Here is a 288358-nt window from a genome sequence, read left to right on the forward strand (position 1 = left end):
CACTGTAATGCCACAGCCATGGTGGTTGTGGCATTACAGTGATTGCCCAAATCGATGGGAACAGTGCTCACAGTGAAACATCAAAAAACGGCAATTCAGCAGCAGCAAAAGAGGACAGTGCAGAACTACAGAGGGATTTGGATAAGCTGGGTAGGTGGAGCATTAAATGGCAAATGAGGTTTAACGAGGAGAAATGTAAGGTCATACATATGGGAAGGAAAAATGGAAGTCACCAGTACTCACTGAATGGGAAATCATTGGGGAATTCAGAGATGGAGAAGGTCTTGGGCATCTTGATTGATAGCAAACTAAATTGGAGTGCCCAAAGTCAGGCCGCTGCTGTAAGGGCAAACAGGGTAATGGGATGTATCAGAAGAGGTATAGCTGCAAAGGATGAGAACATTGTTCTTCCACTGTACAAAGCACTGGTCAGACCACACTTGGAATACTGTGCTCAGTTATGGGCCCCAATATATAGAAAGGATATAAATGAGCTTGAAAAGGTACAAAGGAGGGCAACAAAATTAATAAAGGGAATGGAGAGACTGCAATACCCAGAGAGGTTGGCAAAACTAGGACTATTCAGCCTGGAAAAGAGAAGGTTGAGGGGGGACATAATAAATGTGTACAAATATGTTAGGGGACAGTATAGAGATCTTGCCCGGGATTTGTTCAAAAGGAGGGATATTACGGTAACAAGAGGGCATTCACTAAGACTGGAAGAGAAAAGGTTTCAGCACCAGCATAGGAAGGGGTTCTTTACGGTAAGAGCAGTGAGAATATGGAATTCACAGAGTGAGGAGACGGTAATGTCAGATTCACTACACCAGTTCAAGCGGGGACTGGATGCATTTCTAGATACCAGGCAGATTTCAGCATATACTTAAAAATAAAATAAAATAGTAGGTTGATACAGAGATTTATTCTGACTGCTGGTTTCAGAGTCGGGAGGGAATTTTTCCTCAGGTGAAGATTGGCTAAATCATTTGGGGTTTTTGCCCTCCTCTGGATCAACTTTAGCAATTACAGAACTAACAGGTCGAACTTGATGGACGCAAGTCTTGATTCGGCTTTAGAAACTATGTTACTTGTACCCGACAATTTAGAACAGAAAGAATAGAGCATCACACATCGATTAGATAGACAGAAACATGTCAGTCACATATATAAGAAGTACAGTGACAGTGTTGGTTACTGTACTTGTAATATAGTGTTAAAGGTTTTATTAAAAAAAATAATAGTGTTTTCATGCACCGTCTCTTTAAAAAAGCCGGCCAGCAATTCAGCATCGGTACTTGACAATTTAGAATAGAAAGAATAGAGCATCACACATAGATTAGATAGATAGAAACATGTCAGTCACATATATAATAAGTACAGTGAAAGTGTTGATTACTGTACTTGTCATTTAGTGTTAAAATAAAGGATTTATTAAAAAAAAAATTGGCGTGGGGTTCCCCGTAATTTTAGTCTCTAGCGGAGGTTAAGCTGACAGCTGGGGCAGATGTTTGAAGCCTGGGAAGGGGGTAATACCCACGGAGCTTCCCAGGCTACTAATATCAGCCCCCAGCTGAATAGCTAGCCTTTACTAGTAGAGATGAGCGGTGTTCGACTAGAACTGTTCGCCAATCTCAAATTTGAGCTGTTTTGGGCGGTGTTCGAGCGGTTCGGCGAGCACGAACAATTTGAAAAAAATTCGTCTGTTCGAGGTTATGTTCGATAACCATTCGTGCACCAAAATCATAACTGTTATGATCTGCTACAGGGACTAAGGAAAGACAGGAGAACTGTCCCTACAATAGAACTAAACTAGATCCCTACGATGTAACGGGGAACCTGATCCTGCGATCAGACCCGCTAAAGTCCTCGGCTAGTCTGAACGAAGACCTATAGATGTGAGGGAGGGATCCCTACAAGAACTAGGGACTGGGATAAGTTGGACACCTCCTAGCAGAAATAGTAGCAGTCAATGACAAACACACAACAAAAAGCATAGAGGTCAGAAGACCTAGCAAAACTAACAGAGAACGGCAACAGAGCACCAAGCTAGCTCAAGAGTAGTAAATACAATGAAGTCCAGCAAGACCAGGAAGGCGGAGCCGGATTAAATAGGCAAAAATGGTCATGTGACCAGCAAACTAAAAAAAACCTAACAGGAGAGTTCTAACAGTACCCCCTCTTCTAAGAGGATCCTCCGGATCCCCTAGGCCCAGGCTTACCAGGAAACCTCCTGTGAAACGCTCTGACAAGTCTGGAAGCAGAAACATCATCCGCCCTCACCCATGAGTTATCCTCAGGTCCGAAACCCTTCCAAGCGACGAGATACTGCAAACTCCCTCTATACCGTCTAGAATTTAGGATGCGGGAAATTTCATATTCCCCGTCCTCCACCACCGGAGGAACAGTGGCAGAGGCGTCACCATCAGACACATCAGCTTTTTTCCACAGAGAAACATGAAACACCGGGTTAATCTTCCAGGACGTAGGAACCTCCAACCTAACAGCAGATTGGTTAACTATCTGAAGCACCTTAAAGGGCCCTACGAACTTGGGACCCAATTTTTTAGAAGGAATCCTCAATCGCAGATTCTTAGAGGACAACCAAACCATGTCACCAACAGCAAACAAAACCTCTTGCCGTTTCCTATCAAAGTACCTCTTAGATTTTTTGTTAGCCTCCTGAAGATTACCACGCACATCCATCCAAACTCTCTCCAAATCACCGGAAAAACTCTCCTCCTCAGGCACATCCGAAACCAATTTGGAGAATGACCCAAAAGACGGATGTCTCCCAGAACAACAAAAAAAAGGCGAACACCCAGCAGAAGAGGATGTATGGTTGTTAAGAGCAAATTCAGCAAGTGGCAGAAACTCAGACCACCCCTCTTGATTGTCTGCCACAAAACAACGCAAGAACTGCTCAACATCCTGGTTCTTCCTTTCTGTCTGGCCATTAGACTCAGGATGATATCCAGATGAAAACGACAAATGAACTCCCAACCTGTCACAAAAGGCACGCCAAAAACGAGCCACGAACTGAGGTCCCCTATCAGAAACAATGTCAGTAGGAACACCATGTAGTCTGACAATTTCCTTGACAAAGGCCTTAGCGAGTGTCTTAGCGCAAGGCAGTTTGATGAAGGGAACCAAGTGACACATTTTGCTAAAACGGTCTACGACCACCCAGATGACCGTGAAACCTTCAGAGGGGGGAAGGTCAGTAATAAAGTCCATAGCCTTGTGTCCAAGGTGCATTAGGAACCTCCAGAGGGCAAAGCAACCCCGCAGCAGGAGCATGCGAAGACTTGGATCTAGCACACACAGTACATTGGCGCACCCACTTAATGACTTCCTTCTGCCATCCAGGCCACCAAAAACTGCGACCCACAAGTCTCTTGGTCTCAGAAATTCCTGGATGACCTGCCAACCGAGACTCATGACACTCAACAAACAAATCTCTCCTAAAGGTCCTAGGCACAAACAACCTCCCATGGGGAGTGTTAGATGGGGCATTCTCCTGAGCTTTAAGAATCTCATCCTCCAAAACGGAGTCACAACACCTTCTTGTAAAATGCTCTCCTCTTCCTCCTCAACACCGACCATGGGAGAAAAGCTGCGAGACAAAGCATCCGCTTTAACATTCTCGGCACCCGGGATGTAAGTAACGGAAAAATTAAACCGCGAGAAAAAAAGTGCCCACCTAGCCTGACGGGCATTCAAGCGCTTGGCAGCATCAAGATAGATCAGATTTTTATGATCAGTGAAAACCTGAATGGGAAATTCAGCACCTTCCAAGAGGTGACGCCAGTGTTCAAATGCGAGTTTAATCGCCAGCAATTCCCGATTACCAATATCGTAATTAAGTTCAGTCTCAGAAAATTTTTTTGAAAAAAAGGCACAGGGATGTACTCCATCCTTGTTTTCCTGAGACAACACCGCACCGACCCCCACCGAAGAAGCATCAACCTCAACCAAAAACGGCTTAGTCACATCAGGCTGCATAAGGATGGGAGCAGAGGTGAACCTCTCCTTTAGAAACACAAAAGCTTCAATGGCCTCAGAAGTCCACTGAACCGCATTAGCACCTTTCCTGGTGAGATCGGTCAGCGGTTTGACAATAATATAAAAATTTTTTATGAATTTTCTGTAATAATTGGCGAAACCCAAAAACCTCTGTATCGATTTCAAACCAATAGGCCTAGGCCATTCCTGCACAGCTTGAACTTTAACTGGGTCCATCTCAAAACCTTCACTGGAGATAATGTAGCCCAAAAAACTAATTCTCTGTACAGCGAACTCACATTTCTCCAGCTTAGCAAAAAGCGAATTGTCCATTAATAACTGTAATACCTCACGTACGCTCCGCCAATGAGACTCCAGATCAGGCGAATAAATCAGAATGTCATCCAAATACACAACCACATTTTTGCCGATTAAAGTCTAAGGATGTCATTAATAAGATTCTGAAAAAATGCTGGAGCATTGGTAAGACCAAAAGGCATAACCAGATTCTCAAAATGACCCACAGGAGTGTTAAAAGCAGTCTTCCATTCATCACCCTCCTTTATGCGCAACAAATTGTATGCCCCCCGGAGATCAATTTTAGAGAACCACTTGGCCCCCACTAACTGGTTAAATAAATCAGGAATCAATGGCAGTGGGTAAGGATTGCGTACAGTAATTTTATTAATCTCACGAAAGTCCAGACAAGGACGTAAACCGCCATCTTTTTTTTTTACAAAAAAAAATCCAACAGCCACAGGAGACTTGGAAGGCCTAATGTGACCGGCGGCCAAGCTTGTCTGTATGTATTCCTCCAAAGCCTTTCTCTCAGGAATAGTAAGATTAAATAAACGACTTTTAGGAAGAGTCGCTCCAGGGACAAATTCAATGGTACAATCATAGTCTCTATGGGGAGGCAAAATTTGTGACTCCTCCTCAGAAAAAACTCTCCAAAAATCCTGAATAGGTACAGGCAATTCCCCTTTATCCACAGCAGCAATACGTCCGTTACAACACTTGTCATAACACTTAGGACTCCAGGACTTAATTTCATTGGTAGACGAATCCAGTACAGGATTGTGCAATTTTAACCAGGGTAACCCCAATATTACTGGAGAAGGCAGATTATCAAATACCACCAAATCCAAATTTTCTTGGTGAATACCATTAATAGTGAGGGGAAATTCACAGACCTTATGAGTAACACTCTTCAAGGGAGAGCCATCAACAGAAACCACAGCAATAGGGGATGACAAAGTTTTAGGTTCTAATCTAAGTTTTTCCAAGAATCCCCCATCAATCACATTCAGAGTAGAACCACTATCCACAAATACCCGAAATTCAATTAATTCATCCTGAGCAGCAGTAGTGGCAGATAGGAATACTCCCTTAGAATTTAAACAGGCAATACGGGCATAACTGACCATTTTTTTTTCTTTCTTCAAACGAAGCACACAGTTCTTAATAAAATGACCAGAATTTCCCCAATAGAAGCACAAGCCTTCAGAAAGCCTGCGATCTTTTTCCTGAGAGCGGGGTGTCATCGCTCCAATCTCCATTGGCTCTCCATTGTCAGCACAGACCCTCTCAAGACTCGGAGCTGACATAGCAGAGGATTTGCTCTCATTAACCCTTGCACGCAGTCTCCTGTCCACCCGTATAGCTAATTGCATAGCCTCCTGCAAGTTTCCAGGTGTGGGATAAGCAATCAGTAAATCCTTAACCCTTTCTCCTAGCCCTGCAAGAAACAAGCTTTTCAAAGCTGAATCGTTCCACCCCACCTGGGCAGACCACCGACAGAAGTGAGAACAATATTTTTCCACATTACCTGATCCCTGCCTCAAACGTCTCAATTCAGACTCAGCAGATGAGACACGATCAGGATCATCATACAACAAACCCAAAGCAGAAAAAAAACTATCCACTGATCTAAAGCACGGATCACTAGGTTGGAGAGAGAAGGCCCATCCCTGAGGATCTTTGCGCAAAAGTGACATTATGAACCCTATGCGCTGTGATTCATCACCAGAGGATCCGGGTCTCAAACGAAAATACAATAAACAAGCATTTTTAAAAGAAAAAAAATCTTGTTGTTCGCCAAAAAATAAATCAGGCAGACGTACCTTTGGTTCCACAAAATGTGCTCCAGAACAGATACTCACGTGTTGTTGGAGCTTGGCCACCTCCAGAGAGAGTCCCTGCAAGCGTTGAGCCAAATCTTGAACCAAGACCATGATGGAAAACTGGAGGTCTTTCCTTAGAGAAAATTTTTTTTTTCTTTTAGGGCTGGACTTACTGTTATGATCTGCTACAGGGACTAAGGAAAGACAGGAGAACTGTCCCTACAATAGAACTAAACTAGATCCCTACGATGTATCGGGGAACATGATCCTGCGATCAGACCCGCTAAAGTCCTCGGCTAGTCTGAACGAAGACCTATAGATGTGAGGGAGGGATCCCTACAAGAACTAGGGACTGGGATAAGTTGGACACCTCCTAGCAGAAATAGTAGCAGTCAAAGACAAACACACAACAAAAAGCATAGAGGTCAGAAGACCTAGCAAACAGAGCACCAAGCTAGCTCAAGAGTAGTAAATACAATGAAGTCCAGCAAGACCAGGAAGGCGGAGCCGGATTAAATAGGCAAAAATGGTCATGTGACCAGCAAACTAAAAAAAACCTAACAGAAGAGTTCTAACAATAACTTTTTCTCAGTAATGCTGAAAATTAATGTTAATACGCAGTTTGAGTGTACAGCGGGGCGGGGGGAGGGGAAGGGGATGGATCTCTGCAGAAATAATGAAGATCTCCATTTTTTTTTCTCTTTCCCGCATTTACAGTGGGGAGGTGCAATCTGTCAGGCTATCAGCAGCGCACACACTGAGCGAACTGCTTTTTTTCACACAAGCAAGGGCATGTGTCTTTGGCAGTGTATGTCACATGTCCTTGCCCTATAAGACCCAGCCATTTTCCCCATCGCCACCATTTTCTCACTGCTGCAGCTGCGTGTTAGACGGCACCACTGTTGCTGTGTGCGCTATACTTTGTTAATTTCAAGCCAATTTTTGCACAAATCTACAGATAGCTTGGGAGTAGGGAATAGTTGTGATTGCAGTCCTTTTGAGGACTAGGTTACATCATTTCCTATGACTTTTATCAGGCAAGTCTGTGCTCTTAAATAGATAGGTTGGGAGTAAAGACTAATTGCAATTGCAGTCCTTTTCAGGGCTAGGTTACATCAGTTCCTATCAATTTTTTCCAGGCAGGTCTGTGCCAGAGCTGTGCAAGTTTTTTTCACAGCATTTGGCTAAATCTAGCAAAGCAAATCCTTTTTGGCCTCTTGCAGTGTGTGTTAGTCAGTGGAGTAGCCTATCTGTGTTGCAATCTACACCACCTGTGTACAGAATACAAATTTTTTTACTGCAACTAGTGAAGTAAAGCCTTTTGGGCATAGCATCATTCTATTAGTCCATCTATACTAACCTACACCAGGTTGCAAATTCAATACAATTTTTATCTGCATCTGGCTCTGAAAAAATATATCGGCTTGTGGCAGTGTGTGGGACTTGTTCTATTAGTCCATCTATACTAACCTCCACCAGGTTGCAAATTCAATATAATTTTTTTCTGCATCTAGCTCTGAAAAAATATTTCGGCTTGTAGCAGGGTGTGGGACTTGTTCTATTAGTCCATCTATACTTACCTCCACCAGGTTGCAAATTCAATATAATTTTTATCTGCATCTAGCTCTGAAAAAATATTTCGGCTTGTAGCAGTGTGTGGGACTTGTTTTATTAGTCCATCTATACTAACCTCCACCAGGTTGCAAATTCAATATAATTTTTATCTGCATCTAGCTCTGAAAAAGTATTTCGGCTTGTAGCAGTGTGTGGGACTTGTTCTATTAGTCCATCTATACTAACCTCCACCAGGTTGCAAATTCAATATAATTTTTATCTGCATCTAGCTCTGAAAAAATATTTGGGCTTCGGCTTGTAGCAGCGTGTGGGACTTGTTCTATTAATCCATCTATACTAACCTCCACCAGGTTGCAAATTCAATATAATTTTTATCTGCATCTAGCTCTGAAAAAATATTTTGGCTCGTAGAAGTGTGTGGGACTTGTTCTATTAGTCCATCTGTACTAACCTCGACCAGGTTGCAAATTCAATATAATTTTTATCTGCATCTAGCTCTGAAAAAATATTTCGGCTTGTAGCAGTGTGTGGGACTTGTTCTATTAGTCCATCTATACTAACCTCCACCAGGTTGCAAATTCAATATAATTTTTATCTGCATCTAGCACTGAAAAAATATTTGGGCTTCGGCTTATAGCAGTGTGTGGGACTTGTTCTATTAGTCCATCTATACTAACCTCCACCAGGTTGCAAATTCAATATAATTTTTATCTGCATCTAGCTCTGAAAAAACATTTTGGCTTCGGCTTTTAGCAGTGTGTGGGACTTGTTCTATTAGTCCATCTATACTAACCTCCACCAGGTTGAAAATTCAAAATAATTTTTAGCTGCATCTAGCCCGGAAAATAATTTTGGCTTAGTAGCAGTGTGTGATACTCATTGTATTAGGCCATCTATACCAAGCTCCACCAGCTTTGAAATTAATAATAATTTTTAGCTACATCTTGTCTGTAAACTAATTTTGGGCATATTAGCAGTGTGTCGTACTCATTCTATTAGTCCATCTATACTAAGCTCCACCAGCTTTGAAATTAATAATAATTTTTAGCTGCATCTTGCCTGGAAAATAATTTTGGGCATAGTAGCAGTGTGTGGTACTTATTGTATTAGGCCATCTTTACCAAGCTCCACCAGCTTTGAAATTAATAATAATTTTTAGCTGCATCTAGCTCGGAAAAAAAAATTTCTTCCTAATAGTGGTAGCAATAGAAATATGGGGCGCGCTCCTGGCTAGAGATGAGCGGTGTTCGACTAGAACTGTTCGCCAATCTCAAATTCGAGCTGTTTTGGGCGGTGTTCGAATTATTCGACGAACCAGAATGATTTGCAAAAAATTCGGCTGTTCGAGGTTATGTTCGATAACTGTTCGTGCACCAAAAGCGTGTCCTGCATGTCTGGCGCTATTTAGAGCACCAATCATGCAGGGATTGTCTGCCACTCACTGTAATGCCACAGCCATGGTGGTTGTGGCATTACAGTGGTTGCCCAAATCGATGGGAACAATGCTCACAGTGAAACATGAAAAGCCGGCAATTCATCAGCGGCATACACCGGTACCCGACAATTTAGAACCGAAAGAATAGAGCATCACACATAGATTAGATAGATAGAAACATGTCAGTCACATATATAAGAAGTACAGTGACAGTGTTGGTTACTGTACTTGTCATTTAGTGTAAAGGATTTATTAAAAAAATATTAATGTTTTCATGCACCGTCTCTTTAAAAAAGCCGCCGGCAATTCAGCAGCGGTACCCGACAATTTAGAATAGAAGGAATAGAGAATCACCCATAGATTAGATAGATAGAAACATGTCAGTCACATATATATGAAGTATAGTGACAGTGTTGGTTACTGCACTTGTCATTTAGTGTTAAAATAAAGGATTTATTTAAAAAAAAATTGGCGTGGGGTTCCCCGTAATTTTAGTCTCTAGCGGAGGTTAAGCAGACGGCTGGGGCAGATGTTTGAAGCCTGGGAAGGGGGTAATACCCACGGAGCTTCCCAGGCTATTAATATCAGCCCCCAGCCGAATACCTAGCCTTTACTAGCTATTAAAATGGGGGACCCCCCCAAAAAAATGACGTGGGGTCCCCCCTATTTTAATAGCTAGCAAAGGCTAGGCAGACAGCTGGGGGCTGATATTAATAGCCCAGGAAGGGTGCCATGAATATTGGCCCCCTCCCAGGCTAGAAACACCAGCCGTCAGCCGCCCCAGAAATGGCGCCCCAGGCTATTAATATCAGCCCCCAGCCGAATACCTAGCCTTTACTAGCTATTAAAATGGGGGACCCCCCCAAAAAAATGACGTGGGGTCCCCCCTATTTTAATAGCTAGCAAAGGCTAGGCAGACAGCTGGGGGCTGATATTAATAGCCCAGGAAGGGTGCCATGAATATTGGCCCCCTCCCAGGCTAGAAACACCAGCCGTCAGCCGCCCCAGAAATGGCGCATCCATAGGATGTGCCAATTCTGGCACTTAGCCTCGCTCTTCCCACTGCCCTGTAGCGGTGGCAGTGGGGTAATAGGGCTGGGGTTGATGTCAGTTTATAATGCCAGCTGACATCAAGCCCAGGTTAGTAATGGAAAGGCGTCTATAAGACACCCCCATTACTAACCCCATAGTCAAAGTAAAAAAAAAACAAAAACACCCAGAATAAAGTCCTTTAATTGAAATAAAGACACAATTCTTTATTGTTCTAAATTAAACCATACTTCCCATCATGCCCATTCCAGCTGAAGCCAATGTCTTCTGCAATAAAAGTAAAATAATAAAGCAACATCATCCTTACCTTTCCATGGTTCCCACGACGGCTTCAGCTCTGCTACATTCACATAACAGGCTGGATCGCAGCAGAACGCTGCCATTCAGCTTACCATGCCGCACACACTGAGAAGCGCAGGCATGCTTGCGCTCCTCAGTGTCTGCCTGTGACAGCATCCAGATGAGCCGAGTTCATGTCCAATGAACTCGGCTCACCTCATGCACGTCACTGACAGCGTGGGAAAATTCTCCTGCACTCAGCGCTTCAGCGTGAGAATTCTCCCACGCTGTCCGTGATGTGCATGAGGTGAGCTGAGATCATTGGACATGAACTCACCTCATGCACGTCACTGACAGCGTGGGAAAATTCTCACGCTGAAGCGCTGAGTGCAGGAGAATTTTCCCACGCTGTCAGTGACGTGCATGAAGTGAGCTGAGTTCATTGGACATGAACTCGGCTCATAAGGATGCCGTCACACCGAGACACTGAGGAGCGCAAGCATGCCTGCGCTTCTCAGTGTCTGCGGGATGACAGGCTGGATGGCAGCTTTCTGCTGCGGTCCAGCCTATCATCTCGATGTAGCAGAGCTGGAGCCGTCGTGGGAACCATGGAAAGGTAAGGATGATGTTGCTTTATTATTTTTCTTTTATTGCATGAGATCGTTGGCTTCAGCTGGAATGGGCGTGATGGTAAGTATGGTTTAATTTAGAACAATAAAGAATTGTGTGTTTATTTCTATTAAAGGACTTTATTCTGGGTGTTTGTGGTTTTTTTTAACTTTGACTATGGGGTTAGAAATGGGGGTGTCTTATAGACGCCTCTCCATTACTAACCGGGGCTTGATGTCAGCTGGCATTATAAGCTGACATCAACCCAGCCCTATTACCCCACTGCCACCGCTACAGGGCAGTGGGAAGAACGAGGCTAAGTGCCAGAATTGGCACATCCTATGGATGCACCATTTCTGGGGTGGCTGACGGCTGGTGTTTCTAGCCTGGGAGGGGGCCAATATTCATGGCACCCTTCCTGGGCTATTAATATCAGCCCCCAGCTGTCTGCCTAGCCTTTGCTAGCTATTAAAATAGGGGGGACCCCACGTCATTTTTTTGGGGGTGGTTCCCCATTTTAATAGCTAGTAAAGGCTAGGTATTCAGCTGGGGGCTGATATTAGTAGCCTGGGAAGCTCCATGGGTATTACCACCTTCCCAGGCTTCAAACATCTGCCCCAGCCGTCTGCTTAACCTCTGCTAGAGACTAAAATTACAGGGAACCCCACGCCAATTTTTTTTTTAATAAATCCTTTATTTTAACACTAAATGACAAGTACAGTAACCAACACTGTCACTGTACTTCTTATATATGTGACTGACATGTTTCTATCTACCTAATCTATGTGTGATGCTCTATTCTTTCTGTTATAAATTGTCGGGTACCGCTGCTGAATTGCCGGCCGGCTTTTTTAAAGAGACGGTGCATGAAAACACTAATATTTTTTTTAAATAAATCCTTTACACTAAATGACAAGTACAGTAACCAACACTGTCACTGTACTTCATATATATGTGACTGACATGTTTCTATCTATCTAATCTATGTGTGATGCTCTATTCCTTCTTGTCTAAATTGTCGGGTACCGCTGTATGCCGCTGCTGAATTGCCGGCCGGCTTTTTTAAAGAGAGCGTCTTCTGAGCAGTTTGTCAGCTTTTGGACACCTTTGAAGGTGTTTTCTATATGTTTCTATTTCTTTTTGTTTGCCTGCCATTGGTTTTAACGGTGTTCGACGGTGTTCTAAGGTGTTCGACGAACAGTTCGACGAACAGTTCCTCGAACATCCCAGTGTTCGATGAACCGAACCGAACCTGAACACTACGGGTGTGGCTCAACACTACTCCTGGCTAACAAAAATTTACGCTTCATAACAAAAAACACCAGCCTAGCTCACTGCATTAATAAGATGGCATCATCATCTCTCCCGTCTACGCCGGCTAGCATTCCTGTGCCTAAAACACAATGCATGGGTCCGCGCTAGCCTCGATGCTGAGGGGTCTAAAGCTGCTGCTAAAGCTTTATCACAATTCAATTGGCAGATTTTCACAGAGGTCCTCCCCAATGCCCACCCATCGGGCAACAGTTGACCACCCTCCCTATGGGATCTAGTGACGAATAGTTGATGCCAGTAATCAGAGCGTCAGTTGCCCCGTCGACGTGCCAAGCATACGGTAAGGCATGGGAAGAGTGGACACGAATAGTAGCAGGCAGATGGGTTAACCAATGTGAACAAGCCAGATTACAAGTCACCATAGAATTTATCCACAAGCTAATGATGAGGGGCATATCAGGGGCGTCAGCGCAGCGGTGTATGACCGGAGTAGCATTTCACTTCCAACTACTGTATTGGGAGATGTGACAAAGAGATTCATCATCAGACAATCCATAAAAGGGTGGAAAAGGGGTCAGCCATGTCAGGAGTGTAGACGTCCTGTCCCGTGTCACTAAAACTGATTTCTCACATCATATCCCTAACACCATTAACATGACACTCACAATTTGAAGCAACACTACTGTCTACTGCATTTGTGATCGCTTTCTTCGGGGCGCTATGCATAAGCGAATTAGTCCCTCAATCCAAAATTACCACCGGTGGAGGATTATTACACCAGGACGTAGTCATAGCCAATAATGCAATACGTCTGCGCATACGCCAATTGAAAGCGGTTCCAGTGGGCAGGGGCACTTGGGTACTTCTACAACCCACAAACGGTACACTGAGTCGGGTAACAATAGTAAAAACATATATAACCATCAGATCACAAAGTAATTTCTTCCTATCACACATTGATGAAACGCCATTATCAAGATACCAGTTCCAAGCTATATTTAATAAATGCATAACATCGGCAGGGAACCACCCCAAAGATTACGGGACACACTCATTCCGCATAGGCGTGGCCACGCAAGCAGCAAGAGCAGGACTGTCAGAAACGGAAGTTCAGAGGATAGGGAGATGGCGATCCACGTGTTTGGCGAGATACATAAGACCGGACTTGTTATCCTAACGTGGTTTGTTTCTTTTACAGGTGACGCTAAGCCAACAGTGTGGGTGATAGGCCACTCGTATATATATAGGGCAGAAAAAAGGGTGAAAGTCCGCCCAGGCGGGAGGAAATTAGAGTTTCATAACACATATTTCAACTGGAGAGGTATTAGAGGTCTGCTATGGCCACAGGTACTAATGGAGGTAATCAAGGTAAGGAGAGAGGTAAGAGGTCCGGTCATCTTAGTTATACAGGCCCGGGGAAACGACCTAGGTGGCATAACAAATGGCAATAATGAAACTAGACACTGAGCACTTCAGAGAATTTTTCACAAAACTAACTATAGTATGGTCAGAGATTGTGCCGATAGCGGTATGGCAAGGTGCGCGAGACATCACGGCCATCGAACGGACAAGGCGGGTAATAAATATTCAGATGGCAAAATTTAGAAGAGACAGAGGCGGTGTAGTGATACAACACCGACAACTGGAAGGAGATAAAGCAGGCCTCAAATGGCCCAATGGTGTTCACTTAATGGATATTGGACTGGACATATTCCTGTCAGGAGTCCAGGACGGAGTGGAACAAGCGTTAAGAGTGATGGATGGGGGTCAGAGTCCTGCATACGAGTATGCAGGGTCCTCCGTGGCCTGGAAATAGAAAGGACACGTTGGAGAGTTACACTTGTTGGCCAACTTGCCGGTGTGGAGACCCAGGGCATGCTGCAACAAGCTGAATTATTTTAGAAATAAAATGCCTTTCTAATGGAATGAGTATAAAGAGTTAATAAAGCTGTGACCGATCCTCACCCATCCAGTTGTAAGAGTTACATTATTGTATTGTCAAGGAAAGGGGGACGGTAGGGGGGCTGAGTGTCTGGGTTTGGTTGGGGGTCCCCACAGTCTGCCTAGGCTAGATGCATTTAAAAATTCTTATTAGATACACAGGTGGTGCAGCTTGCTTCGCAGCTGGGCTACTACTCCCAAAGTATTGTCTAGGCTAGATGCAGTTAAAAATTCTACGCTGACTAGCAGACACTGAAGCTTTGGAGCAGACCTCTGAGTAAACAGCTCTTCAGACTCAACCATCTGTGTTACCCCAAGCCGTAGTGTATGTAGTTTCTTACAGTTAAAAGGGGGTGGGGGCGACCCAATCCACCTGGAATTGACGATGCCAACGTCACGTAAAACACAGCAAGGGGACTCCAAAAAGAGTCTCCATTTTTTCCAAAAATTGTGGCACAGACACCACTTAAGTGGCATCAATTGCCCCAGAGTTGCTTAAAACGGTTGGTGAGGTGATTTTACCAAATCCTCAAGCTTTTAGTCTCCCCAGGATGACACAGGGGTAGAAAAGTCCTTGCGGATCCATGATTTGTTCATCTTTATGAACATGAGTCTGTCTACATTCTCAGTGGACAGCCGCGTGCGCTTATCTGTCAGAACACCACCAGCGGCGCTGAACACACGTTTAGAGAGAACGCTGGCTGCAGGGCATGACAAGATCTCCAAGGCGTGAGTGGCGAGCTCCGGCCATTTTTCCAGATTGGAAGCCCAAAATGAGCAAGGGTCCAGTGACACAGTAATAGCTTCGATGTTCACTTGGAGATGCTCCTGTACCATCCTCTCTAGGCGTTGACTATGTGTCAGACTTCTTGTCTCCTGTGGCCTTGCAAAGGATGGTCTAAAAAAGTGGTGAAACGATTCCACAAAATTGCTGTTACCAGCACATACTGTGTTACTGTTACGGTTTGAGTGATGAAGACTCGACAATCCCACGGTTTGCAAGTTAGAACTGTGAGATTCACTACGTGCACCACTGGTGTTTTGTGGAAAAGCACATGTAAGATTCTGCAACAGCCTCTGCTGATACTCCTGCATGCGTGAATCCCTTTCTATGGCAGGAATTATTTCGGCAAATTTACTTTTGTACCGGGGATCTAAGAGTCTGTCAACCCGGTAGTCGGGATTACTTTGAATTCTGACAATCCGAGGGTCAAGTTGCAGGTAGTGCAGCAAGAAGGCACTCATGTGTCTTGCGCATCCAGTAGGACCAAGTCCTTGTTGTGTTGGTAGCGAGGTAAGAATCATGCTTCCTTCCTCTGCCCTCTCCCTCCAACCTCGCACAACAGAAATGTGATCAAGGTCTCCCTCATCTGATGAGTCTTACATGCCCATCGCCAGTTTGTCCTCCACTTCTTCCTCGGCTCCTGCACCTTCCTCAACAGTTTGGCTGCTGACATGCGCCCTGGTTAATCCCTCTCCCCCACCCTCCCATGCCTGCCGCCTTGGTGCTGCCGACCGTCTGGACCTTGGAGATGTTAACCCTTCTGCATAGGACTCCTCCTCTACTTCCTCCACCTCCTCTTGTCCCACCACCTGACTCTGAATTCTGTTTAACGTGTGCTCCAGCATGTAAATCACCAAAATAGTCATGCTGATAATGGCATCGTCGTCAGCACTAAACATCTTCGTCGCCATTTCAAAACTGTGCAGAAGGGTGTGTGGCGCCCCTGAGGGTTCAGTCGCCACAGAGGTACTGCATCTCACCCAGATGTGTGGTATCTCACCCTCAGGTAAGGAAGGAGTATGGCTCGGGACCCTAACACCTGCATCCAACACATATCCGCAGTGGGGGTAGAGCGAGATTGCTCCTAAGGGAGAGCACAGTCCCAGGTCCCTAGCTGGTGGGAGGGTCCTATGTAGTGGGTGTGGGTGGAGAAAGCAGCTTAGGGGAGCACATGACAAGGAGAGTATAAATAGGAAGCCATCTTAGAAAGAGCAAGCCAGTCAGAGGAGGAGAAGTGACAGGAGCAGAGGCTCTGCATGAGCTCTGCTCCGGAGGCGGGCCTAGCCTGGGAGGCCCAGGACTGAAGGAGAGAAGAGAGGAGTGGGAGCAGGAAGGCTCCAGGAACCGAAGGGACCCTAGGGGTACGGGCCGTGCAGAAGGCCACCCGTACGCCCGCTGCTACCAGGAGGTAGAGGGGTCAGGCCAGATAAGGGGAACGGTCCCTCAACTAGCGCAGAAACGGCAAGGCTCAACTAGAAACCGGAGGCTGCAGCATTTCATTTACTGCAGGCCAAAGTCCACACCAGTCTCACTAAGAAGGTAGCCACATAGGACCCAGGGGACGGAACACACGCCACCCGCCAAGGCCCGAGGATACCGGATAGAAGTGTCACTGGGTGTGAGGTGCAGGGAGAAGGCCAGAGAAAGGACACACAGAAGGGGGTCCTGCTAAGTACTCCGGGGCTATCTGGGGGTGTACTGAGCCCCTCACTGAGTACGCACAGCAGGAGGGGGGAGATTGCTCTGGTACCTGTAATCTGGACTGCAACAACTGTGAGTAAAGATCTTGGGACTGCATCACACAGACTCTGTGTTCATTACTGACTCCCTGCACTACAACCACCATCATCCACCCACACTGCCCTGAAGCTACACTCTTCCTGTGGGGAGTAATAATACCATTGCTGCAAAACCACCAGCTTCAGAGGACTGTTCCGTAGCGGCGGCCCCTTTGGCCGCACTCCACAGGTGGCGTAGTCGGACATTATAAAACCCATATATACAAATTACCCTTGGATTGACCGCCCTGGGTCATGGACCGGGTCGCCGCCACAGTGACTACAACCCCCAGCGTCTACCGGCCCGGCTCCGGGTACCCCAACTTCATAGGTTCCTGATCTGAGACCACTCCTGCAGCGTGATTTGCCCCACTTTTGGATCTCGTTGGCCCAGGCTATACATCAGAACGTATTGCACCAGGGTTTGTCGGTGCTGCCACAGTCGCTGCAACATGTGCAGAGTTGAATTCCACCATGTCGGCACATCGCATTTCAGCCGGTGAACTGGCAGGCCCAACGACTTCTGTAGAGATGTAAGTCATTGAGCTGCGGGAATGGCAGAAGTGAGCACACAGCAACCGTGCCCTCTGCAGAAGGCCATCTAGTCCGGGATAGTGGGCTAAAAATTGCTGGACAACCAGGTTCAACACGTGAGCCATACAAGGCACGTGTGTGACATTGCCACGGCTAAGGGCCGCACCCAGGTTTGCAGCATTGTCGCACACGGCCTTCCCTGGTTGCAGGTCCAGTGGAGACAACCATTCATGACACTGGGTCTCCAGAGCTGACCACAACTTCTCAGCTGTGTGACTCACATTTCCCAGACATTTCAAAGTAAACACCGCCTGATGCCGTTGAGCCATGCTGCCAGCATAGTAAGGAGGTGTTCAGGTTTCCTTCTGCGCAGTTAGAAAGCGGGTGGCATTACCAGACAGACTTTGGGTGCAGGTGGAGGACCGAGAGGAGGTTGAGGAGGCAGAAGCAGTGGAGGAACTTCTAGATAAAGAGGATTGACGTACAACTCGTGGGGACGGCAAGACTTGGACAGCAGCCCCTTGTCCTGCTGTCACCATAGTTAGCCAGTGCCCAGTCAGCGACATGTAACTCCTCTGTCCATGCCTACTCGCCCAAGTGTCTGTGGTGAAATGCACCTTGTCACACACAGAGTTTCTCAAAGAAGCGGTGATGTTGTGTGCGACATGCTGGTGGAGCGCAGGCACACCTTTCTTTGAGAAGTAGTGACGACTGGGCATCTGGTACTGGGGCACTGCGACGGACATAAGGTCTCGAAAATCCTTTGTGTCCACCAGGCGGAAAGGCAGCAATTCTGTAGCCAAGAGCTTGCAGATGGTGAAATTCAACCTCTTAGCTTTCTCATGGCTAGGAGCAAATGGTCTTTTACTTGTCCACATCTGAGGGACCGAGGGCTGGCTGTTGTGCTTAGACGGGGTTGAGTAGGGTGTCCCCGGCAAACTTGCCGGTCTGTGAGGAAGATGCAGGTGGAAAAGTTAGGTTGCCTTGATCCAAAGGTGGTGCTCTCGATGTCGGAGAGCGCTCAACACATGCTGGTGTTTCTACTTCCAAATGAAATGATGACCTGCCAATCAAACTGGCTGTTGCGGGTAAAGATGTGGCAGGTCTGCGTCCAAAAACATGTGTGACTGCTGTCCCCCCAGTCACAGAGGATGAAGAGGCCGCGGATGCACAAGATGGGGCAGACGGTGGTTGGCCAGGCCCGCTAGGCCGCATTGTAACACAGTGACCTTCCCACTGCAACTTATGCTTCATATCCATGTGACGGTTCATGCATGAAGTACTCAAACTATGGATTTTTTGGCCTCTACTTAGCTTTTGGTGACAAATATTACAGATAACATGAGTTGTGTCATCCTTATCGATCTGAAAAAATACCCAGGCTATGCAAGCCTTAGAGTCCATGCGATCTGAAGAGCCACTACGACTTGTGGTCAGAGGCAGAGTTGTGGTTGAGGATGCAGTTGTTGACATGCTTCCAGTACTCCGTCTCTGTTTAGGAAGGCGCAACCTAACCTCGTCGTCAATAGCATCTGTGACGCCCAGCTGCCCTTGGTATCACAGATCCTAGAAGAGTGCATTGATGGAATCCTCCACAAGAGGCCCCCATAAACATTCACACATCTCCACCTTCCACCTCAGACCAGCAGAGGGAGCCCGTTAGGGCTATAAATAGGGAAGGTGGAGCTAGGCAGTTCAGTTCCTCTGAAGAGTTCCTGCAGTAGAGAAGCCTAAGAGAGGTCAGTCTGCAGTGGAGCTCAGTCTAGTCTAGAGAACTCAGTTAATAGTACAGCAGTGGAGCACGAGGCTCCTGTTAGCTAGATTCAGGGAGCCCAGTTAGAGCTTAAGGTGTGCCGGCACCATAAGATTGGTGAAGCGCGGCAAGTTGCCGTTAGTGTGTACAGCCTAGTGAGGGCCCGACTTGGCCGAAGGCGAGTGGAGAGTTAGTACATAAGGGGCAGAGGAGCTTAACCAGCTCACCCCGAATCATTTACCGGACACCGGATCCGAGCTTACCGGGATCTCTATGACCCAGTAAGGCATAACCGGAATCCCTGGAGAACTACAAGTCCCAGGAACGCTAAGGTGCTGATACGTAACAGAGGCAGGAGATGCTTAGGCCCCGCATACTGGGAGAGCGTGAACTCCAAGACAAGGCCCTACCACAAGGTCAGCCAGCGCAGGACAGAGACAAAGTTAGGCCTAGCTCCAGGCAGATCAGAAACTTACTACGCAAAGGCAAGAAACAGGAGGCCCTACACCCGCTCATTCGGGAGGATCCTGATATGCACCCTTCACCCTACAGTGCTCCGGGATGTGCCTGAATTTCCACCAGTAAAAGGTACTGAAGTGACTACCGTGTCCGTTCCCGTTCTTGCTCTGACCCAGCTGGGTCTTGCCTGTCCTGCATTCCCCCTGCATATGCTTTTCTGAGGCCTAGCTCTACCTGTGGGGAGCTATACCATCGAGCTGCCTTATCACCGGCCTCAGTAGACTACTGCAGCGCTGGTGCTTCTCACCAGATACCACAGGTGGCGTCAGGAACTCTTATAAAATTAACAATTGTCCACCCTTTTAAAGACTGACCCCAGGGTACGGGCCCGGGAGCCGACCACCGCGACATCCCAAAGGCCAGGCAAAGGCCCGGGTACCGAGTCATTCCCATCCCCTGGGCTAGTCACATCCTCCTCCACCTCCTCTGCTGACCTCATCGACTGACTCACTGTGGGTTGACAGTAAGTGGGAACTCCAACCTCGTCATCATCACCCTGTGTGTTCTCACACCCGTCGTCTTCAGAGCCTACCTCTTCCTGTCCTGACCCAAAAGTAAAGTTGTCGCTCCAATCAGGTATTTGAGTCACATCATCGTCTTCATCATTGTCTCCACCAACAGGAGTTACAGTTTGGTAACGAGGGTCTACATTTTGCTCAGAACCTTCTTCATCTGGTCCTGGATCCGACTCATAAAGATTCGGGGCATCAGTGCAGATCATTTCCTCGTCTGGATTAACAGAAGCTCTGGAGCAGACCTCCATTTCCCAGGCTATAGTATGAGTAAACAGCTGTGCAGACTCAACCATCTGTGTTACCCCATACTCAGACGGGCAGCTGGAGACTTGGGAGCTGTGAGGAAGCAAGTGCGATTGGGGAGACACCTCTGAGGACTGGAGTATTTGTGATGTTGAAGTTGAGGTGGAGGAGAGCCCACTTGAAGGAGCACTTGATATCCATTAAAGCACCTGCTGTTTTTGAGCCTCATCTGGAATTTGTAGCGATGGGCATGTTTCCTTAAGAAAAGGATCGTATCACATTGTCCACGAAAAGAAGTAGACATCTTAGCTTGTTTGGAAGATGGTCTTTCTTCTGCAGATGTTACTCCCCCCCACCGCGGGGGGGGCTCGACCCACCAGCGGACAGGCACCAGTATTGAGAGAGGGGGGCTGGCCGTCAGGGTCTACCGCAGCTCTGTCACAAACCCGGCGACACGGAGGTCGCATGGGCAGGAACGGACTGGCCGTGTCGGCTTCGCACTTTTTTGGTATTAGAAGAGCATGACATGCCTATATCTCTGTCTCCCCCTCCTTTTACTCCTCCACCTCTTTTCTTTTCGCATGACTATATGTACTTGTCACTTTTCCATATGTTAGTTGTGTCTTCTGAGCAGTTTGTCAGCTTTTGGACACCTTTGAAGGTGTTTTCTATGTGTTTCTAGGTGTTTTTGTTTGCCTACCATTGGTTTTAAGATGTTCGATGAACAGTTCGACGAACAGTTCGGCGAACATACGGGTGTTCGAAGAACCGAATGGGCGTGATGGTAAGTATGGTTTAATTTAGAACATTAAAGAATTGTGTGTTTATTTCAATTAAAGGACTTTATTCTGGGTGTTTGTGTTTTTTTTTAACTTTGACTATGGGGTTAGTAATGAGGGTGTCTTTTAGACGCCTCTCCATTACTAACCTGGGCTTGATGTCAGCTGGCATTATAAGCTGACATCAACCCCAGCCCTATTACCCCACTGCCACCGCTACAGGGCAGTGGGAAGAGCAAGGCTAAGTGCCAGAATTGGCGCATCCTATGGATGCGCCATTTCTGGGGCGGCTGACGGCTGGTGTTTATAGCCTGGGAGGGGTCCAATATTCATGGCACCCTTCCTGGGCTATTAATATCAGCCCCCAGCTGTCTGCCTAGCCTTTGCAAGCTATTAATATAGGGGGGACCCCACGTCTTTTTTTTGGGGTTCCCCATTTTAATAGCTGGTAAAGGCTGAGTGGCGTGTGCGTGTATATGTAGTGAATCCACTGGACCGTGCCGGAGAGTGAATGCCTGGAAGGGCGTAACTAAGTATCCACCCGATCCGACCAGGGTCGCACGACGGTATATGACGCCAGTGCACCAAGGAGGAACCGAGCAGAGGGACCAGGTGCTACTCCAGGACAGACCCCGGACACGGCTGTTGACCCACACAGGGGAATATAGGAACAGGCAGGTTAGGCTGGCACACAGACTGCTGGGTATAGGCAGACACGGCTGTTATGCAGACTGGCGGATGCTGGTAAGCACGACTGGTATGCAGGCAGGGAGGTACTTGCAGGTACGACAGGTTGGAGCACCGAGTGGATAGGACACAGTACAGACTGGGACTCATGAACAGAACCGCAGATGCGGTGGACAAACACAGCAGAGTGAGGCCGCCCAGAGCGCCGAGCAAGAGCAGAACAAGACGTGGCCGCCTGGAGCGGTGAGCGAGAGAGGAGCAGGACGAGACTGCCGGAGCAGCGAGCAAAGGGTCGGAGCAGAGTGAGACTGCCGAAGCAGCGAGCAAAGGGTCGGAGCAGAGCGAGACTGCCGGAGCAGCGAGCAAAGGGTCAGAGCAGAGCGGAAACCACAGGAGCAGCGAGCAAAGGGTCAGAGCAGAGCGGAAACAGCAGGAGCAGCGAGCAAAGGGTCAGAGCAGAGCGGAAAAAGCAGGAGCGATGTGCAAGGCAGAGCAGAGCGGAAACCGCAGGAGCGGTGAGCAAGGCAGAGCAGAGCGGAAACCGCAGGAGCGGTGAGCAAGGCAGAGCAGAGCGGAAACCGCAGGAGCGGTGAGCAAGGCAGAGCAGAGCGGAAACCGCAGGAGCGGTGAGCAAGGCAGAGCAGAGCGGAAACCGCAGGAGTGGTGTGCAAGGCAGAGCAGGCAAGAACCGCCGGAGCGGTGAGCAAGGTAGAGCAGAGTGGACAGGGCTCTGTTCACATGGAACAGACTGGAAGGGAAAGGCAGAACCAGGTACACACAAGATACTTGCAATGATGTAGCGAGTGGACTCTAAACTCACAAACGGGAGTACAGGGACAACGAGAAGGAGTTAGGTACGGGATCAGATTCTGCAGGAAAAGGGAAGGTACGGACATAGAGAAAAACAGGTAACAGGCTAGGAGAGTATTCAGACAAGAACAGACACAGCAGCAAGATACAGGAGCGGGTCTAGGTATGCGGCCCCTAGAAGGCGGAACGAACAGGCTAGGAGCGTGTTCAGACAGGAACAGGCAAGATACAGGAACGGGTCTAGGTATGCGTCCCCTAGAAGGCTGAAAGAACAGGCTAGGAGCGTGTTCACACTGGCCTGGAAATACAGCCTCCAGGATAGGCAGAAGACAACAGGCTAGAAGATAGTTCAGACAGGACACAGTTCAGACACGGGAACTGATACTGAATGCAGGGAACAGGAAAGGACCTGGCACGTCAGCGACCAAAGGCCAAGTGACAGCACAAGTTGCTCAGGCAAGGATTCCAGGAAAGAGCTGGGTTAAATACCAGGTAACAGACAGCAATAGGCTGAGGACGCACAAGGGGTGTGCCCGCAGCAGCTACAAGAAGCAGGAAGTGATCGGGCGCCGCCCTTAAGCAGAAGAAACAGAGGCAAGCAGACAGCATGGAGGAAAGCCAGAGTGATAGTCTGGACTGGAAATCAAGTGCACGCTCTTGCACAGTGGGAGATGGACCACTATGCAAGCATGTCGCCAGGTATGTTACAGTACCCCCCCCCCTTACGCCCCCTCTTCTTCAGGCCTGCTGTTAGAACCTTGCTCTTAGGTTTTTTCCTTTGCTGGTCACATGACCTTGTTGGCCTATTTAATCCTGCTCCGCCCTTCTGGCTTTGCTGGACTTCATTGTATAACTACTTTCTAGCTAGCCTGTGCTCTGTATCTAACTCTGTTAGTTTGCTTGGTCTACGGACCTCAGTGTTCTATATATTTTGTTTGTTTGTCTGTCTGCTACTATTTCTGTTAGGTGGTGTCCCATTTTCCTCCAAGTCCTTAGTACTTGTAGGGATTCCTTCCCCACATCTATAGGTCTCCGTACAGACTAGCTTAGGACTTTAGCAGGTCTGATCGCAGGATCAGGTTCCCTGTTACATCGTAGGGATAAAGCTGAGTTCTATCGTAGGGACAGATCTCCTCTCTTTCCTTAGCTCTGGTAGCAGAACATAACAGTAAGTCCAGCCTGCAAATTCTCTAAGGAAAGATTTTTCTGTTCCATCATGGTGTCGGTTCTGGATTTGGCTAAACGCCTGCAGGGACTCTCTCTGGAGGTGGCCGAGCTCCGTCAGCATGTGAGTAACTGTCCTGGAGCACATTTCTTGGAGCCTAAGGTATGTTTGCCGGATTTATTTTTTGGTGAACACCGAGAATTTTTTTCATTTAAAAATGCTTGCTTATTGTATTTTCGTTTGAGACCCAAGTCCTCTGGGGATGAATCCCAGCGCATAGGGTTCATAATGTCACTTTTGCGCAAAGAGCCTCAGGAGTGGGCCTTTTCTTTGCAACCTAGTGATACATGCTTCAGATCAGTGGATAGTTTTTTTTCTGCTTTGGGGCTATTATATGATGATCCTGACCGTGTCGCATCAGCTGAGACTGAGTTGAGACGTTTGAGACAGGGATCAGGTAATGTGGAAAAATATTGTACTCATTTCCGTCGTTGGTCTACTCAAACAGGGTGGAACGATTCTGCTCTGAAAAGTCTATTTCTTGCTGGGCTCAATGAAAGGGTTAAAGACCTGCTAATTGCTTATCCTACACCTGAAGATTTGCAACAGGCTATGCAATTAGCTATACGGGTGGATAGGAGACTGCGTGCAAGGGTTAATGAGAGCAAATCCTCTGCTATGTCAGTTTCTGGTTATGAGAATGTGTGTACTAACAGTGGTGAACCGATGGAGATTGGATCGGTGGCACCTCGCTCTCAAGAAAAAGATCGCAGATTTTCTGAAGGCTTGTGTTTCTATTGCGGAAAATCTGGTCATTTGATTAAAGGCTGTGAGCTTCGTATGAAGAAAGAAAAAAAAATGGTCAGTCATGCCCGTATTGCCTGTTTAAATTCCAAGGGTGTATTTTTAGCTGCTTCCACGATTGCTCAGGAAAAATTAATGGAATTTCGGGTGTTTGTTGATTGTGGGTCTACTCTGAATGTAATTGATGGGGGATTCTTGGAAAGACTCAATTTAAAACCCGAACCTTTATCATCCCCCATTGCTGTGGTTTCTGTGGATGGTTCCCCTTTGAAGAATATTACTCTCAAGGTCTGTGAATTTCCTCTCACTATTAATGGTGTTCACCATGAGAAATTGGATTTGGTAGTGTTGAATAACTTGCCTTCTCCAGTAATATTGGGATTGCCCTGGTTAAAATTTCACAATCCTGTACTGGATTGGTCTACCAGTGAAATTAAATCCTGGAGCCATAAATGTTATGACAAGTGTTGTAACGGGCGTATTGCAGCTTTGGATAGGGGGGAATTGCCTGTTCCTATTCAGGATTTTTGGAGAGTTTTTTCTGAGAAGGAATCGCAGGTTTTGCCTCCCCATAGAGACTATAATTGTTCTATTGAATTTGTCCCTGGAGCGACTCTTCCTAAAAGTCGTTTATTTAACCTTACTATTCCTGAGAGGAAAGCTTTGGAGGAATACATACAGACAAGTTTGGCCGCCGGTCACATTAGGCCCTCTAAGTCTCCTGTGGCGGTTGGATTTTTTTTTGTAAAAAAAAAGGTCGGCGGTTTACGTCCTTGTCTGGATTTTCGTGAGATTAACAAAATTACTGTACGCAATCCTTACCCACTGCCATTGATTCCTGATCTGTTTAACCAGTTAATGGGGGCCAAGTGGTTCTCTAAAATTGACCTTAAGGGGGCATACAATTTGTTGCGCATGAAGGAGGGTGACGAATGGAAGACTGCTTTTAACACTCCTGTGGGTCATTTTGAGAATCTGGTTATGCCTTTTGGTCTTACTAATGCTCCTGCATTTTTTCAGAATCTTATTAATGACATCCTTAGACCTTTGATCGGCAAAAATGTGGTTGTGTATTTGGATGACATTTTGATTTATTCGCCGGATCTGGAGTCTCATTGGCGGAGCGTACGTGAGGTATTACAGTTGTTAATGGACAATTCGCTTTTTGCTAAGCTGGAGAAATGTGAGTTCGCTGTACAGAGAATTAGTTTTTTGGGTTACATTATCTCCAGCGAAGGTTTTGAGATGGACCCGGTTAAAGTTCAAGCTGTACAGGAATGGCCTAGGCCTATTGGTTTGAAATCGATACAGAGGTTTTTAGGTTTCGCCAATTATTACAGAAAATTCATAAAAAATTTTTCTAGTATTGTCAAACCTCTGACCGATCTCACCAGGAAAGGTGCTGATGCGGTTCAGTGGTCTTCTGAGGCCATTGAAGCTTTTGTGTATCTCAAGGAGAGGTTCACCTCTGCTCCCATCCTTATGCAGCCTGATGTGACTAAGCCGTTTTTGGTTGAGGTTGATGCTTCCTCTGTGGGGGTTGGCGCAGTATTGTCTCAGGATAACGGGGATGGATTACATCCCTGTGCCTTTTTTTCAAAAAAATTTTCGGAGACTGAACTGAATTACGATATTGGTAATCGGGAATTATTGGCTATTAAACTCGCATTTGAACACTGGCGCCACTTCTTGGAAGGTGCGGAATTTCCCGTTCAGGTTCTTACGGATCATAAAAATCTGATTTATCTTGATGCTGCCAAGCGCCTGAATGCCCGTCAGGCTAGGTGGGCACTGTTTTTCTCGCGGTTTAATTTCTCCGTTACTTACATCCCTGGTACTAAGAATGTTAAGGCGGATGCCTTGTCTCGCAGTTTTTCTCCCATAGTCGGTGCTGAGAAAGAGGAGAACATTTTACAAGAAGGTGTTGTGATAGCTGCTTTGGACTCCGTTTTGGAAGATGAGATTCTTAAAGCACAGGAGAATGCCCCATCTAACACTCCTCATGGGAGGTTGTTTGTGCCTGGGACCTTTAGGAGAGATTTGTTTGTTGAGTGTCACGAATCTCGGTTGGCAGGTCATCCCGGAATCTCTGAGACCAAGAGACTGGTGGGTCGCAGTTTTTGGTGGCCTGGATGGCAGAAGGAAGTCATTAAGTGGGTGCGTCAATGTACTATATGTGCTAGATCTAAGTCCTCACATACTCCTGCTGCGGGGTTGCTTTGTCCTTTGGAGGTTCCCAGTGCTCCTTGGACACATTTGGCTATGGACTTTATAACTGACCTTCCCCCCTCTGAGGGTTTTACTGTCATCTGGGTGGTCGTGGACCGTTTTAGCAAGATGTGTCACTTGGTTCCCTTCGTCAAACTGCCCTGCGCTAAAACTCTCGCTAAGGCCTTTGTCAAGGAAATTGTCAGACTTCATGGCGTTCCTACTGACATTGTTTCTGATAGGGGTCCTCAGTTCGTGGCTCGTTTTTGGCGTGCCTTTTGTGACAGGTTGGGAGTTCATTTGTCGTTCTCATCCGGATATCATCCTGAATCTAATGGCCAGACAGAAAGGAAAAACCAGGATGTTGAGCAGTTCTTGCGTTGTTTTGTGGCAGACAATCAAGAGGGGTGGTCTGAGTTTCTGCCACTTGCTGAATTTGCTCTGAACAATCATACATCTTCTTCTGCTGGTTGTTCGCCTTTTTTTTGTTGTTCTGGGAGACATCCGTCGTTTGGGTCGTTCTCCAAGTTGGGATCTGCCGTGCCTGAGGAGGAGAATTTTTCCGGTGATTTGGAGAGTGTTTGGACGGATGTGCGTGGTAATCTTCAGGAGGCCAACAGAAAATCTAAAGACTACTTTGATAGGAAACGACAGTAGGTTTTGTTCGCTGTTGGTGACATCCTTTGGTTGTCCTCTAGGAATCTGCGGTTGAGGATTCCTTCTAAGAAATTGGGTCCCAAGTTTGTAGGGTCCTTTAAGGTGCTTCAGGTTGTCAACCAATCTGCTGTTAGGTTGGAGGTTCCTACCTCCTGGAGAATTAATCCGGTATTTCATTTCTCTCTGTTAAAAAAAGCTGTTGTGTCGGATGGTGACGCCTCTGCCTCTGTTCCTCCGGTGGTGGAGGACGGGGAATATGAAATTTCTCGCATCCTTAACTCTAGACGGTATAGAGGTAGTTTGCAGTATCTTGTGGCCTGGAAAGGTTTCGGACCCGAGGATAACTCTTGGGTGAGGTCAGATGATGTTTCCGCGTCCAGACTTATCAGAGCGTTTCACAGGAGATTTCCTGATAAGCCTGGTCCTAGGGGATCCGGAGGATCCTCTTAGAAGGGGGGGTACTGTTAGAACCTTGCTCTTAGGTTTTTTCCTTTGCTGGTCACATGACCTTGTTGGCCTATTTAATCCTGCTCCGCCCTTCTGGCTTTGCTGGACTTCATTGTATAACTACTTTCTAGCTAGCCTGTGCTCTGTATCTAACTCTGTTAGTTTGCTTGGTCTACGGACCTCAGTGTTCTATATATTTTGTTTGTTTGTCTGTCTGCTACTATTTCTGTTAGGAGGTGTCCCATTTTCCTCCCAGTCCTTAGTACTTGTAGGGATTCCTTCCCCACATCTATAGGTCTCCGTACAGACTAGCTTAGGACTTTAGCAGGTCTGATCGCAGGATCAGGTTCCCTGTTACATCGTAGGGATAAAGCTGAGTTCTATCGTAGGGACAGATCTCCTCTCTTTCCTTAGCTCTGGTAGCAGAACATAACACCTGCCAGAATCTTCCACAGGGAATTTGAGGGCCAATCCTTCTCTTCAAGGAGATTACTTCTACTGTCCACAGGAAGAGATAAAACTGGTCTCATCTGGGTAGCTAGGATGCTACCTCCTATCCTGCCATCCTCAGCAACAGACGAAACGGGTGGAGTACCAGGAACAGCACACAAGGAAGTCTCTCTCCACTTATCAGGTAGCATCCCAGAGGGTTCAGGAGACAACTGGAAGTCCTCTGCCGGGTTGGAGGGGTGCAGAGACTCGGGGGTAACCTCTGCTTCGGAGTACACTAGGTCGGATTCACTGGAAGAAGCGGGCGAGGTATCAGGTACCGAGTATAGGAGAGTCTCGGTCCATTCGCTATCAGGTAGCACCCCGAAGGGTTCAGGAGACAACTGGAGGTCCTCCGCCTGGTCGGAGGGGTGTAGAGACTCGGGGATAACCTCCGCTTTGAGGTACCCATTGTCAGGCTCACAGGACGGAGCGGACGAAGTATCGGGTACCGGGTGTTGGAAAGTCTCTCTCCATTTGTCATCAGGTGGTATCCCGTAGGATTCAGGAGGCAACAGGGGGTCCTCCGCCAGGTAGTAGAGATGCACAGACTCGGAGGTAATCACTGCTTCGGAGTACTCTTGGACAGGCTCACCGGTTAAAGTGGGTGAAGCATCAGATACCGGGTGCAGGAAGTCCTCCTGTGTGGATTCTAGGTGGGCAGAAGTCTCTTCGGGCAGGACAACTGGTGCGCTACCCACGCACATTACCCGTCGGGGCTGCTCCGGGATACAGGGAAATGAAGCTTCAGCAGGGACTTCAAGGTTGGGATCAGGAGGTCTTTGGGAGGACACACCCTGGCTTGACGGCTTGCCTCTATGCCTAGCACATCTGGACTGCCTCTTGAGGTTGGGAGAAGTATTCTGGAGAGCGTAGTCATCCTGTGTGGATTCTGGATGGGCAGTAGTCTCTTCGGGCAGGAGGACTAGTGCGCTACCCACACACATTACCCATCGGGGCTGCTCCGGGATATTGGGAAGTGAAGCTTCAGCAGGAGCCTCCGGGTTAGGGTCATCGAAGACCATTAGAAAGGCCACCAGGAAGGCCTGCAAGTCCAGGACGATAGGATCCTGTGCGTCCCATAGCGGAGTGATCCATTTCAAGGCATCACCCGCTAGGTAAGACATCATGAATCCCACCTTAACCCGATCAGTGGGAAAACAAGGAGGGTAGTACTTGAAGTGTAGCAAGCATTGCTCCACAAATGCACGACTGTGTCTTGGATCCCCATAGTACCATGGCGGATCCGCAGGAACGAGTGCAGAAAGTTCCATCTGGACGGGTGCGTAATTCGCCTATAACTCAGCTAAAGAAAAAAAATTTTTTTTTTCATTTATTTATTTTTAATGTACGTATTCGCTGGAAAACGTCTCAGAGAGCGAAGGCCGTGGGGCTCAACGGGAACCATGGCCTGAGCATGCTGTAATGCACACGCCCGGGCTGAGTGGCGTGTGCGTGTATATGTAGCGATTCCACTGGACCGTGCCAGAGAGTGAATGCCTGGAGGGGCGTAAGTAAGTATCCACCCGATCTGACCAGGGTCGCACGACGGCATATGATGCCAGTGCACCAAGGAGGAACCGAGCAGAGGGACCAGGTGCTACTCCAGGACAGACCCCGGACACGGCTGTTGACCCACACAGGGGAATACAGGAACAGGCAGGTTAGGCTGGCACACAGACTGCTGGGCATAGGCAGACACGGCTGGTATGCAGACTGGCGGATGCTGGTAAGCACGACTGGTATGCAGGCAGGGAGGTACCGGCAGGTACGACAGGTTGGAGCACCGAGTGGATAGGACCCAGTACAGACTGGGACTCATGAACAGAACCGTAGATGCAGTGGACAAACACAGCAGAGTGAGGCCGCCCAGAGCGGCGAGCAAGAGCAGAACAAGACGAGACCGCCTGGAGCGGTGAGCGAGAGAAGAGCAGGACAAGGCCGCCTGGAGCGGTGAGCGAGAGAGGAGCAGGACGAGACTGCCGAAGCAGCGAGCAAAGGGTCAGAGCAGGGCGAGACTGCCGAAGCAGCGAGCAAAGGGTCAGAGCAGAGCGAGACTGCCGGTGCAGCGAGCAAAGGGTCAGAGCAGAGCGAGACTGCCGGAGCAGCGAGCAAAGGGTCAGAGCAGAGCGAGACTGCCAGAGAAGTGAGCAAAGGGTCAGAGCAGAGCAAGACTGCCCGAGCAGAGAGAAAAGGGTCAGAGCAGAGCGAGACTGCCCGAGCAGCGAGCAAAGGGTCAGAGCAGAGCGAGACTGCCGGAGCAGCGAGCAAAGGGTCAGAGCAGAGCGAGACTGCCGGAGCAGCGAGCAAAGGGTCAGAGCAGAGCGAGACTGCCGGAGCAGCGAGCAAAGGGTCAGAGCAGAGCGAGACTGCCGGAGCAGCGAGCAAATGGTCAGAGTAGAGCGAGACTGCCGGAGCAGCGAGCAAAGGGTCAGAGCAGAGCGAGACTGCCGGAGCAGCGAGCAAAGGGTCAGAGCAGAGCGAGACTGCCGGAGCAGCGAGCAAATGGTCAGAGTAGAGCGAGACTGCCGGAGCAGCGAGCAAAGGGTCAGAGCAGAGCGGAAACCGCAGGAGCGGTGATCAAGGCAGAGCAGAGCGGAAACCGCAGGAGCGGTGTGCAAGGCAGAGCAGAGCGGAAACCGCAGGAGCGGTGAACAAGGCAGAGCGGAAACCGCAGGAGCGGTGAGCAAGGCAGAGCAGGCAAGAACCGCTGGAGCAGTGAGCAAGGCAGAGCAGAGTGGACAGGGCTCTGTTCACACGGAACAGACTGGAAGGGAAAGGCAGAACCAGGTACACACAAGATACTCGAAATGAAGTAGCGAGTGGACTCTAAACTCACAAACGGGAGTACAGGGACAACAAGTAGGAGTTAGGTACGGAATCAGATTCTGCAGGAAAAGGGAAGGTACGGACATAGAGAAAAACAGGTATCAGGCTAGGAGAGTATTCAGACAAGAACAGACACAGCAGCAAGATACAGGAGCGGGTCTAGGCATGCGGCCCCTAGAAGGCGGAACGAACAGGCTAGGAGTGTGTTCAGACAGGAACAGGCAAGATACAGGAACGTGTCTAGGTATGCGTCCCCTAGAAGGCGTAAAGAACAGGCTAGGAGCGTGTTCACACTGGCCTGGAAATACAGCCTCCAGGATAGGCAGAAGACGACAGGCTAGAAGATAGTTCAGACAGGACACAGTTCAGACACGGGAACTGATACTGAAGGCAGGCAACAGGAAAGAACCTGGCACGTCAGCGACCAAATGCCAACTGACAGCACAAGATGCTCAGGCAAGAATTCCAGGAAAGAGCTGGGTTAAATACCAGGTGACAGACAGCAATAGGCTGAGGACGCACAAGGGGTGTGCCTGCAGCAGCTACAAGAAGCAGGAAGTGATCGGGCGCCGACCTTAAGCAGAAGAAACAGAGGCAAGCAGACAGCATGGAGGAAAGCCAGAGTGATAGTCTGGACTGGAAATCAAGTGCGCGCTCTTGCACAGTGGGAGATGGACCACTTTGCAAGGACGCCGCCAGGTATGTTACACTAGGTATTCAGCTGGGGACTGATATTAGTAGCCTGGGAAGCTCCGTGGGTATTACCCCCTTCCCAGGCTTTAAACATCTGCCCCAGCTGTCTGCTTAACCTCCGCTAGAGACTAAAATTACGGGGAACCCCATTTTTTTTTAAATAAATCCTTTATTTAAACACTATATGACAAGTACAGTAATCAACACTATCACTGTACTTATTATATATGTGACTGACATGTTTCTATCTATCTAATCTATATGTGATGCTCTATTCTTTCTATTCTAAATTGTCGGGTACTGATGCTGAACTGCCGGCCGGCTTTTTTAAAGAGACGCTGCATGAAAATACTATTATTTTAAAAAAGAAAATCCTTTAACACTATATGACAAGTACAGTAACCAACACTATCACTGTACTTATTATATATGTGACTGACATGTTTCTATCTAATCTATGTGTGATGCTCTATTCTTTCTGTTCTAAATTGTCGGGTACCGCTGCTGAATTGCCGGTTGTCTTTTTTAAAGAGAGTGTCTTCTGAGCAGTTTGTCCGCTTTTGGACACCTTTGAAGGTGTTTTCTATATGTTTTTATTTGCCTGCCATTGGTTTTAACGGTATTCGACGGTGTTCGACAGTGTTCTAAGGTGTTCGACGAACAGTTCCACGAACATCCCGGTGTTCGACGAACCGAACCGAACCCGAAAACTATGGGGGTGGCTCAACACTAATCAAAATATAAAATAAATTAATCCGGTCGGTAAAAAGTGTAATCAGAAGACAATCGAAATGCCAGAAGTTTAGTTTATTGGCTGCTGAAACATTGCAAAACGATGCAATAAGAAATGATCAAAACATTGTATCTACTCTAAAATAATATCAATAAAAACGTCACCATAAAATGGTAGCATTCAAGACTACAACTTGTTCCACAAAAAACAAGTCCTTGTGCAGCTACATTCACAAAAAGATAAAAACGTTATGGCTCTTGGAACAAGGGGAGGAAAAAAAATGAAAAATTGCCCCGGGGGTGAAGAGGTTAATCACATTTGAAGTTTTCTGGTAATGAGATTTCAGTGCACAGGGGCTGGACTGTACACTGTGTCTTCTTCTCCCTGTGTGTCATTCTCCAGCACTTCCACCTGCTTCTAGTGTTTGAATGATAGGTCACTACTAGTGATGAGCGAGCGTGCTCGCTACTGTTCGGTACTCGCCGGAGCATCTCACTGCTCGACATGCTCGGTGAATGTTTCCAGGATGCTCGGACTGGAGCTCGGGTCCCTGCCCTGCATGTTTGGTGCTTTTTAAAGAGCCAAAGAACATGAAGAGATTGCTTGTCATGCACTGTAATGCCGTAGTCATGTTGGTTGTGGCATTACAGTGATTGGCTGGCCACACAGCGTCATCGGGTCTATAAAACACCTGGTGACGCTAGGCTCGTCACAGTCTAGCCTTCAGACAGGCAGAGTAGGGAGAGGTGCTGCTGTGTGAGGGACAGAATTGGCAGTGTAGTAGTTAGATATACAGTACAGACCAAAAGTTTGGACACATCTTCTCATTTAAAGATTTTTCTGTATTTTCATGACTCTGAAAATTGTACATTCACACTGAAGGCATCAAAACTATGAATTAACACATGTGGAATTATATACTTAACAAAAAAGTGTGAAACAACTGAAAATATGTCTTATATTCTAGGTTCTTCAAAGTAGCCACCTTTTGCTTTGATGACTGCTTTACACACTCTTGGCATTCTCTTGATGAGCTTCAGGAGATAGTCACCGGAAATGGTCTTCCAACAATCTTGAAGGAGCTCCCAGAGATGCTTAGCACTTGTTGACCATTTTGCCTTCACTCTGCGGTCCAGCTCACCCCAAACCATCTCGATTGGGTTCAGGTCTGGTGACTGTGGAGGCCAGGTCATCTGGCGTAGCACCCCATCACTCTCCTTCTTGGTTAAATAGCCCTTACACAGCCTGGAGGTGTGTTTGGGGTCATTGTCCTGTTGAAAAATAAATGATGGTCCAACTAAACGCAAACCGGATGGAATAGCATGCCGCTGCAAGATGCTGTGGTAGCCATGCTGATTCAGTATGCTTTCAATTTTGAGTAAATCCCCAACAGTGTCACCAGCAAAGCATCCCCACACCATCACAGCTCCTCCTCCATGCTTCACGGTGGGAACCAGGCATGTAGAGTCTATCCGTTCACCTTTTCTGCGTCGCACAAAGACACGGTGGTTGGAACCAAAGATCTCAAATTTGGACTCATCAGACCAAAGCACAGATTTCCACTGGTCTAATGTCCATTCCTTGTGTTCTTTAGCCCAAACAAGTCTCTTCTGCTTGTTGCCTGTCCTTAGCAGTGGTTTCCTAGCAGCTATTTTCCCATGAAGGCCTGCTGCGCAAAGTCTTCTCTTAACAGTTGTTGAAGAGATGTGTCTGCTGCTATAACTCTGTGTGGCATTGACCTGGTCTCTAATCTGAGCTGCAGTTAACCTGCGATTTCTGAGGCTGGTGACTCGGATAAACTTATCCTCAGAAGCAGAGGTGACTCTTGGTCTTCCTTTCCTGGGGCGGTCCTCATGTAAGCCAGTTTCTTTGTAGCGCTTCATGGTTTTTGCAACTGCACTTGGGGACACTTTCAAAGTTTTCCCAATTTTTCGGACTGACAGACCTTCATTTCTTAAAGTAATGATGGCCACTAGTTTTTCTTTACTTAGCTGCTTTTTTCTTGCCATAATACAAATTCTAACAGTCTATTCAGTAGGACTATCAGCTGTATATCCACCTGACTTCTGCACAACACAAATGATAGTCCCAACCCCATTTATAAGGCAAAAAATCCCACTTATTAAACCTGACAGGGCACACCTGTGAGGTGAAAACCATTTCCGGTGACTACCTCTTGAAGCTCATCAAGAGAATGCCAAGAGTGTGCAAAGCAGTCATCAAAGCAAAAGGTGGCTACTTTGAAGAACCTAGAATATAAGACATATTTTCAGTTGTTTCACACTTTTTTGTTAAGTATATAATTCCACATGTGATAATTCATAGTTTTGATTCCTTCAGTGTGAATGTACAATTTTCAAAGTCATGATAATACAGAAAAATCTTTAAATGAGAAGGTGTGTCCAAACTTTTGGTCTGTACTGTAGGTACTCCAGGAGTATACAGTACAGAGCAAAAGTTTGGACACACCTTCTCATTTATATATTTTTCTATATTTTCATGACTTTGAAAATTGTACATTCACACTGAAGGCATCAAAACTATGAATTAACACATGTGGAATTATATACTTTACAAAAAAAAGAGTGAAACAACTGAAAATATGTCTTATATTCTAGGTTCTTCAAAGTAGCCACCTTTTGCTTTGATGACTGCTTTGCACACTCTTGGCATTCTCTTGATAAGCTTCAAGAGGTAGTCACCGGAAATGGTTTTCACTTCACAGGTGTGCCCTGTCAGGTTTAATAAGTGGGTTTTCTTGCCTTATAAATGGGGCTGGGACCATAAGTTGTATTGTGCAGAAGTCAGGTGGATACACAGCTGATAGTCCTACTGAATATACTGTTAGCTGCTTTTTTCTTGCCATAATACAAATTCTGAGTAAAGAAAAACGAGTGGCCATCATTACTTTAAGAAATTAAGGTCAGTCAGTCCGAAAAATTGGGAAAACTTTGAAAGTGTCCCCAAGTGCAGCTGCAAAAACCATCAAGCACTACAAAGAAACTGGCTCACATGATGACCGCCCCAGTAAAGGAAGACCAAGAGTTACCTCTGATTCTGAGGATAAGTTTATCCAAGTCACCAGCCTCAGAAATCGCAGGTTAACAGCAGCTCAGATTAGAGACCAGGTCAATGCTACACAGAGTTCTAGCAGCAGACACATCTCTACAACAACTGTTAAGAGGAGACTTTGTGCAGCAGGCCTTCATGGTTAAATAGCTGCTAGGAAACCACTGCTAAGGACAGGCAACAAGCAGAAGAGACTTGTTTTGGCTAAAGAATACAAGGAATGGACATTAGACCAGTGGAAATCTGTGCTTTGGTCTGATGAGTCCAAATTTGAGATCTTTGGTTCCAAAAGAAAAGGTGAACGGATGGACTCTACATGCCTGGTTCCCACCATGAAGCATTGAGGAGGAGGTATGATGGTGTGGGGGTGCTTTGCTGCTGACACTGTTGGGGATTTATTCAAAATTGAAAGCATACTAAACCAGCATGGTTACAACAGCATCTTGCAGCGGCATGCTATTCCATCCGGTTTGCGTTTAGTTGGACCATCATTTATTTTTCAACAGGACAATGACCCCAAACACACCTTCAGGCTGTGTAAGGGCTATTTGACCAAGAAGGAAAGTGATGGGGTGCTACGCCAGATGACCTGGCCTGCACAGTCACCAGACCTGAACCAAATCGAGATGGTTTGGGGTGAGCTGAACCGCAGAGTGAAGGCAAAAGTGCCAACAAGTGCTAAGCATCTCTGGAAACTCCTTCAAGATTGTTCGAAGACCATTTCCGGTGACTACCTCTTGAAGCTCATCAAGAGAATGCCAAGAGTGTGCAAAGCAGTCATCAAAGCAAAAGGTGGCTACTTTGAAGAACCTAGAATATAAGACATATTTTCAGTTGTTTCACACTTTTTTGTTAAGTATATAATTCCACATGTGTTAATTCATAGTTTTGATGCCTTCAGTGTGAATGTACAATTTTCATAGTCATGAAAATACAGAAAAATCATTAAATGAGAAGGTGTGTCCAAACTTTTGGTCTGTACTGTATATATATCCATCTGAACTAACAGTCCTTCTGAGGACTAATCCAGCTGCATATATTGAGTGGTGTTAGCAGGACTTAGGCAGGCAGAGATTGTGAACACTATACAGCACAATAGTGGCAATTGCACCTTTTGTCTGCTTCTGCTGGTACAGATATCTGTACTGTAGACATAGCCCCAGATATCAGGGGCCAGGGCTAATTTTTTTTTCTTATTTTAATGCTGATTATTTTCTAAAAAAGTAAGAGAGTCCAACATTTTACTGTTCCATTTGCTTTTTAGCACAGCAGAATACAGCCAGATCTTTTCCATCATCAGATGTGATCCCATGTTACAGCGATAAAAATCCAGAAATGTGTAATGAACATGGAAACTATTAGTCATCATTTAGAGTTTGGCAGCAGTGTGTCAGTGAAGCTATTCACATGTGGTCGCTGGTAATAATAGGAAACTACAAGCCCGCTATTTAAAACTGAGGGCGTCCTTCAGACTTATCACATATACACTACCGTTCAAAAGTTTGGGTCACCCAGACAATTTTGTGTTTTCCATGAAAACTCATACTTTTATTTATCAAATGAGTTGCAAAATGAATAGAAAATATAGTCCAGACATTGACAAGGTTAGAATAATGATTTTTATTAGAAAGAATAATTTTCTCCTTCAAACTTTGCTTTCGTCAAAGAATGCTCCCTTTGCAGCAATTCCAGCATTGCAGACCTTTGGCATCCTAGCTGTCAATTTGCTGAGGTAATCTTGAGAAATTTCCCTCCATGCTTCCTGAAGCCCCTCCCACAAGTTGGATTGGCTTGATGGCCACTTTTTGCTTACCATACGGTCAAGCTGCTCCCACAACAGCTCAATGGGGTTGAGATCTGGTGACTGCGCTGGCCACTCCATTACAGATAGAATACCAGCTGCCTGCTTCTTCCCTAAATAGTTCATGCATAATTTGGAGGTGTGCTTTGGGTCATTATCCTGTTGTAGGATAAAATTTGCTCCAATCAAGTGCTGTCCACAGGTTATGGCATGGCATTGCAAAATGGAGTGATAGCCTTCCTTATTCAAAATCCCATTTACCTTGTACAAATCTCCCACTTTACCAGCACCAAAGCAACCCCAGACCATCACATTACCTCCACCATGCTTGACAGATGGCATTAGGCACTCTTCCAGCATCTTTTCAGTTGTTTTTTGTCTCACAAATGTTCTTCTGTGTGTTCCAAACAACTCAAACTTTGATTCGTCTGTCAGAAAACTTTTTTCCAATCTTCCTCTGTCCAATGTCTGTGTTCTTTTGCCCATATTAATCTTTTGCTTTTATTAGCCAGTCTCAAATATGGCTTTTTCTTTACCATTTTGCCCTGAAGGCCAGCATCCCGTAGTCGCCTCTTCACTGTAGACGTTGACACTGGCGTTTTGCGTGTACTATTTAATGAAGAATGCCAGTTGAGGAGCTGTGAGGCGTCGATTTCTCAAACTAGAGACTCTAATGTCCTTGTCTTGTTGCTCAGTTGTGCAGCAGGGCCTCTAACTTCTCTTTCTACTCTGGTTAGAGCCTGTTTGTGCTCTCATCTGAAGGGAGTAGTACACACCGTTGTAGGAAATCTTCAGTTTCTTGGCAATATCTCACATGGAATAGCCTTCATTTCTAAGATCAAGAATAGACTGTCGAGTTTCACATGAAAGTTCTCTTTTTCTGGCCATTTTGAGAGTTTCATAGAACAAACAAATGTAATGCTCCAGATTCTCAACTAGCTCAAAGGAAGGTCAATTTTATAGCTTCTCAAATCAGCCAAACCGCTTTCAGCTGGGCTAACATACTTGTGCAAGGGTTTTCTAAACATCTATTAGCCTTCTTACACAGTTAGCAAACACAATGTACCATTAAAACACTGGAGTGGTGGTTGTTGGAAATGGGCCTCTATACACCTATGTAGATACTTGTAGCGCCGGCGTCCCTGCCCTCTGCTAGGCAGGGGCGCTGTTCCCCTCACCTCTCTGCTCCGTGCCCGGCGTCCTCCTCCCGCTCTGCTGGCAGCGCGCGCTCCTTCCCGGCCACTGTGCTTAGGGCGCGCGCGCTCTCCCTCCCTCTTAAAGGGGCCGCGCGCGCCGTCCTAAGGAGTCCCCGGCCAATGGCCGGAGGACTTCACCATATATAAGGCACCTCCTCCAAAATGGAGGTGCCCGAGCAATGTTGTTGCACTGTTCACTACTCTGCTTCAGCCCTCAGGTCCCGTTGCCAGTTACCTGCCAGATACCTGCCAGATTCCTGCCAGATTCCTGCCTGATTATCTGCTACCTGCCTGCTAGTCTGAGGTCCGACGGTCTGCCTTACTACTCCTGTCAGTCTGTCTAAGGACCAGCCTGCCCGCTCACCTGGGAGCGCACATCAGCCACCTGCCTGCTTGCCTGAGGTCCGACGGTCTGCCTTCCAACTCCTGTCAGTCTGTCTATGGACCAGCTTGCCCGCTCACCTGGGAGCACACGTCTGCTACCTGTCTGCTAGCCTACCTGGAGGCTCCGCCGTCACGTGCTGTGACCACCTGCCTGTCCAGTGACTCCTGCCCGCTCACCTGGGAGCACTCATCTGCTGCCTGTCTGCTAGTCTACCTGGAGGCTCTGCCGTCACGTGCTGTGACCACCCGCCTGTCCAGAGACTTCTGCCCGCTCACCTGGGAGCGCTCATCTGCCGCCTGTCTGTTGGTCTTCCCGGAGGCTCCGCCGTCACATGCTGTGACCACCCGTTCATCCAGAGACTCTCGCCTGCTCACCTGGGAGCTCACATCTATCATCAGCTGCCACAGGTCATACCAACCCTTTACCTAGAGACTGCCCCGGTCACTTGCCGTGACCATCTGCCCGTTCATCCAGAGACTGCCCCGGCCACTTGCCGTGACCATCTGCCCGTTCATTCAGAGACTGCCCCGGTCACTTGCCGTGACCATCAGCCCGTTCATCCAGAGACTGCCCCGGTCACTTGCCGTGACCTCCAGCCCGTTCACTCAGAGACTGTCCCGGTCACCTGCTGTGACTTCCTGCCCGTCTTCCCTGGTCGCCACCCGCTCCCTTACAAGGACCGCCCCCTTGTATAGTAGCTCAGAGGTTCCGCCTCCCAGACCCGTTACAGTTTGCTCGTGCCATGGAACCCGGTGGCACCCAAGCTCCCTCGCTCTCGGACCTGTGTCATGAACTGTCCCGTCAAAGGTCCCAACAGGAGTCCATCCTGGGTCACCTGCGGAATGTCAATACTTGCCTGGACACTCTGACTGCTCCACCAGCAACCTCCGCCAGTGCCATGTCTCGCAATCCGGCAGCTCCGCTGCCCACTAATACCATGGTATCTTACCCCGGACCCCGGCTTTCTGCACCTCCTCGCTTCGGAGGCGACTCCGCCCAGGCTCGAGGCTTCATAAATCAGTGCACCCTGCACTTTGAACTATTGTCTCACCAGTTTAACTCCGACCGGGCCAAAATTGCATTCATCATGTCCCATCTCACCGGGGACGCCCTGGCCTGGCTAAATCCTCTATGGGAGAGAGGAGACCCCCTGGTATCCAACTTGCCTGCTTTTCTCACGGCTTTCCGGAAAGTCTTCGACGAACCCGGACGGAAGACCTCATCCGCATCATCACTGCTACGCCTCCGTCAGGGAAGTCTCACCGTGGGCCAATATGCCATACGGTTCCGTACCCTTGCCTCGGAGCTGGCCTGGGATAACGACGCTCTGGTATCCGTCTTCTGGGAGGGTCTGTCCGGCCGTATTAAAGATGAACTTGCCGGTCGGGACATTCCTACCACTCTCGATGACCTAATAACTCTTGCCACCCGGATTGACCTACGGTTCCAGGAGCGTGCCAAAGAGGTCACCCGTGAGAGGAGGTTACCACGTCTAGCTCCTACTCTTCAGAAACCCGTCACTCCCTCCGTCTCTACCCAGGTACACTCTCCTGAGCCTATGCAGGTCGACCAGACCAAGATGCTCAAAACCCGTCAGGACTTACGCCGTGCCGAGGGGAGCTGCTTCTACTGTGGCAGTAAGGAGCACCGGATCCGTGCCTGCCCGGAGAGGTCGGGAAACGCCTGTGTCTAGGTTCGCTCAGAGAGGTCGACCTAGACAAGAATAAATCCTCTCCATCTCTGCTGTTGTCAGTCTCAATCGTCTGCGGGGAGAACCGTTATTTCGAACTAGCCCAACTTGACTCTGGAGCAGCCGGGAATCTTATTTCACAGTCCCTGGTAGAGAAATACCGCATCCCCACCAAACCTCTGGCTGTACCCTTGTCTGTTGCTGCCGTGGATGGGGGTCTCTTACCACGCCCCATCCAACTCATCACCGAATCCATTACTCTGCAGGTGGGAATGCTGCATTCTGAGAGTATCTCCTTTCATGTTCTGCCTGGACTCTCTCACGCCCTCTTGCTAGGCCTACCTTGGCTCCAGAGACATGCACCCGTGCTTGACTGGCAGACCGGAGAAGTCCTTCGCTGGGGTCAGGACTGCCATAAGACCTGTCTGGTTCCCGTCCATCCCGTCCGTCCTTCTCCTACCCCAGCTAATCTACCTGGACTTCCAATTCCTTATTGGTCTTATGCTGATGTCTTTAATAAAAAGGAGGCAGAGACACTACCCCCTCATAGACCATACGACTGCCCTATCGACCTGTTACCTGGTACTACTCCTCCCCGTGGGCGTATTTATCCATTATCCGCTGCTGAGACCCGGTCGATGTCCGAATATATTGAGGAGAATTTGGCCAGGGGATTCATCCGGAAATCTACCTCCCCGGCGGGAGCAGGCTTCTTTTTCGTCAAAAAGAAGGACGGCTCTCTCCGTCCTTGTATAGACTATAGAGGCCTTAACCAGATCACGGTGAAGAATAAGTACCCCCTTCCGCTCATTCCGGAGTTATTTGATCGTCTGAGGGGGGCTAGAATCTTCACCAAACTGGACCTCCGTGGGGCGTACAACCTGGTTCGTATCCGTCAGGGGGATGAATGGAAGACGGCATTCAACACCCGGGACGGCCACTATGAATATCTGGTATTGCCCTTTGGTCTCTGTAACGCTCCTGCCATCTTTCAAGAGTTGGTCAATGACATCTTCCGGGACCTTCTCTACTCCTGCGTAGTGGTGTACCTGGACGACATCTTGGTCTTCTCTCCGGATCTCCAGACTCACCGGAGGGACGTTCGTCAGGTCCTGCTCAGGCTCAGGCAGAATCACCTCTTCGCTAAATACGAGAAGTGCCTCTTTGAGCAGACCTCGCTTCCGTTTTTGGGCTACATTATTTCTCAGACCGGCCTACGAATGGATCCAGAGAAACTGTCTGCCATCGAGAAATGGCCTCGACCGGAGGGGTTGAAGGCCATTCAGCGATTCCTGGGCTTCGCCAACTACTACCGCCTCTTCATACCACACTTCTCTTCCCGGACTGCCCCAATTTCCGCGCTCACCCGTAAGGGTACTAATCCCAAAGAGTGGCCGCCCGAAGCAGAGGAGGCCTTTCTTTCCCTAAAACAGGCCTTCTCTTCCGCCCCAGTGCTGCATCGCCCAGATGGCAACAAGCAGTTCTTCCTGGAAGTTGACGCCTCCTCCTCTGGAGCCGGAGCGGTACTTACTCAAAAATCATCTTCCGGGAGAATGGTAACTTGTGGCTTCTTCTCCAAACTCTTCTCCTCTTCTGAGCGCAACTATTCCATAGGAGACCGAGAGTTATTGGCCATCAAGCTGGCATTGGAGGAGTGGAGTTACCTACTCGAGGGGGCTCTTCACCCGGTAATAATTTACACTGACCACAAGAACTTGGCTTACCTCCAGCATGCCCAGAGACTTAACCCGCGCCAAGCCCGGTGGTCCTTGTTTTTTGCTCGCTTTGATTTTGTTCTTCATTTTCGCCCGGCTGACAAAAACGTCAAAGCAGACGCCTTGTCCCGATCCTTTCTGGTGTCCGATCTCGAGGAAGAACCTAAACATATCATCGATCCCGCCAGAGTAATGCAGGTGGCTCCCGTGAGTCTAAATCGTCTCCCTCCGGGTAAGACGTTTGTTTCAGTACCTGATCGGGAGAAGATCCTACACTGGGGCCATTCGTCTAAACTAGCTGGCCACTCCGGTCAGAAAAAGACCCTCCAGCTTATTGCCCGGCACTACTGGTGGCCTACCCTGCACAAGGACATAATAGACTTTGTTTCTACCTGTGTGTCCTGCGCCCGCAACAAAGTCCCGAGACACCTGCCAGCCGGTCGCCTCCTTCTGCTTCCTGTGCCTGCTGCCCCCTGGCAGCATATTGCTATGGACTTCATAACTGATCTCCCCGTCTCTGCCGGTTGTACCGTCATTTGGGTGGTCGCTGACCGCTTTTCCAAGATGGCTCACTTTATTCCCCTGCCAGGCCTCCCGTCTGCACCCGAGCTGGCTAAAGACTTTATCCGCCACATCTTCCGTCTTCATGGCCTGCCCCTCCACATCGTGTCGGATCGTGGGGTACAGTTCACCTCACGTTTCTGGAGAGCCACTTGTAAACTGCTAGACGTCACACTGGACTTCTCTTCCGCTTACCACCCACAGTCCAATGGTCAAGTGGAGCGGATCAATCAGAACCTGACCAGTTACCTCCGGCACTTCGTTAATGCCCATCATTCAGACTGGGTGGATCTCCTACCATGGGCCGAGTTCTCTTATAATAATCACCAGAGCGAATCCTCCTCCAAATCCCCGCTTTTTGTAGTCTTCGGTCAGCATCCTCGGATTCCTTTTCCTGTCTCCACCTCTGTGGACAACCCGGCTGCGGAATCTCTCGTTAGCAAATTTTCCTCCATTTGGGAGAGTACCCGATCCGCACTCCTTCAGTCGTCCGAACGGATGAAAAGACACGCTGACAAAAAACGCCTGGATCCTCCACAATTTCGTCCTGAAGATAAAGTCTGGCTCTCATCTAAATATGTCCGACTCAAGATACCTTCTTACAAGTTAGGGCCTCGGTTCATCGGTCCTCTGGAGGTCATCAGTCAGATCAACCCGGTGGCCTATAAATTGAAACTCCCGGCCAACTTACGGATCCCTAACTCCTTCCATGTATCTCTCCTCAAACCTGTGGTTCTTAACTCTTTTTCCAAGTCTACAGGTACGCCTCCTGCTCCGGTTTCTGCTGAGGACGAGTTTGAGGTAGAGAACATTCTTGCCACCAAAAGGGTAAGAGGAAAGACCTTTTTTCTAGTAGATTGGAAGGGGTTTGGTCCTGAGGAGAGAACGTGGGAGCCCCGGGAGAACATCCATGCCCCTCTTATCCTTGCTAAATTTCTGTCTGGCCTGAAAAAGGGGGGGCCTAAAGGGGGGGGTACTGTAGCGCCGGCGTCCCTGCCCTCTGCTAGGCAGGGACGCTGTTCCCCTCACCTCTGTGCTCCGTGCCCGGCGTCCTCCTCCCGCTCTGCTGGCAGCGCGCGCTCCTTCCCGGCCACTGTGCTTAGGGCGCGCGCGCTCTCCCTCCCTCTTAAAGGGGCCGCGCGCGCCGTCCTAAGGAGTCCCCGGCCAATGGCCGGAGGACTTCACCATATATAAGGCACCTCCTCCAAAATGGAGGTGCCCGAGCAATGTTGTTGCACTGTTCACTACTCTGCTTCAGCCCTCAGGTCCCGTTGCCAGTTACCTGCCAGATACCTGCCAGATTCCTGCCAGATTCCTGCCTGATTATCTGCTACCTGCCTGCTAGTCTGAGGTCCGACGGTCTGCCTTACTACTCCTGTCAGTCTGTCTAAGGACCAGCCTGCCCGCTCACCTGGGAGCGCACATCAGCCACCTGCCTGCTTGCCTGAGGTCCGACGGTCTGCCTTCCAACTCCTGTCAGTCTGTCTATGGACCAGCTTGCCCGCTCACCTGGGAGCACACGTCTGCTACCTATCTGCTAGCCTACCTGGAGGCTCCGCCGTCACGTGCTGTGACCACCTGCCTGTCCAGTGACTCCTGCCCGCTCACCTGGGAGCGCTCATCTGCTGCCTGTCTGCTAGTCTACCTGGAGGCTCTGCCGTCACGTGCTGTGACCACCCGCCTGTCCAGAGACTTCTGCCCGCTCACCTGGGAGCGCTCATCTGCCGCCTGTCTGTTGGTCTTCCCGGAGGCTCCGCCGTCACATGCTGTGACCACCCGTTCATCCAGAGACTCTCGCCTGCTCACCTGGGAGCTCACGTCTATCATCAGCCGCCACAGGTCGTACCAACCCTTTACCTAGAGACTGCCCCGGTCATTTGCCGTGACCATCTGCCCGTTCATCCAGAGACTGCCCCGGCCACTTGCCGTGACCATCTGCCCGTTCATTCAGAGACTGCCCCGGTCACTTGCCGTGACCATCAGCCCGTTCATCCAGAGACTGCCCCGGTCACTTGCCGTGACCTCCAGCCCGTTCACTCAGAGACTGTCCCGGTCACCTGCTGTGACTTCCTGCCCGTCTTCCCTGGTCGCCACCCGCTCCCTTACAAGGACCGCCCCCTTGTATAGTAGCTCAGAGGTTCCGCCTCCCAGACCCGTTACAATACTGCAATAAAAACAAGACGTTTGCATCTAGAATAGTCATTTACCACATTAGCAATGTATAGAGTATATTTATGATTCATTTAATGTTAGCTTCATTGAAAAAAAATGTGCTTTTCTTTCAAAAATAATGAAATTTCTAAATGACCCCAAACTTTTGAACGGTAGTGTAACTGCGGTACAAATTCAGCCATTTGTAACGACCGTACAAAATATTGTCCTTCATTTACAGTTTATAGCAGTGTGTCAGTGAAGCTATTCACACGTGGTCGCTGTGAATAATAGGAAACTACAAGCCTGCTATTTAAAACTGTGGGCGTATGTCAGACGTATCACAAATAACTGCGGTACAAATCCAATCTTTTGTAGTGACCGTGCAAAATATTATCCTCCATTTACAGTTTGTAGCAGTGTGCTAGTGAAGCTATTCACACGTGGTCGCTGTGAATAATAGAAACTTACAAGCTCGCTATTTAAAACCGTGGGCGTCCGTCAGATGTATCACATATAACCAGTGTCGGACTGAGGTGTTTGGGGCCCACAGGAGGAATTGATCCTCGGGGCCCACCCTACAGCAATATGCAAATAACTGTTAGCCAATATCCCCATTATAGTGGAGCATCGACTGTAAATCATAGGTGGCTCCTGCACATATACTGTGCACATGCTATAGCTAGGATGTACAATTAGGGTAGTTTTCATTAAAGGGGTTCTTTGGTTAAAACAAGTTATCACTAGTGTTGAGCGATACCTTCCAATATCAGGAAATATCGGATCGGATTGGATCGGGCCGATACCCAAAAAGTATCGGATATCGCCGATTCCGATACCGGAAACCAATGCAAGTCAATGGGACACAAATATCGGAATGAAAATAAACCCTTTCTTTCCTTGTAGGTTAATTCTACATGAAGGAAAACAACTAACAATAATGTAGAATGCATTGGGGGAGGTGGTTGCCCAAATCGATGGGAACAGTGCTCACAGTGAAACATGAAAATCCGGCAATTCAGCAGCGGCATATACCGGTACCCGACAATTTATAACAGAAAGAATAGAGCTTCACACATAGATTAGATAGATAGAAACATGTCGGTCACATATATATGAAGTACAGTGACAGTGTTGGTTACTGTACTTGTCATTTAGTGTAAAGTATTTATTAAAAAAAATATTAGTGTTTTCATGCACCGTCTCTTTAAAAAAGCCGGCCGGCAATTCAGCAGCGGTACCCGACAATTTAGAATAGAAAGAATAGAGAATCACACATAGATTAGATAGATAGAAACATGTCAGTCACATATATAAGAAGTACAGTGATAGTGTTGATTACTGTACTTGTCATTTAGTGTTAAAATAAAGGATTTATTAAAAAAAAAACTGGCGTGGAGTTCCCCCTAATTTTAGTCTCTAGCGGAGGTTAAGCAGACGGCTGGGGCAGATGTTTGAAGCCTGGGAAGGGGGTAATACCCACGGAGCTTCCCAGGCTACAAATATCAGCCCCCAGCTGAATACCTAGCCTTTACTAGCTATTAAAATGGGGGACCCCCCCAAAAAAAATGACGTGGGGTCCCCCCTACTTTAATAGCTAGCAAAGGCTAGGCAGACAGCTGGGGGCTGATATTAATAGCCCAGGAAGGGTGCCATGAATATTGGCCCCCTCCCAGGCTAGAAACACCAGCCGTCAGCTGCCCCAGAAATGGCACATCCATAGGATGCGCCAATTCTGGCACTTAGCCTCGCTCTTCCCACTGCCCTGGTGCGGTGGCAGTGGGGTAATGGGGTTGGGGTTGATGTCAGCTTATAATGCCAGCTGACATCAAGCCCAGGTTAGTAATGGAGAGGCGTCTATAAGACACCCCCATTACTAACCCCATAGTCAAAGTTAAAAAAAACACAAACAGCCAGAATAAAATCCTTTAATTGAAATAAACACACAATTCTTTATTGTTCTAAATTAAACCATAGCAGAGCTGAAGCTGTCCTGGGAACCATGGAAAGGTAAGGATGATGTTGCTTTATTATTTTACTTTTATTGCAGGAGATCGTTGGCTTCAGCTGGAATGGGCGTGATGGTAAATATGGTTTAATTTAGAACAATAAAGAATTGTGTGTTTATTTCAATTAAAGGACTTTATTCTGGGTGTTGTGTTTTTTTTTTAAATACTTTACTAGAAATTCATGGCGGTCATGTCTAATAATGGCGTGACCCCTTGAATTTTGGGCTTAGGGCCAGCTGATAATGCCAAGCTGGCCCTAACCCCTTTATTACCCAGTGAGCCACCGCACCAGGGACCTGGATGAGTTGGGTACAGCGCCAGAAGATGGCGCATCTATGAACGCGCCATTTTCCGGGGTGGTTGCGGACTGCAATTTGCAGCGGGGGGGCCCCAGAAAGCTTGGGCCTCCCTGCGCTGCAGATTCCAGCCCCCAGCTGCCTAGTTGTACCTGGCTGGACACAAAAATAGGGCAAAGCCCCACGTATTTTTTTTTTTAAATTATTTCATGAAATTCATGAAATAATTAAGAAAAAAAGGGCTTCCCTATATTGTTGTGTCCAGCCAGGTACAGCAGGCAGGAACGGGCTGCCCCCAACCACCAGCTGCCTATTTGTACCTGGTTGGACACAACAATATAGGGAAGCCCTTTTTTTCTTTATTATTTCATGAATTTCATGAAATAATTAAAAAAAAAAAAACGTGGGGCTTCTCCCTATTTTTGTGTCCAGCCAGGTACAACTAGGCAGCTGGGGGATGGAATCTGCAGCGCAGGGAGGCCCAAGCTTTCTACCCCATCCCCCCCCCGCACAAATTGCAGTCCGCAGCCACCCCGGAAAATGGCGCGTTCATAGAAGCGGGATGCTGTACCTGGCTGGCATACAAAAATATGGCAAAGCCCACGTCAAAATTTTGGGGAAAAATTAATTAAAAAATAAATAATAATTTAGGGACTGCATCTTTATTAACTCCTCAAATGTCATTTAGTGTTATAATAAAGGATTTATTTAAAAAAAAATTGGCGTGGGATCCCCGTAATTTTAGTCTCTAGCGGAGGTTAAGCCGACGGCTGGGGCAGATGTTTGAAGCCTGGGAAGTGGGTAATACCCACGGAGCTTCCCAGACTACTAATATCAGCCCCCAGCTGAATACCTAGCCTTTACTAGCTATTAAAATGGGGGACCCCCCCAAAAAAATGACGTGGGGTCCCCCCTATTTTAATAGCTAGCAAAGGCTAGGCAGACAGCTGGGGGCTGATATTAATAGCCCAGGAAGGGTGCCATGAATATTGGCCCCCTCCCAGGCTACAAACACCAGCCGTCAGCCGCCCCAGAAATGGCGCATCCATAGGATGCGCCAATTCTGGCACTTAGCCTCGCTCTTCCCACTGCCCTGGTGCGGTGGCAGGGGGTAATAGGGTTGGGGTTCATGTCAGCGCCAGCTGCCATGAAGCCCAGGTTAGTAATGATGGGCGTCTATAAGACACCCCCATTACTAACCTACAAAGTGTTAAAAAGAAAAACACACACTACACCCAGAAAAAAATAATTTATTGGAAATAAAACACACCATTTTATTTAATTCTTAGTTTACTAAAAAAAAATAGTTACCTGTCCACGTTCCTGCGCTGATCTCCCATGCACAGCTGTCACATCTGGAGATGGTGACAGCTGTGCATGGCTGCTGTAAGCTCACGCTGCCGGGAACACGTCCGCTCCCGGCAGCGGGAGCCACTGACTGAGGTCACCGGAGTGCATTCAGGCAGCGCAGCTCCGGAGACCTCCTTTTGGCACTGCTGTACCGTGGGAATTTCTCACGGTACAGCGGGGCCGTAAAGGAGCTGACCGGAGCAGCGCTGCCTGAACTCCGGCGAACCCGCTTATGCAATGACGGGGCTGCTTTACGGCCCCATCATTTTAGCGGCGGCAGCGGTTCAGAGCGGTCACATTCTATGTGGCTGCTCTAAACTGGAGATCATCGTGGGACACTCGTGGACTACAACGGAGGGGTAAGGATAAGGTTGTGGTTTATTATTTTATATTTTATTACAGGAGATCGGTGGCTTCGGGGAATTAGGTGTCTAGGTGAGTATAGGTGTATTTTTTTATTTTTTACTTTATTTTAGGTGGCGATCGGCGGGGACAGGTAATGTATGAACTAATTTATTGTAGGTAACCACTGGCCACCAATGAAATGTATTTAAAATTTATTGGGGACACAGTAGGGCAATTTAAATAGCAGGATCAGGCTGATGGGAACTACTGCTCCCATCGAGCTGATCCTGCTGGCACGAGTGGAGTGGGGACAGACAGAGGCCGATGGGAGTAGTAGTGTCACATCGGCCTATGTCTGCCTGCACGCACACACCCCCCAGACATCGCACAGACACCGCGCACACACCCGCAGACATCGCATAGACACCGCACACACTCGCAGACATCGCACAGACACCGCACACACTCGCAGACATCGGACAGACACCGCACACACCCGCAGACATCACACAGACACCGCGCACACCCGCAGACATCGCATAGACACCGCGCACACACCCGCAGACATTGCACAGACACCACACACACTCGCAGACATCGCACAGACACCGCGCACACGCGCAGACATCGCATAGACACCTCGCACACCCGCACACACCCCCAGACATCGCACAGACACCGCACACACTCACAGACACCGCGCACACCCGCAGACATCGCGCACACACTAATCATGATGGGCTGATGGTCTGGGAGGTGAGGCTGACCTGTGCGGCCGTGGGAAAGTTCATGTGAGTTCATGCAATGCAGTCAAGCATGAACTCACATGAACCCTCTGAGGGCACCGCGGCGACTTCAAATGAACAGCTGATCGGCATCACCTGATACCTCAGCTGTTCATTTGAAATAACCGGCGGGAAAGCGCAGCACAGAACGGGAAAGCCGGCGGTGAAGTCTTTTCACTGCCGGCTTCCCCGCCCGGGTCCTTCGCTCCCCGCTCCTTGGTGCTGTGCTCCCCGCCCGGTCCTAACTTACGATTGGGATGGGAGGTCGCGAGGGGAGCGGAGGATCGGGGTTGCAGGCTGCGGGGAAGCAGTATGGGGCTGTGTGATTGTTTAAAAGCCGGCGGGCGGTAAAAAAACAATCAGGAGAATTCTCTCACGCTGGGATGGCATTCTGATGACAGGCTGGATCGCAGCTGAGCTCTGCCATCCCGCTTGTCATCCTTCAGAGACACTGCAGAGTGTAGGCATTATGGGAACTTCCGATTCCGGTAATCGATATTGTAAAAGTATCGGAATTAAGTATCGGAATTCCGATACCGCGAATATCAGCCGATACCTGATATTTCAGTATCGGAATGCTCAACACTAGTTATCACCGATCCATGGGATCCACAGGATCGGTGATCACTTATTGATCGTTTGGGTCTGAACATTGGAAAACTCACCTATTGGAAGAATGGGGAAGTTTTATCCCTGACAGGACACTTAACCCCATTTTAAAATGCAGCAGCAGGTGCGACGTCTGACCGCAGCTCCATTCATTCTTTTTGGGGCTTCCATAAAAAAAAACAAGAAAAGCCACTGAGGGAATGAATGGATCAGTGGTCAAGTCGCACATGAGCTCCATTCTAATGGGGATAAAAGCTCCATATTCTACCAATCGGTGCGGGTCCCAGCAGTCAGACTCTCACTAATCAATAATTTATCACTTATACTGTGGACAGGTGATTACTTGTTTTCCCTGGAGAAGCCCTTTAAGGGCATCTTGTTCCAAGTATTTAATCACTAATGAAAATAAAGAATCTTCTCCTAATTAATATCATAGAAAACAAATGACCGCCATACACAACACAATCCACTATACCAACACCCATAGTACCACATACAAGGGAGAAATACTGCCACACCATGACTGGACTTCATATTACCACCACATAGTGACCGAATAATACTACATACAAGAGAGAAATACCACCACACCATGACCAGACCACATATTACCACCACATAGTGACTGAATAAAACCACATACAATCGAGAAATACCACCACACCATGACCAGACCAAATATTAACACCACATAGTGACCGAATAATACCACATATAAGGTAGAACTACCACCACACCATGACCAGACCACATATTACCACCACATAGTGACCGAATAATACCACATACAAGGGAGAAATACCACCACATCATGACTAGACCACACACTACCACCACATAGTGACCGAATAATACCACATACAAGGGAGAAATACCACCACACCGTTACCAGACCTGATATTAACAGCATATAGAGTCCAAATAATTCCCCATCATTTCTCTCTCCCACCTCCATCATTACTCTCCCCATCCACATCATTGCTGTCCCCCCACCTCCTCCATCATTGCTCCCTCGCATCCCCATCATTGCTTTCCCCCACCTTCTCCATCATTGCTCTCCCCCACCTTCTCCATCATTGCTCTCCCCCACCTTCTCCAACATTGCCATATCTCCCTCACCTCCTCTATCATCATTGCCATATCTCCCCCACCTACTCCATCATAATTGCCATATCTCCCCCCACCACCTCCATCATCATTGCCATATCTCCCCCACCACCTCCTCGATCTTCATTGACATATCTCCCCCACCACCTCCTCCATCATTGCCATATCTCCCCCACCACCTCCTCCACCATCATTGCCATATATCCTCCCACCTCCTCTGTCATCATTGCCATATCTCTCCCCACCTGCTCCATCATCATTGCCATATTTCCCCCACCGGCACCATCATCATTGCCATTTCTTCCCCACCTCCTCCATCATCATTGCCATATCTCCCCCACCTCCTCCATCACCAGTCCCATGTCATATCTCCCCCACCTCCTCCATCACCATTCCATGCATATCCTCCCACCTCCTCCATCATCATGCCATGCATATCTCCCCCCACCTCCTACATCACCATGCCATGCATATCTCATCCCAACTGCTCCATCACCATGCAATACATATCTCCCGCCACCTCAGCCATTGCCATGCCATATGTCCCGCATCTCCTCCATCACTATATCATATCTTCTCCACCTGTTCCATCACCATTGCCATGTCATATCTCCCCCCACCTCCTCCATCACCATGCCATATCTCCCTCCACCTCCCCCATTGCCAAGCCATATCTCACCCCACCTCCTCCATCACCATTGCTCTCCCTCATCTCCCCCCACCTCCTCCATCACCATTGCTCTCCCTCATCTCCCCCACCTCCTCCATCACCCTCCCTCATCTCCCCCACCTCCTCCATCACTATTACTCTCCCTCTTCTCCCCCCACCTCCTCCTTCACCATTGCTCTCCCTCTTCTCCCCCCACCTCCTCCTTCACCATTGCTCTCCTTCTTCTCCCTCCACCTCCTCCATCACCATTTCTCTCCCTCATCTCCCTCCACCATCACCATTGCTTTCCCTCATCTCCCCCCACTTCCTCCATCACCATTGCACTCCCTCATCTCCCCCACCATTCCTTTCCCTCATCTCTTCCAACCTCCTTCATTGCCATTGCTCTCCCTCATCTCCCCCCACCTCCTCCATCACCATTGCTCTCCCTCATCTCCCCCACCTCCTCCATCACTATTGCTCTCCCTCATCTCCCCCCACCTCCTCCATCACCATTGCTGTCCCTCATCTCCCCCCACCTCCTCCATCTCCATTGCTCTCCCTCATCTCTCCTCACCTCCTCCATCACCATTGCTCTCCCTCATCTCCCTCCACCTCCTCCATCACCAGTGCTCTCCCTCATCTCCCCCCACCTTCTCTATCACCATTTTTCTCCCTCATCTCCCCCCACCATTGCTCTCCCTCATCTCTCCCCACATTCTCCATCACCATTGCTCTCCCTCATCTCCCCCCACCTCCGACATCACCATTACTCTCCCTCATCTCCCCCTGCCTCCTCCATCACCATTGCTCTCCCTTATCTCCCCTCACCTCCTCCATCACCATTGTTCTCCCTCATCTCCCCCCACCATCACCATTTCTCTCCCTCATCTCCCCCACCATCACCCTTGCTCTCCCTCATCTCCACCCACCTCCTCCATCACCATTGCTCTCCCTCATCTCCCCCCACCATCACCATTGCTCTCCCTCATCTCCCCCACCATCACCATTGCTCTCCCTCATCTCCCCACCTCCTCCATCACCATTGCTCTCCCTCATCTCCCCCCACCTCCTCCATCACCATTCATTGCTCTTCCTCATCTCCCCCCACCTCCTCCATCACCGTTGCTCTCCCTCATCTCCCTCCAACTTCTCTATCACCATTTTTCTCTCTCATTTCCCCCCACCATTGCTGTCCCTCATCCCCCCCACATTCTCCATCACCATTGCTCTCCCTCATCTCCCCCCACCTCCTCCATCACCATTTCTCTCCCTCTTCTCCCCCTGCCTCCTCCATCACCATTGCTCTCCCTCATCTCCCCCCACCATCACCATTGCTCTCCCTCATCTCCCCCACCATCACCATTGCTGTCCCTCATCTCCCCCACCTCCTCCATCATCACTGCTCTCCCTCATCTCCCCCACATTACCATTGCTCTCCCTCATCTCCCCCACCTCCTCCATCACCATTGCTGTCCCCATTTCCCCCCATCTCCAGTCCAGTGTATTAGTTTAAAAAAAACAAACACTTACCTCTCATCCCACTCCCCCCGCAACATCGTCCTCTGCTTTCTGCCCAGCATCTTTCTTCCTGACACAGGATCGCGCTGCATGATGACATCATCAAGCAGCGCAAGCCTGTGTCAGGGAGGAAGCGCCGGGCAGGAAGCAAAGGATGGATCCCTCCCCTAAGCTGCCATTTTCCTCCTGTCGGTGGTGGAGCTGGAGGGATCACTCCCTGCCCACCGCACAGAATGAGGGCAATCTGGCCATGGGCCCCCCGGAGCCTGGGGGTCCGATAAGTAGGCCAGATTTCCCTCATCAGCTGCACTGCAAGGGCCCTTCTGACCCTTTGGACCCTTTCAGTGCAAAGCACCGGCGGCCATGTTATCCAGGGTCCCCCTTGCATCCTGCTTGGGGGCCTACCGGTGTCCCAGTGCACCAGTTCTCCCCTGCATATAACTGCGGTACAAATCCAGCCATATGTCGCGACCATGGAAAATATTGTCCTCCACTTACAGTGTTTAGCAGTGTGTCAGTGAAGCTATTCACACGTGATCACTGTGAATAATAGGAAACCACAAGTCCACTATTTAAAACTGTGGGCATCTGTCAGACATTTTGCATATAGCTGCGGTACAAATACAGCCATTTGTAGCGACCATGCAAAATATTGTCCTCTATTTACAGTTTGTAGCAGTGTGTTAGTGAAGCTATTCAAACTTGGTCGCTGTGAATAATAGGAAACTATAAGCCCGCTATTTAAAACCGTGGGTGTCCGTCAGACAAATCACAAATAACTGCGGTACAAATCCAGCCATTTGTAGCATCCATGCACAACATTGTCCTCCATTTACAGTTTGTAGCATTTTGTCAGTGAAACTATTCACATGTGGTTGCTGGCAATAACAGGAAACTACAAACCAACTATTTAAAACCGTGCGCGTCCGTCAGATGTATCACATATTACTGCGGTACAAATCCAGCCATTTGTAGCGACCGTGCAAAATATTATCCTTCATTTAAAATGGGCAAGGAGCATTGCAAGGGACGGAGAAGTAACATACATAGTTTATAAGGTTGAAGGAAGACTAAGTCCATCTAGTTCAACCCATAGCCTAACATGTTGATCTAGAGGAAGGCAAAAAAAAACATGTGGCAAACACTAAGCTCCACATTGGGGAAAAAATGTCCTTCCTGACTCCACATACGGCAATCAGACTAGTTCCCTGGATCAACGCCCTATCAAGGAACCTAGTATATATAACCTGTAATATTATACTTTTCAAGAAAGGCATCCATGCCCTTCTTAAATTTTAGCAGTGAATCACTCATTACAACATGATGCGGCAGAGAGTTCCATAGTCTCACTTCTCTTACAGTAAAGAATCTGCGTCTGTGATTATGAATAAACTTTCTTTCCTCCAGACGTATGAAGATGCCCCCTTGTCCCTGTCTCAGGCCTCAGAGTAAAAAGATCAGTAGAAAGGTCTTTGTACTGTCCCCTCATATATTTGTACATAGTAATAAGATCACCCCTAAGCCTTCGTTTTTCCAAACTAAATATAATAAGATCACCCCTAAGCCTTTGTTTTTCCAAACTAAATAATCGCAAGTGTAATAACCTGTCTTGGTATTGCAGACCCCCCCAGTCCTCTAATAACCTTGGTTGCTCTTCTCTGCACCCGCTCTAGTTCAGCTATGTCTTTCTTATACGCCGGAGACCAGAACTGTACACAGTATTCTAAGTGTGGTCGCACTAGTGACTAGTGTTGAGCCACCCCCGTAGTGTTCGAGTTCGGTTCGGTTCGTCGAACACCCGTGTGTTCGCCGAACTGTTCGTCGAACTGTTCGTCGAACACCTTCGAACACCGTTAAAACCAATGGCAGGCAAACAAAAACACATAGAAACACATAGAAAACACCTTCAAAGGTGTCCAAAAGCTGACAAACTGCTCAGAAGACACAACTAACACATGGAAAAGTGACAAGTACATATAGTCATGCGAAAAGAAAAGAGGTGGAGGAGTAAAAGGAGGGGGAGACACAGATATAGGCATGTCATGCCCTTCTAAAATCCAAAAAGTGAGAAGCCGAGACGGCCAGTCCGCTCCTGCCCGTGCCACCTCCGTGTCGCCGGGTTTGTGCCAGAGCCGCGGTGAACCCTGACGGCCAGCCCCCCTCTCCCAATACTGGTGCCTGTCCGCTGGTGGGTCGAGAGAGCCCCCCTGTGGTGGAGGCAGCTCTAAGCTTTTTAATTTAAATTGTCCCTCTAATTTGAATGAATACACTTTAAATCCATTTACAAGGATCTATTGGAGGGCAAGTCTCATGCCAGCAGCCGCGTAATTCCAGCTCCAGTAGCGTCCACTAAAGCTGCTGCAGTTAAAAAGCTTTTATAAGGATCGAGCTCGGCTGTCCACCGCAAGGCATCCTAGTGCCAGTCCCAGCCCCTATGCCTTGGGGTGCCTCCTGATGCTCTTCACTAAGTATCCCGTGGTCCCGAAGCATTTCCTTTGAAAAAATTAAGTGTCCAAACTACAGGTGGTGTAGCTTGCTTAACAGCCGGGATAATCCGCTGACTAGCAGACACTGCTACTAGGCACAAAGTATTTCCTGGGCTAGATGCAGTTAAAAATTTGTAAGTAGATACTCTCGTTGGATGCTGAGAAAGCATTCCATAGAGTCTCCTGGCACGCCATATATGATTCTCTTAAAAAGCTTGGGGTAGGGGTCTAGGGGACCCTTTTATAGCCAAAATCACGGCCCTGTATCACAATACGTCACCTAGGCTGAAGATAAATGGAACTGTAGCACCGAGGGCTCGGTTGCTACAGACGTATTGCACCTCACCCAGAGGTGTGATATCTCACTCTCAGATAAGGATGGAGTGTGGATCAGGACCCGACACCTGCATGCATTACACCACATTGCCGTGGGGCAGGGCGACCAATATGCCCCCGAGATGGGCACGACAGTCCCTGTCCCTGGCTGGAGTGGGGGGAGGGAACACTGAGGAAGGGGAACCCTGCAGTGCAGGAGCAGGGAGGAAGCAGTTCCTGGGTGCATTGAGAAGGGAGTATAAAAGGTGGGCACCATCTTAGTTCAGTGCAGAGAAGTCTGAGCAGAAGTGGCAGGGAGCAGGGGCTCTGCATGAGCTCTGCTCCGGAGGCGGGCCTAGTAACAGAGGCCCAGGCCTGCAAGAGGGAGAAGGAAGGAAGAGGAGCGGAGAAGGCTCCAGGAACGAGGAATGAAGGGATCCCAGGGGTGCGGACGGGCGAGTCGCCACCGCACGCCCGAATCCACCTGCGTGGAGGGGTCAGGCCAAAGGGGGAGACCGGTCCCCGAACCAGTGGAGGCAGGAAACGACCCTCAGCTAGAAACCGGAGGCTCTGACATTTTATGTGGCGCAGCCCCTTGCTCCACCCGCTAGGAAGGCACCACATAGGGTCAGGGAAACTGGCGCCAAGTTTACCAAGAGGAGGCCCGAGGCAGCCGGACAGAAGTGTTGGTAAGAAAGGCCAGACAAAGGACACACAAAGGGGGTCCTGTGAAGCGCTCCAAAGTTATCTGGGAGTTGTCTGAGCCCCTCACCTGGTGAGCACAGTACGACATGGGCAGCCGTTACCTGCAGACGTGGTCTGGATAATAAGAACTGTGAGTAAAGGCCCTGAACTGCATCACTGACTCCGTGTCGTTACTGCTGCTGCCCTGCACCATCACCCCCATCCTCCGCATACACTGCCCTGAGGCTATACTCCTCCCGTGGGGAGTTATGCTACGCTCTGCTGCACCCACAACACCAGCCTTAGCGGTCTGCCCTGTAGCGGCGGTTCACTCTGACCGCAATCCACGGGTGGCGTAGTCGGACATTTAAACATCAAAACCACATAAATAGTTCCGCCACTGGTTTGACCGCCCTGAGCCACGGAACCGGGTCGCCGCCACGAAGACTACAACCACCAGCATCCACCAAAAAGGGTCCGGCTCCGGGTGTCCCAAGGCCCAGGGGGTGCGTCAGAACATTTTCATCACCTTTCACAATCACCAATGGGACAAGGCAGGGATGTCCTCTGTCCCCTCTCTTATACATCCTAGTGACGGAGCACCTGCTCTCATCAATTCGCCATAACCCCAATATTAGGTGGATTGAGGTGGGAGGCACCGAGTACAAGTGCTCTCTATTTGCTGATGATGTCCTAGTATATATCACTCAATCACATATATCCATCCCTGCTGTTATGGCTGAAATAGATCACTTTGTTACATGGTAAAATTTTAAAATCAATGCAGCGAAGTCTGAGGCCCTCGATGTCTCCCTCCCTAAATCCATATAGGATTCCATCCAGTCCAACTTTCCCTTTGCCTGGCCCTCACAGGGTATCAAATACTTAGGAATTCCTATTCATAGAGACCTCTCCCATCTATGTTATCTTAATTTTGGGCCCTTTATTGAACAATTCCATACAGACCACGGTTGGCAAGTTAGAACTGTAAGATTCACTACGTGAACCACTGGTGTTTTGTGGAAAAGCACATGTACACCGCGTTCCAAATTATTATGCAAAAAGTGTTTAGGAGTGATAAGGGAAGAATTTGTTTGTTTGTCAGTTAAACTCATTGATGGTGATGTGTGTCAGGGCTCTTTATATCACTGTAAGCAATTGCAGACACCTGTGCTAATTAGTTTGGCAGGTGTGTCCAATGAAAGGCAAGACTACTTAAGAAGGCTCTCTCACATTATTAAGCAGCCTACATTTTCTGCCAAAATGGGAAAGAAAAAGGATGTGTCGGCTGCTGAGAAGCAACAAATTGTGGAGTGTTTAGGTCAAGGCATGACTACAATCAACATTGTGCGATGATCAGGATGAAGTGTCTTGGCAATCAAGAAGTATGTAGCTGATTCACAGTACACACGTGTGCGTGCTGATAAGGGCAAATTGAGGACTCTTTCCTACAGGCAATTACGTCAGGTTGAAAGAGCAGCGGCAAAAAAGCCTTGTCATAGCAGCAGACAAGTTTTTGAAGCTGCTTGTGCCTCCAACGTCCCCCGAACAACAAGATGCAGGGTCCTTCAGAGGTTTGCAGCTGTGCATACGCCATCCTGTCGACCTCCTCTATCCACTTCACACAAGCAGAAACGGCTCCAGTGGGCCAAACATTACATGAAGACTGATTTCAAAACTGTTTTGTTCACGGATGAGTGCCGTGCAGCGCTCGATGGTCCAGATGAATGGAGTGGAGGATGGCTGGTTGATGGACACCCCACGCAAACACGGCTACAGCGCCAACAAGGAGGAGGTGGAGTAATGTTTTGGGCTGGAATCATGGGGAGAGAGATTGTCGGCTCCTTTAGGATCCCTGAAGGCGCTAAAGATGAACTCCATAATGTATGTGGATTTTCTCAAGCAGCACTTCCTGCCATGGTTCAAGAAGAAGAACCGTGTATTTCACAGCAAGATCATTTTTCTGCATGATAATGCACCATCTCATGCTGCACATAAAACATCTGCATCTCTGGCTGATATGGGCATAAAAGGGGACAAACTTATGGTGTGACCCCCATGCTCCCCTGACCTCTACCCCATTCAGAACCTTTGGAGCATCATTAAAAGGAGTGTCTATGATGGCGGGAGGCAGTTCACATCTAAGCAACAGCTCTGGGAGGGTATTCTGTCCTCATGCAAAATAATTGAAGCAGAAACCATCCAAAACCTGACAAATTCAATGGACGAGAGAGTTCAGAAGCTCCTTGCGAACAAGGGGTCCTATGTGAAAATGTAACATCACCTAGAATAAAGTTTTGAGTTGAAAACTGTTTGATTTCAGTTTCTAACAACCTGCTAATGCTTATAATTTCAAAAATGACCATTTTTTTGGTCTTTATTAAAATGAAAAGGTTGATCGAAAAGTTTGGGGGATCTAAGAGTGTGGCAACCCAGTAGTCATGATTACTTCGAATTCTGACAATATGAGGGTCATGCTGCAGGTAGTGCAGCAAGAAGGCACTTATGTGTCTTGCGCATCTCGGAGCCCCAAAATTATTTTCCGGGCTAGATGCAGCTAAAAATTATTTTTAATTTTAAATCTGGTGAAGCTTATTATAGATGGCCTAATAGGATCAGTGCTGCACACTGCTACAAAGCCCAAATTATTTTCCAGTCAAGATACAGATAAACATGATTAGTAATTTGAAAGCTTAAAACGGTTGGTAGGGTGATTTTAACCAATCATCAAGCTTTTACTCTCCCCAGGATGACACAGGGGTAGAAAAGTCGTTTCGGATCCATGATTTGTTCATCTTTATGAACGTGAGTCTGTCTACATTATCAGTGGAGAGCCGCGTGCGCTTATCTGTCAGCACACCACCAGCAGCGCTGAACACACGTTCAGACAGAACGCTGGCTGCGGGGCATGACAAGATCTCCAAGGCGTAAGTGGCTAGCTCTGGCCATTTATCCAGATTGGAAGCCCAAAAAGAGCAAGGGTCCAGTGACACAGTCGTGGCTTCAATGTTTACTTGGAGATACTCCTGTACCATCGTCTCTAGGCGTTGACTATGTGTCAGACTTCTTGTCTCCTGTGGCCTTGCAAAGGATGGGCTAAAAAAGTGGTGAAATGATTCCGCAAAATTGATGTTACCAGCAGATACTGTGGTTCTGTTACGGTTTGAGTGCTGAACACTTGACGGTCCCACGGTTGGCAAGTTGGAACTGTGAGATTCACTACGTGCACCACTGGTATTTTGTGGAAAAGCACATGTAAGATTCTGCAACAGTCTCTGCTGATACTCCTGCATGCGTGCATCCCTTTCTATGGCAGGAATAATTTCTGCAAATTTACTTTTGTACCGGGGATCTAACAGTGTGGCAACCCAGTAGTCAGGATTATTTCTAATTCTCACAATTCGAGGGTCATGTTGCAGGTAGTGCAGCAAGAAGGCACTCATGTGTGTTGCGCATCCAGGAGCACCAAGTCCCTGTTGTGTTGGTGGCGAGGTAACAATCATGCTTCCTTCCTCTGTCCTCTCCCCCCAACCTCGCACAACAGAAATGTGATCAAGGTCTCCCTCATCTGATGAGTCTTCCATCAGTTCGTCCTCCACTTCTTCCTGGGCTCCTGCACCTTCCTCACTAGTTTGGCTGCTACCATGCGCCCTGGTAAAATCATCTCCCCCACCCTCACATGCCTGCCGCCCTGGTGCTGCCGACCGTCTGGACCTTGCAGATGTTAGCCCTTCCGCATACAACTCCTCCTCCTCTACTTCCTCCACCTCCTCTTGTGCCACCACCTGACTCCGAATTCTGTTTAACATGTGCTCCAGCATGTAAATCACCGGAATAGTCATGCTGATAATGGCATCGTCAGCACTAAACATCTTCGTCGCCATTTCAAAACTGTGCAGAAGGGTGCATAGGTCCCTGATCTGAGACCACTCCTCCAGCGTGATTTGCCCCACCTCTGAATCTCGTTGGCCCAGGCTATACGTCAGAACGTATTGCACCAGGGCTTGTCGGTGCTGCCACAGTCGCTGCAACATGTGCAGAGTTGAATTCCACCGGGTAGGCACATCGCATTTTAGCCGGTGAAGTGGCAGGCCCAACGACTTCTGTAGAGATGTAAGTCGCTGAGCTGCGGGATGCGAACGGCGGAAGTGAGCACACAGCGACCGTGCCCTCTGCAGAAGGCCATCTAGTCTGGGATAGTGGGCTAAAAATTGCTGGACAACCAGGTTCAACACGTGAGCCATACAAGGCACGTGTGTGACATTGCCCCGGCGAAGGGCCGCACCCAGGTTTGCAGCATTGTCGCACACGGCCTTCCCTGGTTTCAGGTCCAGTGGAGACAACCATTCATGAAATTGGTTCTCCAGAGCTGACCACAACTCCTCAGCTGTGTGACTCACATTTCCCAGACATTTCAATGTAAAAACCGCCTGATGACGTTGAGCCCTACTGCCAGCATAGTAAGGAGGTGTGCAGGATCCCTTCTGCGCAGTTAGAAAGCTTGTGGCATGACCAGACAGGCTTTGGGTGCAGGTGGAAGACCGAGAGGAGGTTGAGGAGGCAGAAGCAGTGGAGGAAAAATGACATAAAGAGGATTGACGCACAACTCGTGGGGACGGCAAGACTTGGACAGCAGCCCCTTGTCCTGCTGTCACCATAGTTACCCAGTGCCCAGTCAGCGACATGTAACGCCCCTGTCCATGCCTACTCGTCCAAGTGTCTGTGGTGAAATGCACCCTGTCACACACAGAGTTTCTCAAAGAAGCGGTGATGTTGTGTGCGACATGCTGGTGGAGCGCAGGCACACCTTTCTTTGAGAAGTAGTGCCGACTGGGCATCTGGTACTGGGGCACTGCGACGGACATAAGGTCTCGAAAATCCTCTGTGTCCACCAGGCGGAAAGGCAGCATTTCTGTAGCCAAGAGCTTGCAGATGGTGAAATTCAACCTCTTAGCTTTCTCATGGCTAGGAGGAAATGGTCTTTTACTTGTCCACATCTGAGGGACCGAGGGCTGGCTATTGTGCTTAGACGGGGTTGATAAGGGTGTCCCCGGCAAACTGCCGGTCTGTGAGGAAGATGCAGGAGGACATGTTAGGTTGCCTTGATCCAAAGGTGGTGCTATCGATGTCGGACAGCGCTCAAGACCAGCTGGTGTTACCACCTCCAAAGAAAATGATGACCTGCCAATCACGCTGGCTGTTGCGGGTAAAGAGGTGGCAGGTCTGCGCCCCAAAACAGGTGTGACTGCTGTCCCCCCAGTCACAGAGGATGAAGAGGCCGCGGATGCACAAGATATGGCAGACGGTGGTTGGCCCGGCCGGCTAGACCGCATTGTAGCACACTGAGCTTCCCACTGCAACTCATGCTTCATGTCCATGTGCCGGTTCATGCATGAAGTACTCAAACTATGTATTTTTTGGCCTCTACTTAGCTTTTGCTGACAAATGTTACAGATAACACGAGTTGGGTCATCTTTATCGATCTGAAAAAATGCCCAGGCTATGCAAGGCTTAGCACCCATGCGACCTGAAGAGCCACCACGACTTGTGGTGAGAGGCAGAGTTGTGTTTGAGGATGCAGTTGTTGACGTGCTTCCAGTACTACGTCTCTGTCCAGGAAGGCGCAACCTGACCTCGTCGTCACTAGCATCTTCCTCCACCTCCTCTGCTGACCTCATCTCTTGGCTGACTGTGGGTTGACAGTAAGTGGGATCTCCGACCTCATCATCATCACCCTGTGCGTTATCACACCCGTCGTCCTCAGAGCCAACCTGTTCCTGCCCTGACAAAAAACTAAAGTTGTCGCTCCAATCAGGTATTTGAGTCTTATCATCGTCTTCCTCATTGTCTCCACCAACAGGAGTTACAGTTTGGGAATGAGGGTCTACATTATGGTCAGAACCTTCTGCGTCTGGTCCTGGATCCGACTCATAAAGATTCTGGGCATCAGTGCAGATCATTTCCTCGTCTGGATTCACAGAAGCGCTGGAGTCGACCTCTGATTCCCAGGCTATAGTATGAGTAAACAGCTCTGCAGACTCAACCATCTGTTCTACCTCATACTCAGACGGGCAGCTGGAGATTTGGGAGCTGTGAGGAAGCAAGTGCGATTTGGGTGACACCTTTGAGGACTGGAGTATTTGTGATGTTGAAGTTGATGTGGAGGAGAGCCCACTTAAAGGAGCACTTGATATCCGTTGAAGCACCTGCTGTTTCTGTGCCTCATCTGGAATTTGTAGCGATTGGCGTGGCCGTAAGAAAGGGATCTTATCACATTGTCCGCTAAAAGAAGTAGACATTTTAGTTTGGCTGGAAGATGGTCTTTCTTCTGCATCTACCCCACGGACACAACCTTTTTTCCCCTTCCCAACACGCCTATTCCCCTTTCCACCAGCAGCAGGCCTTTTTCCACTCATTTTGGTGGTTAACTAATTCACAACTCTGGAGTTGTTTGCACAAAAAAACAATGGATGGTAACCGAGCAGAGCTGAGTGGCCAAACTGTGGTATTAGGCCAAAACTATTGGCTGGGTTAGATGCAGAAAAAAATTATTTTTAATTTGCAACCTGATGGAGGTCAGTATAGATGGACTAATAGACCAAGTCCCACACACCGCTAGAAGCCCAAATATTTTTTCAGAGCTAGAGGCAGAAAAAAATTATTTTTAATTTGCAACCTGATGGAGGTCAGTATAGATGGACTAATAGACCAAGTCCCACACACCGCTAGAAGCCCAAATATTTTTTCAGAGCTAGATGCAGAAAAAAATTATATTCAATTTGCAACCTGCTGGAGGTCAGTATAGAAGGACTAATAGAACAAGTCCCACACACTGCTAGAAGCCCAAATATTTTTTCAGAGCTAGATGCAGAAAAAAATTATTTTTAATTTGCAACCTGATGGAGGTCAGTATAGATGGACTAATAGACCAAGTCCCACACACCGCTAGAAGCCCAAATATTTTTTCAGAGCTAGATGCAGAAAAAAATTATTTTTAATTTGCAACCTGATGGAGGTCAGTATAGATGGACTAATAGACCAAGTCCCACACACCGCTAGAAGCCCAAATATTTTTTCAGAGCTAGATGCAGAAAAAAATTATATTCAATTTGCAACCTGCTGGAGGTCAGTATAGAAGGACTAATAGAACAAGTCCCACACACTGCTAGAAGCCCAAATATTTTTTCAGAGCTAAATGAAGAAAAAAATTATTTTTAATTTGCAACCTGATGGAGGTCAGTATAGATGGACTAATAGACCAAGTCCCACACACTGCTAGAAGCCCAAATATTTTTTCAGAGCTAGATGCAGAAAAAAATTATTTTTAATTTGCAACCTGATGGAGGTCAGTATAGATGGACTAATAGACCAAGTCCCACACACCGCTAGAAGCCCAAATATTTTTTCAGAGCTAGATGCAGAAAAAAATTATATTCAATTTGCAACCTGCTGGAGGTCAGTATAGAAGGACTAATAGAACAAGTCCCACACACTGCTAGAAGCCCAAATATTTTTTCAGAGCTAAATGAAGAAAAAAATTATTTTTAATTTGCAACCTGATGGAGGTCAGTATAGATGGACTAATAGACCAAGTCCCACACACTGCTAGAAGCCCAAATATTTTTTCAGAGCTAGATGCAGAAAAAAATTATTTTTAATTTGCAACCTGATGGAGGTCAGTATAGATGGACTAATAGACCAAGTCCCACACACCGCTAGAAGCCCAAATATTTTTTCAGAGCTAGATGCAGAAAATTTTTTTATTCAATTTGCAACCTGATGGAGGTCAGTATAGATGGACTAATAGACCAAGTCCCACACACTGCTAGAAGCCCAAATATTTTTTCAGAGCTAGATGCAGAAAAAAATTATTTTTAATTTGCAACCTGATGGAGGTCAGTATAGATGGACTAATAGACCAAGTCCCACACACTGCTAGAAGCCCAAATATTTTTTCAGAGCTAGATGCAGAAAAAAAATATTTTTAATTTGCAACCTGATGGAGGTCAGTATAGATGGACTAATAGAACAAGTCCCACACGCTGCTAGAAGCCCAAATATTTTTTCAGAGATAAATGAAGAAAAAAATTATTTTTAATTTGCAACCTGATGGAGGTCAGTATAGATGGACTAATAGACAAAGTCCCACACACTGCTAGAAGCCCAAATATTTTTTCAGAGCTAGATGCAGAAAAAAATTATTTTTAATTTGCAACCTGATGGAGGTCAGTATAGATGGACTAATAGACCAAGTCCCACACACCGCTAGAAGCCCAAATATTTTTTCAGAGCTAGATGCAGAAAAAAATTATATTCAATTTGCAACCTGCTGGAGGTCAGTATAGAAGGACTAATAGAACAAGTCCCACACACTGCTAGAAGCCCAAATATTTTTTCAGAGCTAAATGAAGAAAAAAATTATTTTTAATTTGCAACCTGATGGAGGTCAGTATAGATGGACTAATAGACCAAGTCCCACACACTGCTAGAAGCCCAAATATTTTTTCAGAGCTAGATGCAGAAAAAAATTATATTCAGTTTGCAACCTGATGGAGGTCAGTATAGATGGACTAATAGAATGATGCTATGCCCAAAAGATTTTACTTCACTAGGTGCAGTAAAAAAATTGGTATTCTATACACAGGTGGTGTATCTTGCAACACAGATAGGCTACTCCACTGACTAACACACTCTGCAATAGGCCAAAAAGGATTAGCTTTGCTAGATTCAGCCAAATGCTGTGAAAAAAACTTGCACAGCACTGGCACAGACCTGCCTGGCAAAAACTGATAGGAACTGATGTAACCTAGTCCTGAAAAGGACTCCAATTACAATTAGTCTTTACTCCCACAATCTATCTATTTAAGAGCACAGACCTGCCTGATAAAAGTCGTAGGAAATGCTGTAACCTAGTCCTTAAAAGGACTGCAATCACAACTATTCCCTACTCCCAAGCTATCTGTATATTTGTGCGAAAATTGGCTTGAAATTAACAAGGTATAGCGCACACAGCAGCAGCGGTGCCGTCTAACACGCAGCTGCAGCAGTGAGAAAATGGTGGCGACGGGGAAAATGGCTTGGTCTTATAGGGCAAGGACATGTGACATACACTGCCAATCACACATGCCCTTGCTTGTGTGAAAAAAAGCACTTCGCTCCGTGTGTGCGCTGCTGATAGGCTGACAGATTGCACCTCCCCACTGCAAATGCGGGAAAGAGAAAAAAAAATGGAGATCTTCATTGTTCCTGCAGAGATCCATCCCCTGCCCCTCCCCCCGCCCCGCTGTACACTCAAACTGCGTATTAACATTAATTTTCTTCATTACTGAGAAAAAATCCAGTTATGATTTTGGTGCACGAACAGTTATCGAACATAACCTCGAACAGCCGAATTTTTCTCAAATTGTTCGTGTTCGCCGACCGGCTCGAACACCGCCCAAAACAGCTCGAATTTGAGATTGGCGAACAGTTCGAGTAGAACAACGCTCATCTCTACTAGTGACTTGTATAGAGGTAAAATGATGTTCTCCTCATGAGCATCTATGCCTCTTTCAATGCATACCATTATTTTATTTGCCTTTGCAGCAGCTGCCTGACACTGGCAACAAAACGTGAGCTTGTCGTTCACCAATACACCCAGGTCTTTTTCAGTGATAGTTTTGCCCAGTGTTTTACAATTAAGCATATAATTATACATTTTATTTCCTCTGCCCAAGTGCCTTAACTTAAATTTATCCCCATTAAAGCTTGTTTGCCATTTATTTGCCCAAGCTTCTAGTATACATAGATCCTCCTGTAATATAAAATTGTCCTCCTCTGTATTGATTACCCTGCAGAGTTTAGTGTCATCTGCAAATATTGAAATACTACTCTGCATGCCCACTACAAGGTCATTAATAAATATGCTAAAAAGAAGCGGGCCCAATACTGACCCCTGTGGTACACCACTGTTAACTGAGACCCAGTCTGAGTGTGTTCCGTTAATAACCACCCTTTGTTTCCTATCACTGAGCCAGTTCTTAACCCACTTACATATATTTTCCCCTGTCCCCATTGTTCTCATTTTATGTATCAACCTTTTGTGTGGAACCGTATCAAAAGCTTTTGAAAAGTTTATATACACAACATCCGCTGCATTTCCTTGGTCCAGTCCGGAACTTACATCTTCATAAAAGTTGATCAGATTAGTTAGACAGGAACGGTCCCTCGTAAACCCATGTTGATATTGGGTCATGAGGTTATTTTTCTTCAGATACTCTAGTATAGCATCTCTTAGAAAACCCTCCAGGATTTTACCCACAGTAGAAGTTAAGCTTACTGGCCTATAATTTCCAAGTTCAGTTTTTGTCCCCTTTTTTAATATTGGCACCACATTTGCTATACGCCACTCCTGTGGTATAGACCCTGTTATTATGGAATCTTTAAAGATTAAAAATAATGGTCTATCTATGACTTTACTTAATTCCTGCAGTAGTCACGGGTGTATCCCATCCGGGCCTGGTGATTTGTCAACTTTAGTGATTTTTAGACGCCGCCGTACTTCTTGCTGGGTTAAACTAGTGACATTTATTGGAGAATTTTTGTTATCACTGATCATGTTTTCTGTCATGCGATTTTCTTGTGTAAATACTGTTGAAAAAAAATCATTTAGCAAATTGGCTTTTTCCTCATTTTCATCCACCATTTCACCCAGACTATCTTTAAGGGGGCCAACACTATCATCGTTTAGTTTCTTGCTATTTATGTAGTTAAAGAATATTTTGGGATTATTTTTACTTTCTCTGGCAATGATTCTCTCTGCCTCAATCTTTGCTGCCTTGATTTGGTGTTTACAGAATTTATTTAATTTTCTGTATTTATTTAATGCCTCATCACTAGAGATGAGCGTTGTTCTACTCGAACTGTTCGCCAATCTCAAATTCGAGCTGTTTTGGGCGGTGTTCGAGCCGTTCGGCGAACACGAACAATTTGAGAAAAATTCGGCTGTTCGAGGTTATGTTCGATAACTGTTCGTGCACCAAAATCATAACTGGATTTTTTCTCAGTAATGATGAAAATTAATGTTAATACGCAGATTGAGTGTACAGCGGGGTGGGGGGAGGGGCAGGGGATGGATCTCTGCAGGAACAATGAAGATCTCCATTTTTTTTTCTCTTTCCCGCATTTGCAGTGGGGAGGTGCAATCTGTCAGCCTATCAGCAGCGCACACACGGAGCGAAGTGCTTTTTTTCACACAAGCAAGGGCATGTGTCATTGGCAGTGTATGTCACATGTCCTTGCCCTATAAGACCAAGCCATTTTCCCCGTCGCCACCATTTTCTCACTGCTGCAGCTGCGTGTTAGACGGCACCGCTGTTGCTGTGTGCGCTATACCTTGTTAATTTCAAGCCAATTTTCGCACAAATATACAGATAGCTTGGGAGTAGGGAATAGTTGTGATTGCAGTCCTTTTAAGGACTAGGTTACAGCATTTCCTACGACTTTTATCAGGGAGGTCTGTGCTCTTAAATAGATAGGTTGTGGGAGTAAAGACTAATTGTAATTGGAGTCCTTTTCAGGACTAGGTTACATGAGTTCCTATCAGTTTTTGCCAGGCAGGTCTGTGCCAGTGCTGTGCAAGTTTTTTTCACAGCATTTGGCTGAATCTAGCAAAGCTAATCCTTTTTGGCCTATTGCAGAGTGTGTTAGTCAGTGGAGTAGCCTATCTGTGTTGCAAGATATAACACCTGTGTATAGAATACCAATTTTTTTACTGCACCTAGTGAAGTAAAATCTTTTGGGCATAGCATCATTCTATTAGTCCATCTATACTGACCTACATCAGGTTGCAAACTGAATATAATTTTTTTCTGCATCTAGCTCTGAAAAAATATTTGGGCTTCTAGCGGTGTGTGGGACTTGGTCTATTAGTCCATCTATACTGACCTCCATCAGGTTGCAAATTAAAAATAATTTTTTTCTTCATTTAGCTCTGAAAAAATATTTGGGCTTCTAGCAGTGTGTGGGACTTGTTCTATTAGTCCTTCTATACTGACCTCCAGCAGGTTGCAAATTGAATATAATTTTTTTCTGCATCTAGCTCTGAAAAAATAGTTGGGCTTCTAGCGGTGTGTGGGACTTGGTCTATTAGTCCATCTATATTACTGATCTCCATCAGGTTGCAAATTAAAAATAATTTTTTTCTGCATCTAGCTCTGAAAAAATATTTGGGCTTCTAGCAGTGTGTGGGACTTGGTCTATTAGTCCATCTATACTGACCTCCATCAGGTTGCAAATTAAAAATAATTTTTTTCTGCATCTAGCTCTGAAATAATATTTGGGCTTCTAGCGGTGTGTGGGACTTGGTCTATTAGTCCATCTATACTGACCTCCATCAGGTTGCAAATTAAAAATAATTTTTTTCTGCATCTAGCTCTGAAAAAATATTTGGGCTTCTAGCAGTGTGTGGGACTTGGTCTATTAGTCCATCTATACTGACCTCCATCAGGTTGCAAATTAAAAATAATTTTTTTCTGCATCTAGCTCTGAAAAAATATTTGGGCTTCTAGCGGTATGTGTGACTTGGTCTATTAGTCCATCTATACTGACCTCCATCAGGTTGCAAATTAAAAATAATTTTTTTCTGCATCTAGCTCTGAAAAAATATTTGGGCTTCTAGCAGTGTGTGGGACTTGGTCTATTAGTCCATCTATACTGACCTCCATCAGGTTGCAAATTAAAAATAATTTTTTTCTTCATTTAGCTCTGAAAAAATATTTGGGCTTCTAGCAGTGTGTGGGACTTGTTCTATTAGTCCTTCTATACTGACCTCCAGCAGGTTGCAAATTGAATATAATTTTTTTCTGCATCTAGCTCTGAAAAAATAGTTGGGCTTCTAGCGGTGTGTGGGACTTGGTCTATTAGTCCATCTATACTGACCTCCATCAGGTTGCAAATTAAAAATAATTTTTTTCTGCATCTAGCTCTGAAAAAATATTTGGGCTTCTAGCAGTGTGTGGGACTTGGTCTATTAGTCCATCTATACTGACCTCCATCAGGTTGCAAATTAAAAATAATTTTTTTCTTCATTTAGCTCTGAAAAAATATTTGGGCTTCTAGCAGTGTGTGGGACTTGTTCTATTAGTCCTTCTATACTGACCTCCAGCAGGTTGCAAATTGAATATAATTTTTTTCTGCATCTAGCTCTGAAAAAATAGTTGGGCTTCTAGCGGTGTGTGGGACTTGGTCTATTAGTCCATCTATATTACTGATCTCCATCAGGTTGCAAATTAAAAATAATTTTTTTCTGCATCTAGCTCTGAAAAAATATTTGGGCTTCTAGCAGTGTGTGGGACTTGGTCTATTAGTCCATCTATACTGACCTCCATCAGGTTGCAAATTAAAAATAATTTTTTTCTGCATCTAGCTCTGAAAAAATATTTGGGCTTCTAGCGGTGTGTGGGACTTGGTCTATTAGTCCATCTATACTGACCTCCATCAGGTTGCAAATTAAAAATAATTTTTTTCTGCATCTAGCTCTGAAAAAATATTTGGGCTTCTAGCAGTGTGTGGGACTTGGTCTATTAGTCCATCTATACTGACCTCCATCAGGTTGCAAATTAAAAATAATTTTTTTCTGCATCTAGCTCTGAAAAAATATTTGGGCTTCTAGCGGTATGTGGGACTTGGTCTATTAGTCCATCTATACTGACCTCCATCAGGTTGCAAATTAAAAATAATTTTTTTCTGCATCTAGCTCTGAAAAAATATTTGGGCTTCTAGCAGTGTGTGGGACTTGGTCTATTAGTTCATCTATACTGACCTCCATCAGGTTGCAAATTAAAAATAATTTTTTTCTTCATTTAGCTCTGAAAAAATATTTGGGCTTCTAGCAGTGTGTGGGACTTGTTCTATTAGTCCTTCTATACTGACCTCCAGCAGGTTGCAAATTGAATATAATTTTTTTCTGCATCTAGCTCTGAAAAAATAGTTGGGCTTCTAGCGGTGTGTGGGACTTGGTCTATTAGTCCATCTATACTGACCTCCATCAGGTTGCAAATTAAAAATAATTTTTTTCTGCATCTAGCTCTGAAAAAATATTTGGGCTTCTAGCAGTGTGTGGGACTTGGTCTATTAGTCCATCTATACTGACCTCCATCAGGTTGCAAATTAAAAATAATTTTTATCTGCATCTACAGTACCTTCGAAAAAATATTTGGGCTTCTAGCAGTGTGTGGGACTATTTGTATTAGTCCATCTATACTGACCTCCATCAGGTTGCAAATTCAAAATAATTTTTTTCTGCATCTAACCCAGCCAATAGTTTTGGCCTGATACCACAGTTTGGCCACTCAGCTCTGCTCGGTTACCATCCATTGTTTTTTTGTGCAAACAACTCCAGAGTTGTGAATTAGTTAACCACCAAAATGAGTGGAAAAAGGCCTGCTGCTGGTGGAAAGGGGAATAGTCGTGTTGGGAAGGGGAAAAAAGGTTGTGTCCGTGGGGTAGGTGTTAAAGCAACAGTAACATCTGCAGAAGAAAGACCATCTTCCAGCCAAACTAAAATGTCTACTTCTTTTAGCGGACAATGTGATAAGATCCCTTTCTTATGGCCACGCCAATCGCTACAAATTCCAGATGAGGCACAAAAACAGCAGGTGCTTCAACGGATATCAAGTGCTCCTTTAAGTGGGCTCTCCTCCACATCAACTTCAACATCACAAATACTCCAGTCCTCAAAGGTGTCACCCAAATCGCACTTGCTTCCTCACAGCTCCCAAATCTCCAGCTGCCCGTCTGAGTATGAGGTAGAACAGATGGTTGAGTCTGCAGAGCTGTTTACTCATACTATAGCCTGGGAATCAGAGGTCGACTCCAGCGCTTCTGTGAATCCAGACGAGGAAATGATCTGCACTGATGCCCAGAATCTTTATGAGTCGGATCCAGGACCAGACGCAGAAGGTTCTGACCATAATGTAGACCCTCATTCCCAAACTGTAACTCCTGTTGGTGGAGACAATGAGGAAGACGATGATAAGACTCAAATACCTGATTGGAGCGACAACTTTAGTTTTTTGTCAGGGCAGGAACAGGTTGGCTCTGAGGACGACGGGTGTGATAACGCACAGGGTGATGATGATGAGGTCGGAGATCCCACTTACTGTCAACCCACAGTCAGCCAAGAGATGAGGTCAGCAGAGGAGGTGGAGGAAGATGCTAGTGACGACGAGGTCAGGTTGCGCCTTCCTGGACAGAGACGTAGTACTGGAAGCACGTCAACAACTGCATCCTCAAACACAACTCTGCCTCTCACCACAAGTCGTGGTGGCTCTTCAGGTCGCATGGGTGCTAAGCCTTGCATAGCCTGGGCATTTTTTCAGATCAATAAAGATGACCCAACTCGTGTTATCTGTAACATTTGTCAGCAAAAGCTAAGTAGAGGCCAAAAAATACATAGTTTGAGTACTTCATGCATGAACCGGCACATGGACATGAAGCATAAGTTGCAGTGGGAAGCTCAGTGTGCTACAATGCGGCCTAGCCGGCCGGGCCAATCACCGTCTGCCATATCTTGTGCATCCGCGGCCTCTTCATCCTCTGTGACTGGGGGGACAGCAGTCACACCTGTTTTGGGGCGCAGACCTGCCACCTCTTTACCCGCAACAGCCAGCGTGATTGGCAGGTCATCATTTTCTTTGGAGGTGGTAACACCAGCTGGTGTTGAGCGCTGTCCGACATCGATAGCACCACCTTTGGATCAAGGCAACCTAACATGTCCGCCTGCATCTTCCTCACAGACCGGCAGTTTGCCGGGGACACCCTTATCAACCCCGTCTAAGCACAATAGCCAGCCCTCGGTCCCTCAGATGTGGACAAGTAAAAGACCATTTCCTCCTAGCCATGAGAAAGCTAAGAGGTTGAATTTCACCATCTGCAAGCTCTTGGCTACAGAAATGCTGCCTTTCCGCCTGGTGGACACAGAGGATTTTCGAGACCTTATGTCCGTCGCAGTGTCCCAGTACCAGATGCCCAGTCGGCACTAATTCTCAAAGAAAGGTGTGCCTGCGCTCCACCAGCATGTCGCACACAACATCACCGCTTCTTTGAGAAACTCTGTGTGTGACAGGGTGCATTTCACCACAGACACTTGGACGAGTAGGGATGGACAGGGGCGTTACATGTCGCTGACTGGGCACTGGGTAACTATGGTGACAGCAGGACAAGGGGCTGCTGTCCAAGTCTTGCCGTCCCCACGAGTTGTGCGTCAATCCTCTTTATGTCAAAGTTCCTCCACTGCTTCTGCCTCCTCAACCTCCTCTCGGTCTTCCACCTGCACCCAAAGCCTGTCTGGTCATGCCACAAGCTTTCTAACTGCGCAGAAGGGATCCTGCACACCTCCTTACTATGCTGGCAGTAGGGCTCAACGTCATCAGGCGGTTTTTACATTGAAATGTCTGGGAAATGTGAGTCACACAGCTGAGGAGTTGTGGTCAGCTCTGGAGAACCAATTTCATGAATGGTTGTCTCCACTGGACCTGAAACCAGGGAAGGCCGTGTGCGACAATGCTGCAAACCTGGGTGCGGCCCTTCGCCGGGGCAATGTCACACACGTGCCTTGTATGGCTCACGTGTTGAACCTGGTTGTCCAGCAATTTTTAGCCCACTATCCCAGACTAGATGGCCTTCTGCAGAGGGCACGGTCACTGTGTGCTCACTTCCGCCGTTCGCATCCCGCAGCTCAGCGACTTACATCTCTACAGAAGTCGTTGGGCCTGCCACTTCACCGGCTAAAATGCGATGTGCCTACCCGGTGGAATTCAACTCTGCACATGTTGCAGCGACTGTGGCAGCACCGACAAGCCCTGGTGCAATACGTTCTGACGTATAGCCTGGGCCAACGAGATTCAGAGGTGGGGCAAATCACGCTGGAGGAGTGGTCTCAGATCAGGGACCTATGCACCCTTCTGCACAGTTTTGAAATGGCGACGAAGATGTTTAGTGCTGACGATGCCATTATCAGCAGACTATTCCGGTGATTTACATGCTGGAGCACATGTTAAACAGAATTCGGAGTCAGGTGGTGGCACAAGAGGAGGTGGAGGAAGTAGAGGAGGAGGAGTTGTATGCGGAAGGGCTAACATCTGCAAGGTCCAGACGGTTGGCAGCACCAAGGCGGCAGGCATGTGAGGGTGGGGGAGATGGTTTTACCAGGGCGCATGGTAGCAGCCAAACTAGTGAGGAAGGTGCAGGAGCCCAGGAAGAAGTGGAGGACGAACTGATGGAAGACTCATCAGATGAGGGAGACCTTGATCACATTTCTGTTGTGCGAGGTTGGGGGGAGAGGACAGAGGAAGGAAGCATGATTGTTACCTCGCCACCAACACAACAGGGACTTGGTGCTCCTGGATGCGCAACACACATGAGTGCATTCTTGCTGCACTACCTGCAACATGACCCTCGAATTGTGAGAATTAGAAATAATCCTGACTACTGGGTTGCCACACTGTTAGATCCCCGGTACAAAAGTAAATTTGCAGAAATTATTCCTGCCATAGAAAGGGATGCACGCATGCAGGAGTATCAGCAGAGACTGTTGCAGAATCTTACATGTGCTTTTCCACAAAATACCAGTGGTGCACGTAGTGAATCTCACAGTTCCAACTTGCCAACCGTGGGACCGTCAAGTGTTCAGCACTCAAACCGTAACAGAACCACAGTATCTGCTGGTAACATCAATTTTGCGGAATCATTTCACCACTTTTTTAGCCCATCCTTTGCAAGGCCACAGGAGACAAGAAGTCTGACACATAGTCAACGCCTAGAGACGATGGTACAGGAGTATCTCCAAGTAAACATTGAAGCCACGACTGTGTCACTGGACCCTTGCTCTTTTTGGGCTTCCAATCTGGATAAATGGCCGGAGCTAGCCACTTACGCCTTGGAGATCTTGTCATGCCCCGCAGCCAGCGTTCTGTCTGAACGTGTGTTCAGCGCTGCTGGTGGTGTGCTGACAGATAAGCGCACGCGGCTCTCCACTGATAATGTAGACAGACTCACGTTCATAAAGATGAACAAATCATGGATCCGAAACGACTTTTCTACCCCTGTGTCATCCTGGGGAGAGTAAAAGCTTGATGATTGGTTAAAATCACCCTACCAACCGTTTTAAGCTTTCAAATTACTAATCATGTTTATCTGTATCTTGACTGGAAAATAATTTGGGCTTTGTAGCAGTGTGCAGCACTGATCCTATTAGGCCATCTATACTAAAGCTTCACCAGATTTAAAATTAAAAATAATTTTTAGCTGCATCTTGCCCGGAAAATAATTTTGGGGCTCCGAGATGCGCAAGGCACATAAGTGCCTTCTTGCTGCACTACCTGCAGCATGACCCTCATATTGTCAGAATTCGAAGTAATCATGACTACTGGGTTGCCACACTCTTAGATCCCCCAAACTTTTCGATCAACCTTTTCATTTTAATAAAGACCAAAAAAATGGTCATTTTTGAAATTATAAGCATTAGCAGGTTGTTAGAAACTGAAATCAAACAGTTTTCAACTCAAAACTTTATTCTAGGTGATGTTACATTTTCACATAGGACCCCTTGTTCGAAAGGAGCTTCTGAACTCTCTCGTCCATTGAATTTGTCAGGATTTGGATGGTTTCTGCTTCAATTGTTTTGCATGAGGACAGAATACCCTCCCAGAGCTGTTGCTTAGATGTGAACTGCCTCCCGCCATCATAGACACTCCTTTTAATGATGCTCCAAAGGTTCTGAATGGGGTAGAGGTCAGGGGAGCATGGGGGTCACACCATAAGTTTGTCCCCTTTTATGCCCATATCAGCCAGAGATGCAGATGTTTTATGTGCAGCATGAGATGGTGCATTATCATGCAGAAAAATGATCTTGCTGTGAAATACACGGTTCTTCTTCTTGAACCATGGCAGGAAGTGCTGTTTGAGAAAATCCACATACATTATGGAGTTCATCTTTAGCGCCTTCAGGGATCCTAAAGGGGCCGACAATCTCTCTCCCCATGATTCCAGCCCAAAACATTACTCCACCTCCTCCTTGTTGGCGCTGTAGCCGTGTTTGCGTGGGGTGTCCATCAACCAGCCATCCTCCACTCCATCCATCTGGACCATCGAGCGCTGCACGGCACTCATCCGTGAACAAAACAGTTTTGAAATCAGTCTTCATGTAATGTTTGGTCCACTGGAGCCGTTTCTGCTTGTGTGAAGTGGATAGAGGAGGTCGACAGGATGGCGCATGCACAGCTGCAAACCTCTGAAGGACCCTGCATCTTGTTGTTCGGGGGACGTTGGAGGCACAAGCAGCTTCAAAAACTTGTCTGCTGCTATGACAAGGCTTTTTTGCTGCTGCTCTTTCAACCTGACGTAATTGCCTGTAGGAAAGAGTCCTCAATTTGCCCTTATCAGCACGCACACGTGTGTACTGTGAATCAGCTACATACTTCTTGATTGCCAAGACACTTCATCCTGATCATCGCACAATGTTGATTGTAGTCATGCCTTGACCTAAACACTCCACAATTTGTTGCTTCTCAGCAGCCGACACATCCTTTTTCTTTCCCATTTTGGCAGAAAATGTAGGCTGCTTAATAATGTGAGAGAGCCTTCTTAAGTAGTCTTGCCTTTCATTGGACACACCTGCCAAACTAATTAGCACAGGTGTCTGCAATTGCTTACAGTGATATAAAGAGCCCTGACACACATCACCATCAATGAGTTTAACTGACAAACAAACAAATTCTTCCCTTATCACTCCTAAACACTTTTTGTATAATAATTTGGAACGCAGTGTACATGTGCTTTTCCACAAAACACCAGTGGTTCACGTAGTGAATCTTACAGTTCTAACTTGCCAACCATGGTCTGTATGGAGTTGTTCAATAAAGGGCCCAAAATTAAGATAACATAGATGGGAGAGGTCTCTATGAATAGGAATTCCTAAGTATTTGATACCCTGTGAGGGCCAGGCAAAGGGAAAGTTGGACTGGATGGAATCCTATATGGATTTGGGGAGGGAGACATCGAGGGCCTCAGACTTCGCTGCATTGATTTTAAAATTTTACCATGTAACAAAGTGATCTATTTCAGCCATAACAGCATGGATGGATATATGTGATTGAGTGATATATACTAGGACATCATCAGCAAATAGAGAGCACTTGTACTCGGTGCCTCCCACCTCAATCCACCTAATATTGGGGTTATGGCGAATTGATGAGAGCAGGTGCTCCGTCACTAGGATGTATAAGAGAGGGGACAGAGGACATCACTGCCTTGTCCCATTGGTGATTGTGAAAGGTGATGAAAATGTTCTGACGCACCCACTGGGCCTTGGGACACCCGGAGCCGGACCCTTTTTGGTGGATGTCTTCGTGGCGGCGACCCAGTTCCGTGGCTCAGGGCGGTCAAACCAGTGGCGGAACTATTTATGTGGTTTTCATGTTTAAATGTCCGACTACGCCACCCGTGGATTGCGGTCAGAGTGAACCGCCGCTACAGGGCAGACCCACGTCGTACTGTGCCTGCGCTTCTCAGTGTCCGCGGGATGACAGGCTGGATGGCAGCTTTCTGCTGCGGTCCAGCCTGTCATCTCGATGTAGCAGAGCTGAAGCTGTCGTGGGAACCATGGAAAGGTAAGGATGAGGTTGCTTAATTATTTTACTTTTATTGCAGAAGACATTGGCTTCAGCTGGAATGGGCGTGACGGTAAGTATGGTTTAATTTAGAACAATAAAGAATTGTGTGTTTATTTCAATTAAAGGACTTTATTCTGGGTGTTGTGTTTTTTTAAATACTTTACTAGAAATTCATGGTGGTCATGTCTAATATTGGCGTGACCCCATGAATTTCGGGCTTAGGGCCAGCTGATAATGCCAAGCTGGCCTTAACCCCTTTATTACCCAGTGAGCCACCGCACCAGGGCCCTGGATGAGTTGGGTACAGCGCCAGAAGATGGCGCTTCTATGAACACGCCATTTTCTGGGGCGGCTGCGGACTGCAATTTGCAGCGGGTGGGGCCCAGAAAGCTTGGGCCTCCCTGCGCTGCGGATTCCAGCTCCCAGCTGCCTAGTTGTACCTGGCTGGGCACAAAAATAGGGCGAAGCCCCACGCATTTTTTTTTTAAATTAATTCATGAAATTCATGGAATAATTAAGAAAAAAAGGGCTTCCCTATATTGTTGTGTCCAACCAGGTACAAATAGGCAGCTGGTGGTTGGGGGCAGCCCGTCCCTGCCTGCTGTACCTGGCTGGACACAAATATAGTGCGAAGCCCCACGTCAATTTTTTTTTAATTATTTCATGAAATAATTTTTTTAAAAAAGGGCTTCCCTATATTGTTGTGTCTGGCCAGGTACAAATAGGCAGCTGGTGGTTGGGGGCAGCCCGTTCCTGCCTGCTGTACCTGACTGGACACAAATATAGGGCGAAGCCCCACGTCAATTTTTTTTAAATTATTTCAGGAAATTCATGAAATAATGAAAAAAAAATTGATGTGGGGCTTCGCCCTATATTTGTGTCCAGTCAGGTACAGCAGGCAGGAACGGGCTGCTCCCAACCACCAGCTGCCTATTTGTACCTAGCCGGACACAACAATATAGGGAAGCCCTTTTTTTCTTAATTATTCCATGAATTTCATGAATTTAAAAAAAAAATACGTGGAGCTTCGCCCTATTTTTGTGTCCAGCCAGGTACAACTAGGCAGCTGGGGGCTGGAATCTGCAGCGCAGGGAGGCCCAAGCTTTCTGGGCCCCACCCGCTGCAAATTGCAGTCCGCAGCCGCCCCGGAAAATGGCGCGTTCATAGAAGCGCCATCTTCTGGCGCTGTACCCAACTCATCCAGGGCCCTGGTGCGGTGGCTCACTGGGTAATAAAGGGGTTAAGGCCAGCTTGGCATTATCAGCTGGCCCTAAGCCCGAAATTCATGGGGTCACGCCAATATTAGACATGACCACCATGAATTTCTAGTAAAGTATTTAAAAAAAACACAAACACCCAGAAAAAAGTCCTTTAATTGAAATAAACACACAATTCTTTATTGTTCTAAATTAAACCATACTTACCATCACGCCCATTCCAGCTGAAGCCAATGATCTCCTGCAATAAAAGTAAAATAATAAACCAACATCATCCTTACCTTTCCATGGCTCCCACAACAGCTTCAGCTCTGCTACATCGAGATGACAGGCTGGACCGCAGCAGAACGCTGCCATCCAGCCTGTCATCCCGCAGACACTGAGAAGCGCAGGCATGCTTGCGCTACTCAGTGTCTGGCTGTGACGGCATCCAGATGAGCCGAGGTCATGCCCAATGAACTCGGCTCACCTCATGTACGTCACTGACAGCGTGGGAAAATTCTCACGCTGAAGCGCTGAGTGCAGGAGAATTCTCCCACGCTGTCAGTGACGTGCATGAGGTGAGCTCATGTCCAATGAACTCAGCTCACCTCATGCACGTCACTGACAGCGTGGGAAAATTCTCACGCTGAAGCGCTGAGTGCAGGAGAATTTTCCCACGCTGTCAGTGATGTACATGAGGTGAGCCGAGTTCATTGTCGGCTCATCTGGATGCCGTCACAATCAGACACTGAGGAGCGTAAGCATGCCTGCGCTTCTCAGTGTGTGCGGCATGGCAAGCTGGATGGCAGCGTTCTGCTGCGGTCCAGCCTGTCATCTCGATGTAGCAGAGCTGAAGCTGTCCTGGGAACCATGGAAAGGTAAGGATGAGGTTGCTTTATTATTTTTCTTTTATTGCAGGAGATCGTTGGCTTCAGCTGGAATGGGCGTGATGGTAAGTATGGTTTAATTTAGAACAATAAAGAATTGTGTCTTTATTTCAATTAAAGGACTTTATTCTGGGTGTTTGTGTTTTTTTTTTAACTTTGACTATGGGGTTAGTAATGGGGGTGTCTTATAGACGCCTCTCCATTACTAACCTGGGCTTGATGTCAGCTGGCATTATAAGCTGACATCAACCCCAACCCTATTACCCCCTGCCACCGCACCAGGGCAGCGTGGTAGAGCGAGGCTAAGTGCCAGAATTGGCGCATCCTATGGATGCGCCATTTCTGGGGCGGCTGACGGCAGGTGTTTCTAGCCTGGGAGGGGGCCAATATTCATGGCTCCCTTCCTGGGCTATTAATATCAGCCCCCAGCTGTCTGCCTAGCCTTTGCTAGCTATTAAATTAGGGGGGACCCCACGTCATTTTTTTTGGGTGGGGTCCTCCATTTTAATAGCTAGTAAAGGCTAGGTATTCAGCTGGGGGCTGATATTAGTAGCCTGGGAAGCTCCGTGGGTATTACCCCCTTCCCAGGCTTCAAACATCTGCCCCAGCTGTCTGCTTAACCTCCGCTAGAGACTAAAATTACGGGGAACCCCACGCCAATTTTTTTTAATAATAAATCCTTTATTTTAATACTAAATGACAAGTACAGTAACCAACACTATCACTGTACTTATTATATATGTGACTGACATGTTTCTATCTTTCTAATCTATGTGTGAAGCTCTATTCTGTCTGTTATAAATTGTCGGGTACAGATGCTGAATTGCCGGCCGGCTTTTTTAAAGAGACGGTGCATGAAAACACTATTATTTTTTTTGATAAATCCTTTACACTAAATGACAATTACAGTAAGCAACACTGTCACTGTACTTCGTATATATGTGGCTGACATGTTTCTATCTATCTAATCTATGTGTGATTCTCTATTCCTTCTATTCTAAATTGTCGGGTACAGATGCTGAATTGCCAGCCGGCTTTTTTAAAGAGACGGTGCATGAAAACACTAATATTTTTTTTAATAAATCCTTTGCAGTAAATGACAAGTACAGTAAGCAACACTGTCACAGTACTTCATATATATGTGACTGACATGTTTCTATCTATCTAATCTATGTGTGAAGCTCTATTCTGTCTGTTATAAATTGTCGGGTACAGATGCTGAATTGCCGGCCGGCTTTTTTAAAGGGACGGTGCACGAAAACACTATTATATTTTTTAATAAATCCTTTACACTAAATGACAAGTACAGTAAGCAACACTGTCACTGTACTTCATATATATGTGACTGACATGTTTCTATCTATCTAATCTATGTGTGAAGCTCTATTCTGTCTGTTATAAATTGTCGGGTACAGATGCTGAATTGCCGGCCGGCTTTTTTAAAGAGACGGTGCACGAAAACACTATTATATTTTTTAATAAATCCTTTACATTAAATGACAAGTACAGTAAGCAACACTGCCACTGTACTTCATATATATGTGACTGACATGTTTCTATCTATCTAATCTATGTGTGATGCTCTATTCCTTCATGTCTAAATTGTCGGGTACCGGTGTATGCCGCTGCTGAATTGCCGGCCGGCTTTTTTAAAGAAAGCGTCTTCTGAGCAGTTTGTGAGCTTTTGGACACCTTTGAAGGTGTTTTCTATGTGTTCCTATGTGTTTTTGTTTGCCTGCCATTGGTTTTAACGGTGTTCGACGGTGTTCTAAGGTGTTCGACGAACAGTTCGACGAACAGTTCCTCGAACATCCCGGTGTTCGACGAACCGAACCGAACCCGAACACTACGGGGGTGGCTCAACACTACTTGTAACCCCTGTACTACATATTTTATTAAAGGATACATGAAAGCTTATTATATTGCTATCACTATTACCCAAGTGACCCCCAACTCGTATATTTGATATGCAGTCTGGCCTGTTGGTTAATATTAGGTCTAGCTGTGCCCCCCTTCTTGTTGGGTCCTGAACCAGTTGTGAAAGGTAATTGTCTCTCATAGTTGTCAAAAATCTATTACCTTTGCAGGAACTACAGGTTTCTGTTCCCCAATGTATTTCACGGTAGTTGAAGTCCCCCATAATAATGACTTCTCCTTCAGTCGCTGCTTCATCTATTTGCTTAATGATGATATTCTACTCTGCATCCATTATTTTTGGAGACTTATAACAAACCCCTATCAGTCATTTATTATTTTTCCCCCTCCCCTTATCTCCACTCACAGGGACTCTACATTTTCATTAGCTTCACAGATATTCTCACGCAAGATGGGTTTTAAGGATGATTTTACATATAAACACACACTCCCCACTCACTTGTTTGTGCAGTCATTTCTGAACAGACCATAGCCCTGTAAATTAACTGACCAGTCATGGCTCTCGTCCAGCCATGTCTCAGATATCTCCACCATGTCATAATTATTTTCCAACAAAATTAATTCTAATTCCTCCATTTTGTTGGTGAGGCTTGTGGCATTATTGTACATGCATTTTATGTATCTCTCTGCACCTCTATTCCTTCTTACTATATTGACTGTTCTAACCCCACCCCCAATTTCTTTATTTGTGCCCTGGTCACTATCTGCACTATCTTCCCCACCTATAAAATGAATACCCCCCCAGTCCCTAGTTTAAACACTCCTCCAACCTTCTAGCAATTTTCTCCCCCAGCACAGGTGCACTCTCCCCATTGAGATGAAGCCAGTCCCTAGCGTAGAACCTGTAGCCAACTGAGAAGTCAGCCTAGTTCTCCATGAACCCAAACCCCTCCTTCCTACACCAATTCCTGAGCCACTTATTTATCTCCCTAATTCCCTGAAATCATCTTAAGGACCTCCCACCTACCTCTAACTTTGTCATTTGTGCCAATGTGCACCATGACCCCTGGGTCCTCACCAGTCCCTCCCAGTAATCTGTCAACCCGATCAGCGATGTGCCGGACTTGAGCGCCAGGTAGGCAGCACACTGTTCGACGATCACTCTCTTTGTGACAGATTTCCCTATCTGTTCCCCTAATATGAGTCCCCCACTACCAGTGCCTGCCTGGCCTGCCATGCTCTCCTATTTCCCCCCTTACTGGAGCTGACACGCCTTCGGCATTCAGAGGACATGCCTTGCTGCAGCAGTGCTACCCCTGAACTGACATCCCCCTCATCTGCCAACTTTGCAAACTTATTGGGGTGTGCCAGATCAGGACTAGCCTCCCTGGCACTCTTCCCTCTACCCCCTCTTCTAACTGTCATCCAGCTAGCTGCCACACTGTCCTGCAGCTCCATACTACCACCCTCCCCCACATCTACCCCAGTGAGCAGCTGCTCAGTAAGCAGCAGATGCCTTTCCATATTATCTATAGATCTCAGTGTTGCCAGCTGCTCATTTAGATCCAGTACCTGGGCTTCCAAACGCACAACATGCACACATCTGGCACAGCAGTATGCACCCCCAACCGGCTGTTCAAGGATTGCATACATGTGGCAAGATGCACACTGGATAGCATTGCCAATAATGGAGCTCATTTCCTAATGGGGATTACACTAGACAGAAATGTTAAGTAAAAAGAAATGTAAAGAATTAATAAAATACAGACAGCAATTCAGTACAAATTCCTCCCTTCCAAACTCCCTGAATCCAAAGTCACTGAATCACAAGTCACACACTTACTTCCGTTTGCACTTACACTCCGATCACACTCAGCTCTTTCACACTCACTAAAGAAGAAGATTTAAAGAGGGTTTTTTTGTTTTTTTTTTCCCTTTAGCAAAATCCAACCTACAGCTCAATGTACTTCCAAAGGACTGGAAGCCCCAACCAGCTGCCACTTATAAACCCTTAATTATGACCCCTCACCCTTAATTAACCCCTTGTGAGTATAGCTACACCTCAGGATTTAAGTGCAATATAGTTAACCCTTAAACCCACAGGTAGTAAAATAAGAGACTGTAAAACTGTAGAGAGAAAATAGGTTTTAAAAAGCCCAATAAAATTAAACAGGCAGAAAAGCATTCAGCAGTTCACAATTCAGCAACTCACAGTAATTCACACAGGTATTTGGTGCAGGATTCCCAAATACTTATTCACTGAATCACAAGTCACACACTTACTTCCGTTTGCACTTACGCTCCGGTCACACTGAGCTCATTCACACTCGCTAAGGAAGAAGATTTAAAGAGTTGTTTTTTTTTTTCCCTTTAGCAGCAATCCAACCTACAGCTCAATGCACTTCCAAAGTGGATGTGATGGTGATGGTGCATGCAGAGGTCAAGGCCGAGGCCGTGGGCAAGCTGAAATTGTGCCACAACAAACACCCACATCTTGTCGCCCGTCCTTCCTTTTCCAATTACTAGTGGACTTCAGCACACCACTATTGAACCCAGAGCAGTGTCAAAAGGTTGTTGGTTGGATAGCAGATAATGCTTCCAGTCACTTTGCCACCAACACCACCACCCTGTCTTCCACACAGTTAAGTCTCAGTAGCCGTGAATCTGGACTGCATATTCCTCATCCTGATCCTCCTTCCTCCCACCATGCCGAGTGGCCGGAGACAACTGATCCCACACTTGGACACTCTGAAGAGCTGTTCACTTTTCCATTTATAGATTCTTCTGGCCTCTCGCCCGGCCCACTTCAAGCGGGGCAAGAGGAGATCACATGTAGCAATGCCCAAATATTTGCACAGCCACGGTCAAACGAAGGCGAGGTTAAAAAGTGCAATTACTTTCAAAAAAGGTGGATGATGAGACACAATTGCCAGAAAGTCAGGAAGAGGACCAGGGTGCAGAAGTGGAAGACGAGGTGGTGGATGATGAAGTCACTGACCCAACCTGGCAAGGTGACATGCAGAGCGAGAACAGCAGCACACAGGGGAAAGGAGGCATAGCACCACAACAGGCAGGAACAGGCAGTGTGGTGGCCACAGACGCAAGGCGGGCAAACGTTCCCCGGAACACCAAAACAAGGGAAGTTGTCAGTACAACTGTTAGGTCTTCCCGAGTCTAGTTCTTTTTTAAAGACTCTGCAGATGACCCTAAAAAGGCCATTTGCAACATCTGCCAGGCAAGCATCAGCAGGGGTAGCAAAACTAGCAGCCTAACCACCACCAGCATGCTAAGGCACATGATATCAAAGCACCCGACTAGGTGGGCGAAACGCCAGGGTCCAGAAACAGTGTCTGCGGGTGACACCACTGCTTGTTCCGCTGTTATGCGTGCATGCCAATCCCCTGTCCATGGTGCATGCGAAGATGCCTCCTGTCCTGCATCTGTCATTGCACACCTGCAACTACCACCATCAGCAACCACATCCACGTCCTTGTCCTCCTAAATTTAGGCAGCTGTTGCAGTCACTGCATATGCAATAACTGTATAGCAGAACCGCTCCTTTATAATGGGAATATTTTGTTACTGAGGCCCTCCTCTATGTATCTTTAAATTGGAATTGGGGTTTTTCCTAAATTTAGGCAGCTGTTGCAGTCACTGCATATGCAATAACTGCATAGCAGAACCGCTCCTTTCTAATGGAACATTTTGTTACTGAGGCCCACCTCTATGTGTCTTCAAATTGGTATTGGGGTATTTTCAAAATTTAGGCAGCTGTTGTAGTCGCTGCATAAGCAATAACTGTATAGTAGAACCGCTCATTTCTAATGGGAACATGTTACGGAGGCCCTTCTCTATGTGTCTTTAAATTGGTAATGGGGTTTTTCCTACATTTAGGCAGCCATTGCAGTCACTGCATACGCAATACCTGTGTAGCAGAACCATTCCTTTCTAATGGCAACATGTTATTATGGAGGCCCTCCTCTATGTGTCTTTAAAGGGGTTGTCCGGTACTTTTAAAAAAATGGCTGTGTGTTATAATGATATATACACGCTTCTTTTTAATTACTTTACGAGGCTAATACTGCCTGTGAGCAGTGCTATCTGCATACGCAATAACTGTATAGCAGAACCGCTCCTTTATAATGGGTACATTTTGTTACTGAGGCCTACATCTATGTGTCTTCAAATTGGTATTGGGGTATTTCCCAAATGTTGGCAGCCGTTGTAGTCACTGCATGCATAATAACTGTACATCAGAACCGCTTCTTTCTAATAGGAACATTTTTTTACTGAGGAACACCTCTATGTGTCATTAAATTGGTATTGAAAGTAAGTAGAGAGATAGGGGCGCAATAGCGCTGTTATCCAACAACAACCAAATAGGTAAAAGAAAATGTGCTCACCTTTATGAGTTGTGTGATGCACAACTCATGTAAGAATTTGTAGCGAAGGGCTGCAAAAAGCACAGGGATCTTGTAAGCTTGTCTGTAATAGGATGAAGTAGGTGTCGGAAATAAAAACCGCGCTCCTCCCTGGTGAAGAAATTTGACGAGAGATTATATATAATTAGCGATCTTGTAGTTTATTACTAAAAGCTACGATTACTACGTGTTTCGTGGACGTCCCATCCACTTCCTCAGGTACATAGTTGATCAAATTAAATTGGTATTGGGATGCATCTAAAATTTATGCAGCCGTTGCTGCTACTGCATACGCAATAACCGTATAGCAGAACTGTTCCTTTCTAATGGCAACATTTTGTTACTGAGGCCCACCTCTATGTGTCTTCAAATTGGTATTGAGGTGTTTCCCAAATTTAGGCAGCCGCTGTAGTCACTGCATATGCAATAAATGTATAGCAGAGCCACTCATTTCTAATGGGAACATGTTGTTACAAAGGTCCTCCTCTATGTGTCTTTAAATTGGTATTGGGGTTTTTCCTACATTTAGGCAGCCATTGCAGTCACTGCATATGCAATAAATGCATAGCAGAACTGATCCTTTCTAATGGAACATGATGCTACTGAGGCCCACCTCTAGGTGTTGCTGCATGGGCATTACGGCATTAACGCTTTAAGAGACCCACTCTTTTATAATGGAAATATTTTTTTTTACTGAGGCACTCCTCTATGTCTCTTCAAAGGGGTATTGGGGTGTGCCAAAATTTTTGGCAGCCCTTGCAGTCACTGCATATGCAATAACAGTATAGGAGACCCACTCGTTAATAATGGGAACAACAAAGCATAGCCGGCTGATGGCTCTCTAACAATAGCGAGGGCCGACTGCTGGCCCTTTAAGAGTAGTAAGTGCCGCCTCAGGCCCTATAAAAATATGCTTTGTGACTTTCAGAGTCCCTCCTTCTTAAATGAAACAGGATGTGTCTGATTATGTCTCACACACCACATGGGAAGATAAGCTAGTAAAATGTTAAAATGGCATTTACTGGTAAAACAATGCAAGAGTGCAAAAACGCATCAAAAACGATACGTGTGAACGTAGTCCAAAGTGTGGAGAATCGTTTTAGCTTTTGCTTATTTATTTTGCCTTATGTACAAGTCATTACCCTGGAAAGGATGTTCCTTAACATTTTTCCCTGGAAAATCCATTTTGCTTTTGTTTTTGTATGTTTTATTGTAAACCCGTAAAAGTGGCGTAATACTCTGACAACATTGTTCACGGCAGTGACCTGGGAGTTAGAGATGGTCTTCCCTATGCTGTTCCCATGACATTTCAGCACTGTTCCCATTGATTTCGGCAATTTTTTGGCCCCCTGCAGGCCTCCGGGGTGTGGGGGGGGGCCGCTGGAAAAATGCTTGAGTTTCCCATAGACTTACATTGGGCTTGTTGTTCGGGTCGAGCACTCCAATTTGCTCTACTCGAGCAACGCGTACCCCAGCATTTTAGTGCTCTCTCATCACTAATTAACACCTATTTTATTATTGTGTACGGGGGATCTTAAAAAGTACAGGTAAAGACATATAATATTTGTATATTAGTTCCAAAAAATCATGTCCCCAACACATTTGATTAAAATAAATATAAAGTGGCCCTTTAAGTTAAATCTCTAACAAACAACATTTGGTAACTCTTGTGCTTGCACACTAGACAATAATGCCTGATACTGTCTATTTGCACCATTTTTCAGATCAAGTTTTCCTAACACCTTTAATTTTAAGTGAACAATATGTCTTTAAAAAAGCATTCCTATCAAAAAATTTTTCTTCTTAATATATTAAAGTAATTATATTATATAGCACTATGTACTTACAATTGCCCATTTTTCCTTTCTACTGTCACAATACTGTTGTCTGATAACCCAGGACCAGGGGCTCCTGCCCTGTCCCTGATGCTAGGGGCGCCCTAGGTATCCCTGCTCCCCAGGTTATTTCTGATGGTGAAGATACTGGGGCCATGTACTTTTCTGTTCTCCTGAATCAGCCCTTATCTGTCCCCTCCACCACTCAGGGAAGTGGGGAGGAATAGTGTATATGAATACACAAACCAGATAAACAAGGAAAGGACGTATGGGGATAAATGAAAATACCAAACATACAAAATATGCACTCACAGACAACAGAGAGAAAAAACTGAAGGGATTAGGAAGATAAACAAAACTAAAAGAGGAAGTGACTATGCACACAGCCAAAGCACCAAGCAACAGTCACCGAACAACTCTCTCTTTTAATGCCTCTACCGAACACTGAATCCTCTACTCCTTACCAGGCAGTACAAGACTTAACACTGGCAATTCAGATTGCCAGAGCAGAGACTATATAGGAGAGGGGAGTGGCTGATACCGCACAGCTGAGAACTTACAAGAAGGAAGCTACAGAGACTCCAAGCTAAGTAGTTTAACTCCTGAACTGCTGAACGAAACCAGCACCATTTAATAAGAGTGAGAAGTGCTGCTTGTAACATACCTGGCGGCGTCCTTGCATGGTGGTCCATCTCCCACTGTGCAAGAGCGCGCACTTGATCTCCAGTCCAGAATGTCTCTCTGGCTTGCCTCCATGCTGTCTGTTTGTGTCTGTTTCTGCTGCTTAAGGGCGGCGCCCGATCACTTCCTGCTTCTTGTACCTGCTGTGGGTCACACCCCTTGTGCGTCCTCAGCCTATTGCTGTCTGTCACCTGGTATATAACCCAGCTGCTGCAATCAATCCCTGCCTGAGCATAGTGTTTCATTCAGTGTGTGCTTGCACTCTGAAGGTGCCAGGTCCCGTTCTTTGTCTCCTGCCTTGCGGTATCAGTTCCCGTGTCTGAACTGAGTCCTGTCTATGTCTCCTGCCTTGCGGTATCTGTTCCCGTGTCTGAACTAGTCCTGTCTTTGTCTCCTGCCTTGCGGTATCAGTTCCCGTGTCTGAACTGAGTCCTGTCTATGTCTCCTGCCTTGCGGTATCTGTTCCTGTGTCTGAACTGAGTCCTGTCTATGTCTCCTGCCTTGCGGTATCAGTTCCCGTGTCTGAACTGAGTCCTGTCTGTGTTCTCTTGTCTGCCTATCCTGGAGGCTGTATTTCCAGGCCTGTCTGAACACGCTCCTAGCCTGTTCCTCCCGCCTTCTAGGGGCCGATTACCTAGATCCGTTCCTGTATCTTGTCTGTCCTGTCTGAACACGCTCCCAGCCTGTTCCTCCCGCCTTCTAGGGGCCGATTACCTAGACCCGCTCCTGTATCTTGTCTGTCCTGTCTGAACACGCTCCTTGCCTGTTCATCCTGCCTCTCTGGGGGCCGTATTCCCAGACCCGCTCCTGTATTCCGCTGCAGTGTCGGTCTCCTCCGTACACTCAGTTCCAGTCTGAACTCTCTCCTATCCTTTACCTGTTTTGCCTCTATGTCCGTTCCCTTCCTTTTTCTGCAGAGTCTGAACTCGTACCTAACTCCTGCTTGTTGTCTCTGTACTCCCGTTTGTGAGTTTGTGGTCCACTCGCTACTTCACTGCAAGTACCCTGTGGGTATCTGGCTCTGCCTTTCCCTTCCTGTCTGTTCCGTGTGAACAGAGCCCTGTCCCCCCTGCTCAGCCTTGCCTGCTCTGACTCCTTTGCTCACCGCTCCGGAGGTTCTAGCCTGCTCTGACTCCTTTGCTCACCGCTCCGGCGGTTCTAGCCTGCTCTGACTCCTTTGCTTACCGCTCCGGCGGTTCTAGCCTGCTCTGACTCCTTTGCTCGCTGCTCCGGCAGCCTTGCTCCGCTCTGACCCTTTTGCTCACTGCTCCGGCAGTCTCGCTCCGCTCTTATCCTTTTGCTCACTGCTCCGGCAGTCTTGCTCCACTCTTGCTCACCGCTCCAGGCGGTCTCGTCCCGCTTTACTCTTGCTCACTGCTCCGGCAGTCTCGCTCAGCTCTGACCCTTTGTTCACCACTCCTGGCGGCCTTGTCCTGCTCTTCTCTTGCTCACCGCTCCAGGCGGCCTTGTCCTGCCCTGTTCTCGCTCACCTCTCTGGGCGGCCTCACTCTGCTGTGTTTGTCCGCCACATCTGTTCCTGAGTCCCAGTGTGTACTGGGTCCTGTCCCGTCAGTGTCCCTACCTGCTAGTGCCTTCCTGTCTGCACTCTAGCTGTGCTTGCCTGTACCCCTCTGCCTGTATTGTTCCTGAGTCCCAGTGTGTACTGGGTCCTATCCCGCCTGTGTTCCTACCTGCTAGTGCCTCCCTGTCTGCACTTTAGCTGTGCTTGCCTGTACCCCCCTGCCTGCATACCCGCCTGCCTGCATACCAGTCGTGCCTGCCTATACCCACCAGTCTGTGTGCCAGCCTACCAGTCTGTTCCTGTATTCCCCTGTGTGGGTCAACAGCCGTGTCCGGGGTCTGTCCTGGAGTAGCACCTGGTCCCTCTGCTCGGTTCCTCCTTGGTGCACTGGCGTCGTATGCCGTCGTGCAACCCTGGTCGGATCGGGTGAATACCTAGTTACGCCCCTCCAGGCATTCACTCTCCGACACGGTCCAGTGGAATCACTACAATCACATGCACACGCCGCTCAGCCCGGGCGTGTGCATTACACTGCTATTCAATACAGGAGTACATGAACTCAGACGCTGTGGCCTTCTGGCTCTTCTCTGCCACAGTAAACCCATGACAGTACCCCCCCTTCTAAGAGGGACCTCTGGAACCTCAGGGCTGGGTTTATTAAGGTGTGCTGCATGAAAGCACCAAATAAACCTGACAGCATGGACATCAGATGATGGCACCTACATCTTCTCTTCAGGACCGTAACCCTTCCAGTGTACCAGATACTGAAGAGATCGATGACCCAAGCGTGAATCCATGATCTTAGCTATCATCTGAAACTCCAAATTCCCATCAACCATGACTGGAGATGGAGGTAGTGGTGAAGGTACAGAGGACGCGACATATTTTTTGAACAAAGATTCGTAAAACACATTATGAAGCCTAAAAGTAGGTGGCAATGCAAGGCAAAATGCTACAGGATTGACAACAGCCACAATCTTGTAAGGACCGAAGAACCTGGGACAAAGTTTCCAAGGGGAAACCTTCAACTTAATTTCCTTGAGGACAACCACACTAAGTCACCAACACATAGGTCCAGACCCACCATACGTCTCTGATCAGCTACATATCTGGACCCCATCTTCTTCAAATTATTAAGAACCCCTTGCCACACAGACGTAATAAATGATGAAAATCATTCCTCTTCAAGTATTCCTGAGGAACTATTCCTATTAAATTAGCTGAACTGAGGATGAAAACCGTCGGCCCCGAAGAATGGTGACTTACCAGTAGACTCAGGATAATGGTTATTCACCCCAAATTCAGCTAGAGGTAAACAAGCAACCCAATCCTCCTGATTCTCAGACATGAAACACCTACGATAAGTCTCAAGATTTTGGTTAATGCATTCAGTTTGCCCATTAGACTGTGGATGAAAAGCTGAGGAAAATAACAGATGGATCCTCAACCGAGTGCAAAATGCTTTCCAGAAATTTGCACCCCTGGTCAGAAACAATGATTACATGAGATTCCTACTGACATTGCACTGATGCCCAGAATCTTTATAAGTCAGATCCAGGACCAGATGAAGAAGGTTCTGAGCATAATGTATACCCTCGTTCCCAAACTGTAACTCCTGTTGGTGGAGACAATGATGAAGACGATGATGAGACTCAAATACCTGATTGGAGCGACAACTTGACTTTTCGGTCAGGGCAGGAAGAAGTTGGCTCTGAGGACGACGGGTGTGAGAACACACAGGGTGATGATGACGAGGTTGGAGATCCCACTTACTGTCAACCCACTGTCAGCCAGTCGATGAGGTCAGCAGAGGAGGTGGAGGACGATGTGAATAGCCCAGGGGATGGGGATGACTCAGTACCCGGGCCTTTGCCTGGCCTTGGGGATGTCGCGGTGGTCGGCTCCCGGGCCCGTACCCTGGGGTCACGCTTTAAAAGGGTGGATAATTGTTAATTTTATAAGAGTTCGTGACGCCACCTGTGGTATCTGGTGAGAAGCACCAGCGCTGCAGCAGTCCACTGAGGCCGGTGATAAGGCAGCTCCATGGTATAGCTCCCCACAGGTGGAGCCAGGCCTCAGAAAAGCGTATGCAAGGGGAATGCAGGGCTGGCGAGACCCAGCTGGGTCAGAGCAAGAACGGGAACGGACACGGTAGTCACTTCAGTACCTTTTACTGGTGGAAATTCAGGCACATCCCGGAGCACTGTAGGGTGAAGGGTGCATATCAGGATCCTCCCCAATGAGCGGGTGCAGGGCCTCTTGTTTCTTGCCTCTGCGTAGTAAGTTTCTGACCTGCCTGGAGCTAGGCCTAACTTTGTCTCTGTCCTGCGCTGGCTGACCTTATGGTAGGGCCTTGTCTTGGAGTTCACGCTCCCAGTATGCAGGGCCTAAGCGTCTCCTGGCTCTGTTACGTATCAGCACCTTAGCGATCCTGGGACTTGTAGTTCTCCAGGGATTCCGGTTATGCCTTACTGGGTCATGGAGATCCTGGCAAGCTCGGATCCGGTGTCCGGTAAATGTTTCAGGGTGAGCTGGTTAAGCTACTCTGCCCCTTATATACTAACTCTGCCACTCGCCTTCGGCCTACTCGGGCCCTCATAAGGCTATACACAGTAACGGCAGCTTGCTGTGCTTCACCAATCTTATGGCGCTGGCACACCTTAAGCTGTAACTGGGCTCCCTGAATCTAGCTAGCAGGAGCCTCGTGCTCCACTGCTGAACTATTAACTGAGTTCTCTAGACTAGACTGAGCTCCACTGCAGACTGACCTCTCTTAGGCTTCTCTACTGCAGGAACTCTTCAGAGGAACTGAACTGCCTAGCTCCACCTTCCCTATTTATATCCCTAACGGGCTCCCTCTGCTGGTCTGAGGTGGAAGGTGGAGATGTGTGAATGTTTATGGGGGCCTCTTGTGGAGGATTCCATCAATGCACTCTTCTAGGATCTGTGATACCAAGCGCAGCGGGGCGTCACAGATGCTATTGACGACGAGGTTAGGTTGCGCTTTCCTGGACAGAGACGGAGTACTGGAAGCACGTCAACAACTGCATCCTCAACGACAACTCTGCCTCTGACCACAAGTCGCAGTGGCTCTTCATGTCGCATGGGCTCTAAGCCTTGCATAGCCTGGGCATTTTTTCAGATCGATAAGGATGACCTAACTCGTGTTATCTGTAATATTTGTCACCAAAAGCTAAGTAGAGGCCAAAAAATCCATAGTTTGAGTACTTCATGCATGAACCGTCACATGGATATGAAGCATAAGTTGCAGTGGGAAGCTCACCCTTGCTACATTGCGGCCTAGCGGGCCGGGCCAACCACCGTCTGCCCCATCTTGTGCATCCGCGGCCTCTTCATCCTCTGTGACTGGGGGGACAGCAGTCACACATGTTTTTGGACGCAGACCTGCCACCTCTTTACCCGCAACAGCCAGTTTGATTGGCAGGTCGTCAGTTCATTTGGAAGTGGAAACACCTGCTGGTGCTGAGCGCTCTCTGACATCGAGAGCACCACCTTTTGATCAAGCCAACCTAACATGTCCACCTTCATCTTCCTCACAGACCGGCAGTTTGCCGGGGACACCCTACTCAACCCCGTCTAAGCACAACAGCCAGCCCTCGGTCCCTCAGATGTGGACAAGTAAAAGATCATTTCCTCCTAGCCATGACAAAGCTAAGAGGTTGAATTTCACCATCTGCAAGCTCTTGGCTACAGAAATGCTGCCTTTCCGCCTGGTGGACACAAAGGATTTTCGGTACCTTATGTCCGTCGCAGTGCCCCAGTACCAGATGCCCATTCGGCACTGCTTCTCAAAGAAAGGTGTGCCTGCGCTCCACCAGCATGTCGCACACAGCATCACCGCTTCTTTAAGAAACTCTGTGTGTGACAGGGTGCATTTCACCACAGGCACTTGGACGAGTAGGCATGGACAGGGGCGTTACATGTCACTGACTGGGCACTGGGTAACTATGGTGACAGCAGGACATGGGGCTGCTGTCCAAGTCTTACCGTTCCCACGAGTTGTACGTCAATCCTCTTTATCTCAAAGTTCCTCCATTGCTTCTGCCTCCTCAACCTCCTCTCGGTCCTCCACCTGCACCCAAAGCCTATCTGGTAATGCCACCTGCTTTCTAACTGCACAGAAGGAATCCTGCACACCTCCTTACTATGCTGGCAGCAGGGCTCAACTGCATCAGTGTTTACTTTGAAATGTCTGGGAAATGTGAGTCACAAAGCTGAGGAGTTGTGGTCAACTCTGGAGACCCAGTTTCATGAATGGTTGTCTCCACTGGACCTGAAACCAGGGAAGGCCGTGTGCGACAATGCTGCAAACCTGGGTGCGGCCCTTCGCCGGGGCAATGTCACACACGTGCCTTGTATGGCTCACGTGTTGAACCTGGTTGTCCAGCAATTTTTAGCCCACTATCCCGGACTAGATGGCCTTCTGTAGAGGTCACGGTCGCTGTGTGCTCACTTCCGCCATTCGCATCCCGCAGCTCAATGACTTACATCTCTACAGAAGTCGTTGGGCCTGCCAGTTCACCGGCTGAAATGCGATGTGCCAACATGGTGGAATTCAACTCTGCACTAGAGATGAGCGTTGTTCTACTCGAACTGTTCGCCAATCTCAAATTCGAGCTGTTTTGGGCGGTGTTCGAGCCGTTCGGCGAACACGAACAATTTGAGAAAAATTCGGCTGTTCGAGGTTATGTTCGATAACTGTTCGTGCACCAAAATCATAACTGGATTTTTTCTCAGTAATGATGAAAATTAATGTTAATACGCAGTTTGAGTGTACAGCGGGGTGGGGGGAGGGGCAGGGGATGGATCTCTGCAGGAACAATGAAGATCTCCATTTTTTTTTTCTCTTTCCCGCATTTACAGTGGGGAGGTGCAATCTGTCAGTCTATCAGCAGCGCACACACGGAGCGAAGTGCTTTTTTTCACACAAGCAAGGGCATGTGTCATTGGCAGTGTATGTCACATGTCCTTGCCCTATAAGACCAAGCCATTTTCCCCGTCGCCACCATTTTCTCACTGCTGCAGCTGCGTGTTAGACGGCACCGCTGTTGCTGTGTGCGCTATACCTTGTTAATTTCAAGCCAATTTTCGCACAAATCTACAGATAGCTTGGGAGTAGGGAATAGTTGTGATTGCAGTCCTTTTAAGGACTAGGTTACAGCATTTCCTACGACTTTTATCAGGCAGGTCTGTGCTCTTAAATAGATAGATTGTGGGAGTAAAGACTAATTGTAATTGGAGTCCTTTTCAGGACTAGGTTACATCAGTTCCTATCAGTTTTTGCCAGGCAGGTCTGTGCCAGTGCTGTGCAAGTTTTTTTCACAGCATTTGGCTGAATCTAGCAAAGCTAATCCTTTTTGGCCTATTGCAGAGTGTGTTAGTCAGTGGAGTAGCCTATCTGTGTTGCAAGATATACCACCTGTGTATAGAATACCAATTTTTTTACTGCACCTAGTGAAGTAAAATCTTTTGGGCATAGCATCATTCTATTAGTCCATCCATACTGACCTCCATCAGGTTGCAAATTGAATATAATTTTTTTATGCATCTAGCTCTGAAAAAATATTGGGCTTCTAGCTGTGTGTGGGACTTGTTGTATTAGTCCATCTATACTGACCTCCATCAGGTTGCAAACTGAATATATTTTTTTCTGCATCTACCTCTGAAAAAATATTGGGCTTCTAGCTGTGTGTGGGACTTGTTCTATTAATCCATCTATACAGACCTCCATCAGGTTGCAAACTGAATATATTTTTTTCTGCTTCTACCTCTGAAAAAATATTGGGCTTCTAGCTGTGTGTGGGACTTGTTGTATTAGTCCATCTATACTGACCTCCATCAGGTTGCAAACTGAATATATTTTTTTCTGCATCTACCTCTGAAAAAATATTGGGCTTCTAGCTGTGTGTGGGACTTGTTCTATTAATCCATCTATACAGACCTCCATCAGGTTGCAAACTGAATATATTTTTTTCTGCATCTACCTCTGAAAAAATATTGGGCTTCTAGCTGTGTGTGGGACTTGTTGTATTAGTCCATCTATACTGACCTCCATCAGGTTGCAAACTGAATATATTTTTTTCTGCATCTACCTCTGAAAAAATATTGGGCTTCTAGCTGTGTGTGGGACTTGTTGTATTAGTCCATCTATACAGACCTCCATCAGGTTGCAAACTGAATATATTTTTTTCTGCATCTACCTCTGAAAAAATATTGGGCTTCTAGCTGTGTGTGGGACTTGTTGTATTAGTCCATCTATACTGACCTCCATCAGGTTGCAAACTGAATATATTTTTTTCTGCATCTACCTCTGAAAAAATATTGGGCTTCTAGCTGTGTGTGGGACTTGTTCTATTAATCCATCTATACAGACCTCCATCAGGTTGCAAACTGAATATATTTTTTTCTGCATCTACCTCTGAAAAAATATTGGGCTTCTAGCTGTGTGTGGGACTTGTTGTATTATTCCATCTATACTGACCTCCATCAGGTTGCAAACTGAATATATTTTTTTCTGCATCTACCTCTGAAAAAATATTGGGCTTCTAGCTGTGTGTGGGACTTGTTCTATTAATCCATCTATACAGACCTCCATCAGGTTGCAAACTGAATATATTTTTTTCTGCATCTACCTCTGAAAAAATATTGGGCTTCTAGCTGTGTGTGGGACTTGTTCTATTAATCCATCTATACAGACCTCCATCAGGTTGCAAACTGAATATATTTTTTTCTGCATCTAGCTCTGAAAAAATATTTGGCCTTCTAGCAGTGTGTGGGACTTTCTCTATTAGTCCATCTATACTGACCTCCATCAGGTTGCAAATTGAATATAATTTTTTTCTGCATCTAACCCAGCCAATAGTTTTGGCCTAATACCACAGTTTGGCCACTCAGCTCTGCTCGGTTCCCATCCATTGTTTTTTTGTGCAAACAACTCCAGAGTTGTTAATTAGTTAACCACCAAAATGAGTGGAAAAAGGCCTGCTGCTGGTGGAAAGGGGAATAGGAGTGTTGGGAAGGGGAAAAAAGGTTGTGTCCGTGGGGTAGGTGTTAAAGCAACAGTAACATCTGCAAAAGAAAGACCATCTTCCAGCCAAACTAAAATGTCTACTTCTTTTAGCGGACAATGTGATAAGATCCCTTTCTTACGGCCACGCCAATCGCTACAAATTCCAGATGAGGCACAAAAACAGCAGGTGCTTCAACGGATATCAAGTGCTCCTTTAAGTGGGCTCTCCTCCACATCAACTTCAACATCACAAATACTCCAGTCCTCAAAGGTGTCACCCCAATCGCACTTGCTTCCTCACAGCTCCCAAATCTCCAGCTGCCCGTCTGAGTATGAGGTAGAACAGATGGTTGAGTCTGCAGAGCTGTTTACTCATAGTATAGCCTGGGAATCAGAGGTCGACTCCAGCGCTTCTGTGAATCCAGACGAGGAAATGATCTGTACTGATGCCCAGAATCTTTATGAGTCGGATCCAGGACCAGAAGGTTCTGACCATAATGTAGACCCTCATTCCCAAACTGTAACTCCTGTTGGTGGAGACAATGAGGAAGACGATGATAAGACTCAAATACCTGATTGGAGCGACAACTTTAGTTTTTTGTCAGGGCAGGAACAGGTTGGCTCTGAGGACGACGGGTGTGATAACGCACAGGGTGATGATGACGAGGTTGGAGATCCCACTTACTGTCAACCCACAGTCAGCCAAGAGATGAAGTCAGCAGAGGAGGTGGAGGAAGATGCTAGTGACGACGAGGTCAGGTTGCGCCTTCCTGGACAGAGACGTAGTACTGGAAGCACGTCAACAACTGCATCCTCAAACACAACTCTGCCTCTCGCCACAAGTCGTGGTGGCTCTTCAGGTCGCATGGGTGCTAAGCCTTGCATAGCCTGGGCATTTTTTCAGATCGATAAAGATGACCCAACTCGTGTTATCTGTAACATTTGTCAGCAAAAGCTAAGTAGAGGCCAAAAAATACATAGTTTGAGTACTTCATGCATGAACCGGCACATGGACATGAAGCATAAGTTGCAGTGGGAAGCTCAGTGTGCTACAATGCGGCCTAGCCGGCCGGGCCAACCACCGTCTGCCATATCTTGTGCATCCGCGGCCTCTTCATCCTCTGTGACTGGGGGGACAGCAGTCACACCTGTTTTGGGGCGCAGACCTGCCACCTCTTTACCCGCAACAGCCAGCGTGATTGGCAGGTCATCATTTTCTTTGGAGGTGGTAACACCAGCTGGTGTTGAGCGCTGTCCGACATCGATAGCACCACCTTTGGATCAAGGCAACCTAACATGTCCACCTGCATCTTCCTCACAGACTGGCAGTTTGCCGGGGACACCCTTATCAACCCCGTCTAAGCACAATAGCCAGCCCTCGGTCCCTCAGATGTGGACAAGTAAAAGACCATTTCCTCCTAGCCATGAGAAAGCTAAGAGGTTGAATTTCACCATCTGCAAGTTCTTGGCTACAGAAATGCTGCCTTTCCGCCTGGTGGACACAGAGGATTTTCGAGACCTTATGTCTGTCGCAGTGCCCCAGTACCAGATGCCCAGTCGGCACTACTTCTCAAAGAAAGGTGTGCCTGCGCTCCACCAGCATGTCGCACACAACATCACCGCTTCTTTGAGAAACTCTGTGTGTGACAGGGTGCATTTCACCACAGACACTTGGACGAATAGGCATGGACAGGGGCGTTACATGTCGCTGACTGGGCACTGGGTAACTATGGTGACAGCAGGACAAGGGGCTGCTGTCCAAGTCTTGCCGTCCCCACGAGTTGTGCGTCAATCCTCTTTATGTCAAAGTTCCTCCACTGCTTCTGCCTCCTCAACCTCCTCTCGGTCTTCCACCTGCACCCAAAGCCTGTCTGGTCATGCCACAAGCTTTCTAACTGCGCAGAAGGGATCCTGCACACCTCCTTACTATGCTGGCAGTAGGGCTCAATGTCATCCGGCGGTTTTTACATTGAAATGTCTGGGAAATGTGAGTCACACAGCTGAAGAGTTGTGGTCAGCTCTGGAGAACCAATTTCATGAATGTTTGTCTCCACTGGACCTGAAACCAGGGAAGGCCGTGTGCGACAATGCTGCAAACCTGGGTGCGGCTCTTCGCCGGGGCAATGTCACACACGTGCCTTGTATGGCTCACGTGTTGAACCTGGTTGTCCAGCAATTTTTAGCCCACTATCCCAGACTAGATGGCCTTCTGCAGAGGGCACGGTCACTGTGTGCTCACTTTCGCCGTTCGCATCCCGCAGCTCAGCGACTTACATCTCTACAGAAGTCGTTGGGCCTGCCACTTCACCGGCTAAAATGCGATGTGTCTACCCGGTGGAATTCAACTCTGCACATGTTGCAGCGACTGTGGCAGCACCGACAAGCCCTGGTGCAATACGTTCTGACGTATAGCCTGGGCCAACGAGATCCAGAGGTGGGGCAAATCACGCTGGAGGAGTGGTCTCAGATCAGGGACCTATGCACCCTTCTGCACAGTTTTGAAATGGCGACGAAGATGTTTAGTGCTGACGATGCCATTATCAGCATGACTATTCCGCTGATTTACATGCTGGAGCACATGTTATACAGAATTCGGAGTCAGGTGGTGGCACAAGAGGAGGTGGAGGAAGTAGAGGAGGAGGAGTTGTATGCGGAAGGGCTAACATCTGCAAGGTCCAGACGGTCGGCAGCACCAAGGCGGCAGGCATGTGAGGGTGGGGGAGATGGTTTTACCAGGGCGCATGGTAGCAGCCAAACTAGTGAGGAAGGTGCAGGATCCCAGGAAGAAGTGGAGGACGAACTGATGGAAGACTCATCAGATGAGGGAGACCTTGATCACATTTCTGTTGTGCGAGGTTGGGGGGAGAGGACAGAGGAAGGAAGCATGATTGTTACCTCGCCACCAACACAACAGGGACTTGGTGCTCCTGGATGCGCAACACACATGAGTGCCTTCTTGCTGCACTACCTGCAACATGACCCTCGAATTGTGAGAATTAGAAATAATCCTGACTACTGGGTTGCCACACTGTTAGATCCCCGGTACAAAAGTAAATTTGCAGAAATTATTCCTGCCATAGAAAGGGATGCACGCATGCAGGAGTATCAGCAGAGACTGTTGCAGAATCTTACATGTGCTTTTCCACAAAATACCAGTGGTGCACATAGTGAATCTCACAGTTCCAACTTGCCAACCGTGGGACCGTCAAGTGTTCAGCACTCAAAAAGTAACAGAACCACAGTATCTGCTAGTAACATCAATTTTGCGGAATCATTTCACCACTTTTTTAGCCCATCCTTTGCAAGGCCACAGGAGACAAGAAGTCTGACACATAGTCAACGCCTAGAGACGATGGTACAGGAGTATCTCCAAGTAAACATTGAAGCCACGACTGTGTCACTGGACCCTTGCTCTTTTTGTGCTTCCAATCTGCATAAATGGCCGGAGCTAGCCACTTACGCCTTGGAGATCTTGTCATGCCCCGCAGCCAGCGTTCTGTCTGAACGTGTGTTCAGCGCTGCTGGTGGTGTGCTGACAGATAAGCGCACGCGGCTCTCCACTGATAATGTAGACAGACTCACGTTCATAAAGATGAACAAATCATGGATCCGAAACGACTTTTCTACCCCTGTGTCATCCTGGGGAGAGTAAAAGCTTGATGATTGGTTAAAATCACCCTACCAACCGTTTTAAGCTTTCAAATTACTAATCATGTTTATCTGTATCTTGGCTGGAAAATAATTTGGGCTTTGTAGCAGTGTGCAGCACTGATTCTATTAGGCCATCTATAATAAGCTCCACCAGATTTAAAATTACTAATCATGTTTATCTGTATCTTGACTGGAAAATAATTTGGGCTTTGTAGCAGTGTGCAGCACTGATCCTATTAGGCCATCTATACTAAAGCTTCACCAGATTTAAAATTAATAATAATTTTTAGCTGCATCTAGCCCGGAAAATAATTTTGGGGCTCCGAGATGCGCAAGACACATAAGTGCCTTCTTGCTGCACTACCTGCAGCATGACCCTCATATTGTCAGAATTCGAAGTAATCATGACTACTGGGTTGCCACACTCTTAGATCCCCCAAACTTTTCGATCAACCTTTTCATTTTAATAAAGACCAAAAAAATGGTCATTTTTGAAATTATAAGCATTAGCAGGTTGTTAGAAACTGAAATCAAACAGTTTTCAACTCAAAACTTTATTCTAGGTGATGTTACATTTTCACATAGGACCCCTTGTTCGAAAGGAGCTTCTGAACTCTCTCGTCCATTGAATTTGTCAGGTTTTGGATGGTTTCTGCTTCAATTGTTTTGCATGAGGACAGAATACCCTCCCAGAGCTGTTGCTTAGATGTGAACTGCCTCCCGCCATCATAGACACTCCTTTTAATGATGCTCCAAAGGTTCTGAATGGGGTAGAGATCAGGGGAGCATGGGGGTCACACCATAAGTTTCTCCCCTTTTATGCCCATATCAGCCAGAGATGCAGATGTTTTATGTGCAGCATGAGATGGTGCATTATCATGCAGAAAAATGATCTTGCTGTGAAATACACGGTTCTTCTTCTTGAACCATGGCAGGAAGTGCTGTTTGAGAAAATCCACATACATTATGGAGTTCATCTTTAGCGCCTTCAGGGATCCTAAAGGGGCCGACAATCTCTCTCCCCATGATTCCAGCCCAAAACATTACTCCACCTCCTCCTTGTTGGCGCTGTAGCCGTGTTTGCGTGGGGTGTCCATCAACCAGCCATCCTCCACTCCATCCATCTGGACCATCGAGCGCTGCACGGCACTCATCCGTGAACAAAACAGTTTTGAAATCAGTCTTCATGTAATGTTTGGCCCACTGGAGCCGTTTCTGCTTGTGTGAAGTGGATAGAGGAGGTCGACAGGATGGCGTATGCACAGCTGCAAACCTCTGAAGGACCCTGCATCTTGTTGTTCGGGGGACGTTGGAGGCACAAGCAGCTTCAAAAACTTGTCTGCTGCTATGACAAGGCTTTTTTGCCGCTGCTCTTTCAACCTGACGTAATTGACTGTAGGAAAGAGTCCTCAATTAGACCTTATCAGCACGCACACGTGTGTACTGTGAATCAGCTACATACTTCTTGATTGCCAAGACACTTCATCCTGATCATCGCACAGTGTTGATTGTAGTCATGCCTTGACCTAAACACTCCACAATTTGTTGCTTCTCAGCAGCCGACACATCCTTTTTCTTTCCCATTTTGGCAGAAAATGTAGGCTGCTTAATAATGTGAGACAGCCTTCTTAAGTAGTCTTGCCTTTCATTGGACACACCTGCCAAACTAATTAGCACAGGTGTCTGCAATTGCTTACAGTGATATAAAGAGCCCTGACACACATCACCATCAATGAGTTTAACTGACAAACAAACAAATTCTTCCCTTATCACTCCTAAACACTTTTTGCATAATAATTTGGAACACAGTGTACATGTGCTTTTCCACAAAACACCAGTGGTTCACGTAGTGAATCTTACAGTTCTAACTTGCCAACCGTGGTCTGTATGGAGTTGTTCAATAAAGGGCCCAAAATTAAGATAACATAGATGGGAGAGGTCTCTATGAATAGGAATTCCTAAGTATTTGATACCCTGTGAGGGCCAGGCAAAGGGAAAGTTGGACTGGATGGAATCCTATATGGATTTTGGGAGGGAGACATCGAGGGCCTCAGACTTCGCTGCATTGATTTTAAAATTTGACCATGTAACAAAGTGATCGATTTCAGCCATAACAGCATGGATGGATATATGTGATTGAGTGATATATACTAGTACATCATAAGCAAATAGAGAGCACTTGTACTCGGTGCCTCCCACCTCAATCCACCTAATATTGGGGTTATGGCGAATTGATGAGAGCAGGTGCTCCGTCACTAGGATGTATAAGAGAGGGGACAGAGAACATCCCTGCCTTGTCCCATTGGTGATTGTGAAAGGTGATGAAAATGTTCTGACGCGCCCCCTGGGCCTTGGGACACCCGGAGCCGGACCCTTTTTGGTGGATGCTGGTGGTTGTAGTCTCCGTGGCGGCAACCCGGTTCCGTGGCTCAGGGCGGTCAAACCAGTGGCGGAACTATTTATGTGGTTTTGATGTTTAAATGTCCGACTACGCCACCCGTGGATTGCGGTCAGAGTGAACCGCCGCTCCAGGGCAGACCGCTGAGTCTGGTGTTGTGGGTGCAGCAGAGCGTAGCATAACTCCCCACGGGAGGAGTATAGCCTCAGGGCAGTGTATGCGGAGGATGGGGGTGATGGTGCAGGGCAGCAGCAGTAATGACACGGAGTCAGTGATGCAGTCGAGGGCCTTTACTCACAGTTCTTATTATCCAGACCATGTCTGCAGGTAACGGCTGCCCACGTCGTACTGTGCTCACCAGGTGAGGGGCTCAGACAACTCCCAGATAACTTTGGAGTGCTTCACAGGACCCCCTTTGTGTGTCCTTTGTCTGGCCTTTCTTACCAACCCTTCTGTCCGGCTGCCTCGGGCCTCCTCTTGGTAAACTTGGCGCCAGTTTCCCTGACCCTATGTGGTGCCTTCCTAGCGGGTGTAGCGAGGGGCTGCGCCACATAAAATGTCACAACCTCCTGTTTCTAGCTGAGGGTCATTTCCTGCCTCCACTAGTTTCGGGGACCGGTCTCCCCCTTTGGCCTGACCCCTCCACGCAGGTGGATTCGGGCGTGCGGTGGCGACTCGCCCGTCCGCACCCCTGAGATCCCTTCGTTCCTCATTCCTGGAGCCTTCTCCACTCCTCTTCCTTCCTTCTCCCTCTTCCAGGCCTGGGCCTCTGTTACTAGGCCCGCCTCCGGAGCAGAGCTCATGCAGAGCCCCTGCTCCCTGCCACTTCTGCTCAGACTTCTCTGCACTGAACTAAGATGGTGCCCACCTTTTATACTCCCTTCTCAATGCACCCAGGAACTACTTCCTCCCTGCTCCTGCACTACAGGGTTCCCCTTCCTCAGTGTTCCCTCCCCCCACTCCAGCCAGGGACAGGGACTGTCGTGCCCATCTCAGGGGCATATTGGTCGCCCTGCCCCACGGCAATGTGGTGTAATGCATGCAGGTGTCGGGTCCTGATGCACACTACATCCTTACCTGAGAGTGAGATATCACACCTCTGGGTGAGGTGCAATACCTCTGTAGCAACCGAGCCCTCAGGGTGCTACAGTTCCATTTATCTTCAGCCTAGGTGACGTATTGCGATACAGGGCCGTGATTTTGGCTATAAAAGGGTCCCCTAGACCCCTACCCCAAGCTTTTTAAGAGAATCATATATGGCGTGCCAGGAGACTCTATGGAATGCTTTCTCAGCATCCAACGAGAGTATCTAATTACAAATTTTTAACTGCATCTAGCCCAGGAAATACTTTGTGCCTAGTAGCAGTGTCTGCTAGTCAGCGGATTATCCCGGCTGTTAAGCAAGCTACACCACCTGTAGTTTGGACACTTCATTTTTTCAAAGGAAATGCTTCGGGACCACGGGATACTCAGTGAAGAGCATCAGGAGGCACCCCAAGGCATAGGGGCTCGGACTGGCAGTAGGATGCCTTGCGGTGGACAGTCGAGCTCGATCCTTATAAAAGCTTTTTAACTGCAGCAGCTTTAGTGGACGCTACTGGAGCTGGAATTACGCGGCTGCTGGCATGAGACTTGCCCTCCAATAGATCCTTGTAAATGGATTTAAAGTGTATTTATTCAAATTAGAGAGACAATTACATTAAAAAGCTTACAGCTGCCTCCACCACAGGGGGGCTCGTTCGACCCACCAGCGGACAGGCACCAGTATTGGGAGAGGGGGGCTGGCCGTCAGGGTTCACCGCGGCTCTGGCACAAACCCGGCGACACGGAGGTGGCACGGGCAGGAGCGGACTGAACGTGTCGGCTTCTCACTTTTTGGATTTTAGAAGGGCATGACATGCCTATATCTGTGTCTCCCCCTCCTTTTACTCCTCCACCTCTTTTCTTTTCGCATGACTATATGTACTTGTCACTTTTCCATGTGTTAGTTGTGTCTTCTGAGCAGTTTGTCAGCTTTTGGACACCTTTGAAGGTGTTTTCTATGTGTTTCTATGTGTTTTTGTTTGCCTGCCATTGGTTTTAATGGTGTTCGAAGGTGTTCGACGAACAGTTCGACGAACAGTTCGGCGAACACACGGGTGTTCGACGAACCGAACCGATCTCGAACACTACTGGGGTGGCTCAACACTACTCTGCACATGTTGCAGCGACTGTCTCAGCACCGACAAGCCCTGGTGCAATACATTCTGACGTATAGCCTGGGCCAACGAGATCCAGAGGTTGGGCAAATCACGCTGCAGGAGTGGTCTCAGATCAGGGACCTATGAAGTTGACGCGCACCCAGGGCCATGGGGTACCCGGAGCCGGGCCGGTAGATGCTGGGGGTTGTAGTCACTGTGGCGGTGACGCGGTCCGTGACCCAGGGCGGTCAATCCAAGGGTAATTTGTATATATGGGTTTTATAATGTCCGACTACGCCACCTGTGGAGTGCGGCCAAAGGGGCCGCTGCTGCGGAACAGTTCTCTGAAGCTGGTGGTTTTGCAGCATTGGTATTATTACTCCCCACAGGAAGAGGGTAGCTTCAGGGCAGTGTGGGTGGATGATGGTGGTTGTAGTGCAGGGAGTCAGTAATGAACACAGAGTCCGTGTGATGCAATCCCAAGATCTTTACTCACAGTTGTTGCAGTCCAGATTACAGGTACCAGAGGAATCTCCCCCGTCTTGCTGTGCGTACTCAGTGAGGGGCTCAGTCCACCCCCAGATAGCTCCGGAGTACTTAGCAGGACCCCCTTCTTTGTGTTCTTTTTCTGGCCTTCTCCCTGCACCTCACACCCAGTGACACTTCTATCCGGTATCCTCGGGCCTTGGCGGGCGACGTGTGTTCCGTCCCCTGGGTCCTATGTGGCTACCTTCTTAGTGAGACTGGTGTGGACTTTGGCCTGCAGTACATGAAATGCTGCAGCCTCCGGTTTCTAGTTGAGCCTTGCTGTTTCTTCCCTAGTTGAGGGACCGGTTCCCCTTATCTGGCCTGACCCCTCTACCTCCTGGTAGCAGCGGGCGTACGAGTGGCCTTCTGCACGGCCCGCACCTCTAGGGTCCCTTTGGTTCCTGGAGCCTTCCTGCTCCCACTCCTCTCTTCTCTCCTTCAGTCCTGGGCCTCCCAGGCTAGGCCCGCCTCCGGAGCAGAGCTCATGCAGAGCCTCTGCTCCTGTCACTTCTCCTCCTCTGACTGGCTTGCTCTTTATAAGATGGCTTCCTATTTATACTCTCCCTGTCATGTGCTCCCCTAAGCTGCTCCCCTAAGCACCCACTACATAGGACCCTCCCGCCAGCTAGGGACCTGGGACTGTGCTCTCCCTTAGGAGCAATCTCGCCCTACCCCCACTGCGGGTATGTGTTGGATGCAGGTGTTAGGGTCCCGAGCCATACTCCTTCCTTACCTGAGGGTGAGATACCACACCTCTGGGTGAGATGCTGTAACTCTGTGGCGACTGAACCCTCAGGGGCGCCACACACCCTTCTGCACAGTTTTAAAATGGCGACGAAGATGTTTAGTGCTGACGACGATGCCATTATCAGCATGACTATTCTGGTGATTTACATGCTGGAGCACACATTAAACAGAATTCAGAGTCAGGTGGTGGGACAAGAGGAGGTGGAGGAAGTAGAGGAGGAGTCGTATGCGGAAGGGATAACATCTCCAAGGTCCAGACGGTCGGCAGCACCAAGGCGGCAGGCATGGGAGGGTGGGGGAGAGGGATTAACCAGGGCGCATGGTAGCAGACAAACTGTTGAGGAAGGTGCAGGAGCCTAGGAAGAAGAGGAAGACGAACTGGCGATGGGCATGGAAGACTCATCAGATGAGGGAGACCTTGATCACATTTCTGTTGTGCGAGGTTGGGGGGAGAGGGCAGAGGAAGGAAGCATGATTCTTACCTCGCTACCAACACAACAAGGACTTGGTCCTCCTGGATGCGCAAGACACATGAGTGCCTTCTTGCTGCACTACCTGCAATATGACCCTTGGATTGTCAGAATTCGAAGTAATCCCGACTACTGGGTTGCCACACTCTTAGATCCCTGGTACAAAAGTAAATTTGCCGACATAATTCCTGCCATAGAAAGGGATTCACGCATGCAGGAGTATCTGCAAATGCTGTTGCAGAATCTTACATGTGCTTATCCACAAAACACCAGTGGTGCACGTAGTGAATCTCACAGTTCTAACTTGCAAACCGTGTGACTGTCGAGTCTTCATCACTCAAACCATAACAGTAACACAGTATCTGCTGGTAACAGCAATTTTGTGGAATCGTTTCACCACTTTTTTAGACCATCCTTTGCAAGGCCACAGGAGACAAGAAGTCTGACACATAGTCAACGCCTAGAGAGGATGGTACAGGAGTATCTCCAAGTGAACATCGAAGCCATGACTGTGTCACTGGACCCTTGCTCATTTTGGGATTCCAATCTGGAAAAATGGCCGGAGCTCGCCACTCACGCCTTGGAGATCTTGTCATGCCCTGCAGCCAGCGTTCTCTCTGAACGTGTGTTCAGTGCTGCTGGTGGTGTGCTGACAGATAAGTGCACGCGGCTGTCCACTGAGAATATAGACAGACTCACGTTCATAAAGATGAACAAATCATGGATTCGCAAGTACTTTTCTACCCCTGTGTCATCCTGGAGAGACTAAAAGCTTGAGGATTTTGTAAAATCACCTCACCAACCGTTTCAAGCAACTGTGGGGCAATTGATGCCACTTAAGTGGTGTCTGTGCCACAATTTTGGGAAAAATTAGAGACTCTTTAGGGAGTCCCCTTGCTGTGTCTTATGTGACGTTGGCATCGTCAATTTCAGGTGGGTTGGGTCGCTCCCCCCCCCCTTTTAACTGTAAGAAACTACATACACTATGGCTTTGGGTAACACAGATGGTTGAGTCTGAAGAGCTGTTTACTCAGAGGTCTGCTCCAAAGCTTCAGTGTCTTCTAGTCAGCGTAGAATTTGTAACTGCATCTAGCCTAGGTAATACTTTGGGCGTAGTAGCCCAGCTGCAAAGCAAGCTGCACCGCCTGTGTATCTAATAAAATTTTTAAATGCATCTAGCCTAGGCAGACTGTGGGGACCCCCAACCAAACCCAGACACTCAGCCCCCTTACCGCCCCCATTTCCTTAACAATACAATAATGTAACTCTTACAACTGGATGGGTGAGGATCGGTCACAACTTTATTAACTCTTTATACTCATTCCATTAGAAAGGCATTTTATTTCTAAAATAATTCAGCTTGTTGCAGCATGCCCTGGGTCTCCACTCCGGCAAGTTGGCCAACAAGTGTAACTCTCCAACATGTCCTTTCTATTTCCAGGCCATGGAGGATCCTGCGTACTCGTATGCAGGACTCTGACCCCCACCCATAACTCTTAACGCTTGTTCCACTCCGTCCTGGACTCCTGACAGGAATATGCCCAGTCCAATATCCATTAAGTGAACACCGTCGGGCCATATGAGGCCTGCTTTATCTCCTTCCAGTTGTCGGTGTCGTATCACTACACCGCCTCTGTCTCTTCTAAATTTTGCCATCCGAATATTTATTACCAGCCTTGTCCGTTCGATGGCCGTGATGTCTCGCGCACCTTGCCATACCGCTATCGGCACAATCTCTGACCATACTATAGTTAGTTTTGTGAAAAATTCTCTGAAGCACTCAGTGTCTAGTTTCATTATTGCCATTAGTTATGCGCTCTTGTGATGACCTAGGTTGTTTCCCCCGGCCTGTATAACTAAGATGACCAGACCTCTTGCCTCTCTCCCTACCTTGATTACCTCCATTAGTACCTGTGGCCATAGCAGGCCTCTAATACCTCTCCAGTTGAAATATGTGTTATGAAACTCTAATTTCCTCCCACCTGGGCGGACTTTCGCCCTTTTTTCTGCCCAATATATATACAAGTGGCCTATCACCCACACTGTTGGCTTAGCGTCACCTGTAAAAGAAACAAACCACGTTAGGATAACAAGTCCAGTCTTATGTATCTCGCCAAACACGTGGATCACCATCTCCCTATCCTCTGAACTTCCGTTTCTGACAGTCCTGCTCTTGCTGCTTCCGTGGCCGCACCTATGCGGAATGAGTGTGTCCTGTAATCTTTGGGGTGGTTCCCTGCCGATGTTATGCATTTATTAAATAAAGCTTGGAACTGGTATCTTGATAATGGTGTTCCATCAATGTGGAAGAAACTAATTTGTGATCTGATGGTTATATATGTTTTTACTATTGTTACCCGACTCAGTGTACCGTTTGTGGGTTGTAGAAGTACCCAAGTGCCCCTGCCCGCTGGAACCGTTTTTGATTGGCGTATGCGTAGACGTATTGCATTATTGGCTATGACTACGTCCTGGTGTAATAAGCCTCCACTGGTGGTAATTTTGGATTGAGGGACTAATTCGCTTATGCATAGCTCCCCGAAGAAGGCGATTGCAAATGCAGTAGACAGTAGTGTTTCTTCAAATTGTGAGTGTCATGTTCATGGTGTTAGGGATATGATCTGAGAAATCAGTTTTAGTGACATGGGACGGGACGTCTACACTCCTGACTTGGCTGACCCCTTTTCAAAAAATGACCATTTTTTTGTTGTTTATTAAAATGAAAAGGTTGAAAACTCTGCTGTGCATAATAATTTGGAACATGCATTTTGAGTGCAGTTTGAGTTTTTATTTTTTTTTTTAAATATACGGTTATCATAGGCAGTTTGTACAAAAACCTTTCAATTGTACTCTAATAGTTATTTGACTGGAAAATTACAATGACTGCAATTCATATAGGTAATTTGGGAACATCGGAGAAAATATTATTTGCATAATAATTTGGAACACAGTGTAGATGGACTAATAGAACAAGTCCCACACACTGCTAGAAGCCTAAATATTTTTTCAGAGCTAGATGTAGAAAAAAATTATATTGAATTTGCAACCTGATGGAGGTCAGTATAGATGGACTAATAGAACAAGTCCCACTCACTGCTAGAAGCTGAAATATTTTTTCAGAGCTAGATGCAGAAAAAAATTATATTGAATTTGCAACCTGATGGAGGTCAGTATAGATGGACTAATAGAACAAGTCCCACACACTGCTAGAAGCCTAAATATTTTTTCAGAGCTAGATGCAGAAAAAATTATATTGAATTTGCAACCTGATGGAGGTCAGTATAGATGGACTAATAGAACAAGTCCCACACACTGCTAGAAGCCTAAATATTTTTTCAGAGCTCGATGCAGGAAAAAATTATATTGAATTTGCAACCTGGTGGAGGTTATAATAGATGGACTAATAGAATGATGCTATGCCCAAAAGGTTTTACTTCACTAGGTGCAGTAAAAAAATTTGTATTCTATACACAGGTGGTGTAGCTTGCAACACAGATAGGCTACTCCACTGACTAACACACTCTGCAATAGGCCAAAAAGGATTTGCTTTGCTAGATTTAGCCAAATGCTGTGAAAAAAACTTGCACAGCACTGGCACAGACCTGCCTGGCAAAAAGTGATAGGAACTGATGTAACCTAGCACTGAAAAGGACTGCAATTACAATTAGTCTTTACTCCCAACCTATCTATTTAAGAGTACAGACCTGCCTGATAAAAGTCGTAGGAAATGATGTAACCTAGTCCTTAAAAGGACTGCAATCACAACTATTCCCTACTCCCAAGCTATCTGTAGATTTGTGCGAAAATTGGCTTCAAATTAACAAAGTATAGCGCACACAGCAACAGCGGTGCCGTCTAACACTCAGCTGCAGCAGTGAGAAAATGGTGGCGACGGGGAAAATGGCTGGGTCTTATAGGGCAAGGACATGTGACATACACTGCCAATGACACATGCCCTTGCTTGTGTGAAAAAAAGCAGTTCGCTCCGTGTGTGCGCTGCTGATAGGCTGACAGATTGCACCTCCCCACTGTAAATGCGGGAAAGAGAAAAAAAAATGGAGATCTTCATTATTTCTGCAGAGATCCATCCCCTGCCCCTCCCCCCACCCTGGTGTACACTCAAACTGCGTATTAACATTAATTTTTAGCATTACTGAGAAAACATCCAGTTATGATTTTGGTGCACGAACAGTTATCGAACATAACCTCGAACAGCCACATTTTTTTTCAAATCGTTCGTGTTCGCCGAACGGCTCGAACACCGCCCAAAACAGCTTGAATTTGAGATTGGCGAACAGTTTGAGTCGAACAGCGCTCATCTCTAATTATAAGCCCCCATGACTTCTAGTTTAGAAAAGCATATGGCTCCAACAATCTGATTAAAGAGATATAAGGACTAGATACAAATATACTAGGCGCAGATGTGTCTATATCAAAGATAACCTATATGTGTGACACATCAACTATATTGTTAAAATAAATAACATTTATTGAATAGATATAATAAAATACATGACAAGATAAAATAGGGGAAAGGATAACACAAAGAAGAGGTTACTGGGTAGGACAATACTTGGTATATGATGGATACATAATGTACTTAGTCTCTATACACCAGTTAGAACAATATACATAAGACCAGTGTTTTGAATAGAGTCCACAATAAAATGCATAGTGCTGATAATGGACCAAGGTAATAGAAATGTGCTACATTATAAATGAGTAAATGAGGTGTACAGAGACAGAAGGTGCATTAGTGATAAAGTATGTACTAATCCAGATAGCCAGATCCAACGCGCGTTTCGCCAAGGGGGGCTTTGACGAGGATGTGATGTCAGAGAAGAGATGATTGGTATTTATAGGGGGCCTGACCAATGAGCGATGTATATGCTGATATGTATATAATTTTAGAACATGGCGCCATGTGTGTAGTGCCGTGCACTGCTGCCCCGCTCTGAACTGCGACTAGGAGTGCAGAGCAGGCAGGGGAGCGAGGTGCCGGCGTGCGTGTCAGCGTGGAACGCAGACCGGAAGTGATGTAATAAACGTCATGCGATGGAAACAGGAAGTGCGTTCCACAGTGGAACGCATACATGAAAAAAGGATATCGGTGTAACGATAGGGATAGAAATCAGAAGAATAAAGGTGAAGAAGTGTGAAAGGGTGTGAGTGCAATAGTGAATAGTGAAATGAAAAATATAATGAGAAAAGTGATAAACAGAAGAAGTATGCAGAATGGGGGTATGTATAAAAACGTGTGTGTGAGTGCTGCTACTAAAATAATGAGAAATGTGATGATAATGGGATAAAGATAAACAGAGTGAAAAAATGATAGGGAAATAGATATAGATATGAATGTGGGAACAGACATGTGTGAATACAACAATAAAGATATGTGAGTGTGTAGATGAAAAATATATATGTTAACACATGAGAAAATGCCATTTATGATAGATATACATACACATATCAAGAAAGAACTAGTACTAAAAGAGACATTGATAAATATAAATATAAATACAAATATAGATATTGATACATGAAAAATAAATATTAGAACAAGTCGACATATGACATATAAATATGAGTCAATAAGACATATTGTCACATAAATAAGTATTAGTATAATACCATATTGATATACTTCTAATGACATATAAATCAATGTTCGAAAAAATGTGGACGTGATGGTTGATTGAAGAACAGAGAAAATCCCATAGAAAGTCGGCCCCAAAAAAACAACCAGATGACAAGGAATCAGGCGAAAGAACTAAAATAGATAGACAAGATAAGTAAATAACAGATAAAATGAATAAAAACTTAATAGAAATACATGTAAACGAATGACTGTAAATAAATCCCAACAACAGCGCTCTCAAATTACACTAAGGAGACAAAGCTATTAGTTTCATTAAGTCCAAAGGGAGGCAAGGTGTTTAAAACAGTAATCCACCTTGCCTCCCTCTGTGCCAACATTTTCCTCCAATCACCACCTCTAATACCAGGGTAAATCCTGTCTATGCCACTTACCTGAAGGCCGGAGGAGTTGCAGTCGTGAAATTGTTTGAAGTGGCGAGGTAACGTTTTGAGATGATCCAAATTTTCAACCTCCCTGGCGGCTTTGATGTCGAGGACATGCTCCCTTGTACGTCTACGGAGTTCCCTTGATGTTAAACCAATATACTTTTTGCCGCAAGGGCATTTTGCACAATAAATAACTCCGGTAGTTGTACAGGTAATGCTGTGGATAATCTTGAATTCTTTTGTGTGGTCTGAATTAGTAAAAACTTTTGTGGTTTCGATGTTAACACAAGCCACACGTGAGCCACAGGGGCGGCAACCCCACGGGGGGCCTCTTGATCCAAAAAGACCCCTATTACCAGAGGATTCCAGGTGGCTATGGACCAGGAGGTCTTTCAGGTTTTTGGAGCATCGATACGTAATTGCAGGATTGGATGGTAAATACCCATTGAGGGTCTGATCATTTTGTAATACTTTTCAATGTTTCTTCAAGGCTTGCCATATTTCCTTATTCCTGGCATTATAGGTGGAAATAAATCGCACCGTGTCTTCCTTCATTTTGGTTTTCGTGTGATAGAGGAGATCCTTTCTTTTTGAGCATTTTGCTCTCCGGTAGCCATGATGGATGATTCTGTCAGAATAACCCCTGTTCTAGAATCTAGTTTTGAGGTCTGAGGCTTGATGTTCAAATTTGGAGTCATTTGAGCAGATGCGTCGCATTCTAAGAAATTGTCCAATAGGAATACTTTTAATCAGATTTTTTGGGTGGGATGAATTTGCATGGAGCAGTGTGTTAGCGGCAGTGGATTTGCGAAAGACATCTGTTTGGATGAAGCCCTCCGGCCTTCAGTTCTTTCGCCTGACGATTCCTTGTCATCTGGTTGTTTTTTCGGGGCCGACTTTCTATGGGATTTTCTCTGTTCTTCAATCAACCATCACGTCCACAATTTTTCGAACATTGATTTATATGTCATTAGAAGTATATCAATATGGTATTATACTAATACTTATTTATGTGACAATATGTCTTTTTGACTCATATTTATATGTCATATGTCGACTTGTTCTAATATTTATTTTTTATGTATCAATATCTATATTTGTATTTATATTTATATTTATCAATGTCTCTTTTAGTACTAGTTCTTTCTTGATATGTGTATGTATATCTATCATATATGGCATTTTCTCATGTGTTAACATATATATTTTTCATCTACACACTCACATATCTTTATTGTTGTATTCACACATGTCTGTTCCCACATTCATATCTATATCTATTTCCCTATCATTTTTTCACTCCGTTTATCTTTATCCCATTATCATCACATTTCTCATTATTTTAGTAGCAGCACTCACACACACGTTTTTATACATACCCCCATTCAGCATACTTCTTCTGTTTATCACTTTTCTCATTATATTTTTCATTTCCCTATTCACTATTGCACTCACACCCTTTCACACTTCTTCACCTTTATTCTTCTGATTTCTATCCCTATCGTTACACCGATATCCTTTTTTCATGTATGCGTTCCACTGTGGAACGCACTTCCTGTTTCCATCGCATGACGTTTATTACATCACTTCCGGTCTGCGTTCCACGCTGACATGCACGCCGGCACCTCGCTCCCCTGCCTGCTCTGCTCTCCTAGTCGCAGTTCAGAGCGGGGCAGCAGTGCACAGCACTACACACATGGCGCCATGTTCTAAAATTATATACATATCAGCATATACATCGCTCATTGGTCAGGCCCCCTATAAATACCAATCATCTCTTCTCTGACATCACATCCTCATCAAAGCCCCCCTTGGCGAAACGCGTGTTGGATCTGGCTATCTGGATTAGTACATACTTTATCACTAATGCACCTTCTGTCTCTGTACACCTCATTTACTCATTTATAATGTAGCACATTTCTATTACCTTGGTCCATTATCAGCACTATGCATTTTATTGTGGACTCTATTCAAAACACTGGTCTTATGTATATTGTTCTAACTGGTGTATAGAGACTAAGTACATTATGTATCCATCATATACCAAGTATTGTCCTACCCAGTAACCTCTTCTTTGTGTTATCCTTTCCCCTATTTTATCTTGTCATGTATTTTATTATATCTATTCAATAAATGTTATTTATTTTAACAATATAGTTGATGTGTCACACATATAGGCTAAATCTGATTAAAGAGGTCTGAGATGAGAGGGAGAGGATATGGATTCCGGACCGCCGGATCGTGATCCAATTGAGTTCACAAAAATCTAAGCAAGGGTGTGACCCCCCCCCATCTTTTTTCTTCACAAAGAAAAACCCTGCAGCAACTGGAGAAGAAGAAGGTCTGATATGACCCTTTGCTAGACTTTCAGCGATATAGTCCTTCATGGCCTGCCTCTCTTGACCAGAGATGAGTTTTGTGTGAAATGATCAATGATTTGATTGTTGCTTCATTCTCTTTTGTGTTTTTTCCTTGCAAGGAAATTAATTGAAGATAATAATACCAAAGAATTTGTGATTGCAATCATTTTCAGGAATTTCAGAATTGCAGGGGTTCCAATACTTTTGGCCACCACTGTATAACCTGCTTTTTGGCAGCTTAGCCCCAGGAATAAGGTTAACTGTGCAATCAAGGCTGCCACCAGGAATTTCAGGGCCCCCTTGAGACTCTGCCCCAGTCTCCACCCCAGCTCCACCTCCACCCCTCGAACCTTCCACAGTCCCACCGCCCTCACTTGGAAAAACTCCACTTCTGCACCATGTCCTCACTAATCACACATTAACAGTTTCCATCAAACACCAGATCACATACCAAGTCTTCAGATTTTGCTTTGGCCAACAGATTTTTCAAGCTGCTACCACGACAAGGTAGACTATTCTGGCCAGGCCCTACTGAAACTATTAAACAGTTATTAAAATTCCCAATACTCTTTTTAGGTATATTTTTATTTATTTTTCTATAAGGGAATGTGTCACATACATTTTCTAAAATGACATCATGATATCATATACAAGGGACGAATACCATCACGCCATGGCCAGACCACATATTACCACCACATAGTGACCGAATAATACCACATACAGGGCCAAATACTGCCACACCGTGACCAGACCACATATTACCACCACATAGTGACTGAAAATTACCACATACTAGGGAAAAATACCACCACACAGTGACCAGATCACATATTACCACCACATCGTGACCGAATAATACCACACGCAAGTGAAAAATACCGCCATACCATGATCAGATCACATATTACACCACATAGTGGTAATAGTGGTAATACCACATACAAATAACAAATATTGCCACACCATGGCAACACCACATATTACCACCACATAGTGACTGAATAATACCTCATACAAGGAACAAATACCGCCACATCATGACCGAAACACATATTACCACCACATAGAGACCGGATACTACAATACTGATCATTAATAAAAAAAAACACAATACTAATATTACCATAAGTGCCATTATACACAGGAGCTCTGTACATAGTATACAGTGTATACAGGATGGGCCATTTATATGGATACATCTAAATTAAATGGGAACGGTTGGTGATATCACCTTTCTGTTTGTGGCACATTAGTATATGGGAGGGGGGAAACTTTTCCAGATGGGTGGTGACCATGGCGGCTATTTTGAAGTCAGCCATTTTGGATCCAACTTTATTTTTTTTCAATGGGAAGAGGGTCATGTGACACATCAAACTTATTGAGAATTTCATAAGAAAAACAATGGTGTGCTTGGTTTTAACATAACGTTATTCTTTCATGAGTTTTTTACACGTTTATGACCACTTATAAAATGTGTTCAAAGTGCTTCCCATTGTGTTGGATTGTCAATGCAACCCTCTTCTCCCACTCTTGACACACTGATAGCAACACCGCAGAAGAAATGCTAGCACAGGCTTCCAGTATCCGTTGTTTCAGCTGCTGCACATCTCGTATCTTCACAGCATAGACAATTGCCTTCAGTTGACCCCAAAAATAAAAGTCTAAGGGGGTCAGATCGGGAGACCTTGGTGGACATTGAACTGGCCCACGACGACCAATGCACTTTCCAGGAAACTGTTCATGTAGGAATGCTCAGACCTGACACCCATAATGTGATGGTGCACCATCTTGTTGGAAAAACTCAGGGAATGTGCCATCTTCAGTGCATAAAGAGGGCAACACATTATCATGTAGCAATTTCAAATATCCAGTGGCATTGAGGTTTCCATTGATGAAGAATGGCCCCACTATCTTTGTACCCCATATACCACACCATGCCATCAAGATACGAGATGTGGAGCATCTGAAACAAGGGATACTGGAAGCCTGTGCTAGCATTTCTTCTGTTGTGTTGCTATCAGTGTGTCAAGAGTGGGAGAAGAGAGGTGCATTGACAATCCAACACAAAGGGCAGCACTTTGAACACATTTTCTAAGTGGTCATATATTTGTAAAAAACTCATGAAAGAATAAAGTTACGTTAAAACCAAGCACACCATTGTTTTTCTTATGAAATTCTCAATAAGTTTGATGTGTCACATGACCCTCTTCCCATTGAAAAAAATAAAGTTGGATCCAAAATGGCTGACTTCAAAATGGCCGCCATGGTCACTATCGATCTAGAAAAGTTTTCCCCCTCCCATATACTAGTGGGCCACAAACAGGAAGTTGATATCACCAACCATTCCCATTTAATTTTGGTGTATCCATATAATTTGCCCACCTTGTAGTGTAAGTGTACAGTTAATACAATGATCACCAGTGACAGGAGCTCTGTATATATTGTCAGTGTACAGGTAATACAGGGATCACCAGTGACATTACACACAGGAGCTCTGCATATAGTGTCAATGTACAGGTAATACAGGGATCACCAGTGATATTATACACAGGAGCTCTGTATATACAATGCCGACCAAAAGTTTTGCATTTTTTTTAAAAGTGTGATTACGTCTGTCTGGTTGTTGTGATGCCATTTTCCTGACGATTTTAGTAAACCGGAAGCAAATTGTTGTCAGCTATTAGGACGAAAACTTTGTTTCACATTTTTTTTATCCCTTTATGTGTTGGTTTCAACATTTGCTAGGTCAAATGTTTTGCATATTTTGTCATGGGTAGTCGAATTTTGCCTAATTTTTTCTTTTTTATGTATATGTTTTTAGGTTAAAACATAGCAAAACAAGGCCAAATTTATCACCAGATAAAGGAAGCTTGTTATTCTGAGAGTGAAGTCAGGCAAAAGCCAAAAAGAGGTAGCTATGGAATTTAACTGTTCTCAGAGTCAAGAATCACGTATATTAAAGGGAATCTGTCACCCCCTGGGACTCATCAGACTTCTAATATGGGCATACAGGTGATAGAAATGTAAATCTATACATACCTGTATGCCCCCCCCCCATATTTGATGGTTGGTTGCTTTGAAATATCTTTTTATAAAATCAGTTTTCCTATGCTTGGCATCCGGGGATGCAAAGAAATCCCCACCTACTTACTTAATTTCAATATTCCCCCCCTCCCCTGCACATCACAGTGCCCTGTGACGTGCAGTCTTCTCGCCCAGATCACTCGCATGTGCAAAGCGCCTATAACACAAGACGTGCTTTTTTTCTCACAGTCCTATTTTGCTCTGCAGTGCTCTAGTACGCAGGCTCCGGGGAGTCACTGTGACTTCCACTCCAGTGACCTCTAGTGTGTGCAACAATAAGGTTTGCTCCCCACTTCCTCCTGTTATCCTGATAGTTAGGAACCATATTGTATATATGTATACACTTGTATATGTGTATATACAGTACAGACCAAAAGTTTGGACACACCTTCTCATTTAAAGATTTTTCTGTATTTTCATGACTATGAAAATTGTACATTCACACTGAAGGCATCAAAACTATGAATTAACACATGTGGAATTATATACTTAACAAAAAAGTGTGAAACAACTGAAAATATGTCTTATATTCTAGGTTCTTCAAAGTAGCCACCTTTTGCTTTGATGACTGCTTTGCACACTCTTGGCATTCTCTTGATGAGCTTCAAGAGGTAGTCACCGGAAATGGTCTTCTAACAATCTTGAAGGAGTTCCTAGAGATGCTTAGCACTTGTTGGCCCTTTTGCCTTCACTCTGCGGTCCAGCTCACCCCAAACCATCTCGATTGGGTTAAGGTCTGGTGACTATGGAGGCCAGGTCATCTGGCGTAGCACCCCATCACTCTCCTTCTTGGTCAAATAGCCCTTACTCAGCCTGGAGTTGTGTTTGGGGTCATTGTCCTGTTGAAAAATAAATGATGGTCCAACTAAACGCAAACCGCATGGAATAGCATGCCGCTGCAAGATGCTGTGGTAGCCATGCTGGTTCAGTATGCCTTCAATTTTGAATAAATCCCCAACAGTGTCACCAGCAAAGCACCCCCACACCTTCACACCTCCTACTCCATGCTTCACGGTGGGAACCAGGCATGTAGAGTCCATCCGTTCACCGTTTCTGCATTGCACAAAGACACGGTGGCTGGAACCAAAGATCTCAAATTTGGATTCATCAGACCAAAGCACAGATTTCCACTGGTCTAATGTCCATTCCTTGTGTTCTTTAGCCCAAACAAGTCTCTTCTGCTTGTTGCCTGTCCTTAGCAGTGGTTTCCTAGCAGCTATTTTACCATGAAGGTGTGACGCCTCAAAGCCCTACTCTGGGAGATGGGGGACTCGGAGCCGGGTCCTGATGTTGTCGATGGGGTGCAGCCGTGGCCCAGACCCGCTCCATGCCCAGGGCCGTCACATTAAAAAGGATGGTACGGGCTTATCCGGGTTGAGTGGCTGATCTCGACTAAGCCACCTGTGGCACCTGGTGAAGGCCACCAGCGCTGCTGCAGTCCGCTGAGGCAGGATGTTATAGCAGCCGCCATTGTTACTACTCCCCACAGGCAGAGCAGGGCCTCAGGGCAGAGAGACAGGATGGAGGGGGTTGTAGTATAGGAGTTCTGGTGCTGCGCAGTGCGGTGTAATGCAGAATAAAGAGTCCGGAGGCCATAGGGGTTAACTTCCAGGGTTTTTACTCACGGTGGAGATGGCAGTTGAAAGGCTTCTCCCTGCTCCTCGCGGAGTTCTGCCGTCACCAGAGACGGGGGGGGTCCGACAACCTCCGAGTAAGTCCAGTGTTCAATCAGGACCCCGCACCAGAGTGTTCCTAAACTTCAGACCGAGTCCTTTCCTGTGTGTGTGTGTGGATAGATAGGCCGGGTCTCCCTCTGAACTTCACTCAGAAAAAGGGTACGGGTGGCAGCTCTGCTCCTTGCGTTACCCGGTGGGATCCTCAGGGCCTACCGGGCTTCCCTGACCAGGACATAGAGTAGCAAGGTCAGGTGTCGGGGGCCGGTACTCCTCTTGCAGCCGGAATCCCTCTGAATAGATCAGATAGGCGAGGACAGGTGGTGTATACCGCTCCATCTGCATCATCCCCAGGATCCATTTGCGGTGGAGCTACACTCCTGAGCTCTGGGCCTTCTTAGTCATGGTCCTTGACTGAGTTGAGACATTCCTTATCTGCAACCTGCCTCTTGACCCAAGGCAAGGGTACGAGGGCCGTGTCTCCATCCTCTGCAGGTCCACACAGGATACACGCTCAGGGAGGGAGGTCACGATGACAGAACGATCAAAGAACCAAGAACCAAGATGGCTGTGTGTTAAATATGAAATTTAAAGTGTCACTAAAATGTGAATCCTCCACCCTCACCCACTAATTGGTTCCCCTATCTCTTGGTTCCCCAGTCTCCCAACTTCCAGTAGGGGCAGCACTTGGTGCCTACTAGCCCCCTCTGGTGGGAGAAGTGTGGTGTTGGATGTGGAGGGAGGGTCCTGACCATTGCATTGTTCTTACCTCAAAGGAGGAACACTACACCCCATTAAAGAGGTGCAGCATCCCTGTGGCAGTCGAACCCTCAGAGGCGCCACAAAGGCCTGCTGCACAAAGTCTCCTCTTAACAGTTGTTGTAGAGATGTGTCTGCTGCCAGAACTCTGTGTGGCATTGACCTGGTCTCTAATCTGAACTGCTGTTAACCTGCGATTTCTGAGGCTGGTGACTCGGATAAACTTATCCTCAGAAGCAGAGGTGACTCTTGGTCTTCCTTTCCTGGGGCAGTCCTCATGTGAGCCAGTTTCTTTGTAGCGCTTCATGGTTTTTGCAACTGCACTTGGGGACACTTTCAAAGTTTGCCCAATTTTTCGGACTGACTGACCCTCATTTCTTAAAGTAATGATGGCCACTCGTTTTTCTTTACTTAGCTGCTTTTTTCTTGCCATAATACAAAATCTAACAGTCTATTCAGTAGGACTATCAGCTGTGTATTCACCTGACTTCTGCACAACACAACTGATGGTCCCAACCCCATTTATAAGGCAAGAAATCCCACTTATTAAACCTGAAAGGGCACACCTGTGAAGTGAAAACCATTTCCGGTGACTACCTCTTGAAGCTCATCAAGAGAATGCCAGAAGTGTGCAAAGCAGTCATCAAAGCAAAAGGTGGCTACTTTGAAGAACCTAGAATATAAGACATATTTTCAGTTGTTTCACACTTTTTTGTTAAGTATATAATTCCACATGTGTTAATTTATAGTTTTGATGCCTTCAGTGTGAATGTACAATTTTCAAAGTCATGAAAATGCAGAAAAATCTTTAAATGAGAAGGTGTGTCCAAACTTTTGGTCTGTACTGTATATATATACTGTACATATACAGGTGCATCTCACAAAATTAGAATATCATCAAAAAGTTAATTTATTTCAGTTCTTCAATGCAAAAAGTTAAACTCATATATTATATAGTCATTACAAACAGTGATATATTTCAAGTGCTTATTTCTGTTAATGTTGATGATTATGTCTTACAGCCAATGAAAACACAAGTCATTATCTCAGTAAATTTTAATAATTAACAAAAAAAATACCTACAAAGGCTTCCTAAGCATTTAAACAGGTCCCTTAGTCTGTTTCAATAGGCTCCACAATCATAGGGAAGACTGCTGACTTGACAGATGCCCAGAAAATGTGTCAATGACTGCCAAGTAAATGCAAAGTACATTTTGCATTTCATTTGGAAATCAAGGTCCCAGAGTCTGGAGGAAGAGTGGAGAGGCACACAATCCAAGCTGCTTGAGGTCTAGTGTGAAGTTTCCACAATCAGTGATGGTTTGGGGAGCCATGTCATCTGCTGGTGTAGGTCCACTGTGTTTTATCAAGACCAAAGTCAGCGCAGCTGTCTACCAGGAAATTTTAGAGCATTTCATGCTTCCCTCTGCGGACAAGGTTTTTGGAGATGGAAATTTCATTCTCCAGCAGGACTTGGCACCTATCCACACTGCCTAAAGTACCAATACCAGGTTTAAAAACAATAGTATTACTGTGCTTGATTGGCCAGCAAACTTGTCTGACCTTAACCCCATAGAGAATCTATAGGGTATTGTCAAGAGGAAGATGAGAGACACCAGACCCAACAATGCAGACGAGCTGAAGGCTGCTATCAAAGCAACCTGGGCTTCCATAACACCTCAGCAGTGCCACAGGCTGATCGCCTCCATGCCACGCCGCATTGATGCAGTAAATGATGTAACAGGAGACCGACCAAGTATTGAGTGCATTTACTGAACATACATTTCAGTAGGCCAACATTTCAGATTTTAAAAACATTTTTCAAGCTGGTGTTATAAAGTATTCTAATTTACTGAGATAATGACTTTTGTGTTTTCATTGGCTGTAAGCCATAATCATCAACATTAACAGAAATAAACACTTGAAATAGATCACTCTCTAATGACTCTGTATAATATATAAGTTTAACTTTTTGTATTGAAGAACTGAAATAAATTTACTTTCTGGTGATATTCTAATTTTTTGAGATGCACCTGTATATATGTGTGTGTATAGATATATTTATATATATATATATATATATATACACAAACACATGTATATATATACATACATATATATATATATATATATATATATACTGTATGTATATACCGTATATCTATATACACACATATGTATATATATATATATATATATATATATATATATATATATATATATATACACATAAACACGTTTTCATTGTAAACAATGAATTACTATATATGTTGTGATCAATAAATATTATATGCAAAACTTTTGGCAGTCAGTTTTCTTTAATTAAATGACCATACCTATATTTAAAAGCATTTTGGTTAAAATGAAGGTCTTGCATGATGACAACTTCATGCACTTTCAATTCATCACCGGGTAAATTGAATCACAAGAACCAGACAGAAGTAATCACACTTTTAAAAAAAAAAAGCAAAACTTTTGGTCGCCACTGTAGTGTATATTGTACAGGTAATACATTGATCACTAGTGACATTATACAGAGGTGCTCTCTATATAGTCTATAGTGTACAGGTAATACAGTGATCACAGGTGACATTATACACAGGAGATTGTATATAATATACAGTGTATAATGGTAGTGTACAGAAAACACACTGACTCACAGGTGACTAGTGATGAGCGAGCATGCTCACTACTGCTCGGTGCTTGCCCGAGCATCTCACTGCTCGAGATGCTCGGCGTTCGCAGAGTATTTCCGGGTTGCTCGGGCAGGAACTCGGGTCCCCTCCCTGCATGTTTGGCTCTTTAGAGAGCCAATGAACATGCAGGGATTGCCTGCCATGCACTGTAATGCCGTAGCTATGTTGGTTGTGGGCATTACAGTGATTAGCTGGCCGCACAGCGTCATCAGGTCTATATCAGACCTGACGCCGCCATGATCGTCACAGTCACTCTGGATCAGACAGTGTAGGGAGAGCTGCTGCTATGTCAGGCAGAGATTTGATCGTGTATTAGGTAGTGTAGGGAGAAAAATTGTACATTACATATATCCATCTTAACAAACAATCCTTCTGAGGACTAATCCATCTGCAGAGATATCAGACAGGCAGGGTGTATAGGCAGGCATTGTATATAGCAGACTGCAGTGCATATAGCACAAGAGACTACATTCCAATTCTGCCTTCTGCTGCTGTTAGATATTTCTATACAAAGGCCCAGGTCTCAGGGGCCAGGAATACTTTTCTTTGGATCTTAATCCTCATTATTTGCTTAAAAAGCAATCCAGAGAACACCATTTTTTCTGCGCCATTTGCTTGTTGGCACTGCAGAATACAGCCAGGTCCTTTCCATATTAGAGCGCTAGAAATCCAGCTATTTAAAACTGTGTTTTCTCCGTCAAGAGGATCACATATATGTTGTCAGAAAATACTGCCATTTCTGGCCTTCATTAAAAATTTCTGTTATACTCTGTTACAGAAATGTTATTAAAAAGTGCCCTTATAATGTTTGATAAATATACCCTGTAACGTTAAAGTGATGTGCCTCCCAAAAATTTGAATGTCTAATATATCCTGTTTTACTCTGTTCCAGCCCGCGGACGTGCTGTGTTTTACCAGGGGGGAGTATGGCGCCCCTGAGGGTTCAGTCGCCACAGAGGTACTGCATCTCACCCAGAGGTGTGGTGTCTCCATCTCTCAGGTAAGGAGGGAGTGCTGCCCGGAACCCCAACACCTGCATCCAACACTACACTACTCCAGGCCGGCTGGAAGGGCAAGATGCAATGTGTTTTCCTGCTGAGCCCTGTCCCTGGCTGGAGTGGGGGGAACCCAAAGGTAGGGGGAACCAGTAGTGGGTGTGGGTGGAGGAAGCAGTTTAGGGGAGCACTTTGACAGTAGGTATAAAAAGAGAAGCCATTTTAGGGTGGCAGTTCAGTAAGAGGAGTGAGTGAGTGAGGGCAGTCTGGGAGCAGAGTCTCTTTAGGAGCTCTGCTCCACAAGTAGGGCCCTGTCCTAGAGGCCGAGGTGGGGAGCAGAGGAGTAGGCTCCGTTCTAAAGAATGGATCCTAGGGGGTACGGGGTGCAGGAAGGCACCCATACGCCCTGCATCTGTCAGAAGACAGAGGTATCGTAGGCCGCAAGAAGGGTACAGGCCCCTGGTCCAGCCGTGTTACTCTAAGTCCCGGCTGGGAAAATCGGAGGCTTCTGGCTTATATAGTTAGTTGCTGAAGCCTCATTCTAATCTCCGTGAGGGTCAAGCAGGTCCGGGAACTCCGACGAGACAGGAGGGACTTCAGAGCACCCGAGCGAGATTGAGAGTTGGAAGCACAGGGCAGAAGGGAGAAAGACCCAGCGTGAAGACAGTGTCGCTAGGAACACAGGAAAGTGGGGTTCTGTCAGGTACTCCTAATCTGCCTGAGGAAGTGCTGAACCCCTGCCTGGTGAACGCAGCGCGACGTGGGAGGCTGACACCTGTACAGTGCACCAGTGGAACTGTCATAAGAACTGTGAGTAAAAACTCGGATGACTGCACCGCACTGCCTCCGTCCACTTCTTTCATCTGCGCCATCTCTCCCTCCCGGCACTACAATGCCCAGCGCAACTTACACTACCTACACTGCCCTGGAGCTAGCTCTACCTGTGGAGAGCCACACTATCCCTGCTGCCGTAACACCAGCTCCAGAGGACTGCTCCGCAGTGGCGGCACCCTTTTGCCGCATTTCACAGGTGGCAAAAGGGTGGCAAAACCCCATATAAATAGAAATTCCCCTTTTTACTGACCGCCCTGGGTCATGGACCGGGCAAGCCACCGTGATATTCCCCACCGGCATCCACAAGAGGCCCCGGCTGTCGAGTACACCACGGCCCAGGGGGCACGTCAGTGTCATTGAAGCAATTCACCGCAGTTTGCTGTTCAAACTACTTACCTACAGGCCAGGTATTTAAAACTGTGTTTTCTCCATCAAACGGATCACATATTCGTTGTCAGAAAATACTGCCATTTCTAGCCTCCATTAAAAAATTTCCTTTAGTGTGTCAGTGAAGCAATTCACCGCAGTTTGCTGTTCAAACTACTTACCTACAGGCCAGGTATTTAAAACTTTGTTTTCTCCGTCAAATGGATCACATATACGTTGTCAGAAAATACTGCCATTTCTGGCTTCCATTAAAAATTTCCTTTAGTGTATCATTGAAGCAATTCACACCAGTTTGCTGTTCAAACAAGTTATGTACAGGCCAGGTATTCAAAACTCTGTTTTCTCCGTCACACGGATCAGATATAAGTTCGCTCCAAACTCAGTCATTTGTAGTGAGTGTGGAAGATACTGTCCTCCATTTAAAATGGGCAAGGCACGTGGCAAGGGACGGGGAACTGGACGTGATGGTAATGGTGCATGTAGAGGCCGAGGACAAGGCCGTGGGCAAGCCGAAATTGTGCCACACAAACACCCACATCTTCTCGCCTGACCTTCCTGTCTCAATTTCTAGGGGACCACAGCACACCACTATTGAACCCACAGCAGTGTCAAAAGGTTGTTGGTTGGATAGCGGATAATGCTTCCAGTCACTTAGCCACCACCACCACACGGTCAAGTCTCAGTAGCCGTGAGTCTGGACCACATATTCCTCACCCTGATCCTCCTTCCTCCCACCATGCCGAGTACCCAGAGACAACTGATCCCACACTTGAACACTCTGAAGTGCTGTTCAATTTTCCATTTATAGATTCGGGCCTCTCGCCCAGTCCACTTGAAGCGGGGCAAGAGGAGATTGCGTGTAGCGATGCCCAAATATTTGAGCAGCCATGGTCACACGAAGGCGACAGTGGGAAAGTGTCACAAGAGGTGGACGATGATGAGACACAATTGCCGGAATGTCAGGAGGAGGCCCAGGGTGCGGAAGTGGAAGACGAGGTGGTGGATGATATAGTAACTGACCCAAACTGGCAGGAGGACATGCAGAGCAAGGACAGCAGCACACAGGGGGAGGGAGGCAGAGCACCCCAACAGGCAGGAAGAAGCAGTGTGGTGGCCGCAGAAAGAAGGCAGGCAACCATTACCAGTAACACCAACACAAAGGAAGTTGCCAGTACAACTGTTAGGTCTTCCTGAGTCTGGTTGTTTTTTAAAGACTCTGCCAATAACCCCAAAAAGGCCATTTGCATCACCTGCCATGCCAGCATCAGCAGGGGTGGCAAAACGACCAGTCTGACCACCACCTGCATGATCAGGCACATGGCAGCAAAGCACTCGACTTTGTGGGCCGAACCCAAGTGTCAAGATACAGTGTCTGCGGGTGGCACCATTGCTTCTTCCGCTGTTGTGCATGCAAGCCAATCCCCTGTCCATGGTGCATGCAAAGACGCCTCCTGCCCTGCACCTGTCGTTGCACACTCTCAAGTAGCCTCATCAGGAAGCATGTCCATGTCCTTGTCCCAGTGCTGCGTTCAGTTGTCCATACCCCAGTCCTTAGAATACAAGCGCAAATTTGCAGCCAACGCCCCACAAGCCACACTACTAAATTCTCACATTTCACGACTGCTCGAAATGTTGTCTTTTAGGCTCGTGGAGACGGAAGCATTCCGTAACCTGATGGCGGCGGCCGTCCCTCTGTACTCGGTCCCCAGCCGCCACTATTTCTCCTGGTGTGCCGTCCCCGCATTACACAAGCACGTGTCCCAAAACATTAGCCGTGCTCTCAACAATGCAGTAAAGTCCACCTAACCACGTACACGTGGAGAAGTGCATATGGGCAGAGACCGTACATCTCGCTGATGGCACACTGGGTTAACATAGTGGAAGCCGAGACCCAGTCGGACCTTGGGATGGAACATGTCCTCCCGACGCCAAGGATTGCGGGTCCTAGGTCAATCAGGGTTGCCCCCACGGTCTACAGCTCCTGCACCTCATCCTCCTCAGCCTCCTCCTCTTCAACCTCCATCTCCGAAAGGACCACTTCAGTCACAAGCTGGAAGCACTACAGCACAGCCTCGGCCAACCGGCAACACGCTGTGCTCCAGCTAATATCCTTTGGTGAAAAAACGCACAATGCTGAAGAGTTGTGGACAGCTCTGAAAGAGCAAGCAGATATGTGGCTCACACCGCTGAACCTACAGCCAGGCATGGTTGTGTGTGACAATGGCCGGAATCTGGTGGTGGCTCTGAGGTGAGGCGAGCTCACACATATACCATGCCTGGCCCATGTGCTTAACCTCGTGGTTTAGCAGTTTCTCAAATCCTACCCGCAGATGACAGATCTGCTTGTTAAAATACGCTTCCTGTGTGCTCATTTTAGAAAGTCAGCTACAGCTTCCGCCGCCCTTGCAGTGTTTCAGCAGCGTTTGCAGCTTCCGGCTCACAGACTGGTGTGTGATGTCCCCACGCGTTGGACCTCTTCACTGCAGATGTTGGGAAGGATTTGTGAGCAGAAGAGAGCAGTTGTTGAGTACCAGCATCAACACGGCCGTCGGTATTCAGTTCAGACTCCACACATAAGACCTCAGGAGTGGACATGGATGTCAGACATATGTACCATCCTCCAAAACTTTGAGGACTTTTGAGGGTTTTTTCCTAAAATTGGTCAGCCGTTGGACTCACTGCATACCCTATAACTGTATAGCAGACCCTTTCCTTTCTAATGGGAACATGTCGGACCTTGTTACTGTGGCCCTGCTCTATGTGTCTTTAAATTCTTAGTGGGGTTTTTCCTAAAATAGTTCAGTCGTTGGACTCACTGCATACCCTATAACTGTATAGCAGACCCTCTCCTTTCTAATGGGAACATGTCGTACCTTGTTACTGTGGCCCTGCTCTATGTGTCTTTAAATTCTTAGTGGGGATTTTCCTAAATTGGTCAGCCATTGGACTCACTGCATACCCTATACCTGTATAGCAGACCCTCTCCTTTCTAATGGGAACATGTCGTACCTTGTTACTGTGGTCCTGCTCCGTGTGTCTTTAAATTCTTAGTGGGGTTTTTCCTAAAATTGGTTAGCCGTTGGACTCACTGCATACCCTATAACTGTATAGCAGACCTTCTCCTTTCTAATGGGAACATGTCGTACTTGTTACTTTTGCCCTGCTCTGTGTGTCTTTAAATTCTTAGTGGGGTTTTTCCTAAAATTGATCAGCCGTTGGACTCACTGCATACCCTATAACTGTATAGCAGACCCTCTCCTTTCTAATGGGAAAATGTCGTACCTTGTTACTGTAGCCCTGCTCTGTGTGTCTTTAAATTCTTAGTGGAGTTTTTCCTAAAATTGGTCAGCCGTTGGACTCACTGCATGCCCTATAACTGTATAGCAGACCCTCTCCTTTCTAATGGGAACATGTCATACTTTGTTACTGTGGCCCTGGTCTATGTGTCTTTACATTCTTAGTGGGGTTTTTCCTAAAATTGGTCAGCCGTTGGACTCACTGCATACCCTATAACTGTATAGCAGACCCTCTCCTTTCTAATGGGAGCATGTCATACCTTGTTACTGTGGCCCTGCTCTATGTGTCTTTAAATTCTTAGTGGGCTTTTTCCCAAATTTTGTCAGCCCTTGCAGTCACAGCATGGGCATTGTCACTATAAGAGACCTGAACCTTTATAATGGGAACATTTTTTTTACTGAAACCCTCCTCTATGTCTCTACAAAGGGGTATTGGGTTGCGTCCAAATTTTTGGCAGCCCTTGTAGTCACTGGATACGCAATAACAGTGTCGGAGACCCACTTGTTAATAATGGGAACAACAAAGCATAGCCGGCTGATGGCTCTCTAACAATAGCTACTGCCGACTGCTGGCCTTTTAATAATAGTAAGGGCCGTCTGATGTCCCTGTAAAAATAGGCTTTATGACTTTCAGAGTCCCTCCATCATAACTAAAAAAGGATGTGTCTGATGATGTGTCACACACCACATTGCCAGATAAGGTTGTAAAATGTTAAAATGACATTTCCCGGTGAATGCATTTGTCTTAAAAAATAACTTAAAAAAAACAAAACAATAGGATCATTCTTTAGTATAAAAAACAGCGTTAACAATCACATTGTAATCACATTGTTCATCTCATGCACCTCCTCCTCCACCTCCGAAATGATCACATCAGTCACAAGCTGACAGCACTGCAGCACTGCCTTGGCCAAGCGGCAACAGGCTGTGCTGAAGATAACATGCTTAATGCTTAATTGACAAACCGCCCAGCACAGCAGAATTGTTGAAAGCTGTAACACAGCAGCCTGATCTGTGTCTCTCACCGCTGAACATACAGCCAGGCATGGTCGTGTGTGACAATGGGCGGAACCTGGTGACGGAGAAATGACAGCCAGGGTAGATACGATTTCCCTCTATGCCAGCCCTTTCACCGAGCTAAAGAATATGGCTGTGGTGAAATACAACTGAGAAGCTGTTTCAGATTGAAAAACATTGTGCCCACCAGAGGATTTGATTCTGAGGACTAACCTTTCTCACCCGCTCAAGAGATGAGCGGTGTTCGACTAGAACTGTTCGCCACTCTCAAATTCTAGCTGTTTTGGGCGGTGTTCGAGTCATTCGACGAACGCGAATGATTTGCAAAAAATTCGGCTGTTCAAGGTTATGTTCGATAACTGTTCGTGCACCAAAAGAGTGTCCTGCATGTCTGGCGCTAATTAGAGCACCAATCATGCAGGGATTGTCTGCCACTCACAGTAATGCCACAGCCATGGTGGTTGTGGCATTACAGTGGTTGCCCAAATCGATGGGAACAGTGGTCACAGTGAAACATGAAAAGCCGGCAATTCAGCAGCGGCATACACCTGTACCTGACAATTTAGAACCGAAGGAATAGAGTATCACACATAGATTAGATACATAGAAACATGTCAGTCACATATATAAGAAGTACAGTCATAGTGTTGATTACTGTACTTGTCATTTAGTGTTAAAATAAAGGATTTATTAAAAAAAATTGGCGTGGGGTTCCCCGTAATTTTAGTCTCTAGCGGAGATTAAGCAGATGGCTGGGGCAGATGTTTGAAGCCTGGGAAGGTGGTAATACCCACGGAGCTTCCCAGGCTACTAATATCAGCCCCCAGCTGAATACCTAGCCTTTACTAGCTATTAAAATGAGGGACCCCAAAAAAAATGACGTGAGGTTCCCCCTATTTTAATAGCTAGCAAAGGCTAGGCAGACAGCTGGGGGCTGATATTAATAGCCCAGGAAGGGTGCCATCAATATTGGCCCCCTCCCAGGCTAGAAAACCAGCCGTCAGCCGCCCCAGAAATGGCGCATCCATAGGATGCACCAATTCTGGCACTTAGCCTCGCTCTTCCCACTGCCCTGTAGCGGTGGCAGTGGGGTAATAGGGTTGGGGTTGATGTCAGCTTATAATGCCAGCTGACATCAAGCCCAGGTTAGTAATGGAGAGGCGTCTATAATTAAATCAATTAAAGGACTTTATTCTGGGTGTTTGTGTTTTTTTTGTAACTTTGACTATGGGGTTAGTAATGGGGGTGTCTTATAGACGCCTCTTCATTACTAACCCCATAGTCAAAGTTACAAAAAAAACACAAACACCCAGAATAAAGTCCTTTAATTGAAATAAACAGACAATTCTTTATTGTTCTAAATTAAACCATACTTACCGTCACGCCCATTCCAGCTGAAGCCAACGATCTCCTGCAATAAAAGTAAAATAATAAAGCAACCATCATCCTTACCTTTCAATGGTTCCCACGACGGCTCCAGCTCTGCTACATTCACATGACAGGCTGGACCGCAGCAGAAAACTGCCACCCAGCCTGTCATCCCGCAGACACTGAGAAGCGCTGGCATGCTTTCGCTCTGCAGTGTCTGGCTGTGATGGCATAAAGATGAGCCGAGTTCATGTCCAATGAACTCAGCTCACCTCATGCACGTCACTGACAGCATGGGAAAATTCTCCTGCGCATGCGGTGAGTGCAGGAGAATTTTCCCACGCTGTCAGTGACGTGCATGAGGTGAGCTCATGTCCAATGAACTTAGCTCACCTCATGCACGTCACTAACAGCGTGGGAAAATTCTCCTGCGCATGCGGTTAGTGCAAGAGAATTTTCCCACGCTGTCAGTGACGTGCATGAGGTGAGCTCATGTCCAATGAACTCAGCTCACCTCATGCACGTCACTGACAGCGTGGGAAAATTCTCAGCGCTCAGCGCTTGAGCAGGAGAATTCTCCCACTCTGGGATGGCAATGAGATGACAGGCTGGATCACAGCTGAGCGCTGCCATTCAGCATGCCATCCTTCATAGACATTGCAGAGCGCATGCTTAAGCTCTGAAGTGTCTCTGAAGGATGACAAGCTGGATGGCAGCGCTCAGCTGTGATTCAGCCTGTCATCTCAAAGCCATCCCAGAGTGGGAGAATTCTCCTGCTCAAGCGCTGAGCGCTGAGAATTTTCCCACACTGTCAGTGATGTGCATGAGGTGAGCCGAGTTCATTGGACATGAGCTCACCTCATGCACGTCACTGACAGCGTGGGAAAATTCTCCTGCACTCACCGCATGCGCAGGAGAATTTTCCCACGCTGTCAGCGACATGCATGAGGTGAGCTGAGTTCATTGGACATGAACTCGGCTCATCAGGATGCCGTCACAGCCATACACTGAGGAGCGCAAGCATGCCTGCGCTTCTCAGTGTCTGCCGCATGGCAAGCTGGATGGCAGCGTTCTGCTGCGGTCCAGCCTGTCATGTGAATGTAGCAGAGCTGAAGCTGTCGTGGGTACCATGGAAAGGTAAGGATGATGATGCTTTATTATTTTACTTTTATTGCAGGAGATCGTTGGCTTCAGCTGGAATGGGTGTTACGGTAAGTATGGTTTAATTTAGAACAATAAAGAATTGTGTGTTTATTTCAATTAAAGGACTTTATTCTGGGTGTTTTTTTTTTTTAACTTTGACTATGGGGTTAGTAATGGAGGTGTCTTATAGACGCCTCTCCATTACTAACCTGGGCTTGATATCAGCTGGCATTATAAGCTGACATCAACCCCAACCCTATTACCCCACTGTCACCGCTACAAGGCAGTGGGAAGAGCGAGGCTAAGTGCCAGAATTGGCGCATCCTTTGGATGCGCCATTTCTAGGGCGGCTGACGGCTGGTGTTTCTAGCCTGGGAGGGGGCCAATATTCATGGCACCCTTCCTGGGCTATTAATATCAGCCCCCAGCTGCCTGCCTAGCCTTTGCTAGCTATTAAAATAGGGGGGACCCCACGTCATTTTTTGGGGGGTCCCCCATTTTAATAGCTAGTAAAGGCTAGGTATTCAGCTGGGGGCTGATATTAGTAGCCTGGGAAGCTCCGTGGGTTTTACCCCCTTCCCAGGCTTCAAACATCTGCCCCAGCCGTCTGCTTAACCTCCGCTAGAGACTAAAATTACGGGGAACCCCATGCCATTTTTTTTTTTAATAAATCCTTTATTTTAACACTAAATGATAAGTACAGTAATCAACACAATCACTGTACTTCTTATATATGTGACTGACATGTTTCTATCTATCTAATCTATGTGTGATGCTCTATTCTTTCTGTTATAAATTGTCGGGTACCGCTGCTGAATTGCTGGCCAGCTTTTTTAAAGAGACGGTGCATGAAAACACTAATATTTTTTTAAATAAATCCTTTAACACTAAATGACAAGTACAGTAACCAACACTGTCACTGTACTTTTTATATATTTGACTGACATGTTTCTATCTATCTAATCTATGTGTGATGCTCTATTCCTTCTTGTCTAAATTGTCGGGTACCGGTGTATGCCGCTGCTGAATTGCTGGCCGGCTTTTTTAAAGAGAGTGTCTTCTGAGCAGTTTGTCAGCTTTTGGACACCCTTGAAGGTGTTTTCTATGTGTTTCTATGTGTGTTTGCCTGCCATTGGTTTTAACGGTGTTCGACGGTGTTTGACGGTGTTCTAAGGTGTTCGACGAACAGTTCCACGAACATCCCGGTGTTCGACGAACCGAACCGAACCCGAACACTATGGGGGTGGCTCAACACTACTCAAGAGCCCCATAGCAGCTGCAAAGTTAGTACTATCATGAACACTCCTGAGGTAGAAGCCAAGGCACACCAGAGGATTCTCTGGTGGGATCGTCCAACCCTGCTGAGAAGCAGTCCTGGCTTATAAAAGTGTGTGGGAAGGTTCCCGGACACTCTATGGCTGCTTTTTTACTGAGGAGGAAACACACGCAAACATGGGGAGAGCATACAAAGTCCTTGCAAATGTTGTCCTTGCTGGGATTTGAACCCAGGATCCCAGCGCTGCAAGGCTTCAGTGCTAACCACTGATCCAATGTGCTGCCATTCACCCTCTAATATCTAACAGGCTGGAGAAACTTGCACCTACTGCCACTCTATCTTCAGCTCCTTTGTGAGAAAATGTGTTTGGGCAGCCACTCAGTCTACCAAATAAAATTCCTGAGAGGGAAAGTGGGGATGGCTTGGCTACTGGTATTGGGGGCAGTGTTAATACCATGGCATCATACCATAGTTTGCTGGAAATATTCCAGGCTGGTAGGAGCAAGCAAATTCCCACAGAAAAGTACCAGCAGTAATGCTCAGGCCACATTTCAAGTGCAAGCAGCTTTAGAGGACTTCCTGGGAGAAATGACACGCAGGGTAGATACGGTTTCCCTCTATGCCAGTCCTTTCACCGAGCTAAATACAACTCTCAGCCAAAAAAGTTGTGGACTGGCTCCGTACCATCCCTGGCCACATTCACCTGTCCACGCGTTTGTGGTTAGGCGGTCCTTCCCAGTAAGTGCACTGGGGAGGGCACGGGTAATGTTGTGGGACCCATGCTTGTGGAAGGCGGAGGCGATTCCGGGAAATATAGTGGCGGCTGGGGACCGAGTATGGACATCCGGCCGCCGCCGGCTTAAGGTTGTGAAAAGCTTCCGCCTCCACGAGCTTAAAAGGCCATATTTCAAGTGCAAAGATCTGCCCAGAAATCTGTCAGTTTAGTGTTGCGGCCTGTGGGTGGGTGGCTGGCTGCATACTTGCACTTGCATTCCAAGTAACAGAAAACGAAGAAGATGGTGGCCTCTATCATCATTATGGCTTCACCTCAGCACTATGAACTCTCCTGAAGGAGAAGCCAGGGCCCGCCGGAGGAGTCTCTGGTTCTCTGGTGAGCCCGTCCAACCCTGCCGAAAAGCAGCCCTGGCTAAGAAAAGTGTGGGAGAAGGTTCCCGGACACTCTATGGCTGCTTTTTTAATGTGAATCGGCCATGCTTATGCATGTTATTTCTCAAAACGCATTACAAATCAGGCCATTGTCCAACTCTGAATTCAAGAAATTAAATGCGCAAAGAAAGATGTGTGTGTGTGTCAAAGCACCACCGACAAGTGCGAGTTGATGTTGGATGGGCTGCCATTGCTTCTGCAACAAGCTCAATTACAGGAACTTCCTGGGAGAAATGACACGCAGGGTACATACGGTTTCCCTCTATGCCAGTCCTTTCACCGAGCTAAATACAACTCTTAGCAAAAAAAGTTGTGGACTGGCTCCGTACAGTCCCTGGCCACATTCACCTGTCCACGTGTTTGTGGTTAGGCGGTCCTTCCCAGTAAGTGCACTGGGGAGGGCACGGGTAATGTTGTGGGACCCATGCTTGTGGAAGGCGGAGGCGATACCGGGAAATATAGTGGCGGCTGGGGACCGAGAATGGACACTCGGCCGCTGCTGGCATGAGGTTGTGAAAAGCTTCCTGCTCCACGAGCCTAAAAGGCCACATTTCAAGTGCAAGCAGCTGTCAAAAATTTTGCATTATAGTATTGCAGCCTGTGGGTGGGTGGGTGGCTGCCTTCATACTTGCGCTTGCATTCCAAGGAATGGGGTAGGGACAACTGAACGCTGCAGTGGGACAAGGACGTGGACGGTGATTGTTGCAAGTCTGCAACGACAGGTGCATGGCGGGAGGCATCTTCGCATGCGCCAAGGATCACTTCTGATGAGCACACTTTTAGGCAGTGACCTGGGAGTCAGAGATGCTTCCAGAGGTCTTCCCCATGCTGTTTCCATGTTTTTTCAGCACTGTATGCATGCGTCTGATGATGTGTCACACACCACATGGCCAGATGAGGTTGTAAAACGTTAAAATGACATTTCCTGGTGAATGCATTTGTCTTGGTTGAAAGCAATTCAAAAGTACAAAAATGCATCAAAAACGCTACATGTGAACACTGCCCATGTTGTGGAGGAGTATTTTTGTTTTTGGTTATTTATTTAGCCTTATATACAAGTTATTACTCTGGAAAGTATGTTCCTTAACATATTTCCCAGGAAAATCCATTTTGTTTTTGTTTTTGTATGTTTTGCTGTGAGTCCATAAAAGTGGTGTAATACTCTGACCACATTGCTGACAGCAGTGATCTGGGAGTCAGAGATGCTTCCAGGGGTCTTCTCCATGCTGTTTCCATGTCATTTGAGCACGGTTCCCATCGATTTGGCCAATTTTTAGGCCCTCTGCAGACCGCCAGGGGGAGCCGCCTGAAAAATGCTCGAGTTTCCCATAGACTTACATTGGGCTCGTTGCTCGGGTCGAGCACCCGAGTATTCCAATTTGCTCGACCCGAGCAACGAGTACCCGAGCATTTTAGTGCTCGCTCATTACTACAGGTGACGTCTCTAGTTGAAGTCCTTCTGCATAAAATAACACACAGTTATCTAGAGCACCACTTCCAGAGCACAGTCCCCAACTTCTACACTATGCAGCTGAATACAGACGTGCACCCACCATTAATATATAATTAGTTATTATGAAACCCTCAATTCAAAATATAAATTGTAATCCACCACTGTGCCCCCACTAACTATAAATAGCCACTTTTCCCACCCAATAAATATATAAATTAATTAGCACCTGTACTCTTTGCCCCAATTCATTATCAGTCACACTCCTGCATCCTCAATGCCCCCCACTCTGTACCTCATGCTCTCCCGATTCATTATATTTACATGAACCCTTCTGGCTCAATTCATTGTCATGTCCTCTTTCTCTCCCACTCCTGCCCTGTATTCATTATTTACTCTCCACCACCCCCAATTCATCATCATTGTCCCCAACCCCAATTGATCATTTGCTCTCCTCACCCCCACCTTTAATTCATCATTTGCTGCCCCCCCAACCTCAATTCATCAATTTCTCTTCCCTCCCCCACTATGAATGCATCATTTGCTGTCCCCCATCCCCCACCCTCAATTCATCATTTGCTCTTCCCACCCCCATTCATCATTTGCACTCCCGTCTCCCACCCTCAATTTATCATTTGCTCTCCCCCCACTCCCAATGCATCATTTGCTCTCCCCACCCCACTCCTAATTCATCATTTGCTGTCCTCCATCCCCCATCCTGAATTCATCATTTGCTCTTCCCACCCCCATTCATCATTTGCAGTCCCCCATCTCCCACCCTCAATTTATCATTTGCTCTCCCCCCACCCCCACTTTGTCATTTGTTCCCCCCACGCCCAATTCATCATTTGCCGCCCCCCCACTCCAAATTCGTCATTTTATCCCCCCTTCCCAATTCGTCATTTGCTCCCCAAGACCTTTTAACTAATTCTATTTAAAAAAAATTTCTTACCTCTCATACGATTCCCTGCAGCTCCACTTCTGGACTGGCACCCTGGCACTAGATGCAGGTGCGCACTCGATAATGTCATTGCGTATGAGCCTTCACCAGCACCTCACAGAAGAGGCAGAGGGACTCCCTTGGAGCTGCATGGTGATTCAGTCATTTGTGGAGATGTATGCCGCCACCGGCGGCGCTCCAGCACATTATACCCCGAGGTCTCGACACAAGAAACCCCAGGGGCCCAGTGAGCAGTAGCACCAGAGATGAGGGCCCCTACTGGCTCCAGGCCACTTCTCTTTACTTTTGTTCACAGGGCTCCATACAGCAGTAAGGGCAGTAATGCCCCGATGGCAGCCCTGGGTGCAATCATAAGGACAATGTGGAGGGAATTCCTGATACCCCTGTTCTGAAAACACATCCCTGAAACCATAAAGGTATTCAAGCAGAGATTGGGTACCCACCCTAGTTCTTGGTAATACTTGCTCCATTTAATCACCTCCCGAATCTGCTAGTCTACCACCGAGTTGTGTAGCATAAACCAGGGTAATCCTTATGGCAATCCAGGGTAATCTTATGCTTGCCTGGAAAGGGCAAGTCCTTGTCACGGGTGTGTCAGAGGTGACAGACAGTCACCCTGCAGTAGGTTGCAGGAGATCTCTACATTTGGCATTACAGACATCTTCTTAGAGGCTGGCTGTCTCTGGGACCTAGCGGTTGACTCCCTCTGGCTATTTAGCTCCCTGGCCTGGGTGTATAAATACCTCGTGTGTCTGAGAGAGAGGTGCCGGCGATATTCATTACTACTTGTGAGGCTTAAGCAAGAGCAGTACTTTGTCCCCTCTGGAGCTTGAGGCCGTGTGCTCATTTGTTTGGAGTCGTCTGAAACAAAGCAATTCCCCACTGTTTGTCTATCCTTGTTGTCTATAGAGCTTAGTGGAGATCGACTAGTGCTCATCTCCTTCCTTCCCTAGCCTTAGCCATACGCCAGGGAAAGTCAGGGTGAGGCACGCATGCGGCAATTAGTGAAGATCCAATATAGGGATGGTAGTTGAGACAGTGTGACACTAGACCAGACTAGGAGGTCTCCACTCCCCCCTTTCCCTAGTGTCTGGGCTCCCTTTCCCTCTTCCCTCTGTGTTGCACTAAGTCTTTCCCACACCTTGCATAAAAGTATTGCCGGCCGAACACGTTTTAGAAAGGAAAAAAAAAAAGACTTTTTTTTTCTTTGTGTGTTTTTGAGCGTGGACGTTTTTCTTCCTTTCTCCTTTGGCGTTTTCTTTACTGCAGGACTCGGTTTGTCTCCAGTCTGTGGAGGGGCTTTTCGGGGCTCTGGCCCTTATCTATGATGACCCTGACCGAGTCGCCTTGGCTGAGTCTAGGCTACGTCGCCTTCAGCAGGGGAATCGGTCAGTGGAGAAGTACAGTTCGGTATTCCGTAAATGGGCAACGGATTCCAAATGGAATGACTCAGCCCTTAGAAGTCAATTTTGTGAGGGGCTTACTGAAAGGTTAAAAGATGCCTTGGCAGTATATGAAACCCCTGAGTCCTTGGAGGCTGCCATGTCTTTGGCCATACATCTTGATAGATGCCTTCGGGATAGATGGGTGAGACCTCCTGCTCCAGGGCCTTCTTGTCGGGGTTATGTACCTCTTCCAGGGCAGCGGTCTTGGGGTGAACCAATACTGGGGGAAGTGGAGGTACCCATGCAGTTGGGGGATGTCTCTGCATCATACATCTCTCTGGACATTCGCAACAAAAAAAACCTCTGTGCTTGCTGGGAATTCAGGTGGTAAGGCAACCGCGGACCTCCTCTCTCATAGTTTTTGGTGGCCGGGGTTGCATCGTCAGATCAGGGGACCCAGTTTGTTTCCAAGTTCTGGAAGGCATTTTGTTCTCGACTGGCGGTGCAGCTGTCCTTATCTTCTGCCTTCCACCCTCAGTCGAATGGACAGACCGAGCATGTCAATCAGAATTTGGAGACCTACCTCAGGTGTTTCATTTCTGAAAATTAGAAGGATTGGGCATACTACCTACCGCTGGTAGAATTTGCCATTAATAATCATCGTCAAGAATCCACTGGCAGGTCACCATTCTTCGGTGCATATGGTTATCACCCACAGTTTAGCACCTTTAGTGGGGGAGGAACTTCAGGAGTTCCAGACGAAGAACGGTTTGCTTTGTCACTCTTCTCGGTATGGCAGAGTGTGCTGAGTAATTTAAAGATCATGTGAGACAGGTATAAACGTATGGCTGACAGAAAACGCTTGCCAGGTCCGGACCTGAATGTGAATGACTGTGTGGTTGTCTACCAGGAATATAAGATTGAAAGTTCCTTCTTGGAAGCTGTGACCTATGTTTATTGGTCCCTATAAAATAACTGCCGTCATTAACCCAGCAGCGTTTCGTCTTGAACTTCCTCAGGCCCCTAAAGTTCATAATGTGTTCCGTAGATCCTTACTTAAAAAAATACGTGGAACCTCTTGAGCCCTTGCCTCTACCACCCCACCCAGTAATGGTTGATGGTAATCGCGAGTTCCAGATTTCGAGGATTGTAGATTCTCGTCTCCAACGTCGTTCTCTACAATACTTGGTGCACTGGAAAGGCTATGGTCCAGAGGAGAGGATGTGGGTTTCAGCGTCAGAGGTGAACACTCCCAGATTGGTTCGCTGATTTCACATCTCTTTTCCTGAGATACCCGGTCCTGAGTGTCCGGAGGTCACTCGTAGGGGAAGTACTGTCATGGGTGTGTCAGATGTGACAGAGAGTCGCCCTGCAGTAGGTTGCAGGAGATCTCTACGTTTGCCATTACAGACATCTTCTTAGAGGCTGGCTGTCTCTGGGACCCAGCGGCTGCCTCCCTCTGGCTAATTAGCTCCCTGGCCTGAATGTATAAATACCTGGTCTGTCTGAGAGAGAGGTGCTGTTGATATTCATTACTATTTGTGAGGCTTTAGAAAGAGCAGTACGTCACCCACTCTGGAGCTTGAGGCCGTGTGCGCATTTGTTTGGAGTCGTCTAAAGCTAAGCAATTCCCCACTGTTTGTCTACCCTTGTTGTCTATAGAGTTTAGTGGAGATCGACTAATGCTCATCTCCTTCCTTCCCTAGCCTTAGCCATACGCCAGGGAAAGTCAGGGTGAGGCACACGATTGGTGAAGAGGGATGGTAGTTGAGACAGGGTGACAGTAGACCAGACTAGGAGGTCTCCACTCCCCCCTTTCCCTAGTGTCTGGTTCCCTTTCCCTCTTCCCTCTGTGTTGCACTAAGTCTTTCCCACACCTTGTGTGACAGCCCTCTAGCACATAACAGTCTATAAATTTGGAGTGCATGGCCTCTACTTGTAGATGTCTCTAACAAAGACAGCGGTTCACCCGGATAGCCAGAGACATAGCAGTCTTTAGGTAGACCAGAGTCTCAAGGCATCCTTTACCCTTACCGATAACCCTTGAATGAACTGGCTATGGAGTGCGGGGTCATTCCACTTAGTATCGGTGGGCCACCTCTGAATCTCAGAGCAATACTCCTCTGCCAGCTAGTCTCCCTGCCGAAGATGATGTAGTGTGGAGTCGGCCAGGGAGACGCGGTCGGGGTCATTGTATATATGTGACCTAGCGCCAGAAAATTCCTCAACCGTCCGTAGCAACTGAGATTCGTCTGGAAGAGAAAATGCCCAGGCTTGGGGTCACCCTGGAGGAGCAAAATTACGATCCCCACCCATTACCCCTCAGTACCAGAGGAGTGAGTCCGCAACTTAAAGTATAGTTTACAGGCTTCCCTGAAGACAACAAACTTATCACGCCCCCCAGAGAACCTGTAAGGCAAAGTGATCTTGGGTTCCATCAGGAGCTTTTTGGAAGTCGCAGTCCCAAACCGGATGTGTTTGGTTGCTGCAAATCAATAGAGCAAATATCTGCCACCTGTAGACTAAGCTGCTGCAGTTGCCCAGCCAAAGCAGTAATAAATCCATGATGGATCAAAAAATAGTTTGTGCCAGTGTTACTGTCACGATACTGTTGTCTGATAACCCGAGACCAGGGAGTCCTACCCTGGACCTAATGCTAGGGGTACCCTAGCTAGCCCTGATCCCAGGTTACATCTGATAGTGAAGATGCTGGGGAAATGTACCTTGCTGTTCTCCTGAATCGGCCCTTATATGTCCCCTCCCCCACCCAGGGAAATGGGGAGGAATAGTGTATGTAAATACACAAACCAGACAAACAAGGAAAGGACGTACGGGGATAAATGAAAATACCAAAATACAAAATATGCACCCACAGACAACAAAGGGAAAACACCGAAGGGATTGGGAAGATAAACAAAAATAGAAGAGGAAGGAACTATGCACACAGCCAAAACACCAAGCAACAGTAAGAGAACAACTCTCTCTTTTAATGCCTCCATTGAGCACAGAATCCTCCACTCCTTACCAGCCAGAACATGAATTAACACTGGAGATCCCAATTGCCAGAACAGTGACTATATAGGAGAGGTGAGTGGCTGACACCACACAGCTGAGATCTTCCAAGAAGGAAGCTACAGAAACTCCAAGCTTTAACTCCTGCACTGCTGAAAGAAACCAACACCATTTAATAAGAGGGAGAAGTGCTTCTATTCAATGCAGGAGTAAGTGAACTCAGGCGCTCTGGTTTTCTGGCTCCTCTCTGTCGCAGTAAACTCATGACATCTATCCAGTTAATTATTCTATTTTCTTTGCTTTATGTAGAAACAGGAAGTCTCTGCATTTATCATTCCCGTCTTCAACTCCAGACCCAGCTGCTGCCTCCTCCCCCCTGGCAGGGACTTTTGCTGTGACTTATGAGTCATGAAGGGAAAGCTGACCTCCTGTTTCTATATAGAGCTTTGGAGGATTCAGCTACTTTCTTTTTAATCATTGACCTATTGGAAAAGAGAACAATTAACTGTGTAGAAAGGCAAAATGAGCAATTGTAATTACACAGTGTCAAATGATATAATGACTGCAACATATTAAGAGGATTACATTTTTTGGATAAAATTCTTCTTTAAGGCTGTGTGCCCACTATTCGTTTTCAAGCTTTTTTGCAGCGGAATTTCCGCAGCGAAAACGCTTAAAAAACGCTTGGTAATACGTGCCCTATGGTCCCCAATGATAATCCTCATGTGCTGTGCACATGCTGCGGTAATTTATGCTGCGGATTACCATTGGGAAAAATGAGCAGCATGTCCATTAATTTTGCAGACACGCAGCGTAATTGCCGCCATTGACTTGAATTGAAACGCTTAATATCCGTGTCAGCACATTTGCACACACGGATATTAAGCGATTCTATGTGCGGATGGTACCCTGGTTTGTAGAAGAGGAGACTCTCCTCCAGACTCGGGTGCCATAGAACCTGTTAAAAAAATAATTTAAAATAAAAAATAAAGAGTATACTTACCTTCCGATGGCGTCCGGTCTGTTGTATGGGTCCCGGTGGTGTGAGGACCTGCCATGACGTCATTTAGTCATGTGACAGGTCCCGCAACTGCTGAAGTCGGCGGTCGCGTGATCTGTCACATGACTCAATGACGTCATTGCAGGTCCTTTCACACCACCGCGACCCATACAACAGACCGGACACCATCGGAAGGTAAGTATAATCTTTATTTTTTATTTTTTACCATTTTTATTCTTTTTTTTTAAACTATTACTTGGTCACACTATTTAAATCCATGCCGGCTGCATGGATTTATATAGTGTGACCAAGTTGTCAAGCACTTTTCCAAGTGATGCTAAAATTACTTGGAAAAGCGCTTGATTACCCGCAGGCTGAAATGCATGCAAAAACGCTTGACAAACACTTCTACCTGGCAGGAAAAATGCATGTAAAATCCGCATGCGTTTTTCCTGCCAGGGAGAAGCGGAAAAAATATGCAGCATTTCTGCATCGTGGGCACATAGCTTAAGTATGATGAAGGGCTCATTGCCTATGTTTGAACTTTGCTTCATGTTCTGTAATATAAACTGCAATAGCATTACCGCCAAAATTGTCAAAAGATTGAGTGGGTCAGTTTTCTATTATTAAAGTAGTTGTCCAGGATTAGAAAAAGCATGGCTGCTTTCTTCCAGAAACAGCGATATCAGCAATCATGTGTTATGTATGGTACTGAGCTCAGCTCCTTTCACTTCGTGTGTCCTGTATATTTTCTCTTCTTTCCTGTTCCATTTCTCATCATCATTGTATACAGGAAAAATATATATTTGTACCATATTAGGTGGTTTTGATTTTTTTAAATATATATATTTCCGACTTATAAAGACAATGTAATCATCCTTGAAAAAAACAAATATATTTATGCATAGTTTGTTTCTTTTTGCTGCTACTTCTAAAACATTAAAATAGATTTCCTAGAAAGATAAGCTTGTCAAATGATTTGATTAATTGTGAGTACAAACTAGAAACAGTAAATCAAGTTTGACTGCAGGCATTTTACATGCATCATTTTTCGAATCTTTGACATTTTATAAGATGTATTTTACATAGGTTAATTAGGCATTTTCTTGGCCATATGGTAAATCTTACTAAATAATAATCCTTATGAATTTTATATTTTTTTTCTGATATTTTAACTTCTAGACATTGATGTTTAGTACCAGTGTTAATGATACAATTATTTACCTACTAAAATTTATGTTGGTAACGTATATGTTAAGTTTTTTACTTTGTGCATATTCAGTGTTTATTTTATTATTTTTATGCACTTGATAAATCATATAGCTATCGGTCTCCATAAGGCTTTTAACACATTAGTTATCTTAGCATACCTTTAATGATTTCATATAACTGTGCCTTCAAGGAATCCCCTAAATTTATATTCTGAATATATGATTTTATTCTCTTAGGAATGTACTTTTCCTATTTTGACCCCATAAATATTTAATAGTGATGAGCGAATGTGCTCAGTGATACTCGGATATCACTCGAGTATCTGGGTGATCGCATGTAATTGTCTGGTGCTAGGATATAATGCTCGAATCCCTGCTCCCGCAAGTTTGGCGCCTGTTACACAGTCAATAAACATGCAGGGCTTGCCTGCCAGTCACTGCAATGCCGTAGCCATCTTGGTAGTAGCATTACTGTAATTGGCTGGCTCATCAGAGGTTGTAAAAGGACCGTCGCCTTCACACTCAGCACATTGACGCCATTATACAGCTCAGAGACAGTTCTGATTGTGTGCACAGTTTCAGGAATCATTTCTTGATTGTGGCCTCTCATCCTGCATGTCATCCATATACCCTTGAAGACACCAACTCTAGTGCCTCATTCAAATATTGTGAACAAAATGCAGTTGTGGTACTCATACTACACTCATAAAAGCTTTGCCCAAAGTGCAAAGACTACCAAAAATTACAAGCAGGGTCACTCATACACCCTCCAAGGCACCAACTGTAGTGCCTCATTCAAATATTAAGAAAGTGTATTTGTGGTACTACTACACTCATAAAGGCTCTGCACACAGCACATGGTTCATCCATACACCCTTGAAGACTCCAAGTATAATGTCTCATAATAAAATGAAGACAGTGTAGTTCATGTACTCCTACAATCATAAAGGCTTTGCACAAAGTACTAAGCCAGGGAAAAATTATATGGAGGGTCATCCAATCATTCATAGACCCTTGAAGGTAACAACTGCAGGGCCTCATTCAAATATTGAAGATTAAAAACACTTTATGTGCTGCTGTTATCTGGTGTTGTGGAAAAGTCAGGGCAAATCCAGGCTTTGTTCATTTTTATCATAATGATCCTGTCAGTATTTTCTGTTGACAGCCAATAGTGCCAGTCTGTTATGACTAGAGATAAGCGAACATGTTTGTAAAGCATTAGGTTTTTTCAAATTCGTCACAAGCATTGCACATTTGGATTTGTGATCAGACACACGAGCATTTTTACTGAAAATCTACCCAATTCGACAAAAGTGCGGGAAGTGATTGCGTTTCCACTACTATATTTATTAGAACTTTTTATAGGGTAGTTGTGCTGTATGATGAGCATCGGACGTGTTTGATGAGGGGAGGGAGTTGGAGAGTTCAGAGTAGTGGCGAGCTGTTAATCTTATTTATTTTTTCTTAACGTAATGTGTGCAGATTCCGGCAAGCCAATAAGGGTGCAGGAACCAGCCACAACGTCCAGACACAGGGACTTCTGTCTTTGGTTGCTGAAGTCACATATCCCTCTCCATATAAAAAGCGGACATGTTGTTTTAGTGCCATGTTGTCAGTGTAAGAGCGCATAGATGCTACTCCTGATGCGACTCCTGGATACTGAGAGATTTGAGATAGTTATCTAGACGATTGCTTCTAAGTCAGATAGTTTAGTTTAGATAGGATCCTGTGAGGCTGTGAAATCCACCTTCCAGCAGAGCCATCGTTTTTTGTATTAGTGTGGTCCAGACAGAGACAGCAAGCGACATTTCAGTATAGAACTCTGTTGTGCACTGATGATATTATGCTGCATTGAAGAGTACTCCTTTGAAATTCAAATTTTTTTCTATTGCTACATACAGCAGGCCACATCTCAGTTTGTGATTTTTTGGCGGTGAAATTCTGCTGTATCCAGAGCTCGTCCACAGTAAAAAAAAAAATTTTTTCTGTTACTAACGTGATACAGCAGGCCACATCTCAGCTTGTAATTTTTTGGCAGTGAAATTCAGCTGTATCCAGAGCTTGTCCACAGTAAAAAAAAAATTTAACTTCTTCTGTTACTACTATGATGCATACAGCAGGCCACATCTCAGCATGGAATTTTATTGTGCAGAGTTTCAGCTGTGTCCAGAGATCGTCCACATTAAAAAAAATCTAATTTCTTCTGTTATTTCCGTGATACATACAGCAGGCCACATCTCAGCGTGTAATTTTTTCGTGCAGAGATTCAGATGTATTCAGCGCTCAACCACAGTAAAAAAATCTAATTTCTTCTGTTACGACCATGATACATACAGAAGGCCACATCTCAGCTTGTAATTTTTTTGCGATGACATTCAGCTGTATCCAGAGCTCATCCACAGAAAAAAAAATCAACTTTTTTCTGCTACTAACTACATACAGCAGGCCACATCTCCTCTTGTAATTTTTTGATGCTGATATTGTTCTCTATACAGGGGTACACATGATAAAATCTAAATTTGTTTTCTTACTACTGTGCTACATACAGCAGGCCACATTTCAGCAAGTAATTTTTGGCGCATAGATTCAGCTGTATCTAGAGCTCATCCACAGTAAAAAAATCTAATTTCTAATGTTACTACCGTGATGCATACAGCAGGCCACATCTCAGCTTGTATTTTTTTTTGCCGTGAGATTAAGGTGTATACAGGGCTCATCCAAAGTAAAAAAAAATCAAATTTTTTCTGTTACTACTGTGATACATACAGCAGGCTACATCTCCTCTTGTAATATTTTGGTGCTGATATTCTTCTCCATGCAGGGGTTCACATGATAAAATCTAAATTTGTTGTGTTACTACTGTACTACATATAGCAGACTACATTTCGGTTTTTAATTCTTTAGTGCTGATATTCTTCTCCATACAGGGATTTACATGATAAAATATAAATGTGTTGTCTTACTACCGTGCTACAGAAAGAAGGCCACATCTGATCTTGTAATTTTTTGGAGCATAAATTCTGGTGTATCCAGAGATCGTCCACATTAAAAAAAATCTAATTTCTTCTGTTATATCTGTGATACATACAGCAGGCCACATCTCAGCATGTAATTTTTTCGTGCAGAGATTCAGCTGTATTCAGAGCTCATCCACAGTAAAAAATCAAATTTCTTCTGTTAGTAACTAGTGTTGAGCATTCCGATACTGAAATATCGGGTATCGGCCGATATTCGCGGTATCGGAATTCCGATACTTAATTCCGATACTTTTGCAATATCGTATACCGGAATCGGAAGTTCCCATAATGCAATCAGCCATTTTCATTTCATTCAGCCAACGGGGATCCTAAGAAGTGTGGGCACATCCTGTTAGGCATGTAGGCATCTTAACTAATGGCATGGCTGTGATTGGCTGCTGAAATGATGTCATGATGCACTATAAAAGCTGCCGCCGCCATTTTGAGCTCACTCTGCTGTGAATTCAGTTAGGGATAGGATGCTGTTGTTCTGAGGGACAGTTTTAGCTACCTATTTGGTCTATTCTGCTTTACCCAAGCTACTTTATAAATCGCTGTGCCTTGCAGTGCTAGTGCACAGTTCTCTGTGCTGTTCACCGCTTTCTGCAAGGTCTCTGTGTGTGAGTGCAGCTCACCCTGTAGTGTGTGCTTCAGCCACGTCTGGTTATAGTGCACTCAGTGTGTGTCACTGCCTCATACATTGTCCTTTTTTGCCCATTCATAATTTTTCCTGATATCTCCAATTAGTGTGGTGGTTCCATCCGTATTCAGCTAAATTGGTTCCAAACACACTATATAGGAGTAGATAGAGAAATTTTTTTGGTCTTGCAGCGCTAGTGCACAGTGCTCTGCATCTGTTCTGTTCACCGCTGTCTGCAAGGTCTCGTGTGTGAGTGCAGCTCACCCTGTAGTGTGTGCTTCAACCACGTCTGGTTGTAGTGCACTCATGGTGTGACACTGCCTCATACATTGTCCTTTTTTGCCAATTCATAATTTTTCCTGATATCTCCTATTAGTGTGGTGGTTCCATCCATATTCAGCTAAATTGGTTCCAAACACACTATATAGGAGTAGATAGAGAAATTTTTTTGGTCTTGCAGCGCTAGTGCACAGTGCTCTGCATCTGTACTGTTCACCGCTGTCTGCAAGGTCTGGTGTGTGAGTGCAGCTCACCCTGTAGTGTGTGCTTCAACCACGTCTGGTTGTAGTGCACTCAGTGTGTGTCACTGCCTCATACATTGTCCTTTTTTGCCAATTCATAATTTTTCCTGATTTCTCCTATTAGTGTGGTGGTTCCATTCGTATTCAGCTAAATTGGTTCCAAACACACTATATAGGAGTAGTTAGAGGAGCCTTTCTGCAGCATTGGGCCCTGCAGCCCCAGCCAGATTAGTATTAGCCTATTTTTTGTAGCCTCATCTATTGCATTGTAGGTTACCTTCCTACATTGTAATAGCTACAAAAGTTTTGTGATACTATCGTTATTACATCTTTAGGCACATCCAGTGTCTTTTTGTGACAAAAAAAAACTAAATAAAGTTCACCAAACACTCCACTTTACAGTTGTGTAGGCCACATTAGCTCATATTAAAATTTAGTCCACACTTTATAAAATTTGTGTTTCTTATACCTGTTAGCAGCTGTTCAGGAATAAGCACACTAAGCCCTTAGTACTTTTCTGCCTATCTTTATCAGTCTACCAAGATGAAGAAGGCAGGGAGTAAGGCATGTGGTTGTGGGCGTGGGCGTGGGCGTGGAGTTTCTGCAGGGAGAGGACGTAAGGATTCTGTGCCTGCAGGGAGAGGATGTGGGGATTCTGTGCCTGCTGCGGGCACCAGTGACTCAGCATCCCCCAGTTTTACCAGGGAAGAATCCTTTATGCGCTGCTTTGTAGGAGCTAGCCGTACCCCACTGCTGCGGGAGGACCAAATTGAAGCCGTTGTCGGATGGATGGCAGCTAACGCATCGACTTCAATTAGTTCCAGATCCTCTCAGGTCCTGAGCACTGAAGAGCACCCATCTGTCTCTTCACCACCTGCCAAATTGCCCAGGCAGTCAGAGAGCCCTGGACAGGAGCCATCTCTACTTCTGTTCTCTGAATCTCTTGGCTTGGAAAGAGGGGGCCAGCCAAGCAGAATTCGAGAATTTGAATAAGAAGTAGTATGCAGTGATGCGCAACCGTTTTGTCTCTGTGAATCTGAAGAGGCGGGTGGGCCAGTGCCTATGGTTAGCAGCACACCTCAGTACGCATCTGATGATGAGACTCAGGTGCCACTTTCTGGTGCGTACTGTGCTGTCGAGACTACCCAGGAGAAGCAGTTGTTTGAAGAGGGTGGTGTAGATGATGAGGTCCTTGACCCATCATGGCGTGAGGGACAGGAAGGTGGTGGGAGCAGCTCTGAGGAAGAGATTCCCCGAACAGCCCAAAAAGGAGGGAGAGGGAGGGGGCTGACTTGGTTGCCTGTAGCCTCCACTTCGGCACCCATTAGGAGCATGGCTCTTCCAAAATCCAAAGCGTGCGCTCCCAAGACTTGCAGTGCCTGGTCCTTTTTTGACACAGTTGCAGATGACATTTGCTTTGTCAAATGCAAGCTGTGTAATCAGAAGGTGAAAAGAGGGAAAAGTGTCAGCAACCTCAATACCACAAATATGTGGAAACATGTGCGGACCAAGCACGTGGTGGAGTTACAAAAACACACTGAAAACCTAGGCCAACCTACAGCGCCACCTACCACCTCTTCAGCTCGTGTTGTAGCCTCTTCCTCCAGCTCACACACAGCTGGTTCGGCTTCCTCACAGGATCTCCATGGAAGAATCTCTGGCACTGTTGTACAGAGACACAGTGTAATTCCACCCACAGCACCACTTTCCCAGTCATCCTCACACTCCCAGGCCAGTCTACAGCCATCGTTAGCACAGGCATGGGAGAAAAGGTGCCCATACTCGGCAAACCACCCCCGAGCACAGGCTCTGAATGCTGGCATTGCTAAACTACTGGCCCTTGAAATGCTATCATTCAGGCTGGTGGAGACTGACACATTCCGTAACTTTATGGCATTGGCAGTCCCACAATACAATGTGCCCAGCTGCTTTTATTTCAGCAGGCAAGCCGTCCCTGCCCTGCAACATCATGTGGAGGGAAAAATTAAACATGCGCTACAAAACGCCGTCAGTAGCAAGGTCCACCTGACCACCGATGCGTGGACCAGTAAGCATGGACAGGGACGATACCTTTCCCTCACTGCCCATTGGGTAAATGTTGTGGAGCCGGGTACAAATCTTGAGAGTGGCGCTGTACTTGTTCTGCCAACTCCAAGGATTGCAGGAATCCAGTCTGTACACATTGACTCCTCCTCATACTCCAGTTCCTCTGAATCAGCGCTGCAGGAGCCGTCACGGTCTACGTCCACATCGACCCGTGAACGGTTACCTGTTATGGTGACCAATATGAGCACAGCCGTGGCCAAACGTCAACAGGCCGTATTAAAATTAATTTCTTTGGGGAATCGAAGCCACACAGCGCAGGAGCTCTGGAATGCCATCAAGCAGCAGAGCGACGTGTGGTTTGTGCCAGCGAATCTCCAGCCAGGCATGGTAGTGTGTGACAATGGCCGAAATCTGGTGGCAGCTCTGGGCCTAGGCAACCTCACTCACATCCCATGTCTGGCACATGGGCTCAACTTGGTCGTGCAGAGTTTTTTGAGGGACTATCCGGATCTTGATGCACTGCTTCACAAGGTCCGCATAGAGTGCGCTCACTTGCGGCGCTCCAGCAATGCAAGATCACGCATTGCAGCTCTGCAGCGCCGATTACGTCTTCCGGAACATCGCATCATATGTGACCTACCCACCAGGTGGAATTCAACATTACATATGTTGGAGAGGTTGTGTGAGCAGCAGGCAGCAGTAATGGAGTACCAGCTGCAGCAGGCGCAAACAAGTAGCAGTGCACGTCGTTCACACTTCACCACCACTGAGTGGGCCTCTATGAAGGACATTTGCCACCTTTTGCGTGCCTTCGATTATTCCACGCGGATGGCGAGTGCAGATGATGCACTAGTCAGCATGACTATCCCCCTTATCTGCCTGCTTGAAAAAACACTGCAAGCACTAAGTGACGAGGTTTTGGAAGAGGTGGAGGATGAGGAGTCACAAATGCCATCTGCTTCTCTACAGTCTGCGCAACGTGGTTCCTCACAAAGGCCTAGGCAGGGGACACTTTGTGAGGAGGATGAGGAGGAGTCAATGGATGAGGAAGACATCTGTCCAGAGGAGGGAGGTACACAATGCTCTAGTAGTCAGTATCTAGAGCGAGGGTGGGGTGATGCAGAGCAGGCAGAGATCACGCCTCAAGCAGGGGACAGCATTTCTTGGCCAGTTGGCAGTCTGCAGCACATGGTTGATTTCATGCTGCAGTGCCTGAGAAACGACCGCCGCATCGCCCACATTCTCAACAAGGCTGATTATTGGGTGTCCACCCTCCTAGATCCTCGCTACCAGGACAACTTCCAAAGCCTCATAACACCGTTGAACCGGGAACGTAAAATGCGGGAGTACCAAGACGCACTGGTGCATTCCATCATGTTCTCCATTCCAACCGAGAGCAGTGCTGCTAGTGCTTTACAAAGCAGCTCAGTGCGTCGAGGCAGTGGAGGAAGCTCTGCACAAAGAGGGAGCAGAAGCAGCGCCTCAGCACAAGGCAAGACCAGTATGGCCGAAATGTGGCAAAGTTTTGTGTCCCCGCCGCCACAAATGTCTACACCATCACAGACGGCTCCAGTCAGCAGGAGGCAACGTTTCCGTCAGATGGTGACAGACTACATGTCTTGCCCTCTTAGTGTACTCCCAGACGGCTCTTCTCACTTCAAGTTTTGGGTCTGTAAGCTGGATACATGGCAAGAGCTTAGTCAGTATGCATTGGAGGTGCTAGCTTGCCCTGCTGCTAGTGCTGCTAGTGTATTATCGGAACGCGTCTTTAGTGCCGCAGGTGGTGTACTAACGACTATCCTCCGATAACGTTGACCGGCTTACTTTTCTCAAAATGAACAAGGCCTGGATCTCTCATGAATTTGCCAGTCCTCTTCCAGAATAAATAATTGGTTGGCAACAGTATCCAGGTCTCCTGTTCTGTTCATGTTTCTACCACCTGAACTGTAATCCCTGAGCTCCAACACCGCCAGTTGGCGCTCGGAAGTACCGTCTGCACAGTCAACACTTGCTGCCGTGTCATTGGGGTTCAGTAACGTCAGCTGTTCCCCGGATGTGCGGACGGCAATTTCTCCTGCTCTGTCCACATTCTCACTACTACAGATTTTAAAGTTGCTCCAATTACACCTTTGGCTCCTCTGTTTTCAGTATTATCCCTGAGTTCCAACACCGCCAGTTGGGGCTCGGAAGTGCCATCTGCACAGTCAACACTTGCTGTCGTGTTATTGGGGTTCAGTAACATCAGCTGTTCCCCTGCTGTGCAGACGGCAATTACTCCTGCTCTGTCCACATTCTCACTACTACAGATTTTAAAGTTGCTCCAATTACACCTCTGGCTCCTCTGTTTTCAGTATTATCCCTGAGCTCCAACACCGCCAGTTGGCGCTCGGAAGTGCCGTCTGCACAGTCAACACTTGCTGCCGTGTTATTGGGGTTCAGTAACGTCAGCTGTTCCCCTGCTGTGCGGACGGCAATTTCTCCTGCTCTGTCCACATCCACTGTTCTACTGATTTAAAACCTCCTCCAAATACACCTCTGGCTCCTCTGTTTTCAGTATTATCCCTGAGCTCCAACACCGCCAGTTGGCGCTCGGAAGTGCCGTCTGCACAGTCAACACTTGCTGCCATGTTATTGGGGTTCAGTAACGTCAGCTGTTCCCCTGCTGTGCGGACGGCAATTTCTCCTGCTCTGTCCACATTCTCACTACTACAGATTTTAAAGTTGCTCCAATTACACCTCTGGCTCCTCTGTTTTCAGTATTATCCCTGAGCTCCAACACCGCCAGTTGGCGCTCGGAAGTGCCGTCTGCACAGTCAACACTTGCTGCCGTGTTATTGGGGTTCAGTAACGTCAGCTGTTCCCCTGCTGTGCGGACGGCAATTTCTCCTGCTCAGTCCACATCCACTGTACTACTGATTTAAAACCTCCTCCAAATACACCTCTGGCTCCTCTGTTTTCAGTATTATCCCTGAGCTCCAGCACCGCCAGTTGGCGCTCGGAAGTGCCGTCTGCACAGTCAACACTTGCTGCCATGTTCTTGGGGTTCAGTAACGTCAGCTGTTCCCCTTCTGTGCGGACGGCAATTCCTTCTGCTCTGTCCACATTCTCACTACTACAGATTTTAAAGTTGCTCCAATTACACCTCTGGCTCCTCTGTTTTCAGTATTATCCCTGAGCTCCAACACCGCCAGTTGGCGCTTGGAAGTGCCGTCTGCACAGTCAACACTTGCTGCCATGTTCTTGGGGTTCGGTAACGTCAGCTGTTCCCCTGCTGTGCGGACGGCAATTTCTCCTGCTTTGTCCACATCCACTGTACTACTGATTTAAAACCTCCTCCAAATACACCTCTGGCTCCTCTGTTTTTAGTATTTACCCTGGGCTCCAATACCGCTAGTTGCTGCTCAGAAGTGCCGTCTGCACAGTCAATGCTTGCTCCCGTGTTATTGGGGTTCAGTAACGTCAGCTGTTCCCCTGCTGTGTGTCCGGCAAATTCTCCTGCTTTGTCCACATCCACTGTACTACTGCTTTAAAACTTGCTCCAATTACACCTCTGGCTCCACTCTGTTTTTAGTATTTACTCTGGGTTCCAGCACCGCCAGCTGGTTCTCGGTAGTTCCATTTGCTCTTGTACCTTCTACTACCCATCCGGGTTCCAGTACCGTCAGCTGGTTCTCAGCAGTGCCTTTGGATTAGGTGCCTCCTTCTCGGTATCCAAGTTCCACCAACGTCTGCTGGTCCTTGGTAGTGCTTTCTGGCACAGGTACCTCCTGCTTAGTAACCGAGTTCCAGTACCGTCAGCTGGTCTTCGGCAGTTCCTTTGGCTCTTGTACCTTCTACTACCCATCCGGGTTCCAGTACCGTCAGCTGGTTCTCGGCAATGTCTTTGGCATGGGTACTCCCTCCTGCCCAGCCTGGTTCCAGCACGCCAGCTGTTTCCGGGTAGTGTCAACGTCACTTTGCCTCCAATGCGTTGTCCTGTCGTGTTGCGGTCGGGTTAGCCGACTCTATGGTGCCTGCAGTTTAGGTGACTCCTATGTAGGCTGCGGGATCTGGCAATGAAGGCTGGTTCCATAGTGCCAATAGGACAAGCACCCCCTGTAGGACTGTGGGTTTTGGTAACTGCGGCCGGCTCGCGGCCTTGAACTTTTTTTTACATGGGTACCTTCTGCTACCCATCCGGGTTCCAGTACCGTCAGCTGGTTCTCGGCAGTGCCTTTGGATTAGGTGCCTCCTTCTCGGTATCCAAGTTCCACCAACGTCTGCTGGTCCTTGGTAGTGCTTTCTGGCACAGGTACCTCCTGCTTAGTAACCGAGTTCCAGTACCGTCAGCTGGTCTTCGGCAGTTCCATTGGCTCTTGTACCTTCTGCTACCCATCCGGGTTCCAGTACCATCAGCTGGTCCTCGGTAGTTCCATTTGCTCTTGTACCTTCTACTACCCATTCGGGTTCCAGTACCGTCAGCTGGTTCTCGGCAGTGACTTTGGCACGGGTACTCCCTCCTGCCCAGCCTGGTTCCAGCATGCCAGCTGTTTCCGGGTAGTGTCAACGTCACTTTGCCTCCAATGCGTTGTCCTGTCGTGTTGCGGTCGGGTTAGCCGACTCTATGGTGCCTGCAGTTTAGATGACTCCTATGTGGGCTGCGGGATCTGGCAATGAAGGTTGGTTCCATAGTGAAAATAGGACAAGCACCCCCTGTAGGACTGTGGGTTTTGGTAACTGCGGCCGGCTCACGGCCTTGAACTTTTTTTACATGGGTACCTTCTGCTACCCATCCGGGTTCCAGTACCGTCAGCTGGTTCTCGGCAGTGCCTTTGGATTAGGTGCCTCCTTCTCGGTATCCAAGTTCCACCAACGTCTGCTGGTCCTTGGTAGCGCTTTCTGGCACAGGTACCTCCTGCTTAGTAACCGAGTTCCAGTACCGTCAGCTGGTCTTCGGCAGTTCCATTGGCTCTTGTACCTTCTGCTACCCATCCAGGTTCCAGTACCGTCAGCTGGTCCTCGGTAGTTCCATTTGCTCTTGTACCTTCTACTACCCATCCGGGTTCCAGTACCGTCAGCTGGTTCTCGGCAGTGACTTTGGCACGGGTACTCCCTCCTGCCCAGCCTGGTTCCAGCACGCCAGCTGTTTCCGGGTAGTGTCAACGTCACTTTGCCTCCAATGCGTTGTCCTGTCGTGTTGCGGTCGGGTTAGCCGACTCTATGGTGCCTGCAGTTTAGGTGACTCCTATGTGGGCTGTGGGATCTGGCAATGAAGGCTGGTTCCATAGTGCCAATAGGACAAGCACCCCCTGTAGGACTGTGGGTTTTGGTAACTGCGGCCGGCTCGCGGCCTTGAACTTTTTTTTACATGGGCACCTTCTGCTACCCATCTGGGTTCCAGTACCGTCAGCTGGTTCTCGGCAGTACCTTTGGATTAGGTGCCTCCTTCTCGGTATCCAAGTTCCACCAACGTCTGCTGGTCCTTGGTAGTGCTTTCTGGCACAGGTACCTCCCGCTTAGTAACCGAGTTCCAGTACCGTCAGCTGGTCTTCGGCAGTTCCATTGGCTCTTGTACCTTCTGCTACCCATCCGGGTTCCAGTACCGTCAGCTGGTCCTCGGTAGTTCCTCAGGTTTCTTGTACCTTCTGCTACATTTCCAAGTTCAAGCTTTTTGAAATGGTTCTTGGTAATCACTCTGGATCTCCCTGACGAGGACCCTGAAGACGAGGACCCTGAAGACCAACCCTAAGAAGATGAGGACCCCGAAGACGATGACCCTGAAGACGAGGACCCTGAAGACCACCCCGAAGAAGACGAGGACCCTGAAGACCACCCCGAAGAAGACGAGGACCCTGAAGACCACCCCGAAGAAGACGAGGACCCCGAAGACGAGGACCCAGAAGACCAACCCGAAGAAGACGAGGACCCCGAAGACGAGGACCCCCGAAGACGACGACCCTGAAGACCACCCCGAAGAATACCAAGAAGATGACCCTGAAGAAGTTGACCAAGAGGACAAAGAAGAGAAGACAAGCACCAAGATACAGAAGAACAAGAGACAGAAAACCAAGAAGCAGAAATACAAGAAGCTGCAGAACAAAAAGCGGAAGAACATTAAGCATAAGACTAAAAATCAGAGCAAAAGATAATATCTAAATTATAAGCAGAAGATGACTAAGCAGTGTATGGGGGTGAGTCCGTTCCTCCTCGTGGTGCCCCTGGAAAAGACCTGCTGCTGCAGGCCAAACTGAACGCGGACAAATCCTGTTGTAAATCTTTTGTGACGGGCAGAACGAAAGGTGTAATGTCCAACCTTTTATAGATAACAACTACAGGAATGCCTGTCACAAATAAGAATATGATGAAGAAGAAGCATATGAAGAAGATGAAGAAGTAGAATATGAAGAATGTAAAAAAAAAGAATAATATGAGGAAGGTGAAGAAGAAGAAGATGAAGAAGGTGAAGAAGAAGTGGATGAAAAAGATGCTGAGGATGATGAAGGAGAAAGTGTGGGAGAAGTAAAAAAGAAGGTGAAGAGCATGGAAGTAGTGAAACATAAATATCTGACAAAATATAAAAATACTTAACATAGTCAATATTTCCGTAACTCAGAACGTCTTAAAAAAAATATTAATTCCTTCTATTCCATTTGATTGGGCTAAACCTCTATGCCTTTATTGTCTCCCCCACCTCCCCCAATACATTCTACATTATTCTTAGTTGTTTTCCTTCATGAAGAATTAACCTACAAGGAAAGAAAGGGTTTATTTTCATTCCGATATTTCTGTCCCATTGACTTGCATTGGTTTCCGGTATCGGAATCGGCGATATCCGATACTTTTTCGGTATCGGTCCGATCCAATCCGATCCGATATTTCCCGATATCGGAAGGTATCGCTCAACACTATTAGTAACTAGTGATGAGCGAGCACTAAAATGCTCGGGTACTTATTGTTCGAGTCAAGCAAATTGAAATGCTCGAATGCTCGGTCCAAGTAACAAGCCCAATGTAAGCCTATGGGAAACTCGAGCATTTTTCCGGTGGCTCCCCCCGGCGGTCTGCAGAGGGTCTAAAAATTGCCCAAATCGATGAGAACAGTGCTCAAATAACATGGGAACAGCATGGGGAAGACCCCTGGAAGCATTTCTGACTCCCAGGTCACTGCTGTCAACAATATTGTCAGAGGTATTATGCCACTTTTATGGACTCACAATAAAACATACAAAAACGAAACCAAAATGGATTTTCCTGGGAAATATGTTAAGGAACATCCTTTCCAGGGTAATGACTTGTTTATAAGGCAAATAAATATACAAAGACAAAAAATGCTCTTCTACACCTTGGCCTATGTTCACACGTAGCATTTTTGATGCTTTTTTGCACTTTTGCATTGCTTTCAACCAAGACAAATGCATTCACCGGGAAATGTCATTTTGACATTTTACAACCTTAACTGGCCATGTGGTGTGTGACGCATCATCAGACACATCCTGTTTCATTTATGATAGAGGGACTCTGAAAGTAACAAAGCCTATTTTTATAGGGCCATCAGGCGCCTTTACTATTCTTAAAGGGCCAGCATTCGGTCCTGGCTATTGTTAGGGTGCCATCAGCTGGCTATGCTTCTTTGTTCCCATTATTATTGAGTAGGTCTCCAATAATGTAATTGGGTAAGAAGTGACTGCAGTGGCTGCCAAAAATTTGAGAGGAACTCCAATGCCCCTTGCAAGAGATGAAGAGGTCGGAGGGCCTCCTGAAAGCAATGTTCCCATTATTAGGAAGTGCGTCTCCCATACTGTTTGCCTATGCAGTGAAGCAACGGCTGCCAAAAATTTGGAGGAACTTCAATGCCCCTTGCAAAAGACGTAGAGGTCGGAGGGCCTCCGGCAAAAAAATGCTCCCATTGTTAGGAAGTGTGTCTCCCATACTGCTTGCCTATGCAGTGAAGCAACGGCTGCCAAAAAATTGGAGGAACTCCAATGCCCATTTCAAGAGACGTAGATATGTTGCTATAGTACATATGATGGTGCTATGGTGGTAGAGGATGAGGATGCGGAGGAGGATTAGAAGAGCAAATAGACAAAATCAGGAAGCGTATACCCATGTCTGGGCGTGAAGACAGAGGTGCATGGGAATACAGTTAGACCTCCCAAAAAAAAGACAGTAACTTTGAGTTTATGTTACACTGCTATCATTCGGTGGTGTTGAGAAGTCTGGCCCAATCCAGCCCTTGTTCATTTTTATATGAGTCATCATGTCAACATTTTCAGTTGACAGGCGGATTCGCCTATAGGTTATAATTTCACCAGTGGCACTAAAAACTTACTCTGAGAAAAAGCTAGCGTGCAGAATTAATAGGCAAATGCGTATTTTGATCACTTTGATACTTTTTATACATGTTGTCCTACTCCAAGCTGCATAGGCTTGAGAGCCAACTACCAATTAAGTAAATCTGGTGATGTGCATCTCTGTAATGAGGAGGGGTGTTAACTAATGACATCAACACTCTACATAAGGTGTGCTTAATCATTAGGCAACTTCCTTTCCTTTGGCAAAATGGGTCAGAAGAGAGATTTGACGGGCTCTGAAAAGTCCAAAATTGTGAGATGTCTTGCAGAGGGATGCAGCAGTCTTGAAATTTCCAAACTTTTGAAGCGTAATCACCGAACAATCAAGCGTTTCATGGCAAATAGCCAACAGGGTCGCAAGAAGCATGTTGGCCAAAAAATGCGCAAAATAACTGCCCATGAATTGAGGAAAATCAAGCATGGAGCTGCCAGGATGCCATTCGCCACCAGTTTTGCCATATTTCAGAGCTGCAACGTTACTGCAGTATCAAAAAACATGGCCAGGGTAAGGAAGGCTGATAGACGACCACCTTTGAACAAGAAACATAAGATAAAACGTCAAGAATGGGTCAAGAAATATCTTAAGACTGATTTTTCAAAGGTTTTATGGACTGATGAAATGAGCGTGACTCTTGATGGGCCAGATGGATGGGCTAGAGGCTGGATCAATAAAGGACAGAGAGCTCCACTCCGACTCAGACACCAGCAAGGTGGAGGTGGGGTACTGGTATGGGCTGGTATCATCAAAGATGAACTTGTGGAACCTTTACGGGTTGAGGATGGAGTGAAGCTCAACTCCCAGACCTACTGCCAGTTTCTGGAAGACAACTTCTTCAAGCAATGGCACAGGAAGAAGTCAGTATCATTCAAGAAAGACATGATTTTCATGCAGGACAATGCTCCATCACATGCATCCAACTACTCCACAGCGTGGCTGGCCAGTAAAGGTCTAAAAGAAGAAAAAATAATGACATGGCCCCCTTGTTCACCTGATCTGAACCCCATAGAGAACATGTGGTCCATTATAAAATGTGAGATCTACAGGGAGGGAAAACAGTACACCTCTCAGAACAGTGTCTGGGAGGCTGTGGTAACTGCTGCACGCAATGTTGATCGAAAACAGATCAAGCAACTGACAGAATCTATGGATGGAAGGCTGTTGAGTGTCATCATAAAGAAAGGTGGCTATATTGATCACTAATTTTTTGGGTTTTTGGTTTTGCATGTCAGAAATTTATTTGTAAATTTTGTCCACTGATATTGGTTTACCTGGTGAAAATAAACAAGTGAGATGGGATTATATTTGATTTTTATTAAGTTGCCTAATAATTCTGCACAGTAATAGTTACCTGCACAAACAGATATCCTCCTAAGATAGCCAAATCTAAAAAAAAAACCACTCCAACTTCCAAAAATATTAAGCTTGGATATTTATGAGTCTTTTCGGTTGATTGAGAACATAGTTGTTGATCAATAATAAAAATAATCCTCTAAAATACAACTTGCCTAATAATTCAGCACACAGTGTATAAAAAGAAAGCGCAGCAGCACTCCATTATGGCCAAAATACATAAAGACAATAAAAACGTTTGATTTAAACAGTGTTATTACTCAATGAACTTTACTTACAAAAAACGGAGGTTCTTAGCGCATAAATTGGCCAATTCATGTGTGCCCATAAACCACTGCAAGGTGACTTCCCACCTGATGGGTACTACTCTGCCTACATGCCTCTCTTGGGCCACAAGCCTATAACTCTGGACAGAACATGTCACTTCTGGGCTGAGACACATACAATTTAAATGGGCTGGTAGAGTAGAATATACATCACCTGCTGGTTAAATGGGGGGAGTGCAAGGTCAAACAGGAGGCAGTTACCACCTCATATAGTAATATGTAAAAAGAACTGACCAGCACATCCTAATGTGAACAGGTGCAAGCTGCAGAAACTGAATAAGATATATAAAAAGAAAGCGCAGCAGCACTCCATTATGGCCAAAATACATAAAGACAATAAAAACTTTTGATTTAAACTGTGTTATTACTCAGTGAACTTTACTCACAAAAGTCGGAGGTTCTTAGCGCATAAATTGGCCAATTCATGTGTGCCCATCAACTGCTGCAAGGTGACCTCCCATCTGATGGTTACTACTCTGCCTAAATGCTTCTCTTGGGCCACAAGCCTATAACTCTGGACAGAACATGTCACTTCTGGGCTGAAACACCTACAACTTAAATGGGCTTGTAGAGTAGAATATACATCACCAGTCTGACCTTGCACTCCCCCCATTTAACCAGCAAGTGATGTATATTCTACCAGCCCATTTAAATAGTAGGTGTTTCAGCCCACAAGTGACATGTTCTGTCCAGAGTTATAGGCTTGCGGCCCAAGAGAGGCATGTAGGCAGAGTAGTACCCATCAGATGGGAGGTCACCTTGCAGCGGTTGATGGGCACAAAAGAATTGGCCAATTTATGCGCTAAGAACCTCCGTTTTTTTTTAAGTAAAGTTCATTGAGTAATAACACAGTTGAAATCAAACATTTTTATTGTCTTTATGTATTTTGGCCATAATGGAGTGCTGCTGCTCTTTCTTTTTATATATCTTATTCAGTTTCTGCAGCTTGCACCTGTTCACATTAGGATGTGCTGGTCAGTTCTTTTTACATATATATATATATATATATATATATATATATATATATATATATATATACATATACATATATTTTCACCTCTTACATTTTAAAAATTGCAAAAAGGAAAATGGGCTGATGCAAAATTTGGGCACCCTTGGAGATGTGTGTGCTCAGATAACTTTGACCAAGGTTTCAGAACTTAATTAGCCTGTTAGGGTTATGGCTTGTTCACTATCATCGTTAAGAAAGGTCAGGTGATGCAAATTTCCCAACTTTATTAAATCCCAGCCTCCTCTAACATTGTGCCAAAAAACAGCAGCCATGAGTAGTGATGGGCGAACCCGGACAGTTTGTTAAAAGTTCGGATCATTACCATGATCAGAGCGCTGCGGCTTGATGTCAGGATGATGCCACAGCTGTGATAGAGACCTGCGGTAAAAAGCTTACCGTGGGTCATAGTCGCCAGCTGATGGTACTACTACCATAATCAGCCGGTGCATCCTGCCATTGGAAACAGCGAGCACAGGCACCGCTGGATAGGAGAAGTAGTCTCCCATCCGCCGGCGACTGTGCTGTGCTGAATGTTAAAAAAAAAGAGTTAAAATTAATAAAAAAAAAATATTAAAATAAAAATAAAACACATTATACTGACCTACAACTTGTCCCCGATGTTCGCCGCCCCTGCAAAAAATAAAAAATAAAAAACGCCATATACTCACCTTACACCTAATCCCCAAAGCCCACAATCACCTGTAATAAAAGTAAAATAATAGACCAACTTCATCCTTACCTTTCCGATACAGTCCAAGTAACGAGTGTCCCATGAAGATTCCATGAACAGAGCGGCCACATTGTATGTGACCGCTCTGTTCATTTGCCGGCAATACACTGACTTCCCGGCAAATGAGGTCTGCGCATGCGCAGTGAGTATTTTCTCAGTTCAACTGATTGCCTGAGTGGGAAAATACTCACTGCGCATGTGGTGACCTCTTTTGCAGGCAAATGAACAGAGCAGTCACATACAATGTGGCTGCTCTGTTCATGGGATCTTCGTGGGACACTCGCTATTTGAACTGTGTCGGAAAGGTTGGTTTATTTCATTTTTATTACAGGGGACGTTGGCTTCAGCTGGAATGGGTGTGACGGTAAGTATGGTTTAATTTGGCATATTAAAGGAATACTGTCTTTATTTCAAATAAAATATTTTATACACAATGTGAGTGTTTTTATTTTACATTTTACTTACACTATGGGGTTAGTAATGGGGGCGTCTTATATACGCCTCTTCATTACTAACCTGGGCTTGATGTCAGTTGGCATTATAAGCTGACATCAACCCCAACCCTGTAACCCTACTGCCACCGCTACAGGGCAGTGGGTAGAGCGAGGCTAAGTGCCAGAATTAGCGCATCCTATGGATGCGCCATTTCTGGGGCGGCTGAGGGCTCCTGTGTCTAGTCTTGGAGGGGGCCAAAATTCATGGCCCCTCCCTGGGCTATAAATATCAGCCCCCAGCTGTCTGCATAGCTTTTGCTAGCTGTTAAAATAGGAGGACTCCACATGCTTTATTTGGGGGGTCCCCCATTTTAATAGCCAGTAAAGGCTATGTATACAGCTGAGGGTTGATATTAGTAGCCTGGGAAGCTCCATGGGTATTACCCCCTTCCAAGGCTAAAAACATCCACCCTAGCTGCCCGCTTTCCCTGTGCTGGTTAATAAAATTACGGGTGACCCCACGCCATTTTTTTTTCCAGAAATGTTCTCATTTATTAATAGATGAGATGAACAATAAGGTACACACGCAAAGCACGGATTATATCTATCACATATTTATATCTATCTGTATATCTATCTGTACATCTATCTATTATCAATCTATTATCTATATATCTATCCATCTATCTATCCATCTATCTATCTACCTATTATCTATCCATATATCTATTCATCTATTATCTATTTATCTATGTATTATCTATCCATATATCTATTATCTTTCTATAAATTATCTATTTATCTACAGTATATATATATATACAGTACAGACCAAAAGTTTGGACACACCTTCTAATTTAAAGATTTTTCTGTATTTTCATAACTATGAAAATTGTGCATTCACACTGAATGCATCAAAACTATGAATTAACACATGTGGAATTATATACTTAGCAAAAAAGAGTGAAACAACTGAAAATATGTCTTATATTCTAGGTTCTTCAAAGTAGCCACCTTTTGCTTTCATGACTGCTTTGCACACTCTTGGCATTCTCTTGATGAGCTTCAAGGGGTAGTCACCGGAAATGGTCTTCCAACAATCTTGAAGGAGTTCCCAGAGATGCTTAGCACTTGTTGGCCCTTTTGCCTTCACTCTGCGGTCCAGCTCACCCCAAACCATCTCGATTGGGTTCAGGTCTGGTGACTGTGGAGGCCTGGTCATCTGGCGTAGCACCCCATCACTCTCCTTCTTGGTCAAATAGCCCTTACACAGCCTGGAGGTGTGCTCGGGATCATTGTTCTGTTGAAAAGTAAATGATGGTCCAACTAAACGCAAACCGGATGGAATATCATGCCGCTGCAAGATGCTGTGGTAGCCATGCTGGTTCAGTATGCCTTCAATTTTGAATAAATCCCCAACAGTGTCACCAGCAAAGCACCCCCACACCATCACACCTCCTCCTCGATGCTTCACGGTGGGAACCCGGCATGTAGAGTCCATCCGTTCACCTTTTCTGCGTCGCACAAAGACTCGGTGGTTGGAACCAAAGATTTCAAATTTGGACTCATCAGAACAAAGCACAGATTTCCACTGGTCTAATGTCCATTCCTTGTGTTCTTTAGCCCAAACAAGTCTCTTCTGCTTGTTGCCTGTCCTTAGCAGTGGTTTCCTAGCAGCTATTTTACCATGAAGGACTGCTGCACAAAGTCTCCTCTTAACAGTTGTTGAAGAGATGTGTCTGCTGCTAGAACTCTGTGTGGCATTGACCTGGTCTCTAATCTGAGCTGCTGTTAACCTGCGATTTCTGAGGCTGGTGACTCGGATAAACTTATCCTCAGAAGCAGAGGTGACTCTTGGTCTTCCTTTCCTGGGGCGGTCCTCATGTGAGCCAGTTTCTTTGCAGCACTTGATGGTTTTAGCAACTGCACTTGGGGACACTTTCAAAGTTTTCCCAATTTTTCTCACTGACTGACCTTCATTTCTTAAAGTAATGATGGCCACTCATTTTTCTTAACTTAGCTGCTTTTTTCTTGCCATAATACAAGTTCTAACAGTCTATTCAGTAGGACTATCAGCTGTGTATCCACCTGACTTCTGCACAACACAACTGATGGTCCCAACCCCATTTATAAGGCAAGAAATCCCACTTATTAAACCTGACAGGGCACACCTGTGAAGTGAAAACCAATTCTGGTGACTACCTCTTGAAGCTCATCAAGAGAATGCCAAGAGTGTGCAAAGCAGTCATCAAAGGAAAAGGTGGCTACTTTGAAGAACCTAGAATATAAGACATATTTTCAGTTGTTTCACACTTTTTGTTAAGTATATAATTCCACATGTGTTAATTCATAGTTTTGATACCTTCAGTGTGAATATACAATTTTCATAGTCATGAAAATACAGAAAAATCTTTAAATGAGAAGGTGTGTTCAAACTTTTGGTCTGTACTGTATATATATATATATATATATATATATATATATATATATATGGGTAGCTAGATATATAGATAATAGATAGATATATGGATAGATAGATAGATAATAGATTGATAATAGATAGATATACAGATAGACATAAATATGTGATAGATATAATCCGTGCTTTGCGTGTGTACCTTACTGTGAATGTAATTTATTAATAAATGACTACATTTCTGGGGAAAAAATGGGGTGGGGTCCCCCGTAATTCTATTAACCAGCAGATGGAAATCGGACAGCTGGGGCAGATGTTTTTAGCCTGGGAATGGGGTAATACCCATGGAGCTTCCCAGGCTACTAATTTCAGCCCTCAGCTGTATACATAGCTTTTACTGGCTATTAAAATGGGGGACCCCCCAAAAAAAAGATGTGGGGTCCCCCTAATTTAACAGTTAGCAAAGGCTATGCAGACAGCTGAAGGCTGATATTAATAGCCTAGGAAGGGGCCATGAATATTGGACCCCTCCGAGGCTAGAAACAGGAGCCCTCAGCCACCCCAGAAATGACACATCCATAGGATGCGCCAATTCTGGCACTTAGCCTCGCTCTACAAACTGCCCTGTAGCGGTGGCAGTGGGGTTACAGAGTTGGGGTTGATGTCAGCTTATAATGTCAGCTGACATCAAGCCCAGGTTAATAATGGAGAGTAACCCCATAGTGTAGGTAAAATGTAAAATAAAAACACCCACACCGTATATAAAATATTTTATTTGAAATAAAGATAGTATTCCTTTAATATTCTAAATTAAACCATACTTACAGTCACGCCCATTCCAGCTGAAGCCAACTTCCCCTTCAATAAAAATAAAATAAACCAACCTCATCCTTACCTTTCCGATGCAGTCCAAATAATGAGTGTCCCATGAGGATCCCATGAACAGAGCAGCCACATTACTATAGATAATGCCCCAATGCATTTAAATGGTAGAAATACGTTTTTTTGTAAATACCTTCTGGCGTTATTGCTGACCTCTCACCAGGCATCACGTGACCCCGGCTGCAGCCGGCTCTGACATCTGTCATGTCAAGTTCCCCTTGACTGATGTGCTGTGGGCGAGGTTTCACTGTGCGTCAAAGCCCAGCATCCAGCAGGAAAAGACCTGCCCACAGGCCCGCCCAGAAGTATGTTCCTCATCATAGAGAGAGCTAGAGACAGAAAGACAGATAGAGAGACAGATAAACAGCCAGAGAGGGAGAGAGACAGATAGACAGGTAGAGAGAGAGAGACAGCCAGAGACATAGAAACAGCCAGAGACAGAGAGACAGCCAGAGACTGACAGACAGCCAGAGAGAGAGACAGATAGACAGCTAGAGAGGGAGAAAGACAGATAGACCGCCAGAGACAAATTGACAAAGACAGATAGACAGCCAGAGATATAAAGACAGCCAGAGAGACAGCCAGAGGCAGAGAGACAGCCAGAGACAAAGAAACAGCCAAAGACAGCGAGACAGCCAGAGACAGAGAAACAGATAGACATCCAGAGACAGAGAGACAGCCAGAGAGACAGTGAGACAGCCAGATTAAAAGAGATTCATAGGCAGCCAGAGACAGAGAGACAGCCAAAGACAGAGACAGACAGATAGCCAGAGAGAAACAACCAGCCAGAGAGATAGAGAGACACTGCCAGCTGTGTCTCTCTGACTGGCTTTATATCTGTCTCTCTGTCTGGCTGTCTCTATGGTGAGGAACATATTTGTGCTTCGGGGCGGCCTGTGGGCAGATCTTTTCTTGCTGATCTGGCCTAGAGCACCAAGGAAAGTCCCTGAATACAGTCCCACCCCCAAGCCCGAGCATATCATTAACCCAAAGCTGCAAACACTGATTACACAAGAACCACAAGATGAATTTCCTCACCTCAGGTATCATTTTAATCAGTGCAATAGCCCCAACATGACAATGCCTGTAGTTTACTTAGAAAATCCTGCTGACAGGTTCCCTTTAACTGTTCATAATAACAGTAATTTTGATCAGGGGTGCCCAAACTTTTACATGCCACTGTACGCGCATAAAATGTCATGTGAGTGTATTAAAATACTCAACGACCGCTACTCCTGCTGGTGTCCAGGATCATTATGCTTAACTTCTGAGTGACGTTGCCGTAATTACAACTAGCCGATGTATGCATGAACCGGAAGTGTCTTTTACAATGTAAGTCTGGAGTCTCGTTCTGATGCTCTATAGCATAAGTGTCAAACTCTGGCCCGCGGGCCAAATCTGGCCAGCAGGGTGGTTATTTTGACCCGCGACTCCAGAACCTCCACCCCTACGTAGGGCCATTATTCTGTATGGAGAACAATATGGGGCCCATTATACTGTATGGAGAACTATGTGAGGCCCATTATACTGAATGGAGGACTATGTGGGGCTTATTATTCTGTATGGAGGAGTAAGGGGAGGCCTGTTATTCTGTATGGAGATCTATGTAAGGCCCATTATTCTGTAAGGAGGACTTTGTGGGGACCATTATACTATATACAGGTTGACCCGCGACTTTGTCCAAGTTTTTCATTTTGGCCCTCTGTGTGTTTAAGTTTGACATCCCTGCTTTATAGACTTACCTTGTAAAAATCACTTCTAGGTCACGCAAGCACAGTGTGACCCAGACAGTCTGCAGAGCGGTGACGTCATTGAGAAGAGGAGAAGAAGGAGAAGAATCATGCTGGACACGGGAGAAAGCAGAGGTAGGTGAGTATATTAATACACTCACACTACATTACATCCACATATACACAAATTCAATTTTGAAAAATATACATGGTAGTGCTTTTTAATGCTTTTTTGTTATTTTTAATATTCCTTAAAGCCCAAAAGCAGATCACATTTGAAAATGGCCTGGGACCTACAAAAGACTGGGGATTTCTGATTTAGACTTTATTCACCAACATATTGTGAATCTTCAGTAGAGTTTCATTATGCTTTACAATATTTCTTTTACATCATGAATAGTGCTACTACTGTTGTTGTCTTAAAAAACTACTGTAATCCCTACAGGCCTCATTGTCAATGGAGTCCATCATGACTATATGGATCGTCTGGGGTCCTTCACTGAAATCATAAAACTACTGTGAACTGAGCTTTAAACCTTTTCTGACAATCGACATATTACATCCTATGTCAGGTGCAGGTGTACGGACTGGGCTCATCCATACCTGTCCCGCAAAAAATAAGCCCTAATGTGACTACGTCAATGGAAAAATAAAATAGATATAGCCCTTAGGAGAAGGGGAGGAAAAAAAGACAGAGGAAAAATGAAGTCACCTGGTGCTGAAGGGCGCAAACAATGTGAACAAGGACAATAATTTATAATATCTAAATACAGAAGGGACAGTGCACATGCATCTATTTTCATATCGTACTGTGATCTCTTTTTTTTATTGTATTTCGCTTTATGATCTAGAAATTTAAAGTGGCGACAACTAAATTTCTTTTAAAATGGAGAATTAGATTGATCAATAAAGGATATTTATTTAGAGGATCGTTTATGCAAATCAATAATACTTCTCTGGGATTTTGCACAAGTAACCTGACTGAGATAAAAAATGAATGGCTCAAAAAAAAAAAAAAAGAGCATAGCAGACTTGCTGACAGTCTCGCAATTATTCTGCATTAATAGTGCTGTTTAATTCATTCAGCAGCTAAAACATATTCATCATTACTGAAGCGAGGCAGAATTAGCTTTCTCTAAACAGAGTGGCCTAATTTGCCCTAATGTTCTTTTCCTTTAGTTCTCCAAGTCATCAGAATCCTACCAAGCATGGCTCCGTGCTGAGCTGAAAGGAAGCTGCAAGGATTCCGAGCTCTAAATCTCTAATTATACAAGTGGGAAAAAAAGAGAAGAAATGGGTTTTGCACAGAAAGAAAAACTAGGTAATAAAATGTGAAATCTAAAAAACAAATGAAAAAATACTCTGCAAGGGTTTACAAAATCTCCAGAAAATCAATTTATTGTTGGAATGTCTTAAATGATTACATTTCCATTAAGGCATCTATTTTACTGTTTCCGAGAACGTCATGCATTACAATACTGGAGATTAATGCAGTTATCTAGTTCTCCATAAAGAGGAAGACATCTTTCAAAGTCATATGAGACGTTTTGCTATGATGACATTGTACTCAAACAGATTTGAAAATTACTTGCAATGATTCAAGGAACTTGAAAAAGACTAGATAATAATAAATAGGGAGAGAATGTCAAATAAATCTTGGATGTTTAATTCCCACAGAAAGTGCATCATTGATAATCACCCATAGCTATTCCTCTGCTCGCAGTGTCCTTGAGTTTGATGTATTATTGAAGTGAAGTGCCATCATTTTGCTTCTTCCTTTCTGTGAAAGGAACATTTCCTTCATTTAGCCAGTTCTGGAGTTCTCAATAATAAGGAACAATTATACATCCATTTCACTATTTTTATTAACATTTTAATATATTTTAGGAATAAAATTAGAAACAAATGGTGTTCCTCTAGAATCTAATTAAGTAGTAATTTCCAGGAATTGTATTTTTGTAAAAGTTAAGTAATTATACAAAGGTTAATGTTGGTTAACTTAATTGATGCAGCACTTAAAGAGGACCTACTACTTGCTATAAACGTATATTTTTTAGATGGTGCAAATGCCAGTAATCTCCAGAATTTGACATTTTTTCTAAAGCTCCTGCACCTATCCTTTCTTGAAATATGGCACCACATTTCTTGCATGTAAATCCAGTATTTTCAGCCAACTGGGTGTGGTTCTCAAGAAGACATTTACAGTGAAGAATTGAGGACACACCCAGCTGGATAATGAGTAGATTTATTTACAAAAAAGGGGGAACCATATCTTCGTAATTGCAGGAACAAATGAAAAACAATACCAGATTTAGGAGTAGAAATGAGCATTGTTCGACTCGAACTGGTCGCCAATCTCAAATTCGAGCTGTTTTGAGCGGTGTTCGAGCCGTTCGGCGAACACGAACGATTTGAAAAAAATCCGGGGCTGTTCGAGGTTATGTTCGATAACTGTTCGTGCACCAAAATCATAACTGGATTTTTTCATAGTAATGCTGATAATCAATGTTAATACGCAGTTTGAGTGTACAGCGGGGCGAGGCGGGGGGAGGGGCAGTGGATGGAGCTCTGCAGAAATAATGAAGATCTCCATTTTTTTTTCTCTTTCCCGCATTTACAGTGGGGAGGTGCAGTCTGTCAGCCTATCAGCAGCACACACACGGAGCGAACTGCTTTTTTTCACACAAGCAAGGGCATGTGTCATTGGCTGTGTATGTCACATGTCCTTGCCCTATCAGACCCAGCCATTTTCCCCGTCGCCACCATTTTCTCACTGCTGCAGCTGCGTGTTACATTGTACCGCTGTTGCTGTGTGCGCTATACTTTCAGTGTTAATTTCAAGCCAATTTTCTCTGAAATATACAGATAGTTTGGGAGTAGGGAATAGTTGTGACTGCAGTCCTTTTGAGGACTAGGTTACAGCATTTCCTATGACTTTTAGCAGGCAGGTCTGTGCTCTGAAATAGATAGGTTGTGAGTAGGGACTAATTGTAATTGCAGTCCTTTTGAGGACTATTTTACAGCATTTCCTAGGACTTTTTGCCAGGCAGGTCTGTGCCAGTGCTGTGCAAGTGTTTTTCACAGCATTTGGCTAAATCTAGCTAAGCAAATCCTTTTTGGCCTCTTGCAGTGTGTGTTAGTCAGTGGAGTAGTGTATCTGTGTTGCAAGCTACACCACCTGTGTATAGAATACAATTTTTTTTACTGCACCTAGCCAAGTAAAACCTTTTGGGCATAGCATCATTCTATTAGGCCATCTATAGTAAGCTCCACCAGCTTGCAAATTAGTAATAATTTTTATCTGCATCTAGCTCGGAAAATAATTTTGGGCTTGTAGCAGTGTGTGGGACTTATTCTTAGTCCATGTATACTAAGCTCCTCCAGCTTGCAAATTACAAATAATTTTTATCTGCATCTAGCTCAGAAAATAATTTTGGGCATAGTAGTAGTGTGTGGTACTCATTGTATTAGGCCATCTATACCAAGCTCCACTAGCTTTGAAATTAATAATAATTTTTAGCTGCATCTTGCCTGTAAAATAATTTTAGGCATATTAGCAGTGTGTGGTACTCATTCTATTAGGCCATCTATACTAAGCTCCACCAGCTTTCAAATAACTAATAATTTTTAGCTGCATCTTGCTTGGAAAATAATTTTGGGCATAGTAGCAGTGTGTGGTACTCATTGTATTAGGCCATCTATACCAAGCTCCACCAGTTTTGAAATTAATAATAATTTTTAGCTGCATCTTGCTTGGAAAATAATTTTCTGCATAGTAGCAGTGTGTGGTACTCATTGTATTAGGCCACCTATACCAAGCTCCACCAGTTTTGAAATTAATAATAATTTTCAGCTGCATCTTGCCTGGAAAATAATTTTTGGCATAGTAGCAGTGTGTGGTACTCATTGTATTAGGCCATCTATACCAAGCTCCACCAGCTTTGAAATTAATAAAAAATTTTAGCTGCATCTTGCCTGTAAAATAATTTTGGACATATTAGCAGTTTGTGGTACTCATTCTATTAGGCCATCTATAATAAGCGCCACCAGCTTTCAAATTACTAATAATTTTTAGCTGCATCTTGCCTGGAAAATAATTTTGGGCATAGTAGCAGTGTGTGGTACTCATTGCATTAGGCCATCTATACCAAGCTCCACCAGTTTTGAAATTAATAATATTTTTTAGCTGCATCTTGCCTGTAAAATAATTTTGGACATATTAGCAGTGTGTGGTACTTATTCTATTAGGCCATCTATAATAAGCTCCACTAGCTTTCAAATTACTAATAATTTTTAGCTGCATCTTGCTTGGAAAATAATTTTGGGCATAGTAGCAGTGTGTGGTACTCATTGTATTAGGCCATCTATACCAAGCTCCACCACCTTTGAAATTAATAATAATTTTTAGCTGCATCTAGCTCGGAAAATAATTTTTCTTCCCAATAGTGGTAGCAATAGAAATATGGGGCGCGCGCCTGGCTAACAAAAATATACGCTTCATAACAAAAAACACCAGCCTAGCGCACTGCATTAATAAGCTGGCATCATCGTCTGTCCCAGTGCTAGGCTTACTACGCCGGCTAGCATTCCTGTGCCTAAAACACAATGTATGGGTCCGCGCTAGCCACGATCATGAGGGGTCTAAAGCTGCTGCTAACGCTTTATCACAATTCAATTGGCAGATTTTCACAGAGCTCCTCCCCAACGCCCACCTATCGGGCAACAGTTGCCCACCCTCCCTATGGGATCTAGTGGCGAATAGTTGATGCCATTAATCAGAGCGTCAGTTTCCCCGTCGACGTGGCAAGCATACGGTAAGGCATGGGAAGAGTGGACACGACTAGTAGCAGGCAGACAGGTTGACCAATGTGAACAAGCCAGATTACAAGTCACCATAGAATTTCTCCACCAGCTAATGATGAGGGACATATCAGGGGCGTCAGCGCAGCGGTGTCTGACCGCAGTAGCATTTCACTTCCAACTACTGAATTGGGGACATGTGACAAAGAGATTCATCATCAGACAATTCATAAAAGGGTGGAAAAGGGGTCAGCCAAGTCAGGAGTGTAGACGTCCAGTCCCGTGTCACTAAAACTGATTTCTCACATCATATCCCTAACACCATTAACATGACACTCACAATTTGAAGCAACACTACTGTCTACTGCATTTGCGATCGCCTTCTTCGGGGCGCTATGCATAAGCGAATTAGTCCCTCAATCCAAAATTACCACCAGTGGAGGCTTATTACACCAGGACGTAGTCATAGCCAATAATGCAATACGTCTACGCATACGCCAATCGAAAATGGTTCCAGCGGGCAGGGGCACTTGGGTACTTCTACAACCCACAAACGGAACACTGAGTCGGGTAACAATAGTAAAAACATATACAACCATCAGATCACAAAGTAATTTCTTCCTATCACACATAGATGGAATGCCATTATCAAGATACCAGTTCCAAGCTATATTTAATAAATGCATAACATCGGCAGGGAACCACCCCAAAGATTACGGTACACACTCATTCCGCATAGGCGTGCCTACGGAAGCAGCAAGAGCAGGACTGTCAGAAACGGAAGTTCAGAGGATAGGGAGATGGCGATCCACGTGTTTGGCAAGATACATAAGACTGGACTTGTTATCCTAACGTGGTTTGTTTCTTTTACAGGTGACGCTAAGCCAACAGTGTGGGTGATAGGCCACTCGTATATATATTGGGCAGAAAAAAGGGTGAAAATCCGCCCAGGCAGGAGGAAATTAGAGTTTCATAACACATATTTCAACTGGAGAGGTATTAGAGGCCAGCTATGGCCACAGGTACTAATGGAGGTAATCAAGGTAGGGAGAGAGGCAAGAGGTCCGGTCATCTTAGTTATACAGGTCGGGGGAAACGACCTAGGTCATCACAAGAGCGCATAACTAATGGCAATAATGAAACTAGACACTGAGCGCTTCAGAGAATTTTTCACAAAACTAACTATAGTATGGTCAGAGATTGTGCCGATAGCGGTATGGCAAGGTGCGCGAGACATCACGGCCATCGAACGGACAAGGCGGGTAATATATATTCGGATGGCAAAATTTAGAAGAGACAGAGGAGGTGTAGTGATACAACACCGACAACTGGATGGAGATAAAGCAGGCCTCATACGGCCCGACGGTGTTCACTTAATGGATATTGGACTGGACATATTCCTGTCAGAACTCCAGGACGGAGTGGAACAAGCGTTAAGAGTGATGGATGGGGGTCAGAGTCCTGCATACGATTACGCAGGATCCTCCGTGGCCTGGAAATAGGACATGTTGGAGAGTTACACTTGTTGGCCAACTTGCCGGTGTGGAGACCCAGGGCATGCTGCAACAAGCTGAATTATTTTAGAAATAAAATGCCTTTCTAATGGAATGAGTATAAAGAGTTAATAAAGCTGTAACCGATCCTCACCCATCCAGTTGTAAGAGTTACATTATTGTATTGTCAAGGAAAGCGGGGGCAGTAGGGGGGCTGAGCGTCTGGGTTTGGTTGGAGGTCCCCACAGTCTGCCTAGGCTAGATGCATTTAAAAATTCTTATTAGATACACAGGCGGCGCAGCTTGCTTCGCAGCTGGGCTACTACGCCCAAAGTATTGCCTAGGCTAGATGCAGTTAAAAATTCTACGCTGACTAGCAGACACTGAAGCTTTGGAGCAGACCTCTGAGTAAACAGCTCTTCAGACTCAACCATCTGTGTTACCCCAAGCCATAGTGTATGTAGTTTCTTACAGTTAAAAGGGGGGGGCGACCCAACCCACCTGGAATTGACAATGCCAACGTCACGTAAAACACAGCAAGTGGACTCCATAAATAGTCTCCATTTTTTCCAAAAATGGTGGCACAGACACCACTTAAGTGGCATCAATTACCCCAGAGTTGCTTAAAACGGTTGGTGAGGTCATTTTACCAAGTCTTCAAGCTTTTAGTCTCCCCAGGATGACACAGGGGTAGAAAAGTCCTTGCGGATCCATGATTTGTTCATCTTTATGAACGTGAGTCTGTCTACATTCTCAGTGGACAGCCACGTGTGCTTATCTGTCAGCACACCATCAGCAGCGCAGAACTCACTTTCAGAGAGAACGCTGGCTTCAGGACATGACAAGATCTCCAAGGCGTGAGTGGCGAGCTCCGGACATTTTTCCAGATTGGAATCCCAAAATGAGCAAGGGTCCAGTGACACAGTCATGGCTTCGATGTTCACTTGGAGATACTTCTGTACCATCCTCTCTAGGCGTTGACTATGTGTCAGACTTCTTGTCTCCTGTGGCCTTGCAAAGGATGGTCTAAAAAAAGTGGTGAAACGATTCCACAAAATTTCTGTTACCAGCAGATACTGTATTACTGTTACGGTTTGAGTGATGAAGACTCGACAGTCCCATGGTTTGCAAGTTAGAACTGTTAGTTTCACTACATGCACCACTGGTGTTTTGTGGAAAAGCACATGTAAGATTCTGCAACAGCCTCTGCTGATACTCCTGCATGCGTGAATCCCTTTCTATGGCAGGAATTATTTCGGCAAATTTACTTTTGTACCGGGGATCTAACAGTGTGGCAACCCAGTATTCGGGATTACTTCGAATTCTGACAATCCAAGGGTCATGTTGCAGGTAGTGCAGCAAGAAGGCACTCATGTGTCTTGCGCATCCAGGAGTACCAAGTCCTTGTTGTGTTGGTAGCGAGGTAAGAATCATGCTTCCTTCCTCTGCCCTCTCCCCCCAACCTCACACAACAGAAATGTGATCAAGGTCTCCCTCATATGATGAGACTTACATGCCCATCGCCAGTTCGTCCTCCACTTCTTCCTCGGCTCCTGCACCCTCCTCAACAGTTTGGTTGCTACAATGCGCCCTGGTTAATCCCTCTCCCCCACCCTCCCATGCCTGCCGCCTTGGTGCTGCCGACCATCTGGACCTTGGAGATGTTATGCCTTCCGCATAAGACTCCTCCTCTACTTCCTCCACCTCCTCTTATCCCACCACCTGACTCAGAATTCTGTTTAACGTGTGCTCCAGCATGTAAGTCACCGGAATAGTCATACTGATAATGGCATCGTCAGCACTAAACATCTTCGTCGCCATTTCAAAACTGTGCAGAAGGGTGTGTGGCGCCCCTGAGGGTTCAGTTGCCACAGAGGTACTGCATCTCATCCAGAGGTGTGGTATCTCACCCTCAGGTAAGGAAGGAGTATGGCTCAGGACCCTAACACCTGCATCCAACACCTACCCGCAGTGGGGGTAGGGCGAGATTGCTCCTAAGGGAGAGCACAGTCCCAGGTCCCTAGCTGGCGGGAGGGTCCTATGTAGTGGGTGTGGGTGGAGAAAGCAGCTTAGGGGAGCACATGACAGGGAGAGTATAAATAGGAAGCCATTTTAGAAAGAGCAAGCCAGTCAGAGGAGGAGAAGTGACAGGAGCAGAGGCTCTGCATGAGCTCTGCTCCGGAGGCGGGCCTAGCCTGGGAGGCCCAGGACTGAAGGAGAGAAGAGAGGAGTGGGAGCAGGAAGGCTCCAGAAACCGAAGTGACCCGAGGGGTGCGGGCCGTGCAGAAGGCCACCCGTACGCCCGCTGCTACCAGGAGGTAGAGGCGTCAGGCCAGATAAGGGGAGCCGTTCCCTCATCTAGCAGAGAAACAGCAAGGGTCAACTAGAAACCGGAGGCTGCAGCATTTCATGTACTGCAGGCCAAAGTCCACACCAGTCTCACTAAGAAGGTAGCCACATAGGACCCAGGGGACGGAATACACGTCGCCCGCCAAGGCCCGAGGATACCGGATAGAAGTGTCACTGGGTGTGAGGTGCAGGGAGAAGGCCAGAGAAAGGACACACAGAAGGGGGTCCTGCTAAGTACTCCGGAGCTATCTGGGGGTGGACTGAGCCCCTCACTGAGTACGCACAGCACGAAGGGGGAGATTGCTCTGGTACCTGTAATCTGGACTGCAACAATTGTGAGTAAAGATATTGGGACTGCATTACTCGGACTCTGTGTTCATTACTGACTCCCTGCACTACAACCACCATCATCCACCCACACTGCCCTGAAGCTACACTCTTCCTGTGGTGAGTAATAATACCATTGCTGCAAAACCACCAGCTTCAGAGGACTGTTCCGCAGCGGCGGCCCCTTTGGCCGCACTCCATAGGTGGCGTAGTTGGACATTATCAAACCCATATCTACAAATTACCCTTGGATTGATCGCCCAGGGTCACGGACCGGGTCACCGCCACAGTGACTACTTCCCTCAGCGTCTACCGGCCTGGCTCAGGGTACCCCACGGCCCAGGGGGCGCATCAACTTCATAGGTCCCTGATCTGAGACCACTCTTGCAGCTTGATTTGCCCCACCTCTGGATCTCGTTCGCCCAGGCTATACGTCAGAATGTATTACACCAGGGCTTGTCGGTGCTGCCACAGTCGCTGCAACATGTGCAGAGTTGAATTCCACCGTGTCGGCACATCGCATTTCAGCCAGTGAACTGGCAGGCCCAACGACTTCTGTAGAAATGTAAGTCGTTGAGCTGCGGGATGCGAACGGTGGAAGTGAGCACACAGCGACCGTGCCCTCTGCAGAAGTCCATCTAGTCCGGGATAGAGGGCTAAAAATTGCAGGACAACCAGGTTCAACACGTGAGCCATACAAGGCACGTGTGTGACATTGCCTCGGCGAAGGGCCGCACCCAGGTTTGCAGCATTGTTGCACACGGCCTTCCCTGGTTTCAGGTCCAGTGGAGACAACCATTCATGAAACTGGGTCTCCAGAGCTGACCACAACTCCTCAGCTGTGTGACTCACATTTCCCACACATTTCAAAGTAAACACCACCTGATGGCGTTGAGCCCTGCTGCCAGCATAGTAAGGAAGTGTGCAAGATTCCTTCTGCGCAGTTAGAAAGCGGGTGGCATTACCAGAAAGGCTTTGGGTGCAGGTGGAGGACCGAGAGGAGGTTGAGGAGGCAGAAGCAGTGGAGGAACTTTTAGATAAAGAGGACTGAAGTACAACTCGTGGGGACGGCAAGACTTGGACAGCAGCCCCTTGTCCTGCTGTCACCATAGTTACCCAGTGCCCAGTCAGCGACATGTAACGCCCCTGTCCATGCCTACTCGTCCAAGTGTCTGTGGTGAAATGCACCCTGTCACACACAGAGTTTCTCAAAGAAGCGGTGATGTTGTGTGCGACATGCTGGTGTAGCACATGCACACCTTTCTTTGAGAAGTAGTGCCAACTGGGCATCTGGTACTGGGGCACTGCGATGGACATAAGGTCTCGAAAATCCTCTGTGTCCACCAGGCGGAAAGGCAGCATTTCTGTAGCCAAGAGTTTGCAGAGGGTGAAATTCAACCTCAGCTTTGCCATGGCTAGGAGGAAATGGTCTTTTACTTGTCCATATCTGAGGGACCGAGGGCTGGCTGTTGTGCTTAGACAGGGTAGGTAGTAGGGTGTCCTCGGCAAACTGCCGGTCTGTGAGGAAGATGCAGGCGGAAAAGTTAGGTTGCCTTGATCCAAAGGTGGTGCTCTCGATGTCGGAGAGCGCTCAACACCAGCTGATGTTTCCACTTCCAAATGAAATGATGACCTGCCAATCACACTGGCTGTTGTGGGTAAAGAGGTGGCAGGTCTGCGTCCAAAAACATGTGTGACTGCTGTCCCCCCAGTCACAGAGGATGAAGAGGCCGCGGATGCACAAGATGGAGCAGACAGTGGTTGGCCCGGCCCGCTAGGCCGCATTGTAGCACAGTGAGCTTCCCACTGCAACTTATGCTTCATATCCATGTGACAGTTCATGCATGAAGTACTCAAACTATGGATTTTTTGGCCTCTACTTAGCTTTTGGTGACAAATATTACAGATAACACGAGTTGGGTCATCTTTATCGATCTGAAAAAATGCCCAGGCTATGCAAGGCTTAGAGCCTATGCGACCTGAAGAGCCACTACGACTTGTGGTCAGAGGCAGAGTTGTGGTTGAGGATACAGTTGTTGACATGCTTTCAGTACTCCGTCTCTGTCCAGGAAGGCGCAACCTAACCTCGTCGTCAATAGCATCTGTGACGCCCAGCTGCGCTTGGTATCACAGATCCTAGAAGAGTGCATTGATGGAATCCTCTACAAGAGGCCCCCATAAACATTCACACATCTCCACCTTCCACCTCAGACCAGCAGAGGGAGCTCGTTAGGGATATAAATAGGGAAGGTGGAGCTAGGCAGTAGTGTTGAGCCACCCCGTAGTGTTCGGGTTCGGTTTGGTTCGTCGAACACCGGGATGGGGCCCCATTTCTGGGGCGGCTGACGGCTGGTGTTTCTAGCCTGGGAGGGGGCCAATATTCATGGCACCCTTCCTGGGCTATTAATATCAGCCCCCAGCTGTCTGCCTAGCCTTTGCTAGCTATTAAAATAGGGGGGGCCCCACGTCATTTTTTTGGGGTCCCCCATTTTAATAGCTAGTAAAGGGTAGGTATTCAGCTGGGGGCTGATATTAGCAGCCTGGGAAGTTCCGTGGGTATTACCCCCTTCCCAGGCTTCAAACATCTGCCCCAGCCATCTGCTTAACGTCTTCTAGAGACTAAAATTACGGGGAACCCCACGCCAATTTTTTTTTTAATAAATCCTTTATTTTAACACTAAATGACAAGTACAGTAATCAACACTATCACTGTACTTATTATAGATGTGACTGACATGTTTCTATCTATCTAATCTATGTATGATGCTCTATTTTTCTGTTATAAATTGTCGGGTACCGATGCTGAATTGCAAGCCGGCTTTTTTAAAGAGATGGTGCATGAAAACACTAATTTTTTTTTAATAAATCCTTTAACATTAAATGACAAGTACAGTAACCAACACTGTCACTGTACTTCTTATACAGTCATATGAAAAAGTTTGGGCACCCCTATTAATCTTAAGCTTAATGTTTAATAAAAATTGGTGTTTTTGCAACAGCTATTTCAGTTTGATATATGTAATAACTGTTGGACACAGTAATGTTTCTGCCTTGAAGTGAGGTTTATTGTACTAACAGAAAATGTGCAATCTGCATTCAAACAAAATTTGACAGGTGCATAAGTATGGGCACCTCACCAGAAAAGTGACATTAATATTTAGTAGATCCTCCTTTTGCAAAAATAACAGCCTCTAGTCGCTTCTTGTAGCTTTTAATGAGTTCCTGGATCCTGGATGAAGGTATTTTTGACCATTCCTCTTTACAAAACAATTCCAGTTCAGTTAAGTTTGATGGTCGCCGAGCATGGACAGCCCTCTTCAAATGATCCCACAGATGTTCAATGATATTCAGGTCTGGGGACTGGGATGGCCATGCCAGAACATTGTAATTGTTCCTCTGCATGAATGCCTGAGTAGATTTGGAGCGGTGTTTTGGATCATTGTCTTGCTGAAAGATCCATCCCCTGCGTAACTTCAACTTTATCACTGATTCTTGAACAATATTATCAAGAATCTGCTGATACTGAGTGGAATCCATGCGTCCCTCAACTTTAACAAGATTCCCAGTTCCGGCATTGGCCACACAGCCCCAAAGCATGATGGAACCTCCACCAAATTTTACTGTGGGTAGCAAGTGTTTTTCTTGGAATGCTGTGTTTTTTTGCCACGATGCATAACATCTTTTGTATGACCAAACAACTCAATCTTGGTTTCATCAGTCCACAGGACCTTCTTCCAAAAAGAAATTGGCTTCTCCAAATGTGCTTTTGCATACCTCAGCCGACTCTGTTTGTGGCGTGCTTGCAGAAACGGCTTCTTTCGCATCACTCTCCCATACAGCTTCTCCTTGTGCAAAGTGCGTTGTATAGTTGACCGATGCGCAGTGACACCATCTGCAGCAAGTTGATGCTGCAGCTCTCTGGAGGTGGTCTGAGGATTGTCCTTGACTGATCTCACCATTCTTCTTCTCTGCCTTTATGATGTTTTTCTTGGCCTGCCACTTCTGGCCTTAACAAGAACTGTCCCTGTGTTCTTCCATTTCCTTACTATGTTCCTCACAGTGGAAACTGACAGGTTAAATCTCTGAGACAGCTTTTTGTATCCTTCCCCGGAACAACTATGTTGAATAATCTTTGTTTTCAGATCATTTGACAGTTGTTTTGAGAAGCCCATGATGCCACTCTTCAGAGGAGATTCAAACATGAGAACAACTTGCAAGTGGCCACTTTAAGTAGCTTTTCTCATGATTGCATACAACTGGCTATGAAGTTCAAATCTCATTGAGGTTACAAAACCAAAAAAAGTGCTTTAGTAAGTCAGTAAAAAGTAGGTAGGAGTATTTAAAACAAGAAAATGATAACGGTGCCCATACTTATGCACCTGTCAAATTTTGTTTGAATGCAGATTGCACATTTTCTGTTAGTACAATAAACCTCATTTCAAGGCAGAAACATTACTGTGTCCAACAGTTATTACATATATCAAACTGAAATAGCTGCTGCAAAAACACCAATTTTTATTAAACATTAAGCTTAAGATTAATAGGGGTGCCCAAACTTTTTCATATGACTGTATATGTGACTGACATGTTTCTATCTATCTAATCTATATGTGATACTCTATTCTTTCTGTTCTAAATTGTCGGGTACCCGTGCATGCCGCTGCTGAATTGCCGGCTTTTCATATTTCATTGTGAGCACTGTTCCCATCGATTTGGGCAACCACTGTAATGCCACAACCACCATGGCAGTGGCATTGCAGTGAGTGGCAGACAATCCCTGCATGATTGGTGCTCTAAATAGCGCCAGACATGCAGGACACGCTTTTGGTGCACGAACAGTTATCGAACATAACCTCGAACAGCTGAATTTTTTGCAAATCGTTCGCGTTCGTCGAACGACTCAAACACCGCCCAAAACAGCTCGAATTTGAGATTGGCGAACAGTTCTAGTCGAACACCGCTCATCTCTACTAGGCAGTTCAATTCCTCTGAAGAGTTCCTGCAGTAGAGAAGCCTAAGAGAGGTCAGTCTGCAGTGGAGCTCAGTCTTGTCTAGAGAACTCAGTTAATAGTTCAGCAGTGGAGCACGAGGCTCCTGTTAGCTAGATTCAGGGAGCCCAGTTTGAGCTTAAGGTGTGCTGGCGCCATAAGATCGGTGAAGCGCGGCAAGCTGCCGTTAGTGTGTATAGCCTAGTGAGGGCCTGAGTAGGCTGAAGGCGAGTGGAGAGTTAGTACATAGGGGGCAGAGGAGCTTAACCAGCTCACCCCGAAGCATTTACCGGACACCAGATCCGAGCTTACCGGGATCTCTATAACCCAGTAAGGCATAACCGGAATCCCTGGAGAACTACAAGTCACAGGATCGCTAAGGTGCTGATACGTAACAGAGCCAGGAGACGCTTAGGCCCCGCATACTGGGAGCGTGAACTCCAAGACAAGGCCCTACCACAAGGTCAGCCAGCGCAGGACAGAGACAAAGTTAGGCCTAGCTCCAGGCAGATCAGAAACTTACTACGCAGAGGCAAGAAAGAGGAGGCCTTACACCCGTTCATTGGGGAGGATCCGGATATGCACCCTTCACCCTACAGTGCTCTGGGATGTGCCTGAATTTCCACCAGTAAAAGGTACTGAAGTGACTACCGTGTCCGTTCCCGTTCTTGCTCTGACCCAGCTGGGTCTCGCCTGTCCTGCATTCCCCCTGCATATGCTTTTCTGAGGCCTAACTCCACCTGTGGGGAGTTATACCATCGAGCTGCCTTATCACCGGCCTCAGTGGACTGCTGCAGCGCTGGTGCTTCTCACCAGATACCACAGGTGGCGTGACGAACTCTTATAAAATTAACAATTATCCACCCTTTTAAAGAGTGACCCCAGGGTACGGGCCCGGGAGCCGACCACCGCGACATCCCCAAGGCCAAGCAAAGGCCCGGGTACCGAGTCATCCCAATCCCCTGGGCTAGTCACATCCTCCTCCACCTCCTCTGCTGACCTCATCGACTGGCTGACTGTGGGTTGACTGTAAGTGGGATCTCCAACCTCGTCATCATCACCCTGTGTGTTCTCACACCCGTCGTCCTCAGAGCCAACCTCTTCCTGCCCTGACCGAAAAGTCGCTCCAATCAGGTATTTGAGTCTTATTATCGTCTTCATCAATGTCTCCACCAACAGGAGTTACAGTTTGGGAACGAGGGTCTACATTATGCTCAGAACCTTCTTCATCTGGTCCTGGATCCGACTCATAAAGATTCTGGGCATCAGTGCAGATCACTTCCTCGTCTGGATTAACAGAAGCTCTGGAGCAGACCTCCGTTTCACAGGCTATAGTATGAGTAAACAGCTGTGCAGACTCAACCATCTGTGTTACCCCATACTCAGACGGGCAGCTGGAGACTTGGGAGCTGTGAGGAAGCAAGTGCGATTGGGGTGACACCTCTGAGGACTGGAGTATTTGTGATGTTGAAGTTGAGGTGGAGGAGAGCCCACTTGAAGAAGCACTTGATATCCGTTGAAGCACCTGCTGTTTTTGTGCCTCATCTGGAATTTGTAGCGATGGGTGTGTCCGTAAGAAAGGGATCGTATCACATTGTCCACGAAAAGAAGTAGACATCTTAGTTTGGCTGGAAGATGGTCTTTCTTCTGCCGATGTTACCCCCCCCACCACGGGCGGGCTCCACCCACCAGCGGACAGGCACCAGTATTGGGAGAGGGGGGCTGGCCGTCAGGGTCCACCGCGGCTCTGGCACAATCCCGGCGACACGGAGGTCACGCGGGCAGGAACGGACTGGCCATGTCGGCTTGGCACTCCAGCGTAGTCCCTCTGCCCGCTCGCGCCTGTAACCTCAAAGGAATGCGCAAGCGGCTTTTCTTCCCAGGGCTGTTCCCCCCCAGCAGGAACGTGGGGGAGCTCAGGTCCGCCTTCCACTGTACTCCCTTACCTCCCTCGCCCTCTTTTCTTCTTCCGTTCTCAATCTAACCCCTCGGCTCTGTGGTGTCCGCTCTCCCTCCAGCTCTCTCCTTCTCACAGGTGGACTACCGCGTGTATTTACACTGTGGCGAATCTTTTGGGCCCAGGCATAAGAAGTTGTCGAGATAATGGATAATATGTGCCCCCTTAGAAACGTCCATTACAACCCATTCGAGGAAGCAACTAAACGCCTCAAATAGTGAGCAGGATCTGGACCACCCCATGGGCAAACAGCGATCTATATAGTATGCTCCTTCTCAGAAGCAGCCCAATAGGTGGACACTATTCGGAGGCACAGGTAGTAAGTAACCAGAACGCCGCATCAATGTCTGTTTTGGCCATTAGGGTGACCCTTCCCAACTTCTTGATCCGCCTGATTGCCTTGTCAAAGGATGTACAGTATATACTACTGTACTTGGTTCCGCGTCGATTTTGTCGTTTACTGACCTGCCCCTTGGATATGACAAATGGTGGATTAGTCCGAATGTATTGGGTTCCGTTTTTGGCACAACTCACAACGGGGATACCACTACGTCTTGTAAGGAAAGTGTTCTGAATGGAACCGCCATTCTACCTAAAGATATTTCTTTTTTTAATTTTCTTGTCACGATGTCTGGGTGTTGGTAGGCTGATTTTAGATTTTTACTCCAGCCTTTCTTGATTTTAGAAGGGCATGACATGCCTATATCTGTGTCTCCCCCTCCTTTTACTCCTCCACCTCTTTTCTTTTCGCATGACTATATGTACTTGTCCCTTTTCCATGTGTTAGTTGTGTCTTCTGAGCAGTTTGTCAGCTTTTGGACACCCTTGAAGTGTTTTCTATGTGCTTTCTATGTGTTTCTATGTGTTTTTGTTTGCCTGCCATTGGTTTTAACGGGGGTCGAAGGTGTTCGACGAACAGTTCGACGAACAGTTCGGCGAACATACGGGTGTTCGACGAACCGAACCGTACTCGAACACTACGGGGGTGGCTCAACACTATTTAGGAGATCAGCAGCATATGTAAAAAGATGAGTTATTTATGGCAAGTGACAGATACTCTTTAAAGGGATATTCCAATACATATGGAGGTATTACTATCTGTACATTTAAATGGATGTTGTTTTATAACAATGTCAGAAACAGGTTCAACAATTTTAATACTTTACCCTGTCTTTCTGCATGCTGAATGCTATAATTGTCCAAAAATTGAGCATCCCACCTCTAGGACCTGCACCTATGTCAAAAACTGCGCAGCTGGTGTGCACATGTTTCTGTAACTTCCATACAAATGAATAAAGTCAACTTCATACATGCATGTCCAATTCTCCATTCATTTTTCACCACCCCCTCTCTAGTCAGGTGTGATCAGGATTTTGTATGGTTCTCAGAGGGTCTCAGTTATTTTTAGCATTTTCCTGGATAATCTATCAATGGTTGTGACGAGAATTTGCCTTCATTTGCTTCCTATAAAAGGGTAATATAGGTTACATGTGTATAAATCAAAGCAAACCTTGGTTTCTTAGTGACCCAAATTTTAAGAGAACCACTTGCACTGCAGAGGAAAATAGTAGACTTTCTGTTTGAGAAAAAGCGAAATTATTACCCCCATTATTATCTGGCACTAACCAGCTCTGCTCACTTCCGCATCAGAAAAAAGCGCCAATCATATTACAGCAGCACACACCTGTGGAGACACATGTGACAGGCATCACATATGTGTCCTGTTCATTTTAATAGGTCCTATGCGCAATGGGACACTTTTATAAATATTGTGAATAAGACCTATATATACCTTATGGGAATAAACAAGTTAGAAATAGGAAGAGCTAGAGCTGTAAGAGTTAACAGTGTTGTTCCACAGGGGTCAGAATTTGGCCATCTTCTTTTTAACATATTTATTAATGAAATTGTAGATGACATACAGAGTAGAATTTCAATATTTGCAGACTATAGTAGACTGTGCAAGGTAATCCGCACAGAGGAAGATAATTTAATATTACAGAGGAATTAATGTAAGCTATAGATTGGGCTGAGAAATGACAATTGAAGTTTAATATATCATTGATATCCCATGAGCAGCACACCCCCTCACATGTGGACCCGTAGAAGCGCAATCAACCGCGAAACGGCCATAGTCCAGAAACGCTCTCTCACCACCCTTCCTGCACTACTGCTCCTGTATGTCTTTATTCAAATAAAGATTGCGGATCCCGCAATACCTATGGTAAGTGCTACCTTTCTTCTATTCACTTACTGCATATGCTAAATACATATTACTCTCTCCATGAGTAAGAATGAGCGAACATTTCAATGTTTGGTTCGGAAAAGTTTGCCGAACAAATTGATATTCGCCGAATTTATTCGCCGAATGTTCGTCGAACATTTCTGAATCCCATAGGAGTCAATGGGGGACCAAAAAAATGCATATACAACACCTAGAAACAGGACCAAAAGCTGCCAAAACACATCAAATTAGGTGTAGACACCAGGGAAGTGCCATCAATTGACCCAGAGTACAAGTACTATAATTATTATTACTGTGACAGCGACATTTATTCAGTTGCGCTTTACATATCAAAAGGGGTCACCGACTGGTACAACAGGAGAGAGGAACCTGCCTCCAAGGGCGCACTGTCACGGACGTGGTTTAGGGATCCACTGTGCCACGGACCCCGGAGAGCCTGGAGGGGTGTGACTAAGCGAGCACTGGACTATTCACTAGAGCCCCTGATGATGATGTTAGACTTGGCTCCCAATGATCGCCAGGTGCCACTCCAGGACAGAACAACGGACGAGCAGCAGATGGACCCAGTAGGACAGACTAGATGGTGCAGCAGGCAGAGTCTGTATCAGAGTGCATCAGGCAGAGTCTGTATCAGAGTGCAGCAGGCAGAGTCTGTATCAAAAGTGCAGCAGGCATAGTCTGTATCAGGAGTGTAGCAGGCAGAGTCTATATCAAGAGTGCAGCAGGCAGAGTCTGTATCAAGAGTGCAGCAGGCAGTGTCTGTATCAAGAGTGCAGCAGGCAGAGTCTGTATCAGGAGTGCAGCAGGCATAGTCTGTATCAGGAGTGTAGCAGGCAGAGTCTGTATCAAGAGTGCAGCAGGCAGAGTCTGTATCAAGAGTGCAGCAGGCAGAGTCTGTATCAGGAGTGCAGCAGGCAGAGTCTGTATCAGGAGTGCAGCAGGCAGAGTCTGTATCAGGAGTGCAGCAGGCAGAGTCTGTATCAGGAGTGCAGCAGGCAGAGTCTGTATCAGGAGTGCATCAGGCAGAGTCTGTATCAGGAGTGCAGCAAGGACTGGTAAGCAACCTTACACAACTTAGACTGCAGAACAGATATGTTCCACTACAGCCAACCCAATCAGGATTCCCCACATTTAAAAAAATTAGTGGCAGACTCCAGCAAAGTGGCATCAATTTCACTACTGTAGATATAGTGTAAATAAGACCCACACCTCTTCCAGTACAGTCAACCCAGGAGATGGAGACCTAACCAGGAGTGTTCACAATGCCCAAAATGAGGGCCTAACACCACCGAAGTGGCATCAATGTCATCAGGCTACAAGTAATTTAACGCAGACTCATACCTGTCCCACTACAGCCAACCCAGGAGATGCAGACTCAATCAGAAGTGTTTACATTTAAAAAAATAGGGCCTAGGACCACCATTTCCGTGGCCAAGAGATTGGAGATGGTGGAGTTCAACCTCTTAGTTTTGTCATGTGTAGGATAAAACAATCTTTTACATGACCACAACAGCGGGATTGAGGGCTGGCTGCAGTGCTGAGATGAAGCAGAATACGGTGAAACAGACGAACCGATAGATTGTGAGTGAGGTTCAGGTGGAGATGTTACTGTGGATTGAGAAACATGTGGTGTGCTCAGAGAAACAAACAGAGCAGGCATATCCGCTTCACTTACAGCTGACAGGCTGTCACTCAGACTAACTGCAGCGGGTATATAGCTGGTTCTGTCGGACACCTGAGTGACACAACTTGGCATGGTAACAGAGGAGGAGGAAGAAGCAGCCAGAGGTGTTTGATGGGGTGACTGATGATTGTTTATTGAAAATCAATTTAGAGTTTATCATGTTTGTGTACCCATTTGGGGAGAATAATATTGGTACCAAATGCTCAATTTCACTCCAGTATAACTATAGAAGTGCATGGAGACCAAAACCTCTTCCACTACAGTCAACCCAGTGGATGGAGACCCATTCAGGATTCCCCACATTTCCAAAAATTAGCAGCAGACGCCAGCAAAGTATAATCAATTTCACTACAGTAGAAATAGTACCTGCACCATCCTCTCCAGTCGTTCACCAAGTGTAGGACTTGTACTCTGTTGTGCTGGTGCACGAGCTGGTGCAAAAAATGTGTGAAAGGACATCCAGAAATTGCTTCTGCCACTTACTCTGCTGCTGCTGCTGCCAATGTTTTGGCATTGACGAACTGATGTGCCGGAGGTTGAAAGACTACAGCTGCGATGCACACTGTGTGCCTCACTGTTATCTTGGGGAAAACCTCTATTAAGGTTGCTTAAAAGCTTGCTTTGATACTCCAACATAAGCAGGTCCCTTTCTAGTGTGGGAAGCATCTGGCAAAATTGACTCTTATAACGTGGATCTAATAGAGTGGCAAGCCAGTAGTCAGCATTATTTCGAATCCTAATTATACGGGGATCATGTTGCAGATAGTGCATCAAGAAGGCACTCATATGTCGGGCTCTTCCAGGAGGTCCAAAGCCAAGCTGTATTGTGGGCTGTGTAACACTGATGCTTGTTTCCTACATCCCCTCCTGTCAACCACGTTTAAACTAGAGTAGATGATTATCCTCTTCATCCTCTGACAGCTGCTCGCCCATCACCTCTTCCTCCTCCATTAGTTCCTCGACTCTTGCACCTTCACTAACAGTTTGCCTGGTATGACCAAACCCCCTCGATCGATGTAATCCATCATCACTTGGCATCAGCATGTGTTACGACAGTCTGGAAATTTGAGCCATTGGTATCCCTTCCGCATCATCCTCTTCTTCTGGGGCCACCACCTCCTGCCGCAGGTTATTCAAAGCTTGCTCCAGCATGTATATGACTTGAATAGTGATACTGATCACAGTATCGTCAGCGCTAACAAGTTTAGTAGCCATTTCAAAACTGTGCAGAAGGGTGCAGAGGTCATTAATCTGTTCCCACTCCGCAAACGTGATATGCCCCAAGTCCGTACTGCGTTGCCCCAACAAAACGTCATGGCATACTGCGTCAGAGCTCGTTGCAGCTGGCACAGTCGCTGCAACAAGTGCAGAGTGGAATTCCACCGCGTCGGCACATCACAGATCAACCTGTTAACGGGCACGAGCAAAGACCTCTGTATCGATGTAAGTCAATGACATAACGGGTGCGAATGGTGGAAGTGAGCACACAGCTTCCGTACTTTGTGAAGCAGCTGATCCAGGCCAGGATAGTGGCGGAGAAATTGCTGTACAACCAGGTTGAGGACGTGAGCCATGCAAGGCACGTGTGTGAGCTTGCCTCGGCCTAGGGCCGCTAACAGGTTCGCATCGTTATCGCACACGGCCTTCCCTGGCTCTAGGTTCATCAGAGACAGCCATTGCTCAAACTGAGCCTGGAGAGCTGCACACAACTCTTCACCTGTATGACTGCGATCTCCAAGGCACATTAATTTGAAGACTGCCTGATTACGGTGAGCCCTGACTGTGCAGTACGGAGGTGGTGTGTTTTCGCTCCGCACGCTTGGAATGCGTGTTTCGTTAAGGCAGAGGTTGAGTTCGCAGGTGGAGGCCCTAGGGGAGGTGGAGGACGCAGAAGCAGTGGAGGAAGTGGGAAATACAGAGGTTTCTTCTGCAAGCCATGGGGATTCCAAGATTTGTGGAGCAGCCCCTTCACCATCTGGCTCCACAGCCACCAGAGTCACCCAGTGCCCAGTCAGCGAGATGTAATGCCCTTGGCCATGTTTACTTGTCCAGGTTTCTGTTGAGAAATGCACTCTGGCACATGTAGATTTAGACAAGGAACGGGTGATGTTGTCTGCGACATTCTGGTGTAGTGCAGGCACAGCTTTCTTAGAAAAGTAATGGCGACTGGGCAACTGGTACTGGGGGACTGCGACGGCCATCAGTTTTCGGAAACCATCTGTATCTACAAGGCAGAAAGGCAGCACTTCCGTGGCCAACAGATTGGAGATGGTGGAGTTCAACCTCTTAGCTTTGTCATACGTAGGATGAAACAATCTTTTACGTGACCACAACTTCGGGACTGAGGGCTGGCTAAGGTGCTGAGAGAGGGTGGAGTATGGTGAACTGGAAAAACTGGTGGAGCGTGAGTGAGGTGCAGATGTTACGGTGGATTGAGAAACATGCGGTGTGCTCGGTGAAACAAACATAGCAGGCGTGTCCGCTTCAGTTACAGCTGACGGTCTGTCACCCAGCCTGACTGGAGTGGGTAAAGAACCGGAGTTTCTGCATGAAAATTCTTGGCACAGTAACAGAGGAGGAAGAAGAAGCAGCGGATGCATTTGATGGGGCAGCTGATGGATGTTGAGGTGCGCTGGTCCGCATTTCAGCGTGGTAAGATTCCCGGCGAAAAGAATGTTGTTTGAGCATGTGAACGTTCATGCATGGAGTAGTCAAATTATTGCAGTTTTTCCCTCTACTTAGTTTTTTATCGCAAAGTTTGCAGATAACGTGAGTTGGCTCATCCTTTGCAGTGACGAAAAAGGCCAATGCTAGGCGACCCTTGCTGCCCCTACAAGCTGCAGATCTGTGACCGCTGCTGGCCACAGCCACGGTTGTGGCTAAGGATGCAGTGCTCCTCGTGCTTGCATCACTCCGTGTCTGCGCCATAGGGCGAAATGTAACCTCTTTGTCTTCCTCCTCCATCTCCTCAGATGAGCTACTCAGCTGCGTGACTCTGGGTTCACACCAAGTAGGATCTTCAACCTCATCATCATCCAATGTGTTTTCCCATTCCTCGCCCTCAGAGTGAACCCTCACCTCTTGTTGCCCTGACAGCACAGTACAGTCCGCATGAGCCTCAGGTATCTGAGTCTCATCGGGATCACCTTCCTCCCCTGCAGTTAACGTCTGGTGACGAGGGTCAGGAACCTGCTCGGACCCTACTTCGTCCTGCCCCAAATCCAAGCTAAAAAAATTTTGGGCATCGGTGCAGATGCTTTTCTCCCCTTGACTCTGTGGCTGTTTGGAGTACACTTCTGATGCCCATGGTGTAGAATGGATGAAGAGTTCTACAGACTCGCCCATCTGTCGTTAGCTACAGTCAGTTGAGCAGTTGGCCAGTCGTGATGCGGGGGGGAAGCATGAGTAATTGGGGTGCCACCTCTGTGGACTGTACTGCATGTGATGTTGAGGTGAAGGAAGAAGAGGAGAGGGCACTGGAAGCAGAGCATGCCATCCACTGGAACACCTGCTCTTGTGGGCCTTATCAACTAGACGCATCGCTGTGCGGCTGCCAAAGGAAGGGAGTGCAGTAGGCCGTCCACTAACATAAGTTGTCAGTTGTCTTTGGATAGGACCTGTTTGTGTTGGTTCACTAGTGCTTTCACTAACATTACCACGTACCCCACGAACACCTTGAACACCAAGCCTGTTCCCCCTTCCACCACGCCCTCTCTTTTTCCCACTCATGTTGGTCATATACAGTGATGGGAGCACACAATTAACTAAAGAAAAATATGTTTTTTTCCTGTGCAATAGCTCAGCACACACCTGAATTTCAGCAACACTAAATCACAAGGTAAGATATGGCCTGCCCTATAACTTTACTATCAGACAAAAGAAATTTGTTATTGTGCATGAATCCGATAAAACCTACGAGATATTCTCCAAACAATTTTAAATTGAGATGTCCCCTGCTGTATTACTTACTAATGTGGTTGAGGCCAGTATGACACAGAACATATGCTACAAAATATTTCAAACTCAGATCTAGCCAGCTGTATCACTTTATTCAGAGCAAAAAAATGTTTTTGGGTTACTCTGCATAAGCTCTGCGTCCAGCTGACTTTGACCGCCACTGAAGTAGTAGCTGTCTTATAGCACTGTATGACTTTTGGCACAGGAAAAAATATTTTTTGTATTAGGCCTAGTAAGAGAAGTTTTTTGTTTTGTTTCACTGTGAAACCAGGACAAGTTCAATGCCACTAAAATTGGATCTGCCTTTTAGCAGACTGGATCAACTTTGCCACAGTAAAAAACCTTTGATGGGCTCTGCCTGCCAACTAAAAATAAATATAGTTTTGACTGTGCATACAAGCTGAATTTGACCGCCACTGACGTAGTAGCTGGCTTATAGCACTGTATGACTTTGGCACAGGAAAAAATATTATTTGGACTGGGCGTAGCAAGAGAAAAAATTTATTTTTTTACTCTGAAACCACCTGAAGTTCAACTCCACTAAAATAGTATCTGACACTAAAAAAACTTTAGTGCACACAGTTTTCAATATCACAATAGCAACAGAAACAAAAACAGATTTTGTGCTCTGCAATAAGAAGCTCTGCAGACTGTGCAGAGCACAATTTCAACTCCACTAAATGAAAAGGTGCACTGGGCTTGCTTGATCATATTAGCAAGTGCAAAAAAAGATTCAAGGTATACTGAGACATGGAGCTCTTTACCAGCGGTGCACAGCACTATTGTATGTCATGGACCTTCTGTTTCTGTCAGAATCTCAGTACTTGCACAAGAACACCAAAAATGTGCTGCATCAGTGGTTGCAGAGGTACACAGGCCAGGAATTATCTACACTATCTGACTACCACACAAGCGCCCATCTATCTAGCTAATATCTCTCATTACACTGGAGAACACTGAGCTGCGTCTGTCTCCAGCAGTGACATGGATATAATGGCATTGAGGGAACATGGCCGCTTTTTATATTGGGAGGACATGTGATCTCCACAGCCATCACACTCACCTGGCACATGTCACCGCTCACCATGCACTTGCACTATGCCAACAAAACTGTTAAAAACGCCGTGGTTGCCCTGTATTCGCGGTCCTGAGCAAATTCATCAAACTTTTCTGATTTTAAGAAAATTTGCTCGCCTTTGCGATCACGAATCCGAATGTGCTATATTTATGCTGAATTTGAAACTTTCGAACCTTTGGCCAACAAATTCACTCAACACTATCCATGAGTAGGCTGCTTTAATCCGTTTGAACAAGAAACTATTTAAGCAAGATTTAAGAGCTTCATTTGCTAATATGAAAGATGACAGAATCAAGAGGATATCTTATTTTTTTCTAAAATTATATAATGTAATTGGTAGACAAAAGGTCACCACAATATTATAGCAAATGTTAGACTGTGATTCACAGTCTGTATACCCAGTCTTAGTATTACCACATCGCACCTATATTTAATTCATTTTTCAATGTAGTGTGACCTATAATTTATCAATTGTGACTTGCCTACCAGCTTTTTTTTTCATAATATTAAAGGGAACCTGTCAGCAGGATTTATCACTATAAAGTAAAGGTATGGCCATAGTGGTGCTATTGCATTGATTAAATTGATACCTTTGTTGAATGAATCTAATCAGTGGTTCTTTTTTAATCATGGTTTTACGTTTTCTTCTGATGTTTGTCTTTTGTGCATCTGGGCGAGCTTAGGAAGGACTGGGTCTCCTTTTGCTCCAGCCCCTCCACCAGACTCTGTGTTTCTACAAATTGTTGATTATTCAGTGACCTACCTCCACTTTGAAGTTACACGCCGTCACCGTCATCAGTGCTATGGCTATGTTCACACGTTGCATTTTTGCTGTGGTTTTTTTTGCTGCATTTTTTTATACAAATATAAAGCTGCTTTTTACAGTACCAGTAAAAGCTATGAGATTTGAGAAATCTCATGCACATGCTTTGGCTTTTTTTCCTGGAACACTGCTGCTTTTTTAAAAATTGCAGCATGTCAATTCTTTTAGCGTTTTTGCAGCATTTTTCACCCATAGGCTATATTCACATGTTGCCTTTTTGCAGATTTTTCTGCAGCCAAAACCTTATCTCTTGGCAGTAAAAAAAAGCTGAAGACAAAAAAGCTGCTTTTCTGCCGCATTTTTTTTGTCTCAGAGTGCATCTTCTTACGGTCACCACTATACTTACGAGAGCTTCAATCAGCAAGATATCTTGAGTAAACAGTATTTACTTCATACTGGATAAACATGAGATACAATTCAGTGTCACACAGTCCGTGTGCTGCTGACATAACACATACAGGAAAAAAAAAACACACAGGAAGTAAAAACAACCAACAATTGAGAGCTTCCCTCCCCACATTACAGCAAGCATATAACTTTACACACTATCGCCATCTGCTGTCTTTTTAATATAAAGTCCTCCTTTCACTTATAATAAGTCCTAATCTTTTGCATATGCCAACATTTTTCACTCTCCCTCGTCTGGTATAAATCCCAAACTTTAAAGTTGGGATTCGCCCTTCTCTAATCCTGTGGGATCTCCTCTCAGACAAGGATCACAGCATCAGTAAACTTCTGGATAGTTTGTGGCATTCCTTGGCAGCAACAGATGCACAGATACATAGGCACTGATTCATCATTTGCGTTTTTTTAAATAACCTTTTGTCTTGTGATATTTGTCCTATCTCTGTAAGCTGGCAAGCACAGCCCTCACTCTTCATGTAACTGTTGAACTATGTGTTACTCTGTAATGTGTTTATTGTCTGTTCATATCCCCACTAAATTGTAAAGTGCTGCGGAATATGCTGGACGCAGGACGCTGTTGTGTCTGATACTTTTCAGTGGTGGGATTATGTTCAGTCTCCTCCTGAAGCTAGCAGGGAGTGGCTGTCTGGGGATTATTGGGAGGTAATCAACCCTAGAGATGAGTGGTGTTCGACTCGAACTGTTCGCCAATCTCAAATTCGAGCTGTTTTGGGCGGTGTTCGAGTCGTTCGACGAACTCGAACGATTTGCAAAAAATTCGGCTGTTCGAGGTTATGTTCGATAACTGTTCATGCACCAAAAGCGTAACTGGATTTTTTCACAGTAATACTTTCGAGATGCTCGGGCGGGAGCTCGGGTCCCCCTTCTGCATGTCTGGCGCTATTTAGAGTACCAATCATGCAGGGGTTGTCTGCCACTCACTGTAATGCCACAGCCATGGTGATTGTGGCATTACAGTGGTTGACCCAAATTGATGGGAACAGTGCTCACAGTGAAACATGAAAAGCCGGCAATTCAGCAGTGGCATACACCGGTACCCGACAATTTAGAACAGAAAGAATAGAGCATCACACATAGATTAGATAGATAGAGACACGTCAGTCACATATATAATAAGTATAGTGACAGTGTTGGTTACTGTACTTGTCATTTAGTGTTAAAGGATTTCTTAAAAAAAAATAATAGTGTTTTCATTCACCCATCTCTTTAAAAAAGCCGGACGGCAATTCAGCATCGGTACCCGACAACTTAGAACAGAAAGAATAGAGCATCAAACATAGATTAGATAGATAGAAGCATGTCAGTCACATATATAATAAGTACAGTGATAGTGTTGATTACTGTACTTGTCATTTAGTGTTAAAATAAAGGATTTATTAAAAAAAAATTGGCGTGGGGTTCCCCGTAATTTTAGTCTCTAGTGGAGGTTAAGCAGACGACTGGGGCAGATGTTTGAAGCCTGGGAAGCGGGTAATACCCACGGAGCTTCCCAGGCTACTAATATCAGCCCCCAGCTGAATACCTAGCCTTTACTAGCTATTAAAATGGGGGACCCAAAAAAAAAATGACGTGGTGTCCCCCCTATTTTAATAGCTAGCAAAGGCTAGGCAGACAGTTGGGGGCTGATATTAATAGCCCAGGAAGGGTGCCATGAATATTGGCCCCCTCCCAGGCTAGAAACAGAAGCCCTCAGCCACCCCAGAAATGGCACATCCATAGGATGCGCCAATTCTGGCACTTAGCCTCGCTCTTCCCACTGCCCTGTAGCGGTGGCAGTGGGGAAATAGGGCTGGGGTTGATGTCAGCTTATAATGCCAGCTGACATCAAGCCCAGGTTAGTAATGGAGAGGCGTCTATATGACACCCCCATTACTAACCCCATAGTCAAAGTTAAAAAAAACACAAACACCCAGAATAAAGTCCTTTAATTGAAATAAAGACACATTCCTTTAATGTTCTACTTACCGTATCGCCCATTCCAGCTGAAAAGGTTCAGCTGTGCATAATAATTTGGAACATGCATTTTGAGTGCAGTTTGAGTTTTTTATTTTTTTAAAAATATACTGTTATCATAGGCAGTTTGTACAAAAACCTTTCAATTGTACTCTAATAGTTATTTGACTGGAAAATTACAATGACTGCAATTCATATAGGTAATTTGGGAAAATCTGAGAAAATATTATTTGCATAATAATTTGGAACACAGTGTATATATATAAATTTGCTCAAAGATATTAAACTCTTAAGGGACCACTTGCACATCACAATGTAGCTTAGCCTTAGGTTATTTAATCTTTTAGGACATGAGTTTGTCAATTAGGAAGTGTAAAGGATTGTGAATCACTTTCACCTGCTGTGGCGCAAATGAAAGTGATAACAGATTCACTGTATCGGTGTTATGCTCTTCACAGAGGGACTCAGCAAGTCGGGCACCAAACCAGCAAAGTCGCAGCCACAGACGCATTTGGCACCAGCTACCCAGCTATACGAGCCCTTGAAGGCCGGGATTACACTTCACCTTGCTCCCAGTAAATGGAAGAAGGACTTTGGCAGAGCCCTTACCAGGCTCTGATGACGCAGCTGGTGCCTAGTCGAGGACCAGGTGAGTACCTCTGCGAGAACCCCAGGAAGTGACACCAGATGAGAAAATCAGTAAAAAAAGATAGCAAAACCTAATGCTAGCACCACACACCATCAAGCACAAAGGGAACTGCAAACTGCAATAAACAGCGAATGACTGAGCAGGGAGCAGGGTTAAATAGCCCACCTAATAATCAGGTGTTGATTAGTGTTGAGCCACCCCGGTAGTGTTCGGGTTCGGTTCGTCGAACACCGGCATGTTCGTCGAACAGTTCGTCGAACACAGTCTTACACCGTCAAACACCGTTAAAACCAATGGCAGGGATTGTCTGCCACTCACTGTAATGCCACAGCCACATAGATTAGATAGATAGAAACATGTCAGTCACATATATAATAAGTACAGTGATAGTGTTGATTACTGTACTTGTCATTTACTGTTAAAATAAAGGATTTATTAAAAAAAAAATTGGCGTTGGGTTCCCCGTAATTTTAGTTTCTAGTGGAGGTTAAGCAGATGGCTGGGGCAGATGTTTGAAGCCTGGGAAGGGGGTAATACCCACGGAGCTTCCCAGGCTACTAATATCAGCCCCCAGCTGAATACCTACCCTTTACTAGCTATTAAAATGGGGGACCCAAAAAAAATGACGTGGGGCCCCCCCTATTTTAATAGCTAGCAAAGGCTAGGCAGACAGCTGGGGGCTGATATTAATAGCCCAGGAAGGGTGCTATGAATATTGGCCCCCTCCCAGGCTAGAAACACCAGCCGTCAGCCGCCCCAGAAATGGTGCATCCATAGGATGCAACAAATCGGCAATTAGCCTCGCTCTTCCAACTGCCAAGTAGCGGTGGCAGTGGGGTAATAGGGCTAGGGTTGATGTCAGCTTATAATGCCAGCTGACATCAAGCCCAGGTTAGTAATGTGGAGGCGTCTATAAGACACCTCCATTACTAACCCCATAGTCAAAGTTAAAAAAAACACAAGCACCCAGAATAAAGTCCTTTAATTGAAATAAAGACACATTCCTTTAATGTTCTAAATTAAACCCTACTTACCGTATCGCCCATTCCAGCTGAAGCCAATGTCTTCTGCAATAAAAGTAAAATAATAAATCAACCTCATCCTTACCTTTCCATAGTTCCCAGGACAGCTTCAGCTCTGCTACGTTGACATGACAGGCTGGATCGTAGCAGAACGCTGCCAACCAGCTTGCCATGCCGCAGACACTGAGAAGCTCCTCAGTGAAGCTCACTGTGACGGCATCCAGATGAGCCGAGTTCATGTCCAATGAACTCAGCTCACGTCATGCACGTCACTGACAGCGTGGGGGAATTCTTCTGCGCTCAGCGCTTGAGCAGGATGGCATTCTGATGACAGGCTGGATTGCAGCTGAGTGCTGCCATCCAGCTTGTCATCCTTCAGAGACACTGCAGAGCGCAAACATGCCTGCGCTCTGCAGTGTCTATGAAGGATGGCATGCTGGATGGCAGCGCTCAGCTGCGATCCAGCCTGTCATCTCAATACCTTCCCAGCGTGGGAGAATTCTCCTGCTTAAGCGCTGAGCGCAGGAGAATTATCCCATGCTGACAGTGACGTGCATGAGGTGAGCTGAGTTCATTGGACATGAACTCGGCTCATCTGGAGAGCGAGACACTGAGGAGCTTCACTGAGGAGTCTGCGGCATGGCAAGCTGGATGGCAGCGTTCTGCTACGATCCAGCCTGTCAAGTCAATGTAGCAGAGCTGAAGCTGTGATAATGCACCGTCTCATGCTGCACATAACACATCTGCATCTCTGGCTGCTATGGGCATAAAAGGTGACAAACTTATGGTGTGGCACCCATGCTCCCCTGACCTCAACCCCATTGAGAACCTCTGGAGCATCATCAAAAAGAGTGTCTATGATGGCGGGAGGCAGTTCACATCTAAGCAACAGCTCAGGGAGGGTATTCTGTCCTCATGCAAAACAATTGAAGCAGAAACCATCCAAAACCTGACAAATTCAATGGACGAGAGAGTTCAGAAGCTCCTTTCGAACAAGGGGTCCTATGTGCAAATGTAACATCACCTAGAATAAAGTTTTGAGTTGAAAACTGTTTGATTTCAGTTTGTAATAACCTGCTAATGCTTATAATTTCAAAAATGACCATTTTTTTGTTCTTTATTAAAATGAAAAGGTTGAAAACTCTGCTGTGCATAATAATTTGGAACATGCATTTTGAGTGCAGTTTGAGTTTTTTATTTTTTTTAAATATACTGTTATCATACCCAGTTTGTACAAAAACCTTTCAATTGTACTCTAATAGTTATTTGACTGGAAAATTACAATGACTGCAATTCATATAGGTAATTTAGGAAAATCTGAGAAAATATTATTTGCATAATAATTTGGAACACAGTGTATTAGGCATGAGCAAACTCATTTGTGGGAATGTGGTCCAGCATCCAGGTCAGTGGTACCTGGCAGCTAGAAAGGAGTCTTGCAAATATCTTACCTTCTACACTTACTCATTTTATCGTAAAATTTACATAGGCATGACATCAAGAGAGGTTAAATTGTGAGTTCTTGAGCACATTCATGACATCAAATTATTAAGACTAATTAACAAAATCCTCATACCTTATTGGGAAAGCTTCTTTCTAGACATTTTAGAAATGGGGCGTCATAAAGGTGCTGTGATTAAATACCTTTTACAATGGGAAATTAAGTGGATTGTACATTGGACACTTTTTAACACGGTTTAAAGAAGCACTTCCATCAAAGTTTTTATCCTCTTAATATATTGCAGACATCATATTATATAGCACTGTGTACTAATTGCGCTTTTTTTTTTCCTTTCTACCCAGCTAATTCTTCTCTTTTCTTTGCTCTATGTAGAAATGGGATGTATCTTGTCCCTGCATTTATAATTCCCCTCTTCAAATCCTGACCCAGCTACTCCCTCCTTCCCCCTTCTAGGGACTTTCGCAGTGACTCATGAGTCATGTAGGGAAATTTGACTTTCTTTTTCTACATAGAGCTTAGAAGGATTCAGCAAGTCTGTTTTTAATCACAAGATGTCATTGACCTAATGAAAAACACTGCTATATAATATAATGATTGCAATGGCCCATGATGCAGAAATGCTGCAGATTTTTTCTGCATCTCCCTGGCAGGAAAAACGCATGCAGATTTTACATGCGTTTTTCCTGCCAGGTAGAAGCGTTTGTCAAGCGTTTTTGCATGCATTTCTGCATGCGCTTTTCCAAGCGATTTTAGCATCACTTGGAAAAGTGCTTGACAACTTTGTCACACTATATAAATCCACGCGACCGGCATGGATTTATATAGTGTGACCAAGTTAATAGTTAAAAAAAGAATAAAAATGGTAAAATTGGTAAAAAAATAATAAAAAACATTATACTCACCTTCTGATGGCCCGTGGTCTTCTCTTCGATGCGTTAGGTCTCTTGTCCGGCTCGCGGTGGTGTAAAAAGACCTGTCACATGACTAAATGACATCATGGAAGGTCGTTTTACACCACCACGAGCCACCGGGGAGCCAAGACGCACCGGCAGAAGTTCGCGGGCCATCAGAAGGTGAGTATAATGTATATTTTTTATTTTAAATTCTTTTTTTAACAGGTACTATGGTACCCGAGTCTGGAGGAGAGTCTCCTCTTCTCCAGACCCGGGAAAGATCCGCACATTTAATCGCTTAATATCCGCATGTGCACATGTAGTCATGCGGATAATAAGTAGTGTTGAGCCACCCCCGTAGTGTTCGAGTTCGGTTCGGTTCGTCGAACACCCGTGTGTTCGCCGAACTGTTCGTCGAACTGTTCGTCGAACACCTTCGAACACCGTTAAAACCAATGGTAGGCAAACAAAAACACATAGAAACACATAGAAAACACCTTCAAAGGTGTCCAAAAGCTGACAAACTGCTCAGAAGACATAACTAACACATGGAAAAGTGACAAGTACATATAGTCATGCGAAAATAAAAGAGGTGGAGGAGTAAAAGGAGGGGGAGACACAGATATAGGCATGTCATGCCCTTCTAAAATCCAAAAAGTGAGAAGCCGACACGGCCAGTCCGCTCCTGCCCGTGCCACCTCCGTGTCGCCGGGTTTGTGCCAGAGCCGCGGTGAACCCTGACGGCCAGCCCCCCTCTCCCAATACTGGTGCCTGTCCGCTGGTGGGTCGAGCGAGCCCCCCTGTGGTGGAGGCAGCTCTAAGCTTTTTAATTTAAATTGTCTCTCTAATTTGAATGAATACACTTTAAATCCATTTACAAGGATCTATTGGAGGGCAAGTCTCATGCCAGCAGCCGCGGTAATTCCAGCTCAAGTAGCGTCCACTAAAGCTGCTGCAGTTAAAAAGCTTTTATAAGGATCGAGCTCGGCTGTCCACCGCAAGGCATCCTACTGCCAGTCCCAGCCCCTATGCCTTGGGGTGCCTCCTGATGCTCTTCACTAAGAATCCCATGGTCCCGAAGCATTTCCTTTGAAAAAATTAAGTGTCTAAACTACAGGTGGTGTAGCTTGCTTAACAGCCGGGATAATCCGCTGACTAGCAGACACTGCTACTAGGCACAAAGTATTTCCTGGGCTAGATGCAGTTAAAAATTTGTAATTAGATACTCTCGTTGGATGCTGAGAAAGCATTCCATAGAGTCTCCTGGCACGCCATATATGATTCTCTTAAAAAGCTTGGGGTAGGGGTCTAGGGGACCCTTTTATAGCCAAAATCATGGCCCTGTATCGCAATACGTCACCTAGGCTGAAGGTAAATGGAACTGTAGCACCCTGAGGGCTCGGTTGCTACAGACGTATTGCACCTCACCCAGAGGTGTGATATCTCACTCTCAGGTAAGGATGGAGTGTGGATCAGGACCCGACACCTGCATGCATTACACCACATTGCCGTGGGGCAGGGCGACCAATATGCCTCTGAGATGGGCACGACAGTCCCTGTCCCTGGCTGGAGTGGGGGGAGGGAACACTGAGGAAGGGGAACCCTGTAGTGCAGGAGCAGGGAGGAAGCAGTTCCTGGGTGCATTGAGAAGGGAGTATAAAAGGTGGGCACCATCTTAGTTCAGTGCAGAGAAGTCTGAGCAGAAGTGGCAGGGAACAGGGGCTCTGCATGAGCTCTGCTCCGGAGGCGGGCCTAGTAACAGAGGCCCAGGCCTGGAAGAGGGAGAAGGAAGGAAGAGGAGCGGAGAAGGCTCCAGGAACGAGGAATGAAGGGATCCCAGGGGTGCGGACGGGCGAGTCGCCACCGCACGCCCGAATCCACCTGCGTGGAGGGGTCAGGCCAAAGGGGGAGACCGGTCCCTGAACTAGTGGAGGCAGGAAACGACCCTCAGCTAGAAACCGGAGGCTCTGACATTTTATGTGGCGCAGCCCCTCGCTACACCCGCTAGGAAGGCACCACATAGGGTCAGGGAAACTGGCGCCAAGTTTACCAAGAGGAGGCCTGAGGCAGCCGGACAGAAGTGTTGGTAAGAAAGGCCAGACAAAGGACACACAAAGGGGGTCCTGTGAAGTGCTCCAAAGTTATCTGGGAGTTGTCTGAGCCCCTCACCTGGTGAGCACAGTACGACGTGGGCAGCCGTTACCTGCAGACGTGGTCTGGATAATAAGAACTGTGAGTAAAGGCCCTGAACTGCATCACTGACTCCGTGTCGTTACTGCTGCTGCCCTGCACCATCACCCCCATCCTCCGCATACACTGCCCTGAGGCTATACTCCTCCCGTGGGGAGTTATGCTACGCTCTGCTGCACCCACAACACCAGCCTTAGCGGTCTGCCCTGTAGCGGCGGTTCACTCTGACCGCAATCCACGGGTGGCGTAGTCGGACATTTAAACATCAAAACCACATAAATAGTTCCGCCACTGGTTTGACCGCCCTGAGCCACGGAACCGGGTCGCCGCCACGAAGACTACAACCACCAGCATCCACCAAAAAGGGTCCGGCTCCGGGTGTCCCAAGGCCCAGGGGGTGCGTCAGAACATTTTCATCACCTATCACAATCACCAATGGGACAAGGCAGGGATGTCCTCTGTCCCCTCTCTTATACATCCTAGTGACGGAGCACCTGCTCTCATCAATTCGCCATAACCCCAATATTAGGTGGATTGAGGTGGGAGGCACCGAGTACAAGTGCTCTCTATTTGCTGATGATGTCCTAGTATATATCACTCAATCACATATATCCATCCCTGCTGTTATGGCTGAAATAGATCACTTTGTTACATGGTAAAATTTTAAAATCAATGCAGCGAAGTCTGAGGCCCTCGATGTCTCCCTCCCCAAATCCATATAGGATTCCATCCAGTCCAACTTTCCCTTTGCCTGGCCCTCACAGGGTATCAAATACTTAGGAATTCCTATTCATAGAGACCTCTCCCATCTATGTTATCTTAATTTTGGGCCCTTTATTGAACAATTCCATACAGACCACGGTTGGCAAGTTAGAACTGTAAGATTCACTACGTGAACCACTGGTGTTTTGTGGAAAAGCACATGTACACTGCGTTCCAAATTATTATGCAAAAAGTGTTTAGGAGTGATAAGGGAAGAATTTGTTTGTTTGTCAGTTAAACTCATTGATGGTGATGTGTGTCAGGGCTCTTTATATCACTGTAAGCAATTGCAGACACCTGTGCTAATTAGTTTGGCAGGTGTGTCCAATGAAAGGCAACACTACTTAAGAAGGCTCTCTCACATTATTAAGCAGCCTACATTTTCTGCCAAAATGGGAAAGAAAAAGGATGTGTCGGCTGCTGAGAAGCAACAAATTGTGGAGTGTTTAGGTCAAGGCATGACTACAATCAACATTGTGCGATGATCAGGATGAAGTGTCTTGGCAATCAAGAAGTATGTAGCTGATTCACAGTACACACGTGTGCGTGCTGATAAGGGCAAATTGAGGACTCTTTCCTACAGGCAATTACGTCAGGTTAAAAGAGCAGCGGCAAAAAAGCCTTGTCATAGCAGCAGACAAGTTTTTGAAGCTGCTTGTGCCTCCAACGTCCCCCGAACAACAAGATGCAGGGTCCTTCAGAGGTTTGCAGCTGTGCATACGCCATCCTGTCGACCTCCTCTATCCACTTCACACAAGCAGAAACGGCTCCAGTGGGCCAAACATTACATGAAGACTGATTTCAAAACTGTTTTGTTCACGGATGAGTGCCGTGCAGCGCTCGATGGTCCAGATGGATGGAGTGGAGGATGGCTGGTTGATGGACACCCCACGCAAACATGGCTACAGCGCCAACAAGGAGGAGGTGGAGTAATGTTTTGGGCTGGAATCATGGGGAGAGAGATTGTCGGCCCCTTTAGGATCCCTGAAGGTGCTAAAGATGAACTCCATAATGTATGTGGATTTTCTCAAACAGCACTTCCTGCCATGGTTCAAGAAGAAGAACCGTGTATTTCACAGCAAGATCATTTTTCTGCATGATAATGCACCATCTCATGCTGCACATAAAACATCTGCATCTCTGGCTGATATGGGCATAAAAGGGGACAAACTTATGGTGTGACCCCCATGCTCCCCTGACCTCTACCCCATTCAGAACCTTTGGAGCATCATTAAAAGGAGTGTCTATGATGGCGGGAGGCAGTTCACATCTAAGCAACAGCTCTGGGAGGGTATTCTGTCCTCATGCAAAACAATTGAAGCAGAAACCATCCAAAACCTGACAAATTCAATGGACGAGAGAGTTCAGAAGCTCCTTTCAAACAAGGGGTCCTATGTGAAAATGTAACATCACCTAGAATAAAGTTTTGAGTTGAAAACTGTTTGATTTCAGTTTCTAACAACCTGCTAATGCTTATAATTTCAAAAATGACCATTTTTTTGGTCTTTATTAAAATGAAAAGGTTGATCGAAAAGTTTGGGGGATCTAAGAGTGTGGCAACCCAGTAGTCATGATTACTTCGAATTCTGACAATATGAGGGTCATGCTGCAGGTAGTGCAGCAAGAAGGCACTTATGTGTCTTGAGCATCTCGGAGCCCCAAAATTATTTTCCGGGCTAGATGCAGCTAAAAATTATTTTTAATTTTAAATCTGGTGTAGCTTATTATAGATGGCCTAATAGGATCAGTGCTGCACACTGCTACAAAGCCCAAATTATTTTCCAGTCAAGATACAGATAAACATGATTAGTAATTTGAAAGCTTAAAACGGTTGGTAGGGTGATTTTAACCAATCATCAAGCTTTTACTCTCCCCAGGATGACACAGGGGTAGAAAAGTCATTTCGGATCCATGATTTGTACATCTTTATGAACGTGAGTCTGTCTACATTATCAGTGGAGAGCCGCGTGCGCTTATCTGTCAGCACACCACCAGCAGCGCTGAACACACGTTCAGACAGAACGCTGGCTGCGGGGCATGACAAGATCTCCAAGGCGTAAGTGGCTAGCTCCGGCCATTTATCCAGATTGGAAGCCCAAAAAGAGCAAGGGTCCAGTGACACAGTCGTGGCTTCAATGTTTACTTGGAGATACTCCTGTACCATCGTCTCTAGGCGTTGACTATGTGTCAGACTTCTTGTCTCCTGTGGCCTTGCAAAGGATGGGCTAAAAAAGTGGTGAAATGATTCCGCAAAATTGATGTTACCAGCAGATACTGTGGTTCTGTTACGGTTTGAGTGCTGAACACTTGACGGTCCCACGGTTGGCAAGTTGGAACTGTGAGATTCACTTCGTGCACCACTGGTGTTTTGTGGAAAAGCACATGTAAGATTCTGCAACAGTCTCTGCTGATACTCCTGCATGCGTGCATCCCTTTCTATGGCAGGAATAATTTCGGCAAATTTACTTTTGTACCGGGGATCTAACAGTGTGGCAACCCAGTAGTCAGGATTATTTCTAATTCTCACAATTCGAGGGTCATGTTGCAGGTAGTGCAGCAAGAAGGCACTCATGTGTGTTGCGCATCCAGGAGCACCAAGTCCCTGTTGTGTTGGTGGCGAGGTAACAATCATGCTTCCTTCCTCTGTCCTCTCCCCCCAACCTCGCACAACAGAAATGTGATCAAGGTCTCCCTCATCTGATGAGTCTTCCATCAGTTCGTCCTCCACTTCTTCCTGGGCTCCTGCACCTTCCTCACTAGTTTGGCTGCTACCATGCGCCCTGGTAAAACCATCTCCCCCACCCTCACATGCCTGCCGCCTTGGTGCTGCCGACCGTCTGGACCTTGCAGATGTTAGCCCTTCCGCATACAACTCCTCCTCCTCTACTTCCTCCACCTCCTCTTGTGCCACCACCTGACTCCGAATTCTGTTTAACATGTGCTCCAGCATGTAAATCACCGGAATAGTCATGCTGATAATGGCATCATCAGCACTAAACATCTTCGTCGCCATTTCAAAACTGTGCAGAAGGGTGCATAGGTCCCTGATCTGAGACCACTCCTCCAGCGTGATTTGCCCCACCTCTGGATCTCGTTGGCCCAGGCTATACGTCAGAACGTATTGCACCAGGGCTTGTCGGTGCTGCCACAGTCACTGCAACATGTGCAGAGTTGAATTCCACCGGGTAGGCACATCGCATTTTAGCCGGTGAAGTGGCAGGCAAAACGACTTCTGCAGAGATGTAAGTCGCTGAGCTGCGGGATGCGAACGGCGGAAGTGAGCACACAGCGACCGTGCCCTCTGCAGAAGGCCATCTAGTCTGGGATAGTGGGCTAAAAATTGCTGGACAACCAGGTTCAACACGTGAGCCATACAAGGCACGTGTGTGACATTGCCCCGGCGAAGGGCCGCACCCAGGTTTGCAGCATTGTCGCACACGGCCTTCCCTGGTTTCAGGTCCAGTGGAGACAGCCATTCATGAAATTGGTTCTCCAGAGCTGACCACAACTCCTCAGCTGTGTGACTCACATTTCCCAGACATTTCAAAGTAAAAACCGCCTGATGACGTTGAGCCCTACTGCCAGCATAGTAAGGAGGTGTGCAGGATCCCTTCTGCGCAGTTAGAAAGCTTGTGGCATGACCAGACAGGCTTTGGGTGCAGGTGGAAGACCGAGAGGAGGTCGAGGAGGCAGAAGCAGTGGAGGAACTTTGACATAAAGAGGATTGACGCACAACTCGTGGGGACGGCAAGACTTGGACAGCAGCCCCTTGTCCTGCTGTCACCATAATTACCCAGTGCCCAGTCAGCGACATGTAACGCCCCTGTCCATGCCTACTCGTCCAAGTGTCTGTGGTGAAATGCACCCTGTCACACACAGAGTTTCTCAAAGAAGCGGTGATGTTGTGTGCGACATGCTGGTGGAGCGCAGGCACACCTTTCTTTGAGAAGTAGTGCCGACTGGGCATCTGGTACTGGGGCACTGCGACGGACATAAGGTCTCGAAAATCCTCTGTGTCCACCAGGCGGAAAGGCAGCATTTCTGTAGCCAAGAGCTTGCAGATGGTGAAATTCAACCTCTTAGCTTTCTCATGGCTAGGAGGAAATGGTCTTTTACTTGTCCACATCTGAGGGACCGAGGGCTGGCTATTGTGCTTAGACAGGGTTGATAAGGGTGTCCCCGGCAAACTGCCGGTCTGTGAGGAGGATGCAGGCGGACATGTTAGGTTGCCTTGATCCAAAGGTGGTGCTATCGATGTCGGACAGCGCTCAACACCAGCTGGTGTTACCACCTCCAAAGAAAATGATGACCTGCCAATCACGCTGGCTGTTGCGGGTAAAGAGGTGGCAGGTCTGCGCCCCAAAACAGGTGTGACTGCTGTCCCCCCAGTCACAGAAGATGAAGAGGCCGCGGATGCACAAGATATGGCAGACGGTGGTTGGCCCGGCCGGCTAGGCCGCATTGTAGCACACTGAGCTTCCCACTGCAACTTATGCTTCATGTCCATGTGCCGGTTCATGCATGAAGTACTCAAACTATGTATTTTTTGGCCTCTACTTAGCTTTTGCTGACAAATGTTACAGATAACACGAGTTGGGTCATCTTTATCGATCTGAAAAAATGCCCAGGCTATGCAAGGCTTAGCACCCATGCGACCTGAAGAGCCACCATGACTTGTGGTGAGAGGCAGAGTTGTGTTTGAGGATGCAGTTGTTGACGTGCTTCCAGTACTACGTCTCTGTCCAGGAAGGCGCAACCTGACCTCGTCGTCACTAGCATCTTCCTCCACCTCCTCTGCTGACCTCATCTCTTGACTGACTGTAGGTTGACAGTAAGTGGGATCTCCAACCTCATCATCATCACCCTGTGTGTTATCACACCCGTCGTCCTCAGAGCCAACCTGTTCCTGCCCTGACAAAAAACTAAAGTTGTCGCTCCAATCAGGTATTTGAGTCTTATCATCGTCTTCCTCATTGTCTCCACCAACAGGAGTTACAGTTTGGGAATGAGGGTCTACATTATGGTCAGAACCTTCTGCGTCTGGTCCTGGATCCGACTCATAAAGATTCTGGGCATCAGTGCAGATCATTTCCTCATCTGGATTCACAGAAGCGCTGGAGTCGACCTCTGATTCCCAGGCTATAGTATGAGTAAACAGCTCTGCAGACTCAACCATCTGTTCTACCTCATACTCAGACGGGCAGCTGGAGATTTGCGAGCTGTGAGGAAGCAAGTGCGATTTGGGTGACACCTTTGAGGACTGGAGTATTTGTGATGTTGAAGTTGATGTGGAGGAGAGCCCACTTAAAGGAGCACTTGATATCCGTTGAAGCACCTGCTGTTTTTGTGTCTCATCTGGAATTTGTAGCGATTGGCGTGGCCGTAAGAAAGGGATCTTATCACATTGTCCGCTAAAAGAAGTAGACATTTTAGTTTGGCTGGAAGATGGTCTTTCTTCTGCAGATGTTACTGTTGCTTTAACACCTACCCCACGGACACAACCTTTTTTCCCCTTCCCAACACGCCTATTCCCCTTTCCACCAGCAGCAGGCCTTTTTCCACTCATTTTGGTGGTTAACTAATTCACAACTCTGGAGTTGTTTGCACAAAAAAACAATGGATGGTAACCGAGCAGAGCTGAGTGGCCAAACTGTGGTATTAGGCCAAAACTATTGGCTGGGTTAGATGCAGAAAAAAATTATATTCAATTTGCAACCTGATGGAGGTCAGTATAGATGGACTAATACAATAAGTCCCACACACAGCTAGAAGCCCAATATTTTTTCAGAGGTAGATGCAGAAAAAAATATATTCAGTTTGCAACCTGATGGAGGTCAGTATAGATGGACTAATACAACAAGTCCCACACACAGCTAGAAGCCCAATATTTTTTCAGAGGTAGATGCAGAAAAAAATATATTCAGTTTGCAACCTGATGGAGGTCTGTATAGATGGATTAATAGAACAAGTCCCACACACAGCTAGAAGCCCAATATTTTTTCAGAGGTAGATGCAGAAAAAAATATATTCAGTTTGCAACCTGATGGAGGTCAGTATAGATGGACTAATACAACAAGTCCCACACACAGCTAAAAGCCCAATATTTTTTCAGAGGTAGATGCAGAAAAAAATTATATTCAGTTTGCAACCTGATGGAGGTCTGTATAGATGGATTAATAGAACAAGACCCACACACAGCTAGAAGCCCAATATTTTTTCAGAGGTAGATGCAGAAAAAAATATATTCAGTTTGCAACCTGATGGAGGTCAGTATAGATGGACTAATACAACAAGTCCCACACACAGCTAGAAGCCCAAATATTTTTTCAGAGGTACTGTAGATGCAGATAAAAATTATTTTTAATTTGCAACCTGATGGAGGTCAGTATAGATGGACTAATAGAGAAAGTCCGACACACTGCTAGAAGGCCAAATATTTTTTCAGAGCTAGATGCAGAAAAAAATTAGATTCAGTTTGCAACCTGATGGAGGTCAGTATAGATGGACTAACAGAGAAAGTCCCACACACTGTTAGAAGGCCAAATATTTTTTCAGAGCTAGATGTATACAAAAAATTATTTTGAATTTGCAACCTGATGGAGGTCAGTATAGGTGGACTAATAGAACAAGTCCCACACACTGCTAGAAGGCCAAATATTTTTTCAGAGCTAGATGCAGAAAAAAATTATATTCAGTTTGCAACCTGATGGAGGTCTGTATAGATGGATTAATAGAACAAGACCCACACACAGCTAGAAGCCCAATATTTTTTCAGAGGTAGATGCAGAAAAAAATATATTCAGTTTGCAACCTGATGGAGGTCAGTATAGATGGACTAATACAACAAGTCCCACACACAGCTAGAAGCCCAATATTTTTTCAGAGGTAGATGCAGAAAAAAATATATTCAGTTTGCAACCTGATGGAGGTCAGTATAGATGGACTAATACAACAAGTCCCACACACAGCTAGAAGCCCAAATATTTTTTCAGAGGTACTGTAGATGCAGATAAAAATTATTTTTAATTTGCAACCTGATAGAGGTCAGTATAGATGGACTAATAGAGAAAGTCCGACACACTACTAGAAGGCCAAATATTTTTTCAGAGCTAGATGCAGAAAAAAATTATATTCAGTTTGCAACCTGATGGAGGTCAGTATAGATGGACTAACAGAGAAAGTCCCACACACTACTAGAAGGCCAAATATTTTTTCAGAGGTACTGTAGATGCAGATAAAAATTATTTTTAATTTGCAACCTGATGGAGGTCAGTATAGATGGACTAATAGAGAATGTCCGACACACTACTAGAAGGCCAAATATTTTTTCAGAGCTAGATGCAGAAAAAAATTAGATTCAGTTTGCAACCTGATGGAGGTCAGTATAGCTGGACTAATAGAATGATGCTATGCCCAAAAGATTTTACTTCACTAGGTGCAGTAAAAAAATTGGTATTCTATACACAGGTGGTATATCTTGCAACACAGATAGGCTACTCCACTGACTAACACACTCTGCAATAGGCCAAAAAGGATTAGCTTTGCTAGATTCAGCCAAATGCTGTGAAAAAAACTTGCACAGCACTGGCACAGACCTGCCTGGCAAAAACTGATAGGAACTGATGTAACCTAGTCCTGAAAAGGACTCCAATTACAATTAGTCTTTACTCCCACAACCTATCTATTTAAGAGCACAGACCTGCCTGATAAAAGTCATAGGAAATGCTGTAACCTAGTCCTTAAAAGGACTGCAATCACAACTATTCCCTACTCCCAAGCTATCTGTATATTTGTGCGAAAATTGGCTTGAAATTAACAAGGTATAGCGCACACAGCAACAGCAGTGCCGTCTAACACGCAGCTGCAGCAGTGAGAAAATGGTGGCGACGGGGAAAATGGCTTGGTCTTATAGGGCAAGGACATGTGACATACACTGCCAATGACACATGCCCTTGCTTGTGTGAAAACAAGCACTTCGCCCCGTGTGTGCGCTGCTGATAAGCTGACAGATTGCACCTCCCCACTGTAAATGCGGGAAAGAGAAAAAAAAATGGAGATCTTCATTGTTCCTGCAGAGATCCATCCCCTGCCCCTCCCCCCACCCCGCTGTACACTCAAACTGCGTATTAACATCAATTTTCATCATTACTGAGAAAAAATCCAGTTATGATTTTGGTGCACGAACAGTTATCGAACATAACCTCGAACAGCCGAATTTTTCTCAAATTGTTCGTGTTCGCCGAACGGCTCGAACACCGCCCAAAACAGCTCGAATTTGAGATTGGCGAACAGTTCGAGTAGAACAACGCTCATCTCTAATAATAAGCGATTCAATGTAAGTCATCGGCGGCAATTATGCTGCGTGTCCGCAAAATTAATGGACATGCTGTGGATTTTTCCACAATGATAATCCGCAGTGGAAATTTCTGCAGAATGTGCACAGCACATGCAGATTAACATTGGGGCCCATGGGGCACATATTACCAAGCGTTTTTTAAACATTTTCGCTGCGGAAATTCTGCGGCAAAAACGCTTGAAAAACGCATAGTGGGCACGCAGCTTAAGAGGGTAAAAACTTTGAAGGAGGTTCTTCTTTAAACAAAGATTTGGGTTTGCATGCTACCTCTAATCCCGTCAATTTAAAAAAATATATATTTTGGTTTAACCCCTTAAGGACCGAGTCACTTTGTACGTTAACGACCGAGTCTCATTTTCCAAATCTGACCAGTATCTCTTTATGTGGTAATAACTCTAGAAAGCTTTAACATGTCACAGTGATTTTGAGACTGTTTTTAGTGACATGTTGTACTTCTTATTAGTGGTAAATGTTGGTAAATGTAATTTACAATTATTTATGAAAATATCAAAAATTTGACAAAAAAATTACAAATTTGACAATTTTCAAACTTGAAATATTTATGCCCTTAAATCAGATGGATATACCACAAAAAATAGTTAATAAATAACATTTTCCATTTAGCTACATTATGTTTGCATCATTTTTTAACATCTTTTTTTTTTGTTAGGACGTTAGAAGGGTTAAAAGTTTATCAGCAATTTTTCCAACAAAATTTACAAAATCTTTTTTTTAGGGATGACATCACATTTGAAGTGATTTTGAGAGGCCTATTTGACAGAAAATACCGAAAAGTGACACCATTATAAAAACTGCACTCCTCAAAGTACTCAAAACCACATTCAAGAAGTTTATTAACTCTTCATTTTTTTCACAGGGATTAAAGGAATGTGGAAGGAAAAAATGAACATTTTACTTTTTCTTTTACAAAAATGTTATTTTAGCCCTAAATTTTTCATTTTCAGAAGGGTAAGAAGACAAAATGGACCCCCAAATTTGTTGTGCAATTTCTCCCGAGTACGCTGATACCCCATATGAGGGGAAAAAGTACTTTTGAGGCACATTTTCAAAGCTTAGAAGGGAAGAAGCGCCATATTGGAGTTCAGATTTTGCTGGAATAGTTTGAGAGTGCTATGTCACATTGGCAGAGTCCCTGATGTGCCAGAAGAGCATAAAACCCCCAAAAGAGACCCCATTCTACAAACTGTATCTCTCAATGAATTCATCTAGGAGTGCAGTGAGTATGTTGACACCACATGTGCCTCACAGAAATTTATACCATTGGGCGGTGAAGAAACAATAATTACATTTTTACCACTAAACTGTTGTTTTAGCCCCAAATTTTTAATTTCTATGAGAGCTAATAGTAAAAATGGACCTCTCAGTTTGTAGTGTAAGTTCTCCTAGTTGCGCCAATACACTACTTGTAATAGGGAACTACTTTTGAGGCATAGTCCAAAGCTCAAAAGAGAAGGTGCGCCATATTATAGTGCAGATTTTACTGTTATGGTTTTCGGGTGCCATGACCCACTGGAAGAGCCCCTGAGGTACCAGAACAGCAGAACCCCTCCATAAGTGACCCCGTTCTACAAACTACACCTCTCAATGAATTGATCTAATGTGGCAGTGATCATATTGACACCACGAGTGTGTCACAGAATACATTGATGAAAATTTAGCTAAAGGGTTTATTCGTCCATCTACATCACCAGCAGGTGCACCTATATCTTTTGTTAAAAAGAAAGACTGTTCCTTAAAACCCTGTTTTAATTATAGAGAATTGAATAAAATGAATAAAATTACTGTGAAGAACCATTAGTCTCTGCCTTTGATCCGTGAATTGCTGGACAGAGTTTGTCATGCAAAGTTGTTCACAAAACTGGATCTTCCAGGGGCATACAACTTGTTTCATGGTAGACCAGGTGATGAATGGAAAATGGCATTCAGATTACGTTATGGATGCTATGAGTACTTAGTCATGTCGTTTGGACTGTGCAATACTCCTGCAACGTTTCAGCATTTCATTATTGACATTTTCAGAGATTTGCTTGATCAATTTGAAGTAATTTATCTAGATGATATACTAATCTTTTTTAATTCTTCAGAAGAGCATCAGAGACATGTGAAAACTGTGCTAGAGCGTCTAAGAACCCATCATCTTTATAATAATCTGGAAAAATGTGAGTTCCATCAAACAGAGATCCAGTTCTTGGGCTATATAATCTCTACACAAGGATTGCAAATGAAGTCTAGCAAGATTCAAGCTATCACTGAGTGGTCAACGCCAAAAAATGTGAAAGAAGTCCAACGATTTGTGGGCTTTGGCAATTTTTACAGACGTTTCATTGCGAACTTTTCAGGTATAATTGCACCAATCACCGAATTAACAGAGAAAGGCATATCATTTATTTGGTCTCCTCAAGCACAAGATGCTTTTTCTTGTCTAAAGTCGAAGTTCACCACAGTTCCTATATTAATTCATCCCAATCCTGAACATGCCTTTATTGTAGAAGTGGATGCTTCAGACGGTGCAGAAGGGCCATTCTATCACAAAGAACAGGAACAAAAGATTTGCTACATCCTTGTGCTGATTTCTCCAGAAGTTTGACTGTGTCAGAGAAGAATTATGATGTGGGGAACAAAGAGCTCTTAGCTATCATTGCTGCTTTCAAGGAATGGAGACATCATCTAGAAGGAGCAGCTCAACAAATTGTTGTTCTAACTGACCATTGTAATCTTGAATTTATCAGCTCTGCCAAATGTTTGTTCCCTCGCCAGGCTCGATGGAGTCTCTTTCTTAACCATTTCAACTTTGTTATCTCTTACAGACCTGGCTCCCATAACGATAAGGCTGATGCTTTATCTAGGATTTTATTCAAAGATCCTTCTTCTACAGCAGCACCACCAACAACTATTCTGCCTGACTTCAACTTCTTAGGGCTGATCGATAACAAAGACTTGCTGGAAGATATATGGGAAGCATATGAGACAGACACAATTCTTCTGCATCCACCAGATGATATATCTCTTACCTTTCAAAATAAAGTAAGGACTCATAATCATTGCATCTATGGTCCAGAAACTGTGAAATTTAAAGTATTAAAACTAATCCATGACTTTAAGTGAGCAGGACACAAAGGAATTCAAAAAACACAAGAATTTCTATCTCATTTCTTTTGGTGGCCCAATTGCCAAAAATATGATGAATAATATGTATCTTCCTGTAGCACCTGTATAAAACTCCTGCACATCACCAAAGGAATTATTGTACCCTCTGAAAATTCCACCTCATCCTTGGGGCTCTATATCTATGGACTTTGAAACTGGTAGTTCCACAATAAAAAGGGAGAGTTCAATCCTAGTAGTGGTGGACCAACTCACCAAAGCAGTGCATTTTGTCCCCTGCACTTGTTTATCTTCTGCTAAACATTCAAAATGTGTTTCGTCTTCATGGGGTTCCAGACAAAGTCATCTCTGATCATGGAACACAATTTACATCAAGATTCTGGTAGAGTTTTTGTGCAGCATTGGACATTGATGTCAGCTTATCTTCTGCATTCCATCCCCAATCTAATGGTCAGACTGAACACACAAACCAAACCTTAGGACAAGATCTCAGATGCTATATTTGTCATCTCCAGGATGACTGGGTTGATTTGCTTCCTATGACAGAATTTTCATACAATTCTCAAAATGCTTCGACCAAACAAACACTATTCTTTGCAAATTCTGGGTACCATCCAAGCATCCTTCCTAATTTTCCAAGAGAAATGACTATCCCTGCTGTCACCAACAGAATATAATTCCTGCAACAGAAACTGGAAATACTAAAAAACACTTGGATAATTGCCCAGGAGAAATTTAAGAAAGCAGCAGATAAATCTCGCAGACCTTCTTCAAGCTTCCAAGAATTTGAAACTCCATATACCCTCACCAAAATTGAGTCAAAAATGTATTGGTCCTTTTAAAATAATTGGACAAGTTAGCTCAGTAGCTTTTCGCCTTCAACTGCTCAGAACAATGAAGATACATCCAGTGTTCCATGTCTCCTTACTAAAGCCATTTGTTCCAAATCCTTTTCCAGGGCGTCGTCTAACTCCTCCTGATACTATTGAAGTGGATGGGCAAGAACATTACACAGTTGAAAAGGTTCTGGATTCCAGAATATTCAGAAACAAGTAGCAGTTCTTATTAAAGTAGCAAGGGTATGGATCTGAAGATAACTCCTAGGAACCTGTGGAAAATATAAATTCTCCTCGACTGCTTAGAGAGTTTCACGAAAAATACCCACATAAACCAAGCCAAGCATCGTCCGGAGGCCGCTATTAAAAGCGGGAGTAATGTCAGAATTCCAGTTGTCCTTCTACAGTTTGACCACTAGTGTCTGCTATTGTTCACCTTAATAATTGTGCTGCAATCCCACTCCTTACCACTAAAAGCTGTTGTTGTGTTCTGTAATTGCCCTTTACTAAGATGGCAGATTCTGAACCTGTGGGATCCATCTTGTTTCCTGTTTGGGTCTACTTAAAGAGAACCTGTCACGTCCTAGTTGCTATATACACTGCCCGCATTGCTTTGTTAGTGATGCAATGTGCATCACTAACAAGCTGTTTTCATGAAAATTGGTGGTATTATAATGCTTTTCTAACATTTTATATACTTTGTCCTACCTGCTTGTATTCAGTCATAGGGGTGTGATTCTCAGATTCAGTCATGGGCGGGCGCCGCATTCAGTCAGTGCTGGCACCTCCCATGACATTTGAATACTGCTCCTGGCAAGCGCTATGTTTGCGGGGCGCATGCGCATTTGCACACGCCGGGCCGCTGGTCCGGTGAGTACGCATTGAGGCTGTGTGATTACCAGCTTCAGTGCGCATGCGCTGTGACCTGTGGCTCCCGGCGTGTGCGCAAGTCGATGTATCTTGCGGTCACCGTATGTGCAGTGACACTACAGCGGTGACTGCAAGATACATTGAATGTGCATGCTCCAGGAGCCACAGGTCACAGCGCGTGCGCACTGAAGCTGGTAATCACACAGCCTAAGTGCGCACACGTCGGACCAGCCGCCCTACGTGTGCAAATGCGCATGCGCCCCACAAACATAGCGCTTGCCAGGAGCAGTATTCAAATGTCATGGGCGGAGCCAGCACTGACTGGATGCAGCGCCCGCCCATGAATGAATGTGAGAATTACACCCCTATGACTGAATACGAGCAGGTAGGACAAAGTATATAAAACATTATAAAATCATTATACTACCACTGATTTTCATGAAAACAGCTTGTTAGTGATGCACATTGCATCACTAACAAACCAATGGGGGCAGTGATGATAGTAACTAGAATGTGACAGGTTCCCTTTAAAGCCACATGGATCTCTCACTCATTGCTTGAGTATTGTGACTAACTGTTAGCCTAGATTCCATTCCCCAAACTTCTGAACATTCTTACCTAGATTGTTCTCACCTATCTATGGATTGTTTCCTCCTGCTTGCTCCTTTTGCTAACTACAAGAACTTCCACTATAGCCTGCTGTTCTTGCTTGTGCTCCTTCGGCCACTGGTTTCCAGCAGTACTACCCCAGCATGTAACACTTTGCTGCAAGACATTTATTGTAAATTGTTAGTTTTGTGACGATTGAGCCACCAGTAAACAATGTAGCAATATTAGGAAATTTTTTGTATTTTACAATCACGCGAAAGGGAATTATTTCCAGGGTAACAAGATATTCAAAAGATAAATAGCATGCTAAAGTATTCCTAATGTGGGTATACAAACCCTACATAAATATTATGAAAAGTATGGCATGCATGAAATTATTAGGTAAGCATAGAGCCCAAGATATTTAGGAAGAAAATTACCTTGTAAGAAGAAATATTGTATGAGAAGGTGTACCATAATGTGAGTGGCGTTCCCCCTCACCCTGACGTATGTTTTGCCACTAGCTTCTTCTGGGAGCGTGTCAGGGTGATGGGTGACTACCTATTTAAATATAGTTGCCACCAATTGGGACCCCGTTTAGGAGAGGGGCCTGTATGGATGTTCCTGACATCTGTGGCGCATGACGTGGCCGCTCCTCCCCATATGTAAAGGGAGCTTCCTCGGAAGTGCTCACTGACATGCATGGTGGAACGCATGCGGTAAGGATAGAGCGCACTCGGAAGCTCAGGGTTGGAGAAGGTTGCACATGTGGAGAAAGGGACTTAGAAATAATAAATGAAAAGTAAGCGCAAATGAACTCAAATGAAGTGGAAAAGAATGAATGGGGAGCAGAATAACTGAATAACTGCCGAGATAAGTTACAAACTGCCCAATGTTCCGTTAAATATATATTTAATATGAATAAATGGGTAAGGAAAGTATGAAAAATCAAGAAAAAAATATATTGACTGTCAAAAATAAATAAGTAGATGTGTAACTAATAAAGTAATAATAATAATAATAAAGTGACAGTGATTGAATAGTAATTAAACAACCCATGAATTATGGTTTTATGATAATAATTGGCATATTATGCATCATGATTATAATTATAGTGAATACATCAATGAATAAATAAAGTGACAGTGCGTTAGATAGTGAATCTTATTAGTATCTTAAAGGCCCAAGCCTAATATATAATGAATCATAATTATAATTATAATGAATATATCAATAATAAATAAATGACAGTGATTTATATTAAGTGAATGGTATTAATATCAAAGGGATCTTATTGGATCCCATGCCAATCTATATGTTAAATAGAATAAAGTGACTAGTGTCTTTAATAAAATAACAGTGTTCTTTCAATTATAATAAATCCATAGGGAAACAGAGAGTGAAATAATGAAGGAATTTAAGGGGAACAGGGAGGGAAAGGAAAGTGGGACCAGTCAGATAGATTCAAAAACCCCAAGAACCTATAAATCTCTGTCATTAAATATTAAAATGTCTTAACAGTTGAAATACATAAATCAACCGAGTTCACAGGCAGGTTAGGTAGTTATATCATAATTTAAGGAGTATACGGGGATTAATTCTTATCAGTCTTTGTATATTGTTGAAAACATATGGAAATGTATGCAATCTGAGATCTTCCCCGAGAGGTATTCAGCGTATGATATGATTAAAGACACAGATTCCATAGGGTGAAGATTTCAATGTTTCAAAAAGTCCCATCTTTATATCCAATATTATAAGATGACTCTGCTCCAACAAAATGACACTCAGCTGATCCTGGTACTTGAATCTATTAAGGGCTCAACGCCGAATAGGAACTCAAAAAAACAGAATCCAGATATAGCCTGCACAACGAAAAAGGTGCATTGATCAAGTTGACCTGGGTTCGCGTGGTGGCGAAGTCAGAAAAATCCTCTCTCAGTTAAAATCTATCCACCTTTTTTGTTGTATAAAAAACTGGAGCAAGTTCAGAGAAGAGCTACCAGGATTGTGAGCAGACTGGAAACTATGTCCTACAAGGAACGATTAAAGGATCTGGGAATGTTTAGCTTGCAAAAAAGAATGCTAAGAGGAGACTTAATAGCTGTCTACAAATATCGTAAGGCATGTCACAGGGTAGAGGGATCATCCTTAGTCTCATTTACACATGGAAACATGAGAAGCATCGTAATGAAACTAGAAGGGATAAGATATACATTAGATATTAGAAAAAACTTTTTGACAGTAAGAGTGATCAATGAGTGGAACAGGCTACAACGATAGGGGATGAGTTCTCCTTCAGTGGAAGTCTACAAGCAGAGGTTGGACAAACATCGGTCTGAGATGGTTTAGTGAATCCTGCATTGAGCAGTGTGCTGGACACGATGACCCTGGAGGTCCCTTCCAACTCTAACATTCTCTGATTTTATGATTCCATGGACTTCTGGCTCAGCAGATTGGATGAGTGGAAAGAAATGACATAGCTTGCTGTGGGGGTAATGTCATGTCCAGCCCCCAGTGTTTAATCAGAAAGGAAATTAACATGGCCGCTGGCTTGTCACTTCCAAACAGACCAGTTTATACTAACATGGAAAACCTTACATTTGTCAAAATGAATTAGGTATGGATTAGTGCTGACTTTCAATCACCTACAGCCAATGGAAAGGATTAAATTAGCCATACCATATGTCTGTCTGTCCATTGTCTATCTTCTACAACATTCTTTTGACACCAGTGCTGATGGCCCATGCTCACCCAGGCATCTACTCTCAGTCCATCATGTCAACTAAACTTTAGCACTGCTGCTGCAAGGGCTGTCATTGCTGGTCCTGTAATGTTACACATATTTTTGTCTGTTCTTTTATAGTTCTGTACCATGCTATTGCAATACACATCAACCAAACATCTTCTGGGTGTCCACTTATATACAGTAGCTAAAATGTACAATGGAAACAGCTCCCAAAATATGGCTAATTTTATGAAAGGCTTGTTGACAAGCCATTTCTTCTTCACTTTGAAAACAGGTAGCTTGTTCCTGCCCTGTAAAAAAGGGATAATTTTGGGACTGCTTGACAAAAAGCCTTTGCAGTTGCTTAATCATTTTGTAAATAGTAAAAATATTACGGAACCCAAACTAAAGATTAATTTATTTATTCATAGATAAGAAGCCATTTACTTCTTCACATTCAAAACAGGATACCTGTTTTGTATCCATAAAATAGGGACACTTTTTGGAAATCTTGTGAAAAATCTATCATTATTTCATTTAATAAGGAACAAAGCTTTGGATATTCGTCAAACAGGGATAATTTTTGTACTCCCCATGAAAAAAATCAATGGCTTCTTCCATTTGCACTGCCTGTGCATAAACACCAGCAAGGTAGGCAACTGTCCCTATAAATAGAGATTTTTGGGGGGATAGTTTTGAGTAGCCTACAAAATTTGAAACTGCATCGTGTGTTTAAATAGGCTGCTGGTTACCATCGGTTACCATTCATTTTCCCATAGCCAAATAGATTGAGGTTACTTAGACATTAAAAGTATTGTGTTTGCATTACAAAGCTCAAAACAGGTTTAACCCCTTAAGCCCCGGAGCATTTTCCGTTTTTGCATTTTCGTTTTTGCTCCCCTTGTTCCCAGAGCCATAGCGTTTTTATTTTTTGGTCAATATGGCCATGTGAGGGCTTATTTTTTGCGGAACGAGTTGTACTTTTCAACGCCATTACTAGTTTTACCATATCCTGTACGGGAAAACGGGAAAAAAATTCCAAGTGCGGTAAAATTGCAAAAAAAGTGCAATACCACAGTTGTTTTTTATTTATTTTTTTTACCACGTTCACTGAATGCTAAAACTGACCTGCCCTTCTTATTCTACAGTCATTACGAGTTCATAGACACAAAACATGTATAGGTTCTTTTATATTTAAGTGGTGAAAAAAAATTCCAAAATTTGGTAAAAAAAAAAATAGCGCCATATTCTAAGACCCATAGCATCTCCATTTTTCGTGATCTGGGGCTGGTTGATGGCTTATTTTTTGCGCACCGGGCTGACGTTTTTATTGATAACATTTGGGGTAGATCCGATGTTTTGATCGCCCATTATTGTATTTTATTGCAATTTTGCGGCGACCAAAAAACGTAAATCTGGCGTTTAGAATATTTTTATCGTTACGCCGTTTACCGATCGGATTAATTCTTTTTTTATATTGATAGATCAGGCGATTTTTATCATTACGCCGTTTACCGATCGGATTAATTCTTTTTTTATATTGATAGATCAGGCGATTCTGAACGCGGCGATACCAAATATGTGTATGTGGGGTTTATTTTTTATTATTTTATTTTGAATGGGGCAAAAGGGGGGTGATTTAAACTTTTATATTTTTTTATTTTTTTTTATATTTTTAAAAACTTTTTTTTTTTACTTTTTGCATGCTTCTATAGTCTCCATAGGAGACTAGAAGCAGCAACTATCCGATCGCCTCTGCTACATACAGGGGACGAGCAGGTCCCCTGCATGCAGCAGAAATGGTCCTGTGCTATGAGCGCCGACCACTAGGTGGCGCTCATAGCGACAAGATCATGACAACCACAGGCGTCTGCTGCAGACCCTGGGTTGTCATGCCCACCCATCGGCGACTCGCGATCACGTGACGGGGTCGCCGGTGGGCGGGGCTTATGACGCGCTACCCGGAAGCGCGCGTTAAATGCCGCTGTCAGAGATTGACAGCGGCATTTAACATGTTAACAGCCGCGGGTGGATCGCGATTCCACCCGCGGCTGTTGCGGGCACATGTCAGCTATAAGAATCAGCTGACATGTGCTCCGTTCAGTGAGGGCTCAGCGCAGCAGCCCTCACTGAACGGGCAGTACGCAAATATGCGTACTAATACGTCCCCGGTAATTAAGGGGTTAAAACACAGATCAGAGATGTCAGAGCATTTTAGACATATTTTCTGAGCAATTAAAACTCTTTTCAGTTTTGTGAATAAATTTACCATAAATCCCGGGAAAAAATTTACAAAGTCGTCAAATTCAGATTCAAAGTTGTGCTTCTTATTCGTTATGGCTTTTTGCCTAGGAGGCAGTGAGAACGGTGTTTAATATTTTAACAAAATTGAAAAGAAATTAGATACACTATTTACTTTTGACATTCCTAATTTACTTCTCCATTTAACTCCACAACAATACTGCTTCTGGTGCCGCATTTTCTTTTTGGTGTGTTTACCTACCAACCAAAGTAGCATTTTTAGTCATGGCTTTTTGTTGGAGTGGGATGGGGGGGCAATAGAGTTGAAAATAAAAAAAAGATTTAAAAAATTATACACACATTTTACTTTTGGCATCCTGTTTTACTAATCCTTTTTAGCAATCGTACACTCCATAACAATACTGTGACCTGTTTCAGCAGTTTCCTTTCCTGATGTGTAACTATCTACCAGGGTAGCATTCTTGGTTATGGTTTTCTTGTCGAGAAGAAGGGTAGACTAGTGTTTAAGTTTTTAAAATATAATGAAAAATACACACATGGTTTACGTTTCACATACCCGTTTTACTAGTCCATTTTAGCAACATACACCCAACAACAATTTTGTGGGCTGGTGCCACATCTTACTTTGCATGCTTGACTCCATAAACGTACCATTCTTGGTTGCAGTTTTTTGTTGAGGAGAGGGGAGAATAATATTTTAGATTTTTACAAAAATAAATTAAGGGAGGGAGGTGGATTTGGCATTAAATAGCAGATATGATTTCTGACCAAAAGATCTTCTGGAGTAAGTTCTCCTTCAAAACTAAGCTTGGGAGGAGGTGATGTCGTTCTTATGGAATACACTACTGTGTATGTTGCAGCATCTGTATGAGGCAGTGAGCTGACAGACAATATTATGCAACATAGAATCTGGAGGTTGTGTCACCTTGACATTTGAAATTAGTAGGTGATGAGAGCCATGTCTCGCTTATTGAGGCCTTTGAAAGAGAGTACAACATTTGTTACTACAGTCAACTGTACCAAAAACAGACAAAGATGTAGCAAGGCATAGAGGAAAAGCGACCTCAGAAATACCCCCTTCCCTTTGTTTTTTTTGTGCCTCATGGTTCTTCCCATTGCTTTTTATGGGCTGCACTGCATGGGCCTATCCCTGCAGTTTCACATTCTCTTATTAATATCCTTTATAGCAGAGCCTTTAGGATTTCTTTGGGTTATGGTAGTCAAAATAGTCCAACATTTTAGGAATGAAATTACTCTATTGCCAAAAAATGTGTTTTTGTCATGTCTTAAAAAATAAGACATTGCTTCAATGATTAATAATACAATCATCTGTAGTTTTGGTGAATATGATGTTGTTTTCCACCTTCAATTGGTCTTAATTCCCTTGGTTGAACCTGTTCGGTGTCAGCATAATCATCTGCTGCTTGTCATTCTTTCAGTACTCCTCCTCCATTATTCAAAAAAATAGTTAGTGTTCTTCGATGGCTGATATTTTTTACCTTCTTCCATGCTTGGGATAATCATTAATATTTTGTGAGCATCAAATGGAATGACACAAAAGGGCTTGGCACAAAAGGCATACAGTATATGTTTTCAAAATACAAAATTCTTCAGCTTCTGTGACACAACAATTTAGTACCTCTCATCTTCTTCCTCATTTTATTGAAATCTATATTTTTGGGGATATCATCTGGGGAGAGTTCCCCATGCAAGACCTTGCACTGAATGGGCACTTGTGTAGGATGAGAACAAAGGGCAAACATTTTTATCAAACTAAAAATTATAGGGTTCTATGATTCCAGTTTTCAGAAATTACCATTCATTTACCCATAGCCATATGTTGAGGTCACATGGACATTGCTAAGACTGTGTTTGCAATTTGGAGCTTTAAAGAAATTCAATACAGTCCTAGTAGACCTCAGTGTTACACTTCTCTTTTCCGGGCAATTAGAGGCTTTGTAGTATTGCTAATTGCGTCAAATCGATTAGCTGCAAATCAAATTTTTTTGAAAAGTTAGTTGAACATGGGGCATTCTACATATATATATATATATATATATATCCATTTACACACATATACATATACATATATATATACTGTATATATACATATATGTATATATATACACAGTATATGTACACAGGCATCAGGTGATGTGTCTGTGATGAGTGATGTCATCAAAGAAAACATTTACAATATTTCCTGTCAACATGAGATACAATTTTAAGAATATTCTATCAGTATAGAAGAGATTGATTTTAATTCCCTTTGAAACTATTTGGAAAGTATTTTATAAGATACAGAGAAGCCTGTAACTTTTGTAGTATATGTACACTAGCTCAAAACATGTCTGAAGCTTCTATGGAGCAGAACCTTTGACTTGTCAGCTATTTCGGCCGTAAATGTTCATTAAATCCTTCTCATATTTATATATGCTTTAGATTTCTCATGGGTCCTCTGAACATAAATTGAAATCCATTTTTCTAGAAGTTTTGAAGTGTCAGCCATCTGCATTACACAACAAGTGCAGAATAAGATAAAGTAGAATAGATGGCTCTAAAGCAGCAACGATGACTGAAATATGATGTACAGCCATGAATATGGATAGACAGCTGCTTTGGGAGAGAATGAAAAATAGATCTCTTTGGTTAAATGAAAACTTCATGGCTCGACTCCACACCTGCAGCAGATACTAATTTATAATATGAAGAAAATGTTAGCTAAGCAAGAGTAAGTTCATCTACGTCCTGCTTTTTCCTGGTGTAAAACACAAATTTTATAAGACAACATATGAAAAACTGTTAAGATATTCATAATGTTCTTTAATTTTTAATAAACTTATAAAAAGTGAATGTATTAAGAAATCATTCTTGTTAATTCACCTACAACCATACCAAGGGCTACAAAATTGTCAGCAATATCTAATAATTTTTAGGTAAATATTAAGAGTGTTACAGGTCCGGGTGGTGGAACCTCTGTGCCGAGCTGAAAGGAGGGACCCAGAGAGGCGTGACTAAGTATCAACCCGAACCGACCCTGGTCGGACGGCGGCTAACGACTCCGTGACCAGGGGGGATCCGGGCAGAGGGACCAGGTGCTACTCTGGGGACGACCTTGTAAGAGAGCTGGTGGCTCCCACGGGTCAGATGGCTGGGTCTGACCGGTATAACGGGTGGACACGGCAAGCAGGCAGAAGTTTCTGGTTAGCTGACGGGTGGTCACGGTACGTGACAGCAGAGCGAGTAGTAGTCTCTAGGTTTACCAGGCAGGTGGTCGCAGCAAGTGATGGCAGAGTCTCCAGGCAGGCTGGCAGGAAGCAGGCGGATGCTCCCAGGTGAGCGGGCAGACAGACAAGGCTGGTAACAAGCAGGTAACAGGTGGGCGCTCCCAGGTGAGCAGGCTGATGGACACAGCAGGTAACAGGCGGGCGCTCCCAGGTGAGCGGGCTGACGGACACAGCAGGTAACAGGTGGGTGCTCCCAGGTGAGCAGACTGACAGCCAAGGCAGGTAACAGGCAGGTAACAGGTGAGCGCTCTAGGTGAGCAGGCTGGAAGGCTCGGCAGGTAACGGGCAGATAACAGGCTGGCAGGCAGGACGAGAAGTCAGGCTAGCAGTGGGACCTGAGGGCTGAAGCAGAGATAAGAAACTGTGCAATAACTTTGCTCGGGCACCTCCATTTTGGAGGAGGTGCCCTATATATGGGAGGACCCTCGGCAATTGGCCGGGGACTCCATAGGACGGCGTGCGCGGCCCCTTTAAGAGGGGGGAGCGCGCGCGCCCTAAGCACAGTGCCTGGGGGACTGCGCGCGCCGACAGCAGGCTGAGAAGGAGAACGAGGAGTGCGGAGAGAGAGGAGGTGAGAGGGACGGCGTCTCTGCCGGGCAGGAGGCAGAGATGCCAAAGCTACAGGACTGCGCGCGCCGACAGCAGGCTGGGAAGGAGAGCGGGGAGCGCGGGAAGAGATGAGGTGAGAGGGACGGCATCTCTGCCTGGAAGGAGGCAGAGATGCCGAGGCTACAAAGGGGAAAAAAATGAAAAGGTCAATTTATTAGATTCTAATTGAATCATGTCAGTAAGTATAGAGATTCCTAACCTGGAAAAGTAGTACTCTAGCAGCTGAAACCTGGTCTTCCCTGAAAACTATTTTTTTACACACTACTGGTAGCAAACTACTCTCTGGTGAAAAATGCTTGATGTGGAATTACTGAAAGCACCAAAATCTTTATCCAGAAGAAAGATCTGGCCAATTAATATAGAATGCCTTATCCAATCTAAAATAATCTCCACTGAAACTGGATAGAGCTTCCCAAGGATAGGAAAAAAAAAAGTGAAACCACCATACACAAAAGATAGCTATTGGCCAAATGAGGGTATAACCAACAGCTCACTGACTTCATATAGAGGAGCGCACAACCCAGCCAAGCACTCCTGTGTTCTGTATGAGAACACTGAATGGGCCTTATCTCACCAAGAACAAAAAGACCAGCAGTCCAAAATCCAAAATGTCAGATCCTTCTCTCCCCTGGCATTATCTGCCAGGGGAGAAGGGAGAGGCATCAATGAATATTAAAGTATCCTCACATCACACTTGGAGCCTACATTTAAGTCATATATACCTCAGATATATAATCTGATGTATACCTCTGACAGAAGATTGAAAAATATCTCACTGTAGCGCCGGCGTCTCTGCACGTTTCCTCCCTCCCCCAACAGAAACGCCGACTTACTCACTGCTCTCCTCCTCCTCCTGCTGCTGTCCAAGGTCTGCTCATGGTTTGCAGATCCCTGTGCACTGTGCTTAGAGCACGCGCTCCTCCCCTCTTACAGGGACAGAGTGCGCCATCCTAAAGTGTCCCCAGCCTATGCAATTTGCCTATGCAGCCTATCCAACTGCTGTTTGTTGAAATCAGCTTTCCTAAAGTTCCAGATTTTTGCATTTCCTTTTTGAAATGTTTTATTGAATATTACATTAAAACTTACCATATTATGGTCACTGCTTCCCAAATGCTCCTGGACCTGTAGCTCTGAAATTGTATCTGGTCTATTTTACAGAATCATATGCAGCAGATTACCTCCCCTGGTTGGTTCACCTACCAGCTGAGAGAGGTAATTGTCCTGAACTGTGGATATGAACTTGCAGCTTTTAGCACAACTGGAAGATTGTATGTTCTATTAAATGTCTGGATAGTTAAAGTCCCCCATAATAAGGAGCCTATTATTATTTGGTGCATTTCTAATTTAGCAGCTTTCCATTATTGGCATCCCCATGTACATTAACCCAGACTGACTCTACATTGTTCCAGCTTCTCCCAATATTGTCATTGAGCACAGGTTTCAAGTTGGATCTTACAAAAAATACACACCACCTTTTTTGTCTTTCCTGTCCTTTCTAAATGTAGCATATCCCTCTGTTTGTATTCCAGCCATGGCTTTCATCCAGCCAGGTCTCCGTAATGCCCACCACATGGTATTTTATGACCGACATAAGAATCTACAGTTCATTCATTTTGTTTGCGAGACTTCATGCATTTGCCAGCAAACAATTAATACTATTAGCACATTTGTTACTCCTACTCAGCTCCCTATTAGAGATGAGCGGTGTTCGACTCGAACTGTTCGCCAATCTCAAATTCGAGCTGTTTTGGGCGGTGTTCGAGCCGTTCGGCGAACACGAACGATTTGAAAAAAATTCGGCTGTTCGAGGTTATGTTCGATAACTGTTTGTGCGCCAAAATCATAACTGGATTTTTTCACAGTAATGCTGAAAATTAATGTTAATGCGCAGTTTGAGTGTACAGCGGGGCCGGGGGAGGGGCAGGGGATGGATCTCTGCAGGAATAATGAAGATCTCCATTTTTTTTTCTCTTTCCCGCATTTACAGTGGGGAGGTGCAATCTGTCAGCCAATCAGCAGCGCACACACGGAGCGAACTGCTTCTTTTCACACAAGCAAGGGCATGTGTCATTGGCAGTGTATGTCACATGTCCTTGCCCTATAAGACCCAGCCATTTTCCCCGACGCCACCATTTTCTCACTGCTGCAGCTGCGTGTTAGACGGCACCGCTGTTTCTGTGTGCGCTATACCTTGTTAATTTCAAGCCAATTTTCGCACAAATCTACAGATAGCTTGGGAGTAGGGAAGAGTTGTGATTGCAGTCCTTTTAAGGACTAGGTTATATAATTTCCTATGACTTTTATCAGGCAGGTCTGTGCTCTTAAATAGATAGGTTGGGAGTAAAGACTAATTGTAATTGCAGTCCTTTTCAGGGCTAGGTTACATCAGTTCCTATCACTTTTTGCCAGGCAAGTCTGTGCCAGTGCTGTGCAAGTTTTTTTCACAGCATTTGGCTAAATCTAGCAAAGCAAATCCTTTTTGGCCTATTGCAGAGTGTGTTAATCAGTGGAGTAGCCTATCTGTGTTGCAAGCTACACCACCTGTGTATAGAATACACATTTTTTTACTGCACCTAGTGAAGTAAAACCTTTTGAGCATAGCATCGTTCTATTAGTCCATCTATACTAACCTCCACCAGGTTGCAAATTCAATATAATTTTAACCTGCACCGAGCTCTGAAAAAATATTTAGGCTTCTAGCAGTGTGTGGGACTTGTTCTATTAGTCCATCTATACTGACCTCCATCAGGTTGCAAATTCAATATAATTTTTTTCTGCATCTAGCTCTGAAAAAATATTTAGGCTTCTAGCAGTGTGTGGGACTTGTTCTATTAGTCCATCTATACTGACCTCCATCAGGTTGCAAATTCAATATAATTTTTTTCTGCATCTAGCTCAGAAAAAATATTTCGGCTTCTAGCAGTGTGTGGGACTTGTTCTATTATTCCATCTATACTAACCTCCATCAGGTTGCAAATTCAATATAATTTTTTTCTGCATCTAGCTCTGAAAAAATATTTAGGCTTCTAACAGTGTGGGGGACTTGTTCTATTAGTACATCTATACTGACCTCCATCAGGTTGCAAATTCAATATAATTTTTTTCTGCATTTAGCTCTGAAAAAATATTTAGGCTTCTAGCAGTGTGTGGGACTTGTTCTATTAGTCCATCTATACTAACCTCCATCAGGTTGCAAATTCAATATAATTTTTTTCTGCATCTAGCTGTGAAAAAATATTTCGGCTTCTAGCAGTGTGTGGGACTTATTCTATTAGTCCATCTATACTGACCTCCATCAGGTTGCAAATTCAATTGAATTTTTATCTGCATCTAGCTCTGAAAAAATATTTCGGCTTCTAGCAGTGTGTGGGACTTGTTCTATTAGTCCATCTATACTAACCTCCATCAGGTTGCAAATTCAATATAATTTTTTCTGCATCTAGCTCTGAAAAAATATTTAGGCTTCTAGCAGTGTGTGGGACTTGTTCTATTAGTACATCTATACTGAACTCCATCAGGTTGCAAATTCAATATAATTTTTTTCTGCATCTAGCTCTGAAAAAATATTTAGGCTCCTAGCAGTGTGTGGGACTTGTTCTATTTGTCCATCTATACTAACCTCCATCAGGTTGCAAATTCAATATAATTTTTTTCTGCATCTATCTCTGAAAAAATATTTCAGCTTCTAGCAGTGTGTGGGACTTGTTCTATTAGTGCATCTATACTGACCTCCATCAGGTTGCAAATACAATATAATTTTTTTCTGCATCTAGTTCTGAAAAAATATTTCGGCTTCTAGCAGTGTGTGGGACTTGTTCTATTAGTCCATCTATACTAACCTCCATCAGGTTGCAAATTCAATATAATTTTTTTCTGCATAAAGCTCTGAAAAAATATTTAGGCTTCTAGCAGTGTGTGGGACTTGTTCTATTAGTCCATCTATACTAACCTCCATCAGGTTGCAAATTCAATATGATTTTTTTCTGCATCTAGCTCTGAAAAAATATTTCGGCTTCTAGCAGTGTGTGGGACTTGTTCTATTAGTCCATCTATACTGACCTCCATCAGGTTGCAAATTCAATATAATTTTTATCTGCATCTAGCTCTGAAAAAATATTTCAGCTTGTAGCAGTGTGTGGGACTTGTTCTATTAGTCCATCTATACTGACCTCCATCAGGTTGCAAATTCAATATAATTTTTTTCTGCATCTAGCTCTGAAAAAATATTTTGGCTTGTAGCAGTGTGTGGGACTTTTTCTATTAGTCCATCTATACTGACCTCCATCAGGTTGCAAATTCAATATAATTTTTATCTGCATCTAACCCAGCCAATACTTTGGGCTAATACCACAGGTTGGCCACTCAGCTCTGCTCGGTTCCCATCCATTGTTTTTTGTGCAAACAACTCCAGAGTTGTGAATTAGTTAACCACCAAAATGTGTGGAAAAAGGCCTGCTGCTGGTGGAAAGGGGAATAGGCATGTTGGGAAGGGATAAAAAGGTTGTGTTCGTGGGGTAGGTGTTAAAGCAACAGTAACATCTGCAGAAGAAAGACCATCTTCCAGCCAAACTAAGATGTCTACTTCTTTTAGCGGACAAAGTGATAAGATCCCTTTCTTACGGCCACGCCAATCGCTACAAATTCCAGATGAGGCACAAAAACAGCAGGTGCTTCAACGGATATCAAGTGCTCCTTTAAGTGGGCTCTCCTCCACCTCAACTTCAACATCACAAATACCCCAGTGCTCAGAGGTGTCACCCCAATCGCACTTGCTTCCTCACAGCTCCCAAGTCTCCAGCTGCCCGTCTGAGTATGGGGTAGAACAGATGGTTGAGTCTGCAGAGCTGTTTAATCATACTATAGCCTGGGAATCAGAGGTCGGCTCCAGAGCTTCTGTGAATCCAGACGAGGAAATGATCTGCACTGATGTCCAGAATCTTTATGAGTCGGATCCAGGACCAGACGCAGAAGGTTCTGACCATAATGTAGACTGTTATGCACACGCCCGGGCTAAGCGGCGTGTGCGTGTGATTGGTAGTGATTCCACTGGACCGTGCCGGAGAGTGAATGCCTGGAGGGGCGTGACTAGGTATTCACCCGATCCGACCAGGGTCGCACGACGGCATACGACGCCAGTGCACCAAGGAGGAACCGAGCAGAGGGACCAGGTGCTACTCCAGGACAGACCCCGGACACGGCTGTTGACCCACACAGGGGAATACAGGAACAGGCTGGTAGGCTGGCACACAGACTGGTGGGTATAGGCAGGCACGACTGGTATGCAGGCAGGCGGGTATGCAGGCAGGGGGGTAAAGGCAAGCACAGCTAGAGTGCAGACAGGGAGGCACTAGCAGGTAGGAACACAGGCGGGATAGGACCCAGTACACACCGGGACTCAGGAACAATACAGGCAGAGGGTTACAGGCAAGCACAGCTAGAGTGCAGACAAGGCTGAGCAGGGAGGACAGGGCTCTGTTCACACGGAACAGACAGGAAGGGAAAGACAGAGCCAGATACTCACACAGTACTTGCAGAGACAACAAGCAGGAGTTAGGTACGAGTTCAGACTCTGCAGAAAAAGGAAGGGAACGGACATAGAGGCAAAACAGGTAAAGGACAGGAGAGAGTTCAGACTGGAACTGAGTGTACGGAGGAGACCGACACTGCAGAGGGATACAGGAGCGGGTCTGGGAATACGGCCCCCAGAGAGGCGGAACGAACAGGCAAGGAGCGTGTTCAGACAGGACAGACCAGACACAGGAGCGGGTCTAGGAAATCGGCCACTAGAAGGCGAGAGGAACAGGCTAGGAGCGAGTTCAGACAGGACAGACAAGAGAGCACAGAAAGGACTCAGTTCAGACACGGGAGCTGATACCGCAAAGCAGGAGACATACAGGACTCAGTTCAGACACGGGAGCTGATACCGCAAAGCAGGAGACATACAGGACACAGTTCAGACACGGGAGCTGATACCGCAAAGCAGGAGACATACAGGACTCAGTTCAGACACGGGAACTGATACAAAAAGCAGGAGACAAGAGACGGGACCTGGCACCTTCAGAGTGCAAGCACACACTGAAGGAAACACTATGCTCAGGCAGGAATAGAAGGGAGCTGCTGAGCTATATACCAAGTGACAGACAGCAATAGGCTGAGGACGCACAAGGGGTGTGACCCACAGCAGGTACAAAAGGCAGGAAGTGATCGGGCGCCGCCCTTAAGCAGCAGAAACAGACACAAACAGACAGCATGGAGGGAAGCCAGAGAGACATTCTGGACAGGAGATCAAGTGCGCCCTCTTGCACAGTGGGAGATGGACCACCATGCAAGGACGCCGCCAGGTATGTTACAGTACCTCCCCCCTTACGCCCCCTCTTCTTCAGGCCTGCCAGAATCTTCCGCAGGGAATTCGAGGACCAGTCGTTCACTGGGTTGGAGGGGGACAGAGACTTGAGGGTAATCTCTGCTTCGAGGTACATCTTGTCAAGCTCACAGGAAAAAATAGACGGGTTATCAGGTACATAATGAGGAAAAGTCACTGTCTCTTTGTTATCTGGTGGTATCCCGGAGGATTCAGGAAACAACTGGAGGTCCTCCGCCGGGTCAGAAGAGTGCAGAGGCTCAGAGAAAACGACTGCTTCAGAGTACACTAGGTCGGACTCACTGGAGGAAGCAGGCGAGGTATCGGGTACCGAGTATAGGAAAGTCTCTGTCCATTCACCACCAGGTGGCACCCCGAAGGGTTCTGAACACAACTGGAGGTCCTCCGCCTGGTCGGAGGGGTGTAGAGACTCGGGAGTAACCTCTGCTTCGGAGTACACTAGGTTGGACTCACTGGACGAAGCGAGCGAGGTATCAGGTACAGGATATAGGAAAGTCTCTGTCCATTCACCACCAGGTGGCACCCCGAAGGATTCTGAACACAACTGGAGGTCCTCCGCCTGGTCGGAGGGGTGTAGAGACTCAGGAGTAACCTCTGCTTCGGAGTACACTAGGTTGGACTCACTGGACGAAGCGAGCGAGGTATCAGGTACAGAGTATAGGAAAGTCTCTGTCCATTCACCACCAGGTGGCACCCCGAAGGATTCTGAACACAACTGGAGGTCCTCCGCCTGGTCGGAGGGGTGTAGAGACTCAGGAGTAACCTCTGCTTCGGAGTACACTAGGTTGGACTCACTGGACGAAGCGAGCGAGGTATCAGGTACAGAGTATAGGAGAGTCTCTGTCCTTTCGCTACCAGGTAGCACCCCGAAGGGTTCAGGAGACAACTGGAGATCCTCCGCCTGGTCGGAGGGGTGTAGAGACTCGGAGGTAACTACCACTTTGGGGTACCCATTGTCAGGCTCACAGGACGAAGCGGACAAAGTATTGTGTACCGGGTGTAGAGAAGTCTCTCTCCATTTGTCATCGAGTGGTATCCCGGAGGGTTCAGGAGGCAACAGGGGATCCTCCGCCAGGTAGTAGAGGTGCACAGACTCTGAGGTAACCACAGCTTTGGAGCATCCTTGGACATGCACACCGGTTAAAGAGAGAGAAGCATCTGATGCCGGGTGCAGGAAGTTCTCCTGTGTGGAGTCTGGATGGGCAGAAGTCTCTTCAGCCAGGAGAACTGGTGCACTACCCACGCACATTACCCATTGGGGTTTCTCCGGGATACAGGGAGATGAAGCTTCAGTAGGGACTTCAAGGTTGGGGTCAGGAGGTCTCAGGGAGGACAGACCCTGGCGTGACGGCTTGCCTCTAAGTCTAGCACGTCTGGACTGCCTCTTGAGGTTGAGAGAAGTATTCCGGAAAGCGTAGTCACCCTGTGAGGATTCTGGGTGGGCAGTAGTCTCATTGGGCTGGAGGACTATTGTGCTACCCACACACATTACCCGTCCGGGCTGCTCCGGGATATTGGGAAGTGAAGCTTCAGCAGGGGCTTCAGAGTTAGGGTCCTCGAAGACCATACGAAAGGCCACCAGGAAGGCCTGCAGGTCAAGGATGACAGGATCCCATGCTTCCCATAGGGGGGTGACCCATTTCAAGGCATCACCCGCTAGGTAGTCAATCATAAAGGCCACTTTAGCCCAATCGGAAGGAAAATAGAGAGGGTAGGCCTTAAAGTGTAGCATGCATTGCTCCACAAATGCACGACACTGTCTTGGATCCCCATAGTAACGTGGCGGATCCGCAGGAACGAGAGCTGATAGATCCATCTGGACGGGTGCGTAATTCGCCTGGAACTCAGCTAAAGGGGGAAAAAAATTTATTTATTTATTTTAATGCATGTATTCGCTGGAAAAAACTTCTCAAAGAGCGAAGGCCGTGGGGCTCAACGGGAACCATGGCCTGAGCATGCTGTTATGCACACGCCCGGGCTAAGCGGCGTGTGCGTGTGATTGGTAGTGATTCCACTGGACCGTGCCGGAGAGTGAATGCCTGGAGGGGCGTGACTAGGTATTCACCCGATCCGACCAGGGTCGCACGACGGCATACGACGCCAGTGCACCAAGGAGGAACCGAGCAGAGGGACCAGGTGCTACTCCAGGACAGACCCCGGACACGGCTGTTGACCCACACAGGGGAATACAGGAACAGGCTGGTAGGCTGGCACACAGACTGGTGGGTATAGGCAGGCACGACTGGTATGCAGGCAGGCGGGTATGCAGGCAGGGGGGTAAAGGCAAGCACAGCTAGAGTGCAGACAGGGAGGCACTAGCAGGTAGGAACACAGGCGGGATAGGACCCAGTACACACCGGGACTCAGGAACAATACAGGCAGAGGGTTACAGGCAAGCACAGCTAGAGTGCAGACAAGGCTGAGCAGGGAGGACAGGGCTCTGTTCACACGGAACAGACAGGAAGGGAAAGACAGAGCCAGATACTCACACAGTACTTGCAGAGACAACAAGCAGGAGTTAGGTACGAGTTCAGACTCTGCAGAAAAAGGAAGGGAACGGACATAGAGGCAAAACAGGTAAAGGACAGGAGAGAGTTCAGACTGGAACTGAGTGTACGGAGGAGACCAACACTGCAGAGGGATACAGGAGCGGGTCTGGGAATACGGCCCCCAGAGAGGCGGAACGAACAGGCAAGGAGCGTGTTCAGACAGGACAGACCAGACACAGGAGCGGGTCTAGGAAATCGGCCACTAGAAGGCGAGAGGAACAGGCTAGGAGCGAGTTCAGACAGGACAGACAAGAGAGCACAGAAAGGACTCAGTTCAGACACGGGAGCTGATACCGCAAAGCAGGAGACATACAGGACTCAGTTCAGACACGGGAGCTGATACCGCAAAGCAGGAGACATACAGGACACAGTTCAGACACGGGAGCTGATACCGCAAAGCAGGAGACATACAGGACTCAGTTCAGACACGGGAACTGATACAAAAAGCAGGAGACAAGAGACGGGACCTGGCACCTTCAGAGTGCAAGCACACACTGAAGGAAACACTATGCTCAGGCAGGAATAGAAGGGAGCTGCTGAGCTATATACCAAGTGACAGACAGCAATAGGCTGAGGACGCACAAGGGGTGTGACCCACAGCAGGTACAAAAGGCAGGAAGTGATCGGGCGCCGCCCTTAAGCAGCAGAAACAGACACAAACAGACAGCATGGAGGGAAGCCAGAGAGACATTCTGGACAGGAGATCAAGTGCGCCCTCTTGCACAGTGGGAGATGGACCACCATGCAAGGATGCCGCCAGGTATGTTACATAGACCCTCGTTCCCAAACTGTCACTCCTGTTGGTGGAGACAATGAGGAAAACGATGATGAGACTCAAATACCTGATTGGAGTGACAACTTTAGTTTTTTGTCAGGGCAGGAACAGGTTGGCTCTGAGGACGACGGGTGTGATAACACACAGGGTGATGATGATGAGGTTGGAGATCCCACTTACTGTCAACCCACAGTCAGCCAAGAGATGAGGTCAGCAGAGGTGGTGGAGGAGGATGCTAGTGACGATGAGGTCAGGTTGCGCCTTCCTGGACAGAGACGTAGTACTGGAAGCACGTCAACAACTGCATCCTCAAACACAACTCTGCCTCTGACCACAAGTCGTGGTGGCTCTTCAGGTCACATGGGTGCTAAGTCTTGCATAGCCTGGGCATTTTTTCAGATCGATAAAGATGACCCAACTCGTGATATCTGTAACATTTGTCGAAAACTAAGTAGAGGCCAAAAATACATAGTTTGAGTAATTCATGCATGAACCGGCACATGGACTTGAAGCATAAGTTGCAGTGGGAAGCTCACTGTTCTACAATGCGGCCTAGCCGGCCGGGCCAACCACCGTCTGCCACATCTTGTGCATCCACGGCCTCTTCATCCTCTGTGACTGGGGGGACAGTGGTCACACCTGTTTTGGGACGCAGAGCTGCCACCTCTTTACCCGCAACAGCCAGCGTGATTGGCAGGTCATCATTTTCTTTGGAGGTGGAAACACCAGCTGGTGTTCAGCACTGTCCGACATCGATAGCACCACCTTTGGATCAAGGCAACCTAACATGTCCACCTGCATCTTCCTCACAGACCGGCAGTTTGCCGGGCACACCCTTCTCAATCCCATCTAAGCACAACAGCCAGCCCTTGGTCCCTCAGATGTGGACAAGTAAAAGACCATTTCCTCCTAGCCATGAGAAAGCTAAGAGGTTGAATTTCACCATCTGCAAGCGCTTGGCTACAGAAATGCTGCCTTTCTGCCTGGTGGACACAGAGGATTTTCAAGACCTTATGTCCGTCGCAGTGCCCCAGTACCAGATGCCCAGTCGGCACTACTTCTCAAAGAATGGTGTGCCTGCGCTCCACCAGCATGTCGCACACAACATCACCGCTTCTTTGAGAAACTCTGTGTGTGACAGGGTGCATTTTACCACAGACACTGGGACGAGTAGGCATGGACAGGGGCGTTACATGTCGCTGCACCACAGACACTTGGACGAGTAGGCATGGTAACTATGGTGACAGCAGGACAAGGGGCTGCTGTCCAAGTCTTTCCGTCCCCACGAGTTGTGCATCAATCCTCTTTATCTCAAAGTTCCTCCACTGATTCTGCCTCCTCAACCTCCTCTCGGTCCTCCACCTGCACCCAAAGCCTGTCTGGTCATGCCACAAGCTTTCTAACTGCGCAGAAGGGATCCTGCACACCTCCTTACTATGCTGGCAGCAGGGCTCAACGTCATCAGGCGGTTTTTACTTTGAAATGTCTGGGAAATGTGAGTCACACAGCTGAGGAGTTGTGGTCAGCTCTGGAGAACCAGTTTCATGAATGGTTGTCTCCACTGGACCTGACACAGGGAAGGCCGTGTGCGACAATGCTACAAACCTGGGTGCGGCCCTTCACCGGGGCAACGTCACACACTTGCCTTGTATGGCTCACGTGTTGAACCTGGTTGTCCAGCAATTTTTAGCCCACTATCCCGGACTAGATGGCCTTCTGCAGAGGGCACGGTCGCTGTGTGCTCACTTCCGCCATTGGCATAGCGCAGCTCAGTGACTTACATCTCTACAGAAGTCGTTGGGCCTGCCACTTCACCGGCTAAAATGCGATGTGCTTACCCAGTGGAATTCAACTCTGCACATGTTGCAGCGACTGTGGCAGCACCGACAAGCCCTGGTGCAATACGTTCTGACGTATAGCCTGGGCCAACGAGATCCAGAGGTGGGGCAAATCACGCTGGAGGAGTGGTCTCAGATCAGGGACCTATGCACCCTTCTGCACAGTTTTGAAATGGCGTCGAAGATGTTTAGTGCTGACGATGCCATTATCAGCATGACTATTCTGGAGAATTACATGCTGGAGCACATGTTAAACAGAATTCGGAGTCAGGTGGTGGCACAAGAGGAGGTGGAGGAAGTAGAGGAGGAGGAGTTGAATGCGGAAGGGCTAACATCTGCAAGGTCCAGGGCGCATGGTAGCAGCCAAACTAGTGAGGAAGGTGCAGGAGCCCAGGAAGAAGTGGAGGACGAACTGATGGAAGACTCATCAGATGAGGGAGACCTTGATCACATTTCTGTTGTGCGAGGTTGGGGGGAGAGGACAGAGGAAGGAAGCATGATTGTTACCTCGCTACCAACACAACAGGGACTTGGTGCTCCTGGATGCGCAAGACACATGAGTGCCTTCTTGCTGCACTACCTGCAACATGACCCTCGAATTGGGAGAATTAGAAATAATCCTGACTACTGGGTTGCCACACTGTTAGATCCCCGGTACAAAAGTAAATTTGCAGAAATTATTCCTGCCATAGAAAGGGATGCACGCATGCAGGAGTATCAGCAGAGACTGTTGCAGAATCTTACATGTGCTTTCCCACAAAACACCAGTGGTGCACGTAGTGAATTTCACAGTTCCAACTTGCCAACCATGGGACCGTCGAGTGTTCAGCACTAAAACCGTAACAGAAACACAGTATCTGCTGGTAACATCAATTTTGCAGAATCATTTCACCACTTTTTTAGCCCATCCTTTGCAAGGCCACAGGAGACAAGAAGTCTGACACATAGTCAACGCCTAGAGACGATGGTACAGGAGTATCTCCAAGTAAACATTGAAGCCATGACTGTGTCACTGGACCCTTGCTTTTTTTGGGCTTCCAATCTGGATAAATGGCCGGAGCTCGCCACTTACGCCTTGGAGATCTTGTCGTGCCCTGCAGCTAGTGTTCTGTCTGAACGTGTGTTCAGCGCTGCTGGTGGTGTGCTGACAGATAAGCGCACGCGGCTCTCCACTGATAATGTAGACAGACTCACGTTCATAAAGATGAACAAATCATGGATCCGAAACGACGTTTCTACCCCTGTGTCATCCTGGGGAGAGTAAAAGCTTGATGATTTGTTAAAATCACCTCACCAATCGTTTTAAGCTTTAAAATTACTAATCATGTTTATCTGTATCTTGGCTGGAAAATAATTTGGGCTTTGTAGCAGTGTGCAATACTGATTCTATTAGGCCATCTATACTAAGCTCCACCAGATTTAAAATTACTAATCATGTTTATCTGTATCTTGGCTGGAAAATAATTTGGGCTTTGTAGCAGTTTGCAGTACTGATTCTATTAGGCCATCTATACTAAGCTCCACCAGATTTAAAATTAATAATAATTTTTAGCTGCATCTAGCCCGGAAAATAATTTTGGGTCTATGAGTGCCTTCTTGCTGCACTACCTGCAACATGACCCTCAGATTGTCAGTATTCGAAGTAATCCTAACTACTGGGTTGCCACACTCTTAGATCCCCCACACTCTTCGATCAACCTTTTCATTTTAATAAAGAACAAAAAAATGGTCATTTTTGAAATTATAAGCATTAGCAGGTTATTAGAAAGTGAAATCAAACAGTTCTAGGTGATGTTACATTTACACATAGGACCCCTTGTTCGAAAGGAGCTTCTGAACTCTCTCGCCATTGAATTTGTCAGGTTTTGGATGGTTTCCGCTTCAATTGTTTTGCATGAGGACAGAATACCCTCCCAGAGCTGTTGCTTAGATGTGAACTGCCTCCCGCCATCATAGACACTCCTTTTGATGATGCTCCAGAGGTTCTGAATGGGGTTGAGGTCAGGGGAGCATGGGGGTCACACCATAAGTTTGTCCCCTTTTATGCTCATATCAGCCAGAGATGCAGATGTGTTATGTGCAGCATGAGACGGTGCATTATCATGCATGAAAATGATCTTGCTGCGGAATACACGGTTCTTCTTTTTGAACCATGGCAGGAAGTGCTGTTTGAGAAACTCCATATACATTATGGAGTTCATCATTACCCCTTCAGGGATCCTAAAGGGGCCGACAATCTCTCTCCCCATGATTCCAGCCCAAAACATTACTCCACCTCCTCCTTGTTGGCGCTGTAGCCGTGTCTGCGTGGGGTGTCCATCAACCAGCCATCCTCCACTCCATCCATTTGGACCATCGAGCGTTGCACAGCACTCATCCGTGAACAAAACAGTTTTGAAGTCAGTCTTCATGTATTGTTTGGCCCACTGGAGCCGTTTCTGCTTGTGTGCAGTGGAGAGAGGAGGTCGACAGGATGGCTGCAAACCTCTGAAGGACTCTGCATCTTGTTGTTCGGGGGACGTTGGAGGCACCAGCAGCTTCAAAAACTTGTCTGCTGCTATGACAAGGCTTTTTTGCCACTGCTCTTTTAACCTGACGTAATTGCCTGGAGGAAAGAGTCCTCAATTTTCCCTTATCAGCATGCACACGTGTGTACTGTGAATCAGCTACATACTTCTTGATTGTGCGATGATCAGGATGAAGTGTCTTGGCAATGTTGATTGTAGTCATGCCTTGACCTAAACACTGCACAATTTGTTGCTTCTCAGCAGCCGACACATCCTTTTTCTTCCCCATTTTGGGAGAAAATGTAGGCTGCTTAATAATGTGGGACAGCCTTCTTAAGTAGTCTTGCCTTTCATTGGACACACCTGCCAAACTAATTAGCACAGTTGTCTGCAATTGCTTACAGTGATATAAAGAGCCCTGACACACATCACCATCAATGAGTTTAACTGACAAACAAACAAATTCTTCCCTTATCACTCCTAAACACTTTTTGCATAATAATTTGGAACACAGTGTACATGTGCTTTTCCACAAAACACCAGTGGTTCACGTAGTGAATCTTACAGTTCTAACTTGCCAAGCGTGGTCTGTATGGATTCGTTCAATAAAGGGCCCAAAATTAAGATAACATAGATGGGAGAGGTCTCTATGAATAGGAATTCCTAAGTATTTGATACCCTGTGAGGGCCAGGCAAAGGGAAAGTTGGACTGGATGGAATCCTGTATGGATTTGGGGAGGCAGACATCTTGGGCCTCAGACTTCGCTGCATTGATTTTAAAATTTGACCATGTAACAAAGTGATCTATTTCAGCCATAACAGCAGGGATGGATATATGTGATTGAGTGATATATACTAGGACATCATCAGCAAATGCAGAGCACTTGTACTCGGTGCCTCCCACCTCAATCCACCTAATATTGGGGTTATGGCGAATTGATGAGAGCAGGTGCTCCGTCACTAGGATGTATAAGAGAGGGGACAGAGGACATCCCTGCCTTGTTCCATTGGTGATTATGAAAGGTGATGAAAATGTTCCATTTATCTTCAGCCTAGGTGACGTATTGCGATACAGGGCAGTGATTTTGCCTATAAAAGGGTCCCCTAGACCCATACCCAAGCTTTTTAAGGGAATAATATATGGCGTGCCAGGAGACTCCATGGAGTGCTTTCTCAGCATCCAACGAGAGTATCTAATTACAAATTTTTAACTGCATCTAGCCCAGGAAATACTTTGTGCCTAGTAGCAGTGTCTGCTAGTCAGCGGATTATCCCAGCTGTTAAGCAAGCTACACCACCTGTAGTTTGGACACTTAATTTTTTCAAAGGAAATGGTTCGGGCCCCCGGGACACTCAGTGAAGAGCATCGGGGAGACACCCCAAGGCATAGAGGCTGGGACTGGCTGTAGGACGCCTTGCGGTGGACCGCCGAGCTTGATCCTTATAAAAGCTTTTTAACTGCAGCAGCTTTAGTGGACGCTACTGGAGCTGGAATTACGCGGCTGCTGGCATGAGACTTGCCCTCCAATAGATCCCTGTAAAAGGATTTAAAGTGTATTCATTCAAATTAGAGAGACAATTTAAATTAAAAAGCTTAGACCTGCCTCCACCACAGGGGGGCTCGCTCGACCCACCAGCGGACAGGCACCAGTATTGGGAGAGGGGGGCTGGCCGTCAGGGTCCACCGCAGCTCTAGCACAAGCCCGGCGACACGGAGGTCGCACGGGCAGGAACGAACTGGCCGTGTCGGCTTCGCCCTTTTTTGGTTTTAGAAGGGCATGACATGCCTATATCTGTGTCTCCCCCTCCTTTTACTCCTCCACCTCTTTTATTTTCGCATGACTATATGTACTTGTCACTTTTCCATGTGTTAGTTATGTCTTCTGAGCAGTTTGTCAGCTTTTGGACACCTTTGAAGGTGTTTTCTATGTGTTTCTATGTGTTTTTGTTTGCCTGCCATTGGTTTTAATGGTGTTCGAAGGTGTTCGACGAACAGTTCGACGAACAGTTCGGCGAACACACGGGTGTTCGACGAACCGAACCGAACTCGAACACTACGGGGGTGGCTCAACACTACTCCTCAGTAAAAAAGCAGCCATAGAGTGTCCGGGAACCTTCCCACACACTTTTATAAGCCAGGACTGCTTCTCAGCAGGGTTGGACGATCCCACCAGAGAATCCTCTGGTGTGCCTTGGCTTCTACCTCAGGAGTGTTCATGATAGTACTAACTTTGCAGCTGCTATGGGGCTCTTGAGTAGTGTTGAGCCACCCCCATAGTGTTCGGGTTCGGTTCGGTTCGTCGAACACCGGGATGTTCGTGGAACTGTTCGTCGAACACCTTAGAACACCGTCAAACACCGTCGAACACCGTTAAAACCAATGGCAGGCAAACACACATAGAAACACATAGAAAACACCTTCAAGGGTGTCCAAAAGCTGACAAACTGCTCAGAAGACACTCTCTTTAAAAAAGCCGGCCAGCAATTCAGCAGCGGCATACACCGGTACCCGACAATTTAGACAAGAAGGAATAGAGCATCACACATAGATTAGATAGATAGAAACATGTCAGTCAAATATATAAAAAGTACAGTGACAGTGTTGGTTACTGTACTTGTCATTTAGTGTTAAAGGATTTATTTAAAAAAATATTAGTGTTTTCATGCACCGTCTCTTTAAAAAAGCCGGCCAGCAATTCAGCAGCGGTACCCGACAATTTATAACAGAAAGAATAGAGCATCACACATAGATTAGATAGATTCTTTTCGCATGACTATATGTACTTGTCACTTTTCCATGTGTTAGTTGTGTCTTCTGAGCAGTTTGTCAGCTTTTGGACACCTTTGAAGGTGTTTTCTATGTATTTCTATTTGTTTTTGTTTGCCTGCCATTGGTTTTAACGGTGTTCGAAGTTGTTCGACAAACAGTTCGACGAACAGTTCGGCGAACATACGGGTGTTCGACGAACCGAACTCGAACACTACGGGGGTGGCTCAACACTACTCCCTATTTTACTTGCATATACCAGCCCCCCTAGATCCTGATTAACCCCTATTGTATTATTCTCTCTGTATACTCTATCTATCCCCTGATTAGAAGGACTACCCTCCCTCCCCCCAGATCCTAGTTTAAAAGCTCCTCCATCCATCTGACCATTTTTCCCCCAACATAGCTGCACCCTCCCTAATAAGATGCAGCCCGTCCCTACCGTAGAGCCTGTAGCCGACAACGAAGTCGGCCCAGTTCTCCATGAAGATAAAATCTTCTTTCCTACACCAATTACTAAGCCACTTATTTATCTCCTAAGCTCCTGCTGTCTTTCTAGTGACGCTTGTGGTACTGACAGTATTTTTCTGAAAACACCACCTTGGAGGTCCTGGCCTTCAGCTTCTCTCCTAGTTTCCTGTAATCATTTTTTAAGGATCTTTCACCTCCCTCTAACTTTGTCATTGGTACCGATGTGTACCATGACGGCTGGGATTTCCCCAGCCCCACCCAGCAATCTGTCTATCTGATCCATAAGGAAAGCACCAAACTATGCTCTTGTGTTAAACTATGATATTGCATTTAAATATGTACTTACCTGCTACCCCGTACTTAGAAAACAGCCCCAGCTATGCTCTGCAGCCTCGCTTAAACACACTGGCACTTGTACTGCTCCAGACAATACAGCCCAAACAATCTATTAATATGTTTAAATGCCCCCCCAAAGGACATTTAAGACCTTATGGGGTAACGGTGTGAGAAGTACAGTACACAAAAAATAAATGAAAAAAAAAAGAAAGATGAGAAATAAAAAGTTACCCGCTAGTCCAAATTGCTGTTTATATCACTCTGTCAAAAAAAAGAATGTCTAATATTTTAAAGTAATTAAAAAAAAAGTAGAAATTAAAATGTTTTCCAGCTGTCATAAAAAAAATAAAAAGTAAGGAATAATGTGAAAAATAGACACAAATTCCATTTTCAGACGGTATCAGCAACTAAAAAAGAAAGAAAAAAGAAAGCAAGAATTATGGCACGTGTCAGCAGAGGATAATTGGACAAAGCTCAGGATCATTCTTTCATCACTTGTCTCTAGGGTGTGCTCTTTTTACCTCTCATTGGCTCATCATTAAGCAACATGACAGCCAGGGGTCTGCTGAAGACCCCCATGCCTGTCATGACAATATTCCTATGAACACCAGCTTCTGACTAGTGTTCATAGGAGACCGTAGTTTGTGCTATAACCTGGTAGGTGAAAGCTCTAAAGAGAGCTGCCATTGTTCTCAGCAGCACAGCTCCTCTTTACACAGGAAGATATGGTTCTGAGACCAATGATCTTTGGTCCAACTCAAAATATTATTTCATCTGATGACCAAGCATTTTCCTCATACATCATGTAATCGGCAAGCTGTTTAGACAGCACGATAATCGTGAAACGAGTGTTCCTAGGAATGCTCGTTCATGAAAATTATGCCGAGTAAATGCATATTTAATCAGTGCACTAGGGATGACATTTTGTGATTTGAAGTGACATGTAGAATTGCATACATTCATTTAGCCCCGTTAATGCATTGATTATTTATGTTTTAGGAAGACTTTCACAAGTAAGTGTTTTACATTTTTTACTTTCCAGACAAAAGAAAAATTTCTTGCGCTTGAAGTCTCTCACCAAACATAATATTACTTAGCCGATTACTGTTTTTAACAGTAACAAGTATAAGATATAGAGCTATTTTATTAATATTGACTCCTATAAATTAATAGGTATGCTAAAAGTGCACATTTGAATTAAGTAATAGGCATAAGTCATGTATGGCAAACATATTAGGAAAATCAAGCTTATTATGTAGAAATAACTACATTGACTCCTAGTTTGTGAAAAACATGGAATCTAAAATCCTTGAATTCATTTTGAAATGCTTTTAATATGTACAATGTGGGACCTGGCACATGTGTCATTAATCAAGTTGGAAAAGATGTCTATCAAACATGTGGGTGTGGAGCTAGGAATATTATAGTATTGATGATGTAGCTAGTTGGGAATTGTCCCACCCTCAGTACTTTCAGCCCTACTTACTTAAAAATTCAAAGCTGATCGAATGAAATATACATTTGTGTAGCCGTGTGCTTCCACTTGTATTATACTTCCCTACCCTGCAATTTAATTCATTTGGTTACCATAAAGCTTCTGTTGTCAGATTTCCTTCAAATGAATGATCGTCCATTCAGCAACTATCATGCAGAACGTTATGATCCAAAAATGAGGAGGCATATTCTGAAACCAGGGTGAAGAAAAAAGATAGGAGGAATGGGCTCACTAATAGGTAGTATTTAATAATGTTATTACATTCTAGAGTGATAGAGTTTGAGCCAAATTCCACTTGCATAATCGGCCATTCTCTCACACAGGAGAATCGACGGCAATGTGACCGTAATAAGCGTAAGACCTTTGTGCTTTTTGTTTCCGAAAAACATTTTTGTATTCAGTCTAATCAATCATCATGGATAAATATATATATATATCTATTGGCTAAATTGCTCTTCAAAGAAAATTGTATTAATTTCATTCATAATGGGTGAGAGGTGAGTAACCCACTAGACATTGAGGATAAAATAATGTTACCCTCTGCTGTCCATTATTACTCTATAATTCTTGTAGCTCACCAGGGAACATTTATCTTTCACTGCCTCGGACCAACAGGAATATATAGATTAACTATTTGTCTGTCTAAGCCTACCTGTGATAGTAATACCAACTCCTTCATTAACTCTCTTCCCTAAAGAGGACAACAAGGAAAGCATTGTGTAAAAGTGTTAGGCAGTGTGGAAAAAATGCGGCAAAATAAGATTGCTTTCAAAAACGTGTGTTAATAGTTTATTTTTATAAAAAAAAATCAAAATGCAAAGTGAATGAACAAAGAGGAAATCTAAATGAAATAAATTTTTGGTAAAACCACCCTTTGTTGTCACAACAGTATCAAAGCATCAATTCTTCATTGAACACGTGTGTCATTTCCCACAACTTGGAAATCATACAGTATTGTATTGTTACTGTTGCATTGCTATGCAATAGTTTTGCCTTTTGAAAGTTTGTCCTCCCTCTCTCCCTGTCTGCCTCCCTAGCAATGATGTCAATAACCCCTCCCTTCTTCTTCCTCATTCTCTTTATGTCTGCCATCTTAAGAACCTTATGTCTTGCAGCTCTGGTTCAGAATAGTCTTTTTAATCTCATGCAGCTGTTACAGCTAGTGCTACTGTAATTATGCATGGTTCAAGAATTCAACTTGAAAATAAACCTTTTCTTGAATCTTCAAACATGCCTTAGGCAGTCCAGTCAAGCTACCAGATGAAATCTCTTTGTGTGAGTAATGGTATACAGAGACAGCCAGTCTTAAGCACGCTACACTCATAGCCTAGTTATGGAGTCTGAATAATTTCCACACCATTTTTGAAGGAACATGGCAAGGGGGTTTTTCCAAACATTTTGGAGAACTAATCACTGATCTTCTGTGGATGTAGGCTTGCGCAAATCCTTCTGTCTTTTCATGTAATCCCAGACAGACTCGATGATGTTGACATAGAGGCTCTATGGAGGCCATATTATCACTTCCAGGATTCTTTGTTCTTTAAGCTGAAGGTAGTTTTTATTGTATAGTTAGAAGACTAAATTGATAATCTGTGTTGATATGTATGCATAATAATTTTGAAGCTAGTCAGATGCATCCCTGATTGAAATGAGAACATCCAGAAATGGCCAATGTTGAGGACCATAGAGGCAATGTTGGTCAAGGAAACTTATTGCAACAGATGAAAAACACATCACAATTCAAATTAGAAGTGGTCCCATAGTGTAATTAGCTCAGAACTGGCAGCAACTAGTAGGACTCTACTACACCCTTCTACTGTTTGGAAAAGTCTGGCCAGAAGTTGTCTTCATAGTGAAATTGCATCCAAAAACGAAACTTTTGACATGGAAGCAAAGCCAAATGACTATTAGCACTAATATCTATTATTCTAAGCTTTCTTACTTTGCAGCATTTGTTCCACACCTACCTAAAACTTTTGCGTATATAATGTCAAGCTGTTAGTGTACCTAGAATGAAGACTAGAGGGGTCTGGCTACTATACCTTATGCCACCTTATACTATCATCCTGTGAATAGGACCACTGTGACATTCCCTCTTAAAAGCTTCTTCATGGCATTACCAAAGTGGTCTCCAAACCAATCTCTGGTTATAATTATTTCCAAGACTTAAGAGCTTCCATTGCTCCATTCCAGCCTCCATTGCCATGTTAAAAAAAATAACAAATACCCCAAATATTTAATTAAATTTGGTTATCAAAATAATACATAATTGTATAGGTACATTCAAATAATATATAATAAAGTACAAAGAAATCTTTTTACAAATAATGTAATAACTATCAATAAACAAATTTAAACACAATTACAATAAGACAAAAACCATTAAAACACACCTATAAAACCCGAATAAAAAGAAGATGGGCAGTGTGGTCAGATGTGTAAATAGCATGAAAACACACAAGTCAGGCAATATAGTATATGAGTGAGGCATAGAATTCTAGTACTCTCAATAACCAGGAACATTAAATCTATATGGCAACCATATTCAGTATTGGTATAACTAGTCCCTAAATATATACAACCATACTAGTAAATAACCATAGCAATGATATATAGCAACTGAATCGTCAGACCCCCCTACATTGGTGCCCATTTAATGTAAGTATCACATGAGCAAATAGCTATACCCGCCATGTGAAAACATGTAAAAAGAACCACACTGTCTAGTACCCCAATGCGCGTTTCACATGCAGCTTCATCAGGGATACTAAGGGGTACCTAAGCTACAGCAATGCCATGCACAAGGGGTAAGTGATGTAGCTAAGCAGAATAATTATGCTACATTTCTAATTGGAGGTATTTGCTAATATTATTGTTATTACATCTACTACATATTGGGATAGTATCTCGGACATGGGAATACCTCTTTAATAAAAGTTAACTCATTATGGGCCAATACTTTGATTGCTAATATCTCCAGAACAAACAGGTAGAATAAAAAATTTTTTAAAAATCTTTTTATTACACTCCTCATCCAGCATGCATATGACCAACTGATTAATTTATTTTCAGAAAGAGCACTACTTAAATGTGCCTTTTAAAAGGATATTTTAACTGACAATTTATCATAGACTCCAGTCTTTTTTTTTCTATTAAATGCACATTTTTGGCCCCAGGTTATCTGACAATTCATTTTAATCATACACATATCAGTCATTTTGTGTGAATTGTGCAGTTTTGTATATAAAGAATTCAGTTTGTTAGATTGCAGTTGTTTTCCAGAGGGGCAGCTACTGTTTTGGAACAAAGTTTGGCTTCAATCAGTGGCATAACTATAGGGGTCTTTTTGTGACCAGGCACTATGGTCAAGGGAGAACACATGGCATCTGGCCACATAAGCTATGTACAGTTAAAGGGGTTGTCCCACAAAAAAAGTACATTTTTATTAATAGATCTTGGTATAAAAATAAGTTCCACAGTTGGATGTGTTTAAAAATGTTCCTGTGCTGAGATAATCTGGTAAATATGCCCCTGCTGGCCGTACCTGACCATGCAGAGCTGCTCCAGTTCATGATTGACAGATACCACAGCCCCTGGCCCTGGGGGGAGCATACAGTACAGACCAAAAGTTTGGACACACCTTCTCATTTAAAGATTTTTCTGTATTTTCATGACTTTGAAAATTGTACATTCACACTGAAGGCATCAAAACTATGAATTAACACATGTGGAATTATATACTTAGCAAAAAAGTGTGAAACAACTGAAAATATGTCTTATATTCTAGGTTCTTCAAAGTAGCCCCCTTTTGCTTTGATGACTGCTTTGCACACTCTTGGCAAACTTTTGGTCTGTACTGTAAGTCACTTATGATAAGTGAATATCCAGAGGAAACAACAGATAGTAAAACACAATTTAAAGTATTTTGTTGAACTTTGTGGTTTATAATCAACTTATATTTCTCTCTATATTCTTTAAAATAAAACAAATATAAAGATGACTTAAATATTACAATACAAGCATCATAAAAAAGAAGCAAAATATTGGTAATATTGGTAATAACCAAATGAGAAAAAAAATTGCAAAAAAATTAATTGCACAAAAGAAAATGGTGACAAAAAAAAGTTTTATTCAAATTTCCAATTTTTTTTTCATCATTTAAAAAACTATACATGTTTGGTATCTGCATAATCATACTGACCAGGAAAATTATATTGCTTGGTCAGTTTTACCTTAGAGTGAGCATGATAAATAATAAAACTTTTTTTGCAATTTCAACACACTTTGGGACTTTTTTCCCACTTTCCAGTGCATTACATGATAAAATGAATGATGTCATTCAAAGTACCTGCGAAAAAACAAGCCTTCTTACTGGTTGTGTGGCTGGAAAAAAAAATGGTTCTTAGAAGAAGGGGAGAAAAAACAAACAAACAAATCCCTCCCCCAGAAAATAGCCTGGTCATGAAGGGGTTAAATGAATTTCTTTACATGAAGCAACAAAACAAATGACAATTATTCTCTTATTTACTCCATATACATTGAAGGCCCTAGTGAACATTTTATACATCACACCTCTCTCATCACGTGATTTTAGTGTCACCATTATTACGCACGGCTTTCACTTATGTGGTTTTCCAAACATAAGACAATTTTAAAGCATGGAAGAATAGGGCAAGCTGAGGGAACAACATGGCTGCTTCACCAAATAACTTTAATTAGAATAAAGAGGAAAAATACAATGATGGAAATAAAAGTAATACACTGCATCTGCTTATAATATTATTAGACTGCGCTTTCCCTTTAAGTTAATTACTACATGCATCAGCATGGCATGTGCCGCAACCAACAGCCAATAGCATCACAGGATTTGAACGTAAAGCAAGAAAAAACTGTCAGTTGGTGCCAGTCTGCGATAGCTCTATTAGAGATAGGTCCGGCTCCTTATTGATCTATAGAAGCGACTCTTTTTGGATTTACACCCAGATTGTTACCTGCTGATTGATTGACAGCCGCTGCCTGCCGCTCTACAGAGGTGAGTATCACTGTGCGATGAAGAAACTGCTGATTTATGTCATCCCGGATACTGACAGTTGGGTTCAATATTATTATTATTATTATTATTATTTATTATTATAGCGCCATTTATTTCATGAGCTTTACATGTGAAAAAAGGGTATACATAGCAAAAACAAAAACAATAATCTTGAACACAATGTGACAGCGACTGGTACAGGAGGAGCAAGGACCCTGCCCGTGAGGGCTCACAATCTACTAAAAGCAATTGGATGTAATGAAAGTTTTTCACCATTGAAACTCAAATATAGATAACTGGGTGATTATGGCTAAACATGGTGACATTTGGTAACTTTGGATAAATATAAAAAATGTGGATAATGATGTGTAAATATTAATCTGGAAAATGTTGGGCCACATATTTCTCCTAAATATTCCCAGATCTAATATATAGAAGTGCATGGTCATTATTAGCCTGTATATAATAGTTATATCATACTACAGTGGAGATATGAAGAATATTGTACTGGATCATCAGTTACTACAGACTTTCACATTACTGATATAGGAGACGGCAGTTGGTACTGATAGGATTCTATGTAGACTGGAGGAGGGAGGAGCTAGAGGCAGAGCTCCTCCCTCCTCCTCCCCTTTCCTTCTACATAGAATCTCATCAGTAATAACTGCCATCTCCTATCACAGTAATGGGAAAGTCTGTCTTCACTGAATACAGATTTTTTCTCAGATTTTGATAATGAAGGATCAATTTTTGCAGAGAAAGAAGAACATTTTTCTGCTAAGATATATTACAAAATTGCTTATTTTCAGGTGTGTAACATACCTGGCGGCGTCCTTGCATGGTGGTCCATCTCCCACTGTGCAAGAGGGCGCACTTGATCTCCTGTCCAGAATGTCTCTCTGGCTTCCCTCCATGCTGTCTGTTTGTGTCTGTTTCTGCTGCTTTAGGGCGGCGCCCGATCACTTCCTGCCTTTTGTACCTGCTGTGGGTCACACCCCTTGTGCGTCCTCAGCCTATTGCTGTCTGTCACTTGGTATATAGCTCAGCAGCTCCCTTCTATTCCTGCCTGAGCATAGTGTTTCCTTCAGTGTGTGCTTGCACTCTGAAGGTGCCAGGTCCCGTCTCTTGTCTCCTGCTTTTTGTATCAGTTCCCGTGTCTGAACTGAGTCCTGTATGTCTCCTGCTTTGCGGTATCAGCTCCCGTGTCTGAACTGTGTCCTGTATGTCTCCTGCTTTTTGTATCAGTTCCCGTGTCTGAACTGAGTCCTGTATGTCTCCTGCTTTGCGGTATCAGCTCCCGTGTCTGAACTGAGTCCTTTCTGTGTTCTCTGGTCTGTCCTGTCTGAACACGCTCCTAGCCTGTTCCTCCTGCCTTCTAGGGGCCGATTACCTAGACCCGTTCCTGTATCTTGTCTGACCTGTCTGAACTCGCTCCTAGCCTGTTCCTCTCGCCTTCTAGTGGCCGATTTCCTAGACCCGCTCCTGTGTCTGGTCTGTCCTGTCTGAACACGCTCCTTGCCTGTTCGTTCCGCCTTTTAGTGGCCGATTTCCTAGACCCGCTCCTGTGTCTGGTCTGTCCTGTCTGAACACGCTCCTTGCCTGTTCGTTCCGCCTCTCTGGGGGCCGTATTCCCAGACCCGCTCCTGTATCCCTCTGCAGTGTCGGTCTCCTCCGTACACTCAGTTCCAGTCTGAACTCTCTCCTGTCTTTTACCTGTTTTGCCTCTATGTCCGTTCCCTTCCTTTTTCTGCAGAGTCTGAACTCGTACCTAACTCCTGGTTGTTGTCTCTGCAAGTACTGTGTGAGTATCTGGCTCTGTCTTTCCCTTCCTGTCTGTTCCGTGTGAACAGAGCCCTGTCCTCCCTGCTCAGCCTTGTCTGCACTCTAGCTGAGCTTGCCTGTAACCCTCTGCCTGTATTGTTCCTGAGTCCCGGTGTGTACTGGGTCCTATCCCGCCTGTGTTCCTACCTGCTAGTGCCTCCCTGTCTGCACTCTAGCTGTGCTTGTCTTTACCCCCCTGCCTGCATACCCGCCTGCCTGCATACCAGTCGTGCCTGCCTATACCCACCAGTCTGTGTGCCAGCCTACCAGCCTGTTCCTGTATTCCCCTGTGTGGGTCAACAGCCGTGTCCGGGGTCTGTCCTGGAGTAGCACCTGGTCCCTCTGCTCGGTTCCTCCTTGGTGCACTGGCGTCGTATGCCGTCGTGCGACCCTGGTCGGATCGGGTGAATACCTAGTCACGCCCCTCCAGGCATTCACTCTCCGGCACGGTCCAGTGGAATCACTACCAATCACACGCACACGCCGCTTAGCCCGGGCGTGTGCATAACAAGGTGTACTATTCATTTATGAAATAAAAATTAAAAAGACGGTTACTCTTTCACTTTTCTGTATTTGGTTTTCAGGAAGAAGAGAAAGGATGGCCATGAGGAAGCGCAAGAGAGAACTGATCCCCCAGTATGAAGAGGAGTGGTAAGTAGATGATGTTACATCACTGCAGCCTTCATACACTTCATACACTGACACCAGCAAATCTATAGTGACCATTACACAGCACCACTACACAGATTTATTTACAGCACAGAACCACTGGCAGACATAGACTGAAGAAGGCCTCTGTGCAGTCCAACAGCTCAACATAACGCACAATTCTACCTGCTTTAGTGGTTGAATTGGGCCCCTTACCTGATGGGCCTATGTGCGGCTGCACAGATTGCTGTAAGTGCTGGACTGCTGGTACGGAAACGCTCACACTCCTCGCTTTTCTGCTGGATATTTTGAATAGAACAGAACACTATGGAGTTAGAGAAATAGTAGCCGCTATGTATGTAGAGCGGCCATTCCCATACAATTTTAAAAATCATTGAGCTGTACAAATTGCACAGCCGGTGTCATGTTGACAGCTGCTACATTTGGGATTTCTTATTTTTGACTGATCTCAGTGAACGCAAATTGTTATCAATGTGTATCACTAATCAAAAAACCCCTTGAATGAGCCCAAAATACAAAAAAATCAATGAGAAATTCCCACTAAAATATCTATTTCTTCAATCACAGTTCCAAGTCTGCCACCCAGGAAGAGGACAAGAGGAAGAAGACAGAAGATGACATCCCGCAGCCAGAAGAGCGGGCAGCTTTCTTCACACTCCTTGGTAAGACTCATTGCTCCTTCCAAGGATTCCAGACACAAAGTATTAGATTATATGACATGTATTTTTATATTAATCTATTTTATGTCTGAAACATTAAAGAAACATGTAGGGAATAGTTTCTCTCTCAGCCTATTACACCTACTATGTGATAGACATACATTTAATATTTCACCTAGTATGTGATAGACATACAGCAGACTGGACCTGTTACTATGTGATAGACAGTGTCAAGGCTTTGCTCTCATGACAAATATGAAAGATTTGTTTATAATGGATCATAGTAGATTATACCACATCCTATTCACTTACAATATGGTCATGTGGCTTTTATGGGGTAACTTCTTTTGTATTATATCTTTCTTATGTATTATAGCTCAGTAGACTCTGATATTCTGCTGACAGGGGAGACCGACACCTAAAACAAAAGAAATAAATGGCAGCAATATCATAGCCCCAATAATGAAGTCAATGTTCTTCAGGAAAGCTCCTCTTCACTCTGTCGATGCAGTCATCTTCCTGCTCTGGGGCTAATATATCTCATAAAGGTTTAATAACAAGTCCACTTGTTGAATTTTAAAGAGATGTTTTATTACTTAAGTAGTGATGGCATGTCTTTAGGATACTTCAATATCTGATCAGTGGGTGTCGGGTGTCGAATCTCCACCGATCTGATATTGGTGACCTATCCTGAAGATAAGCCATCATTGATTAAGTGCTCTACAACCCCTTTCATTTAAGACCAGTAGCATTAAAAGGTTTTAAATATTAATGGTGAAATAATCTTGTTTTTCTCATATTTGTAGAAGAAGAATACATCAGGTGTTTTCTAGCCAGGGACAGCTGTCTTAAGATTTCAGACAAGGTATTATTATAGTGAGGGATAAGAAATCATTCGGGTTTAAGAAGCTTTCATCATAGGGAAATAAAGGGCTTATTTTTATGTAATAGTGGACAGATATTAGCAAACATAGGAATATACTGATATATATGTTCTGTATTATATAGACCCTCTAACTCTGCTTCTCATCCCTCTAGTATCTCCTCGCCATGGTCATCACTTACTTTAGGAGAGCAGGACTGCAAACTTCAGAATACGGAACTTTCTTCTTTCCAGCTCTATGAGTTTCTTTTATTATTACACATTTATGTATATAAATAACTTTTTTTATTATTTCTTTGTATTTTCTTCTGAACAGTACTATAATCTATTTGGTCTAATTTCTCTTCCCTCCAGGTTTTTAGCCAACCAGTTTGAAGAAGACGTGCCATATCAATGGGAGATCTATCACTGGGCCCTCAGATGGACGTGGAGCATGAAGATGGACTGTCTACTACACTCATGCGACATGCTGCTCACCAGGATGGGATTTCAGGCTTTGGTGGATTGGACCACCTGTGATCTGGTTAGCAATATAAAGCAAGAATAATTTTTAGCTGATCTGTAACCAGATATTACAATATTAGCAGCATACATTAATATATCCCTTAGCTCTAATGGGGCTGTTGTACTTAATTTGTAAACATGTCAGAATGGTTTATTAATCCTGATATTAGGTTGAGCATTTTATGAGTGCAGCTACTAATAAAAGCAGGAAAACTTTATATTACAGCCATTCTGACATGGATTTTCAAAGTAATTACACTTGCCTCATCAGGTCTAAAATGTATGCAAATTGAATTATCAAATATGGTGACAGATTCCCTTTAAACGTTGATTATAATCATTTATTTCATTCTAGATCATGGCACAAGTCCCTGACCATTGGGCATGGAAGAGAGACAGGAACGTCCATCACAGCTGGGCAGTGCGCTGGTTCAGGAGGAATAATGCCCCATCCTGCTCTCTGTGTGACATCATTCCATGCAAGAAGGAGGATGAGAACATCTAATGCCGGACAGACACAAGGGAGGAAACCGAAACAGCAGATCCATACTCATCTCAGGTAAGAGTAATATAGGTCTGGCAAAAGGGTTTAAGGATATAAATGTAGTTCAAAGCTAAAACAAACCTATCACTAAGTGCTAATTTATTCTGGAAGAATGTAGCTAAAATGAATATTCCTCATAGAATGTGAAAAATAGTAAATAATCTATTAGCACATTTTGTAAAGTAAAATGTACTGTTCTACCCTTATTAATGAGAAGTTCGTGTAGAAGGACTTGAAAAAAATTCACATGTTTGTAATGTTTTCATGTAATGATTCTCTTCAACATTAAGATGTACTGCTGCCAGAATGGGGAACATAACTGCGGGACGAAGACCATAACAGCTGGACCTCCAAGAGAAGAACATTGCCGGACGGGGAACATAGTTGCTGGACCTACAAGGAGAAGAACATCTAGAAGACAAGATGGATGAATAACGGAATAAAAAAGAGAAGTATTCTTAATAACCACACCACACTGCATGTTTCTACACACTGGTGCACACACACACACTATATTCTGTACACACTATATACTTTACACACATTTGTTACTTTGTCACACTTGTTATATTTTATACTGGTAACCTCCCTTAGAATGCCTGGAGGAAGGGCAGTACAGCGGCCATGGTTTCCCTACAGGTTTCCTCCACTGGGGGCTTTTCCTGTCCTGAGTGTTTCAGTATGCTCTTCGTGAGTGATGGGAGGTAACCAGCACATACAGTCATATGAAAAAGTTTGGGCACCCCTATTAATCTTAAGCTTAATGTTTAATAAAAATTGGTGTTTTTGCAACAGCTATTTCAGTTTGATATATGTAATAACTGTTGGACACAGTAATGTTTCTGCCTTGAAATGAGGTTTATTGTACTAACAGAAAATGTGCAATCTGCATTCAAACAAAATTTGACAGGTGCATAAGTATGGGCACCCTTATCATTTTCTTGTTTTAAATACTCCTACCTACTTTTTACTGACTTACTAAAGCACATTTTTTGGTTTTGTAACCTCATTGAGATTTGAACTTCATAGCCAGTTGTATGCAATCATGAGAAAAGCTACTTAAAGTGGCCACTTGCAAGTTGTTCTCATGTTTGAATCTCCTCTGAAGAGTGGCATCATGGGCTCCTCAAAACAACTGTCAAATGATCTGAAAACAAAGATTATTCAACATAGTTGTTCCGGGGAAGGATACAAAAAGCTGTCTCAGAGATTTAACCTGTCAGTTTCCACTGTGAGGAACATAGTAAGGAAATGGAAGAACACAGGGACAGTTCTTGTTAAGGCCAGAAGTGGCAGGCCAAGAAAAACATCATAAAGGCAGAGAAGAAGAATGGTGAGATCAGTCAAGGACAATCCTCAGACCACCTCCAGAGAGCTGCAGCATCAACTTGCTGCAGATGGTGTCACTGCGCATCGGTCAACTATACAACGCACTTTGCACAAGGAGAAGCTGTATGGGAGAGTGATGCGAAAGAAGCCATTTCTGCAAGCACGCCACAAACAGAGTCGGCTGAGGTATGCAAAAGCACATTTGGAGAAGCCAATTTCTTTTTGGAAGAAGGTCCTGTGGACTGATGAAACCAAGATTGAGTTGTTTGGTCATACAAAAGGTGTTATGCATGGTGGCAAATAAACACAGCATTCCAAGAAAAACACTTGCTACCCACAGTAAAATTTGGTGGAGGTTCCATCATGCTTTGGGGCTGTGTGGCCAATGCCGGAACTGGGAATCTTGTTAAAGTTGAGGGACGCATGGATTCCACTCAGTATCAGCAGATTCTTGATAATAATGTTCAAGAATCAGTGATAAAGTTGAAGTTACGCAGGGGATGGATCTTTCAGCAAGACAATGATCCAAAACACCGCTCCAAATCTACTCAGGCATTCATGCAGAGGAACAATTACAATGTTCTGGCATGGCCATCCCAGTCCCCAGACCTGAATATCATTGAACATCTGTGGGATCATTTGAAGAGGGCTGTCCATGCTCGGCGACCATCAAACTTAACTGAACTGGAATTGTTTTGTAAAGAGGAATGGTCAAAAATACCTTCATCCAGGATCCAGGAACTCATTAAAAGCTACAAGAAGCGACTAGAGGCTGTTATTTTTGCAAAAGGAGGATCTACTAAATATTAATGTCACTTTTCTGGTGAGGTGCCCATACTTATGCACCTGTCAAATTTTGTTTGAATGCAGATTGCACATTTTCTGTTAGTACAATAAACCTCATTTCAAGGCAGAAACATTACTGTGTCCAACAGTTATTACATATATCAAACTGAAATAGCTGTTGCAAAAACACCAATTTTTATTAAACATTAAGCTTAAGATTAATAGGGGTGCCCAAACTTTTTCATATGACTGTATAAAATATATAATAAATTTCACATTTTTTAAACTCTCCATGAAGTGTCTGAGTTTTCAATCTTTTTGAGTGAAAGTAGAGTAACGTTTTAGATATGAGATTTGATTAAAATGGTGCACCTTACTTTTTTCCTGGATAATCCAAAGAAGTACTTTATTTGCATAAAAACAAGATTCTTAGGTATGCAAAAAAGTGCTAATACCTATTATTACTAACAAAACCATGAAGAATTCAGGCAGAGCTCAATGCTGTCCAATGTCCATTTAAAATGCATCAGTATTCAATTTTGTTCCTGATCATGCCCAGAGATAAAGCAATCATGTTTTCTGATTGCTAAGCAACAATTGTAAGATGACAGCTGTCACTGTTAGAACCTTGCTCTTAGTTTTTTTTCCTTTGCTGGTCACATGACCTTGTTGGCCTATTTAATTCTGCTCCGCCCTTCTGGCTTTGCTGGACTTCATTGTATATCTACTTTCTAGCTAGCCTGTGCTCTGTGTCTTGCTCTGTTTGTTTGCTTGGTCTACTGACCTCTATGTTCTATGTATTTTGTTTGTTCGTCTGTCTGCTACTATTTCTGTTAGGAGGTGTCCCATATTCCTCCCAGTCCTTAGTACTTGTAGAGATTCCTCCCCCACATCTATAGGTCTCCGTACAGACTAGCTTAGGACTTTAGCAGGTCTGATCGCAGGATCAGGTTCCCTGTTACATCGTAGGGATTGAGCTGAGTTCTATCGTAGGGACAGATCTCCTCTCTTTCCTTAGCTCTGGTAGCAGAACATAACAGTAAGTCCAGCCAGCAAATTCTCTAAGGAAAGATTTTTCTGTTTCATCATGGTGTCGGTTCAGGATTTGGTTCATCGCCTGCAGGGACTCTCTCTGGAGGTGGCCGAGCTCCGTCAGCACGTGAGTAACTGTCCTGGAGCACATTTCTTGGAGCCTAAGGTATGTTTGCCGGATTTATTTTTTGGTGAACACCGAGAATTTTTTTCATTCAAAAATGCTTGCTTATTGTATTTTCGTTTGAGACCTAAGTCCTCTGGGGATGAATCCCAGCGCGTAGGGTTCATAATGTCACTTTTGCGCAAAGAGCCTCAGGAGTGGGCCTTTTCTTTGCAACCTAGTGATACATGCTTCAGATCAGTGGATAGTTTTTTTTCTGCTTTGGGACTATTATATGATGATCCTGACCGTGTCGCATCAGCTGAGACTGAGTTGAGACGTTTAAAACAAGGATCAGGTAATGTGGAAAAATATTGTACTCATTTCCGTCGTTGGTCTACTCAAACAGGGTGGAACGATTCTGCTCTGAAAAGTCTATTTCTTGCTGGGCTCAGTGAAAGGGTTAAAGACCTGCTAATTGCTTATCCTACACCTGAAGATTTGCAACAGGCTATGCAATTAGCTATACGGGTGGATAGAAGACTGCGTGCAAGGGTTAATGAGAGCAAATCCTCTGCTATGTCAGTTTCTGGTTATGAGAATGTATGTACTAACAGTGGTGAACCGATGGAGATTGGATCGGTGGCACCTCGCTCTCAAGAAAAAGACCGTCGATTTTTTGAAGGCTTGTGTTTCTATTGCGGAAAATCTGGTCATTTGATTAAAGGCTGTGAGCTTCGTATGAAGAAAGAAAAAAAAATGGTCAGTCATGCCCGTATTGCCTGTTTAAATTCCAAGGGTGTATTTTTAGCTGCTTCCATGATTGCTCAGGAAAAATTAATGGAATTTCGGGTGTTTGTCGATTGTGGGTCTACTCTGAATGTTATTGATGGGGGATTCGTGGAAAGACTCAATTTAAAATCTGAACCTTTATCATTCCCCATTGCTGTGGTTTCTGTGGATGGTTCCCCTTTGAAGAATATTACTCTCAAGGTCTGTGAATTTCCTCTCACTATTAATGGTGTTCACCATGAGAAATTGGATTTAGTAGTGTTGAATAACTTGCCTTCTCCAGTAATATTGGGATTGCCCTGGTTAAAATTTCACAATCCTGTACTGGATTGGTCTACCAGTGAAATTAAATCCTGGAGCCATAAATGTTATGACAAGTGTTGTAATGGGCGTATTGCAGCTTTGGATAGGGGAGAATTGCCTGTTCCTATTCAGGATTTTTGGAGAGTTTTTTCTGAGAAGGAATCGCAGGTTTTGCCTCCCCATAGAGACTATGATTGTTCTATTGAATTTGTCCCTGGAGCGACTCTTCCTAAAAGTCGTTTATTTAACCTTACTATTCCTGAGAGGAAGGCTTTGGAGGAATACATACAGACAAGTTTGGCCGCCGGTCACATTAGGCCCTCTAAGTCTCCTGTGGCGGTTGGATTTTTTTTTGTAAAAAAAAAGGACGGCGGTTTACGTCCTTGTCTGGATTTTCGTGAGATTAACAAAATTACTGTACGCAATCCTTACCCACTGCCATTGATTCCTGATCTGTTTAACCAGTTAATGGGGGCCAAGTGGTTCTCTAAAATTGACCTTAAGGGGGCATACAATCTGTTGCGCATGAAGGAGGGTGACGAATGGAAGACTGCTTTTAACACTCCTGTGGGTCATTTTGAGAATCTGGTTATGCCTTTTGGTCTTACTAATGCTTCTGCATTTTTTCAGAATCTGATTAATGACATCCTTAGACCTTTGATCGGTAAAAATGTGGTTGTGTATTTGGATGACATTTTGATTTATTCGCCGGATCTGGAGTCTCATTGGCGGAGCGTGCGTGAGGTATTACAGTTATTAATGGACAATTCGCTTTTTGCTAAGCTGGAGAAATGTGAGTTCGCTGTACAGAGAATTAGTTTTTTGGGCTACATTATCTCCAGCAAAGGTTTTGAGATGGATCCGGTTAAGGTTCAGGCTGTGCAGGAATGGCCTAGGCCTATTGGTTTGAAATCGATACAGAGGTTTTTGGGTTTCGCCAATTACTATAGAAAATTCATAAAAATTTTTTCTAGTATTGTCAAACCTCTGACTGATCTCACCAGGAAAGGTGCTGATGCGGTTCAGTGGTCTTCTGAGGCCATTGAAGCTTTTGTGTATCTCAAGGAGAGGTTCACCTCTGCTCCCATCCTTATGCAGCCTGATGTTACTAGGCCGTTTTTGGTTGAGGTTGATGCTTCCTCTGTGGGGGTTGGCGCAGTATTGTCTCAGGATAACGGGGATGGATTACATCCCTGTGCCTTTTTTTCAAAAAAATTTTCGGAGACTGAACTGAATTACGATATTGGTAATCGGGAATTATTGGCTATTAAACTCGCATTTGAACACTGGCGCCACTTCTTGGAAGGTGCGGAATTTCCCGTTCAGGTTCTTACGGATCATAAAAATCTGATATATCTTGATGCTGCCAAGCGCCTGAATGCCCGTCAGGCTAGGTGGGCACTGTTTTTCTCGCGGTTTAATTTCTCCGTTACTTACATCCCTGGTACTAAGAATGTTAAGGCGGATGCCTTGTCTCGCAGTTTTTCTCCCATAGTCGGTGCTGAGAAAGAGGAGAACATTTTACAAGAAGGTGTTGTGATAGCTGCTTTGGACTCCGTTTTGGAAAATGAGATTCTTAAAGCACAGGAGAATGCCCCTTCTAACACTCCTCATGGGAGGTTGTTTGTGCCTGGGACCTTTAGGAGAGATTTGTTTGTTGAGTGTCACGAATCTCGGTTGGCAGGTCATCCCAGAATCTCTGAGACCAAGAGACTGGTGGGTCGCAGTTTTTGGTGGCCTGGATGGCAGAAGGAAGTCATTAAGTGGGTGCGTCAATGTACTATATGTGCTAGATCTAAGTCCTCACATACTCCTGCTGCGGGGTTGCTTTGTCCTTTGGAGGTTCCCAGTGCTCCTTGGACACATTTGGCTATGGACTTTATAACTGACCTTCCCCCCTCTGAGGGTTTTACTGTCATCTGGGTGGTCGTGGACCGTTTTAGCAAGATGTGTCACTTGGTTTCCTTTCGTCAAACTGCCCTGCGCTAAAACTCTCGCTAAGGCCTTTGTCAAGGAAATTGTCAGACTTCATGGCGTTCCTACTGACATTGTTTCTGATAGGGGTCCTCAGTTCGTGGCTCGTTTTTGGCGTGCCTTTTGTGATAGGTTGGGAGTTCATTTGTCATTCTCGTCCGGATATCATCCTGAATCTAATGGCCAGACAGAAAGGAAAAACCAGGATGTTGAGCAGTTCTTGCATTGTTTTGTGGCAGACAATCAAGAGGGGTGGTCTGAGTTTCTGCCACTTGCTGAATTTGTTCTGAACAATCATACATCTTCTTCTGCTGGTTGTTCGCCTTTTTTTTGTTGTTCTGGGAGACATCCGTCGTTTGGGTCGTTCTCCAAGTTGGGATCTGCCGTGCCTGAGGAGGAGAATTTTTCCGGTGATTTGGAGAGAGTTTGGACGGATGTGCGTGGTAATCTTCAGGAGGCCAACAGAAAATCTAAAGACTACTTTGATAGGAAGCGACAGGAGGTTTTGTTCGCTGTTGGTGACATGGTTTGGTTGTCCTCTAGGAATCTGCGGTTGAGGATTCCTTCAAAGAAATTGGGTCCCAAGTTTGTAGGGCCCTTTAAGGTGCTTCAGGTTGTCAACCAATCTGCTGTTAGGTTGGAGGTTCCTACCTCCTGGAGAATTAATCCGGTATTTCATGTCTCTCTGTTGAAAAAAGCTGTTGTATCGGATTGTGACGCCTCTGCCTCTGTTCCTCCGGTGGTGGAGGACGGGGAATATGAAATTTCTCGCATCCTTAACTCTAGACGGTATAGAGGTAGTTTGCAGTATCTTGTGGCCTGGAAAGGTTTCGGTCCCGAGGATAACTCTTGGGTGAGGTCGGATGATGTTTCCGCGTCCAGACTTATCAGAGCGTTTCACAGGAGATTTCCTGATAAGCCTGGTCCTAGGGGATCCGGAGGATCCTCTTAGAAGGGGGGGTACTGTTAGAACCTTGCTCTTAGTTTTTTTTCCTTTGCTGGTCACATGACCTTGTTGGCCTATTTAATTCTGCTCCGCCCTTCTGGCTTTGCTGGACTTCATTGTATATCTACTTTCTAGCTAGCCTGTGCTCTGTGTCTTGCTCTGTTTGTTTGCTTGGTCTACTGACCTCTATGTTCTATATATTTTGTTTGTTCGTCTGTCTGCTACTATTTCTGTTAGGAGGTGTCCCATATTCCTCCCAGTCCTTAGTAGAGATGAGCGGTGTTCGACTAGAACTGTTTGCCAATCTCAAATTCGAGCTGTTTTGGGCGGTGTTCGAGTTGTTCGACGAACCCGAACGATTTCCAAAAAATTCGGCTGTTCGAGGTTATGTTCGATAACTGTTCGTGCACCAAAAGCGTGTCCTGCATGTCTGGCGCTATTTAGAGCACCAATCATGCAGGGATTGTCTGCCACTCACTGTAATGCCACAGCCATGGTGGTTGTGGCATTACAGTGATTGCCCAAATCGATGGGAACAGTGCTCACAGTGAAACATGAAAAGCCGGCAATTCATCAGCGGCATACAGCGGTACCCGACAATTTAGAACAGAAAGAATAGAGCTTCACACATAGATTAGATAGATAGAAACATGTCAGTCACATATATATGAAGTACAGTGACAGTGTTGCTTACTGTACTTGTCATTTAGTGTAAAGGATTTATCAAAAAAAATAATAGTGTTTTCATGCACCGTCTCTTTAAAAAAGCCGGCCGGCAATTCAGCATCTGTACCCGACAATTTATAACAGACAGAATAGAGCTTCACACATAGATTAGATAGATAGAAACATGTCAGTCACATATATATGAAGTACAGTGACAGTGTTGATTACTGTACTTGTCATTTAGTATAAAGGATTTATTAAAAAAAATAATAGTGTTTTCATGCACCGTCTCTTTAAAAAAGCCGGCCGGCAATTCAGCAGCGGTACCCGACAATTTATAACAGACAGAATAGAGCTTCACACATAGATTAGATAGATAGAAACATGTCAGTCACATATATATGAAGTACAGTGACAGTGTTGATTACTGTACTTGTCATTTAGTATAAAGGATTTATTAAAAAAAATAATAGTGTTTTCATGCACTGTCTCTTTAAAAAAGCCGGCCGGCAATTCAGCATCTGTACCCGACAATTTAGAATAGAAGGAATAGAGAATCACACATAGATTAGATAGATAGAAACAGGTCAGTCACATATATATGAAGTACAGTGACAGTGTTGCTTACTGTACTTGTCATTTAGTGTAAAGGATTTATTAAAAAAAAATAATAGTGTTTTCATGCACCGTCTCTTTAAAAAAGCCGGCCGGCAATTCAGCATCTGTACCCGACAATTTAGAATAGAAGGAATAGAGAATCACACATAGATTAGATAGATAGAAACATGTCAGTCACATATATATGAAGTACAGTGACAGTGTTGATTACTGTACTTGTCATTTAGTGTTAAAATAAAGGATTTATTTAAAAAAAAATTGGCGTGGGGTTCCCCTTAATTTTAGTCTCTAGCGGAGGTTAAGCAGACTGCTGGGGCAGATGTTTGAAGCCTGGGAAGGGGGTAATACCCACGGATCTTCCCAGGCTACTAATATCAGCCCCCAGCGGAATACCTAGCCTTTACTAGCTATTAAAATGGGGGACCCCCCAAAAAAATGACGTGGGGTCCCCCCTATTTTAATAGCTAGCAAAGGCTAGGCAGACAGCTGGGGGCTGATATTAATAGCCCAGGAAGGGTGCCATGAATATTGGCCCCCTCCCAGGCTAGAAACACCAGCCGTCAGCCGCCCCAGAAATGGCGCATCCTTAGAATGCGCCAATTCTGGCACTTAGCCTCGCTCTTCCCACTGCCCTGTAGCGGTGGCAGTGGGGTAATAGGGTTGGGGTTGATGTCAGCTTATAATGCCAGCTGACATCAAGCCCAGGTTAGTAATGGAGAGGCGTCTATAAGACACCCCCATTACTAACCCCATAGTCAAAGTTAAAAGAAAACACAAACACCCAGAATAAAGTCCTTTAATTGAAATAAAGACACATTCCTTTATTGTTCTAAATTAAACCATACTTACCGTCACGCCCATTCCAGCTGAAGCCAACGATCTCCTGCAATAAAAGAAAAATAATAAAGCAACCTCATCCTTACCTTTCCATGGTTCCCAGGACAGCTCCAGCTCTGCTACATCGAGATGACAGGCTGGACCGCAGCAGAACGCTGCCTTCCAGCCTGTCATCCCGCAGACACTGAGAAGCGCAGGCATGCTTGCGCTCCTCAGTGTCTCTCTGTGACGGCATCCAGATGAGCCGAGGTCATGTCCAATGAACTCGGCGCACCTCATGCACGTCACTGACAGCGTGGGAGAATTCTCCTGCACTCAGCACTTCAGCGTGAGAATTCTCCCACGCTGTCAGTGACGTACATGAGGTCAGCTGAGTTCATTGGACATGAATGAGCTCACCTCATGCACGTCACTGACAGCGTGGGAGAATTCTCACGCTGTAGCGCTGAGTGCAGGAGAATTTTCCCACGCTGTCAGTGACGTGCATGAGGTGAGCTGAGATCATTGGACATGAATGAGCTCACCTCATGCACGTCACTGACAGCGTGGGAAAATTCTCCTGCACTCAGCGCTTCAGCGTGAGAATTTTCCCACGCTGTCAGTGACGTGCATGAGGTGAGCTCATTCATGTCCAATGAACTCAGCTGACCTCATGTACGTCACTGACAGCGTGGGAGAATTCTCACGCTGAAGTGCTGAGTGCAGGAGAATTCTCCCACGCTGTCAGTGACGTGCATGAGGTGAGCCGAGTTCATTGGACATGAACTTGTCTCATCTTTATGCCGTCACAGCCAGACACTGCAGAGCGCAAGCAAGCCTGCGCTTCTCAGTGTCCGCGGGATGACAGGCTGGATGGCAGCTTTCTGCTGCGGTCCAGCCTGTCATCTCGATGTAGCAGAGCTGAAGCTGTCCTGGGAACCATGGAAAGGTAAGGATGATGTTGGTTTATTATTTTACTTTTATTGCAGAAGACATTGGCTTCAGCTGGAATGGGCGTGATGGTAAGTATGGTTAAATTTAGAATAATAAAGAATTGTGTGTTTATTTCAATTAAAGGACTTTATTCTGGGTGTTTGTGTTTTTTTAAATACTTTACTAGAAATTCATGGTGGTCATGTCTAATATTGGCGTGACCCCATCAATTTCGGGCTTAGGGCCAGCTGATAATGCCAAGCTGGCCTTAACCCCTTTATTACCCAGTGAGCCACCGCACCAGGGCCCTGGATGAGTTGGGTACAGCGCCAGAAGATGGCGCTTCTATGAACGCGCCATTTTCTGGGGCGGCTGCGGACTGCAATTTGCAGCGGGTGGGGCCCAGAAAGCTTGGGCCTCCCTGTGCTGCGGATTCCAGCTCCCAGCTGCCTAGTTGTACCTGGCTGGGCACAAAAATAGGGCGAAGCCCCACGCATTTTTTTTTTAAATTATTTCATGAAATTCATGGAATAATTAAGAAAAAAAGGGCTTCCCTATATTGTTGTGTCCAACCAGGTACAAATAGGCAGCTGGTGGTTGGGGGCAGCCCGTCCCTGCCTGCTGTACCTGGCTGGACACAAATATAGTGCGAAGCCCCACGTCAATTTTTTTTAAATTATTTCATGAAATAATTTTTTTAAAAAAGGGCTTCCCTATATTGTTGTGTCTGGCCAGGTACAAATAGGCAGCTGGTGGTTGGGGGCAGCCCGTTCCTGCCTGCTGTACCTGACTGGACACAAATATAGTGCGAAGCCCCACGTCAATTTTTTTTTAATTATTTCATGAAATAATTTTTTTAAAAAAGGGCTTCCCTATATTGTTGTGTCTGGCCAGGTACAAATAGGCAGCTGGTGGTTGGGGGCAGCCCGTTCCTGCCTGCTGTACCTGACTGGACACAAATATAGGGCGAAGCCCCACGTCAATTTTTTTTAAATTATTTCAGGAAATTCATGAAATAATGAAAAAAAAATTGATGTGGGGCTTCGCACTATATTTGTGTCCAGTCAGGTACAGCAGGCAGGAACGGGCTGCTCCCAACCACCAGCTGCCTATTTGTACCTAGCCGGACACAACAATATAGGGAAGCCCTTTTTTTCTTAATTATTCCATGAATTTCATGAATCTAAAAAAAAAATGCGTGGAGCTACGCCCTATTTTTGTGTCCAGCCAGGTACAACTAGGCAGCTGGGGGCTGGAATCTGCAGCGCAGGGAGGCCCAAGCTTTCTGGGCCCCACCCGCTGCAAATTGCAGTCCGCAGCCGCCCCGGAAAATGGCGCGTTCATAGAAGCGCCATCTTCTGGCGCTGTACCCAACTCATCCAGGGCCCTGGTGCGGTGGCTCACTGGGTAATAAAGGGGTTAAGGCCAGCTTGGCATTATCAGCTGGCCCTAAGCCCGAAATTCATGGGGTCACGCCAGTATTAGACATGACCACCATGAATTTCTAGTAAAGTATTTAAAAAAAACACAACACCCAGAAAAAAGTCCTTTAATTGAAATAAACACACAATTCTTTATTGTTCTAAATTAAACCATACTTACCATCACACCCATTCCAGCTGAAGCCAACGATCTCCTGCAATAAAAGAAAAATAATAAAGCAACATCATCCTTACCTTTCCATGGCTCCCACGACAGCTTCAGCTCTGCTACATCGAGATGACAGGCTGGACCGCAGCAGAACGCTGCCATCCAGCCTGTCATCCCGCAGACACTGAGAAGCGCAGGCTTGCTTGCGCTACTCAGTGTCTGGCTGTGACGGCATCCAGATGAGCCGAGGTCATGTCCAATGAACTCGGCGCACCTCATGCACGTCACTGACAGCGTGGGAAAATTCTCACGCTGAAGCGCTGAGTGCAGGAGAATTTTCCCACGCTGTCAGTGACGTACATGAGGTGAGCCGAGTTCATTGTCGGCTCATCTGGATGCCGTCACAGTCAGACACTGAGGAGCGCAAGCATGCCTGCGCTTCTCAGTGTCCGCGGGATGACAGGCTGGATGGCAGCGTTCTGCTGCGGTCCAGCCTGTCATCTCGATGTAGCAGAGCTGGAGCTGTCCTGGGAACCATGGAAAGGTAAGGATGAGGTTGCTTTATTATTTTTCTTTTATTGCAGGAGATCGTTGGCTTCAGCTGGAATGGGCGTGATGGTAAGTATGGTTTAATTTAGAACAATAAAGAATTGTGTCTTTATTTCAATTAAAGGACTTTATTCTGGGTGTTTGTGTTTTTTTTTTAACTTTGACTATGGGGTTAGTAATGGGGGTGTCTTATAGACGCCTCTCCATTACTAACCTGGGCTTGATGTCAGCTGGCATTATAAGCTGACATCAACCCCAACCCTATTACCCCCTGCCACCGCACCAGGGCAGCGTGGAAGAGCGAGGCTAAGTGCCAGAATTGGCGCATCCTATGGATGCGCCATTTCTGGGGCGGCTGACGGCTGGTGTTTCTAGCCTGGGAGGGGGCCAATATTCATGGCTCCCTTCCTGGGATATTAATATCAGCCCCCAGCTGTCTGCCTAGCCTTTGCTAGCTATTAAATTAGGGGGGACCCCACGTCATTTTTTTGGGGGGTCCTCCATTTTAATAGCTAGTAAAGGCTAGGTATTCAGCTGGGGGCTGATATTAGTAGCCTGGGAAGCTCCGTGGGTATTACCCCCTTCCCAGGCTTCAAACATCTGCCCCAGCCGTCTGCTTAACCTCCGCTAGAGACTAAAATTACGGGGAATCCCACGCCAATTTTTTTTAATAATAAATCCTTTATTTTAATACTAAATAACAAGTACAGTAACCAACACTATCACTGTACTTATTATATATGTGACTGACATGTTTCTATCTATCTAATCTATGTGTGAAGCTCTATTCTGTCTGTTATAAATTGTCGGGTACAGATGCTGAATTGCCGGCCGGCTTTCTTAAAGAGACGGTGCATGAAAACACTATTATTTTTTTTGATAAATCCTTTACACTAAATGACAATTACAGTAAGCAACACTGTCACTGTACTTCATATATATGTGACTGACATGTTTCTATCTATCTAATCTATGTGTGATTCTCTATTCCTTCTATTCTAAATTGTCGGGTACAGATGCTGAATTGCCGGCCGGCTTTCTTAAAGAGACGGTGCATGAAAACACTATTATTTTTTTTAATAAATCCTTTGCAGTAAATGACAAGTACAGTAAGCAACATTGTCACTGTACTTCATATATATGTGACTGACATGTTTCTATCTATCTAATCTATGTGTGATTCTCTATTCCTTCTATTCTAAATTGTCGGGTACAGATGCTGAATTGCCGGCCGGCTTTCTTAAAGAGACGGTGCATGAAAACACTATTATTTTTTTTAATAAATCCTTTGCAGTAAATGACAAGTACAGTAAGCAACACTGTCACTGTACTTCATATATATGTGACTGACATGTTTCTATCTATCTAATCTATGTGTGATGCTCTATTCCTTCATGTCTAAATTGTCGGGTACCGGTGTATGCCGCTGCTGAATTGCCGGCCGGCTTTTTTAAAGAAAGCGTCTTCTGAGCAGTTTGTCAGCTTTTGGACACCTTTGAAGGTTTTTTCTATGTGTTCCTATGTGTTTTTGTTTGCCTGCCATTGGTTTTAACGGTGTTCGACGGTGTTCTAAGGTGTTCGACGAACAGTTCCTCGAACATCCCGGTGTTCGACGAACCGAACCGAACCCGAACACTACGGGGGTGGCTCAACACTAGTCCTTAGTACTTGTAGGGATTCCTCCCCCACATCTATAGGTCTCCGTACAGACTAGCTTAGGACTTTAGCAGGTCTGATCGCAGGATCAGGTTCCCTGTTACATCGTAGGGATTGAGCTGAGTTCTATCGTAGGGACAGATCTCCTCTCTTTCCTTAGCTCTGGTAGCAGAACATAACAGTCACTGGATGTAGAATAATTTAGAGGCTCAACACTAATGAATGGGGAAGCACCTAGTAAGAATTGTAAACATTATGGTGGAAACAGGTCCTCTAAAGTAATATATGAAAACAGATGAGTATAAATGTGATATTTATTAACCATTCCAAACTAGAAAACTGTCTCCCATTTATAGGAATAGCATTAAAGTTCAGCCAAAAGATTTGTAGGACCCTGGTAAAACCGCCAAGTCAGTTGTTCATGGTTGCTGGACCAGGAGATGGTGAACTTCCTACTTTTTGCAGCATCTCTGGCCCTTCTTTTCATTAATAAGCCTCCTTGATGTCATGTACAGTACAGACCAAAAGTTTGGACACACCTTCTCATTTAATGATTTTTCTGTATTTTCATGACTATGAAAATTGTACATTCATACTGAAGGCATCAAAACTATGAATGAATTAACACATGTGGAATTATATACTTAACAAAAAAGTGTGAAACAACTGAAAATATTTCTTATATTCTAGGTTCTTCAAAGTAGCCACCTTTTGCTTTGATGACTGCTTGGCATTCTCTTGATGAGCTTCAAGAGGTAGTCACCGGAAATGGTATTCACTTCACGGGTGTGCACTGTGAGGTTTAATAAGTGGGATTTCTTGCCTTATAAATGGGGTTCGGACCATCAGTTGTGTTGTGCAGAAGTCTGGTGGATACACAGCTGATAGTTCTACTGAATAGACTGTTAGAATTTGTATTATGGCACCAAAAAAAGCAGCTAAGTAAAGAAAAACGAGTGCCCATCATTACTTTAAGAAATGAAGGTCAGTCAGTGCGAAAAATTGGGAAAACTTTGAAAGTGTCCCCAAGTGCAGTTGCAAAAACCATCAAGAGCTACTAAGAAACTGGCTCACATGAGGACCGCCCCAGGAAAGGAAGACCAAGAGTCACCTCTGCTTCTGAGTCACCAGCCTCAGAAATCGCAGGTTAACAGCAGCTCAGATTAGAGACCAGGTCAATGCCACACAGAGTTCTAGTAACAGACACATCTCTTCAACAACTGTTTAGAGGAGACTTTGTGCAGCAGGCCTTCATGGTAAAAAAAGCTGCTAGGAAACCACTGCTAAGGACAGGCAACAAGCAGAAGAGACTTGCTTGGGCTAAAGAACACAAGGAATGGACATTAGACCGGTGGAAATCTGTACTTTGGTCTGATGAGTCCAAATTTGAGATCTTTGGTTCCAACCACCGTGTCTTTGTGCGACGCACAAAAGGTGAACGGATGGACTCTACATGCCTGGTTCCCACCGTGAAGCATGGAGGAGGAGGCGTGATGGTGTGGGGGTGCTTTGCTGGTGACACTGTTGGGGATTTATTCAAAATTGAAGGCATACTGAACCAGCATGGCTACCACAGCGTCTTGCAGCGACATGCTATTACATCCGGTTTGCGTTTAGTTGGACCATCATTTATTTTTCAACAGGACAATGACCCCAAACACACCTCCAGGCTGTGTAAGGGCTATTTGACCAAGGGAAAGAGTGATGGGGTGCTATGCCAGATGACCTGGCCTCAACAGTCACCAGACCTGAACCCAATCGAGATGGTTTGGGGTGAGCTGGACCGCAGAGTGAAGGCAAAAGGGCCAACAAGTGCTAAGCATCTCTAGGAATTCCTTCAAGATTGTTGGAAGACCATTTCCGGTGACTACCTCTTGAAGCTCATCAAGAGAATGCCAAGAGTGTGCAAAGCAGTCATCAAAGTAAAAAGTGGCTACTTTGACGAACCTAGAATATAAGACATATTTTCAGTTGTTTCACACTTTTTTGTTAAGTATATAATTCCACATGTGTTAATTCATTGTTTTGATGCCTTCAGTGTGAAAGTACAATTTTCATAGTCATATATACAGAAAAATCTTTAAATGAGAAGGTGTGTCCAAACTTTTGGTCTGTACTGTATGCAACATATCTTTGTTGCGGGGCCTAATAATCAGAAGAGGCACCAAGGTTGCTGCAGGTAGTAGGAGATTCACAGTTCTCTGGTCAGGATTAGTGATGAGCGAATATGATCGAAATCCGATCTCCAAACTTAAATTCGAGATGAATGTGGTACATTCAGATTCGTGATTGGAAAGGTGAGCAAAATTTGATACATTCTGGAAAATCAGTAACATTTGGCAAATTTCTGTGGTTACATGATTGCGAGGCAACTACAGCGTTTTTAACAGTTTTGCTAGCATACTGCTTGTGTATGATGAGCGGGGGGACGTGGTAATTGAGTGGGAGGGCTGGTGATAGCTCAGAACAGATCAGATCAGCGGCGCGCTGTTTTTTTTTTTCTGTAGGCGGTAACTTTAAGTCAGGAAAGTGCGGCTAGCCAATCAGAGCGCAGGAAGCATCCACAGTTTCCCAGACACAAGGGCTTCTGCAATTGGCTGCTGAAATCACATGTACTCTTCATATAAAAACCGGCCATGTTCCCTCAGCTCCATTTTATGCATGTCACTCGTGTTAGACGGTGCTCCTGCACCCAGCTCCTGTGTAATGAGATATATTATCTAGATAGATGGGCACTTCTGTCAGATAGTGTATATAAGTCCTGTGCTGTGTAATTGTTCAATCGACCTTGCAGCACTTTTTTTGTTTTTGTGCAATTACTGAGATTCTAACAGAAAGAGCAGAGCCTATGGCATAGAACAGTGTTGTACACCAGTTTGCGCTCCATGCAGGGGTATACCTTCAATCTATTTTTGCACTTGCTAATGTGATAAAGGAATCAAGCAAGCCCTTGTAGGCCACATTTTGATTTTGTGGGGTTGAACTTCAGCTATCTGCAGAGCTTGTCAGGGGAGAGCTTCTGAGTGCAGAGCAGAAAAAAAAATTTTTTCATTTGCTAATGTGATAGCCAAATTTTTACATTTTTTTTGTGGATGAACTTCAGCTTTATGCACAGTAAAACAAATATTTTTTTTCTGTTGCTAGCCACAGTCCACGTGATGAACGACTGGAGAGGATGGTGCACTCCTGATTGAGTCTCCAACTGCTTGGTTGGCTGTAGTGGAAGAGGTTTTGGTCTCCATTATACTACTTCTACTCTAGTGAAATTGATGCCACTTTGGTGGTTTTAGGTCCTCATTTTTTTAAATGTGAACACTCCTGATTGTGTCTCCAACTCTCCATCTATTGGGTTGGCTGTGATGGAAGAGGTTTCTGTCTCCATTAAACTACTTCTACTCTGGTGAAATTGATGCCACTTTGCTGGTGTCTGCCACTAATTTTTGGAAATGTGGGGAATCCTGATTGGGTCTCCATCTATTTTTTTTCTTTTTCCTCTCCCCCGGATACCCTTCGGGGTCTCTGTCCAATGCTGCACGCTGAAATGCTCCGCACACAAAAATAAAGGAACGTTTTAAAGAAGACTGGGTGAGTGCTGCCTTTCCTTCTATTCTTGCTTGTGATTGAAATATTTCTTGGATGTGCACCACCGTTTAAGTCTTGAAGCACACAGTCTGAATTATGCCCTGGTGATTGATCCTCAGAAAAAACAACGTGGTGCCAGAATGTTTCTCTTGCATTTGTTCTCCATCTATTGGGTTGACTGTAGCGGAAGCGGTGTTGGTCACCATTATACTAGTTCTACTCTAGTGAAATTAATTCTTTGGGGCAGATATTTTTTCACAGGGGTACACAAGATACATTCAAAATTGGTTTTCTTAGTTCCATGGTATATAAAGCAGCCTATATTTAATCTTTTAATTTTTCGGTGCTAATATTGTTACCATACAGGGGTACAAATTAGTAATGAGAGAGCACTAAATGTGCTCAACTTAGTGGTTCAGCGGTTTCTCAAAACCTACCCAGATCTGCAGATAACATCTGCGTGACAGCGTGGCAAATCTGGGATGTTCATGGGCGGAGCCAATTTTTTGGCGCGAACAAGCCGGAACGCCAAACACGAACCCGAATTTGAAATGCCGAACAAATTCACTCAACACTAGTGAAAAGCTTCCGCCTTCACGAGCCTAAAAGGCAACATTTCAAGGTCAAGCAGCTGTCCAGAAATGTGGCAGTTTAGTATTGCGGCCTGTTTGGTTGGCTGCATACTTGCACTTGCATTCCAAGTAACAGAAAACTAAGGGATGGATGGCCTCATCGTCATCACAACCTGAAAGGTTTGCGCTATGAACTCTCCTGATGGAGAAGCCAGGGCCCACCGGAAGATTCTCCGGTTCTCTGGTGGGCCCGTCCAACCCTGCAGAGAAGCAGCCCTGGATAACAAAAGTGTGTGGGAAGGTTCCCGGACACTATATGACTGCTTTTTTGCTGAGGGGGAAACCCAAGCATACATGGGGAGAACATACAAAATCCTTGCAGATGTTGTCCTTGCTGGGATTTGAACCCAGGAGCCCAGCACTGCAAGGATTCAGAGCTAACCACTGCGCCATTGTGCTGCCGTTCAACCTCTGATGCCGTTCACCCTCTGATATCTAACATGCTGGAGAAACTTGCACCTACTGCCACTCTGTATCTTCAGCTCCCTTGTGAGATGGCAGAGATGGCACTTTCCAGGTGTCTACCCTTAATTTGATGTGTTTTGGCAGCTTTTGAACCCGTTTGAAGGTGTTGTTCATGCGTTTTTTTTGGCCCCCATTGAATCCTATGTTCAGTAATGTTCGGCAAATATTCGACTAATAAATCGGCGAATATTGCAAATTCGGTGGTCGTAATCTGAATCAATATTGAAACATTCGCTCATCTCTAGTCAGGATGCCATGGGTATCCTGCAAATCCTTTTGCTCAACTTTAAATACCATTTTAAAGGGGTTTTCCCAAGAATGAAAGTTAATTTTAATCAACAGATCTTGGAATAATAATAATAAATTCCACAATTGAATGAGTTTAAATAAAATGTTCCTGTACTGAGATAATCTTATAAATGTTTCCCTGTGTAATGGCTGTGTAATGGCTGTGTCTGACATTGTACGGAACATGGTCTGATCATACCACAGCTCCCGGGTAGGGGAGGAAGCAAAAAGAGTATACAAATAGGACAGCACCGGATCACAGCTGATTCTTTCTGTAAGGTAAAACATTTCACTGACTGTTTTTAAACAATGTTTTACTTCAAAGAAAGAATCGGCTGCAATCCCCTGCTGTAATGTCTGTATACTAGTGATGGGCGAGCACTAAAATGCTCGGGTACTTGTTGCTCGGGTCGAGCAAATTGGAATACTCGGGTGCTCGACCCGAGCAACGAGCCCAATGTAAGTCTATGGGAAACTTGAGCATTTTTCAGGCGGCTCCCCCCGGCGGTCTGCAGAGGGCCTAATAATTGCCCAAATCGATGGGAACAGTGCTCAAATGACATAGGAACAGCATGGGGAAGACTCCTAGAAGCATTTATGACTCCCAGTTCACTGTTGTCAACAATGTTGTCAGAGGTAATATGCCACATTTACGGACTCACAATAAAACATACAAAAATGAAACCAAAATGGATTTTCCTGGGAAATATGTTAAGGAACATCTTTTCCAGGGTAATGACTTGTATATAAGGCAAAATAAATGACCAAAAACAAAAATACTCCTCCACAACTTGGACTATGTTCACACGTAGCGTTTTTGATGTGTTTTTGCACTTTTGCATTGCTTTCAACCAAGACAAATGCATTCACCAGGAAATGTCATTTTAACATTTTACAACCTTATCTGACCGTGTGATGTGTGACACATCATCAGACATGCATACAGTGCTGAAACAACATGGGAACAGCATGGGGGAAGACCTCTGGAAGCATCTCTGACTCCCAGGTCACTACCTAAAAGTGTGCCCATCATAAGTGATCCTTAGTGCATGCGAAGATGCCTCTCGCCATGCACCTGTCGTTGCAGACTTGCAACAATCACCGTCCACGTCCTTGTCCCACTGCAGCGTTCAGTTGTCCCTACCCCATTTCTTGGAATGCAAGAGCAAGTATGCAGGCAGCCACCCACCCACAGGCTGCAATACTATACTACCAAATTTTTGACAGCTGCTTGCACTTGAAATGTGGCCTTTTAGGCTCGTGGAGGCGGAAGCTTTTCACAACCTCATGCCTGCGGTGGCTGGGTGTCCATATCGGTCCCCCGCCACTATATTTCCTGGCATCGCCTCCGCCTTCCACAAGGACGGGTCCCACAACATTACCCGTGCCCTCCCGAGTGCACTTACTGGGAAGGACCGCCTAACCACAAACACATGGACAGGTGAATGTGGCCAGGGACAGTACGGAGCCAGTCCACAACTCTTTTTTGCTGAGAGTTGTATTTAGCTCGGTGAAAGGACTGGCATAGAGGGAAACCATATCTGCCCTGTGTGTCATTTCTCCCAGGAAGTCCTCTAAAGCTGCTTGCACTTGAAATGTGGCCTGAACATTACTGCTGGTACTTTTCTGTCGGAATTTGCTTGCCTCCTACCAGCCTGGAATATTTCCAGCAAACTATGGTACGACACCATGGTATTAGCACTGCCCACAGTACCAGTAGCGAAGCCATCCCCAATTTCCTTCTCAGGAATTTTATTTGGGAGACTGAATGGCTGCCTGAATACATTTTCTCACAAAGGAGCTGAAGATAGAGTGGCAGTAGGTGCAAGTTTCAGCAGCCTGTTAGATATTAGAGGGTGAATGGCAGCACATTGGATCAGTGGTTAGCACTGAAGCCTTGCAGCACTGGGATCCTGAGTTCAAATCCTAGCAAGAACAACATCTGCAAGGATTTGCATGTGTTTCCTTCTCATTAAAAATAGAGTGTCTGGGAACATTTCCACACACTTTTCTTAGCAAGGACTGCTTCTCTGCAGGGTTGAACAGTCCCACCAGAGAATCCTCTCGTGTGCCTTGGCTTCTACCTCAGGAGAGTTCATGATAGCACTAACTTTGCAGCTGCTATGGGACTCTTGAGCGGGTGAGAAAGGTTAGCCCTCAGAATCAAATCCTGTGGTGGGTACAATGTTTTTCAATCTGAAACAGCTTCTCAGTGGGAGTTGTATTTCACCACAGCCATATTCTTTAGCTTGGTGAAAGGACTGGCATAGAGGGAAACCGTATCTACCCCGGCTGTCATTTCTTCGTCACCAGGTTCCGCCCATTGTCACACACGACCATGCCTGGCTGTATGTTCAACGGTGAGAGCCACAGATCAGGCTGCTGTGTTACAGCTTTCAACAGCTCTGCAGCGCTGGGTGGTTTGTCAATTAAGCATTAAGCATGCTATCTTCAGCACAGCCTTTTGCCGCTTGGCCAAGGCAGTGCTGCAGTGCTGTCAGCTTGTGACTGATGTAGTCATTTCGGAGATGGAGGGGGAGGTGCATGAGCTGAACAATGTGATTACATTGAGGTTAAATTGGTGACGCTGTTTTTCATGCTAAAGACAGATCCTATTGTTTAGTTTTTTTTACGTTATTTTTTAAGACAAATGCATTCACTGGGAAATGTCATTTTAACATTTTACAACCTTATCTGGCAATGTGGTGTGTGACACATCATCAGACACATCCTGTTTAATTTATGATGGAGGGACTCTGAAAGTCATAAAGCTTATTTTTACAGGGCCATCAGACGGCCTTTACAATTCTTAAAAGGCCAACAGTCGGCCCTCGCTATTGTTAGAGAGCCACCAGCCGGCTATGCTTTGTTGTTCTTATTATTAACAAGTGGGTCTCCTACACTGTTATTGCGTATCCAGTGACTGCAAGGGCTGACAAAAATTTGGACACAACCCAATACTACTTTGAAGAGACATAGAGGAGGGTCTCAGTAAAAAGAAATGTTTCCATTATAAAGGAGCGGGTCTCCTATAGTGGTAATGCCAATGCTGTGACTGCAAGGGCTGCCAAAATTTGTGAAAAACCCCACTAAGAATTTAAAGACACATAGAGCAGGGCCACAGTAATGACAAATTCCCTTTAGAAAGGAGAGAGTTTGCTATACAGTTATAGGGTATGCAGTGAGTCCAACGGCTGACCAAATTTAGGAAAAACCCCACTAAGAAATTAAAGACACATAGAGCAGGGCCACAGTAACGACAAATTCCCATTAGAAAGGAGAGAGTCTGCTATACAGTTATAGGGTATGCAGTGAGTCCAACGGCTGACGTATTTTAGGAAAAAGCCCACTAAGAATTCAAAGACACATAGAGCAGGGCCACAGTAACAAGGTACGACATGTTCCCATTAGAAAGGAGAGGGTCTGCTATACAGTTATAGGGTATGCAGTGAGTCCAATGGTTGACCAATTATAGGAAAAACCCCACTAAGAATTTAAAGACACATAGAGCAGGGCCACAGTAACAAGGTATGACATGTTCCCATTAGAAAGGAGAGGGTCTGCTATACAGTTATAGGGTATGCAGTGAGTCCAATGGCTGACCAAATATAGGAAAAACCCCACTAAGAAATTAAAGACACATAGAGCAGGGCTACAGTAACGACAAATTCCCATTAGAAAGGAGACAGTCTGCTATACAGTTATAGGGTATGCAGTGAGTCCAACGGCTGACAAATTTTAGGAAAAACCCCACTAAGAATTTAAAGACACATAGAGCAGGGCCACAGTAACGACAAATTCCCATTAGAAAGGAGAGAATCTCCCATAGAGTTGGCCTATGCAGTGAATGCAAGGGCTGCCAAAAATTTGGAGGCACTTCAATGACTCTTGGAAGAGACGTGGAGGAGGGCCTCATAAAAAAATGTTCCCATTAGAATGGAGCGGGCCTCCTATACTTGTAATGCCCATGCACTAAGTGTATGGGCTGACAAACATTTACCCCAGGGGGGTATACATGAACATACTGTATAAAAAATTTTTTTTACGGGCATCATAAACACCCTTTAAAAATATTATGTGGGTGTTGCATCACGGTGGCGCTGGCGGCAGGGCAGGCCAGGACCTCCAAGGTATAGAGAGCCAGTTCATTCCACGTGTCCAGCTTGGATACCCAATAATTATAAGGCACAGCGGAATCATGGAGGACATTGGTACAGTCGGCAAGATACTCCCTCAGCATCTTCACAAACTTTGCACTCCTTGTGAGAGTACCCCGCGCCTCAGGGCCTGTGCGATGGGAGGGTCTGAGAAAACTCTCCCAGAACTTTGACAGTGTTCCCCTGCCTCTGCTGGATTGCAGTTGTGTCTCTCTCGCCTGTACTCCTTGGTTGTCCAACAAAGTGTGCCCTCTGCCGCCAGCCTTTTCAGATGGGAATTTTTTTAATAGTTCCGCAACAAGGGCCTTTTGGTACTGCCCCATTTTTGTAGACCTGTCCGCCTCAGGAAGAAGAGATATAAAGTTCTCCTTGTAGCATGGGTCTAGAAGTGTCACCAACCAATAATGACTGTCGACCAGAATTTTGAGAACGCGATGGTCATGGGAAAGGCAGCATAACATAAACTCAGCCATGCGTGCCAGACTACTAACAGGTAAGACTTCAGTGTCCTCACCAAGAGGATGACAGACCATGCTCTCCTCCTCCTCCCCTCTGTCCTCTGGCCACCCCTGCTGAACAGACGGTATGACAGCTGTGCAGGTAGTACCGTCTATAGTGCATGAAACTATCTCCTGTCCTTCCTCCTCCTCCTCCTCTTCCTCATTGTCACCCAATCCACGTTGGGATGAGATGAGGCTTGGCTGTGTGTAATCACCCTGTATGGTTCCTTGCTCCATCTGATTATGCTCCGCCTGCAATGCATCCTCTTTGATTGTGAGCAGAGAGCGTTTCAGAAGACAGAGAAGTGGGATGGTGATGCTAATTATGGCGTCATCGCCGCTCACCATCTTGGTGGAGTCCTCAAAATTTTGGAGGATAGTACATATGTGAGGACATCACACACCAGTCTGTGAGCCAGAAGCTGCAAACGCTGCTGAAACACTGCAAGGGTGGCGGAAGTTGTAGCTGACTTTCTAAAATGGGCACACATGCGGCATACTTTAACAAGCAGATCAGACAGCTCCGGGTAGGATTTGAGAAACCGCTGAACCACAAGGTTAAGCACATGGGCCAGGCATGGTAGTGTGTGAGCTCACCTCGCCTCAGAGCCGCTACCAGGTTCCGGCCATTGTCACACACGACCATGCCTAGCTGTAGGTTCAGCGGTGTGAGCCACAGATCTGCCTGCTCTTTCAGAGCTGTCCACAACTCTTCAGCATTGTGATTTTTTTCACCTAAGCATATTAGCTTCAGCACAGCCTGTTGCCGCTTGGCCGAGGTAGTGTTTTCAGCTTGTGACTGATGTGGTCATTTCGGAGATGGAGACTGAAGAGGAGGAGGCTGAGGAGTATGAGGTGCAGGAGCTGTAGACCGTGGGGGCATCCCTGATTGACCTAGGGCCCGCAATCCTTGGCGTCGGGAGGACGTCTTCTGTCCCAAGGTCTGACTAGGTCCCGGCTTCCACTATGTTAACCCAGTGTGCCGTCAGCGAGATGTACCGTCCCTGCCCACAAGCACTTGTCCACGTGTCCGTGGTTAGGTGGACTTTACTGGTAGTTGCTGAGAGCACGGCTAATGTTTTGGGACACGTGCTTTTGTAATTCAGGGATGGCACACCGGGAGAAATAGTGGCGGCTGGGGACCGAGTACCGAGGGACGGCTGCCGCCGTCAGGTTGCGGAATGCTTCCGTCTCCACAAGCCTAGGAGGCAACATTTCGAGCATAAGCAGTCGTGAAATGTGAGAATTTAGTAGTGTGGCATGTGGGGCGTTGGCTGCATATTTGCGCTTGCGTTCCAATGACTGGGGTAAGGACAACTGAACGCTGTGCTGGGACAAGGACATGGACGTGCTTGCTGATGCTGCTACTTGAGCGTGTACAATGACAGGTACAGGGCAGGAGGCGTCTTCACATGCACCATGGACAGGGGATTGGCTTACATGCAAAACAGAGGGAGAAGCAATGGTGCCACCCGCAGACACTGTTCCTGGACCCTGGGGTTTGGCCCACAAAGTCGGGTGCTTTGCTGCCATGTGCCTGATGATGCTGGTGGTGGTCAGGCTGGTCGTTTTGCCACCCCTGCTGATGCTGGTCTGGGAGGTGGTGCAAATGGCCTTTTTGGGGTTATCGGCAGAGTCTTTAAAAAACAACCAGACTCGGGAAGACCTAACAGTTGTACTGGCAACTTCCTTCGTGTTGATGTTACGGGGAACGGTTGCCTGCCTTCTGTCTGCGGCCACAACACTGCTTCTTCCTGCCTGTTGGGTTGCTCTGCCTCCCTCCCCCTGTGTGCTGCTGTCCTCGCTCTGCATGTCCCCCTGCCAGGTTTGGTAAGTTATTATATCATCCACCACCTCGTCTTCCACTTCTGCACCCTTGTCCTCCCGCTGACTTTCTGGCAATTGTGTCTCATTATCGTCAATCTCTTGTGACACTTTCCCACCGTCGCCTTCGTGTAACCGTGGCTGCTCAAATATTTGGGCATTGCTACACGCGATCTCCTCTTGCCCCGCTTCAAGTGGACCGGGCGAGAGGCCCGAATCTATAAATGGAAAAGTGAACAGCTCTTCAGAGTGTCCAAGTGTGGGATCAGTTGTCACTGGGTACTCAGCATGGTGGGAAGAAGGAGGATCAGGGTGAGGAATATGCAGTCCAAACTCACGGCTACTGAGACTTGACCATGTGGAAGACAGGGTGGTGGTGGTGGTGGTGGCTAAGTGACAGGAAGCATTATCCGCTATACAACCAACAACCTTTTGACACTGCTCTGGGTTCAATAGTGGTGTGCTGCGGTCCCCTAGAAATTGGGACAGGAAGGTCAGGTGAGAAGTTGTGGGTGTTTGTTGTGGCACAATTTTGGCTTGCCCACAGCCCTGTCCTCGGCCTCTACATGCACCATTACCATCACGTCCAGTTCCCCGTCCCTTGCCACGTGCCTTGCCCATTTTAAATGGAGAACAGTATCTTCCATGCTCACTACAAATTATTGAGTTTGGAGCGAACTTATATGTGATCCGTGTGATGGAGAAAACAGAGTTTGAAATACCTGGCCTGTAGGTAAGTAGTATGAACAGCAAACTGCTGTGAATTGCTTCACTGACACACTAAAGGAAATTTTTAATGGAGGCCAAAAATGGCAGTATTTTCTGACAACATATATGTGATCCGTTTGACGGAGAAAACACAGTTTTAAATAGCTGGATTTCTAGCGCTCTAATATGGAAAGGACCTGGCTGTATTCTGCAGTGCCAACAAGCAAATGGCGCAGAAAAATAGGTGTTCTCTGGATTGCTTTTAAAGCAAATAATGAGGATTAAGATCCAAAGAAAAGTATTCCCGACCCCTGAGACCTTGGCCTTTGTATAGAAATATCTAACAGCTGCAGAAGGTAGAATTGGAATGGAGCCTCTTGTGCTATATGCACTGCAGTCTTCTATATACACTGCCTGCCTATACATCCAGCCTGCCTGATATCTCTGCAGATGGATTAGTCCTCAGAAGGACTGTTGTTAAGATGTATATGTGTAATGTACGGTTTTTCTCCGTACACTAATACACAAGCAAACCTGTCCCTGACACAGCAGCACCTCTTCCTACACAAGCAAATGGCGCAGAAAACCGGTGTTCTCTGGATTGCTTTTTAAGCAAATAATGAGGATTAAGAACCAAAGAAAAGTATTCCTGGGCCCTGAGACCTGGGCCTTTGTATAGAAATATCTAACAGCAGCAGAAGGCAGAATTGGAATGGAGCCTCTTTTGCTATATGCACTGCAGTCTGCTATATTCCCCGCCTGCTATACTCCCTGCCTGCCTGATATCTCTGCAGATGAATTAGTCCTCAGAAGGACTGTTTGTTAATATGGATATGTGTAATGTACGTTTTTTCTCCCTACACTACATAATACACAATCAAATCTCTCCCTACCGCAGCAGCAGCTCTCCCTACACTGTCTGATCCGGAGTGACTGTGACGAGCATGGCGACGCCAGGTCTGATATAGACCTGATAACGCTGTGCGGCTAGCCAATTACTGTAATGCCCACAACAAACATGGCTACGGCATTACAGTGCATGGCAGGCAATCCCTGCATGTTCATTGGCTCTCTAAAGAGCGCCAAACATGCAGGGAGGGGACCCGAGTTTCCGTCCGAGCAACCCGGAAATACTCGGCGAGCGCGGAGTATCTCGAGCAGTGAGATACTCGGGCAAGCACCGAGCAGTAGCGAGCATGCTCGCTCATCACTAGTGAGGATACATTGGTCTTGCAGCGGTATGGTGGAGCGAGGGGTTACTGCAGGTTGTAGACTTGTCGAAAGAGTTGGGTCTTCAGGTTCCATTGAAGGTTTCCATGGTAGGCGAGAGTCTGATGTGTTGGGGCAGAGATTTCCAGTATTGGGGGGATGCACGGGAGAAATCTTGTATGCGATTGTGGGAAGAGGAGATAAGAGGGGAGTAGAGCAGGAGATCTTGTGAGGATCGGAGGTTGCATGCAGGTATGTATTGGGAGATTAGGTCACAGATATATGGAGGAGACAGGGTGTGGATTGCTTTGTATGCCATGGTTAGGGTTTTGAACTGAAGTCTCTGGGCAATGGGGAGCCAGTAAAGGGATTGACGATTGACAGAGAGGAGAGGCCGTGGAATAGCGGGGGGGAGGGGACAGGTGGATTAGTCGGGCAGCAGAGTTTAGGATAGATTGGAGGGGTGCGAGAGTGTTGGAAGGGAGGCCACAGAGCAGGAGGTTGCAGTAGTTGAGGGGGGAGATGATGAGGGCATGCACTAGTGTTTTTACAGATTTGTGGTTGAGGAATGTGCGGATCCGGGAAATATTTTTGAGTTGGAGTCAGCAGGAAGTGGAAGGGGCTTGGATGTGTGGTTTGAAGGAGAGATCAGAGTCCAGGGTTACCCCAAGGCAACGATCTTGCGGGACTGGGGAGAGTGAACAGCCATTGACATTGATAGATAGGTCAGGTGGCAGGGATGAATGAGATGGTGTAAAGATGATGAATTCAGTTTTATCCATGTTAAGTTTTAGAAATCTAGCAGAGAAGAAGGATGAAATAGCGGACAGACATTGTAGGATTTTGGTTAGTAGGGAGGAGATGTCGGGTCTGGAGAGGTAGGTCTGTGTGTCATCAGCATAGAGGTGATACTGAAAGCCGTGAGACTCTATGGGCTGTCTCAGGCCAAAGATGTAGATGGAGAAGAGCAGGGGTCCTAGAACTGAACCTTGGGGGACACCAACAGATAGGGGGCGAGATGAGGAGGTGGTGTGTGAGTGGGAGACACTGAATGTCCTGTCTGTTAGGTATGAAGAGATCCAAGATAGGGACAAGTCTGTGATGCCGAGAGATGAGAGAATCTGTTCCAAGAGGGAATGGTCCACTTTGTCGAAGGCAGATGACAGGTCTAGGAGGAGGACAGAGTAGTGTCGCTTGGATTTGGCGATTAGTAGGTCGTTGGTGACTTTAGTCAGGGCAGTTTCAGTAGAATGTTACAGTCGGAAGCCAGATTGGAGGCGGTCAAAGAGAGAGCAGGAGGAGAGGTGGGAGGACAGTGCAAAGTTCACAGTGGACATGTTGTTCGAGTAGTTTGGAGGCGTAAGGGAGAAGTGATATGGGGCAATAGATAGTCAGAGAGGATGGGTCAAGGGAGGGCTTTTTGAGGATGGGTGTGATCGAAGCATGTTTTAAGCATGAGGGGAAGACTCCAGTTGTTAGTGACAGGTTGAAAAGGTGGGTTAGGGTTGGTATGAAGATAGTGGTATTGGGTCAAGTTCACAGGTGGTGACGTGTGATTTGGAGAGTAAAGAGGAAAGTTGATCTTCCATAATGGTGGAGAAGCTGGTTTTGGAGGAGGAGGATTGAGTAGGTGTGAGGAGGGGCTGGGGGGACTTTAGACAAAAACTGATGGTGTCAATTTTCTGCTTGAAGAATGAGGCAACGTCTTCAGCTGAGATGAGATGAGGAGGAGGCGCTTGGGGGCGGAGGAGAGAATTGAAGGTGTTGAATAGCTGTTTAGGGTTGTGAGATAGAAAGGATATGAGAGATGAGAAGTAGGTTTGTTTTGCTGCAGTGAGTGTGGACTTGAAAGTAGTGAGGGACTGTTTGAATGCAATGAAGTGCTCATTGGAGTGGGACCTTTACCATCTATGCTCAGCAACCCTGGAGGCCTGTTGCAGTTCTTTGGTTAGCCGGGTGTGCCAGGGTTGCCTGTTGATTGTGCGAGCTTTGGTATGTGTGACGGGGGCAACCAAATTGAGACCTGCAGCTATTGTGGTGTTATATAAAGCAGCAGCAACATCTGCGTCATGTAAGGAACTGATATCTGTAAGAGGGAGGAGGGATTCAGAGAGTGAGTATAGGTCAAGGTGTTTAAGATTTCTGTGAGGGTATGCAAGTTTGTGGGTTGGGGATTGTGGCCCTGGAGAGGAGAGGGTAGAGAATGTAAGTAGATTGTGGTCAGAAAGAGGGAGGGGTGAGTTAGAGAGGTTAGATAGGGAACAGAGGCAAGTGAAGATGAGGTCCAGAGTGTGGCCATCCTTGTGAGTGGATGCGGAAGTCAATTGAGTAAGGCCGAAGGAGGAAGTGAAGGATAGAAGCTTAGAGGCAACTGGGAGCCGAAGTGTCAATGGGGATGTTGAAGTCGCCCATGATGATAGTGGGGATGTCAGTGGAAAGGAAATTAAGTAGCCAGGTGTTGAAATGGTCTAGCAAGGTGGTGCCTTGTCCTTGGGGCGGTAAATTACAGGCTGTTGGAGGTTGGAGGGGGAGTAGATGCTCACATATTGCACTTCAAAAGAGGGGAGCGTAAAGGAGGGTGGCAGTGGGATTTGGAGCAGCTATCTGGCAGGAGAAAAACTACTCCTCCACCATGCTTGTCAATGGGGCAGGGGGTGTGGGAAAGGTGGAATCCACCGTATGAAAGTGAAGCTGGAGAGGCAGTGTCAGAGGGGGTGAGCCAGGATTTGGTGATGCCGAGGAAGGAAAGTTTGTTGGTGATGAAGAGTTCATGTATGTAGGAAAGTTTGTTGCAGACGGAGCAATCGTTCCACAGACTTCCTGTTAGTGGAACTGGGGAAGCGGGGGCTGGGGGATGTACAGTACAGACCAAAAGTTTGGACACACCTTCTAATTTAAAGATTTTTCTGTATTTTCATGACTATGAAAATTGTACATTCACACTGAAGGCATCAAAACTATGAATTAACACGTGGAATTATATAATTAACAAAAAAGTGTGAAACAACTGAAAATATGTCTTATATTCTAGGTTCTTCAAAGTAGCCACCTTTTGCTTTGATGACTGCTTTCCACACTCTTGGCATTCTCTTGATGAGCTTCAAGAGGTAGTCAACGGAAATGGTTTTCACTTCACAGATGTGCCCTGTCAGGTTTAATAAGTTGGATTTCTTGCCTTATAAATGGGGTTGGGACCATCAGTTGTGTTGTGCAGAAGTCTGGTGGATACACAGCTGATAGTCCTACTAAATAGAGTGTTAGAATGTGTATTATGGTAAGAAAAAAGCAGCTAAGTAAAGAAAAACGAGTGGCCATCATTACTTTAAGAAATGAAGGTCAGTCAGTCCGAAAAATTGGGCAAACTTTGAAAGTGTCCCCAAGTGCAGTTGCAAAAACCATCAAGCGCTACAAAGAAACTGGCTCACATGAGGACCGCCCCAGGAAAGGAAGACCAAGAGTGACTTCTGCTTCTGAGAATACGTTTATCCGAGTCACCAGCCTCAGAAATTGCAGGTTAACAGCAGCTCAGATTAGAGACCAGGTCAATGCCGCACAGAGTTCTAGCAGCAGACACATCTCTACAACAACTGTTAAAAGGAGACTTTGTGCAGCAGGCCTTCATGGTAAAATAGCTGCTAGGAAACCACTGCTAAAGACAGGCAACAAGCAGAAGAGACTTGTTTGGGCTAAAAAACACAAGGAATGGACATTAGACCAGTGGAAATCTGTGCTTTGGTCTGATGAGTCCAAACTTGAGATCTTTGGTTCAAACCACCGTGTCTTTGTGAACGGATGGATTCTACATGCCTGGTTCCCACCGTGAAGCATGGAGGAGGTGTGATGGTGTGGGGGTGCTTTGCTGGTGACACTGTTGGGGATTTATTCAAAATTGAAGGCATACTGAACCAGCATGGCTACCACAGCATCTTGCAGCGGCGTGCTATTCCATCTGGTTTGCGTTTAGTTGAATCATCATTTATTTTTCAACAGGACAATGACCCCAAACACACCTCCAGGCTGTGTAAGGGCTATTTGACCAAGAAGGAGAGTGATGGGGTGCTATGCCAGATGACCTGGCCTCCACAGTCACCAGACCTGAACCCAATCGAGATGGTTTGGGGTGAGCTGGACCGCAGAGTGAAGGCAAAAGGGCCAACAAGTGCTAAGCATCTCTGGGAACTCCTTCAAGATTGTTGGAAGACCATTTCCGGTGACTACCTCTTGAAGCTCATCAAGAGAATGCCAAGAGTATGCAAAGCAGTCATCAAAGCAAAAGGTGGCTACTTTGAAGAACCTAGAATATAAGACACTTTTTCAGTTGTTTCACACTTTTTTAAGTAAGTATATAATTCCACATGTGTTAATTCATAGTTTAGATGCCTTTAGTGTGAATGTACAATTTTCATAGTCATGAAAATACAGAAAAATCTTTAAAAGAGGTGTGTCCAAACTTTTGGTCTGTACTGTATATGAGGTTAGAAGGGTTGTGAGAGTTTATGATAGATCGTGGATAGGAAGTAGTAGTGACTGTGGGGATGTGGTGAGGAGGGCCAGGATTTGGAGAGTCATCGCCAGCAGTAAGGAGGAGCAGAGAAAGTGTTAGTAGATGGGAGCAGGAGAGTGCATGAGGTGGCTGTCTGTGTTTAGAGTTACAGGATTGAATGTTAAGTAATAATGTTGCTCACAATATATGTGCTACAGAATGCATTCAGGTGTGAACCATAGGGGAGTGGTCTGTGCTCATCTTGATCAGATGATTAAGGCTAAGCCAGATGCAGGATATCCAAGGGCCAAGTAAACAAAGTAATAAATAAGAGTGGGGGTAGTAGTAGTTAGTTGAAAAACATACCATGTGTATATAGGAGAAGAGGAAGGAAGAAATCAGCATGGGAAAGTTGGATCACGTACCTGTAGGAGGAATGGATAAACAGAGATGCTGATTACAGTGTGATGGTGGCCGATGACTAGGTACAGTCTGTATGCATCATATTATCAAGCATAATTCATATTTCTCACACTTAAGCATGGATAGTTAAGGCGATGAACTACAGACACATCTATAGCAGACTCCTTGTTCACAATATATACTCTAGCAACAATTCTAACATAAGAAACCAAGACAATTTTCATGAGTTTGATGGGCTGGTGTAGCAACACTTCATCCCATTCCGGCTCATTTCCAACTTGTGGCTGGTCGAAATTGGTATGAAAGCACCAAAAAGTCGCAACATATTTGCACAACTTTGTGTTGCAAATTCTCACATTGTCTTATGCCAGTTTTCAACCGGGGCCTATCTGTACAGTTCTTTTGTATTTTTTTGGCTTCATCTCCCTATTTCTATTGTTAAGCTGTGAGGTGTGACATCCTCTCATTAAAATATTCACACCAAAATGGTTACTGCGCTGCTATACCTGCTTTGTTTTTTTTGCGGGCCTTGATTATAAGCTTTGCTATACTATGCGATAGTTGCAAGTAAACACATGCTAGAAATGCTTACACCTTGTTTGGCGTGTATGTATAGCTTATTTCCCAGCACATAACCTGAAAACAGTCAGAAATCTCTATGGCCTTTCAGATGCCAAGAAAGTGACCTTTTGACATTAGCCATTATATCTTTATCTTTTTACAGCTGTGGTAAAGCGATTAGCTCGGCTCTTCCAGAGGCAGACACAGGACACACGGTTCAGGTTAACTTCCTGCTGGTTTATTGAGTGGCATAAATTCCAGCAGCATTCCACAAAAATAAACAGGCCCTCTCGGGGGTTAACGGGAGAGCAAAAAGATAAAGTACAGCAGAGTCCATTAGTGAGCAAGGCTTTGCCCGCTCCGAGTAGCACAGTGAAGTCCCACCAAACACCAGTCCTTCGGACTCCACTACAGAGAAAAAAAAATAGTGACTG

Source organism: Phyllobates terribilis, unplaced genomic scaffold (genome assembly GCF_046119375.1).
Source record: "Phyllobates terribilis strain yellow unplaced genomic scaffold, ASM4611937v1 Scaffold_2__4_contigs__length_985480577, whole genome shotgun sequence".
NCBI lineage: Eukaryota > Metazoa > Chordata > Amphibia > Anura > Dendrobatidae > Phyllobates > Phyllobates terribilis.